The sequence below is a fragment of the Rhea pennata genome, chromosome 1 (assembly GCF_028389875.1).
Source record: "Rhea pennata isolate bPtePen1 chromosome 1, bPtePen1.pri, whole genome shotgun sequence".
Lineage (NCBI taxonomy): Eukaryota > Metazoa > Chordata > Aves > Rheiformes > Rheidae > Rhea > Rhea pennata.
In genome coordinates this window covers 100,159,199-100,447,556 of record NC_084663.1, presented here as the reverse complement: position 1 = coordinate 100,447,556, position 288,358 = coordinate 100,159,199, and the positions used below count along the sequence as shown (strand labels likewise).

At 39.8% G+C, this 288,358-nt stretch overlaps 5 protein-coding genes across 10 annotated transcripts; 2 read left to right on the top strand and 3 right to left on the bottom strand.

Moving 5' to 3' along the window:
* Positions 1–98,329: 98,329 nt before the first annotated feature.
* On the bottom strand, positions 98,330–103,298 carry LOC134138678 (uncharacterized). Its single transcript, XM_062572666.1, has 3 exons — positions 102,589–103,298; positions 99,371–101,137; positions 98,330–99,198 (listed from the first exon to the last, which is right to left on the bottom strand). The coding sequence occupies exons 1-3, from the start codon at positions 102,682–102,684 to the stop codon at positions 98,494–98,496; spliced, it is 2,568 nt and encodes an 855-aa protein (XP_062428650.1). The 5' UTR covers positions 102,685–103,298; the 3' UTR covers positions 98,330–98,493.
* Positions 103,299–118,314: 15,016 nt separating this feature from the next.
* NSUN3 (NOP2/Sun RNA methyltransferase 3) lies at positions 118,315–185,205 on the bottom strand. The gene is made up of 9 exons (XM_062574138.1): positions 185,134–185,205; positions 183,111–183,220; positions 181,239–181,582; positions 179,781–179,935; positions 179,258–179,379; positions 167,475–167,708; positions 163,329–163,444; positions 149,372–149,446; positions 118,315–118,803 (listed from the first exon to the last, which is right to left on the bottom strand). The coding sequence occupies exons 1-9, from the start codon at positions 185,203–185,205 to the stop codon at positions 118,754–118,756; spliced, it is 1,278 nt and encodes a 425-aa protein (XP_062430122.1). The 3' UTR covers positions 118,315–118,753.
* Positions 185,206–190,268: 5,063 nt separating this feature from the next.
* On the bottom strand, positions 190,269–240,274 carry ARL13B (ADP ribosylation factor like GTPase 13B). Of its 6 annotated transcripts, XM_062597028.1 has the most exons (12): positions 239,853–240,273; positions 235,976–236,151; positions 234,147–234,217; positions 230,658–230,907; positions 206,070–206,175; positions 202,404–202,606; positions 200,330–200,426; positions 198,750–198,975; positions 198,127–198,240; positions 197,608–197,676; positions 195,781–195,824; positions 190,269–192,035 (listed from the first exon to the last, which is right to left on the bottom strand). In XM_062597028.1, exons 2-11 carry the CDS (start codon positions 236,032–236,034, stop codon positions 195,817–195,819), a joined length of 1,203 nt encoding a protein of 400 aa, XP_062453012.1. In that variant the 5' UTR covers positions 236,035–236,151; positions 239,853–240,273; the 3' UTR covers positions 190,269–192,035; positions 195,781–195,816. The 6 variants fall into 6 exon arrangements, with proteins under 6 accessions (XP_062453012.1, XP_062453027.1, XP_062453021.1 ...); XM_062597043.1 differs by lacking the exon at positions 195,781–195,824 and having other exon boundaries at positions 239,853–240,274; XM_062597037.1 differs by lacking the exon at positions 197,608–197,676 and having other exon boundaries at positions 239,853–240,272.
* STX19 (syntaxin 19) lies at positions 219,489–220,367 on the top strand. The gene has a single exon (XM_062572656.1). It carries the CDS (start codon positions 219,489–219,491, stop codon positions 220,365–220,367), a length of 879 nt encoding a protein of 292 aa, XP_062428640.1.
* A 540-nt stretch (positions 240,275–240,814) lies between the features above and the next one.
* On the top strand, positions 240,815–277,534 carry PROS1 (protein S). The gene is made up of 15 exons (XM_062596990.1): positions 240,815–240,951; positions 244,503–244,660; positions 245,744–245,768; positions 246,090–246,176; positions 249,988–250,110; positions 250,248–250,370; positions 252,449–252,574; positions 259,977–260,098; positions 262,681–262,799; positions 264,886–265,075; positions 266,060–266,227; positions 267,308–267,476; positions 271,073–271,221; positions 272,074–272,287; positions 275,206–277,534. The coding sequence occupies exons 1-15, from the start codon at positions 240,873–240,875 to the stop codon at positions 275,364–275,366; spliced, it is 2,013 nt and encodes a 670-aa protein (XP_062452974.1). The 5' UTR covers positions 240,815–240,872; the 3' UTR covers positions 275,367–277,534.
* The last annotated feature ends 10,824 nt before the right edge of the window (positions 277,535–288,358 follow it).

Below are 288,358 nucleotides of genomic sequence, written 5' to 3'. Positions count from 1 at the left end.
ATGCTGGGAAATATTGATAGATACTAGAAAAATATGCCTTTGATTTATAGGTATTTGGAGATGACTGAAAATGGTCATTTTGTGAACTGACCATCATACCAGCTGCAGGGAATAAATTAAAACTCGGTTATTATGGAATGAGATAGGTGAAACAATAAAGATATACAACTGAGGCATGCTTGAAGACTGAATGCCCATAGTTTTTCCCCCAGAGTGATGTTTCTTATTACCAGACCACACTATTTTTAACATAGCCTAAAAAACAAGCCAGCTGAAGCCTTGATGGATTACAAAAAAGCAATATTCTATTAAACAAAGCCAATTTATCCCAATAGCCTGCCTCTGACAAAAAACAAATGTGGATACTTATTAAAAAAAAAAAAAAAAAAAAGAGTAATTTGAGGAGTACTCAAAATACTCCTCCACCTCAACTAATCTGTGAATCAGGAGTATTTTCTAGACCTCACGGGAGCTCTCTCTCATGAACTTATCTCACATCCCTTTGAATCCATCCTTTTAGCATCCACTGCATCCTGTTATAAGGGTTCTACAGATTAAATCAGTATTGTTAATGCTTAATTTTTATTTTGAATCTGCCACCTGGTCAACTTCTTTGAATGAATCAGTTTCTCCTAATAAAAAAGGGGGGAAAAAAAGAAAGAAAGAAAAAGACAAGGCCCTGAACATTGGTTAATTGCTTGGATTATGCCTGCAGTAAAAGGGGCCTGATTTACTAAAGAAAAATAAATCTTTTACTCTAAGATCTTTTTTCCCTCCACGCTTTTGAAGGAGGTTGGCAGGGGGAAAGAGAACGTAGACACCTACTCAAAAATCTTTTAAAATACAAGAGATATAAAGCTCTGTAGTTGACAAAGCTGACAGCTCTGGCTCTCCTGTCATCTCTTCTGCTTTCAGGATTGCTAGGAGACGCATCAAATTAATCATGTCTATAAAGACAGTGCATTAAGGAATCATCCTATATCTCAAGCAGGCAGAAGTTAAAGTCTATAAAGCATTACAAATCAAACTCAATCTACATAATTAAATTTAAAAACTAAATGAAAGCCAATATAATATATTGTAAATAAGAGAAATATACTTCCCATTTATATTCATCAGCAAAGCTGGAACAAAAGTTGCAGTTGATAATTATTTGACTAAGTCATCATAATGAATCTCAGGACTCATTTCTGTTCACCTCATGACAGCATGAATGACTACGCTTTTTTGACCAGAAGTAGAGGAGGCTGCAGCATGAATCACAAAGCCATAGGAATGCCTGCCTCCATAAAAGGTGCTAATGGGTGAAATCAACTCCTTTTGTCCCTGTGATAAATCTGTATCTGCTGGCACAAACATCTGAAAGTTCATTTCAAAGTCTCATGAATCAGTATTTGTGCCAGAAGTATTTGAGCAGTCTTCTGATCAAGGAACAGACAAAAACTTACCATGTGACTTGTTCAAACCATAAGTAGCTAATTAACAAAGCTCAAAACAGTAACTATCAATCATAAAATAATGTCAATAATCAAGGCTTAAAAAAGAGCACCAAATGCATAATTAAATAATATAGCTGAAATTATTCTGTCTAATAAAGATTATTTTGTATTCAGATGTTGATTTGTCATGATTTGATGCAACTTATCAGCACAGTTATGTCACTCATCTTGTTTTTGAAACGAAAACTTACTCTAAAATAAGTGGAAAACTTTTTGGAAAACCTCTGAGGTTTCAATGTAGTTTCTAATCCAAATATTGACAGAAGTAGCCATAGATTTTAGAGAAGCCAAAAGTGAGGCAAGTTCAACAGGGTTTGCTGAGCTAGTCCAAACCTTCCTTCCTTTCTCTCTTGACTTCCCATGGACACTTTAAATTCTCATTTTCATCCTGATGAAAGGAATAAAATACCAGAGTCTCAAAACTCAAAAATCTCAAACTTCGGTTGTTGCACAAATTTTTCTTGTCCTTCAATTTATTAGATCAGTACCTCTATCTCAGACTCTGACTGTAGGAACATTAATTTCAACACTTAATTTCTCAACAGACATGGAGATTTTCAACCTTTCTAGGGTGAGCAAAATTTCCAAGTGGTATATTCATGATAAGGTCTGCTAGAGGCCAGATACGTAAGCCACTAACGATTAATCCCTATCACAAGGGAAAGTAACAGACACAAGTGGCATGTAATGCTCGAAGAACTGCCAGTGCTAAACAAAGACAGAATAACAACCTACCTCTGAACATCCCACAGTTACTCCGCCACCCAGCAAACTCTTTGCTTATCGAGATTAAATTTCAGCCCCCAGGGTCATCAGTTCATCCCAAAGAACAAGGTCTGGCTTTTTACCTTTCCTAACAAGAAACAACATTAGCGATCATAATATCAGTTGTCTTTAATAATGTGGATAGATTCTCTGTATGACCTCTTGCAGGAGCAATGCCACAGGCTGAAACCTGCCCTGAAGAGACAATGACTTCCTTCTTTGGATTCTAATTTTAGCTAATGTTCATGATCATCATGATTTATACATCATATATTTATAAATAATAAACATGTAAATTACAGAAAAACAAAATTATATATCTCTTTTGCTTTTTTTATACATCATCTCTGAACTCAGGCTTGTCTACAGAGTTTGACAGACAGTTTTGCTTTCTCCTGACAGACAAACAGACATGTTTGTTGTTTGTTGGTGGTGGCAGCAGCTTTTTAGCATTGATCAGGCAGGGGACTTCCCAAAACTTTTGAACTTCCGAGACTATCATCCTAAAGATGGATTGAAACATAAAACTGCACAAACGCTGGTTTTGTAGTTGCAAGATCTTTATAGTTCCACCACTTTCACCCAAATAACTTCTAGGCAAGCAAGTTAACCTTATTCTGCTCCAGCTCTTAGTTCTATAATTTAGGGGCATCATAATTTGACTATCCTTATTGTTCTTAAAAAGGACAGAATAAACTTACAGAAGCATGAAATTATTTATCTCATTGTAGCTTCTTGGAAGTAGAGCTAACTGACTGACTATGGCACTCAACTTGTGAGTGTACTTGTTTTACCACTCCGACTAATGAATGTTGCCCATGAAGACTAACGATTCTAAGTACTTAAGAGAGCTGCAAGACACAACAGCACTACACACTGATCAAAGGAATCAGGCGAAAAACGCAATCCTCTGCTTTTCAGTTTATACCATAAGGGAGACAACCTACTCTGATTTCTTGCCAAATCACTTCAAAACCTTTACCTTCTTTTTCAAATGATGTAACCTGCTCCTCTTATTGTTGCATTAATATATAGAACAAATATTTTTCCATATATTTCATATGTTCATATAATCCATATGTTTCCATATAAAAAGAACAAAAACCTGGACTCTCCCTCTTCTAGGGAGATGCCTGAAAGATTCTTCCACAAATCCAATGTTTCTTGGAGTTGGTTTTTGACTAACTTTCCAATATTACTATGTACTATTTCCATTGCAAAATTATCAAAGAATCTGTAAATAACATATTTCAGTCATTTTGAATACAGCATAGTCAGCATCTATTGAGGTTTTAAAAGGCGGATAGAATGGTATTTCTATACTAATATATCTATGGTGAGAGAAACCCTACCTCACTTACAGATGTTTACATTATAGATAACTAATCTGACCTAGTCTGTTTCGCCCCCTTTGCTAGCTATCTGAGCTAGCACTTTAAAATGAATTTTAGAATGAAATGAGATAGGAGGAGGGGGAGGGTGGAAGAAAGTTAAATGCAAGAATTGTGAACAAACAGGCAAGTGTGAATTGGAAAAACCTCAGAGAGCTACCAAAAAGCTTATTCTGTAAGCTTGAATAGAACTTGGAAGCAGTTGAAATGACAAGGTTAATGTAATCACCTAATGTGTTTCAATTCTAAGTAATTAGACACAATTAGCAAAAGTACTCTTTAGAAGTGTACATTATAGTCACTTTTGCTTTTCCATCTCTTACAGTTTCTTATACAGAAGTAGAAACATTTTGCTAGCTTTTAAGTGTTGTTCTAACCAAAGTCTGCATGGGATCAAAAAGTCAACTGGTTTCAAATGATTTTTTCAAATTAGTTTCTTCCCTGTTGACCCCTTGAACCAACAAAGTAACACAGGAGAGATAAAAGTGGTAGAAGGTATGCAGTATGAGACACACACACAGAAGCTATCACCAATTCTTCTACATGTGTCCTCAGCAAATTAGTCCTCAATTCTCTCATTTTCTTTGAATGACAGCTGTGCAGACGGATACTTGTAAATAGTAATAAGGCTGGAAAGAAAATAGGACTGAAGAAAGCATGCAGTGTTTATGGTACAACTGACATAAAACAGCTTGTTCCTTTACAAGATAGGAGAAATTCAATCATCTTCCAAAGGGCCACTTGCAGGGGGGAGGATAGAAATGAGTTATTTGCTGCTCATGGAAGGAAAAATAAATAAATAGCAGAAAGGAAACAAGTTGTTCAGAGATAAAGGAAGCAATATCTTTGTTAGGCCAAAATGTCATGTTCTAGTTTACCATTCTGCCAGAAATATATCTCCATTCTCATCTTTCCAACAGAACGTGGATTTGATTTGTTTTTGTGAAGCTTCTACAGCTCAACATACTAACCACTTTCCTTCCTCACATCTAGCAATGGATCAATCCATGAAATCTAAAGGAGGTCATTTTGGAAGAAAAAGTTTCCTGACCTGGAACATAAAACTTTTCTGCTTTTTCAGAAACACCTATTCCATCACAAATGCATCTGAAACTACATTCAAGTGTTCTGGAACTCAGTAGTATGCTTGTTATTATGGTCTATGCAGAATACAACGCAAAGCTTCTTCAATACATTTTATTATCCACATTGTCCATTTCAAATCAGCATATCTTTGGATTACTGTCAAAATGAGCACTTCACAGAGACCTTCAGTTGCAGCTTGTGAAGAACAAGAAAGATCAGATCCTGCTTAAATGCAGTGTAGCAAGGACAGCATGCTATGTTTGGGCAGAAACTAGGGTCTGCTTATTTTGCATTTATGTTATGTACCAAAATACTGTATTACAGAACAGTGTTTCTGCAGGCTTTCCAAACTTGCTGAACAGCAGTAGCAGTAAAATGGTAAATAAAGACAGTGCTTGAAGGGTTCACCATCCTTTCAGTTGTTACTGAAATATCTGAAGCACTCAGCTACTGGTGGATTTTCTTCTTAAAATAACAAATGGGAAGCAACACTGTCTTATTTTAGATAAAGACACCTACACTCAATTACAAACTTTCCCTATGAGCTGGCAATGGCCCCGTACTTCCACAGGCAGGATAAAGAAACCTTCAGCTCAGCTGGGCAGCTAAAGCTGAGCAAAGGAACCAACATGATATATAACAAAAGTACATTTTCCCAGCCCAGTTTGCCATGGCAATAAGCTTTATGTAAATGCAGTCACCAGATCTTTTGGCAAACCCAGCTTCATAAGTCCCACTGTTCACAAAACTCAGTCTTTTAGTTGTAAGAAAATTAAAAGAATAGTGAAAGTAGGGATGACCTACTGGGAGCTAGAAGGCAACACTGCGCTCTTGAGCATCACTTTGAAATTACAAAGGGAACTTATTAATCTTGATAATAAAGACAAATGTAGTTATTCAATTGGGGGTCAGGAAGAGACCTAAGAGAGAGAAACTCTGCTAGAGAATCTGTCAGGTATTTGGCACTGAACAACTTCTCTAGGAATAAGGGAGGCAGGGGGGAAAACAAAAAGAACCCAAACACTATAAATTATTATCTTATTATATTAGTATCTTGCTACTCAAGATCATCTCATTCCATAAAAAAAAGCCTTTAAAAGCTCTTGTGGAAAAGACAGAATGAGATATCAAAAGTCTGTAGTGCAACCTAGCCACTAGCTGTATGGAATTCTTTACATGAGCCCCAGCTTTCAGTAGGTGAACCACACACCTGGGGCTTGGTCCATCACAGAAACTAACAATATTCATCAGGAGTCATCATATATCCTGCCAGATCAGATTCAAAACGGAGAAATCTCTTCTTGTATCAAATGAAAATGTACTTGGTGAGCATTCACAGTGATGCTCAGCTGATGAAGACACCCTTATTATTGGATACTTCTTCCCCCAAGCAGAAAAAGTTTCTAAAGAACTCACCTATACGTGAGCTGCACTATGTTACGTTTGGCCTAATGCATGCACAAAATCTTGTTCTGCCTGACAAATATAATTTTTTTTTGTCTCAGCAAGAGAAGTAAAACAAGTATCAAGAGAAAGGATGAGTACAATTCACTCTTGTTAAAAGGAGTTTAATAAATTTTGCATACGATATACCTCACAGAAAAATTTTCTTTATATAGCTAAGTAATGTTATGCAACAATATTTTGGGAAGAAATAGGTCACCAAAATATTGAAACAGAAGTATACACTAGCAAAAGAATGTCAAAAGAAGTCTACAAATTGAGAAAATGCATGTGTCAGGGTTATTTTATATTCTCATGGAAAATAAATCAACAGAACTTAGTAATGAGTTCACTCTATCCAATGCGCTTCAGGCTATTAAAGACAAGACTTGAGATGCATTTTCTCACTGAAATTGAAAAAAACTCCTTCTATAATGTCTGTGTTCAGATTTCTGAAAATGTTTAAGAGGCTTGAGACTGGTTTTTAAGGGAGGGAAAGGAAGTATGTACAAAAGTGGAACGGTCGATCTTGTAATTTCCATGTGGGTTTTGAATTCAGATATGAAGCCTGTCTTTCTTTGTGCTATAAAATTTTCCACTGATTTTGAACATAGTTTCAAGTAGTAGGAGAACAACTTCCTCAGGTTCATCATCTAAATAGATATTTAGCCACCTAAATTATTTATTTTTACAGATGAAGATGCTTTAAAATGGCAAGAATCTAATTTTGGGAATGCGTGTATCAGTATTCTAGTTACTCAGCTTCTTCACATCTAAAAACAGATTAATGCTTATCCAAAGTTACTACTTCACGCAATTTTGTAAACTTCATACAAATCTTAAAAAAAACCCTGAACTAAGATGTTTCAGTGAATGAGTGACAACCTACTTTTCAATTTGACATGAAAGTAAAAATGCAAATTTTGAAAAATCATTAACATTCCTGATATAAGGACAAAAATAGTAACTACAGTTTATTAATTGTATTACTCAATACCTCATACACTATGCTTTTCTTAAACTTTTAAATATAACTTTTTTCTCACTAAAAAAGCCTACATTTGGAGTACTTATTCCTCCTACTCTTAAACTATTCTGTCCTAAAAGTAGTTATGTTTTGAAGCGCAATCTGAAGTGTAACTACAACTGTTACATAGAAGGGAAAAAACAATGATATCTATATAACAACTGCAGTTGCTGCAATTTATTAACAATATAGTATAAAATAGGGAAATAAATATTTCAAATATTAAGGAGAATGGAATACTATTTGAAATCCATACATCAAGAAGTACCAAATGCAACCTACAGCTCAAACCAGTTTTCTGAATGCTTCAGTAGCAACGAACTGGTGAAGCAGGCAACTGGAACATTGCAAGATGGAACAGGAAATGAAATTGCATGTGATGGTAAAATGCGCAAATCAAATTAATATTTCCTAACTATTAACTCAGAGCTGATTCATCCAAATCAATTTGCACACTGCTCACTTTTGCAGATTTAAGAACCCTTCAAATTAAAAGTAGATGGCAAATGCATCCTTGAAGACTGATTCCCATTTAACATTCTCTACCTATCCAGGCACAGTGACATGAAGATTACATTTAGCTGGAAGTGGTTGCACTGAAAGATGAGGTTTAAAATTGTTGCATTAATCTGATTATCTATTATTTCCCTAAAAGCAACGGGGTATAGAAATACACAAACTGTATTACTACAGCCTTTTAAAACAATTGATTTTAATTTACCTTAGAAGAACTTCACATTAGGAAATATCTTATGATTCTCTAACAAAAAGTCTCCTGAGCATTTTTCTATACTCAAGTTTTCCCTTTTTTCTTTAAGCATGAAAATACAGAGGTTGTAACACAGTACATGTTATTTTGTCATTTCTTAAAGGTCACAGCCTTTTTTTTTATTTTTATTTCATTTTTTTTAACTGATCTAACCATGCTGGGTCTCAAAAACTGTCTGGACTTTTCTGGCCTGAGCTGTCTTTAGCCTGTTTAGCAGTGATAACAATTGTCTACCCATCGGGTAGCTCTTGTCCAACTTTGGTTCAATTTTGATTTAGTTCACAGTGATAACAGGCAGTGTACTGTGTGTGAACTCCAGAATAAAATATGATGCAGAAGACCAGAGCTGCTCTACATAAATATTTTTCAGCTTAGAAGTATGGTTTCTAAAGTTACCCATTTTAATATTAATAAAAAAGCAAAATACAGTATTTAGTTCTTAAATTCTCCGCTGCTGAAAGGTTTCCCAATGTTTTTGTTTCAATAATTAGAGGAAATTAATTAGCTTTAAACATTCCTGTTTTCTTCTGCTGCTGAGCAAATAAAAGATATTTTTCATCAGCTACCATGATGTAAAACAAGAACTTGAAGAAAGGTGGATTTTTGGGGGGGGGAGGGAGGGGGGGAATCAAACAGGTGGCTGGATTCAAAGGAAATCCTTTCATAACTCAGTACATGCAAAACAGCACGCGTAAATTTGGCCACAGGTTTATTTCTGAGGAATGTGCATGGAAAAAATATGTCCATCGTGATTTTGACCTTGGTTAGCTACTCTCCCCTACACCCCTCACATGACATAGCTAGGAAATAGTGCTTTGAAGTGTTTGCTCCGCCAGTGAGTTTTCTGCAGTACTTATACTTTAACACCTGAACATCCTTGCTAAGACCATTTGTCTTTTTTTGTTTCTTTTTCCCTTTAAATTCTCTTTACATTGCTGTAAGGTTCTGTTTCTTTTTTAAACCTGAAACTAACACTGCTTCCTGAGCACCCTTGAATTACATTCTTTCTATTCTGATGCTTCAGTATGGCCTGTTTAACACCTTATTTTTGCAAGCTAGACAAAATGAGATTAATAAAAACAACAAAAACTGCAGAAGCACATACTTTCATACCCAAACACCATTTTTAGCCACATTTTTAACAAGAATAGCATGTATCAAGAATTTTTAAAAAATACTAGATCATTACAAGCAATCCAAACTTGAGCAGTTTATCTCGCAACACAACTTTAGCTTTACTAGTCTCACCAATGCACTTTTAGCGGCCTTCTCCTAGAAACTGAATTGCACCAGAAGCTCTGTGACACCATCTGCACCTTGGGCATTCCCCAAGGTGTTCTGGGCAGCTGGGAGAGCAGCAGTTCAGGCACATCAGACCATGCAAAAGCAGATCAGCACACATGCAGCAAGTCCAACAAGACTCAGACTTTCCACCTTCACTTCTCATATGGGGACCTTTGTGCCTGTGCAGTTGCCTTGCTCTCCTACACTGGCTAGAAAGAACTCGCATGCAACAGCACAGGTCTCCCATATTGCCAATGTATAAGGGCAGTATTTTCGGACAAACAAATATTGGCAGCAATACAAACCCATTTCTTTAGGGGAGCAGCAATCCCTTAGCAGTCCAAGTCGTTTCACCAAAAGCAAAACAGGCTTCCTAACTCCAGCACTTCCCAAATCCTATGAGTTTTATGGTTTTATATATCTGCATGACTGCAAAATCAAAAAGCCAGCTGTAAATGAAAGTTCTCTCCTCTCATGAAATAAGCCAAGAAAATGAGCCTATCTTGTGATTCAAAGATAGCTCAATTTCTGGCCTATTTCCAGTGTTCTCATAGGAGGAGGCCAGGTCATCACACCTTAGATTTCCTCCACCTTAAAAATAGCTTTGTTTCTGTCACAAGGGCGTGGTGTGTGATACTGAACAATGAGTACCAGAGAAAATCCCATCAATAAAATCAATCAGTGAATTTTCTGATTAAGTGCTAGATAAAGTACCTCACACATCAGAAGTTTTAGTCTATTCACTGATAGATTAATAACAGCAGGGGAATGCTAACACAGTGAACAGCATACAATATGGCAAAAGACCTCAGCAATTAGAAGTGGAGGGAAAAAAAAGCACAATGATCTGATTGTGGGAAATTTATGCCGGTAGGCATCATTTCATGCCTGTAAACTGCTCTGAATGGCTTGACAGACAACACACACCAGCTCTCTTGTAGTCTAGATGTGCACTTCATCTAGCATGGAGTTACTGAGAAACACCTGGATCTCTTATCAACACTTTTTTCCTGTTAAAACAGGTCTGACAGTTAACCAAAATATCATTCTTAGCAGATCTATTGTATAGTGAGATGAAGAATATTATCAAAAATACTTCTGCTATTATTTTCACAAGAAATAGGTGAGTTGGTCTGCCCACCACTTAAAAATGCATGTTTTTATTCAATACGTAAATGATCAGGCAAGAAGAAATTAAAGGGTTCGTATTATGCTGGAGAGAATTAAAAAGAGTGAACCTCACAGTCAGCTGGGCAGCATTGCTTAAAGTCAAGCTGGTTCATAACAAAATCCTCAAACTCAGCAGAGCACAACATAACCCCATCAGGCTAGGAGAAGAGGTGGCACCAGCCCATAGAGCTTGCAGACTGAAAGCAAAATCCCCAGCAACACATTTCTGGTCTATGCGGAGCAGCAGTAATGAATATGAGCCATGATCTCTCTCTTACGTAGTACAGGTCACTCATGAGTGTCATCCTCACTTTCTGCCTCTTAATTCATCCTCAAACCAATTCTTTATTTCCAAGGAAGACTTGCAGAAATAAAAATCCACACAAGCTCAAAACTCACTTTAATGAATTCTCAGATCTGAAGACAGCCTGCAAAGTCAGCAAAACCTCAGACTCCATAAGATTTAAACCACTGCTCAAATCAATTTGCTTTATTTACGATGCACTCTTTAGCCAGCGTCCTGATTAAACAGCAACTTCCTGTAGCTCCAGTAAAGAATAACGCACAGCAGATGATTCCGGGTAAGCAGGCCATACTTAAGCATGTGCCTTTTCAGCTTTAATTATGTTGCTTCTTCAGAAATCTATTAAGCATGGGTTAAAATGGACTTAGATTGAAAATGCTTTTTCAGCATGTTGGCTAACCAACAAGACTTTGCATAGATATAGAAACCACACTTAAGGAATTAAGCAATTTTAAAAGTAACAATAGCTCACTAGACCCAAGCTTTTGTTTTTACCTCGCTATCTTTGGAGGATCCGAAACAAGGCAAGTAGGCTAAACAGCTGCAGATTCTTGAAATAAGAATCATTTTATGAATTGTTATGGATACTATCTATCAAAAGGATGATTTTACAACCAAAGATGCAACCATGTAATTACAAAACAATATTAGTTTATTTTTAAGAAAGAGCTAATAAAACATTCTTACAAATTCTGAAGTAAATTTTTACTAGACAAAATTTATTCCTCTCATCTGGGCTCTAGATTTATCTTAACTGTGAAAATCTGCATTCATGTAGCAAGGAAAGAAACACATTGAGAACACATCCATTTTTAGATCAGCAATCAATTCTGTTCTAAAACTGAAGTCCAATAACACTACTCATAATACTTTGTAAGTTCTTGGGAAAGACATTATTTTACCCTATGTTTGCTTTGTTCATTAAGTCAATATTTTATTGTTTGAAGGAAAATGCAAATCTAAAGTTGAAAATACTATCTATCACTAATTTCTTGCATTAGTTACCTACCTTAGGATACTAGCAACAGACAAAATTTTCATTCCCACCCATCCTCCCCCTTGGAGGCAGAGTAACATTCCTCAAACCCCTCTCCCATTCTACCTTTCTTAATTACATATCTACTGATTATTTGAATAAGTGATACGGGAAAGACCCCATGAAGTTTCACTGGCATCAATAGCATTAAATGTCTTTTTTTTTAGCAAACACGTCTGTTTTCCCCCCCCGCCCCGCTATTTATTCTAGAAATTTGTTCTATTTGCACTTAAATTTTCTAGCTATGGAGCCTGTTGCCAACTTTTTCAGCAGCCTGCTGAATTGCCTTGGCCAAATCTCTTCATATCTAGACTTCTTGGTTCATCACCTCCCCAGTCAAATGGGAACACTGACTCCCTTTATAAAAGTGCTTCTCAGTACTACTGTGCAAGGGATACGGTGCTCCACATTTTCCTGGCTTAAGCTTCCAGCATGATTAAATAAGCAAACTACTGGTGTTTATGGCTTGCTGTAGGAGAACCCACTCTTTCAACTTTGACATTAGACTTCAGAAAAGAATAGGTTAAGATGAAGTACTTCTACTTTTTGAATGAAAATGTCATCATTGCCTTTGCTAGAGCTGTAAAAACTATTTTTTTCCTCAAACCAGACTCAGAATAAAATATCATGCTCAACTGCATTTGAAATAAAAGATATCACACCAGGACTTGAGACAAAGGAAATGTCACCTGTAACACTTTTTGGTAGATACATTAAAAAAATAAAGGTTTCTATTTTAAAAATGTTAGTGGTGACCTATTACATAACCATCAGTGGTAAAAAATAGCAAGGACTAAAGTATAGCAGGTTTCTTTGAAACCAATAGAAAAGCTCCTGAGGAGCTGCAGCAATGCAGCTTACAAAGAACAAGCTACAGGGCACAGCACAACCACAATAGAGGACACAGCTACAGCTGCTTCCTACAGGTTTAGCAGCACTGCTTGGACACTGGAAGTAGAAATCTCACCTAAATTGAGTTTTTTTTCCCCCTTTTGTCAGAGGCATAAGAGGAAAATCTTTACTTTTTGCAAGTCCTCTTGCCTTTTGGAGGGAGTGGACAAGGTCAGTATTCTGGAAATCATTATAGATTTACTGAATCTGTTACCTCTTCCAGAAGCAGTTTAACTATCACTTCAATAAGATGCATTTGTCCACACAAATTGTTCAAAGAAGGTAAAACTTGTTTCTATAGACTGGTGTACGAAGCAGAGATAGAACAAAGTGTCATAAGAAAGTTTAGAAATGGTTTTTGGAAGAAAGAACAACCCAACCCAACCAACCAAAAACTTGTTCTCTATTCTGAGACAGCATCTTGGCTGGTCTGAAAGCAAAAAACTTGCAAACTAACCACATTAAGTACTATACAAGATACATAGAAGTTACGCTACCTACTGTCTTTTACTGTTGAAATAAATCATCCTTTAACCTTTGCCTCACTTCCACATTTTAGCCCTCCCTTTTTAAAAATATATATTTTTGTTTATTTACATTAAGGCAGACAAAAAGAAGGCTAAAAGATATACCTGATTCCTACACTCAAAAGCAGGAATGTTTGTGATGGAGGAAACTATGATCTTCTGAAACTGGGCACAAAGCTTCATTTTCTTTTTTCCCTTATTCTTTGCACTAGCTCTGCCACAATGTAAATACATATACATAGTCTATAGTATATATATGCACATGTGCATGCATGTGTGTGCATGCACACACTTCTAAACCAGTGAGGCGTAGGGAACTCAATTGTTGAGGCCACTATATGGTAGCAATAATCCCTGACTACCAGGCTAGGACCAATGACTAAGAAACAACCCAGTGGGAAGAACTGCTGAACTCCTTACACAGTAAGCGTCTGTTCTAATATAGACACATCTAGAGTTACTAAAAGAGAAAAAAGTCAAAATGCAATATTAAAAAAGAATCACACAAACAGCTATTTTGAGAAGAATATTCGCAGCACTTACCACAAGGTTTCAATATGTATTTTGAAACAGCTGCCATCCTACTTTGATGTATTTCAGGCCTATATAGGAATATCTTTTCCATATAATATGACTGGGTGCCTCATCACTGGGTATTTTAAAACTCTATAGTTCAAATACAGCTAAAACTGAGTTCACAAAGCCATTTTATGTTTTAATACAAAGGCTATCCTGAAAGCCTCCAGGAATTTAATGTATTCTCAGCCATATTCATTAGCTAGAAACCCACACTGTAACTCTCACCAGGACCCACACAGTAAGAAACCTGAGCACTTAATGAATATGTAGTATTAGCTATATTATTACTCCAACAAAAAACCAGACCAGTGAGTGCAGCAAATAGAAGCTTTCACCACACCACACCACACCACATCCACAGTTGTACTGCGGATAAATTTTAGAAATTCCAAGCTAATCCTTCTACAAATCAGTCTGCCACCAATCATGGAAATAATCATTTTAAATGGTGGATTACAATAAATAAATAAATAAAGGAGGAGGGAGAAAATTGGACTAAATAAAAGGGAGAAGACATTCCATTATACATTCCGCTACCAAAAAAGAAAAGAGAAAGCAACAAATACAGCTTCTGAGTTCTAACTTTTTACTGCATTTGGTCACGAGATTCTGGGCACTTGCAATTTAGAATCATAGAATCACAGATTCAGTACGGCTGGAAGGGACCTCTGGAGATCATCTAGTCCAACCTCCCTGCTCAGCAGGGTCACCTAGAGCATGTTAGACAGGCTTGCATGCAGGCAGGCTTTGAATGTCCCCAGAGAAGGACACTCCACAAGCTCTCTGGGCAGCCTGTGCCAGTGCTCTGTCACTCTCACGGGGAAGAAATTCCCCCTCACGGTCAGGCGGGACTTCCTGTGCTTCAGTTTCTGCCCATTGCCTCTTGTCCTGTCACATGGGACAACTGAGAAGAGTTTGTTCCTGTCCCCTTGACACCCACCCTTCAGGTACTTATGCACATTGATAAGATCCCCCCTCAGTCTTCTCTTCTCCAGGCTAAAGAGGTCCAGCTCTCACAGCTGTTCCTCAGAGGGCAGATGCTCCAGCCCTCGGATCATCTTCGTGGCCCTCCGCTGGACTCTCTCCAGTACCTCCATGTCTCTCTTGTACTGGGGAGCCCACAACTGGACGCAGTACTCGAGATGAGGCCTCCCCAGGGCTGAGGAGAGGGGCAGGATCACCTCCCTTCACCTGCTGGCAACACTCTTCCCTTGACCTGCTGGCCACACTCCTCCTAATGCACCTCAGGATACCATTGGCCTTCCTAGCCACATGGGCACATTGCTGCCTCAGAGTCAATTTGTCGTCCACCAGCACTGCCAGGTCCTTCTCGGCAGAGCGGCTCTCCAGCAGGTCAGCCCCCAGTTTGGACTGGTGCCTCGGGTTATTTCTTCCTAGGTGCAAGACTCTGCACTTGCCCTTGTTGAACCTCAGCAGGTTCCTCTCCGCCCAGCTCTCCAGCCTGTCCAGGTCTCTCTGAATGGCAGCAGAGCCCTCAGGTATATCAGCCACTCCTCCCAGCTTGGTAGCATCAGCAAACTTGCTGAGGAGGCACTCTGCCCCCTCATCCAGGTCACTGATGAAGAAGTTGAACAGGATGGGACCCAGTGCTGAGCCCTGGCGGACTCCACTAGCCACAGGCCTCCAACCAGACCCCGCACCACTGATGACAACCCTCTGAGCACTCCAGCCAGCCAGTTCTCAATGTACCTCACTGTCCACTCGTCTAACCCACGCTTCCTGAGCTTCTCTAGCAGGATGTTATGGGAGACAGTGTCTAAAGCCTTGCTGAAGTCAAGGGACACAACGTCCACTGCTCTCCCCTCATATACCCAGCCAGTTGTTCCATTGTAGAAGGCCGTCAGATTGGTTAAGCAGGATTTGCCCTTAGTGAATCCCTGCTGACTACTCCCGATCACCTTCTTTTCATCCATATGTCTGGAGGTGACTTCCAGAAGGAGCTGTTCCATCACCTTTCCAGGGATGGAGGCGAGGCTGACTGGCCTACAGTTGCCTGGGTCCTCCTTCTTGCCCTTCTTGAAGATTGGAGTGATGTTGGCTTTCTTCCAGTCCTCAGCCACCTCTCCAGTTCTCCAGGACCTTTAAAGATGATGGAGAGCGGCTTGACAACAACATCCGCCAGCTCCCTCAGTACCTGTGGGTGCATCCCATCGGGCCTATGGATTTGTGGATGTCTAGCCTGCCCAGATCTCTAATCCTATCCTCCTCAACCAAAGGAAAGTCTTCCTTTCTCCAGACTTTACTTCCAGGCTACAGGATTTGGGAGGGCTGCCCTTAGCAGTGATGACTGAAGCAAAGAAGGCATTCAGTAATTCTGCCTTCTCTGTATCCCTTGTCACCAGGGCCCCTGCCCCATTCAGCAGTGGGCCCACATTTTCCCTAGTCCTCTTCTTGCTGCTGATGTATTTGAAGAAGCCCTTCCTGTTGTCCTTGACATCCCTTGCCAGACTCAATTCCAGCTGGGCCTTAGCCTTCCTTGCAGCATCTCTACATACTCTGACTGCATTCCTACAATTCTCCCAAGTAGCCCGTCCCCTCTTCCACATTCTGTGTACTTTCTTCTTCTGTCTGAATTTAGCCAAGAGCTCCTTGTTCACCCATGCAGGTCTCCCACCCCCTTTTGCTGCACTTCTTACTCATAGGGATGCACCACTCTTGAGCTTGGAGGAAGTGATGTTTGAATACTAGCCAGCTCTCCTGGACTCCCCTTCCTTCTAGGGCCTTAACCCATGAGACTCCATCAATTAGGTCTCTGAAGAGCCCAAAGTCCGCTCTCCTGAAGTCCAGGGTTGCAATCCTGCTTGTTGTCTTACTTCTTTCCTGCAGGATCCTGAACTCCAGTATCTCGTGGTCAGTGCAGCCAAGGCTGCCCCCAACCTTCACATCTCTAACCAGTCACTCTGTGTTGGTATGGACAAGTTCCAACGGGACACCCTTCCTTGTAGGCTCCTCCACCGTTGTGACAAGAAGTTATCATCAGTGCACTGCAGGAGCCTCCTGGACTGTTTGTGCCTTGCTGTGTAGTCCCTCCAGCAGATGTCAGGGTGGTTGAAGTCCCCCATGAGAACCAGGGCCTGTGTTGGTGAGGCTACTTCCAGCTGTCTAGAAGGCCTCATCAGCTTCCTCTTCCTGGTGAGATGGCCTGTAGTATACACCCACAACAGTGTCCCCCATCTTTACCAACAAGCTCTCGACTGCCTCCTCCTCCTCCTCCACCAACCGCAGGCAAAGCTTGATGCATTCTAGTTGCTCTCTCACATGAAGAGCACCTCTATCACCTCACCTTCCTGGCCTGTCTTTCCTATAAAGCACATAGTCAACTTCCATTGACCTCTAGGGATTCAGAGAGATTCAAAGATTCTCTCCTCTCAGGAGAGACTGTTTGCATTTATAAATATTATAAATATTAGTTGTCAGATATATCAGATTCTATCAATTTAAAATACCTTTCTTCATCTATAACCCCGGCATCCAAGTAAGGAAGTTGGAACCTAGTGTTAGATCAAAAGAAAATTCATTGACAAATGGAAGCATTTAAAAGTACACTGGTATGACGCCCGAGCTTATTTACCCAGGAGCTGGTATCTGATGCTTTCAGATGCCTCGCATTTATTACAATAGCATTTGTAATTAGGAAAAATATTCAGGATGTTAATAAGCAGCATTTCAAACTTAAGCTTTAAATTTAAAATTTCAGATCATGACCCATGAATGCTGCCAGTTGAAAATTGCAATCAAACAGTAACTGGAAGCAAGTCATCTGCTGCTGAAGGGACCTGAGGCTACTGGAAACCTAACGTTACAAGCACAGCCCTAGAGCGAGAGGCTCCTAAGCACACATCTAAAATTTCCTCTTTACATAACAAACTCTGTAGTACAAAAGCAGCAAAATGGTACCCTATAAGGAAAGTGTATTTACACGTAACAGCCAAAGTTTAACATATATTTTTTTAAGAGCATGTCAAGGGCACTTAAACACTGAGATAGGTGCCGGGTTATATAAATGGAAGTAACTAGGCCAAGAAAAGGTACTAAAATATAGTCCCAGTGTTAAATTGTCTTTACCTTGTGGAATACAAAACTTTCATAGACTTTAACCTGTGGAAAAAGCATTTTTTTTAACCACAATATGTAAGTTTATTACAGTGGTTTTAAGAAAAACATACACTGGAAATCCACATAAACTTTGCCTTCATCTGTGGCTTCATTATAAATTAAAAATTAGCTCATATTATCATCAGGGAAACTAATAGAATATACAAGAACTCAAAATTTTGTGGGGTTTCAATGTGATGCAAAAGGAAATAAATAGAATCTAAACCTCAGTCACAATGCTAGACCCAACCCGGGGTTAGAGGAGTATTTAGGATAGGAATTGGGGTCTCTGGGAGGAGGGAAAATCAAAACTAAATAAAAACAACATCTACAGCATAGTGGATCAGATTGTTATGTACCGAACAACTGCAGTTTGAAAGAATTTAATAACCTGTCTGCATTTCAAAATTCTTTAGCTGATCCACTGAATGCATTGAATTACCTGAACTGTTAAAACTAAAGGCCAGTATAAGATATGTTTAAGTATGTCCCCTCCCCCCAAAACAGTTCCTAATAAACAACTCACAGAAAGCTATTTCAGGTGCTTATTAGCAATTATCTTTGGGGAAAAGGGTAGGAACAGGCATAGGATTTGCGGTTGATGAGGACATCTAGAGAGCTTCTTTTTAGGTCACAGATACGATATGTTAGGAACGTAGCATTGAACAAGCTTCGTTTTCTTTTTGCAGCTTTCTTGTAGATGAAAGGAAGATTTTGACCACCAGAAATGTCAGTTCACAGATTCTGAATTCTCAACTTCTAAAGCTGAAAGAAAAGCCAAACACTGATGCGTATATTGCACTTCAGATACAGGCGAGCAATTTTTCCCAGCTCCAAGGGGATCCTGCCTATAGGCACATGCTATAGTCATAACAGTTTATGTCTTTTTTTTTTTTTTTTTTTTGGAAAGGTTCTGAGCCTTCTGTCTGAGTCTGAATATATGTATATATAGTATACATACACACACAAGATATATAATCAAATCCTTTAAACTATCATAGCTCTTATTCATTTGATTAGTACTTCAAAGCATTCTTTGCAAACTGTATTGCTTAACAGTGGCCCAGGCACATTCAAAATAAAATTACACTTACATGATCTACACAAAAACAACACATTTGTATACAAATTGCACTTGCAGCTGTTACAAGGAAAATTTAGAAGTACTTCATATTGTAAGATGAACATTAATCTTTGTGCTTAACATACTGTTTAAGTATTAATTGGCTTTCAGATTTTATATACTATATCTCTAGGCATGACACACTTCACTAAGGTAAAAAAGGCAAAAATCCATAGACAAAGAGTTACAGAAAAAGGTGCATAAGTTGTATATGGCTGATGCTTCAGAGTATAATTACCTAGAAGGGGTTCAGGATGTGGATGGTTTCAATATTTCCCTTTATATATTAAAAAAAATCATGAACTGAGCTTTCCCTTATACTTGATAGATACACTAAATACACCAGTGTCAGCAGTCAGAGAGAGGAAAGTGGAGGAACTGAATATTTTTACTGAAAAAAGACCAGCTTTTAGATTCTCAGAAAAGGTAATATTCTCTTATTTGGAAGAGTTATTTCATGCTAAACTTAACACATTGTTGTCCTAGCACTTCATTTCCACCTCACAAGCTATCCTAAGTAATATAAACAGAAAATCCACCTCTCATGCCCTGGGGCAATAGAGTTGTGCAGATAGAGACTGGCCATGTCACCTATCTGGCTCTTGACCTGCTTGGTTACGTCAACCAGATGCACTTACTAAAGCACTGGAGAAGGCAACAGCTGAAAGGCACTTGGAGAGTAATCACATACGGAGATCTTTTCTGATCAAAGCGACTTTAGCCTAATGGCAATATAACCATACGGTCATGCCATGTGCTGTTTCCACAAGAAAAATCCTGACCCCTCTAATCCTTCAACTGCAAACTAGCATAAGAATAATGTTCAAAAAAATTTTTTTGCATCTCCTAGATAGGGAAATAGGTTTGATTAGAAGGAGAGGGTGCTTTATCTATTTATTTTATTATGTCTACTGTGACTCCTCTGAATTTTTCAAGGAGGGATTCCTAATCCACTGCCTTAAAAGAATAGAAAGAAGCAGGAAGGAGGGTAGAAAAATGTTATTCTCATACAGCGTACAAATATCATTTAATCCAATGTAAACATTTATCATGGAAAAGATGACAGCTCCATTAAAAGTTTACTAATTATGTATCACAACTAACTGGTTAATGTTTCGTACCAAGTTATGCACATACACTTGGATTAGATGACACACTGCTCACTATGAAGCTGGAAAGCTAGTTAGCCTCTGACAACCAGAACTTGGAGATAGAGAAGCAGCAGCATGTAAAACTCATATAGAGAAACTTCTTTAGACATTAGCCAAATCACAACTATCTGTGCTCTGAGATGGTCTAGGTTTAATTCCCCCTCTATTATACTCAAGTTTCATGCTCCCATATCAAAAAAGAGACTTGCTTGTTTTTAAACCAGAACCTTCCCTCACTTCTGTGGGACTGCATTGCACTTCAGGGACTGTAAAACACGCAATTAGAGATCAGGTCAGACAGAGCCACGGACATTCAGAATTCAGTTCAGGATCAAAAAAATTTTAATATAAACAGTAGAAAAACTTCTAAGCTGCTTTCAGGACAACATTAAGAGCTGTAAAGTATATTCTGAAAAGGTTTGAGAAATCTAAAGCATGAGTCTGCCATATATTAAACAGAAGATCCTGAGCTACTAACAGGAACGAAGGTTCAGCTGTGTGAGTTCAGAACAACAGCTCCAAGCACTTGTGCTTTCTCCAAGTAATTACTGACAGTCCCACCATATCTCAGAGGGCTAATAAAGTACCATAATTCAAGAGCTTATTACTTATTCTATATGTTTCCTTGATTTGCAGAATTTATTTCAAAACAGACATGCTTGAGTTGTTCATCAGCAACACAAACTTTTGGTTCTCTTTGCCACGATAAGAGATGAATATTGCACACCCAGTTTAAGGTGCTACTTAAATATTTCAATTAAAAAACAATTGGGTGCGTGAGAAACACAATGTATTGCTTGCAGTGTGCAATGCTAAGAGCCCCAAAGAATATGATTTTGAAGCTTTGCATAGAGGGAGGGCAGGGAGAACCTACTGAAAATTTACAACTTCCACAATAGCATATAATCATTGATAAAGTATCAGACAGCTTACAAAGCATATTTCTGACTTCTGTCATAGCGACAGATATTAATGAACATTGTAGATATCAACTTCCTGCCTTCTTAAAACTGACTGGACATCTGCATTTTATTTGCATCCTTCTCTCCAATATGGTGGCTAATATGACCAGCAACTTTGCCTTGGGGTTTTGCAAACCATAACAGGAACAGGAGTCCTGACTGAGCGTAAGCTAAATTCACCTCAGACTACATGGAGCTTGGAAATCCTAAACTGAAGGGAAATACCAAGCTAGGAAGAGGCGATGGTCACCAAAGAAGAGATGTGCAGTTACCCTTGTTTAACATTTTTTCTTGACCTGAGCACCAAAACAAGAAACATTTTGTGAGATGAAGTTGGGAGCTAAGATCAGAGGATGGAGAGAACATTATACAGAAGAGATCAAATGACCATAAAGACTGAAATAGGAAGAAATGGGATGTAGTTTTGTACTTCAAAATGTAAAGACAAAATTGTGCGTACAAGCTTAGCAACAGAACAGACGCTCATCATATGGAATAACTGAGCATGAGGACACTCAAAACCAGTTTTGTAAGTTTTCCAGTAGCTGTCTGCATGTTGCCATGATGCTTTTAAAGACAATAATGATAAATGAGATCCTGTCAATAATCTCATAGTTATTTCAGAGATAAGAGGAATGACTTACTGTATAATATGCTGGTGAACTTCATCTGAAGTAAAGCATAAAGTTCCAGCCATCCACCCACCAATGTTAACAGGAGGTATACGGAGAGGTACAAAGAGAGAACAAAAAGGAGATTTAATCTCATTTATTTAATCTCAGAACATGAGGGCTAAAGTGGATTTAACTGCCCTTATGAACACAACGGATAAGTAAATGGCACTGGATAGACACACAAAAAGGAAAAATGAATTATTTAACTTAATAGATCAGGCTGAAGCAATTCTAACAATGGAGTAAATCACTAAAATTGCATTAATACCTGAACACCTAAACAGAGCAATGATGTTCTGATCTGACTTTCCAATTCAAAGGCAGAAATCTGAATTTCTTTTAATTAGGAACTTCTTTCAATGACAAAAGTAATTGTATTGACACTGTAACCAGAGAGCAAGAGATAGTTCTAAGCAACTATTTGTTGCCTAAATCCTGTAAGCTGTAGCACATTACTTCAAAAACACTAGGGAAACACTTTTAAAAAGCATGTTAGGAGGGCTGAGCTTTTAGCGCACTGTTGACTATTGACAAGGGCTTCAACAGCAGCTATCTACTAGTAATTACCAGGGCTGCACCAAGTTCTGACAGAAACAGGTTGCTGTCAGAGCACAGCAAGAGTAAAACTCTTGAGAGAATATGTTGTTTTTCCTCATTTAGAATACAGCTTATCTCAAGAGCTCTACTCTGCTTTGATACTGTAAAACAAAATACAGACTAAGGAGGTATCAGGTGAATAAAAGCAGGTATGCTGCAACATCTGGGTCTCAAAGAAATCAAATATTTTTCACAGATGCAAAGAAAGTTGTTCCCAAAGAATTTCTGGAAATCTGTGGATGGTTTATTACCAGGATGATGAAGGCTTCAGTTAAAGCAATCTGCTTCCATGGCTCAGAATCTTTCTTACATGGGGGAATAGACCTTGCTCCAGTACTCCAAGAGCATCTTAGCAGTGACTCAAGAGGAGACCATCTTCAGTACAATTCCCCATCAAAGTATTCCTCTCTCTACAGTAATAGGAGCATTATTATTATTATTATTATTATTCAGGTTCTTACAGACACCCCATTGATCAACAGTGACTGAGAATCTTTCTAGCAGGCAAGGAAGGATGCGCAACACTGCTCCCACCACTGCACTGATGAAGCTCACTAGCTCTCTTGAGGCTCTTTTACAAATGCTAAGGAAGTTGAGGGGATTTTCTCTTTGACATTCCAAGGCACACCAACACCTCATCACATGGCCTGACAGCACTGCATATGAGCTATTACTTCAAAGTCGCTTTCAATTTTCAGCCACTCTAGTTCAATCCCATTAATTCATATTCATGAATTTATTTTGAAACTAAATGTGTATTACTTTCCACTTGCAGACATACAATTTCATTTGCTCTCTTTGAGATCACTTAAACAACAGACCTAAATCCTTTTTGAATTTCACCTGCTGTTCAGCCGTGACCTCAATTTTTGATTTTGTGGCATCAGCAAACTCAATTAGTTTATTCTCCACATCGAAGTCTTTGACATCAGCTGGAAACAAAAGAGGTTGAAGTACTGACCTCCATTGAACTCTCACTTAGTAATGCTTGCCAGCCAAACATGCCTTCTCAGTTTTCTATTGTTTTACTGTTTTATTGTGCATTTTTAATCAACATCTCAGACTCCTGAACTTCACATACTTTGAACTGCAACTTGCCAAATAAAACCATGTCTTCTTTTCTGATTTTGTGATAATCAAAATTATCATTGCCTGTATTTGCTGGACTCTGAAGGAGGAAAAAGAGGATAAATCAAACAAACCAAACTAGACAGAGAATTGGTTCTTTATTGATACACTGCAAGGTATGGGTACATGGAAAGCAGAAAGATTATTTAAACAGGCAAACTGTTGGAACTAGTTATGTTCTACAGGAGTACATCGAAGAATGCCACTTTGTTTTACAGAACTTTTTCCTACCCTCTCTGCTAGGGCTTATGTCATCTAACCTAACTGCCCATTAGGTGTTAGAAGTCACAGAATAATTCAGATTGGAATAGTCCTCTGGAGGTCATCAGAATCTGTTCTCCCCCTCCCCTCCACTCCCTTTCCTTTGGCAGATATAATTACAACAGTCTACTCAGGGCCTTATCTAGGAGTTTTGATTTCCTCCAAGAATGAAGGTTATAAAACCTATCTGGGTACCTGCTCCAGTGGCTGATTTCCTTCATGGTGAAAAGTACTTTTCTTACATCGACTTTGAATTTCTCATGTTCTGGTTTGTGTCTTTTGCTTCTCTTCCTTCCATTGCATACACCTTTAGAAAAGTCTGGTTCCACTCAGATTGTCCTACGCCCTTGTCAGATCATGGATCACTTAAAGTCATTTATTTGCACACTTTACATCTGCAGACAGTGGAGAAGTACACAACTGGAAATCAGACAGAAAAGACAAGAGCTGTCTGTAAGAGTTTACCACAATTGCATCTGAAAGCGACGTGAATAACTGTGCCTGCTTCCTGCAAGATTCCCTGCCCAGAGTGAGCATGACATCTTCAAGACAGAGTGTAGGTGATACTGGTTACATCTAGTGAGGCCAGAAATGGGCACAATATCAGCAAAAAGGGTATATTTTCTCCAACATAGCATTAGATCAGCAAAAGTTACATCTCCACAATCACAAAAAAGACACTGTGAAGCTATTGTATAAAAGTCATGTTACAGTCATCCTAGTTCCAGCTGAAAGACAAAACTGGCACAGACACAACCCCATTGAAACCCGGCTACTCTGTGCCTGGAATAAATGACATTCTCATCACTTGCTGGACATCTCTAGGTGACCACAGCAGGTGGACTGGGGCAGAAGAGGGATGGGAAGAGAAGAGAAAATGAAAGATGAAACTCACTAAGTTTAACTACTGACAGACTGTTTAAATCAAAGTCCGTCTTTCACACCCTACAGAACATGACTTTCTAAAACAGTGATTGCCATGAACCAGGCATTTATTCCATCATCAAACCACAATTTTCACACATAGTACAAGTAAATATGGCTTGCAGTACTTTGGACTAGAGTTCAAGTTTCCTGACTCCTGCATCTACAGTGATCACTGGAGTTTGTCTCAAGAGTGAGCATTTGAATTTTCCAAGGACATTTTCTGAAATGCATTACTAGGTATATAGCTTTGTAATTTGATATGGCTGTAATTTTAAAAGAATCCACCAAAAATTCTTCATATACCTTCCATGTGTAAAGCAGGATACCTGCAGACAGACACCCTGCTGAGTTCAGTTAAACAAGGGAGGGAACAAGACAGGGCCTTCTAAGGCACTGGTCACGCTGCGAAATAAATAAATAAATAAATAAATAAATAAAAACACCATCTGTTCCCACCACTAGAGTGAAGGCTGATCAATCCCCAGTGAAAACAGTTACTTCACAAAAGCTTCATAGCAGTACATACTGTCGGTATTGTTGAAACTGTGGTTTTGAGATTATTCCCTCTGTTTTTACAAGGCTTTCATATGTTTTTCTTTGCAGTTAGCTCATTTGGCAGAACAAGCTACCTGCTGGCAGTCTGCAATAATATGCAAGAAAAATGAAAGATTGAGACAAATAATAATAAAAATATCTCTGAACAGAATACGTGGAGGAGGACTGTGCAAAGATGCTGGAATTTCAGAGTATAGAGAATCTAAAGCTAAAAAATCAAATATAGACACTTAGCTCAGGAATCGAAATAGGACCTGCATGTTTAGGAAGTGTCCATCCTTAGACAAGGTCAAAAAGCTTTATATAGATGGCAGCATGATATGATCTGATACATCAGCTTGGATCTGCATTTCAACTGTCCAGGCAGCCAAAATGCACCACTATGCAATCAAAATTTTGTGCATTTCTACTTTATATTTTTCCTAGTCACCTACTACAAGAAAAAGATGTGGTCTATTAAAAAAAAAAGGAAAAAAGAAAAAGAAGAAGAAGAAGAAGAAGAAGAAGAAGAAGAAGAAATCCTTTATTCATTTATGGACAAATGAAATGCAGTATAGGGTTATCTGGTGATACCCTATAAAGCTCCATATGGAAAGTCAGTTAATATGGTCTCTTTTCATAAAATAGGTGTTTTTTAAAGAGTATGTGCAGACCAAAGAATGTATTCTTTTTCTTTCACTAATAAAAGCATTAAATAATGTGATGAAGAAATTTGGTCCAGTGTATTTAAGATACCTTAACAAAAAAGGCCTTTCCCCTTTGCTTAGTCTCCAAACATATTTTCAATGGAAAACTATTTGTAAGATGTTCTTTGCAAATCTAAAGCCTTTCCAATTTACAATTGCAAAGTTCACTGCATCCCAAAAAGCTTTTTATGTATCAAGAAATTGTTTGGTTATATAAACCACAGCAGCAACCACTGGCATTTGGAAGCAGCGACGTAAAGACTTTTCCTTCATTGTCATGCAGGACATTGGCCAATGATTTAATTAACCCAAATGCTAAGAAATTTTGTTCTCTTCCCTCTCAGAGAATAGATGAAAATGAACATTACGGAAGGATAAAAAGAAACACTCCAAGATATAAATATTGCCAGGGAATGGATGAATGTGCAGTAGATTAAGGGCACGGCATCTTGTTTAATGCAAACATTAGCTGAAGGGCAAGAGCCTAGACAGGTAGAGGACATCGACATTTATCACAGAGGCAGTTTTAAAACTGGATCTTCTACCACATATCTAAAGTTGAGCTTCATTCCTTATGAAGTCCATAAGGATTTCAAAAAGAAACAAAAGAAAGTTCAACTGAATCCAAGCAGGGGCAACAACACCCAGCATTTGTGTACCACAGTTTTATTAACACACTAGTAAACCTTCAAGGCAATCTATACTAACCACCGTCAGCAAGTGCTGGTATTTACTGGTAAGCATCTCCTACACGAGAACAACAATCACCAGCCAGACTGCATCTGCTCACATGAACAGAAAACAGTAGTACTGAGCAAACCATTTCATAATAGCAAAATATTTTCCTCTCACTATTACTTAAATTGAATTATGACTGTCTAAGGCAGGTCAGAAAAATCTTGTAGTTTATTACTCCCTGCCATCGCTGATAGCATGCCATAACCAACATACAGATTCATCAGCAATCAACAATGGTGTTGACTGTATGCTACAGTTCTTCTAAGAACATTTCATGAGAGCTCATACAAAGGGTAGTTTTACCCTACCTCTGTGAGGTTATATAGCAAAATGCATCAAGAACAGATATCTTGGATTCAGCCCTCAGAAGAAAAATTAATCCCTTTCAGCTGATGTGAACCTAAGAATTCCTACTTACTCAGGCTTTCTGGGATGAAAACAAAATAAAGTTTCAGATTTGTAAAGAAGCTACATCCTCCAATTTGTTCCTACTACATTCTGCACAAGAACAAGAAAGAACTGCATGTAAGGAGATTGATCTCACACTGCTCAAGTCATTGGGCATTTTCAGAGACTTGAATGGGAGGCAGATCAAGTCCAGGGAGCATAGCAGGGCAGTCAGTTGGCCCAGAGGTATTGACTGTGAGCCCTGTGTCCTTTTTGAAATAGGATGTTCAACCCTCAGGCTAGATAGGCTGGCACAAATGATGTACACTGAATAGAGTGCTGCTAACTGTGGCTTTTATTGAAAGACTCAGAAAATTTGGCATTTCTCTTCATCCTCAGCAGCTGAATCATGTAGCAACATAGGAATCTAAAGTTTTCCATTAAGAACTTTTTGGCCACAAGATGCAGAATATAGCTTGAAAAGTCAAAGCCCATGAAGGCTCAAAAACCAGAAAGCATGCCAACAAGTCTGAGGCACTGTTTTTTGCAGATCAGACTCATGATTTAAGATGATAATAAGCATTAAATATCCAAGGACATCTTTTATTCTTCAATTTCATCTACTAACAACAAGAAAACATAAAACTGTACATTACACAATAGTGGGTAGCCTTATACAAGTCTTCTAACTCAGACATGTAAAGGTGGAAAAGCAATTTTGATTAATAGAAAATTACTTTATGCATTGCTTTGAAATTACAGTACTTTGCAAACATTATAGATGCCTAAACATCAGAAAACGGCTAAACATACCCTTTCAAAATATTAGGTTAATTGTGATACACTGAAGAGTTACATTGAATACAAGTAAATAACACTACACAAGCATGGAAACAGCTCATGAAAGATAAGCAGTTCTGCAACACTGCAAAGACTTTTCAATATAGGGAAAATATAAAACAAAATCACAACCATTAACTGAATGGGGCCACAATTTTAATTTATAATTCATCTGCAAGTCAATGGTTTTAGATCCCAATAAAAGTCTGGTTACTCTGGAATTTGTAAAAGCCACATTACAGTAAACAATGTAAGCAATGTCACAAAAAATTTAGAATATAAAAATCTTTAAAATATCTTGGGAGAACCTCAGCTTAGGGAAACAAAAGCAAATTCAACACACAGAAGTTCCCAGGTTTAACATGAAAAAAGTTTACACAAACAAGTTCATTCATTGTGAAATTCTATTAAATATAGGTCAATGTTTTTCCTTTCTTACTCCAATGCAGGCAGGAAATCTTAGAAAAAAAATTTCAGACAGAAAACAGTGATGTGATAGATGGTATAAGATTTACATATTTTAATTTACTTTATATTATATACCTTTAAAAAGATGCAGTTCGTCAATACAGAAAAAAGCCTCCTCTTTACTTGCAAATTGGGGCAGGTAAAGGGGTAAAGTGGAACTTTCCCAGGGATGAGTTGAACTTTCCCAGAGCACAGGTGATGCAGGCAGAAATGAGAGGAAGCCAAAGACACCCATTCAGTTGGAAGCGTACAGCATCAGTTTGGATTAGAAGAGTCATGTGAAGATCAGGAAGAAAGACACAGCATGAAAATACAGGGAGACTGGGTAACATTTAGTTACTCTCTAGAGTGAACTAACAGGTAATTGGTTTGAAAGAAAATCTGGAAGAAGGATTCTGTCCCCTAAGGGCACAATGGAGAAGAAATTCTTTTTTTTTTTTTTTTTTTTTTTTTTTTTAATTAAAAACTGATATCTTGTATTTCACCAAATCATAGAACTTTTGAGGTTGGAAGGGATCTCTGGACATCATCTAGTCCAACATCCCTGCTCAAGTGGGGTCACCTAGAAAATGTTAGACAGGCTTGCATCCAGGCAGGCTTTGAATGTCCCCGGAGAAGGAGACTCCACAACCTCTCTGGGCAGCCTGGATACAACTTTCTTTCTACAGTCTTGTGCCTCTTGACAAGCACATGGACTTGAATTTGGTGTTATTTCTCTGAGGGCTTATCACAGTAAGGCTCCAAAGTAGAGGCAGCCTTGCCAAGGTAATAAAACTTGGAAGAGGAGAAGCAGCAGAAGAAGCTGGTAGGTAAGGTGCTAACCACCAAACTTATCTTTCTTTACAAACCATTATTTTGACAGTGTGCACGTTTTCTAGCAGTTGGAAGGGGTCTGCTGTTGATATCCACGTTCCCCCATTTGTTTTTACCTATAGCAAAGGTGGGTAGGGAGGGGCTGCAGGTGTTGGTCTTTGTGAGATATGTAAAGGATGGCTCCCGTGTTTAAGAGACAAAAAATTCTATAGGAGGTTATAACACAGATAGGAAAACTCTATTGAAAATGCTGGTTCCGTTGGTGAGAAAGGTTAGGCAGACATTTCTTCTGTTCTCATAGATCACATGAAAGTGGCGTGAAACCTGGTGTGCTGGAGCCTGTGCCGGCAGCTGAACCACTCAGGAAGGGAAGCTAGAGAAAACCCTCCTGCCTCTGGCCGCCTCCTTGCTCCTGGGTTTGGACGTCTCGTGCAGCCTCACGGCTTGCCGCTTCCCAAGGCCGTGCGGGAAGTCATCAGTACATCTCCACCCTGACAGGCCCTGCAAAACCTCCTCTGGCGGCCTCCGCTTGCAGCACGAGGTTGCAGCAGGCACCTCCAGAAGCCCCTTCCCACCCAAGCTCCTCTCTCCCTCTCGCACCGCTTCCGCGCGGTTCCCTCCAGCGCTGCCTTCCTTCACTGGCAGTGCCTGCACCACGCTTTGTCTCCCGACGCCGACCTGACACAAAGAAACACGGGGGCAAACTCTTCCCAGGCTTTTATTTGGAGCAGAGAAGGGACGGGGGGGCCACGATGCGGCAGCCTTTCTGCAGCAGCCAGCAGAGAGCCTGTGTGCCTCTGCCTCCGTGCTCTGCAGCAGCCCCCGTCTCGCGGCACCTCTGGCACCTGCATCCTCCGCTGTCCCTCTCACTGCGCTGCGAGGCAGCAGCAGCAGCAAGCTCTGCGCAGAGCGCCGAGCGCTGCCCTGAGGCGTGAGGACCATCGCCTGGGAGGCGCAGCGTGCGGGATGTCGGCGATGCGTGCGGGGGAAGGAGAGTCCTGGGCGAGGGGCCGGGCAGGCACAGGGCAAGGCTGAGGGTCTGCGTGTGTGGGGCAGGCCTCTGCCCTTGCTCCCGCGCTGGCTGACGGGGCGAGAGGCACGCCGTCCTCCGCATGCTGAACGCCTCCCGCCAAAGGAGGTGCCGCGGCCTCGGCTCCTCGGGGCGCTGCTGGGGCCGGAGGCGTGCTCTGCAGCTCGCCGGCTGCTTCCCTGGCCGTGTGCTGGAGCTCGACGCTGGGCGAGCGTGGCACCTCCTCCTGGCACCTTGGCCCGTCCCCCAAGAGGCTCCTGAGGCTCGGTCTCACCCAGGTCATGCACAAGGAGATGCTTTGCTGCAGCTCCTCCCCTTGCAGAGCCTCTTCCTCAACTTCGCCCTCCTCGTCGCTCCACTCCGGTGGCTCACGCTGTGGCGCTCCACCAGTTCTCCTGCTGCCTCCCCTCTCACGCTCCCTCTCAGGGGCATGCGCATAGAGCCGCTCCAGCACCTGCCACTTGGAGCTCGCGTCCTTCAGGAGCTCCACTCGCGTCAGCTCCGGTCTCCACAGGTTGTAGAAGGAGTTTCTGGCGCAGAGCTGAAGCGAGAGACGGAGCTCTGTGAAGGCGTTTGCTTTGCCCAACACAAACTGCCCCCCACGGCCCTGCCAGCACCGGCACCGGCACCGTCAGGCCCTTGCAGCAGGGCACAGCAGCTGGCCCCGACGCGCGGAGGCTTCCCCCCTGCCACCGCCCACCCCCTGCACTCACCTCCCTGGGTCGAACGTTGAGGCGTCCTGATGGTGTGAGGGAGAAACGCTTCCCCTTGCCCTCCTCTTCCTCGCTCTCACTCTGCCTTGTCCTCCGCTCCCTCCTCTGCAGGCAGGCTTCTCACAGCTGCGCCAAGGTCTGCCCGGTGCGTGCCAGGCAGCTCCTCTCGAGCTCCTCCAGTGGCTCGGTTTTGATGGAAAGCACTGCGAGGTACCGCGAGGTGTTGTCGGGGTGCACGCGCAGCGTCCTGCCTCGGAAGCGACACATGATGCCCAAAGGTTTCTGTATGGTGCCCTGTGCTGGCGACGGTGCTTTGGCTGATGGTGGAGCACAGCCCCGGCCTGGCGATGCTGGTGCACCGGCCCTGCTCGCCTTCCTTGTGCCACTGTGAGCGTGGTGATCAGGCTGTTGCAGAGCTGCGGCCTCTGGGCTTTTACTGTCCTCTCTGCTCTGGACCTGGAGAGCACTTGCCAGGGCTGCTACAGCAGTGGCGTGCGCCAGCATCTCCTGCACGGCACCTGCACTCAGCTCCAGTGTGCCGTTGTTGGCGTGAGGCTGCCCCAGCTGCCGCCGTTGTCCGGGGCTCCTCTCAGCTGCGCGGACGAGCCCCAGGCCTGTGTCCTCCGGAGCGGTGGCAGGCGTTGCGGGGCTGTGTGGGGCAGCTCTCTGGTGCTCAGCCCTCATTTCCACACTCCCATCTCTGTGCACACTCGGAGCAAGGCCAGCAGACTCAGGCTGGCAAGGCGATGTTTCCTCCGGTGGCACAATTTCACTGTGGCACTTGCCCACCATGGCTTTGGCAGAGCTGCGTGGTTCTGCTGCAAAGCAGGGGCTGGTGAGCTGAAGCCCCTCTGAAGCACCTTTGGCCCTGGTCTCCTGCTGTAATGCATCCTCTGGGGCAGAAGAGGCTGCTTCTCCCGGGGCATTCTCAGCACGGGGCACTTGCTCTTCTGCAGGCAGCAGGTCAGCACCTTGGGACACCGGGGACTTGCCTAGCACCCCGTCCTGCACCTGGCCGTGCACCATGGTGTCCTGCCGTTGCACCTTGCCCTCCTGGGCACAGGTCTCTTTGGGAGCCGCACGCACCTCGTTCTTTAGGTCCTGGCACTGTTCTTGGGCAGTGCTGTTGAGAGCCACCCCCAGGGGCAACTGTGGCAGCCTTGGCACCGTCAGGCAGCTGGGCCAAGGCTCGTCCCGCTCCTTGTGGCCGGCCATGCCTTGCACCTGCCTTTGAGGCATGGTCTGGGCTGCCGGGGCAAAGCAGGAGTGTCCTGGGAGCTGCCGGCTGTTCCCAGGAAGAATGCTCCAGTGTTTGGCACCACTGTCTGGCACCAGCCTCGCTTTGCCCCCTGTGCAAGACCTCAGCTTGGCCTCCGGCATGCAGTGGACACGCTCTCGACTTGGCCGGGGCAGAGCGCCAGCTTCCCGCTTGGCCACTCGAAGGGCAGGCAAAGCAAGATGGCTTGGCTTGAGCTCTTCCCTTCGCAGCCTCCACCCACAGTCCAGAGCTTTCCCGGCACCACTAAGGGGCGGCAAGCGCTCCCTGCCATTGGCCCTGTGCCTTGCAGAAGATCTGCAGGCTGCTTCCAGAGCAGGCAGCTGGCTTCCTCTTGGAGATGTGGCCCTTTTGGCCACAGAGGCCTCCAGTCCTCCCTGAGCCTGCCTAGCTGCCTGGCTTGGCAGAGGGGGCAACCTGGGCACAGGCGGTGTCTCTCTTCCCCTCCTGTGCTCTGCCACGAGAACATCCCTGGCACTGTCCTCTTCCCTCTGCAATCCAAGCCCAGGAGAGGGGAAAGTGGTTGCAGTCCTTTGCCCCACTCCCCAGGCTTCCCACAGGCACACTGGTGGCACCTGTACCGCCCTAAACGAGGGCAGCGCTCTCCCAGCTGCGCAGCTGCTGCCCTGCTCCCAAAGGCTGCCTGCGCAGGGAGCTGCCCAGCGTGGGGCAGGAGATGGGCAAAGGCAGTTCCCCTGAGCAGCCGCAGCCATGTCCTTGCAGACTGCTTGGCGAAGCAGGCCAACAGCCCGCGCGGACCAGGGACCTCGTGCACCCTCCCACCACTGCCCGCCTGCTTCTTGGCGCCTCCAGGCAACCACGCAGAGCCTTTGCCACCATTGCTGCTCAGCTCCCATCCCTCACGGCTGCTTCTCCCTCCACACCCACCACTCACCTCCCTTCTGCCTTCCGGCGTGCCGCGAAGCCCTTGCACGGGCTGCGAGCAGCCCTTTGGCTGCTGCTGCTGCTGCTTGTCCATGCTGAGGACTCACAGCTACTCTGGGGACTCGCTGCTCTGACGCCAGAGGGACCTGCTCCCTCCTCACCGAGCTACTCCCCTCAGAGTGTGGACCGGGTCAGGCCCGGCACAGCCAGGGTCACCATGGGGCCTGCCCCATCACAATGCCCGAGGACGCATGATGCCACCCCCATCACAGAGCCCTGCCTCTTACCGGGCGGCCCGCCCCTCCCCATGACCACCTCCTGCTGCTGACCACGGCCACCCACATCACAAAGCCTTGCCGGTTGCCGTGGGCACCCCGTCACCATGTCTTTGCCTCCAAGCCTCTGCTCCCAGCTCCAGAGCCATCCTCACAGCTGGCAGCTGGGCAGCAGCAGCAATTAGCCTCTCCTCACCTCTCTGCTCCACAGCCCTTGCATGGCCTGCCCTTCTTCAGGCCACCCAGAGCACACACCCACTACAAGGGCAGCCCCCTTGCTTGGCCCCATGTTCCTCACGCCAACACTCTCCAAGGCCTTACCAGCTTCCCCCTGCAGAGCTCCCTGCCTTCCCACTGCTCTCCCACACAAAGGGCAATTCCTGCTCCACCCCTTCCCAAAGAGCCTCCATCCACCCACGGCAGTGCTCCAGGCAGACGGGAGCCTTGGCCCCAGGTCCCCCAGGTGCATTGCAGCCCTCTAGCTGCACTCGGATAACAAAGGCCTCCTCCTTGTCCCCAGGCTGCGCGCAGGAGCGCACAGGCCTCCGAGACAGCTGCTCGCTTGTGCCGAGTCCTGGAAAAACTGTGAGAGTTGTCCCCACACTCTTGGTCTCCAAGCACTTCCTCAGCTGCCTGCATACACTGCGGTGGGCTCCTCCGCGGTTGCTTTTCAGCACACCACCCAACTCCTTCTCCTTGCCCTCCCACGCCATCACTTCCTCACTCTTCTGGGCATCACCAGCTCCCCTCAGCCACCCTTGCCTTTGGACTCTCCTCACCAGCTCGGCCAGCTCCTGCATCCTCCACTAGGCGCATGGGTACAGTGTCCTTCCGCATGAAGCAGGATGACCCACAGCCTTGGTCCCTCGCTGCATGAAGGGCTTGCCTTCAGGACCTCCAGCTGCTGAGAGCCCAGGCCCCTCTCAATTTCCTCTTCAGTGCTGGTTTCCAAATTAGGCCTGCAGGCAAACCTGTTGTCTCGCTTGTTGTTCAAAGTGCTTTGGGTTATTTGTTTTGTTGTTGTTGTTGTTGTTTGTTTTTCTTTATTTGTCTCCAGGTTGGTCCAGTGGATGCGCCTCTAGACGTAATGAGGCCACCTCATAATAAACCGGCTCTTACTGGGAATAAAGAAAACATGCTACCCTGTTTTGCTCCGGGTCTTTCAGTCCTCGGTTCTGTGCTGCTGGCTGCAATAATTAGATTCTGTTTGGAAGACAGGCAACTTTCTCATTTCAAACGTGAATTGTCACTTCAAAACAAGGAACTTTCCTCTAGTTCAGAGGGGTTTCTTCGTAGTGTGAGCTGCCTTGTGTCATCGAGGCTCTGCTTCTTCCCGAGTCCAGTTTCCTCATCCAACTCTACCATCAAAGGTGTGATTTTGGGGGCAGAGCTTTTCGGCTGCCCCAGAAGAGTTGCTGTCTTTTGTAGTTCAACTCGTGGTTACCCGCTAGCACTGCCTTTTTTATCCTGGGCCTGTAGGTGCTGTTGCAATGCTGTTGCAATACTTAGAATCACAGAACCACAGAACCGTTAAGGTTGGGAGGGACCTCTGGCGATCATCTAGTCCAACCTCCCTGCTCGGCAGGGTCACCTCGAGCATGTTAGATGGGCTTGCATGCAGGCGGGCTTTGAATATCCCCAGAGGAGGACACTCCGCAAGCTCTCTGGGCAGCCTGTGCCAGTGCTCTGTCACTCTCACGGGGAAGAAATTCCCCCTCACGGTCAGGCGGGACTTCCTGTGCTTCAGTTTCTGCCCATTGCCTCTTGTCCTGTCATATGGGACAACTGAGAAGAGTTTGTCCCTGTCCCCTTGACACCCGCCCTTCAGGTACTTATGCACATTGATAAGATCCCCCCTCAGTCTTCTCTTCTCCAGGCTAAAGAGGTCCAGCTCTCGCAGCCGTTCCTCATGGGGCAGATGCTCCAGCCCTCAGTTCATCTTTGTGGCCCTCCGCTGGACTCTCTCCAGTACCTCCATGTCTCTCTTGTACTGGGGAGCCCACAACTGGACGCAGTACTCGAGATGAGGCCTCCCCAGGGCTGAGGAGAGGGGCAGGATCACCTCCCTTCACCTGCTGGCAACACTCTTCCCTTGACCTGCTGGCAACACTCCTCCTAATGCACCTCAGGATACCATTGGCCTTCCTAGCCACATGGGCACATTGCTGGCTCAGAGTCAATTTGTCGTCCACCAGCACTGCCAGGTCCTTCTTGGCAGAGCTGCTCTCCAGCAGGTCAACCGCCCACTTGTACTGGTGCCTTGGGTTATTTCTGCTTAGGTGCAGGACTCTACACTTGCCTTTGTTGAACCTCAGCAGATTCCTCTCTGCCCAGCTTTCCAGCCTGCCCACATCTCTCTGAATGGGGCACAGTCTTCTGGCTGATATATCAGCCACTCCTCCCAGTTTGGTATCATCAGCAAATTTCTAATCTGCCACAAGTGTTCTGTACCTTTAAAAGTTCAACATTCCTGTTGACCTTTGAAGATTCAAATTCCTCTTACTGTTTTAGGGATGCTCACAAAGAAAATTCTGCAGACCTAACCTCCACAAAGCTCTGAGCAACTTGAATTCTCATCCCTTTGTAAAAATGTGGTGGTGAAGTTGTAAGTGACTGTAGAAACTGCTCTGCTCACATGATTTAAATTAAGTCAGGACTGAAACAGTTTATTGATTTATTAACAACACAATTAACTGGCAAACAGAACTATATATTCAGGACCAATATCAGCGCTACCACAGATAAATGACAGCACTGTACACTTACAGAATGTTAATAAACACCTATAAATTTCCAAACATCCTTCTAAAATGAATCTCCAGAAGTTGTAATCACAAGCACCCATATTGCAGCTGTATGGGTTGCACACAGGCACCTTGCCTCCCCTGGAGGGCATAAGCTTCCCCTTGCATCTCCTCCTGTCTATGCAAGTGCTCCAGCTGCACCATCACCCCTGGTGCTCCCTACAACCCACTAACCCCATACTGAGAAGAAAACCCCTTCAGGCACTTCTCACTGGCCCACAGTGGGTCCCTACATCAGGTGCCCATGCTGCTCACCCCTTTGCCAGAACAGGCTAGGCACAGCATCTTGCAGGGAGATTGTCCTCATTGGCCTGGCCGGATTCTTATTTCCAGGAGGCCATATGGGCTCCACCACAAGTGACTAAAACCCAAGTGCTTTACACTGTCTTCAGAGGAAGGTCTGTGACTAATAAGATTACAGGATAATTCAGGTTCAAAGGGATCTCAGAAGGTCTCTAGTTTAATCTGCTCAGAGCAGGTTCAGCCATGGGACCAATCAATCAAATTTGCTTAGGGCTGATCCATTCAAGTCTTGAAAAATCTCCAAGCTGGAGAATGCACAGCCTCTCTGGGCAACTGTGTCACTGTCCTCATGGGGAAAGAAGTTTCTCTTTATGTTTAATGTGAACCTCTCATTTCAACTTAAGTCTGTTGTCCCTCATCCTTCCCCCATGCACTACTGTGAAGAGACTTGGTCCATAATCTCGATAACATCAATGCATTCTCAATAATGTACATACAGGCAAGCTGTTATTAGGTCCTCCTGAAGCCATCTCTTCTCCAGAAGCCCAGGTTTCCTCACTGCAGACACAGTCTACCTCTGAGTACTTCAGGCACATTTTCCTCAATTTTTTCCACAATTTTCCTGAAAAAGAAAAAATAGCTCTTCTAGGACAGGGTTGGTAATACACAAAGCCAGTGGTTCAGAAAAACATACTGCCAAGATGTGCTTTACTGGGGACTGCAGTTCACCATAGTGGTAGGGAAGCAGCCACAGCTACCTAGGTTATCTACAGATACATATACTACCTGAAGTTTAAACCAAAAAAACTCCCCCAGAAACAAAGGCAACAAACTTTCCAACAGTTCAGATGGAGAGTTAAAATAGAAGCAACAGAGTTATGAAATAGGCACCTTTGTTAGCTGACAGTGGAGTCCTCTACAAACATCGTGGTCAAGTCCCACTGAGCAATCAAAACTGAAGTTGGTTGACTCTTGCACAAGCTTTAGACTATAAGTTACCTGTGACCCCAGTCTCTAGTTGCCCTCTCTAGAGATGAGAATTCTAATACAATTATGCACTAAATACATTTAAATGCTCTTGAAGACTGACTCTCCCAAAACCCACTGAGATGGTATGGGGAATTTACCTGCCCCCACATAAGTATACTACAGAGAAAGCAGGTAGGCAGACTGCCTTTCTGTAACACCCTGCAAACCAATTGTACTTAGTCATATGTGGCAACTCTTTTCAGACCTTGAGGAGAATACAACCCGGCAAGGCCTCTGACCAACAGCCACTGGTAGAGCAAGGAAATAAAGGAAAGCAATAGTTACCTCTAAAAGTACAGAATGCTACTTTCATCTCAATGATAGCATCATGCTTTTTCAGAAGTGAAAGGCTCCATTCAGCCAGGTATCACCAGCAAGCAAAGCATTCAATCATACAAACTAGTTCTTTTTTATCCTACCTGCGCACCACATTCTTACAATCTTTTTCCCCTCCCCTGCCTTGACAAGGCTGTAAACTGCATCTACTTAAAAAACAGGGATTATGACATTAATTCTCAGCAACAAAAAGCTCAAAAATCCCTGTGGCTCTGACCTGCCATAACACAGGTCACATACCAAACAGCTGCAGTTCAAAGGCAAGCTCTATAAAGCATGCTTAGCATCCCAGTGAAATCCAAGGGTAGGTGGCAATACATGTTAAGTAGTCTCCTCTCTTCAGGATGACCTGGATGGAGAACGCACAGCCAAGTGAATTTTTAAGGTTTAACAGAAGCCCAGTTAATTCATCTCATCTGTGAAGGCCTTACAGACTGAAGATCTTAATCTCTGTCTGTAAATATAAGACAAAAAACAAGGGTCCAACAGTCAGAAATCAGGCTACATAGTTTAAGTTCATACATGCAGTGCCAGAGGACACCACAAAGCTAAGAGGTGATAGGATTTGATATCTTTTTTAGAATTTAAAATAATTCAGTGATTACATAAATCAAATCCAAGCTCAGGCAACAAGCAAGTCTGAAACAGGCCTGTTATCTGACTGACTATTCCCTGTTGCTAATCGATACATAGAAAGCACATTCTGCTTCTGGCACTCTTCCAATTTAAGGAATATGCATGCCCTCCCATCATGTAGCGCTACAAGGATCAAAACCAAACAGTGTCAAGATAGCATCTCTTTCCCCAGCATGGTTTCCTGAACAAATATTCAGCACTACAAGAGAAATTATTATTTCAAGATGACAAATGTACAAGATTAAGTTTTAAAAATAGCCACTATTGGGAGGAAGACTGAAATTTTAACAACAAAACAGTAACCAACTGAATTGTGTACATTGTTCTCTAAATAGGGAATGAAAAATAAATTCACAAAAACAAGCCACTAAAAATGAGATACTGGTAGAGCATAGAAACATAACAATCTGAAGAGGAAAGAACAAGATACATTTACCAAATTAATACCATTTTCAACATGATTCCAGCTTATTTTCCTTAGCTCTCTTGCAAACATTACCATAACATTAATACAGACCAAAAGATAGGTACATGCACATTTCCTACAAGCAAACAGCACATCCAACCCAAGTCGCATATGGTATGCTTTATAGAAACTTGCTGTCATTGTACCATGGTCATATCCTCTTGGACTCTCAAATAGAAAACATCCTTTAAAGACATACAGAGATTCACACTCTAAAGGGTTCATCTTGAAAATGCTCCACCTATCTTAGAATGAAAGCATCCACAGAAAAGCTTCAAAGGTACAGGACGGCCAGCTGTTGCTTTAGTCCTCAGAAAATGAGCATCATACCAAAATATCTCCTCCTACTCTTGTCTCAGCAGCCAACTCGCATCTCTACAGATGGTTTGCCTGCTCTGAAAGCTTTTCGGCAGCACTCTCTGCCAAAAACTGTGCCTGGAATGTCAGCAAGCATATTCAGCACCTTTTTTTTGACACCAAATTACTTTGCAGTAATACTTAGCTCTAGAAAAGACCCCCCCAATTTCATTAGTTGCAGAGTTTACGGGGCTTCTACAGAAGAGAATGGCAATACATGCGGTTAGGGAGACCACAGAAACACAGACCAAGTTGATCCACTAGACAGCTTAAGAAAACCACACCTGTAAGGGACTGAAGTAAGTTTTATTGAGAGCAGTTTACCCCAAGCTTATAGCTAAAAAGAGTAACTTCAGCTACATCAAAGTTACCATAGACTTAGAGTAGCATAGTTTTGATGCATTCCTCTCCTCTTTTGTAATTTTTAATAAGATAATTTAATTTTGCAAAATTAATCTGATTTTTACTCTTTCCTTATAAGATTGATTCTCTGCAGTCATTTAATGCTATTCAACTATTATGTCAAGCATAACTGACTAAGGTTTAAAGACATCAGCTATTATTAATGAAGTGTTTTAAAACACACTTTGCTGACATGGCCATCACTGGAATTTATACGGAGCTTTATGATCACAGAACAATATAGCAAACCTTTGCTGCATTGCTATAAGAGTTTTACATAGAAACTACTTCACTGGGGGAGTGAGGGAAGGATGGAAGGGAGAGGAAAAGAGCTTAAAGCACCAAAACCACATACCAAAAACGTTTCTAAAATATGTTCTTGTAGAAGACAGATATCTGATGATTTAATCAAAAATGGTGACGATCAAGTTCTTGCACATATTTAAGCAGCAGACCCAGATACTACACTGTTTTTCTCCTGCAGAACTGGAATTTTAGTGCAAGTCAAATTCAACATAAGCTAGCTTTGGAAGCTGCAGACTAACATTGAAAAAAAGTAAAAATGGTTTAGGGTTTTGTCCTTATTTTTAATTTAAGATAAGCACGTTTCTACAATCCAGGACAAAATCCCAGGATTTGTCCCATTTACATCAGGAATCTTGTCACTGACTTTGGGTGTGTGGGGATGGAGCAAAAAGAAGAAAGAAAAGTGGCTATCACACTTCATTTCCTTTGAACGCAGGTAATGTACTGAATGTTAAGACGTATAAACTTCTGTTGTCAATGTATCTGGCTTTTGCCTGTGGCAGGAAGTTTATGGCTTTTCTAGAAGCCACCAGAATAGTCAATAGCAAATGGAAAACACTAGGCTGGAGAAAGAAGTGGAAGATGTTGCATTGGAGCTATGCTAGAGTCATATCTTCAAGTTGCATCCATTGAATTTACTCTGCAAAGATGACAACAGGCTGAGTACCACTTATGTGCGTTTTAACATACTCTCATAGGAGCTGATTCTTGGCTGCTTACTCAAGTTTTAAAAACATATGATACTTCAACAGAACTACTTGTTATTCGCAGTAATATAAAGCATGGACAGAATCAAACCCAAAGATTTTGGCTTTCTGCCGTTATGAATAGCAAGATCAGCAGTTAGGTAGAAGAGACATTGCCTGTGCCTCTGATTTTAATATTCAGACATCAGAACAGCACCAAAATCACTGGCAGGCAATCAGCAAAACCTAAAGCAGTGGTGAGGTTATTTTCCATTTTTGTGCTATACTGTTTAGTAATTAACATCTCTGTCGAAAGTATTACAGGTACTGAGAAAGTTGAAAACGTTCCCTATACTGAATCTCCCTTTTCCCTCTGTCAGTGGTGGAATTTACCTTTCTCTGGCCTAGATGAAGACTACTTTCCCCTGATCCCGAGTACTCCCCCAAAACCTTTAAAATGAAAGCATCTGCCTCACAAGAGAGCTCCGATTTTAGCACATCAAGAGAGCACAGAGGGTTTGCGAAAGCACTTTCTGAGAACTAAGACCGTAAAATGATCCATGCAAATGCACTGTAGTTATCCTTGTAAATCAGACTTTCTAGGAAAATTAATATAGAGATATTTCTGCCAGAGTACTACCACCTCCTACAAAAAGCAGGACATCTGGAGAAATGTCCTGAATCTTACTATCTTTTACCTTACACTTTCTCATAAAGTAGGAGTCAAGTATCATTAGGACACTACCATGACTCAACACAGCAATGCGCAGTTATAAAAGTTATACTTCTGCCTACAGTGCCAAAACCTGGCTGTCTTTAATGGTACAAACTTGAACTGCGGGCAGCTAGAACATTATCTTTTTTTGCTTCTGACTCCAGAAAAATAGGTAGCAGGGCCAGATTTTTTTTTTTTTTTTTTTTTTTTTAAGAGTCTGTATTATAATTCCCAGTTCTGTTCCTTACAATGAGGTTCTGTCCAAAGCCCTTTGTCACAGAGGCAAGTGTCAGGACACTGATCCAATCCTCTCCTTAAACCTTTGAATTAAAAGTGTTAAAGAAGAGACAATTCCTTCTTCATAGGATCGGTAAGCTTGGAAGGGACCTCTGGAGATCATCTAGTCCAGAGGTCTGGATTTATGGAATTATATTCAGCAACATAATTCAATTATGCTTGGTTTCATTATCACTGCTACACACATTTGCAGGCTACAGGCAACAGCTTGCTCTCTGTGACCCCAGTTCTTACAGACAGTAGTATTTTCTAGAGGCACATTAGCACCCAGCATGTCTGGGTTTTCATAGAATATCTGGTTTTGGGCCAGGCCACATCTATAATATGTGAGGGTAGATTGAAGGGAGCAAATCTGCTATCACCTATTTTAATGTTAGACAACATCAGTGAAGCTTAAACAAAATTGTCGTACTGTGAAGTTACGGAAAACTACCCCAACAGTTACTTACCCGCAGAGGTGTGCTACTGGGCTCACTGTGCACGTTGCCTTTATGTTGACAAATTTTCTAAGAAATTCTCACAGGAACAAAAGTCGGCAGAAATCAGAGATCCCACTGGTCTGGATACTGGTTTAGGAAGAGTTTCAACAACAAGATTTGTTTTAGCTACTGTGACAATGAGATCTCCTTTCAGAAGAATTATAATTCATTGTTAAAAAGCAAGATAAATGGTTCCGTGATAACTAATGAGCAGAGAAAGCTATTCTGAACTAATCTAGGGAGTAAAAATCAGCCAGAAGACTATAGTGTTAAAAAAAAAAAAAAAATCCAAGCACACACTTTTACTGCAAAAAGAGACAGCCTATAACCTTGCTGATTAGTGCCTTCTTTGGTCATGTCATTTATCATTTGTTATGTGGGAGCACTTGAAAACCATAGGCTTGAATGAGGGTGTGTTAAACAGAATAAAACTATGCTGCTCCCTTCTCTTGAACCTGCTGACTTTTGTCAAGTTCTTTAGAAAACATTGCTGTGGAGACATTTATTTCCAGACAGTAGTTTTTGATGCATTTAGGTTGAAAGGCAACAAAAATTCTTCTACTAAAAGTCTTCATAAGTCTTAAAAGTGTCTTGATATACTGCTTTAAACACATCTGCTGAAAGGCTTGGCTTTGGTATTTCCCGTCTCTTGTATATGTCAGTTATTTGACTTGAATTCACACCATTTCAAGTTATTAAAGAACAAAACTGAAATCTAATCTATGGCAGTACTAAATCAGATGCAGTAATTCATCTTTTCCAGGAGGAAGAGAGTAGTCAGCTTTCAAGTCATATGCCTAGATATAGTTGAAGCAAGTGATTATCTCATGGAAGATAATACAGTTTACTCTAATTCAGCAATGGTTTGTTTTTTATTTTTATTTGAACATTGGATACATTTTTGCATACAGCGTTTTCCCTTTGAAGCACTGAAAATAATTAGTAATGGTTATTGGCACAAGATCCATTAGATTTTCTAAGTAGTAAATGCTCTCTATTGATTTATCATTAAAATTAAATTAAGTGATAACATTATAATATTGAGTTCAATAGTACTGTTCTACTCCAGCTTGGTTAGGTAGGTAAAAGGCTAGGATCCAAAGTGAAGAATAGACACTTAACTTCTTAGCATTTCCCATTTGAGTAAGTTTTATCTATAAACTCCACACAACTGGATCCTAATCTAAAGCATTCATTATTCAGCTAGCATTCATATCATCTCTGCTATAGGATTTGTAATGAAGATTACATGAGATTAACATATTTCTCCTCTGGACTCGAGTAAAGCCACTTTAATCCAGTCTTGTTTGCATTAAAAAAATAAATAAAATCTTTCAGGATCAAGGTTCTCAAAGGTGAAAGTCTATCAAACTGTTGTGCCATCTACCGTTCTACTGTATCTTTGCAACTCTTCTGTGATCCTTTATACCTTCACATGACAGAGAAGTTATCATTGCTAGACTAACAGTAAGTTCAAATAACTGAGTACTATTCTTTAGGTGTTAAAGGCACAAACCAAGGTCCATGAGGTGATAACAGAAACACTAGAGAAAAGTCCATAAGTGACTGGAAAAAATTGCAGAGAATACAGAATACTTTTCTTAGTCTGTTATACAGACACTTTCCCCCAAAGTTGATTGTATTCACCACTGCTGCAATGGCTGTTGCTTTTGTGAACTGCTCAAACAGAAGCAGAAAAAGCAATGTAAATAAAACTTCATCTCCTATTTAAGATCCATTGACTCTTCTCAACTTCATTCTTCTAATCAAAGCTGACAACCAAAATCTATTCCATCTTATGGTAGCACAAAGTAGTTCATAGAATCATAAGACAATTCAGGTTGGAAGGGACGTCTGTAGGTCTTTAGTCCAACCCCCTGCTCAGAGCAGGGTCAGCCATGGGATCAAAGCAGTTTGCTCAGAGCATGCAAATCCAAAGTTAGAGACTGCACAAACTCTCCAGACTCCACTCCTTGGCCATTTCCACAAGGAAGCATTTCTCCTTATATCCTGTCCTAACTTCTCACTGCAGCTCATGCCAATTGTCTTTCATCTTCTCATGACACACCACTGAAGAGCCTTGCTCCCTCTTCTCAATAACCTCCTCACAGGTACAGAAAGGCTGTTAGCTCCCCTCAAAGCCATCTCTTCTCCAGGCCAAACAAGCCAATCTGTCTCAGCCTCTCCTCACTGGGCAAGGGCACCTGCCCCCAGTCATTTTGGTGGCCCTCTGCTGAATCTGCTGCAATAGCTATAAGTTACTCTGGTACACAAAGCTGTGAATAATTTACTGTCTTTTAAACCCCAATTTTTTCTGTGTAAATGGCTTAAGATATTTAACAATCAAATACCAGTTGTGACATGTGTTAGCATGTTTCTCAGTGTTAATTCTACGGATATAGAAGACGAGGTAAAGGGATAGTGAGAGAGAGCATGCTCACAAGTAGGACTGAGAGAGTGCATGCAAGAGAGAATGCAAGGGAAGGGCAAGAGCTATCAGTAACAAGCACTGTGGCTAAGGGACAAAGCTGAGCTGATTCATGACTGGACTACAGCACAGTATTATTGTACTCAGTGTACAGTAATAATACTGGTTGCTCTGAATTTTATGCTTCATATTTCTTTTATCATCTGAAAGGAGGCTTTCATCTATTTATGTTTCTAGAAGACTTGTAACTTCTTAGCAAGTCCAGGAAAAAGCTACATCTATACTCCCTACTGATGCCCAGACAGCTGAATTTGTCAAGTCCTTGGTTTCAGAACCACATACTGCTGGGGAAAAAAAAATAAAAAAAATGAAAAAAAAGTTTCCCACTTATTTCCAACAACTTCATGAGAAAAATCATAAATAGAAACATCTTTTGCAGAAGATTGATTCATCTGCCATAAACCTTGGTGGGGAGAGGAGGCTTCTGGTTCAGGCTCCAAAAGTCAAACCAAAGATGTTATTTCTACTCTGGTCAATGGAGTATTTACTTCACAGTAAAGCTCAGAGTGACACTGCATTCCCATAAATAAAAGCCATTTATTAAAAGTGTGAGTTTGGGTGCATCTGTGTAGAACTAGAATTGAAACCTATTCTAAGTCCTCAATTACATAAAGATAAGATAGTCAGTTCGATTGAAGAGTTGTGCCCAAGTATACAAACTCAGATTTTAATCTTAAGAGTGCTTGAAACGGTGAAAAGGGATAAACAAACATAAGGATTTTTATCCCCTATTCACTAATCAAATATCCTCTTCAACACAACTCAATTTTTGCTTGCATGTCCATCCAGTAACTTTTCATCAGTGCTGGGTGTCAGTCACAACACTTATCTATCGATAAAGTTTGACCTAAACACTATCCTAAATGTAGTATCCACTATCCCAAATGTGGTATCCACACAAAACCACATTGAGTGTTGTGTTTACTAGCAAGCAATAACTTGACTCCCTGAAGCAGTCAAAACATCACATCATGATCCATTTCCTCCCAGTCACAACAGGAAGGAAAACTTGGCAGAGTGATGGGAAAAATGAGTAGAAAATTGTGAATGAACTTTTTTAAATCCCTTTTTTAAAGAATAGTAGACAAAATAAACCAGTATAGGCAGTAATTACAGATCACAGTGGGATGTTCCACTTTCTTAGCACTCTTGAATAGAGCAAACCTGTACATAGACAGTTTCCATTCCTGAGTACAGACAGTTTCTATTCAGGCAGAATTAATGCAAAAGGGAAGATTATTAACTCAGCAGTTCTAAAAGGCAAACCTGTGAAAGTTAAATATACAGTGAAAAAACATATATATGCACAATAGAGCAAGGCAGATTTCCTGAAAGGCAAATAAAAATATCTTAGAGATGCTCTCTTAAATCTAAATTTGATAAAAGAGAGCAGAAAGGGCAGGTGCAGTGTAAAATTAGGATGTCCACTTGTAATCCAACTCTACATAGCTTGTTATTAAAATTGGCCAATTCAGTGAGTGACAGAGAGTGCAAGAGCACACATCCATGAGTGTATTAGTTAAACAAAGCCATTACAATAAGTAGCACTACTTCTATTCCACCTGCTGCAGCTCCTACCACGCTTGTCAAAGACGAGTGCACACCACCACAGACACTAGAGTTCTGCCTGCAAAGCAAAGTCATAAAGCCAGAAAACACATTTAGGTTACGAAGCCTAACATTCTGAAATCAGGAAGTGAGAGTAAGTGACAGATACTGTTAACCCTAGGCCTGCTCTGTCCCTTGTAAATGCCTCTCCAGCTCCCTTTCATCTCCCTTCTATTTCCCTCTCCTCTCCTTCACTTTTCCACCTGCTTCTCACAGCTTGCAGTCAGAAGCCATTTGAAAATGGCTTATACTCGTCATACAGAGAAAGCAGAAAGGGAACATGGTTGGTATAGGACACCTTCACCAGAGCAGTGGGGAGAACCACTTCCAACACTTTTCAACTTTCTGTTGCTGGAGAACCAAAAGGAATTTCTTCCATAGCATTCCAAGGTCCTGCCATACTACACAGGGGTAATAACAGCCACACAAAAGAAATAGTTACACAAATTCTTTAATAAGATAGAGAAAGATATCCCTTTAATCCTGCACACCAAGATGTTTTCACCATGTTACCCCAAACTTTCCAACTTTCCAAAATATCACCAGCTATGGCAGGCAGCCAACACATTTTTTTTGGGGGGGGGGGAAGAAAGAGGAGAAGGATTGCAGTTTAAACAGCTAAAGTGCAGGTTTTCTGTACTTATTTGTTATGCTTGTAATATGCTGCAACTGTTCATTCTACTTCTGCTCAGACTTCAGGGCTAACCCACTGCTAAGGCCTGACATACTGGGAGTAGCACTAATTAGGCTAAAGTAAAAAGGCACACCAGAGACTCAAGGACAAAAAGAACGAGGTCTGTTATCCATGCAGTTTTATAAGTAACTGCTTGCTAATACTTGATAAGACCAAAATTCTCTGGAATTAAATAAATTCTTGCCCCATAACTGAACTGGGAATGGTACAGCCCAAACCCTGAGCTGGAGAGTATGAGCATCAGCTCACCCAAACAGCCTTTGGAACAGGTCCACCAGCAGCCAAGGCTTTCTTGCTTCCCAAAGCAATGTGGGGGATGCTGCATCATGACAAAGGAGAAAGCACTTTCACTGTTGGTCAGTTAACTTAATTCACTACTTCACAAATACATTAACTTGATAATTTAGTATCACACACTTATAAGCAAAATAAGTAACTAGAAAATTAACAGTTTAGGCTTGTCTACAGAGAAGGGATCATGGCTAGTATTCAAACATCACTTCCTCCAGCTCAAGAGCAGTGTATCCCTATGAGTAAAGTGCAGCAAAAGGGGCAGGAGACCTGCATGGGTGAGCAAGGAGCTTCTGGCTAAATTCAGACAGAAGAAGAAAGTACACAGAATGTGGAAGAGGGGACGGGCTACTTGGGAGAATTGTAGGAATGCAGTCAGAGTATGTAGAGATGCTGCAAGGAAGGCTAAGGCCCAGCTGGAATTGAGTCTGGCAAGGGATGTCAAGGACAACAGGAAGGGCTTCTTCAAATACATCAGCAGCAAGAGGAGGACTAGGGAAAATGCGGGCCCACTGCTGAATGGGGCAGGGGCCCTGGTGACAAGGGATACAGAGAACGCAGAATTACTGAATGCCTGCTTTGCTTCAGTCTTCACTGCTAAGGGCAGCCCTCCCAAATCCTGCAGCCTGGACATGAGGGAGAAAGTCCAGAGAAGGGAAGACTTTCCTTTGGTTGAGAAGGATAGGATTAGAAATCTTCCGGGCAGGCTAGACATCCACAAATCCATAGGCCCAGATGGGATGCACCCACGGGTACTGAGGCAGATGGTGGATATTGTTGCCAAGCTGCTCTCCATCATCTTTGAAAGGTCCTGGAGAACTGGAGAGGTGGCTGAGGACTGGAAGAAAGCCAACATCACTCCAATCTTCAAGAAGGGCAAGAAGGAGGACCCAGGCAACTATAGGCCAGTCAGCCTCGCCTCCATGCCCAGAAAGGTGATGGAACAGCTCCTTCTGGATGTCACTTCCAGGCATATGGATGAAAAGAAGGTGATCAGAAGTAGTCAGCAGGGATTCACCAAGGGCAAATCCTGCTTAACCAACCTGGCAGCCTTCTATGATGGAACAACTGGCTGAGTAGATGGCAGGAGAGCAGTGGATGTTGTGTCCCTTGACTTCAGCAAGGCTTTAGACACTGTCTCCCATAACATCCTCCTAGAGAAGCTCAGGAAGTGTGGGTTAGACGAGTGGACTGTGAGGTGCATTGAGAACTGGATGAAAGGCAGAGCTCAAAGGGTCATCATCGGTGGCCTGGAGTCTAGTTGGAGGCCTGTGGCTAGTGGAGTCCGCCAGGGCTCAGTATTGGGTCCCATCCTGTTCATCTTCTTCATCAGTGACCTGAGGATGACGGGGCAAAGTGCCTCCTCAGCAAGTTTGCTGATGCTACCAAGCTGGGAGGAGTGGCTGATATACCTGAGGGCTGTGCTGCCATTCAGAGAGACCTGGACAGGCTGGAGAGCTGGGCAGAGAGGTATCTGCTGAGGTTCCACAAGGGCAAGTGCAGAGTCTTGCACCTAGGAAGAAATAACCCGAGGCACCAGTCCAAACTGGGGGCTGACCTGCTGGAGAGCCGCTCTGCCAAGAAGGACCTGGCAGTGCTGGTGGATGACAAGTTGACCATGAGCCAGCAATGTGCCCTTGTGGCCAAGAAGGCCAATAGTATGCTGGGATGCATTAGGAAGAGTGTTGCCAGCAGGTGAAGGGAGGTGATCCTGCCCCTCTCCTCAGCCCTGGGGAGGCCTCATCTCGAGTACTGCGTCCAGTTGTGGGCTCCCCAGTACAAGAGAGACATGGAGGTACTGGAGAGAGTCCAGCGGAGGGCTATGAAGATGATCCGAGGGCTGGAGCACCTGCCCTCTGAGGAACGGCTGTGAGAGCTGGACCTCTTTAGCCTGGAGAAGAGAAGACTGAGGGGGGATCTTATCAATGTGCATAAGTACCTGAAGGGCAGGTGTCAAGGGGATGGGGACAAACTCTTCTCAGTTGTCCCATGTAACAGGACAAGAGGCAACAGGCAAAAATTGAAGCACAAGAAGTTTCGCCTGAACATGAGCAGGAATTTCTTCCCCGTGAGAGTGACAGAGCACTGGCACAGGCTGCCCAGAGAGCTTGTGGAGTGTCCTTCTCTGGCGCTATTCAAAGCCTGCCTGGATGCAAGCCTGTCTAACATGTGATAGGTGACCCTGCTTGAACAGGGCGGTTGGACTAGATGATCTCTAAGGGTCCTTTCTGATCTTGCTGATTCTCTGATTCTGTGTCTTTACTTGCTTCTTTTTTTCTTTCCTAATAAGCTCATAGAAATTGGTTTTTTTACACATTACACTGTCCTGTAAATTTGCGAGATCACAATGAACCATGATATATGCATGGTTCAAGCAAGACTGTTTTGGAAAACTTTTTTCTGGTATGCATAAGCTATTAATTGCCAATCTGTGCATAGAACAAACAATAAAGGAAGAGGATGTTGCTCAATACAGGACTATAGCATTTTCTGAGTGACCAGTTTGTAGCAGTGGTAACCTTACATGTTATTAATAAGCCCACTTAGCAGTCCTCCAGAAGTTAACTCACTCATTCAGCGAATCATAAGTTGAAATTCCTATTCCAAGCACCTTAAGAAGTTTTGCTTGCCTTCACAAGATGTACAAGATTTTCTGCGGTTCCAAACCGTGGTCCACCATTTAGGAAGTACGGTTCCAATGAGCCATAACCTCTTGCTTTAGTGATGATTTAAATGTTTTTCCCACTACAGCTCAGCCAGTTTCTCAGACCATGACTGCATAGCCAAGAACCTGTAGATTGGGCTCTATTTTCTAACACTCAACGTTTGCAATGTTTATCCTGTCACAGAGGAAGTCAATTGTCGAGCTGACTTACAAATTGTGCAGCAAATGGAGTGAAGTCATACACACAGTCAAGCTACACTAAAATTTTTCTGAAGAGAACCAGAGATGCTGAAAGTCATCCTCAGACACTCTATGCAAGTCAGGAATAAGCAGCAACAGTGAGTGGAGAGGGTGGCATAGCACATGGGGATGAATTGTGTAGGAACACTATTAAAGTTGTTAAAACAGACCATTCCCCTGGCCACAGAGATTTAAGACAGCATGTCCATAGCTAATTTTCAGTCTAGAAATTAGAGGAGTAGCCACTTGTGACCCTTTCAGAAAGGGCAGAAAGATAATTGGAATTACTTGGACCGTGGCCTGTCATTTTAACTCTTCAGCCAAGCATGTGCCTCCAGGACAACTCCAAGCATATTCCCATAACACAAAAAGACTTTGGGAGGGATTAAGAGATAAGATTGTTCCTTCATTTGGTCTTTGCATGCTTGTAAAGTGAACAATCAAACAAACAAAAAAAAATCACTGCCAGGTCACTTAATCTTTAAGAGAGGCTGTGTATTGTCAGCAAATATGTTCTATCTCCTGCACTAAAAAGTGAAACCATTATCATACTGTCCCATTTATTAGAAGGAAATGTGGTAGATGCAGTATGCAATCTCATGTCCACAACATTTATAGCAATGAATAAGGTACGAAAAAACTTTAATCCCAGAACAACAAAAACCCCACACACCTAGTTGACAATTTATAGGAACTGTTCTACATTCAGGTAAGAGTTTGAACCTGTAGAGATGTTATCTTATCACCTTCTCTTTGTTGTAGAAGCTTAAGAAATGGGTAATAATGTGTACTCATGTCAGTGAAATAGAATGAGATGATTTGGGACCTTTTGCCTTTGCTAAGCTTCTCACTTTTGACTGATTTTATATCCCTGCTGCACCAGGAGTGTCTCACTGCCTATGCCTTCTCCCGTCTGTCACTACAAAGGGGAGGGTGGCAGAATTGAGGCTTATGGCCCAAATATTTTATGCTTTTGTGTTCTGCAGAGAGAATCACCTCACCAATGTGCGCATCCTAAAAACAGTGCTCAGAGCACTCAAAGGAGAAACAGAGGAGCAAGGTCTTGCCTGCAGTCATTGATTCCCTGCCATGCCTTAAGAGGTTATTAAGGCTGCCTTATCCCACAGAACTTTACCCTAAGTAATCTTAGGATAGAGTCAACCAATAAAGATACATACCCTTTCCTTCTCAGGCCCATAGGAAGCAGAATTTTGACTAGGCTTCCCCCTTCTGCTGTTCATTTCCTATTGGGGATGGGGGGGGAAGTCTCATAGGCTTTCATTACAACATTCTTGCTCAGTTCATTACAGGTTTGGAAACCCACTGCTTCTGGTTCATGTCTAGATTTAACAGCTACCAAGTTCATAATTCATATTGTACTGTGTACTAACAGCTAAAAACGTAGCTGTTTAATATTAATTTTATCACACACTAACTTTGCTAGTATTAATTCTAATACTAACATTAATTTAGAACCTGAATTAATTAGAACATGAACTAATTGTAAGTGGGACAACATTAGCATGATTTATCAGCATCTTTGCTTTTACATCTAATACACAATTCTTATGGTTCAGTAACAGATATATTCAGAAGATACACAGTGCCCTCAATATTCGTACTACCAGGCTACTAAGAATAATAAACAAATGACTTAATTATATTTCAAATACAAGATTCTTAAGAACACTCAGTTACCTGAGTATTCATGAGAATAATTTGTATTTAATAATCTGATACCAATAAAACTGATACATCACACCATAATTCTGTAATTTAAAGTGATAGCACTTTTAAAACTAAATTTCATCTTAAGATCTGCATCTGAAGATTTCAGTATCTAAATTCTCCCATCTGAATTCTTATAAAATAACAAATAGGGCAAAGAAATCTTAACACATAAGTGCAAAACAAAAGACGGCACATAATTCATATGCTATGTAGCATATCAAGTACAGGATTCTAGTTGCTAGTTTTATTACAGAAACAGATGCATTCTCAGTACAAGCTATTTTCTCATACTGAACAGTTAGAAAGCAAGCACGTACATACAGAAGACTGCAATTACAGGTGGCAGGCTCCATACAATTGATTAAATATTTAATTAGCTTCTGAACCAGCTTTCCACAGCTTCTCAAAGGGTTCCCCTACACACTCCAGTTGCACAGAGCTTGATCCCAGACTGGTGTTAGGGGGAGCTTTGTTATTAACCATAACATACAAACAGTGTTTGCAAAGGCCCCTAGTAATCAAGCACTACAGACAGGAGTTTCCTAATTACACACGGTTCTGAGCAGACAAGCAAACTCTCAATAGCTGACCTCAAAAGGCCCCTCAGAGCCCTCAGCTGGCTTCATTCTCTGCCACCTTCTGAGACAACAGAATGGCACTAAAACCTCTTCTGCTGCTTTAGTTCTTCCCACCATATCCTTCTTGAAAACAGAGGATTGCCACTACTCAGTGGGTCAAGTAGCTATTTATTGCTGCAATTACAAATTGTCAAGCAAAATATTGAAATGGAGTAAATGCGAGTGCATTCTACTCTACTAAAATCTAGAACACAGTTTAAATATTCTAGCTTGATTTTAAATGGAGGTTCTTCAAGGGACATCAGAAAAGAGAATTTAGCCAAAAACATGACTAAAAATGCAAGCATTTAAGAGCAATGCAAGCTAATGAATTGCATGGACAGACCACAGTGACATCAATCTCCACAGAAAAACAAATAACCCATCATTCAAGTCACCTGGGAAGACTTTAGCTGGCCCAATTTACCACTAGACTGACATACACAAACTACCCTAGAAGATATATTTTTACTGAATGAGAGATCAAGTCGGGAGCACCTTTACAACCATTATCTCTCCTTAAATTCCTCAGAATTCTTCAGTTCATGCCTATAATCCTACCTCATTCCAGCAGTTACCCTTGAGACTCAACCACCATATCCTCTCTCCATCTGTTCCTCACATACTGAATGATATCACACATGCATGCAACAGCTTTTCCATGTTAGATATAAGCAGAGAAATCATAACACAATCTCTTCATCCCATATACTCTATGGATTTCTTTAGCAGCCCTGGACAGAACCTACACATGCATATACAACAGCACCAACATCTCCTGCAGCTCCCACAGCTCATCTTCAACACACTCCCATAAAATAGCCACCACCCACACCAGATTTCCTAATCCACTCCTTTACTTATTTCTCTTGAAAGCATTTTATTTCTTACAGGACAGTTTCCAGTTCCTGTTGTCAAGCTACCTATTCTCTGACCTGACCAGATCACAGAGATGTCCCCTTGTTACCTGGCTATTAGTCCCTCAGTTTGGAGAGATACTGCCCTGGCTCTCAAAATTCTCTCAGTCTCTAGCAGACAAGTCTTTGCTGTCAACTTGGACCTGGCTCTGCTCTCTCTCTTCAGTTCTGGAAGGTAAGCTACTGTCTGCATCTTTCTGTTTTTGTAGCTCTCACAGCTCTCTTCCTAAGTATTTTCCTCCCTGATTGCAGCTCAACAACTTCTGTGGACCTTTCTTTTCTATTTATAGAGATGCGGACAGCATCTGCCAGTAATCAGCTGTAGCTTACAAGCACCTTGTCCGTCACCCTGTGGCAGGACACTTTGCTTTACATAAATCTGAAGCCATGCAGAGAGTGGAGAGTACATATTTTTGTTTTTTAATTCAGGTAAAACACTGAAATCGGCTGCATCTGCCGTTATCTAGAGCAAGAAAAATACAAAAATAGTATCCAAGTCTAACTAAAAAAATGTGTATTAGCATTAAAAAAAAAACACCTCTAATGAAGACACTAGAGATTCCTGCATTTCCAGATGGTGCAATGGAAATCAAAGTCTTTTCTTTGTAAGTCCTGTAGAACAAAATGTATCCTGAATTTACCAAAACACAACTAATTCAAGTCAGCATGCACCAGGGTTAGATTTATCTCTCTCCTTTAAAATGTAGCTCTACAATTAGTCTGAGGAAAAGAAATAGACTCTTTCTTTCTTGTATTTCACATCATTTGCTGCTGGGCATAAAAAGTAGGCAGTCTCCCTTCTGACACTCCAGAACTCCTAACACTGCTAAAGACTGAAAGGTTTGGGAAGACGCATAAGAGAACATAAACAAACAGAAAAAGCAGAAGTTAAAGAGTAAAAGACAGTATCTTAAGGAAATATAATCCTGAAGACTCTAAAATACTTAGTAAATACCCTACTGCTTTTTCCCTACCTTTTTGACAACAGAAAAACAGAGTGACCATGCAACAATGAGGTTGCATTAGTATTGGTAATTTTTTCTGCATACGTTAAAAAAAATAAAATAAATATCAGCTTAATATCATACATGCTGAGGAACAAACCTTCTTAGAGAATGTCAGACTCTCAACATAGAAGCTACACCAAAGAAATAGACTATTGTTACGATATACTTAACTTTCTCTCCAGAAATGAGGCATATGGAGGAAAGGCTATAGAAAAGATCCACTTCTAAAACAATCCTCCACAAGGCATTCATGCAAAAGTCCCAAATGTCTTCCTATGGGTCCTCTGGGACCTGTGTTGCATAAGCAGCTCAATAGCTATGTTGCTCCTCCCTCATTCACAACTGAGCAACATTCCTCTATTTCATACCATCAAAGTTGGTGAAGTGCTTGACACTTTTATATTTTCTACAGGAAACAGTGAATTCTGCCAGTGAAGCACGTCTCCAAGAGCCACTACCTCCTGGCCCACTGTTTACAAACCACCACATGCTCACAAGTCATGCAAAGGTGCTATGTGGACTGCACAGCATAAGCTTAGCAGAGGTACTTTGCTGCTGCTGCTGCTGCTTTCTGTCCCCTGCTCCTGTACTTGCATACAACTGTTTTCCCTTTGTACTTTGCAACAAAGGGAGTACATGGCCTTAGATTTTCAGTTCTATAAGCCTTGAGGCTTATAGACTTTACATTTGGCTTAATTTTCTTTCAAGGGTATGTGTTTTGTTATTAATGAAGAAAAAGATACCAATGGACAAAAGACTTATGTTTATTCTCAGTAAAACACAGCTTTGAGGAGGGTATAGTCTTCAACCCAAATTCCTTCAGCGATTATGGGGGAAATGCTATGAATTATTTTGTTAGAATCAACACTCTCCAATACCATGACTAAGCCACCCTCTGGATACAACTCACAGGATTAATTTGCATGCATTTCTTGAATCTGCTTTAATGCTCACAGAAAGAAATGATCCTTCAAGTGATTTAAGTGGCTTTGGGATCAGACTTTAAATCTTCCATCTCCATTAAAACAACATGTGCAGGGAGCAAACTGAACTATATTTATTTCAGTGACATGGACCACACTCCAACAGACAGTGGGCTGCACTTGCCAGCTCAGTTCCACCTCATGTCCTGCACAACCAGCAGAGGGTAAAGATTGTTGATCTTTGCCAGCTTGAGCCTGATTTAAATTGATACCCTAGAGCTGACAGACTCAGTCTCCATTAACATATTTTATGGTGTAGAGAAATGGTTACATGTACACGTGGAAATAAATGAAATTAACTTGATGAAAACACCTTCTTACCTCCTGCTGATGCTGATTCCCTCAATCATGCAGAAAGAAATTGGTTGCCTGCTGATGAAAGATAAAGCAAGTGAAGAAAAAAAAAGACAACTTTGGCATAGACTTTCAGCTCACTGTGTGGTGCTTTAGAGTCCAGTCACAAATGCTATTAGCATTAATCAAAGTAAGATGATAGGCTTTCTAACATGTTTGGTCTGGTAGACAGAACCTGTAAAAACTTGAGAATTGGAACTTCACAGAGCGGGGGCGGGGGGGGGGGAAGAGAAAGATGGGTAGCTAGACCTCCTCTGCTTACCAAAATACTGATCCAGAGGGCATAATGAGGAAGATATTGGAGAACTCATTTCCTATATTGACTTCTCTAAAGCATTGCACACTAATAAGCAGCGCACACTAATAAGCAGCTGTCACTAAGGTGGGTAGAGCAATAAAATCCCAACAGTCAAGCTGAACAGATACAGTCCATTACCTATTGAATCATGCCCATACAGGTCTCTCAAATGAATGATTACAGCAGTACCAATGGGCTGTGGACTGCAGTGTTGTATTACAGCTCTGGTTCATAAAATTTTACAATGTATAAGTAAAAAATTAAATGCTACTGAAGACATACGCATTTCTCTTTCACACATGCATCAGGCATATCCAACAATGGCTGAGGTTTAAAATGCATATATGATGAATTTCTAGGAAACTGGCCAAAATCAATCATAATTCAGCCACATGGATCTCCCCAAAAGACATCCAGCAAAAGTCTTGGTTTTTGAGAATTTGCAGCTGATATTATAATTGTGTGGCTATTACTGAACTACTGTTTATCCTTATTCTTTATTTTGGAAACAGTTCAATAAGCTTATAGGCAGATGAGCCAGAACCAAAATACATGCTGGCTGGCATGTGTTTTGAAGTAATCAACACGAAAAAATAATACTCCAGACAAAGCTGCATAACTGGTGAACTACATGCTATATCTAATTCTGAGTGTGCACAAAATCTAAATATCTGCCTTATTGACACAGTAAATCTTTTCTGAACACTACACTTTTGCTCAAATTGATCATTGATTACTTTTGTTAAAGATGGTCAAATAGCATTCTCAAAATACTGATTCTGGTAAATTTGGGTTTCATGTTGCGAAATAGTCACAGCCATCACCATTATTTGCAAATCTCCTTGGAAATACATGAAGAAAATTACATGCAAACAGCCTTGTCTGTTGACTATTCATACAAGGTATTGAGCCCTGGCATTTGCTATTTGACACTGAAGCCTCAAAATTAGTTATGTGATTAATCTGCCTGCTAAAATAAGTGGATTGTATCAAAATACTTGGATTTTTTTCAAATTGTGCTCTTTACTCTTCAGGCTTGTTTTGAAAGATCAAGCATAGTCTAATAATACTGTATCTCTACCACTATTGATGTATTTATGCTTTCGTAACCCTAGGCACCAATACTAGGCCAGCTCTAGTTTCCAGATCAGAAGTCAAATGAACTTTAGCATATATCTATATTTGCGCATCACTGCCAATACCCTGGATCAGGTTTCCTGCTGGATAAGTAGGCTTAATCTAACGGTTTTCACTCATATCAGCAGACAATACACAATATGAGTGTACTTAGAACTGATTTCTAGAAGTGTTTCTGTTGAGAATAACCTTTACCAAGTGCTGAGATCTCAGTGAAAGTTCTGAGGACAGTGAGATTTTAGCCTCTGCTTTAATTGACTCATCTTCTGAAAAAGCAGAAATTCATTGATAACTTTTTATTGAGCCGTATGTTAATAAACTAACCAACCAACAACTCCATTTGTAACCAGTAAGCAACAGTGATATAAACCAATTAATTTTCTGTTGCTCTACACGAGGTAAAACAAAATCTGGGCAGGGAGAAAACATACTCTTGAGAATTAAACATGCATCTACTCCTGTGTCAATTCTGCTGCTAGCTTGTAATATCCAGACATGTGTAACAACTGAATTATTATGATCAAACATTTTCCAACTGCTGCAGAGCTTAGTGGGAATAAACAGATCAGTTCTGACTTTGTGTAGGTATGCTTGCCGTAGTTTAATAAACCAGCTGTATTTGAAAGTGAAACTCTGCACAGACTTCAGAATATGTTGCAAATAAAGCTGTGCAAATTAGCTCTTACAAAGAGGCAAATTCTACTACCACAGAATTAAGTTGACTGTGTTGCATGTCTGTGAGATCTAATAATGGCTTTTTGCCACTTTTAGCACAATGCTGTCACTCGTGCCCTCTTTATTTCTTCCTATGCACAGCTGGAGAGAGTCCTACAGTCTGTCCCCAAGTTTTCAAACCATGGAAATCTTGGACCACTTTCGATGAAGTCAGTCTGCACAGAAGAGAAAATATTCACACCAAAATAACTTGTGGCGTTTGTCACCTTCATTAACCACAAAAAAAAAATGTTACTAGCATTTTCTATGTACGCTACTTACACATCCTTAAATTCCACTCACTTTATGGGCTTACACCAATTAAGTGGAGAAGAGTTACTGAGATAATTCTGCTTTTCTGGCATCAGTGGTGGAATTTTGGCATTAATCTATTGTTAACTGCTTAAGAAAGCAGACCATAATTGTTTAAAAACTGTTTTAGAAGCTACTTCACATTTAAAAAAATTAAAAGTCATAGCCATTTATGACTGTGCTGTTTGGTCTTGCTTTTGTAGCCCTATGCTTAATCTCAGTAAATAGTACACACAGCAATCAAAGAAAATACAAACTTTGATGAGTAAAAATAAGACAATGCATCTTCAAGTAAGGAAACTATCCCATTCAATACTGCAATCAATAATTAAATAGCTTAAATAAAGAGATCTAGACCAGGTTCTCTGGATAAAAAAGATCCAGGAAATCTTCCTAGCGCATATTGGGCCTCAAGAGGTTTGGAGGCCTCTGTGATACTTCAGTGTCTGTTTTGGACCACGTCCAGGCGCACTGTAGCTTGTTTTCACAATTATCTGGTCAAACTTCAGTCTTACAAAATTCTCAAAAAAACAACAAAAAAAATCGCTGTGGGAAAACTGAAGGCAAAGAGGAAACTATCTAGCAGCCTTTGAGGCATAACTGTACTTGTAATGGGACACTGAAACAACGTGAGCTTTGAGATGGCCCTGCCAAACTGCCTCCTCCTATAAATTCTGTAAAGAAAATTACATGACTTTTAATCGAAAGCTAGGTTTCTTTACAATACCAATTAGAATGTTTATCTTTTAAACACAGTAAAACCTGAGTGACAGAAATAGTTATACCCTGCTCTCCCCACATGCTTGTACCTATGTAAACTGGTGTTTGTTTCTACACTCAGTTTCAGCCACTTAGTGATACACTGAGTTGCAGCAAATTCCACTCAGGCCCCTCCAGTTCCCTTCATATCCTGGCAAGGGGGCTACTCTCAGCCCCTATGCAAACACAAAGCTCCCAGGTCTGTGATGTTGCCAGAAAATTGCTGTCCTCACCATCCCCAGTATCTCCTTTAGGGAAGGACCAACTCATCCTTGTTCCAGGGAATGCTAACTGATATGGCAGGATAAAATCTGAATGCAGATAAATCAAACATGGTTTGTCTCAGCATCAATATCCGTTTGCTCAAGAAATGCTCTGATACAATATGCTTATATTTCTGTAGAATAATAAAGTTAAATTCCAACTTGTGATTAGTAAAGTGAAGCCAGTGCTAAGGTCATATGAAAGAAAGCAATGCATTGGGTTCCACTGTTCTGGCATAAGTTGTCCTGACTAGACTGGCCAGGATAAAAATAAACAGAAAACAAAGCACATTTTAAACTGGCTGACAGTCATCTGATAGGACTAAACTATCTATGCAAGCTTAGAAATAAACATCAAACAGCTATGTTTCCAGAGGAGTCTCTGAAAGGGCTATTCTAATGCTAATTAACTTTATCAGTAGTGAGTTTATTTTCTTCCAGTCACTGATAACAGAGTTTGCAAAGGAGAAAGATTGGGGATAAACAGCAAGAAGGTGAAGACACAGATTCACAGCAACTGAGAATGTGCTGTAAACTAGAGTATAACTGAAAGGTATGTACAGTAAAACATCAGGTTAAGTATCTGGGTACTTAGAGAATGGATTTCAAGAGGATACTTTTAGCTAAGGAGGCTTCACTTCTATAGCTAGTGGGAGAAAATGCTCCTACAGAGGAGGATTCAGAATAAATTCAGGTGCTTTAATTCTCCTTCTTGCACAGCCTCTATCTCCCTCTTTCTTTTCATTAGAGCAAGAGAGTAGAGGGATGAGTTGATGTTAGCTTTTGTGAATGTCTCCCAGAAAACAAAGACCAAACAGAGTTTGGAAGACTCTGAAAGCAACTCTGTGTTTGAAGATCTGCACTCCACTCTGTTTGTTGACCCCTCACATGGAAGCTGGGAAATCATGAGACCATCAGGAACTCACCCTGAAGAAAGTGGACTTTTGTGGTAGCAAACCAGAACTTTACTTAACAACTTAATCATGAACAACAGTGAATATATTAAAAAAATGATATGAAATGGCAAATGCATATGTCATCATGATAGGCAGGAACTGCATCCAAATTTTGATTCTTTGAGTACAGAGTGAAAAAAGAACAAACAAAAGAAAAAGAAATGTATCTAAGTTAGGAGGAAAGATTATTTTGAAGAAACTCTGAGGGAAATAATTTATTTCTCAAAATTCTTATCTAGCATGCCTAAGTTCAGCAACTACATTTCAAGAAGGCTTTGTCATCCATAGATGGGAGCATCTGCAACCACAGATGGTTCATGAACAGAGAAACATAGTTAGGATGCCAGGCCACTCTTATTTTCTTAATCTATAATATAAACTATCTTAAATAGTATAGGGTAACCAGATATGGTGGTAAGATCTTATTCAAAGGCAGCAATGAATATAACTTTTACCAATGTAGCTATGAGGCTGTTTTCTTCTGACCTTTTAGCTGTAGAAAACCCTGACTCCTCTCTCTCTCTCTCTTTCTCATCTCCAACATTTCCTTCTCTACAGCTCTACAGTTTATGCTCAGCCTAGCTAAAGCTGAATTGTTTTTCTTAAATAGTTATGCTGCCTGTCAGAGTTACACATATATACTTGTATTCTATACCTGATGGTTCTTTTACACTACTTCCTATGCTATATTTAAAAATATAGAAGCATTCTGAAAGAGTTTGGATTAAATGGAGGTCAATTAGCATCAAACCTTCAAGAAGAATAATGAAAAATTGGACGAGGTTCAAAGAGCCATGAAAAGAAACTAGAGTAAAAGGCTGAGATTAGGTTAATTCAATTTATTTTGCTTCTCAAAGAGAAAGTTAGAAGCAGAGATTATTATAGGAACTTCTACATTACTATTATTTAATCTGATAGCACAGACCTCCTTAGTCTAAAAGGCAAAGGGATGAACAAGGTCCAAGTTCAAACCAGATAAATTTAGATGAGAAATGAGGCTCAAATCTTAAATTGTACACACAGTCAATCACAATAGATTACTGAGTGTTTAAAGTAGCTTCTCTTTTATTGCAAGCCTTTGAAGCAACATCACTTTTCCAGTTTGGGTTGTTTTTTTTTTTTTTTTTAATTACTTAAGTATTAAGACCTTAAGATCTTCAAAGATCTGAGCAGATCACAAGACTTCCATGACAAGTTGCTAAACTACGCAGAAAGTCAGACCAGCTCTTTTTGAGAAACTACTCAGGCCTTAAAATTTATAAACCAATCCATGGGCTGTGCGTTATAGTTATGGCTACAAATCTCTCCCCTTCCTCCCCTTCCCCCAGCAAGATCAGAGCCATACCAGGCAATCTGCATAAATTTGGGGAAGAAAGTCCCTGCTTCAAACAGCTTGCAGTCTCCACAGATAAAGTAAGTTTCAGGTTGTAGGGAAACAGATGCTCAAAATAGCAAGATGACTTTGATCAAGGTTAGTCGCAGCTGTCCCAGCCACAGCCTGCCCTCAAATATGAATCAATTCACTGTTAACACTGGTGTCGTAGTAGCTCTTATTTTATCAGAACTAATTAGACAGTCTTAGGTTGTGGTTGACTGAATCAATGCTTTGCAAGGACAACAGAACCTTCAATGTCTCTTTTGTAGCAAAGCCTTACCTATAAGGCATTTTTTTTTAAGAAAAGAAGCTTACATACACTACCAACAGCACACAGAAAGAATTCCCTTCTACTCAAACTCTTGGTTTAAAAGTTAGAAGATGAAATGTTTCCAAAATGCTCATATTACCACAGCTATTATTTTCAGTTATCACCTTCCAGGTGCTTTCCCAAAATTCAAGTGACACAATGCTGAAATAAGTTATATACATCCACTTTTAATGTATAGCTATGTCTGGACAGTAGTAAAAACCCTTTCAACAGAGTACAAGAATGTTTGAGCTTCAGCTTTGAAAACTTGGACTCCAACATCTTAATAAGTAGAATTAACTGAACATAAAGTATTATTTTAGAAGGATGTTTTTATCTGCAGACCAGCACTATCACAACCTTATCTCCACCTGACGACAGGAGCTAGAACATCCTAATAATATCATTTTGGATATCCCATTGCATTGGGATATCTATGCACGGTGGATCAATTGTATTTTGGGCCAATAGCCTACATATTTCCTATTCTTGAGTTAACCGTGGAAATTAATGATTTATTTCCTCTTCTAAAACATTTATTTTCAGAGTTTGGAAAATAAGATTTGTGGTGCCAAAGGCCCACTCGCATAGTATAAATATATTTATATGTTCTTGTAATTATATTTATACTATACCTGAGGGATTCCAACTCTGCAAATAAATCTTGTTATTTTCTAAACTATGCAAATAAACTTTCTATAGTAGAAATAAATCATCTGTGCCACTACAGAACTCTCTTCTCCAGAAGCAAGAAATTATGTTATCAGTACTGATGGCCTGTCAGGCAGTAATGGTCAAGTCCCAAACTGTGGTAAGTTGCACCTGCTAATTAGTTGGATGCAGTCACTTACTACAGGGAAAGGAACAAGAAAAAAACATTCAGTGAGTATTGGGACTGGTTAGCTGTATATATGATCGTAAAAGTACTATGTTGGGACATGTGCTGGGAATTCACTACATTGTGCAATGCAGCTCAAGAACCCCTAAACTAACTCTGCCTCAGCTAATTTCCTTCCACTGTATGGTGCAAGTACATCCCTAATGATATTCAGCATCATTCCTGAAAATAAATGAGAGGAAAGAGAGGTAAATAAGGCAGGTTTGGGACAAACAAGTTTAAGTAGTGCTAATTTTTTGCCATGCAGTGTTAATCTTGATAAAGTCAGCAAGGCAACTCTCAATTTAAACATATCTAACTGTGAGAAGAATTAATCCCAAATTTAATCTAGTTTACTTCCTTTAGTGGCACCACTACAACAGCATCTGAGCATCCTGCATTATTTAATTGCACTTATCCTCACAACAGCCTTGCTAAGAGGAAAACACTATTACTGCTATTTGACAAGTAGAGGTCTGAAGCACAGAGAAACTAAATGACCTATGGAAGGTCAGAGGGAAGCCTGTTTCAGTTAAAGTAGTAAATCTCAGATTTGCAGAGTCCTCTGGCAGCAGAATTAAATAGGACTACTTACTTATGTCTTCTGCTTACTAGTACCAGAAATTCTTCCTGGAAAGAGAAATAGTATTTGCCTCATAATTATCTGAATCAAATTTTTTCTTCGTGGTCTCAAAACAAAACAAAACAAACAAAAATACCCAAATAGGATAAATCAAAAATAAACTAAGAAGGAGAGCTTGGCCTCGGAGACATTTTGCACAGAACTATAAATACAAGCATAAATGATAATCCAAACTTTTCTACTTCATAAAAGCAGTATTTTCTTCATTCAAAATACACTCTTCCTGATGAAAGCAATGCAGCACAGAGATAAAACACACTGTGTGTTTCGCATACTGAGGAAAAAGGATTTTCTCCCTTCTTTTTCTTTTTTACACATACTTCATCTTCCCTCTCCCTGCCTCTCCTCTTTCTTTCACTAAGAAAGATACGTCATAGCAATGAAGTTATGGATACCTGTTTTCCAGTTACTTGCTGGTACAGATATTTTTACCAGTTCCCTAAGGATGATGCAGCTCCGACTAAAAATACTTCATGTTCAAATTGGTAAGTCTAACTCTACAGCTGCTGGGACATGCCTAGCACACAGCTAACCCACCTTCCAAAGGATCTCTGTTCACGAAGTGTTGTAGTGTAGGACAGAGGGAGGATTCTGGAGTTACACATTTTAGGAAAAATAATGTGACTAGCAAACAAGGTAACTAGAAAAGTGGCTTAGAGAAGGCAAACACAGACAGGGGCAAGTTAAATTACTGGAAGGTCAGGATAGAATCAGGCTCTTGTTCTTCTGGTACATGCACAGGGAGAGCAGATACAGTAGGAAACATAACTGCCAAGGAAATAAGTGAGCTGATAACTTCCATAAAGAACTGGCACCTTATACAAAACTGAGTGAAAAGAGAATAAGGAGGGCAAAGAGAAGAGATGAGTTAGTGAATGAAGCATCAATATGGACTCTGGACATACAGATTATATTCTGTGTTGCCAATACTCATTAAGCTATTTTGAACACATTGTTTCCCTACCATCCTTCAGTTTCCCTGCTTGTAAAATATAACTAAATTATTATTAATATAATCACACAACAATAATGCCTGTATGGCCCTGCGGAGCACTTTCATTTCTGCCAATGAAAACATTAAATATTATTACTTATGAAGGAATATCTCAAGACATCTTTAATTTCACTGTAATGATGGTGGAGGGGGAAATCAGTTAAAAATTAGAGAGCCAGTGACTGCTTCTTCAGTGCTTCGTAACTAACATTCCTGCTCTTGGAGACCCCCTTACCTATTCCAACACTGTAAAGTCAGCCTGCTTTTGCTGTGGCTCCAGGTGTTCACTGTGAACAGATCCTCCCTAGGAAGCCAGTTTTTAAGCACTGCCCCCAAAGCAGTGCAGGTGCAGCTTTAAAACTAGCTCCAGGTCTCTGCTTCAGCCCCAGTTTGTGAGAAGCTGGCAAGGCTGCAGCCACGCCAGAAGTTCACTCCATCAACTGCCTTTTGACAAACGGCCTCTTCAGGACTACTGGCAACTGTTATAGCTTAGCACTTGGAGGCTTCTGATCTAATCAATAGGGCAACCGGTCAAAGAATTGGCCATAAGGTCCAAGAGCTGCAGCCTGTTCTCCCATTTCTCCAGAAATGGCCAGGACACAATGAAAAACTCTGTCTTACTGGGTAATGTGTATTTTTTGGAAGCCATTTCAGACTGCTGTAACACAGAGGTCATTTACTAAGCTGTCCAATTCATTAAACAGAGAGAATGCCCAGTTTCACAAGATTAAGGAAAAGGTCTGAATTTGATTTCTCCTATGGCAGCAAATTACATTCTGTAGTTTATGAGTACTTTACACAGTAACAGCCCATCTGAGACAGCTCTAGTCGGTCGTCCTTAATAGATCTTCAACATCTAATCATTTTGAGTGTGATTGTACAAATCTTCCCCTCCCAGCTCTCTGACCTCAGTAGCATCTCTCACACGAGTGAGGCTCACAAATGCTGCATCTTAACATGGACCAGAATGGGTGACTCTTCTTTACGTTACTGTGCACTGCAGGCAATCCAAAATCAGTAGAAACAGAAGTATTCCATACCCCGCCTTATGATCTTTAGGCACTACTTAGCAATGCTTTTTGATTTTTAGACTTCTCAAAGTTTTTCAGTGGAGGTATGGAGTCAGAATATTGGGTTTAAGCTTCATATTAGTAAGCCTGATTTCTTAGACTCCTCTTGTGAATGGCTTTGAAACAGTTCACAGCTTTTAAGGAACCCACAAATAACCGATTTAAAAATTAAGGAAGCCTAAAACACACACACCCACACTATCTAGCTTTAGCTTTATCAGAACAGTGGAGCAAATAATCTTTCCCAAAGTCATCACTACAAATAAATTAAACTTGCAATTTGTTAGAATGATTAAATTCCCCAAAGGAAGAATATAAATCTCTCCAGTATATGGGCCATCCATGTTATCTCATTTCACACTGCATATTTTCATTAGCTGGCACCATGGAATGTGCTCCCTGTCTCCATATGCTCTGATTTTCAAACTGTCTACAGGTTTATGCGACTTTGGCAGGTGAGGGATTCAGACGTAAATTTGGCAAATCTCCCTCTTGATGAGGCATCTTGGTGTCAATTCTTCTTCATTTCTTTTGCTGGTAGACTTCTCCCTCAGGCCAGTAGGGACCACCCTGATGCTGCCTAACACTTTGGGATGTGACTTTTACCTCAAATTGTGCAGAAACCTGTTTGTGCATAGGTGGGAATACTAAAGTTATTATTGTATTCATCTTTGTGCTGACCTTTAAGCTTCTCTCGTTACAACACACACACTCTTTATGCTCACTGAGCTTTCCTTTTGAATCAAGGGGTGAAACCTTACGATAGATGTTGCCTGTGTATGTCAGCTTTTGTGAAAAGAAAACATAACATTTACTTTTCGTATTGGAGCAATGCACTTGGGAAACTGCTGTTGCTCTCTTTAAATATGAAATTCCATTTGCCTAAGAATTGCTGTTGCTGCTCTCCAACATGTGCTCATTTCCTTATGGGGCTTCTTTCCAAATCCTCCTGGAAGGATAACTTTGGACTTTGTTTGCCAAAGACCAGGGAGCAGTAGCAAATGTTATTTAATCAGAAAAACAACTGATGAGCCAAAATGAGATAGAAAGGCTTTTTTTCTAAATCTGAAAAGAAAAGAATTAAAATGACAGGCAATAATAAATGTTTTGTGATCAAATTCTTATGAATCAAAATTATGATTGACAAAGTACATTTTTGGTAAGAAAGGTGGCAAACAACATACATGCTAGGTGATAGCATCTTTCACTTTAAAATTGGTAATTTAGACAAAAGAACTCAGTAGTTACTCTTAATTTTAAGCTAATTATTAGAATAACACTGCATTTTACAGAAATAAATAATCAACCATCATCAGCATGTGGGCGAATCAAGGAAAAGAAAGCTCAGCAATCAGTCAACACAACACATGACAAGCACCAACAGCAGGGATCACACAGGAATCACCAAAGCTGCTGTATGGATTAGTCACTGTGAATAGTTTACTACTGTCCCATAGGCTGAAAGCTACTCAGCAAGCCTTGTCAAGAAATTTCCACTCAAACTTCTTCATTGGAAAGTTGATTAGAGCTGTTTCCCCCATTACTACTTTCTCTGAGCTTTTTCTTCTGAAATCACTTTTAATTTCTGCAATGGAAGTAAAAATCCATCCATCTGTTTGTAAGTTAGTTACAAATGAACCAAGCAGTTGAAGTTAGTTTTTGTAGGTGGGGGAAGAAGGAGTGGGGGTGTCATATTTCTTCTGTTCAGCTAGTCTTTGATCCATTCCCGTGTAACACAGTTTTCCAGTAAACTAGGTAGGACTATGTGGCACACAGAATGCAGGATTAGGTTCACAAAAAAATCTAGGAACATACTGGCAGTCTTAGAAAGTGGTGCTGTGTTAGAAGAATCTGGTATGAAAGAAACAAAAAACCAACCAAACAAACAAACAAAAAACCCTGACACTGGTACATCTTGCTTTCAATAGCAGTGATGCTTCCTCACCCAAGTATCAGGAAAGCAGCCTTGCAGACACAAAACCTGTCTCTTGCAAGGTTACTTTATCCTCCTTGGAACTTCCTCTGCTACACTCAGGTGAAGGCTGCATCTATTTAACCATCAATTCTGTATGTAACTGATGCCACAGCTTCTTATTATATACAATTTGGATGCCCTTGGTCATCCTGAAGTTAAGAGAAGGGGCAGGAATTCAAAATCCCCTAGTGTTTTCCAGGATCCTCCCTCAGAAATTGCAGCACAGGGCACTGATTTGTCAGCACATGCTTTCAGTTACTTCACCTAAAGCTTTTATTCTGATGCAGAGATTCTTGTTCCTTCTTGCGCTTCACTACTAACATCAGTCTGATGTCAATATTCATCATGCATCCCATATATAACCTTATCAGTGCTCTTCTCCACTTGTTATTTGGATAAGCAAAAGGGGAAAACACAAAAGAAGGCGGGGGAAAAAGAAAGAAAGAAACACACGAGATTCTGGCTGGCACCTTATTAATGCTTCTTTCAAGTAGCCAAATGCATGTCTTAATAAATCTCAACCCTTCTGGAGTATAGTATTTTTCAGCCTTATTACTTCCAATATTTTGCCTGTCATTTCTGAATGGTTTCTCAGAAATAAAAGCTTGTCCTTGAGAAGCAAGAAAAAGTTATTATATTTTCAGTCTGAATCACCTCATAATATAAGCACTGAAATACTAGGAATAATGTAAACTCTACAGTAAAATACAATGATATAGTATACCTAGAAATTCCTCAGCTTAATAGGTGTTGTGCCATTAACAGTGAATTTTATGGAAGCTAGTAGATGTAAATCTGTCAGGTAAGCAAAGATTTACAGTAATATTCACCACAGTGGACGATTTTCATCACATTTAGAACTGTCAGGTAACTAGTGTGTTTTCCTCAGTCCCCTTAGGTATGAAGGCCCCTTCATTTTATTTAAAGGTTGGTACTTTGACCTTCAGGAATTTAAGTTTTCCAATGCTTTGTCCCTTTTTATAGATACAGCCTGAATATTTAGGTGACTTTGCACATTCATGCCAGTCTTTCCAGAGGAAAGAGATGAGACTTTAGCATATGTGCTGGACACTAAGTCACTGACACGATAGACAAGACCCCAATTGATGGCATATGCATTTGCAAGGTTAAAATAACATTTGCAGTACAGTATCTCCACATTCCAACAAACTAGGGTGAATAAGCTCTCTTTTTCAGGAATCGCTGCCAGTGTGTATTCAGGGGGCAGAGGCACTACTACCTGGTTAACATCTAAGTAACTGTTTTGGAATGTATGTACCTATATGAGACATGTCACTGACCTTGAGGATAATATAGAGAACAAGCTCTTAAGAGACTGAATCTAACTGCTGAGCCTGCCACAGTGAGAACATTAAAAATTCACCGAGAGGGGCTTTGTATTACTATTTCCACAGCAAATAGTAGACTGCAAATAGCACACACTTTTGAAATGCAAATAAGAAAAAAATTTGTGCCCTATATCCATGATTGTTTTTTAAATAAATATTCAAAAGAACTTTAAAACAGAAATTTGAAGCAAAGTTTTCAAACAAATTCAACACTTGCATGAGACAAACATTATTTTGCATTAGTTATAAAAAATTAAGCAGAATAAGATTAAAAGCCCACAGTATGACTAAATACACACAATACTATCCACAAAGACAAACTATGCAATATAATAACCTGCCAGAGGGGCTGACTAGTTGCTTTAACTTAATCCAGTATTTTCTCATACCTCTCCTGTGTGCTCAAAGATTTGTCTCGGGCTTCTATGAAAGGGCTGCTAACACCAGAGAAGAGGCTTGGGCATCATAGGAAAGGGCTTGGAGAAACACTTGATAAGGGTCTGCACTATATCTGCAATAAAGACAATTCCTCAAGAGTTCCTTTATAATATGCAGGTTTCCAAAGCAAATAGGAAAAGAACGCAAAAATGCTAGTCAGTTCCATTTCTAAGAATGGCCAGTGTCCCACCTCAGCCTCCATCCCATTCCTTCCTGGAGGAACTGCCTCAGGCCTGCTGTGCAATCACAATGTCTTCAGCATAGCTAACAACAGAGCTAGCTGGGAACCTCCCGTTTTAAACTTTGTTTTATGGAAGAAGAAATTGATGAAGAAAACCAAAAATACTGTTGACCAAGCTCATTCCTTCTCTTTTGGCACACCTGTTAACAACTACCCACATTAACCCATGTCAGAATTTTTGGAAGGTTTCTCAAGCACAGAAAGGACATTTTTTCTTGGGGTGAAAGAGAAGTTTCACAGGAATCAAACAAAGCTAACTGTACTTCTTAATTATATCTCACTACTTTTACTTCTGGGCTTTTAACTGTCTTTAGGCCTACAAGAGTACAATTATATGGTACACCATAAGAAACCTCACTGTTCAGTGCTTACAGTGCATATTCTAAAAGATGAAGATCCTCTGGCAATCACAGTTAAACACGGGGTCTAACTACGCTAATAGCTGAGGTGAAATACCTCCACACCACAACACTCCAAATGCAAGAAATCTTGAGCCAACAATTTCCTCAGAAGCTGAGCAATTACAAACCTAAACCTACTTCTAATCAAGAACTTCAAAAGCACCTGATATCCAAAAGGAGGCCTGCCGTGCACTTCCTACAGAGAACCCCTTATCTTCTTCAATTCTAATTAATCTTTCAAGTCACTCAGTTTCCAGCTTGAGAAAAACAGCAGCAAAATACCTTCATCTTACAGGTTTATTTATGAAATAGCATTTTCCCAAACCAGTCGACATGACTGCCATTCTTACAAACTTTGACACACAAGCCTATAAAAAAATTCCCTAGCAAAACATGTTAAACAATGCTTGCCAATTGCCAGTGAAACATACCTTATATTCAATTACATCCTGTGGTTCTGAAACTAGTAACTATGCAATTCCCATGTTAAAATTGACTAGAAAATAAATTCAAATATATGGAATTAGTAGCATTTGAAATAAATTAAAATACTTAGCAGTTTTGTCATTGCAAACACTCTAATGCACACTGGCTACTTCTAATTACTACTTTAAAGGCTTTTTTCCTATTAAAGTTTCAGTACTTAAATTCTGCTTTGACCACAATTTGTCAGGTGTCTCCCATCACTTTACAGTGCATTTCAACAGTAGTAAGCTAGGGCTTTTATAGATAGCAAGACCAGAAGAGTCCTCTACAATCTTCAGTCTTATCTGTAGCAAGAGATGGTTGAATTTAGGATGGTTAATAATGACAACTTGTCCACATCCTTAGCTGGATAGCTCCAGTAGTTACTTACATTTACAATTAAAAGCCTGCTCTTATTTTTATTTTCTTAACTGTCCTAGTTGCACTCCTGTAATCCTCTAACACCTTGTTTTCCAAGAGACTCCCAGAGAGAGGAAGTTTCTTTTCATAGCCTTATCATCTTTGATCCCTCTTTCTTCTCCCAAAATAGCCTTTTGAAAAATGCTTGCAGTGGGAAATGAAGCCCTCCAACTTGCTCACCTTTGGAGTTACAGTAACTCAAGTCTGAGTTCCTTTTTCACTGTTTGCATGTTCATTTTATTCCCTGTATAGTGAATAACAATTGTTTGATTAATACTTCGTCAAATATATTCATATTTACGCAAAAAATTGCCATCGTGCTTTAAAAATACAAGAACATCAGGAAAACAAACAAAACAAAAAAAACACTTCCCTAACTGCCTTTTATTTGTATTAAAAACCTGCTTAGACAAATAGCTTGCTATTCTTACTGCAAGCTAGGAGGGAAGGAGAATAGCAAGTGAAAATGTGCCCATTTTTCCTGCTTTGGGAGTGCTATTCCACACAGAGCATCAGGTATGTTAGAAAATAACTATACAGTATTTATTTAAGATTTCCCACAGTATGTGGCATTAACTGAAAAACAAAGGAGTTCTTGATGTTCTTAGATGACAGAACAATCAGGGTTACTTTATCTAATCAATGAAAAAAAAGTGCTTCAGCGCACTTTTTGTTAGGACAAAGATCCAAAACCGTGAACAAATAATACTATCCAGTAAGTAATTTTTTTTTTTTTTACAGCTTTTTGAAATACGATTAGCTCAGGAATAAAGCAAAAGATAGGAAGTTCCAACTCTAAAGGAGATGGGCTATTCACAGCTTTTAAAAACTTCTGAAGATAGAGTTACAGTAAAAGTTTCCACAAAGTACAAGAAACTCACACTGAGTACATTGAAAAGCTTTGTTTTTCACAAATAGTGCCACTGAAATCAGTAGATCCATCCATGAGCGAGGTGGACATCCAAGATTAAGCCACTGGAGTGGACTGCAAGTCAGGTTACCATTTTCTGAATTATATGTATACATACAAACACATATATGTGTGTGTTTTTGTGTGTGTGTGTGTATGTTTTTGCTAACACAAGTAATAAAAAATAGCTATGCCAGCACTGCTTATTATTAAATTAATTTGGCATTTCTCATAAGACTCTTGTTTTTCAGGTATCTACCACTCTTCAACCACACAGGCTAAAATACTTTGAAAGGTTCAAATACTCGTTGCAATGGAAGAGAGTCTTGACATTTAGTGGGGAGCATCTTATCCAAATGAGCACGTATTTGACCAAATCATAAGACTTTGGAGAATAATATCTCATTCATCCCCAGTAGGGACATACTAGAATGTAATAGCTAAAATGTTCAGAGAATCTCACTTCATGCTTGAAACCTGCCCAACCTTAACTGGAACACAAATGCCTTAAAACCAATTGTATCCTTTCCAGCTCTATATTATTGTTTGCACAGGGACTAGTTTACTTCACCACCATTAAAACTGTGAAGTCTAGTAAATGGACCACTCCAAAACTACCTGTAAGAACTGTATATCACATTAGGATGTTGGAATTACCCACAAGAATACTATCTATGTGCAATTTCAGCTCCTGAAGGAAAAGCGATATTGAACCTTTACATTTATCACACATCCATTACTTGTTCTTGGTTACGAATTCCCTCTTAGAGCATATGAGTAACTCCAGCACGAAATATGTTTTAAATATTTTTTTAAATTACTGTATACGCAACTTTAAAATACGTTCACATGTTCTTCTGTCTCTACACACACCCGCAAATCCAATGTTTTATATGACCCTGCCTGGGTTTCTACAGAGTATATGTGGAATCCCCTCAACACTATTTCTTTGCAGAGCCTCTTCCTGCAGGTATTGATATCAAGTAGCAACTTCCTGAACTGCAAAATACTTCAATTATTTTCATTATCAGTCTGAAAAACTCCGAAGGATGGGGGCAGTGAGGGGAATCAACAAGAAACCCCTCCTTTCTATACCTCTGTATTAAATGTTCATAGAGGCTGTTGCTGCGCTCAGGCTGAACTTTGCAGTGAAACTTCTCTTAAGGAATTTTCTTCTGTGATTATATCCCCTGGAGCATAAATTACAGAATAAATACAGAGTAGCTGCTGGGATTTAGCATCATTTGTTGTGATGACTAGGTGGCTCAGTCCATTGGAAAACTACAGTACAATGTTGCTCTGTACACTGCCCTTCAGGAATTGCAATTTCACAGTTTGATTCCCAGCCCTGCCTTGCAGGGCTGCTACTGTAATGAGTTTCTGGATCTTTGCACACTATGTGAAAAATTCTCTTTGCAGTAGTTTCTCAACAGGAAATGCAGAAAACACCAGAGGAAAAGATAGTTAAGGCAAAGCATAACAACACTGAGAGCACAGGATGAAGCGTTCTGAACACTTCACCAGAGGCAAGCGTGGACTACTGTCATCATCTTCTTCTCCACTGCAAAGATTTTATTTTAGAGCACCAACACAGCCAGTCTTATGCAAGCTCAAGAACAGGGAATACATGTGGAAATGAAGAATGCTGTTTTTTTTCTGCCTGGGTGATGGGTATTAATAGCAAATTGTGCCCTTATGCAATTTAGGGCAACTAAATTGAAAGAACCAGGAAACTTCTGATGAGGGGACAAAAACGATTTCATGCACACAAGTTTTACAACAACTTTGTTATAAAAGCTTTCACATTTTTTTTCAAAGTACTCCAAATATTATTGGAAGAGTGTCTTTTGGTCAGAGAAAGAAACTTCATATTTGATGCAGTATCTTTCATTAACAACTGTTTGCCTGCTGCATTTTACCTGAGTTTTTAGATAATAGAGCAACACCTTTGCAAAAGCAAAGTTGTAAACCTCAGTCACCTCTGCTAGCAGCCAGTAAAAGTCTCCATTTCAAGAGCATTTTCCCAGGACCACTACTTTTTAATGTAGCCAGTTGCTAGACTACAGTTGTATGCATACTCCAAAAGTTTTTCATAAATATCTGTAAGTTCTTTCAAAAGCACCTTCATTATTTTGAAACTTAAATCCCATTTTAGGGCTTGTCATGGTTGAAGGGCATGAGCAATTGAGTATAAAGGTATAAAATACAAAGGTGAATCCACAAAAGGATGGATGCAGTGAGACCACACAAACTTGTTTGTAAAAGATTCCTCACAGACAGGAAATCTAGAACAGTAAAGGACATATAATAATCAAATTTCCAATAGAGATCATTATGAACTGTTCAACTGTTTTGATAAATAATTAATAGGGAAGAGAGAAGAGAAAGGCCACGGAAGTGAGGTGGTAAAGTTGCTCTTTATGTGAGTGATCAGCTGGAATGCATCAAGCTCTGCCTAGGGATGGAGGAGAAGGAGGCAGTCGAGAGCTTGCTGGTAAAGATCAAAGGGCAGGCTAGCATGGGGGACACTGTTGTGGGTGTATACTACAGGCCATCTCACCAGGAAGAGGAAGCTGATGAGGCCTTCTAGACAGCTGGAAGTAGCCTCACCAACACAGGCCCTGGTTCTCATGGGGGACTTCAACCACCCTGACATCTGCTGGAGGGACTACACAGCAAGGCACAAACAGTCCAGGAGGCTCCTGCAGTGCACTGATGATAACTTCTTGTCACAATGGTGGAGGAGCCTACAAGGAAGGGTGTCCCGCTGGACCTTGTCCTTACCAACACAGAGCGACTGGTTAGAGATGTGAAGGTTGGGGGCAGCCTTGGCTGCACTGACCACGAGATACTGGAGTTCAGGATCCTGCAGGAAAGAAGTAAGACAACAAGCAGGATTGCAACCCTGGACTTCAGGAGAGCGGACTTTGGGCTCTTCAGAGACCTAATTGATGGAGTCTCATGGGTTAAGGCCCTAGAAGGAAGGGGAGTCCAGGAGAGCTGGCTAGTATTCAAACATCACTTCATCCAAGCTCAAGAGTGGTGCATCCCTATGAGTAAGAAGTGCAGCAAAAGGGGGTGGGAGACCTGCATGGGTGAACAAGGAGCTCTTGGCTAAATTCAGACAGAAGAAGAAAGTACACAGGATGTGGAAGAGGGGACAGGCTACTTGGGAGAATTGTAGGAATGCAGTCAGAGTATGTAGAGATGCTGCAAGGAAGACTAAGGCCCAGCTGGAATTGAGTCTGGCAAGGGATGTCAAGGACAACAGGAAGGGCTTCTTCAAATACATCAGCAGCAAGAGGAGGACTAGGGAAAATGTGGGCCCACTACTGAATGGGGCAGGGGCCCTGGTGACAAGGGATACAGAGAAGGCAGAATTACTGAATGCCTTCTTTGCTTCAGTCTTCACTGCTAAGGGCAGCCCTCCCAAATCCTGCAGCCTGGACATGAGGGAGAAAGTCCAGAGAAGGGAAGACTTTCCTTTGGTTGAGAAGGATAGGATTAGAGATCTTCCGGGCAGGCTAGACATCCACAAATCCATAGGCCCAGGTGGGATGCACCCACGGGAACTGAGGCAGATGGTGGATGTTGTTGCCAAGCTGCTCTCCATCATCTTTAAAGGTCCTGGAGAACTGGAGAGGTGGCTGAGGACTGGAAGAAAGCCAACATCACTCCAATCTTCAAGAAGGGCAAGAAGGAGGACCCAGGCAAACATAGGCCAGTCAGCCTTGCCTCCATCCCTGGAAAGGTGATGGAACAGCTCCTTCTGGAAGTCACCTCCAGGCATATGGATGAAAAGAAGGTGATCAGGAGTAGCCAGCAGGGATTCACCAAGGGCAAATCCTGCTTAACCAATCTGACGGCCTTCTACGATGGAACAACTGGCTGGGTATATGAGGGGAGAGCAGTGGACGTTGTGTCCCTTGACTTCAGCAAGGCTTTAGACACTGTCTCCCATAACATCCTGCTAGAGAAGCTCAGGAAGCGTGGGTTAGACGAGTGGACAGTGAGGTGCATTGAGAACTGGCTGGCTGGAGTGCTCAGAGGGTTGTCATCAGTGGTGCGGGGTCTGGTTGGAGGCCTGTGGCTAGCGGAGTCCGCCAGGGCTCAGCACTGGGTCCCATCCTGTTCAACTTCTTCATCAGTGACCTGGATGAGGGGGCAGAGTGCCTTCTCAGCAAGTTTGCTGATGCTACCAAGCTGGGAGGAGTGGCTGATATACCTGAGGGCTGTGCTGCCATTCAGAGAGACCTGGACAGGCTGGAGAGCTGGGCAGAGAGGAACCTGCTGAGGTTCCACAAGGGCAAGTGCAGAGTCCTGCACCTAGGCAGAAATAACCCGAAGCACCAGTTCAAGCTGGGGGCTGACCTGCTGGAGAGCCGCTCTGCCGAGAAGGAGCTGGCAGTGCTGGTGGACGACAAATTGACTCTGAGCCAGCAATGTGCCCTTGTGGCTAGGAAGGCCAATGGTATCCCGAGGTGCATTAGGAAGAGTGTTGCCAGCAGGTCAAGGGTGGTGATCCTGCCCATCTACTCAGCCCTGGGGAGGCCTCATCTCAAGTACTGCGTCCAGTTGTGGGCTCCCCAGTACAAGAGAGACATGGAGGTACTGGAGAGAGTCCAGCGGAGGGCCACGAGGATGATCCGAGGGCTGGAGCATCTGCCTCATGAGGAACGGCTGCGAGAGCTGGACCTCTTCAGCCTGGAGAAGAGAAGCCTGAGGATCTTATCAATGTGCATAAGTCCCTGAAGGGTGGGTGTCAAGGGGATGGGGACAAACTCTTCTCAGTTGTCCCATGTGACAGGACAAGAGGCAATGGGCAGAAACTGAAGCACAGGAAGTCCCGCCTGACCGTGAGGGGGAATTTCTTCCCCGTGAGAGTGACAGAGCACTGGCACAGGCTGCCCAGAGAGCTTGTGGAGTGTCCTCCTCTGGGGATATTCAAAGCCTGCCTGCATGCAAGCCTGTCTAACATGCTCGAGGCGACCCTGCCGAGCAGGGAGGTTGGACTAGATGATCGCCAGAGGTCCTTTCTGATCTTACTGATTCTGTGACTCTAAGAGAAAATGGGATCACATTCCTCACAAGAATAACGATACCAGTAGAAAACATGTACCTCTAGATCCAGATTAAGGCCCCAAACTAAAATATTCATCCCAGAGAATCCTTTGGGAAATGGAATTGAAAGAAAAAAAAATATATTTATAATTTTAAGTAATAGTATTCAGAGAATGCCCTGCACAATTACTTCAGGATTGCAAGTTGTAAAGTGACATAAAGTAAATCCATACGTTTAAGGGAAAATAAAAAAAGGTCTTTAAGTCAGCTTTAATAATCGAAAAAATATGAATGTATAAATAAATCAACATATATATGTCGGACATCCAGAAATATCTGAATAAAGACAAATGCATTTCTAACTCAGTTTGCTGGTCTGCAACAAGCAGAAGAAACAAAAGCAACAGAATAAAAAGTGGTACAGATAGGGAATAGGCATATAACTCTGATACAGCCAGGCTTTTTTCTCATGTCTAAATGAAATTTACTGACGTTACAATTTGTGTTGTTGTCTCTCTCCATGTCACTGGGCACCTCTGGGAAGGGGCTGGCTCCATCTGCTGTGCATCCCCAGGAGGCAGCTGCAGGCAGCACTAGCGGCTCCCCCAGCCTCCCTCCTCCCAGTGAAGAAGCCCAGCTCTCAGCTCTTGGCTCTTGCAGCCTCTCCTCCACACCCCAGGCTCTAGTCCCCACCACCTCAGTAGCCCATCCTGGGCTTGCTCCAGCAGGTCAGTGTCTTCCTTGCACCGGGGAGCCCTAAACTGGGCACAGTGCTCCAGGTGTGGTCTCACCTGCACCAGGTAGAAGGGAAGGAGCACTTCCCTTGACTGGCTGTCTTGCGGCTGGACCTGTGCTAACACAGCCCATGATACAATCAGCTTTCACAGATGCATTTCCCCTTTCTGAGCTCCAAGAAGTTCCTGACGTCCCATTTCTCCAGCCTTCTTGTTCAGGTCCTTCTGAAAGGCAGCCCTGCTCTCTAACATATCAAAAACTTCCCTCAGCTTAGTATCCTACACAGATTTGCTGTCAGAGCACTTTGAACCCACCATCTGGTAGTTAACAGAGAATTATTATTATACAGTATAGATGCCAGTATTGAGCCTTCAAAGAGACCACTGGTACCCAGGAAACATTTCAACGTCGTGCTGCTAATAACCACGCTTTGAGCCTGATGATACAGTTGATTTCCACCTACCCTATCATCCAGTTATCCAGTTCATAGCTCACTGATTTGGCTACAAGGTCGCTATGGGAGAACATGCCAAAGACCTTGATAACATCAAGGTAAATAACATCCGCTGCCTGCCCCTTGTCCACTTAACCACTCATCTCACTGTAGGAGGCAGTCAAGTCATGTATGATTTGCCCTTAGTAGATCTGTGCTGGCTGTTCCCAATTACCTTGTTCTTCATGTGCCTGGAAATGGTTCCCAGGAGGGTCTGCTCCATAATCTTCTCATGGCTTGAAGTGAGGCTGACTGGCCTGTAGTTTCCCAGATCCTCCTTCTCGTCCTTCCAGACTACAATCATGAAGCCAACTCTCTTCCAGTCAACAGAAACCTCCCCTGATCACCATGACCTTTCAAAGACAACAGATTGCCTTCAATGACACTAGCCTCTGCAAGCCCAGATGCATCCTCTTTGGGCCCATGGACTTGTATGTGTCCAATTTTCTTTCTACATGCGTGTTAGAACTGAGTAGACAACACATCTGAGTAGACACTGAGTAGACAACACAAAATGTTGCAGGAAAGGGGGATCTGCAATATGGGATAACCAGAGTTGCACTGGACACTCTGAAAAACAACTGAGCTGTCCTGGAAGTAAAGTAAGGGATTGTTTCTTTAACCTGCTCTTCAATTTGTTCAGATTTACAGATCAGGACAGATAAATGGAGACTATGCCCAATGGATTAAATTTTTCACTTTCTCCTTAGCTAGAAGAGGAATCGCATTTACTTCTCTCTGAATGACTTGTTCAAAAGATCCACAGGACCTGCTTTAGAAAACTGCTGTGCAAAAATAAAGTGATGAAGCACTCTCTAGCAAATAAATTAGGGTCTTGCTCAAAACCTGGATCTCCACCTCCCTGTTTCTTCAAAGGATCATCTCCTCCTCACCCCAGCTTCCAATAACAGTAACACATCTGGGATTGAAAATAGCAGAAATAGCACTGGTTTGAGGAAAAGCAGGAGGCAAAAAAAGAGCTGTCATCCCACTGTATACAAGGAACAGTCTGCCGGCTTCACTGATTATAATGTCATATAAAAGGTATTCTAAATTAACTTAAGACCTTTTTAATTTCGGATTTCAAATTAATCCTCCCCTAAGGGCCCACCCTCTTTAGGAAAGACAATTTAGTTCATTTCCCTGAAGTTACATTTGAAGAGGCATGACAATCATCCCCTTTAAGACAAGAAATAAGTGTGATGTCCAAAAGAAGAGACATGTGGAAATCAAACACTAGGGATTTATGGCTACTTTGTGTTATGTGAGGTGCACAAAGCAGCCAGTGTATAACATGGAATCTGGCCTCTCAGCTTTAATGGCAGTTAAGGAATTGCCATGTTTCTGTTTTCTTTTGATACTACTTCCAAATATCTCAGTATCTCTGAAATTCACAATCCTGATCACAGGAACACTGCTCTACCACTTTTGCCAACTTCACTGGCAAGACTCTCTGTTTTTTTTAGTGCCCCCCCCCCCAAAAAAAAAAAAAAAAAAAAAAAAAAAAAAAAAAAAAAGAACTGCATGGAATTTTTTGTAAGGATGTTATGACAGGAGGCCAGATGAGAAAAGCACATCCCTTGCTTTGGAGGAACGCCATTTGCCAAATCAGTTTGGACATCAGTCTTGATGTCCTAACTCTGGGCATTACATAGCTCCTACTCTGCAGTTCAGTATTTTTTTTTTTTCACATTTGATCTGGATTTTGCTATTCCAGAATCATTAAAGCATCTTATTAAATATTCAGGGGATCACTAAGCCATCAGTCTACTGTAGGAGCCAAAACTGCATTTACTTTCTTTTCTTTAATCTCCTGGACCTTAATTGCCATATTGACAGAAAAGAAACAGTTGTTTACCTTCCAAAGTCTCAGGAGTGCCTGCCAAATTAATCCTTTTAAGCAGTGTTTCTTCAGCTCCAGAAACAACTAAGTAGCATGCAAAGCAGTGAGATACTCCCTTAAGAGGCAGTAAACATTCACACTGCTTAGAAATTAACCTTGACTATTAGAACTCATCAAAGAAATTCTTTTCTTCATTTCTTATAGTCCGTAAGTCCCAAAAGGTAAATGTTTTCTTAAAACATAATCAGAAAATTTTGAAATTCTTATTCAAAAAAGTTTTGTTACCTAGATAGGTGCGGTGGCCAAAACACATACAGAGATAGGGGTAGTTCCAAGCTTTTTGCACTAAAGAGTGAGCTTACAGAAACTTGAAGTAACAAAGAGACCAAAATTAACTGGAATCTGGAAAATGTGAAAACTACCCATACATCACAAAGCCAAGCAATAGCTCTAAAGGCTGTGAAATAATGCATACTACTACTAACATCTGTGTCAGCTTGTTCTACAATCAGTGCTCTAAATTTTGAGGCATAATTATTTTTCCTCCTCAATACTGGCTTGTCATCCATTCTCTTGACAAATAGAGACTTGAAATTTTTGCATTAACTGACTCTGAAACAAAGAAAAGAATTTTTTTCCTCTTAAATGATGCTTACACTTCAGTTGCAAAGGAAATGAATTCTACTGCAAAAAAAACAGGACAAGTGATTTATATTTCAGGACCAACCCAAGAGCATGTTGAAAGGTTTGAGTTTAAAAAAAATAAAAATAAAAAGAGCAACACAACTGAAGTACCGTGAATCTGAATGACTTGCAGCAAGTCTCCTCACAGTGTACTTTACCCGCTCTGACACTTTTACTCTACTACTCAAGACTGATCTTTCTTTGAGGTGAAATCTGCGTATTTGCAAGCAGTTGCACTGTCCTCATCAATTCTACTGTGGATGGGCCAATGCTAACAAAGAGAACATATAGCTGTTTTAATATAAAAAAGAAAATGACAACAATAGTTAGAAGCCCACAAGGATAATGCCTCCAAGTTTGTTAAAAAACAAAAGGCTGAACATGGGGTATATTGAAGGGGAAAAACTCCAAAAAAACCTCTTCAGTGTGGAGAAGCATCAGAAGATGACACAGCATTACTTGTGGAATGTGTCTCTTTTCTGTCTTTATGAACTTCTACAGCTTCAAAAAGCATGCTGCTATTTGCATTCAATCCCAGTAAGCAATGAGCTAAAAATAGTGTTGAAAATCCACTCTGCGGATACTGAATGGTGCTCTAGGAACTTTACAGTTAAATCTATTTTTTTTCTGGCAATTACAGGCAATGTTGCAGGAAAAAAAAAAGGCTTATCACTTTTTGCAGAAGAGGTGTTTCCTTTTGCAAGAGAAACCATGTGTCTTTCACACATATTAATGCACCAGCATGCCTGTATATGTTCACTTCATATTCTTCATAGCCTTCCTGCTTTGATATCTATTCCTTCACCAGTGCTAGAAACAAAAGAATATACAGCAAGTTGATTATATTTGCCTTCTAGAGGCCATCAGTGAAGACTATTCTTCAGCATTTCTAAAGTCACAGTCACCATAGCTTTTAAATTTGATTCTTTGTACCAGAACCCCTGCTCTGCATAGTCCACTATGATTCATATGCATCAAGAAGTTAACTTTAGATAAGCACTGAGAAATCCACAGACCTGAATGCAAGGTGCAAAATAGTAAAAACTAAAATCAGCCTGGCGCAAGACAGGTAAAAGTAGAAAGCCTACTAGAAAACAAGACAGATACGGAAGCTAATGGCACCAGTCAGGACTGAGTACTGCTCTGAGAGTAGACTCCTCAGATGGCCTCTGCTCATTAGAAATATTTTTACTTTAATTTATGGAGGAAACAGAAGACATAAACCAGAAGTATTCCCTACTTCATGCTTTTTTTAATGTGTGTGTCTTTTTAATACATCTCACTGATCCCTTACAGAGATAAGGCTGTTCTCCCCCCTGGCTGTCAACACAAAAGCACTTCCTAAGGAGGTCTGTATCTATATTGGGACAAGCTATTTGCACCTTACATCATTTTGTACAAAGGAAAACACAGTATTGAAGATATCATCAACACAGCTATATGGTAAAGAAACTACCATTGAACAGACTCACTTGGAGCCTCTACCTATGGACCCAGGTCCTCCATTTAAGCTCAGCCCAGGGAGTACTAGTCTGAGCCTAAGCTATGCTGTAGGAGTGCTGGAATCCAGCTCAATCATAGCCGTACTCCTGCCTAGTCATGGACCCTGATGACCTGAATTCTGACTCACGGACTGACTTCTTGGTTTGACCTTGACCGTGTCTTACCACCACGGACCTGCCTGGCAATCACCGGACCATCTAATCCTGCCCTGAAAATTGTCTTCCCAACTTGACTTTGGGCCTGCCTCATCTCTACAATCTTGAGGAATGATCCGGACTCCTAGTTGAAGCTGGTCATGATCTCTGAATCTGCCTTGCTTGCGTCACTTGGGTAGCAAAGCCTCTAACCTGCTGGCCATTTTCTCATGTTCAATTCCCTTTCCCTTCGGGAGCAGCTGGCTACTGTTGCTCTTTGACAGTAACTCTCCAGCCTGTAGGAGGCTGTGCCTAATATTCAGCACTTTTGTGGGAGTGATCTGCCAAATCTGCATTTCCCAAGTATAGGCTTGATAATATATATTGACCACCAAAAATCATTTTATGACCTCGTCTCCCACCCTATCTCCAGCTACTTCTCTATCTTCCTTGTAGAAGGTCAAAAGGCATGAAATCCACAGCTCAGGAGCCAGCAAACAAAAAGTGCATTTTTTGGTTCCATGGATCATGCTTCCGGGGAATTTTTTCCCTAAGAAGGGCAACCTTCCCCTAGTACTGCAGCAGAGACTGATAAATAGGTGGCTTTCAAGTTCTTTGAGTTCTGAAGCACAAATGTACAAAGTACCTTATCTTATGGATAGAGAAAAGGTGTTTATGTTGCCAGCTGAGGTATTCCAATAGGTCAATTAGCAGCAGGACCAAAAATCAGCAGTACCTCAGGTACCGGCATCAGCTAGACTATAGTTAGAGCTAAGATTTCTATCCTGTTCAAAGAGGCATCATCTAAAGGAGAGAATACAGACATGTCATGCCTGCTAGTATAAGATCCTATGACTTTTTTTTTTGAAAATAAGAGGTGGACAGAGTGGAGAGAATGCTCTGATAGTAGAACAGTTTTGAGTAGTACTACTGCTCAAGACTGCTTTGTCTGTATAGGAAAGGTTTTGTTTGTGTGTCTGGGTGTTACACTATAGGCATTTAACTATCTCTCTGCTTTGTAATGCTCTAAACCACCTTAGGCATGAAAGACCCTCTACCAACCTAAATATTACTCCATTCATAGCTGACAGTATGGCAGAGCAGAATAACAGATTATTTCCTCACATATTCTTACCTTCAACTGCACTTTCAGAAAAATAAATCCCCTATAAGACCCATTCTGTACCTAGTTCCAGGGTCAGCTTCAACTTCTTGACCCAGGATGTTCCATTTCCAGCTCAGCAGTTAAGTTTGCTTTCAACAACCTAACATCCTTTCTCCCTGCCCTCTCATCACATAGAAAATGTTACAGGTTGGGTGGGGGGGGGGGGAGGAGGGAAGGGAGAGGAACTATAAAGGAAAACAAACCCTCAAAATGTCTTTTCCCATCCCTTGATCCATTTAAGTGTGCTGCTCTTGCCTTCTCCTTTTCCAAAAGGAAAGCAACCATTAGGGTCACACTGTTGAATCTACTGTCTCCTAAACAATCAAGTCTGCCACAGCAGAGAGTTCTCCTTTGGGAAAGCTCATTGTTAGTATCAGTTCAAACAGCAGTGCAGTATTTGGTTCAAAAATACTCCCCTTTTCTGAGATTTTACATCAAGAACAATAGCTTGACTTAGGAGGATCAATAGAATCAGAATAGCACAGAAATGTTTTCTCTTTTCTTCTGTGTCTCTTTGCTATAAACATTATTGCAGTTACTTTTATTTAAATATATCATTAAGCCTGATTGCAAATTGACTGAAAGTATTAAAAAAAAAAAAAAAAAAAACTTAAGAGGAAAGCTACCTATGTTAGCTAATCAGCAAAATTCATACTGGGGGTCATAACTCCCGAAAATATTGATTCAGGTATATCTAAAGAGTAGTATAACTCTGCAGCACTTTCCAGTCTGACCAAGCTGCTATATTAGCATCTATTTTGAGTGTTACTATCTTTCCACTAAGCAGCTGATACTGGAAAAATACTGAGGAGCAGTCAGACAGCTAGGTCCAGTGATCCTTGACTTCTCTTACTGTGCCGTTTCCTTCTGTAGCAACTGAATGCACATATCTCAGCTGAATATTTAAAGATACAAAAAGCAAAACGCACTAAGTACATCAAATTGCCAGTGCTAGCACAAAGTACTAATACAGAGCTTAAAGAGCGTTATTCTTACAGGAAAGAAAAGAAAAATTTTTTTGTTGTTGTTGTTTGTTTGTTTGTTTAAAAAAAATAACAAAATAAATAAATAAAAATCCTGCTTAGGCAGTGTATCCAGTGTCCTGAGTTGGGCCACAGAGAACATGACAATAGCAGATACCTAGAACACATGAAGTATATGTCTTTGTTTTCTGCATACTCCAAAGCTGCACCTCTAGGATTTTGTCACCAGAAAGGCAGTTCCTTTTACCTACCGTTATTTGTATTATACTATTTTCTCCAAAGGCTTGCCTAACTTTGGTAGCATGCAGGGCAAAAGCATGAGAAGAGAATACAGAAACTGACTCTCTTTCTCTTTGAAAAGCTTTTAGGCCTAATTACCATAAACATACATAAGACCCAGAGGGTAAGGCAATGGGTAATCAAGCCCAACTTGTACAATCTCATGATACCGTTTCCAGAATCTGAGGGCACATGCCCAAATTTCCTCATAAATGGAAGCATTAAGAGGAGAGAGAAAATGTTATGGAAAAATAACAACCACATAGCCAATTTCCTAACATCAGCTGCATGAGAGAAGAGGCTTGAAGACAAACTTTTAAATATGAAACTGCAAATATACATATTTTGAGCTCTTTGTGCCAAAATCAGCAGGCTGTAACACTACACACAACACCACTTTTTAGAATAGTGTATCTTAGTTCACTGGTATTGATTGAAACAATTAAGATCTTCATTAAGTCATAGGCACATGACTAACTCTGCAAATTTGAGAGAATTAATTTAGAACACTTGCAGATGCTTAGTAAATCACACTGTTTTATTAGCTGATCTATCATAACCCGATGATCTTAAGAAAGGCAGAAGGGCACCACACTGACTTTGCTTTCAGTCTATTTCAATAGCAACCATTTCTGTACAAACTACTTAAGGTAAAATAAATTGTAATTTGTTGTGGTCTTTTGTTCCTCTGACCACACAGTTTACAAGATACTTTAAAAATAGTCCCCTGTCAGACACACATGCTGCCTACATTTTGATCAAGGGGAAAAAAAAAAAAAGAAAAAAAAAAGGCAGATAAGAAATTCCTTTCCCTATTAAATGCAAAAGACAATGGTATAACTATTCCCAACAACAGGTATTCTGCAAAACAGAAAATAAAGGAGAAAAGATATAAATACTCAAATAACATGTGTAGCATTAATGTTTTCCCCTATCCTTTTGAAGATTTACTGTCTTTGAAGATATTGCTTCTCAACATTTCATGACAGTAATGAAGTAGAATGTCAACAACCCAGCCAAGGCTCCCAACAGAAAGAAATATGAGGCTACATTCTTGAAATAGACTTGACATGAACCACGTTTCCCTCAACTTTACATTTCCTCCATATGAGTCCTTTTTTTTTCACCCCAAGAAATACATAAAAGTTGGAATAACAGAATCAAAGAATGGGGAAGGTAGGAAGGGACCTCTGCAGATCATCTACTCCAACCTCCCTGCTCAGCAGGGTCACCTCAAGCATGTTAGACAGGCTTGCATGCAGGCAGGCCTTGAATATCCCCAGAGGAGGACACTCCGCAAGCTCTCTGGGCAGCCTGTGCCAGTGCTCTGTCACTCTCGCAGGGAAGAAATTCCCCCTCACGGTCAGGCGGGACTTCCTGTGCTTCAGTTTCTGCCCATTGCCTCTTGTCCTGTCACATGGGACAACAAAAAAGAGTTTGTCCCTGTCCCCTTGACACCCTCCCTTCATGTACTTATGCACACTGATAAGATCCTGGGCAGAACATACACTGTCCATCCGGACCACAGGACATGTACTCCTTGAGCCTGCTCACACGGGAGCATCACGGCACTTCCCTCAGATTCCACTAAGCTTCAAACTTAGACTAAGAAAGCAAATGACACCTATCTGTGCCAGGGACTTTCAATAATTCTTCCTGTACTGTGTGCACCGCCAGCTTAATCAAAACACAAGTGTCTCTCCATTTGTCAGAGATAAATTGCGTGGGGCACAAGGAGAGGGCCAGAAATGCTTTCTGGAAGTTTTCGTAGCTCCACATTTTTTAACAGCACCGCCTGCCGTTTTACACAACCGTTTGAGCTCCGTCTTAGCCACCTCCACGTTCTTTCTCCTTTCAGCTATTACGGCTTTCTTCTCCGTGCCCTGTCATGTCTTTAAAAACATACTGCAGCCTTTCCCCATTTTGTTGTTTTATTTCCCATCCTCCCAGGACAAATCAGGACTACAGTATTTGCACGGTTTAGTTTCACCAGCATGCGATCCACTTGGAGCGTGCTCACTTACTCTGCCTACAGTTTGTTGCAGTGTGGGCTCTTTCTCTGGGCTGCCTGTTCTCCTGCCCACAGAGCTCTCATTTCCCGTGGTTTGAGCCCCAGCAGGGCAACAGGTTCCCTTCTTAGGTTTCCAGTGCGTGGTAGCTTGTATGCACCTCCATTTGCAACTGGATCGTTTGACTCAGGTGGACACACTGGCTGGCCATACCAGCGGCCCAGAAGGGATGGTTAGGGCAGAGGATAAGGACAGGGCAGGTCTATGAGGAGGTGCCTCCCCAGACCGCTCTTGTAGCCTCCTGTGACTTGTGGCTCAGCTTGCACCTGAGCAGGCGCAGTAAGTTTGTGTTTAACAGCCTTTTTAGGAGCTTGCTTTCATGGGTTTGTCCAATTGCCTTAGAGCCCCTACACAGCTTCAGCATCCAAGACAGTTTGTTTAATCCTTGCATGGAAAACTACCTCCTTTAGCTTTCTTTTTCTTTTCTTTTTCTTTCCTTTTTTTTTTTTTTTTTAAGTTTCATTTGAAGTCCCATAGTTCTTGCAGTTCTTCCCATGACTCTCACATTTTTATGCACTTTTGCCCCCATCCCTGGACTCTGAGGTAGAAGAAATGTGGGAGCCACTCCCTGTTCCCTGTATGACACAAGCAGTGATTGCCTACCGCCGAGTGGGATGAGGTGGGCTATTTCATTCACTAGTGCACAGTGGCAGGAACTTTGATCTTTGACTTGGAAGAGAAAGGCAAAGACAATTTCAGGCCTTTTCATCATTAGCCTTACTCATCGTACCGTCCAAAATCAACACCGGCGTGGGGTTTTTGTTTTTTTTTTTTTTTGGGGGGGGGGAGGCTACCCAGTTTCTTTAGAATTTAAGTGTTCCAACGCAAGTTAAGAGCAAACTGAACAAAAAGCTTTTGAAAATTACCCCACTGGCAGCATTAGGCAGCAGAGGAGAGCAGCTGAACTGCTGGCTGCTAGTTACATTGTTACTGTTGCGCAGGAGGAAGTGTTTTACTTAGTAGCAAACTTCTCTAAGTTTGCCCCGATTCTCTCTCGTTTATACTTCCTTCTGGTTAAATCCATTGTACAGTGGGAGAAAACAGCTGCATGTTGGGTCTTTTCTTCCCTTTTTATTTCTTCCTACAGTCTTGTGCCTCTTGACAAGCACATGGACTTGAATTTGGTATTATTTCTCTGGGAGCTTCTCACGGCAAGGCTCCTAAGTAGAGGCAGCCTTGCCAAGGTAATAAAACTTGGAAGAGGAGAAGCAGCAGAAGAAGCTGGTAGGTAAGGTGCTAACCACCAAACTTATCTTTCTTTACAAACTATTATTTTGACAGTGTGCACGTTTTCTAGCAGTTGGAAGGGGTCTGCTGTTGATATCCACGTTCCCCTGTTTGTTTTTACCTATAGCAAAGGGGTGGGGGGGGGGGGCAGGTGTTGGTCTTTGTGAGATATGTAAAGGATGGCTCCCGTGTTTAAGAGACAAAAAATTCTATAGGAGGTTATAACACAGATAGGAAAACTCTCTTGAAAATGCTGGTTCCGTTGGTGAGAAAGGTTAGGCAGACATTTCTTCTGTTCCTCATAGATCACAAGAAAGCCACGTGAAACCTGGTGTCCTGGAGCCTGTGCCGGCAGCCGAACCACTCAGGAAGGGAAGCTAGAGAAAACCCTCCTGCCTCTGGCCGCCTCCTTGCTCCTGGGTTTGGACATCTCGTGCAGCCTCATGGCTTGCCGCTTCCCAAGGCCGTGCGGGAAGTCATCAGTACATCTCCACCCTGACAGGCCCTGCAAAACCTCCTCTGGCGGCCTCCGCTTGCAGCACGAGGTTGCAGCAGGCACCTCCAGAAGCCCCTTCCCACCCAAGCTCCTCTCTCCCTCTCGCACTGCTTCCGCGCGGTTCCCTCCAGCGCTGCCTGCCTTCGCTGGCAGTGCCTGCACCACGCTTTGTCTCCCGACGCCGACCTGACACAAAGAAACACGGGGGCAAACTCTTCCCAGGCTTTTATTTGGAGCAGAGAAGGGACGGGGGGGCCACGATGCGGCAGCCTTTCTGCAGCAGCCAGCAGAGAGCCTGTGTGCCTCTGCCTCCGTGCTCTGCAGCAGCCCCCGTCTCGCGGCACCTCTGGCACCTGCATCCTCCGCTGTCCCTCTCACTGCGCTGCGAGGCAGCAGCAGCAGAAAGCTCTGCGCAGAGCGCCGAGCGCTGCCCTGAGGCGTGAGGACCATCGCCTGGGAGGCGCAGCATGTGGGAGGTCGGCGATGCGCGCGGGGGAAGGAGAGTCCTGGGCGAGGGGCCGGGCAGGCACAGGGCAAGGCTGAGGGTCTGCGTGTGTGGGGCAGGCCTCTGCCCTTGCTCCTGCGCTGGCTGACGGGGCGAGAGGCATGCCGTCCTCCGCATGCTGAATGCCTCCTGCCAGAGGAGGTGCCGCGGCCTCGGCTCCTCGGGGCGCTGCTGGGGCCGGAGGCGTGCTCTGCAGCTCGCCGGCTGCTTCCGTGGCCGCGTGCTGGGGCTCGATGCTGGGCGAGCGTGGCACCTCCTCCTGGCACCTTGCCCCGTCCCCCAAGAGGCTCCTGAGGCTCGGCCTCACCCAGGTCATGCATAGGGAGATGCTTTGCTGCAGCTCCTCCCCTTGCAGAGCCTCTTCCTCAACCTCGCCTTCCTCGTCGCTCCACTCCGGTGGCTCACGCTGCGGCGCTCCACCAGCTCTCCTGCTGCCTCCCCTCTCACGCTCCCTCTCAGGGGCATGCGCATAGAGCCGCTCCAGCACCTGCCACTTGGAGCTCGCGTCCTTCAAGAGCTCCACTCGCGTCAGCTCCGGTCTCCACAGGTTGTAGAAGGAGTTTCTGGCGCAGAGCTGAAGCGAGAGACGGAGCTCTGTGAAGGCATTTGCTTTGCCCAACACAAACTGCCCCCCACGGCCCTGCCGGCACCGGCACCGGCACCGGCACCGTCAGGCCCTTGCAGCAGGGCACAGCAGTTGGCCCCGACGCGCGGAGGCTTCCCCCCTGCCACCGCCCACCCCCTGCACTCACCTCCCTGGGTCGAACGTTGAGGCGTCCTGATGGTGTGAGGGAGAAACGCTTCCCCTTGCCCTCCTCTTCCTTGCTCTCACTCTCCCTTGGCCTCTGCTCCTTCCTCTGCAGGCAGGCTTCTCGCAGCTGCGCCAAGGTCTGCCCGGTGCGTGCCAGGCAGCTCCTCTCGAGCTCCTCCAGTGGCTCGGTTTTGATGGAAAGCACTGCGAGGTACCGCGAGGTGTTGTCGGGGTGCACGCGCAGCGTCCTGCCTCGGAAGCGACACATGATGCCCAAAGGTTTCTGTATGGTGCCCTGTGCTGGCGACGGTGCTTTGGCTGATGGTGGAGCACAGCCCCGGCCTGGCGATGCTGGTGCACCGGCCCTGCTCGCCTTCCTTGTGCCACCGTGAGCGTGGTGATCAGGCTGTTGCAGAGCTGCGGCCTCTGGGCTTTTACTGTCCTCTCTGCTCTGGACCTGGAGAGCGCTTGCCAGGGCTGCTGCAGCAGTGGCGTGCGCCAGCATCTCCTGCACGGCACCTGCACTCAGCTCCAGTGTGCCGTTGTTGGCGTGAGGCTGCCCCAGCTGCCGCCGTTGTCCGGGGCTCCTCTCAGCTGCGCGGACGAGCCCCAGGCCTGTGTCCTCCGGAGCGGTGGCAGGCGTTGCGGGGCTGTGTGGGGCAGCTCTCTGGTGCTCAGCCCTCATTTCCACACTCCCATCTCTGTGCACACTTGGAGCAAGGCCAGCAGACTCAGGCTGGCAAGGCGATGTTTCCTCCGGTGGCACAATTTCACTGTGGCACTTGCCCACCATGGCTTTGGCAGAGCTGCGTGGTTCTGCTGCAAAGCAGGGGCTGGTGAGCTGAAGCCCCTCTGAAGCACCTTTGGCCCTGGTCTCCTGCTGTAATGCATCCTCTGGGGCAGAAGAGGCTGCTTCTCCCGGGGCATTCTCAGCACGGGGCACTTGCTCTTCTGCAGGCAGCAGGTCAGCACCTTGGGACACCCCGGACTTGCCTAGCACCCCGTCCTGCACCTGGCCGTGCACCATGGTGTCCTGCCGTTGCACCTTGCCCTCCTGGGCACAGGTCTCTTTGGGAGCCGCACGCACCTTGCTCTTTAGGTCCTGGCACTGTTCTTGGGCAGTCCTGTTGAGAGCCACCCCCAGGGGCAACTGTGGCAGCCTTGGCACCGTCAGGCAGCTGGGCCAAGGCTCGTCCCGCTCCTTGTGGCCGGCCGTGCCTTGCACCTGCCTTTGAGGCATGGTCTGGGCTGCCGGGGCAAAGCAGGAGTGTCCTGGGAGCTGCCGGCTTTGCCCAGGAAGAATGCTCCACTGTGTGGCACCACTGTCTGGCACCAGCCTCGCTTTGCCCCCTGTGCAAGACCTCAGCTTGGCCTCCGGCGTGCAGTGGACACGCTCTCGACTTGGCCGGGGCAGAGCGCCAGCTTCCCGCTTGGCCACTCGAAGGGCAGGCAAAGCAAGATGGCTTGGCTTGAGCTCTTCCCTTCGCAGTCTCCACCCGCTGTCCAGAGCCTTCCCGGCACCACTAAGGGGTGGCAAGCGCTCCCTGCCATTGGCCCTGTGCCTTGCAGAAGATCTGCAGGCTGCTTCCAGAGCAGGCAGCTGGCTTCCTCTTGGAGGTGCGGCCCTTTTGGCCACAGAGGCCTCCAGGCCTCCCTGAGCCTGCCTAGCTGCCTGGCTTGGCAGAGGGGGCAACCTGGGCACAGGCGGTGTCTCTCTTCCCCTCCTGTGCTCTGCCACGAGAACATCCCTGGCACTGTCCTCTTCCCTCTGCAATCCAAGCCCAGGAGAGGGGAAAGTGGTTGCAGTCCTTTGCCCCACTCCCCAGGCTTCCCACAGGCACACTGGTGGCACCTGCACCACCCTAAACGAGGGCAGCGCTCTCCCAGCTGCGCAGCTGCTGCCCTGCTCCCAAAGGCTGCCTGCGCAGGGAGCTGCCCAGCGTGGGGCAGGAGATGGGCAAAGGCAGTTCCCCTGAGCAGCCGCAGCCATGTCCTTGCAGACTGCTTGGCGAAGCAGGCCAACAGCTCGCACGGACCAGGGACCTCGTGCACCCTCCCACCACTGCCCGCCTGCTTCTTGGCGCCTCCAGGCAACCACGCAGAGCCTTTGCCACCATTGCTGCTCAGCTCCCAACCCTCACGGCTGCTTCTCCCTCCACACCCACCACTCACCTCCCTTCTGCCTTCCGGCGTGCCGAGAAGCCCTTGCACGGGCTGCGAGCAGCCCTTCGGCTGCTGCTGCTGCTGCTGCTTGTCCATGCTGAGGACTCACAGCTACTCTGGGGACTCGCTGCTCTGACGCCAGAGGGACCTGCTCCCTCCTCACCGAGCTGCTCCCCTCAGAGTGTGGACCGGGTCAGGCCCGGCACAGCCAGGGTCACCATGGGGCCTGCCCCATCACAATGCCCGAGGAGGCGTGATGCCACCCCCATCACAGAGCCCTGCCTCTTACCGGGCGGCCCGCCCCTCCCCATGACCACCTCCTGCTGCTGACCACGGCCACCCACATCACAAAGCCTTGACGGTTGCTGTGGGCACCCCGTCACCATGTCTTTGCCTCCAAGCCTCTGCTCCCAGCTCCAGAGCCATCCTCACAGCTGGCAGCTGGGCAGCAGCAGCAATTAGCCTCTCCTCACCTCTCTGCTCCACAGCCCTTGCATGGCCTGCCCTTCTTCAGGCCACCCAGAGCACACACCCACTACAAGGGCAGCCCCCTTGCTTGGCCCCATGTTCCTCACGCCAACACTCTCCAAGGCCTTACCAGCTTCCCCCTGCAGAGCTCCCTGCCTTCCCACTGCTCTCCCACACAAAGGGCAATTCCTGCTCCACCCCTTCCCAAAGAGCCTCCATCCACCCACGGCAGTGCTCCAGGCAGACGGGAGCCTTGGCCCCAGGTCCCCCAGGTGCATTGCAGCCCTCTAGCTGCACTCGGATAACAAAGGCCTCCTCCTTGTCCCCAGGCTGCGCGCAGGAGCGCACAGGCCTCCGAGACAGCTGCTCGCTTGTGCCGAGTCCTGGAAAAACTGTGAGAGTTGTCCCCACACTCTTGGTCTCCAAGCACTTCCTCAGCTGCCTGCATACACTGCGGTGGGCTCCTCCGCGGTTGCTTTTCAGCACACCACCCAACTCCTTCTCCTTGCCCTCCCACGCCATCACTTCCTCACTCTTCTGGGCATCACCGGCTCCCCTCAGCCACCCCTGCCTTTGGACTCTCCTCACCAGCTCGGCCAGCTCCCGCATCCTCCACTCGGCGCATGGGTACAGTGTCCTTCCGCATGAAGCGGGATGACCCACAGCCTTGGTCCCTCGCTGCATGAAGGGCTTGCCTTCAGGACCTCCAGCTGCTGAGAGCCCACGCCCCTCTCAATTTCCTCTTCAGTGCTGGTTTCCAAATTAGGCCTGCAGGCAAACCTGTTGTCTCGCTTGTTGTTCAAAGTGCTTTGGGTTATTTGTTTTGTTGTTGTTGTTGTTGTTGTTGTTGTTTGTTTTTCCTTATTTGTCTCCACGTTGGTCCAGTGGATGCGCCTCTAGACCTAATGAGGCCACCTCATAATAAACCGGCTCTTACTGGGAATAAAGAAAACATGCTACCCTGTTTTGCTCCGGGTCTTTCAGTCCTCGGTTCTGTGCTGCTGGCTGCAAGAATTAGATTCTGTTTGGAAGACAGGCAACTTTCTCATTTCAAACGTGAATTGTCACTTCAAAACAAGGAACTTTCCTCTAGTTCAGAGGGGTTTCTTCGTAGTGTGAGCTGCCTTGTGTCATCGAGGCTCTGCTTCTTCCCGAGTCCAGTTTCCTCATCCAACTCTACCATCAAAGGCGTGATTTTGGGGGCAGAGCTTTTCGGCTGCCCCAGAAGAGTTGCTGTCTTTTGTAGTTCAACTCGTGGTTACCCGCTAGCACTGCCTTTTTTATCCTGGGCCTGTAGGTGCTGTTGCAATGCTGTTGCAATACTTAGAATCACAGAACCACAGAACCGTTAAGGTTGGGAGGGACCTCTGGCGATCATCTAGTCCAACCTCCCTGCTTGGCAGATTCGCCTCGAGCATGTTAGACAGCCTTGCATGCAGGCAGGCTTTGAATATCCCCAGAGGAAGACACTCCACAAGCTCTCTGGGCAGCCTGTGCCAGTGCTCTGTCACTCTCACGGGGAAGAAATTCCCCCTCACGGTCAGGCGGGACTTCCTGTGCTTCAGTTTCTGCCCATTGCCTCTTGTCCTGTCACATGGGACAACTGAGAAGAGTTTGTCCCCGTCCCCTTGACACCCACCCTTCAGGGACTTATGCACATTGATAAGATCCTCAGGCTTCTCTTCTCCAGGCTGAAGAGGTCCAGCTCTCGCAGCCGTTCCTCATGGGGCAGGTGCTCCAGCCCTCGGATCATCCTCGTGGCCCTCCGCTGGACTCTCTCCAGTACCTCCATGTCTCTCTTGTACTGGGGAGCCCACAACTGGACGCAGTACTTGAGATGAGGCCTCCCCAGGGCTGAGGAGAGGGGCAGGATCACCACCCTTGACCTGCTGGCAACACTCCTCCTAACGCACCTCAGGATGCCATTGGCCTTCCTAGCCACAAGGGCACATTGCTGCCTCAGAGTCAATTTGTCGTCCACCAGCACTGCCAGCTCCTTCTCGGCAGAGCTGCTCTCCAGCAGGTCAGCCCCCAGCTTGGACTGGTGCCTAGGTGCAGGACTCTGCACTTGCCCTTGTGGAACCTCAGCAGGTTCCTCTCCGCCCAGCTCTCCAGCCTGTCCAGGTCTCTCTGAATGGCAGCACAGCCCTCAGGTGTATCAGCCACTCCTCCCAGCTTGGTAGCATCAGCAAACTTGCTGAGGAGGCACTCTGCCCCCTCATCCAGGTCACTGATGAAGAAGTTGAACAGGATGGGACCCAGTGCTGAGCCCTGGCGGACTCCGCTAGCCACAGGCCTCCAACCAGACCCCGCACCACTGATGACAACCCTCTGAGCACTCCAGCCGGCCAGTTCTCAATGCACCTCACTGTCCACTCGTCTAACCCACGCTTCCTGAGCTTCTCTAGCAGGATGTTATGGGAGACAGTGTCTAAAGCCTTGCTGAAGTCAAGGTGCACAACATCCACTGCTCTCCCGCCATCCATCCGGGCAGTCGTTCCATCCTAGAAGGCCGTCAGACTGGTTAGGCAGGATTTGCCCTTGGTGAATCCCTGCCGGCTACTCCTGATCACCTCCTTTTCCTCCATATGCTTGGAGATGACATCGAGAAGGAGCTGTTCCAGCACCTTGCCAGGCATGGAGGTGACTCTCGGTAAAATGCTGCAGTCGGTTTTATCTGCATCAGGTGCCTGTTTTCTTGGTGATGTACTTAACGCTGAAACTTTTAAGAAATGCCCAGACATGGGTGTCATCAATATAGAGGGACTGGCAAGGGAAACAGCAATCATAAGAAACGGAAGGCTGCCTGCACTGTAAGAAAACCTCTCCTGGGTAGCAGGTACTCGCAGCACAGTGTCATATTTGTGTCTCCATCATCTTCCGTTCCCACCTCAAAGCAAAACAGCTCTTCTACCATGGAAATTTTTCACCTGGCAGGCAACATGTGTTGAAACAGTTGTAGAAAAACCATCTTCTGTGAGCTGATATTTGAGCACACAGAAGAAGTGTGCACGATTCTCCCTACGTCCTTATAAAACTCAAGCCCATCGTGGCTGTTCTTGAGTGTGTAGATTTGTGGGATGAACTTCCAGATCGAGAGGTTAAATCACTATCTCCTAAGTGGTGCTGTGAGAGCCTGCTTGCAGTGACGTCAATACCAAACTTCTGGTGACTTCAGGGGAAAAGCTGCTGCTTTGTAGAAGTAGTTCTAGACTGCTTTAAGAGTTTGGCTGATGCCTTCTCTTTGAAAAAGGCTTCCCTTCCCTCCCCCCACCCCCCCATTGAAGGTTGCATTTTTACTCTTTCTTCAGGAACACTGTAGGAATGTTGTTTGACAAGGCTACCTTTTAGTAAATAAGAGAAAGAAGAGTATAAAAGCAGATGGACAAAATGTTAATGTTTTGATATAGTTACTCACTGTATCTACCTAACCCTATCATTTACTTGTGGGAATGAATTATATCCAAGTGTTTGGTTACGAGAGTACGGCCATACTAGCTTAACCTGTAGCAAACATAGCTAGCACAAGTTCTGCTTTGGTTATTATTAAAGTGTTGGAGCTACTTTGTGTTGATGTATCTTACCTTGTCTGGGAGATTGTAGTGATGAAATAACTCCTTTAATGGCACAAGTTGTTTCATCAAGAGTAGGATTTGCTGTTACAGATAAACCCTTTGCTTTTTTGATGAACTTCCTAGTAATTCTTTAGGTAGGTTTTTTCTCATGGCTTTCTTTGTCTCCTTTCTTGAGTTTAGTATGAAAAATGGTGGAGATGCATTTATAACAGGTATTAGAAAGTTTATTAGAAAGAATCTGCTTCATCAAAACACAAGTGTCTCTCCATTTGTCAGAGATAAATTGCGTGGGGCACAAGGAGAGGGCCAGAAATGCTTTCTGGAAGTTTTCGTAGCTCCACATTTTTTAACAGCACCGCCTGCCGTTTTACACAACCGTTTGAGCTCCGTCTTAGCCACCTCCACGTTCTTTCTCCTTTCAGCTATTACGGCTTTCTTCTCCGTGCCCTGTCATGTCTTTAAAAACATACTGCAGCCTTTCCTCATTTTGTTGTTTTATTTCCCATCCTCCCAGGACAAATCAGGACTACAGTATTTGCACGGTTTAGTTTCACCAGCATGCGATCCACTTGGAGCGTACTCACTTACTCTGCCTACAGTTTGTTGCAGTGTGGGCTCTTTCTCTGGGCTGCCTGTTCTCCTGCCCATAGAGCTCTCATTTCCCGTGGTTTGAGCCCCAGCAGGGCAACAGGTTCCCTTCTTAGGTTTCCAGTGCGTGGTAGCTTGTATGCACCTCCATTTGCAACTGGATCGTTTGACTCAGGTGGACACACTGGCTGGCCATACCAGCGGCCCAGAAGGGATGGTTAGGGCAGAGGATAAGGACAGGGCAGGTCTATGAGGAGGTGCCTCCCCAGACCGCTCTTGTAGCCTCCTGTGACTTGTGGCTCAGCATGCACCTGAGCAGGCACAGTAGGTTTGTGTTTAACAGCCTTTTTAGGAGCTTGCTTTCATGGGTTTGTCCAATTGCCTTAGAGCCCCTACACAGCTTCAGCATCCAAGACAGTTTGTTTAATCCTTGCATGGAAAACTACCTCCTTTAGCTTTCTTTTTCTTTTCTTTTTCTTTCCTTTTTTTTTTTAAGTTTCATTCAAAGTCCCATAGTTCTTGCAGTTCTTCCCATGACTCTCACATTTTTATGCACTTTTGCCCCCATCCCTGGACTCTGAGGTAGAAGAAATGTGGGAGCCACTCCCTGTTCCCTGTATGACACAAGCAGTGATTGCCTACCGCCGAGTGGGATGAGGTGGGCTATTTCATTCACTAGTGCACAGTGGCAGGAACTTTGATCTTTGACTTGGAAGAGAAAGGCAAAGACAATTTCAGGCCTTTTCATCATTAGCCTTACTCATCGTACCGTCCAAAATCAACACCGGCGTGGGGTTTTTGTTTTTTTTTTTTTTTGGGGGGGGGGGGAGGCTACCCAGTTTCTTTAGAATTTAAGTGTTCCAACGCAAGTTAAGAGCAAACTGAACAAAAAGCTTTTGAAAATTACCCCACTGGCAGCATTAGGCAGCAGAGGAGAGCAGCTGAACTGCTGGCTGCTAGTTACATCGTTACTGTTGCGCAGGAGGAAGTGTTTTACTTAGTAGCAAACTTCTCTAAGTTTGGCCCGATTCTCTCTCGTTTATACTTCCTTCTGGTTAAATCCATCGTGCAGTGGGAGAAAACAGCTGCATGTTGGGTCTTTTCTTCCCTTTTTATTTCTTCCTACAGTCTTGTGCCTCTTGACAAGCACATGGACTTGAATTTGGTATTATTTCTCTGGGAGCTTCTCACGGCAAGGCTCCTAAGTAGAGGCAGCCTTGCCAAGGTAATAAAACTTGGAAGAGGAGAAGCAGCAGCAGAAGCTGGTAGGTAAGGTGCTAACCACCAAACTTATCTTTCTTTACAAACTATTATTTTGACAGCGTGCACGTTTTCTAGCAGTTGGAAGGGGTCTGCTGTTGATATCCACGTTCCCCTGTTTGTTTTACCTATAGCAAAGGTGTGTGGGGGGGGGGGCAGGTGTTGGTCTTTGTGAGATATGTAAAGGATGGCTCCCGTGTTTAAGAGACAAAAAATTCTATAGGAGGTTATAACACAGATAGGAAAACTCTCTTGAAAATGCTGGTTCCGTTGGTGAGAAAGGTTAGGCAGACATTTCTTCTGTTCCTCATAGATCACATGAAAGCCACGTGAAACCTGGTGTCCTGGAGCCTGTGCCGGCAGCCGAACCACTCAGGAAGCGAAGCTAGAGAAAACCCTCCTGCCTCTGGCCGCCTCCTTGCTCCTGGGTTTGGACATCTCGTGCAGCCTCACGGCTTGCCGCTTCCCAAGGCCGTGCGGGAAGTCATCAGTACATCTCCACCCTGACAGGCCCTGCAAAACCTCCTCTGGCGGCCTCCGCTTGCAGCACGAGGTTGCAGCAGGCACCTCCAGAAGCCCCTTCCCACCCAAGCTCCTCTCTCCCTCTCGCACTGCTTCCGCGCGGTTCCCTCCAGCGCTGCCTGCCTGCCTGGCAGTGCCTGCACCACGCTTTGTCTCCCGACGCCGACCTGACACAAAGAAACACGGGGGCAAACTCTTCCCAGGCTTTTATTTGGAGCAGAGAAGGGACGGGGGGGCCACGATGCGGCAGCCTTTCTGCAGCAGCCAGCAGAGAGCCTGTGTGCCTCTGCCCCCGTGCTCTGCAGCAGCTCCCGTCTCGCGGCACCTCTGGCACCTGCATCCTCCACTGTCCCTCTCACTGCGCTGCGAGGCAGCAGCAGCAGAAAGCTCTGCGCAGAGCGCCGAGCGCTGCCCTGAGGCGTGAGGACCATCGCCTGGGAGGCGCAGCATGTGGGAGGTCGGCGATGCGCGCGGGGGAAGGAGAGTCCTGGGCGAGGGGCCGGGCAGGCACAGGGCAAGGCTGAGGGTCTGCGTGTGTGGGGCAGGCCTCTGCCCTTGCTCCCGCGCTGGCTGACGGGGCGAGAGGCATGCCGTCCTCCGCATGCTGAATGCCTCCTGCCAGAGGAGGTGCCGCGGCCTCGGCTCCTCGGGGCGCTGCTGGGGCCGGAGGCGTGCTCTGCAGCTCGCCGGCTGCTTCCGTGGCCGCGTGCTGGGGCTCGATGCTGGGCGAGCGTGGCACTTCCTCCTGGCACCTTGGCCCGTCCTCCAAGAGGCTCCTGAGGCTCGGCCTCACCCAGGTCATGCATAGGGAGATGCTTTGCTGCAGCTCCTCCCCTTGCAGAGCCTCTTCCTCAACCTCGCCTTCCTCGTCGCTCCACTCCGGTGGCTCACGCTGCGGCGCTCCACCAGTTCTCCTGCTGCCTCCCCTCTCACGCTCCTTCTCAGGGGCATGCGCATAGAGCCGCTCCAGCACCTGCCACTTGGAGCTCGCGTCCTTCAAGAGCTCCACTCGCGTCAGCTCCGGTCTCCACAGGTTGTAGAAGGAGTTTCTGGCGCAGAGCTGAAGCGAGAGACGGAGCTCTGTGAAGGCATTTGCTTTGCCCAACACAAACTGCCCCCCACGGCCCTGCCGGCACCGGCACCGGCACCGTCAGGCCCTTGCAGCAGGGCACAGCAGCTGGCCCCGACGCGCGGAGGCTTCCCCCCTGCCACCGCCCACCCCCTGCACTCACCTCCCTGGGTCGAACGTTGAGGCGTCCTGATGGTGTGAGGGAGAAACGCTTCCCCTTGCCCTCCTCTTCCTTGCTCTCACTCTCCCTTGGCCTCTGCTCCTTCCTCTGCAGGCAGGCTTCTCGCAGCTGCGCCAAGGTCTGCCCGGTGCGTGCCAGGCAGCTCCTCTCGAGCTCCTCCAGTGGCTCGGTTTTGATGGAAAGCACTGCGAGGTACCGCGAGGTGTTGTCGGGGTGCACGCGCAGCGTCCTGCCTCGGAAGCGACACATGATGCCCAAAGGTTTCTGTATGGTGCCCTGTGCTGGCGACGGTGCTTTGGCTGATGGTGGAGCACAGCCCCGGCCTGGCGATGCTGGTGCACCGGCCCTGCTCGCCTTCCTTGTGCCACTGTGAGCATGGTGATCAGGCTGTTGCAGAGCTGCGGCCTCTGGGCTTTTACTGTCCTCTCTGCTCTGGACCTGGAGAGCGCTTGCCAGGGCTGCTGCAGCAGTGGCGTGCGCCAGCATCTCCTGCACGGCACCTGCACTCAGCTCCAGTGTGCCGTTGTTGGCGTGAGGCTGCCCCAGCTGCCGCCGTTGTCCGGGGCTCCTCTCAGCTGCGCGGACGAGCCCCAGGCCTGTGTCCTCCGGAGCGGTGGCAGGCGTTGCGGGGCTGTGTGGGGCAGCTCTCTGGTGCTCAGCCCTCATTTCCACACTCCCATCTCTGTGCACACTCGGAGCAAGGCCAGCAGACTCAGGCTGGCAAGGCGATGTTTCCTCCGGTGGCACAATTTCACTGTGGCACTTGCCCACCATGGCTTTGGCAGAGCTGCGTGGTTCTGCTGCAAAGCAGGGGCTGGTGAGCTGAAGCCCCTCTGAAGCACCTTTGGCCCTGGTCTCCTGCTGTAATGCATCCTCTGGGGCAGAAGAGGCTGCTTCTCCCGGGGCATTCTCAGCACGGGGCACTTGCTCTTCTGCAGGCAGCAGGTCAGCACCTTGGGACACCCCGGACTTGCCTAGCACCCCGTCCTGCACCTGGCCGTGCACCATGGTGTCCTGCCGTTGCACCTTGCCCTCCTGGGCACAGGTCTCTTTGGGAGCCGCACGCACCTTGCTCTTTAGGTCCTGGCACTGTTCTTGGGCAGTCCTGTTGAGAGCCACCCCCAGGGGCAACTGTGGCAGCCTTGGCACCGTCAGGCAGCTGGGCCAAGGCTCGTCCCGCTCCTTGTGGCCGGCCATGCCTTGCACCTGCCTTTGAGGCATGGTCTGGGCTGCCGGGGCAAAGCAGGAGTGTCCTGGGAGCTGCCGGCTTTGCCCAGGAAGAATGCTCCACTGTGTGGCACCACTGTCTGGCACCAGCCTCGCTTTGCCCCCTGTGCAAGACCTCAGCTTGGCCTCCGGCGTGCAGTGGACACGCTCTCGACTTGGCCGGGGCAGAGCGCCAGCTTCCCGCTTGGCCACTCGAAGGGCAGGCAAAGCAAGATGGCTTGGCTTGAGCTCTTCCCTTCGCAGTCTCCACCCGCTGTCCAGAGCCTTCCCGGCACCACTAAGGGGTGGCAAGCGCTCCCTGCCATTGGCCCTGTGCCTTGCAGAAGATCTGCAGGCTGCTTCCAGAGCAGGCAGCTGGCTTCCTCTTGGAGGTGCGGCCCTTTTGGCCACAGAGGCCTCCAGGCCTCCCTGAGCCTGCCTAGCTGCCTGGCTTGGCAGAGGGGGCAACCTGGGCACAGGCGGTGTCTCTCTTCCCCTCCTGTGCTCTGCCACGAGAACATCCCTGGCACTGTCCTCTTCCCTCTGCAATCCAAGCCCAGGAGAGGGGAAAGTGGTTGCAGTCCTTTGCCCCACTCCCCAGGCTTCCCACAGGCACACTGGTGGCACCTGCACCACCCTAAACGAGGGCAGCGCTCTCCCAGCTGCGCAGCTGCTGCCCTGCTCCCAAAGGCTGCCTGCGCAGGGAGCTGCCCAGCGTGGGGCAGGAGATGGGCAAAGGCAGTTCCCCTGAGCAGCCGCAGCCATGTCCTTGCAGACTGCTTGGCGAAGCAGGCCAACAGCTCGCACGGACCAGGGACCTCGTGCACCCTCCCACCACTGCCCGCCTGCTTCTTGGCGCCTCCAGGCAACCACGCAGAGCCTTTGCCACCATTGCTGCTCAGCTCCCAACCCTCACGGCTGCTTCTCCCTCCACACCCACCACTCACCTTCCTTCTGCCTTCCGGCGTGCCGAGAAGCCCTTGCACGGGCTGCGAGCAGCCCTTCGGCTGCTGCTGCTGCTGCTGCTTGTCCATGCTGAGGACTCACAGCTACTCTGGGGACTCGCTGCTCTGACGCCAGAGGGACCTGCTCCCTCCTCACCGAGCTGCTCCCCTCAGAGTGTGGACCGGGTCAGGCCCGGCACAGCCAGGGTCACCATGGGGCCTGCCCCATCACAATGCCCGAGGAGGCGTGATACCACCCCCATCACAGAGCCCTGCCTCTTACCGGGCGGCCCGCCCCTCCCCATGACCACCTCCTGCTGCTGACCACGGCCACCCACATCACAAAGCCTTGACGGTTGCTGTGGGCACCCCGTCACCATGTCTTTGCCTCCAAGCCTCTGCTCCCAGCTCCAGAGCCATCCTCACAGCTGGCAGCTGGGCAGCAGCAGCAATTAGCCTCTCCTCACCTCTCTGCTCCACAGCCCTTGCATGGCCTGCCCTTCTTCAGGCCACCCAGAGCACACACCCACTACAAGGGCAGCCCCCTTGCTTGGCCCCATGTTCCTCACGCCAACACTCTCCAAGGCCTTACCAGCTTCCCCCTGCAGAGCTCCCTGCCTTCCCACTGCTCTCCCACACAAAGGGCAATTCCTGCTCCACCCCTTCCCAAAGAGCCTCCATCCACCCACGGCAGTGCTCCAGGCAGACGGGAGCCTTGGCCCCAGGTCCCCCAGGTGCATTGCAGCCCTCTAGCTGCACTCGGATAACAAAGGCCTCCTCCTTGTCCCCAGGCTGCGCGCAGGAGCGCACAGGCCTCCGAGACAGCTGCTCGCTTGTGCCGAGTCCTGGAAAAACTGTGAGAGTTGTCCCCACACTCTTGGTCTCCAAGCACTTCCTCAGCTGCCTGCATACACTGCGGTGGGCTCCTCCGCAGTTGCTTTTCAGCACACCACCCAACTCCTTCTCCTTGCCCTCCCACGCCATCACTTCCTCACTCTTCTGGGCATCACCGGCTCCCCTCAGCCACCCCTGCCTTTGGACTCTCCTCACCAGCTCGGCCAGCTCCCGCATCCTCCACTCGGCGCATGGGTACAGTGTCCTTCCGCATGAAGCGGGATGACCCACAGCCTTGGTCCCTCGCTGCATGAAGGGCTTGCCTTCAGGACCTCCAGCTGCTGAGAGCCCACGCCCCTCTCAATTTCCTCTTCAGTGCTGGTTTCCAAATTAGGCCTGCAGGCAAACCTGTTGTCTCGCTTGTTGTTCAAAGTGCTTTGGGTTATTTGTTTTGTTGTTGTTGTTGTTGTTGTTGTTGTTTGTTTTTCCTTATTTGTCTCCACGTTGGTCCAGTGGATGCGCCTCTAGACCTAATGAGGCCACCTCATAATAAACCGGCTCTTACTGGGAATAAAGAAAACATGCTACCCTGTTTTGCTCCGGGTCTTTCAGTCCTCGGTTCTGTGCTGCTGGCTGCAAGAATTAGATTCTGTTTGGAAGACAGGCAACTTTCTCATTTCAAACGTGAATTGTCACTTCAAAACAAGGAACTTTCCTCTAGTTCAGAGGGGTTTCTTCGTAGTGTGAGCTGCCTTGTGTCATCGAGGCTCTGCTTCTTCCCGAGTCCAGTTTCCTCATCCAACTCTACCATCAAAGGCGTGATTTTGGGGGCAGAGCTTTTCGGCTGCCCCAGAAGAGTTGCTGTCTTTTGTAGTTCAACTCGTGGTTACCCGCTAGCACTGCCTTTTTTATCCTGGGCCTGTAGGTGCTGTTGCAATGCTGTTGCAATACTTAGAATCACAGAACCACAGAACCGTTAAGGTTGGGAGGGACCTCTGGCGATCATCTAGTCCAACCTCCCTGCTTGGCAGATTCGCCTCGAGCATGTTAGACAGCCTTGCATGCAGGCAGGCTTTGAATATCCCCAGAGGAAGACACTCCACAAGCTCTCTGGGCAGCCTGTGCCAGTGCTCTGTCACTCTCACGGGGAAGAAATTCCCCCTCACGGTCAGGCGGGACTTCCTGTGCTTCAGTTTCTGCCCATTGCCTCTTGTCCTGTCACATGGGACAACTGAGAAGAGTTTGTCCCCGTCCCCTTGACACCCACCCTTCAGGGACTTATGCACATTGATAAGATCCTCAGGCTTCTCTTCTCCAGGCTGAAGAGGTCCAGCTCTCGCAGCCGTTCCTCATGGGGCAGGTGCTCCAGCCCTCGGATCATCCTCGTGGCCCTCCGCTGGACTCTCTCCAGTACCTCCATGTCTCTCTTGTACTGGGGAGCCCACAACTGGACGCAGTACTTGAGATGAGGCCTCCCCAGGGCTGAGGAGAGGGGCAGGATCACCACCCTTGACCTGCTGGCAACACTCCTCCTAACGCACCTCAGGATGCCATTGGCCTTCCTAGCCACAAGGGCACATTGCTGCCTCAGAGTCAATTTGTCGTCCACCAGCACTGCCAGCTCCTTCTCGGCAGAGCTGCTCTCCAGCAGGTCAGCCCCCAGCTTGGACTGGTGCCTAGGTGCAGGACTCTGCACTTGCCCTTGTGGAACCTCAGCAGGTTCCTCTCCGCCCAGCTCTCCAGCCTGTCCAGGTCTCTCTGAATGGCAGCACAGCCCTCAGGTGTATCAGCCACTCCTCCCAGCTTGGTAGCATCAGCAAACTTGCTGAGGAGGCACTCTGCCCCCTCATCCAGGTCACTGATGAAGAAGTTGAACAGGATGGGACCCAGTGCTGAGCCCTGGCGGACTCCGCTAGCCACAGGCCTCCAACCAGACCCCGCACCACTGATGACAACCCTCTGAGCACTCCAGCCAGCCAGTTCTCAATGCACCTCACTGTCCACTCGTCTAACCCACGCTTCCTGAGCTTCTCTAGCAGGATGTTATGGGAGACAGTGTCTAAAGCCTTGCTGAAGTCAAGGTGCACAACATCCACTGCTCTCCCGCCATCCATCCGGGCAGTCGTTCCATCCTAGAAGGCCGTCAGACTGGTTAGGCAGGATTTGCCCTTGGTGAATCCCTGCCGGCTACTCCTGATCACCTCCTTTTCCTCCATATGCTTGGAGATGACATCGAGAAGGAGCTGTTCCAGCACCTTGCCAGGCATGGAGGTGACTCTCGGTAAAATGCTGCAGTCGGTTTTATCTGCATCAGGTGCCTGTTTTCTTGGTGATGTACTTAACGCTGAAACTTTTAAGAAATGCCCAGACATGGGTGTCATCAATATAGAGGGACTGGCAAGGGAAACAGCAATCATAAGAAACGGAAGGCTGCCTGCACTGTAAGAAAACCTCTCCTGGGTAGCAGGTACTCGCAGCACAGTGTCATATTTGTGTCTCCATCATCTTCCGTTCCCACCTCAAAGCAAAACAGCTCTTCTACCATGGAAATTTTTCACCTGGCAGGCAACATGTGTTGAAACAGCTGTAGAAAAACCATCTTCTGTGAGCTGGTATTTGAGCACACAGAAGAAGTGTGCATGATTCTCCCTACGTCCTTATAAAACTCAAGCCCATCGTGGCTGTTCTTGAGTGTGTAGATTTGTGGGATGAACTTCCAGATCGAGAGGTTAAATCACTATCTCCTAAGTGGTGCTGTGAGAGCCTGCTTGCAGTGACGTCAATACCAAACTTCTGGTGACTTCAGGGGAAAAGCTGCTGCTTTGTAGAAGTAGTTCTAGACTGCTTTAAGAGTTTGGCTGATGCCTTCTCTTTGAAAAAGGCTTCCCTTCCCTCCCCCCACCCCCCCATTGAAGGTTGCATTTTTACTCTTTCTTCAGGAACACTGTAGGAATGTTGTTTGACAAGGCTACCTTTTAGTAAATAAGAGAAAGAAGAGTATAAAAGCAGATGGACAAAATGTTAATGTTTTGATATAGTTACTCACTGTATCTACCTAACCCTATCATTTACTTGTGGGAATGAATTATATCCAAGTGTTTGGTTATGAGAGTACGGCCATACTAGCTTAACCTGTAGCAAACATAGCTAGCGCAAGTTCTGCTTTGGTTATTATTAAAGTGTTGGAGCTACTTTGTGTTGATGTATCTTACCTTGTTTGAGGTAACCTTGTTTGAGGTTACCTTGTTTGCTGTTCCAGCTCCTTGCCAGGCATGGAGGTGAGGCTAACCAGCCTATAGTTGCCTGGGTCCTCCTTCTTGCCCTTTTTGAAGACTGGAGTGACATTGCCTTTCCTCCAATTCCTCAGGCACCTCTCCAGTTCTCGAACGTGATGCGAAACCTATTAATTCACTGACCTACAGCCAATGCAATGGGAATAATACTCCTTTTTTATATTTTTTATGCAATTTGTGAGCTTGCTATTCTTCACATTCCCACATATTAAGATATATGTTAATATGTTAAGGAATATATCTTCTAGATAATTAAGAGTGGAGTACTGTTTTACTGTACTTCTTTAAAAAGGATCATCTTAATTTTAATAGAGCAGAACCCACATACACTTAAGTCATTTTTGAAATTTGGACAGGTCGTATCTTGGAAAGGGTAAGACCACCAGCTCACAGTAGGCCATTTATTATTCTACCTGCAACTGAATTAAGGAAGCAATATCCTTATTTCCCATTCTAAATCCAGACCAGATCTCCAGGGAGAATCAAGTGTGTTATTGGTGCTTTAATATCCAGCTAATTCTATTTGTAAAAAAATATCCAAGACATCAAAGAAAGAATTGGAAAATTAAGCAAAGAAGCACTCATGCTGGAAAGCAAGGTTCCTTCAGTTTGCTTCTAAGTGTGTCCCTAAAAAGAAGCTGAATGGCAAAATAGAATACAAAAACATTCTCAGGGAAAAAAGTAATATTAGCTACTTCCCAGTACTTTTACCACATTGCTGCATATAGAATAACACAATAGAATTGATTTTGTGGCTATAGTAATCTCTTCAGTCTTTCCGTTACTCTACGACATTCTCTTTGACCTGGAACAAGATATACCTAGGACAATCATTGCTATGTTCTCCAGTTTCTCAAAAACAAGAGAGAGAGAGAGGTTAAAAAAAAAAGACAAAAAAGAACCCTACATACCTATGATATAGATGAATTATGAAGCTAAAATCAAGTAAAATTTGTTTCTAAAGGTCATCTAAAAATATCTGGAATGGAAGTTCTTTAATGTAAGAAAAGTAATTGTTTAGACACAAGTTAAAGTCAACAACATCTGCACAGTGCTCATTAGGATAAAAAGTGCAGCACAGAAATGGGAAAAAAACAGTAGTATTGTGGATTGTCAGTGAGCTATGGGGAGTTGGAAATAAGTATAAAAGTTGCTAGCATACTATGCTCTTTTGTTCCCAGAGATCTCGGTGTGTTCACAAATACTCTCCTCCAGAGGAGTCCTCTTCCAGCAATTAAACAGTATGGTAGCAGGCCCTGTTACACCCTCTCCAAACAGCCTATAATACGGTAAAGGCAATGAAATAGCACAAACTACACAAAGAAAGATTTGAGTCAGTATGTGCTAGGTCATAGGCAAGAACAGGCAGGGAACTGGGCTTTGGAGGACTGCCTGCATGACAGCAAGAGTGAAAGGGCAAAATAAAACTCTGAAAATAAGCTGAACGTCTTTCTTACAAATCCAAGAAAGGAAGACTTCAGCTGAAGTAAAGCTCACATAATGCCTGCACACCTATCCTGGTTTTGTAATATTTGTCAAAGTCTTCTCACTCAGCACTGCCACAACTTCATTTAGGAAAGAGTAAGCTATGTGCTCCCTGCATTTTGTACTAAAAAGAAAAGAAAAGGGGAAGGGAGGGAGGGAGGGAAGGGAGGAAAGGAAAAAAAAAAAAAAAAAAAAAAAAAGCTAAGGATCACCAATAAAGTGGAAAGATTACAGGGAGCAGCAAAGTGAAGGAAAAAAATTCCTTCAATAAAATACTGCTTACAACTGCCAACACTTACTTTTGGAAGTTTTATCCCTAGTTTATCTCACTATCATGGAAAAATAAGCTGATTCAGATCTATTGCAGCCAAAAAAATGCGTAGGTACAAGACATTATACAGTAGTTGTTGTCATTCTAGCTTGCCTTGGTAGCAATCAATTCATGCAGCCATGTCCTTAAATACATTTCATTATCATGCAGTATTCACCATTCAAGAGAGCACAGCATTGCAAAAATTCTTTGACTATAATTAAACAGATAATTTCCTTTTATTTAATACTGAAGAGCAATAAAATGTTATTAGTAGGTGGAAGTTTTAACCCCAGTTTATTAGTAACACTTACTTGGTGCCTGCTGATAGTTATTGTGAAGGCCAAAAGGTTAACAAGAGTTGGCTAGGATCAAGCAGTTTGCCAGGTGTTTTTCCTCATGGGTGATGGAGTAGAGCCAATTGAAATTATCAGTTTAGAACTAGCCACTAGCAACTCTTAGTTTCAACATAGAAACATTATTTTCACACAAAAGTCACATTTTTCCTTCTGCTGCTGCTACAGTTGTCACATAATTTGTAATAATTAGAGCTAGCAGCAGTCAGCTCTCAGATGTCAACAGCTTCCCTATAACATTAAAAGAAGCAAAAGATGGTGTAACACTTTCCATTAAAATAATAATGAATTATTCAATAAAATAAAGTTTCATGGCTTTCTGTATTTTGTGAACAATGTTTGAGGTATAGAACAGGTGTTAAAATTTTCCAGGGGACTTTTAATTGTCTAATTCATATCTGTAAAGAGTTGTAATAAAATAACAAAAATCTGATTAGATATGAGGCAGGCAGCATGGATAATAAAAGAAATGCATACTGGTGTTTTGGACTGATTACATAGGTATTTGGTCCAAAATAAAGCAGATGGCAAATTGAACAGTAAGTATCCACTTTATCTTGCAGATCCTGTGGTTCTTTGATTACTCTTATTTATTTTGGGTACTTCAGCACATCTGTAAAATTAGGCAGATGAAAGACAGAAATGACTGTTTCACGTTCCACAAATTCATTGTCAGAGAGAGACAAAAAGATCACTACCATATTCTCAGCAGGGCCCTTAAAAGCATATCTATCACAAAAGAGTAAATGACATTTTCTGAGTATCTAGGTATGGACATAGGTATCTACTTCCTTCTATTTAAGGCTGCAACCTCACCAGAGATGTCACTGAAGCAAGAGTCCAGTTACCTAGGAGAGTCGTTTTGAATATGAATGTATATATACATACATATGTACGTGTGGGTATGCACAGATCTATATACACAGTCTATATATACACAGTATATATATACAGGCACATATTTTATTATCAGTCCGTTACTCTCAGTAAAGAGAGTAAATGACTTTTTATCATGAAGCTGTTATCAGGGAAAGGCACAATAGTCATATGTGTTTGTTGTATTAAAACTTCATTCCCCCCCTTTTTTTTCAAGTATTTCAAAATCCCCTAAAAGCCCAAGTAAAGTTCTGACTATACTGATATCAAAAGTGGATTTGATGAGGTCAGGATTATTCCCCAGATAGCTAACTCCAAAAGAGGGCAAGACAAACTTGTGTGCAATAGAAACATTTGAAAACTATTTTCCAGATGAATTCTGCTCCCCAGGGAGGGGCTCAGAACCTAAGGGGCTTGCCTTTCTGGAGCCACAAAGCACTTCAGACAATTCATTTGAAAATCCTTAAGTTAAACTCTTCAGCTTCATTCCCTGCCTGTCCATTTTACTACATTTTCTGTTCAGAACCCTATCATTCTCAAAAGTGCTGCTAATGACAACAAAATGCTCTGTTCCCTGTAGAAATTTCAGAAAGATAAAGCTGAAGTATCCTACAAGGACAAAGGGTACACTAAAACAAGCCTTGGAGTACATGGTAATGATTACATGAAGAAAACAGTCTCTCCGGGCAACTTGTTCCAGTCTTTGTCCTTCCTCATAGTTAAGTCTTTTTCCCTCAGTACCAAGTTGGTATTTTTCCATGTTTCAACTTCTGTCCATTGTCTCTCACCCTGTCACTGAGCACCTCTAGGACGGGTCTGGCTCTGTCTTCTCTGCACTGCCAGCTCCCCAGGAGGCAGCCTCAGGCAGCACTAGAGGCTCTCCCACCCTTTCAGCTGAAGGAGCCCTGCTTGCACAGCCTCTCCTCCCACACCAGCTTGGTAGCCGACCCCTGGGCTTGCTCCAGCATGTCTCCCTTGCACTGGGAAGCCCCACACTGGGCACAGTATTCTAGAGGCAGCCTCACCTGGGTCAGACATAAGAAGCACTTTCCTCGACTGGCTGGCTGCACTCATGCTAACAATGCCTGGGATGTGGTTGGCCACCTTTGCTGCAAGGGCCCATTACAAACTGTGTTCAGCTTGCTGTCCACAGACACCCAAATCCTTCTCTCCATAACTGCTTTCGCTCCAGTTGGCCCTAGCCTGTGTTGCTGCATGGGATCACACCAGGCCAGGTCCAGGCTGTGATGCCTGCATGTGTTGAACACCAGGAGGTGGTACCAGCCCATTCTTCCAGCCTCTCCGGGTCCCTCTTAAAGGCCGTTCTCTGACGTATTGAATACTACCTCCAACTTAGTATAGTACATGAATTTGCTGAGTGGGAGCTATCGGAGGCCTTGCTAACATCAAGGTAACAACATCCACCGCCTGCCCCTTGTCCACATAACTGTCATCTCACATCTCATCTCAGGAGGCAATCAGGTCAGGCATGATTTGTCCTTGATAGATTTGTGCTGGCTGTTTCCAATCACCTTGTTCTTCATGTGCCTGGAAATAGCTTCCAGGAGGATTTGTTCCATAATAATTTCAAGGCTTGAAGTGAGCCTGATTGGCTTGTAGGTTCCCAGATCCTCCTTCTTGTCTTTCCAGATGACAAGTGAGAAGTTAACTTACTTTCAGTCAACGGCAACCTCCCTCGATCACCATGAACTTTCAAAGATGATAGATGGTGGCCATTGCAATGACATCAGCCAGCTCCCTCAGCAAACTCAGATGCTCTCTGGTCCTATGGACTTGTTTATGTCCAATTGGCTTAAGTGCTCCCTAGCTCCATCTTCTACTAATTCCATCTAGTACAAGTAATTCTTCCCTTCAATACATTATTAGGGTCAGTTACCTAGGAAGCCAGAGCGCAAACCTTATCAGTAAAAACTGAGGTAAAGAACGCATTAAGTACCTTGTTTTTTTTCCTGTCCTTCAACACCAGATCCCCTGCCCACATTTTCTTTCCCTTGCCTTCCCTCTGCTGCTAATGTACTTAGAGCAGCGCTTCCTGTTGTCTTTCACATTCCTTGCTAGTTTCAACTACAGCTGAGCTTTGGCTTTCCTAGCTCTATCCCTGCACTCCCAGGTACTGTCTCTATATTTCTCCTGGGCAGCCTATCCCTGCTTCTACCTTCTATGGATTTCTTTTGTGCATTTGACCTCAGTGAGGAGTTCTCTGTACATCTATGCTGACCTTCTGCCATGGCTGCTTGGCTTCCTACCCACTGCAGAGGACTGTTCTTGTGCTTTGAGGACATCGTCCTTTAAGATTCTTTTTGCAAACCACAACACAATGCTTTCTACTCTGCTTAAGTGACTTTGGAAGTTGTATTTGCTTCTTCAGATGCAGATTAGACACTGCAAGGTCTGATTTCCATTGGTTACTAATTTCCACTGATGAGGGCTGGTCTGTCTAATACCAAATATCCTTTTCAAAGAGTTTCCTCTTGCTGTTTAGGCTTAAAATACATTTAAATACCCTCTGCATCTGAATCTTACTTCAAGTCAAGAAGTAATTGACTCCTAAATGCTTAACTTGCTTCTGAAGTCAGTAGAGCTTTTGTAGTATTCCTCCCTGTTTAGTAAATATAAATAAGGCCCAATTCATTGCTATCATAATTACTATCATACCTTGTGGAGGAACCCTTTTGTTCATCAGTAAGCAACTTTTTGTTATTAAATGGTTTGAGATTCTGCAATAGCGCATTTTTACTAGCACACCAGCCAAAAAAATGATTCAGGAACACACCGCTTTTCTGAACTGGATTTAAATTACCATCAATCATTCAATAAACTGTAACAAAAGCTCCCCTTCCTGCACTTTTTGTCAAACACTGCTGCAAGTTCTCCTGACAAAGGCCTAGAGCGGCCAAAAGGCATCTCTCCAAGACTACACTGTAGAATCTGTACATGTAGGACATGATACATACTTTAAAACACAAAACTGTGTTTGGAGTTTATCCTCCTCTCCTATTATTTTGTTTTTTTCCATACTGTAGCCTTCACAACATTGGCATGCCATCTTTTTTTAAAATGTGTTTTGACAAGCTGTTCAAGTAATCATAGCAACCAGTTTTAGAAATTTACTCATGTATATATCTATATTTCTCACTATTCTTTCCTGTTCCTTTGCTCATTTTTATCTACCCCTTTTTGCTTTTCCTTTTAATGCAGTCCAGCCCCATAAGATTCTTCTTTCCATAAATGCACAACTTCTGTTTGAATTGCCCAGGAATACAACTAGCTGAGTGGCAATCCTACATATCCTATCCTATAATTACTTGATAGAGAGAGACCACTCTTCTCTGACTAATCCACAAAGCTTCCTGCCTCCCTAAAATTACCAATATCCAAAGCACAGACAAATAATGTGATCTGCAATAGTTTCAACACTGGTAGATGCTAAAATAGCCAAGCCTGTGGCTATTCTGCAGGTAAGTAGAGGGCAGTGCAGTCCAAGACAGTAGTCAGAGGCCTTTCAAAAGCATCACCCTGACTTAAAAAAATTCTGGATAATATCAATACAAGTCAGGGCTCACAAAGTAATTCTGCTCTAATCCCAATTACTATGTCAGTTCAGGGCACATGTAGAGTCTTGTTAACATGAAAAAAATGAAAAGCAAATCATTTATCATTCTCAATTCTTCATGAATGTATTATCACAATTTGAGATTGTAACTATATATACTTCATTCAATTTCCTTGGGTGGTTAGATTTAGCACAAGGACTTGTTTCTAATTGACAATAATCCAGTAACTCTTACAGCTTAGTACAGGTTCACAAAATAATAGAAATAATGTTAAATAACATAGTACAAGTCATGAAGGCTTGAAGAATGCTTTCCAAAAAGTAACATTTGTTTATTCTGCTTATGGATTCTTATTTAAGAGATGTGTATCTCCTCTGATTAGATGATATCTAACTAAGGTAGGTAAGCTTGTGTAGGTAAGCTACACAAAGGCAGAGGCTTTGTCATACTAAAGAAGGAAATCTATGTTCCCAGAAGGCTCTATTATTTTTTAGTGCATATGGGAATCTGCTTGTGCTATCCAGTCATTCTGTGAACAATTTTTAGTCTAGTCAAGCTTCCTTAAAGAACTAATTACACAGGTTGAGTGTTTTGCCTGTAAACATTTCAATCTCCAGCTCTGATGTGGTTTCTCCTCAGTGTCTGGACACTGCATATTCTCACAGACACATTTCATCTTCTGAGAAGGGCAGCATTGGAATACAGACAACTCAAAGGTACCACAATAGCAGGTCAAAGACTGCCTGACCAAGGAGCAGATCATGTACCAGCAGAGCTCATTCAGCTCCAAAAGGTCAGAGAGAACCTAAGAGTCCTATGTCAGAGATTCTGCAGGAAAAAAATACCATAGGACTATGTAACTGGACTCCGTGTTATACTACATCCAGAGTACAGGTAATTTTGCTTACATGACCTTGATATAGGAACTTTATAGAATCTTTCCAGACAAGACTGACTACATTTTTGAAAAAGATTATAAGGTTAGCAGGTGAGGGAAATATAGCAAATTCAATATAATTGAATCTAAATAAAGAATTTAATTTGATTTGACTGCTACACAAACATCTTACATGAAAGAATTATTTCAAATAAGCTTGAATATAGATCTTCAGGTGGAGAAAGCCAACTAAAAGACTATGGACCAAAAGTAACAATAAAGTGAGTAATGAACTCAGGACAGCGGTAAAGAAGTTGAAAGAGAAAGGGGCTGAGCAAGATCTAGAATCCACACAGCATACCAACCTCACAAGAAAATTAAGCAGTGCACAGATTCTATAAAGCTCTATAAAGATGTGCCTATTATTTATATCATTCGGTTCCTTGTATCTTGTTTGTCTCCTTCAACTGGTACATCTTGTCTTTTAGAGAGTCTTGTCTTCAAGACAAGTCTTGTAATTTTGCTCTGTGCTTCATTCTATGCCTAATAAAGTAGGTCCCCAAATGGCTGAGATTCCTCATGGTATTACTTCAATATAAATGTTAAACAACAATATTATTGCTATGCTATATAGCTGATCCACATCAAGGGATTTGGAGTTGATTCATTCATCATTGTCAGCCAGGCAGTTAAAATTCCACTCGAGCCCATAAGCAACAACCTAAGAATAATGTGATCACTTTTTAAGGGTATGGAGGGAAAAGGAGTCTTGGGGACAATTTGAAGTGAAGGAAGTTCACTTAATAACTGAAGTCAAACTGGAGCTTGACAACTTCATGCATGTTACTGCACCGTATTGGCTGAATCTGTGAGGTAGTCTGAGGCTCCATGAGACTTGTCTGCAGAACCCTCCTCAAGTTGCCCTAGGGCATGCAACTGGCATTCCCAAGAGTGGTCTTCAAGGCCTATTGCCATGTGCCTTTTTAGTGATGCCATTGGATTGATTTTGGGCAGAAAAGATTGAGCTCATTCCTAAAAGAGACCCAGGCCTGACACACAAAGCGACATCTTGTAGGCAGCTGCACTTGGAGACATTAATGTTGGATTTTGGATCCTTCACAGGCTGCTCCAGAGACTTTTCTGCTTTGTAATTCAGCAACTGCCAGCAGGCCTAACACAGCAATGAAAGTAATTGTTCTGCCAGAGAGGATGTCATGAGACAACATTTAATTTGAGGATACTTGTCTGAGGAACAAAGTATTGAGCTCTGTTGTGGATTCTTTAATTCCTCAGTCATCCTTCAGACTAAGACTGAAAGACTGGACAGGAGACTTCCTGGAGACTAGTGACTTCCTTCTATCTTTGAACTTCCTTTCTACATTCAAAGTAAAGCTTCTGTGCTCTTCCGATTTCATTTCTCTTTCCTGCCCTGCAAGAATACATAAAACTGACAATTTCTTCTGCTTCCTTGTATCATTTCCAACTCAAGCAATCTTTCAGGAAGCCCTTCTACTTTAGCAGTCATCATGTTTCTGTCTGAAGTGGCTTGTCTACCATCAAACTCAAATTCATCAAATTGTATTAGCCTCCAACAGAACCACCAGACCTGAAACAATTACAGGTTACAGCTATTCTGAAGAAAGGGCACAGAGCTTGATATGGCTCCAACTGATCCAAGTCAGGACAAAATTCACACAAGGTCTCTTACTTGTATATTCATCATGGTGTGCAAGCAATAAAATGCAAACCTCAAAATATATTACCCAATGACAAACACTACGGTGAAACTCAGTTCCTGTTCCTGATAGTATATTCCAAATGGGTATCACAGAGAAGCAAATTAGGAAAATGTTTTCTTTGCATACAGATCAGAGGTGTTAGCTTAGCACTCCCACAAACCCAGGACAACTTAACTGGGTAAGACATAAAACCAAGGTCTTTAGCATCTCTATTCAGTGATTCCAAGAGATTTTTGCAACTTAGAGCACAGCCTGTGTTTGCCCTAAACACCAATTTAGGTTGAATTCTGAGCATCTGATTCATCCTGTGCTTCTCATTTGAGAAACTGCATTGACTGTATTTCAGACAAAGAAAACACAAAATAAAAACAAAGAGTATAAAGAAGCTGATCCACAATCACTTTCACATACTGCTCCCACAAGGATAATGAATAATCCCTGTGGGTTTTTGTGAAATACATTAGTATTCTTTACAAGGAAAGGCACGACAAATACAGATTGAGATACCACTTGGAATTAGGGTGTCGTTTCCCAAGTCATTTTGATAGTATTTTATTAAAAAAGGATCATTTTAGAAGAGATACATTTAAAAGCAAGGGTTTGAAGCAGCATGTTTTCTCTGCATAATAGAATGAATCTGACGGCATTTCTGTCTCAAAAAAAACCCAAACCATCCCCCAAAACTCCTCTCTCTGCAGTCACTGTTTCCTCATTTCATTCCATTTTAACTAACAGCCAAAGGGTGAACAAATACTCCCCAAAGAAAAATATTTTCCTTTATTTCTGATTGCTGCTCTTGCTCAGTAGTTGCCTTCACTTAGGAAAGTGCAGCAGCTAAGCAGTCAGCAGCACAAGAACTCCTGCATCTTTCACATTGTGTGACTGGGTACCCAAGGGCAGGAAAACAACCCTCCCAAATGCCTAACAAATGCACTCAACTTGAAAGAGACAGTGGCCTCCAGAATCAGCTTGCCAGCTATGGGGACATTGGAGGAGGAGAACAGAGAAAAGCACAAGGAGAGAGAGCGAATGAGAGCCTGTGCAACACATAACATTCTGCTCCGTAACTGTGTCACAAGAAATGTAACTGCACTGTGTTTGTTTACTAACAAAGATGTCAGATGCTTTTTTGATGCCCGGGATTTTTCATATTCACTACAGTGATCAAATTGCTTTTCATCCTATAAGTGAGAAACTTGTTGAGGAGTTAGTTTTTAGTTTCGGTTTGTTTGGTTGCTTTTTTTGTTTGTTTTTTGCTTGCTTGGTGGGTTAGTTTTGTCTTTTGTTTGGCTGACTCATAAATAGAAGTTCATTTACCAAATTGTGTGAAATGGCCTGGGAGACCTCTCCTGTCAGCCAGGCACAACCCTGTTCTAGACTGCAACCCAGAAGCCAAGCCTGCACAAGGCAGACAGCAGGGCCAGGGCATCACCTTCTTTCCCCATTGCAAGAATGGAACTGGCTCAGTCTTCCTAGTGAGGCACAGGCTTAGGACAGGTTTTTAAAGCCAATGGTTGATTACAGGAGAGCAACTATTTTTAGATATTTAATTTTTGGTCTTCAGTTTTAAGCTTTTTGGACCAAGAGTTTTGTTGCAAGTTTATACTGTGTTGCCACATGGGCTACTGGTCTTTAGCTCCTACTATTAGAGTTAGCCTGAAATACACTTTCACAAGTCCCATTTAACTGGGATTTCTCCTTCATGAAAATTTGCTTAAAAAGCAACATTAACTGACTTGAGTGCTATGATATCAACAAAGTTCTGCTGTTTTGTTAATAACTAAAGATAGTAGAAATGAATGCAAGATGCAGGAAATAACACCACCAACATTATAAAACTAAATATAAACATTATAGTAATTGTTGATGCTGACTTTCCATTAAACACTGTATCTCACTTGCGTAACATGCCAGACCACTTTGATCCTATAGTACATTTAGGTGTTGTCACCAGCCATCTCCACAGCTATGGATATCATCAGAGGGGCAAAGAGCATTATTTACTAGAAGACCATTTAGAAAACAAACAAACAAAAAAAAAAAAACAAAAAACAACTACATCTCACAAAGCATGCAATATGCATTATTTCGCCTCTACATCATGGAAAAAATAAAAAGACTTTCCTGATTCCCAGGTGTTTAGTAATCCTTTGAAGAGAAGACAACAAGGCAAAACAAAAATAAATAAATAAAAAAGAGACGGCGGAAAAAAACAAAAATTTTCTTGCTGCCAACATCTTTAAAAGGCTGGGGGAGGTTGCCAGACACTCTCTTTTTTACTCCTGCTTCAGACTCTTTTTGTTCTTTTTTCTGCAGTATTTTTTCCAACCTCTGGGTGAAAGAACATCATTGTCCCTCACTGTGATCATGGTAAAATGTGGATCAAAACAGCAGCTAGGGAGGATAAACCCTGAGCACTACAGCACTGAAGACGTGCCTTAACTCCTCTCCATTCACAGAAGCTTCTCTGGTAAAACTGTAATGTTCATTTGACTGATGTGTGCCATCATGTGGCCAAACTCAGTAACACTCAAATATCCCAAACCTTACTTAGTTCTCTTCTGTAATTTTACATATAAGATGAAAATGAAACAGAAAAAGACCTCACTGTGAAAATGTATTCATTCAGGCCTGTCTCTCCAGTAGGAATTCAAGATTCCTCAAGTGACATTGCCTTTCCTGTTCCTGAATAGTTGCTAGCAAACTGAATAAGGGTTGTAATCTTTGTACCCCTGGTAAGCATATTGCTGCCACAAAAATAAAACCCTAACGTCTTCAGAAAGTTCTGCATTTCTAGTAGATGCCATTAGATCCTTACAAATCAGAGAAGAGCTCAATCCTGCTTTGCAGCTGTGGAGAAGGTGCTGACTGCCCACCCTGCCAAATGAATCAAGCTGATTAGCTGTCTGGAGCTAACCGCCATGGGCCCAATAGGGAGCAGTCACCTTTACACATAACAGCACAAGAAAATTACAATTTCAAAAACATTTAGACACTTGTACTAAAACAGCAAATCCAGTCATTTTCATGAGCGTTGCTTAACACAATTTCATGCCCTCACAGCCTTGCTGAGTGGCATTTTCTGCTCCTTTCTCTTCACAAGGCTAGGGTGAGTGATTAAAGCTGGCAGAGCTGGCTAGCCCCAAACGTAGTGGGCTTGGCTGCATGGTGCTTAAAGCCACAACACTTACTGCTACCAAAAAATGGTAAGCACATGCCAGTCCTTGGGCAGGCAGTCACGGATCAGACTGGCTTGGTCACAAACACAGACTGCACTGTGGTTCAAGGATGAGCAACTGCAGTCACCTACCTCTCCTCGATTCACATATATAAATATTAGAGGCTGTAAAATAAGGCTTATACTAGAGAATAAAATGAAATATAAACGGCTTATCATACTCTACAGAATGAAGAAGGATCTGAGCTCCTGTTTAACATAACCATTTATTCATAGAGCTTGAAGCCAGATAAGACCATTACAATCATCTTTACTGACCTCCTGTATTTCACAGGCCACTAAATTTTACTCAGGTACCACAGAAGAAGTCTAGTAACTTGTACAACCAAAGCATGTCTTCCAGAAAGACATCAACTCCTGACCTGAAAACAACAGCAACTAAGAGTCCAAACACTTTCCTTGGCAGTTTGTACCAGTGATGATCACATACATTTTTAAAACTGTGTCTCATTATCACATTTGAGTTTGGCAATAGCTTCCAGCTACTGATTCGCTGTGTCTTTCCATGTTAGTTTGAAGAGCCCTTTTCTACCAGTATTTTATTTTCTCAAAGGCACTTACATATTGCAGTCAAATCATCTCAGAGTCATCTTCTTGACAGCTGCACAGATTGAGCACTTCCTGAATTTCTGCTAGAAGTCTTCTCCAGTCTCTAGAAGACTTTGGGGCCTGTTTTCTGCACCTGCCATAATTTTGAACATCAGATCATAAAGGTTAAAATCCTTTTGCTTTTTTTCCCCCTCCTACTCCTTAATTCCTTTTCAAAAGCCTGGCATCTCAGCAGCCCTTTCTGACACAATATTCTTGCCCTACTAAAACACCTGAACTGTTTTCTACTTGTGGAGATTCAGTTCCCCATTTCAAAGCTACTACCTGTCTTGCACTGTTTCTAAATCCATGCTTTACATGGAATCAAAAATCCGTATCATTTGAATGTGAATTTTGTGTGAATGGGCTCCAGTCAGTAAGTGATCTAGATCTGATAAATTGCCACTGTCCTCAATGTTATTTATCACTCTGATTGTCTTTACGGCACCTACATTTTTTTTTTTTTTTGCAGTCTTAGGGCTGCATTTATTCCCAGAGGATGAAGATGCCAAATACTGTTCACATAGTGTAGACTATTAAGATGCATGCCACTTTTTATTTGGGTAGTGACTTGACCATTGACAACTACTTTCCCATCTGGCAAATACTTAATACATAAAGGCATGTTCGACCAACCCCAGAGTGCTAAAACATTTAAGCAACTGTAACATTACATCAAACTCCTTATCAAAGTCTATGTCTATTATAACTTTGCAGTTGTCTTCACCAACAAAGGCTTAATCAAAGAAAATCTAAATTTGTTTGACAGACTTTCGCCAAAAATTCACATTTCCTGGCACTTAATTTTATGTAAATCTAGTCACTTCTTTATAAATCAACTCTGTATTACTTGTTCAATACTGAGTCTGAGATAGACAGACATCATGCGAACAGTTCTTTTTTTATCCATATCACCAAATTTGTTTTAAAATATATTGCAAAAAGATGAGCTCTCTTAGACAGTTCTAGAATTTCTCCAGTGTTCCAAAAGGTACGAAAAGAATAAAGAAACATGAGCTCATCTAAATCTTTTGTATCCTTGATAAAAGTTATCTTAAATCAGTAAGCCTAGGTGTTAATCTCTAAAAGGCTTTGTTCAACAGCCTTCTCAAAATTACCAGTAGATTAAAAAGTACCTCATTATCTGCATATGGTGTGAATGTATTACTTCCCTTCTTTCTCAGTACCAATAAGAAGTATTTATTGAATATCTCTGCCATTCTTGCATCAGTTATTGACAGCTTTACCTACTCACAGGCCTCTACAATTCTATTTTGTTTTCAATATTCTCTAAAATTTTTGTGGACATTAACCTCTAAAATATTGTTGTCAAGTCATAGATTTTTTCTAGGTAAGTACTGAGTCTTTCCAATCTTCTGCACTTCCTAATGTATAATCTACTTTGACTACTGTATTTCCTTCTTCCATTTGTTGCCTATTAGTACCATCTCTTTATTCCAGAACAGGATTTTACCTGAACTGTTTTTTATACTGTAGAACTGAGGTATCTTACCTATGTAAGGAAGTCTTTTTAACTCCCATTTTCATTCACTTTTTTTTTCCCCGTCCTCATTTTCCTTCCCAATTTCCATTTATTTTTCCTCAGCTTTCAGAAGTTAGCCCTCGAGGAGGGCCAGAAGTAGATGCTACTGTTCAAACAGCTCCCTCTTTCCTTTCTAAATCTCAGTAGGCAATAATTAGTAGTGCCTATAATCACCATCCTCCAGGCCAAAGACTAACACTTATTAATATATCATGCTGAAGTAGGAAAGGCAGCTACTGTGTCCTGAGTGCAACAGATATCATAGAGAAAACTGTAACTTGTAGTATTTTTGAAATTCTAACAATATTTTGCTACTGGCTGCATGACAAATTCAGTAGACACCACTCAAATTGAAGTAGCCCATAAACTATCTGTATTGCAGAAAGATGCTTAGACAACCCTTCACAGTATTCTGTAAGCTTAGTAACCTAAAAGAGACAATTATCTTCTTCCTCACTTCAAGCTCTGTTAGTTAGAACACCAGTGAATACATATTCAAGATTCTACACTTTCACTTTACCAAACACACAGCAGAACACGTGTAATGACCCCATACTATTTCTGAACATGTCATAGCCAGTGATTTTAACATGTGATAGATCAGATTCCAAACACCACTCATTTTACATCATCAGGATGTTAACAACCGGACATGGTAAATATAAAATGCACCTAACTACAGCAGTCCAGAATTTTAGGTTTAGCTAAGCTGCAGTCAGGCCCAAGAGACCAAGTGTGCTTTATGTACCCTCTGCAATATCCAGACCTTAGAAGCTGTTCTAAGTTATGTTTGATAATTTGGCTCTTCCTACTGCCCCTGTTCCAAACATTCCGGAGATCAAGTGACATAAAACAACTAGATGGACTCCAGTGTCTCAAGTTTCTCCTGTCTTAAGAGAACTTCGAACCAGGCAGCTGGACAGCCTTTATAGCCTCCTTACATCTCTAGAGTACCTATAATCACCAAAACATAGTGTCCACGCCAACACAACAGAGAATTGATCTGTAAATCCCTTCTCTCACACATAAAGACTAAAAATAACAAAAACCTATGAAATCTAAGAAGCTGTGAGCTGTATGGCACAGACTATCCGATACAGGCTTCGTCAAAAGAAAGTGAGATCCAGAGACACTGAATCCCAGAGGTGGAGACTTTTATCTTCCAATGAACATCTCGGTTGTTGAAGTGGTTCACAGCAAGGCAAAATGCATTTAATCACTGAAAACCCAAGTCACTTAGTAGAATGTTGATTTGTTTGCTTTGAACTTCTTGCAGAAGCAATTTGTAACTTGATGTTGTTCCCTGAGACCTGATATAACATGATCCTTGAGATAATCACTAACTGCTGAAAACTGTCACTAATTGTAAATTGAACATTATTTTCAGGAAAAGTACTTCAGAAAAGTGATAATAACAATTTATTCTGCAGATCAAATTAAAACAAAAAGTAACAACAGCCACTGAGTTACCAGTTGTAGACTTAAAAATAAATAAATAAAAGAAATTTACTAAACTACACCATACGTTTCAAGGAACAGCTGGAATCTCAAACACCATCTTCAGTCAGAAGCACCTTGGACAATATGGGTAAAATTCTCCCAATCTCAGCTTTAAAATACCCTAAACATCGCCTTTTCATCCCTTTATCATTACCTTCAAACACTCTGTCCCCAAATGTAAACGATATTTAAGTCATGTGTCAGGTTGGAGGTTGACACACTGGAAAGCAGCTCTCCAGAGAGGAACCTGGGAGTGCTGCTGCATAAGTTGACCATGAGCCAGCAATGTGCCCTTGTGGCTAGGAAGGCCAATGGTATGCTGGGGTGCATTAGGAAGAGTGTTGCCAGCAGGTCGACGGAGGTGATCCCGCCCCTCTCCTCAGCCCTGGAGAGGCCTCAAGTACTGCATCCAGCTCTGGGCTCCCCAGGACAAGAGAGACATGGAGGTACTGGAGAGAGCCCAGCGGAGGGCTACGAAGATGATCCGAGGGCTGGAGCATCTGCCCTCCGAGGAACAGCTGCGAGAGCTGGGACTCTTCAGCCTGGAGAAGAGAAGATTGAGAGGGGAACTTATCAATGTCTACAAATACCTTAACGGAGGCTGTCAAGAGGATGGGGCCGTGCTCTTTTCAGTGGTGCCCAGTGACAGGACATGAGGCAATGGTCACAAACTGAACCACAGGAAGTTCTGCCTGAATATAAGGAAGAACTTCTTCCCTGCGAGAGTGACAGAGCACTGGCACAGGCTGCCCAGAGAGCTTGTGGAGTCTCCTTCTCTGGAGAGATTCAAAGCCCACCTGGATGCAACCCTGTCTAACATGCTCTAGGTGACCCTGCTTGAGCAGGGAGGTTGGACTAGATGATCTCCAGAGGTCCCTCCCAACCTTAATGATTCTGTGATAAGAACAGGACAGAACTGAACTGATGCCATTACATTCTCAATCATCTATGACAGAGGACAACATTAAAGCATTTGTTTAAATTCTCTCCTGAATAAAGATGTTGTTCTAACCAGAGGTTTAATAGAGGCAAATGTCTGACTTCCACACTGAAGAACCATGCTTTAAATACATCTAAAACCTCAGTGTGAGAAACATGAAAGCCAGGAAGATTATATTATTTTTACTGTAGTGCTGAATCTGATCTCCCATCACAGAGTCAATCAATCAGCTCCTGTTTCTGTTGATCTTCCAAAGTCATGAAAACCAACCTTTCAACCAGAAAGGTCCAATACAAGGAAGATTCATCCTGCATTAATTGAACCAGCTACCTGGAAAGTTGTGCTGGAGAGAACTTTTGCAGGGTGAAGAAAAAGCGTTTCATTTCTATTTAGCTTCAGCCTAGCAGGTTACAATACTCTCACAATATATCCAATTTTGAGTGTGATTTTTGCCCATGAACTATCCTGTATTTGTTATCTGTCACAGGTCATTTAGCTTAGACAGGATGATAATAGTAGGAGGAAGTTGCAGAGAAAAAGAATGCTTACGAGTCATCATGTTGACAGTGAAGGACAGAATACATGTTATTTTGTTCCATCTTTTACGATAAGATAGCTCTCCAGACTTTATGTGCTTTGTGAGGTTTAGGATATTTCAGTGCACTTTTCTTAAAGATAGGAGAGGTGTCACCATGGCCATTCCCACACCTTATTTCCCTCAATTTTATCCTAGATATAGCTATGCCTGACCATTGAATCTGAATCAAGCTTATTCATTATAATAATGGACAGACTTTTCCATGCTCTAGTATACATTCAATCTTGTAAATACATACATTTAAAACTTTTATGTACAAATATTGAGCATGTAATCTGATTGATGGTAAAGTAATAAAACTTAAGAGAGCAGTGAATCATGAATGAGAAGTCTCCAAGAATAGAACTACATAGCACTTGTATTTTCTGTTTTCCTCTTCTGTAGCTAATTTTTAGCTTTATAGCCTTTGTCTAGGCAATCAATAAAAGGTTTTCACATGTCTTTTAATGTCTTGCTTCAAAGTTTATAGCTTATATTGTTTTCTAGTATGCTGTTGTCTGTGTTATTGTCATAATCTACTCTGCTTTAGTAGATGGCAATTTATCCTTTAATGCCTTTTGTATGAAGAATTGATAAAACTGATCAACTACCTATTAGCTAATGTCTCTTATTGCTGAATTCTTTGGAATGGCATGGGAATGCTATATAAAATAGTAGAAAGCTGCTAACTCTGGTAACTGACCTATTACTATCAGCAGGGTATGTTGAAATTCTAATTGAAGTAAAAAGAACAGAACCCTGAAATCCAAGGAGTCAAAAGCAAGCCTATTTCCAGCTGAGCTAGGAAGCACAATGTTTGATTCACCTCACCAGGTCTGCCACAGTTCTCATTAGGGGCTGCATGCATACTCTTCTATGCCAGGACAGAAGGATTGCCCTACCATCAGAACTGCCACATCAGACCCATGCCTAATATTTGAGCATAGTCACTACCAGAAGCTCAAGGAATTCCATAACACAGTTTTGCAATAGTATAATCCAGAGAGATTTTTTTTTCCTAAACACAGGCAATTGCTAATTGGCTTGTGACCTAAAGCATAAAGATTTGCATCTCACTGCAAGCTGCTGTGCTTTCCATCGATGACCACATTAAAATAGACTAAATCAACTAGCAGAGTCTCTCCTCTGGTCTCTCCTCTGGTTGTTGGATTCAGCATACTTTAGTTTTGGAAACTGTCACTGATACATGCAAATAGAGATGCTTGTGCATCTTCATTAGCTCTGCAAATCTGGGGAGATGTTCTTTTTCTGATACAAATCTAAGCCAAGAGAAGCAGAGCATCACTGCTATCATCTGGAAATTGCTAAGTCTCTCTTATCTTAATTCTTAGTTGTAGACTACAATTTCTATGACTGGGATCAACTCCCATGCATCTTTACACATGTACTTACTAGTTCTTCTTTCTCCTCTCAGACAATCAATGATATTTTAAAACTACTTCAGTTAAGAATATAGCTGCTTTGACTCTTATAAGGCTGTTCATATATTTGTTTTGGTCACAAGAATTGGCCAGCTGTACAAGTTATCTACCTCATAGAGAGTGTATTTAGAAGTACAGGTAAGAGCTATCCTATATGAATTCCTGAAGTTCTCAGAGTAAGTCATAACTGACATCCCATTCATCATCCTGAAATTCTGAGAATAGAAGACAGATGGACCTCAAAGTTGAAGGGAATCCTTCAGACAGAAATCACTTAAAAAGTAGTAAGTTAATAAAGCATGGAGATTCTTACGCAGAATAGTCATCAGGCTCACGTGCTGGGTTTTTGCTCAGACGTCTTTAAATAACTTCCTAAATAAATATGAGAATTTAATTTTCCTGATAAAATTAGACCGATTAATCAGGCAGCACAGCAAAGGATATATTTCCCTTCTATAAGGTGAAAAACAGCTAAGTTATGATAAAGAATTTATTAGCAAGAAGAGTTCTCCTTAGACTTCCTTGGGAAATGAAGGGCAAGCCAATAGTAAAATATTTTAAAGTTCATTGTGGGCTTTTGGAGAACTGGTGAAATGTGCACCATCTATCAAGATTATTAAGATGAAACTATTAACCCTCTGACAGTTTAATAACCATTCTTTATGTTATAATAACACAGGGCCCCTTTGGGATCAGAGTTCCAATTTTGGAGGCAGTGTCCATCATTTGTCAAGGAAATTGAACCTTTGTGTTGAGCAAAACAGCAACAGGACTAGCCTCCCCCACTGTTTCCTCCCCTAACTACATAGCCTGCAGGTTCGGGTCCAGGTCTCTCTCTTTTTACAGGTCTTTTGCTGTAAATAGAGTCATTTGGTCTGCACCCTGCTTGTGGGATCACAAATCACTGGGCTATAGGAACTAAACAGAACAGAGGGTCAATGAAGTTGGGTCTCACAACCTGAACACTTCTGCAGCTCATAAGCCTTTAGACCTTTTATAGCATTGACATGTTATGGTAGCAGATAAACACCAAATCCCAGGCAACTTATACCAGTTACCCTTCTTTTCAGTTACAAAGAGACCAGGCACAGTGTGCAAAATAACACCTTGGTGTAGCAGCCAGAAAGAGAACTTTCATGCCCTTTTGCACACACTTTGTGACAGAAGCTTGGAGTATTAATACTCATACCATGCATGGCTACTGGCACACATACTTGTGTTCCTATTCCATCAGGTTTAACATTCAGAGGTTTGCTGGAACACAATGGCATTCTGGAATTCACAGGAAAGCATCTTTTTTAAATCTTCATTAAGTAGCACTGCAGTCCAGTGCTCAGCACTAAGGAAGGAAGCCCCAAACACTTTGTATTCTAATGCAAGCTGAGAGTTGCTATTATCTGGGGAGGAATCTGACTGATTACTTTTTCCCTCTTCATAATTTTCCAACTGTCTACTTCCAAAAAACCTTACTTTCATTGACCTATCATCTCCAAAAAATATGAACAAAGGCAACATGCATTAGGGTAACACACATAAGGAGCTTAAACAGTTCCCATGATGCAGAATGCAGTTAGCTACTCTGTTAACACGTATTCTTCACAGGTTTGCAAATAATGTCATATGCAACAGTGTGTCACCCAATCGGCAGATAAGCTATCTTCAAATTAAGTGTTCCGAACTGAAAACTCTTTAAATTGTATCACCCTTATGTACAAATAGACGAGCTTCCATCTTACCTTTGTTTAGCATAATCTTTCTGTAATACCAGTAAATACAAGCTACCATACAGTTACGCAACACAAGGAGGGATGGTCTGCTTCGTTAAGATCCTACTGTGGGACTCAAAACCTCCTAGTTCATCGTCAGGTACTTTCCCAGAGTTCCTACGTGACCTTGGGCAAATCACAGAGGAAACACTATGGTAAAACAAAAGATTTAGTGAAATGCCCTTGAACATAATAAAACTGTTTTGTATGAATAATTGACTGAACGGTATTTCAAAAGTATTAAAGACATGATATTTGTCATCTTCAAGTGAGCTAGTCAGTTACTCATGGGAGCAAAATACTGCTCTGTTACTAAATTAATCCATGAAGTATTATTGTCTAATCACTGATAAAAATTAAAGTGTAGTGGAAAACTAAAAAATAGAAACATTTTCAATTCTTACAGGTTCACCTAGCAATTTGAGTACCAAGGACTGAGGTTGAGGACCACAAAAACTTCTTACTTCTAAACTCATGTTCAAACAATGGGTTTCCATAGATTTGAGAGTTTGGTCTCCAGAGTGTTTGAAGGCTAACAATAAATTTATCCTTGCTACTTCATCTATAGTATATTTCACTTAAGGTTAAAGACCTGCTGCAGACTTCTCCAATTCAGAACTAGTTCTGAGTGGCTGTAGTAGGTATAAATTGTACAATTGTAGAGATAAACTTGCATTAACAATCAGTCAAATATAAGTGAAAAATTCTTCAATGATGCTAACTTTAAAAGTCTATACTAAGAAATAATCTGCACCTCGTAATTCAAGATATCTCAAAATACATAAGAAAAGAGGTCTAGAGGTGGTAGAGAAATGTGCCTCTCAGACTTATTCTGGACTTTCTGTTGAGACTGAAGGGAAACAAGATGATGAATTTGAGCTGGGTTGGTGTTCGGCTTAAATCATGAATACTTCTTCACTCCTCTTCTGTAACTCTCTCTTCTGGAGAGCTGGGTGGAGAGGAACCTCCTGAGGTTCAACAAGGGCAAGTGCAGAGTCCTGCATCTAGGCAGAAATAACCCGAGGCACCAGTACAAGCTGGGGGCTGACCTGGTGGAGAGCAGCTCTGCCGAGAAGGACCTGGCAGTGCTGCTGCTATGGTATCCTGAGGTGCATTAGGAAGAGTGTTGCCAGCAGGTCAAGGGAGGTGATCCTGCCCCTCTCCTCAGCCCTGGAGAGGCCTCATCTCAAGTACTGCGTCCAGTTGTGGGTTCCCCAGTACAAGAGAGATGTGGAGGTACTGGAGAGAGTCCAGCGGAGGGCTACGAAGATGATCCGAGGGCTGGAGCATCTGCCCTCTGAGGAACGGCTGTCAGATTGGTTAAGCAGGATTTGCCCTTGGTGAATCCCTGCTGGCTACTCCTGATCACCTTCTTTTCCTCTACATGCTTGGAGATGACATCCAGAAGGAGCTGTTCCATCACCTTACCAGGGATGGAGGTGAGGCTAACGGGCCTATGGGCATGAACAAGAACACATATGATTGTCAAAAGCATTAACCTTTGTTCAGAAGAGCTGAAGGCTAGCACATTATTTGTCCCTGGGAGAAGCAGGACAGAAGAATACCCCAGGGTTCACAGAGTCAGCTATGGTCAAGCTGAATCCCTATTCTTGCACCTGTATTAGACTAAACCAAACATACTGTTGATGCCAGTAGGCCTATGGCAAGCTGTGCGTACCTTTACCTTTGTGAAAGCACTCTTAAGCATTCAGTTGTGGTAACACACCTGCCTCTGAATGAACTCAATGAAGCCTTGCTCCAAAAGGGCTGTCTGGAGTGTCTATAGTACTTCTATGCTGTATCATGGCCCAAGGAAATGTGCTATCAGACTATTAATATATAGCAGTTTATCACATTGAATCAAAGGTTTGAGGAGATTTGGCATCTTTTTTTTGCCCTAAGCCTCCCTACTACACCGTAGAGAGAGGGTCTGCATAGGTTTTCTCCCTAACATTCCTCTCTCCAGCTTTCTGCTACAGACTGAAATACACTGGAAATCTGCATCCTGGGATGTGGAAAAATACCTACTGCTTTTTGAAATCTCAGAAGTACTGTATATAGTTCATAAAAAGAAGAGGCAAACAGAATATGAGAGGCAGAGATCTGAAATTATCAGCATGAAAAGAGAGTCAAAATTAGCCTGATTTTAAGAAAAAATGTTTTGCAGTGAACTCCATCAAGGCATTTCATTTCCCGTGGAAACTTCCGAATAGCCTAAAGGCATTCTTTGACCAGCTGTACAATACATCAGCTACATGTCCTCTGAGTGAAAAGGGTCTCGCAACAGAAGCACCTGCAGGATATGTAACAACACCCTTCTATTTCACATGTTTGTTCAAGGCTACCATGCAGTTCTACTGGCTCATCATTTGCATTCACAATGGACAGCTGGCACCATCTAAATGAAACACTGAATTTGTTTGTGCTGTCATTTAAAAAAACAAAAACAACAAAAAAGGAAAGAAATGCCTTCAAAAAGTTCTTCCAGATTCTGAAATGTTTAATTGCACTTTCAACTGCCAATCAATCAAAATATATTGGTTTTCATGTATGATGAGCACTAAGGAAACAAAAAATAAACTTTTGCAATCTCCCAGAATACCGATAGACCAACTGCCAAATCAGGGAGTTTGGAGAAAGAAGTATGATTATTGCAAGTGCCTGCTTCATTAACAGACCACAATTCAACGGGAAAGTTAACCATATGTTGCACTTTAATAAGGGAATGGAGAGAACAAAACAGAAAGCCTTGTATTAAATCTTCTAACAACATATGCATCTGCCAAATTATACAGGATAAAATCTTACCCTTGCTTATGCTAGCCAAAACATTTCCACTGATTTCAGATGTAGCTGTGGCCTTGTCACAACCCAAGTCAAGGTCTCACTTCCAAGCTCATCAGACTGCCATGGTTCAGCCACCTTGGGTCCCTGTTCTCTTAAAGTTCTGTTGGCCTGCAAGGCTTCACATTAGTACCATCACTTTCATCACCCTTGCTGGCAAATCTGTTGGTTAAAGAATTTATTTCAGTTCTCAGAATGGCTTTGTGATTCAACCACCTGTGCCCCTGCAAAATTTGAGCACATTCTTCCCAAAACTCCTGCATCACAGTCACTGTGGCTTACCCTGCCAGGCTGCAGCAATGGCCTGTGAAACTCTGCCAGGGAAGAGGAGTTGGGTGTTGAGGCAATCAGCAAGAACCCAATACCCAAAGACAAAAAGCAGAGCAGGTCCAACAACAGTAACTACGATCAGCTGAGAGTTCAGTTATCATCAGACAAGTCCATGGTGTTGGGGCAGGCCCAAGGTGAAGCTGGAAAGTCAAGCCAGCAAAGCAAAGCTGGGGTCAGCAAAGTACACGGCTGGACACAAACATACCTGCAATATAGCTTAGCCAAGGGCAAGAGCCTAAGTTAAATGCAGCTTCCAGGCAAGATGCAGGGGGTTCCTAACAATGTCTCTTCCAGCTCGCTCTCAGCTGTGTTCACCTGAGTAGATGTACAGTCACAAATTTACAATGTGTCAGAACTGCCCCCAGTGTAAGCAGCTAAATCCTGGAGTGGGTGAGAGAGGTTGCAGAGCCTGTTGGTGTGCTCAGGACCCTGACACACCTCTCTGTAAATAATTGTAGCTCAATTACTCTCCCTTTAGAAAACACAAGAAATAGCAAGAGTCAGGTAATATCATCGCAACACTGAATACCACTCCCTATCTTAGCAAGTTTCAACTCTAAACCTGCTGGAATCATTTTGGGGGTGTAGAATAGTTCTCAATGGGGGAGCAGCAGAAACTTCTTTAGGAAGTTTCCAAGGACAAGTCTTTATTTCTGTATTACGTTAGGTCTTCTGTATGTAAGATGCAATCAGACTTGCTCAAACAAGAATGGAAAAATCATGAACAATTTTCATGTTTCTGAATTCACACTAGTCCTGCACATGCTGGCGTGAACTATCAGATTTCAAGGCACATTTCTCAGCATTTTGTTTTGGTAACTGAACTAGTTAAGAAGTATTTCCTAGGGCAGTACAGGAGAAATTTCAGTCAAAGTACAGAAACTAGTGTAAGCAATTTGAATAACTTCTGCAGGGTAGACAAATCCTAAAATGGACTATTTACAATCTGCAGTAGAAACATTGGTTTACCTGTCACGCCTACACATCATGTTGCCAGTCTGTTCTGAAAGAGCTACCATCACAGGGTATGTTAGTTTGCCACTCCAATAAATTCCTTCTTTACCTTTATGCCAGTGAAAAAAATTAAGCATTTCTCCAAGATACTGTGATGGAGATGCCACAGGAATATAAAAGATCGTACAAACTTAACTGATTAAAACAAGCAATGAAGCCTTCATACAGTACAGATGTTATCATTCTTTTCAACAGAAAGGAAATAGTGAAAAAGCAAGAAATTTATGAAACTTGCCCAAAGTTACATGTTCACTCTGAGAAATAAGCAGAAAAATAATGTTTGAACTCATGCATCCCCAAACTGCTTTTACAAGTTTATCTTTTGCACAACTGTGACGGTACTCCTTGTGATCTGATATTTATCCTCAAAGAAACGGACAAAAGCTCCTCAGTGCAGGGTGGACAATGAGCAATAGCTAATTTACATTGGATTTACTCCTTTGATGTTGCTGTTGTTCAAAGAGACTTTTTATCAGTTTTGTCTCTGTTGAGCGTTATATATCACAGCTATTTCAAAAACACATCACATGACCTTCCTCAGAAGTATTTGTAAAGTGTTCATTCAGACATTCAATATTCTTCCTGTATGATTAGTAACCTAAATCATGGAATGACTTAACTGGATGACTGTGCAAGACAAAGCATCCTTAAATATATGGCCTGACAAAAGGCACGATCACTTTCATAGTGCACACAGAACACAGTGAAACTAGTACTTGTCTAAGTATATCCAGTGCTTCTATTTTTCTCCCTTTTTGCTGTAAGGCTTTAAATGCAAAACTGAATCAAAGAGTAAAGTGAATCTACAGTTTTATTCAAAAGAATATTTGTGAACATTGCTTGCCAAGTTTACCTTGCTTTGCTCGTTATTATTTGATAGCTCTTCAGTATACCACCGTTAATGATCTGAGCTTGTCTTGAATTTATAAGTTGGAGTTAAGCTGTACCATTCTTCATTACTGATCCTTTGAGCCTTATATTTACCTCTCTGACCACATCATAAACAGTTTTGCATATCAAAAACAAGTTCGCGGACAGGAAGGAACAAGACTAAGCACAGTGTCTGAGAACAGCTGTGAAAGGCAAGTCTAAAGATGTGACTCTACCAGGAAAATAAAGGAAACTTCACTGTTTTATAAACTTCTGATGATTTTTTTAAGTAACTTTGGAATTTATGAGAAGCACATACTGGAGATATTTAACAGTCCAATGATAGATTTATTTCCAATGGGAATATAGAATCCAGATCTGTTTTGTGCCGGGGGGGGGGGGGGGCACATCACCCTCTTCTTCAGTATAATTCAATACTCTGAGATCAGCAGAAGTCTTCATGACTTCTTCCATCTTTTGTGACTACATTCATAGTGGGTAAACAAATATGTGGTTGCAAAGAACCAGTATTTCTTTGGCAAATAATGCAGACAATTTCTGAATATTGTGAAGAACTGCTAATTGTTACTAGCTTTCCCTTTTGTTAATAGTACCAAAGATTTAAACTATGTAAAACTTCTGGACTAGTGAATCTATTTTAAAAGCCACTTATTTAATACTGAAACATCAGGGAACAATACCACTGATAAACCTCCTGTTGTTAAAATAAATATTGTATTCCAGTTTGCATTTGTATTTATTTTTAATGCAAACTGCTAAAGACTTGTTTAACAGCAGGAGTCTATTTATCTGCACAAAGCAGTCTCTTGTTTACATGTTATCACTTGTTATGTCTGCATATTAACAGACAAAAGAAAAAGCTGGACTGAAACTGCATGGGTCTAACAGAGGAGCACTCTTGACAGAACAGACTAGAGGTTATGATTTTTTAAACACATTGTTTTATGAATTGCCAAATGATTACAACAGTCAGAATTTTAATAAGGTTCATAATCATGTCTGGTGCACTCTGATTTTAAGAAATATGGTGCAATTGTTTGCATAAATAATACAGAATTCTAGACATGTTAATTCTCAGAACAATTTAATTAAGTCAGAAGAGAGAGGGATGAACTGGATTTCCTTCCACGATAAATAAAGAGCAAATTTCAGCATCAATAGCTAAACACATATCAACATCTTCTTGGTCATCCAGTTTTTGGGATGGTATTTACCAAAGTGTTTAGTATTGACATAGTACTGCTGGCTTTGGAATCAATGTTTGACTTGTTTGACTCATCCAGTATTTCACCTATATTCAGCAACAAATTTCTAAATTTCTCTGAAGGCCACCCATACTTGGATCAAGACAGTGTCATTATATCCTTGTGATACCGATTCCTTTCACTCATGCCTTCAACTGAGTATTTCATCAGAAATGTAATTCCTCATTTCATACAAACTGTACAGTTCAAATTCCGGTCCAAGAACTAAAGAACTGATCCTAAGCTCAACGTGAGAAATTTCATTGGCATCAATACTTCTGCATTTGGCAGACAGACATTTTAATGCATATGTAGACATCAGTTTTCATTGGGTATTCTCCTAATTTTATTACTGTATTATTTACACAATTGAGTAAAATAAAATCCACGGGATTAAATGCTCCATTAGGCTTTGCTTATCATAAGTACTGATTCTCCATTTTCATACATGATTTTTCTCTCACCACTAAAACCAAACTCAAGTTTCAAATGAGCAATATTGAAAATTTCTTCTCAATTAGCTAACTTCATTGCTAATTTCATCAAGGAAAATTTCAAAACAAAGACTTTTCTTTTTATGTATAGCTTCTTTTCTGTAAGAAGTCAGGAGACAAGTCTTCCATTTGCCAACAAGTAGTATTTTATTTATTTAAGTATCCCATGGAAAAATAACCATAATGTTCTAATATTGCTCTGAGCAAAATTATGTAGTCCAGTTCAGTGTGATACAGCAAATACATCTTGAAAGAAGTATCTGAATGAATTTGTATAAACAGCCAGCCTCACCATGAACTAAAATGTGACAGGGTTATGACCTTAAAAATCTTGTATTTCCCTTCCTTCAAGCACTGCTAGCCTGTGCTCCTTGTCATCTCTGAAGTGATAGATAGAGCTGGAAAGCAAGATCAGAGTAATTTCTGTATCAGCTATCCCATTTAACATAGAGAGATTATTTTAAATGACAAAGAAAGAAAAATGTGCATCAAAGTTATGTCCCACAGGTACTAGTTCAGGCAATGACTTCTAGTCTATATGAGGAGGACATTTACTATTGTAGGCTATTCTTGGAGGTGGTTTGAGTCTGCTAAATACCAGATATTTTGCCTTTTGCTTTAAAAATGCTTTATTGAAATTCATTTCTTTTTTGGTGCGTTTTCTCAGAGGCTTTACTAATATGTGGATTTATTTCTGTTCAGAAATCCTGTGTTAACAATTACATTGTGGTAAGCATACAAGCTTCTATTAAAAAAAACTGCCACCACCCTGCAGTCATAGGGCCATCCATTACAGTTTTGGGCTGTGTTAACACAGCATAATAGAACATTACTGTAGAGCAGAAGGTTTCTGTGCAAGGAAGCAGATGGGAACTCAGTGCCACGTATTTTCTGCTCTCAAGTAGATTTTTAAGACTGATCTGTTCTCTCTGTGGAAAACCCACAGTGGGCCTGTATAAATAAAAAGCCTTAACCCAACAAGACTCCATGCCAAAAACTATCTAGAGACTGGAGGGACTGACCAATCTTCTCTCCTCATATTTCAAGCTATTTGTAGATGAGATCCTTTCAGTTCTCCAGTGCAGAGGTTGAAGCCTCCGCAGATGCTCTCCACATCTCCCATGTGAGCATTCCTTACCTCCTACTAAGCTAAATCTTAACATGCTGTTATTCTTTTCCATTCTGTCTTGGCTGGACTAGCTTTGGTTATCATGGGGGAGAAATTAACATTTGCTAGTCATCACACTCCCAGACTGCCTCAGGTACTTTCCTCGCTTTGACTTTCTTCCCCCATATGTAGCTCTGATCTTAATCTCTTCTAATGCTGATCGCTCCACAGGAAAAAGAGCAAGGAAAGATCTAGCAAAGTCTCCAATTCACCTAATAGCCACATTCTTCCTCAATTTAGCCACACTGGAACCAGTTATAGTGATGTGAAAAATTCATTATTCTTCTTGATTCATGACATATTCTTAGACTCTTTACAAGTTTGATTAATTGAACAGATTTTTTGATTTGGAGTAATTGATTAATTTGAAGAGACATTTGCTTTACTGTTTCAGCTGCCTTGATTAGCATGTGAAGAACATTTGAAGATGAAGTGCTATGGTATCTATCACAGAAAACTCAAAATCTGACTTTTTCTAAAGTCTCAATCAGATGGGAATTTATTTATGAATATACTGTAATAGACAACGTATCTCTGTATTAACACAAAAAGGCTGTATATGAAAGTTCCCCTCTAGCACATACCAGCACACCTCTTTCGACATCAATGAAGTTATATGGATTTACACCACAGCACAATTTGGCCTTCAGCAGGCATCTAGCTAAAGAGATAAGATACAAGGATCTCTTCAGAGTCACATTTCCCATATGAGGAGTGGTGCTCAGGCCAGCCCCTTGCACCTCCTCATTGCTGTGCTTCATGTGGCTGCAAAAGGCCTTCTCTGCCTTCCACCACGCAGTGTGTGCAGACCTAGCCCTTCGGCTAACAGGTGACCCAACGCATACTGTCCTGAGGACGCAAAGCATGAAAGCAGCAGCAGCACTAAACTCTGGAGCTAGATGTCTCAATTCCCAAAGAGCCCAGCTGTACACAAAAGCTCCGTCAGGGGATAGGGTGGGGTTCAAGAACTTGCACAGCCTAGGAGCATGCACCAAGCAAAACACGGGTAGCTCATATTCTTACAGAACGTGGCTGCAAACACCAAGTATTGTGGCTGTTTGCAGCTCCCCTGAACAACATCCAAAGACAGAGATATTCATCTGCTTTGTGTTTCATTCTCTGCTCTAAAAGCTGGCAGCAAACTGCACACCTGCCTTTTCTCCATAAATATTTTATTTCCAGGAAAGCCAGGCTGTTTGTATTTTTGCTCAACAATGTACTAGAGGAACGCTGTCATTGTCAAGAAAAACATAGTTACAGAAAGCTACTGTAGACAATCACAGCACTATATACATGATTGATTCCAAAATGCTAAGCAAGGAATACTAGCAGAAAGCTTTGCTGAATGATGCCAGTGTGCTCCATCAGTTGGTTGTATCTTTTATGTTTAAAAAAAAAAAAAAAAAACTATGGATAAAGATGACTCACTGCAAACACACAAAGCACTAAAGGAGCTACCATAGCAGAGAATAATGAAAAAGAAAAAGGCAATTATCGGGTTGCTTGTTTTGGCACATGTCTGAGAAATGTCTAATGCCATCATATCACAAGATTACAAGTAGCAAAACCCTGCACCAAATCAAAGCATCAGATACATCTAGCATCAGTTCCAGTAACTGGTGATGCTGTGCAAATATGAGCATACAGAAACACACAAGTCATTTAAGCAACATTATTGTCAACTTTAAAATGCCTGGATTTCTTGCTATGCGCACACACACACACACACACAAAAAAAAAAAAAAAAAAAAACCACACACACACACACACCCCTCTACCCACCCACTCATTCTTACCAGCTGCGCAGTTTCTTGAACACGCTATGTAGGCAGCCATCACTTTTACAGTGCTACTCATTTCTACTTCATATTTTTACGCTCATGTCTATCACAGGGGCATATAAATATCTTCTACCAATAACCAGCACACTTGAGGAACACAGTACTTCCTTCTTCCCTATGTCAAAATTTTATTTTGTTATTTAATATGTATGGTGGTGGTGGTTTAAGAGATGTATTTAGTTTTACGATTGTTTTTACAGTTGAAAACTATTATATCAGTATTAAAAATTCACACATCAGTTTTTTGAATTCTCTAAAATAAATGTAGAATCCAACAAATACACATATTTGTACTCAGCCAAAGTACTTCAGCAAACCAAAAAAAGTATTCATAATAATTGGCTTCCAATCAACCAAAAATCACTGAGCTCAGTTGATAAACAAGCTGTGCCTGCATATTTCTCTATTCTCCTGCCTTTGCCTCTTTTCTATGTTCACTGTGTAGACTCTAGAGGAAAACAAAGACAGCCAAGAAACAGGAAGCGCTGCAGGACTATAGCTACAAACAATTCTTTCGGTGCTGCTGCTTCTGCTTTCTGTAGACTACAGAGGACTGGGACACGGACTGGATGGTAGGAGTGAAAAAAAAAAAAAAAAAAAAAAAAAAAAAAAAAACAGGCCCGAGATGAAAAAAGACGGATAAAGATGGGAAGTTTGAATATCTAAGAATGAAATCAAGAAATTTTTGAAGAAGAATCAAAAAAATAAAGAGCATAGAGGTCTTGGTATATATTCACATTATTTTTTGTAGAGCAATCGTTAAGAAAAAACTGTGTCACAAAAAAAAGTGACCAATTTTTAAATGGACCATATGTGAAACCACACAGACTTAAGAGTTTTTATGTATTATTGTTAAAAACATCTCCAGGATAAGCCACAGATCATTTTTAAAGGACAAATGGACTACTGCTCGGAAATCAATGAGTTCTAGAGATATTGCAAGGAATTCTTCAAGACTCTTATTTCCCAGCAATGAGAAAAAGAAAATCAACCAAAAGAAATGAATGTCATGGTCCTTTCACTACTCCTTTTTCTGAGACGTACATATATGTGTGTATATACACACACAGTGCACCAGCTCTCCTAAGTATATACTGCGGAAATAATGGAAAATTAGAATCTGACAGGAAGTGCTAGCAAAACATGACAAGTTCTGGTAGCAGAACTGCTTGTTGAGGGAGTGTCTGAGGATGGCTTAGGTGAATATTTATATGTATATTCAAAGTAAGGCAACTGTTGAGCCTCTGGTCAGGAATATTTTTAAAGGACTTAAAATTCATCAGATTGTTAAACTGCTCAGCTGAGATCAAGGCAGAGGAAACCTGAAGATTTTAAGATGGCAAGAATGTGTTGGTATATTTCTGCAGTATGCGGAAAAACATTTCTGTAAACAATCCATTGAAAAGTTGTGGGCCCTGGGTAACTATAGTTAAACTGATGGAGGTTGTGGGTGTACAATCTACATTATTAATGATGCATTTCTACCCTTTCTTTTCCTGAGCAGAAGTATTTGCAGAACAGTTCTCCTGTTGTACAACAACACCCTGCTTCCAGCCCCATGAGAGTCAGAGTCATTGAATGGGGGGAGGGAAGGAATATTTACATATATACACACACACACATTGTATAAAAGAATGAATGGAATTTCCAGTTTTTCTGTCTAATAACCCTATATGCCTTTCAAAATATCCACGTTCTTGAGAAACGTTTTTGAATAGAGCTTGATGCTTTACTGAAATAGCTTGCATGGCTCCTTAATGGGAAGGACAGAGAATTTAAGATTAGCCTTCACTTGATCTTGAAAAATCAAAACACTCTGTGGAAAAAGCATAATGAAGCCATTACTACAAAGCATAACATTTATTATCATATGGAAGCTGCTGTGCCTGGAAGTTTAAGTTTGTAGGATGAGGTATAAGTTCTTCTAAAAATTCCAGGTGCTTTCCTAAAAAAAGTGATAGAATGAAATCTCAGATAATCTTTTAATTTTAAAGGGGGGAAAAAAGTTCTGGAAGAGTTGCTGCTACTTAGAAATGTGTTAGGCCCTGCAACTGACACATTAACCTTGGTCAAATCACTTAATTTCTCTCCCCCCCCCCCCCCATTTGCTTAATCACAAAATAAGAATAATGTCTCTCGCTTCACAAAAAGAGAGAGAGGTTTGGAGATCTCCAGGGATAAGACAGCACCTAGAACTGTAACATTCTTTTTTGCAACAGTCAGGTATATTTTATCAGTTGTTGGATGAGTTGGAGTTCAGAGGATTAAAGTGCATCAAAAGAAAAGTCTTCATGACTGTAAGGTGCAGTCTATGTAAATACACCAAGCTACAGTCTCCTCACGCCTCAGCTACTTAATAAAAGGCATGCAACCAAGCCACCACTCTGAGCTGAATGCCTCTAACTTATTAATTCCTCACGGACAAGATAAGGAGATAGGAAATCTCTAAAGCATGTAAATTCCATTGTTTTAAAGTGTAAGCTGTTTTAAAGTGTAAGCTCTTTTAACCCTGCACAGTCATGCCAGACATTTGAAGAACTCTGTCAACCCCTGAATGTCAGACAGCATTCTCCTAATTTTGTTGTTTTACTTCAACACAATTTGTCTTTAGCTAAGGAACAGCTCCCCTCAGAGAGTCAGCTGTACAATTCAGCAGTCAGTAAAGGCAAGAAAAATTTCTAGGCAAGATTCCATATTTATGTAATAGAAGAAAATGAAGAAAGCAATTGGAATCAGCTGTAAATGACATGACACGTATTTAGAATAATGAGATCATCTAACTTCTGCCAGACTTGAGCATGCAAAGGCACCCAACTTTCTGAATTTCTGAATTTTTGGAGTAGAGGGGGTCTGCAATCCACACGTTACACACAGCCTGTTTCCCAAGTATGAAGAAGTCCTCTCAGAGAAAGGAAAAAGTTCCTTTCCCCTCACCCACACAAAGTATCTTCAGAGAAACTCCAAGAATTTGTTGGAATCTTTATCCTGTCTCAACAAAATTTGTTAATTAGCAAAGCTATTTTAAAAAGCTCTCTCTGAAGGTGCAGCTTGATTCTGGGACTTTATATGACAGAACTCCAAAAATAAAAGAAGATTCATCTACCTGAGCAATGAATACATGAACACTTCACTGGGCTTTATCTAAAGCAGCATCCAGCCCTCTTAGATTATAAGTACTGCAGCAGGAGTTCTTCCAGAAATAGGAATTTGTTGCTGACAGCCAAAAAGAACATGTAAGGAGCACAATTCTCTTACCTCCATCAATATTACACTTCTAGAGTTACAGGTTCACTGAAACAACTTCTGATTTATAGCAGCTGGGAACAGAAACAGACAGTGTAGTTACAGGATGCCACACTGACCACCAAGTGCAGCTAATAGCACAGCTTGAATGTATAGAAGCAAAACAGGAACAAACTACTGTGGTTCTGAATCTCAATAGAGAAACATCCTGATCTGCTCCATGACTTCTCCCCATCAGGTGTACATGAATTCTGCTGACACTCACCAACTTCAGCATGCTGTCCCATGTAAAAGTAATGCCAGTTCTGTGAGGTTTTTTTTTTGTTTTTTTTTTTTTTTTTCCCTCCCTGGATTAGTTCCTTATGTCTCCTTGTTTTTCAGCAGCAGCTGCCCTGAGTTGAACAGCTACTGCCAGAATGAAGTGGTTCCTTGAGTAGAGAGATAGAAAAAGAGACAGGTGTACTTCCTGCCAAAATGCAATCAACTCTGGCAAATCAATGTTGCCAGAATAAAACACTGAGTTGTAACTGGACATTCTCACTTCAGAATGGCACATCAAGTGATGATTACACTTGTTAGATTCTCTCTTCAGACAATCAAGCCACTTTAACTTGTGCTGGAAGTGAGTATATAAGGGCACTCACCTGTAAGAATTAACTCAAAGTGGAAGGAAGGTGAAACATGACTGAAATCCACTCATTATAAACAGACAGCTTCCTAAGTGCATTAAAAACCCCAGAAAAGAAAAAGTGCTAAAAAGGAAAGTAATATATGCTTCCAGGCACAACATAAGCCACTGAAATCATAATAATGCTTCTCAGATGTCAACTACTTCCTAGAAGGAGTTAGTATTTCTACCATCCAGCCAAAGCAGAATCAAATGCCTACCTTATTTTCATTGAAAACACAGTTCTGTGTTCCAAAAAAGCAAAATTTTAACTTATAAAAAAAATGCAATAAGAACAGATGAGTGTAGAGAAGGAAGCAACTGCTTGACAAGAAGATTAAAGGGTACCAAAATACAGACAAAGTCTTGCAGACAGAGTAACTTGGGCACATATTGAGTATCCTCTTCAGCAGATTTATGTCATAGAATCAGTAAGGTTGGAAGGGACCTCTGGAGATCATCTAGTCCAACCTCCCTGCTCATAGCTTCACTAGTCTTCTTACCTTCCAGCTGCGTAGTCCTACCCACCAATCAACAGTTCTTTGCAGCTCTGAGGGGCAGAGGTTACTGATTCAGCTGCCTAGATTTAGAGCTCTGCCATATTTTCAGAATAGACATCTTTCTTTCCAGTAAGCGAGAGTATGTGAATATATAAAAATAGAAAGCAGAATGACATAGCATTGCATATGGCCTCTCTTCAAGCAGTATTTTCCTCTGCAGACAAAACAGAGGTAAAGGCAACAGTAACAACTTTTGTCTTACAGGAACCTAAGTTCCAAGCACATATACACACATACACACAAAAATATACATATATATACACAACTTACACACAACTGCAGAAGTACAGGCAAGATCAGCAGAGAACAATGTTGGAAAGATATATGAAATGGGACAAAGTTGTTGATTTCACAACAGAGGAGAAACTCACAAAATCCAGAAATACTAACAGGAGCCTCAGCATCCTGTTCTATTCACCAGACATCCACTGCCACAGGTGATGAACGTCACACAGGCTGCTTTCTTTGCCAACTAAGAAAGAGGTCAAGGAGCACCCCAGGAGAGACTGAAGCAATGCTGTCCAGCTCCCAAAATTATGAGCACTGACCTCACTAGGAGTTATTCCCCCTGACAAGGCCCAAGTACTCAGCATGAACACAACAAATTTAAATCTTTTTTTGCCAGTACAGTAGAAGTGTCTCAGCCTTCTCTGCTTGTGTCCCAAAGATGAACCTGACCAGGATAATTGACTCTCAATCTTCCAGATATAGCTACTGAAAATAACTTCATCTAATGTAATCTCTTTATTACTACTGTAAAACACTTTCCTGTTTCTTCAGGTCACAGGCTGAAGGGTAAGCCAACCAGCTTAGCCTAAGATGGTCTTACGAACACAAAACTCCAGCAAACATTAGAGCTTCATATATATATCAGTACTGTTCTCAGCTGCAAGGAAATCTGATTTACATCAGGCTACTACTGCAGCAATGCCAAGAAAGGTTCTGCAGAGATGCATAACTCCAATAAACCCAGAAACCCTTTCAGAAATTAAACAGAGGGTCACATTCTGCTCCTGGTTATGCTGGAATAATGGCTTTGCAATCAGCAGTGTTATTCTTGATTTGTGTCATACCTGATAGCAGAAGATTACCATCATACACAAACATCAGACTCCATTCTCTTGAAAACTTTGAAATATCTCTAAGTCTATTGTTTTTAAGTTTCCTGTTACAAACAGCAGAATAAAGGCATTTGGAAGCAAAATACTTCCTCTTCCAACCCCTCCTCCCCCACCAGGTTGCTAAAAGCAGATGTTTTGGTTCTCAAGAACACCAAACAGCATGCTGAAAAATAAACAAACAAAGCAAAAATCTCCAGAAGTTTGATGGGCCACAAACCTCTGTTTTTCAGAGCATTAGTCAATCTTGATCACCAAGGTTAGTTACAAAAAACATGGTCTGCATCTGTTTATCATCACTTTGGGGTGTTTTTGAAGTATCCAGGGTCCAAGGAATGCTAAGGAGATATCGGAGTATAATAGCTAGCATCTTACAAATGCATTAGATAGCTGGGCTTAGCATTTTTTTGCCAGGATCTATTTAAAAAACAAAACAAAACACAACACATGCAAAGCAAAAACCTGTTTAAGCTTGACTTTCTTGTGGAACATGCAAGACGGAAGAAAACCAAACTGCTCTCTAGAATGCATAGAAAAGAGGAGTTTGTATGTCAGCCTCTCAGTCTGACCTATTCTTTTCCAGAAAAGGGAGATTGGTATGTGTTCTCCTCGGATGCTGAGAACTGAAACAATCTTAGAGGGCCTGCCTGAAACTAAAGTGATGCAAGGCACAGAAGGATTGATTAAGGCTGTTCTGTTCACTTACTGATAGACATTTGTCATTTCTTAGCCCGAGCCAAAATGAAAGAGCTGTTACAAGCTGTTGGTTGCATCTAGATCCTCAACTGGAAAGAGAAGTCCCCTTGTCTTGAGCCCCTGTAGCCTGCTAAATTCTGCCCAAGGAGCTACCCACCTTTATATGTTTATGGCTTATATACACAGCTAAAACAATCCCAAAGTCAAACAAGCAAGCAAGCAACACCTCTGAGGTCAGACGATATGCAATAAACAAGGGAAAATAAATCCGTAGAAAGAGCGACTCATTTCATGTTGACTTCTCCACTGTGACATGGATCTAGAGGTGATGATGGATCTAAAACTGATCTGTGCTGGATATTTTGATCTCAACCCATTACTTAGTGGAGCAAACACCACACATCTCTATGAGAGACTCTGCAGATCAGGAGTCCTCTATGCACATAGGTAACAATAGTGTGTAACATACTATGGTGCAAATGCAATGATTCATCATAAGTCATCAATAGGATTTCATTGCAGAAGGCTACAAAGGAAAGATAAAAGTACTTACATGCAGACAGTACAGAAGTGTTGTGCCAAGGCACACACTCTTCAGACAATAGCACGTATTAATCAATATCTAATCTTAACAGTTTTATGGAAAATATGTTATGAAAATGTAGGCCTAGAGTTGACAGAATACATATGAAACCCACTAAATATTACAGCAAAGGTTCAATCACAAGAGGACAGAGCTCAAACTAAACATATTTATACATATTATAAAAAAATTAAGTAGATGCCATTTAAGACAAATTTATCCTAAGGACAGATATCTTTAGGATATCCTCCCAAAAATTCAATGACAAAACAAAACAGGGGGCAACAAAGTCAAAGAACTTTAAAAGTAAAAGGCATGCCCTGTAATAACTGGCTATCTAAGAAAGATCAACCAGGAGAATAATATCCCAACAAGAAAACTTACACAAGGCATACACTAAATGCCAAACCTGGGCTTTGTCAGCATTAACAGAGAGAGCAACAGAACCAACTTCTTTGCAGTTGTTCTGTATCTACCACAATTTAAAGGGAGGCAAAGCCTAAGCCTAATATAATAGGCTTTCTTTTCATGTGCTGTGAAAAGGAGAAAGTGCTAATAGCCTAATGGACCACAGTTGTTGTAAATGTGAAAGGAGTAGAGAAATAATTAAATTACAGATAAGTTCTAATGAAAAACAGATTACTGGAGATTTTTTCACTATCTACTAAACAGATACATGTACAGGAAGAGGTAGATGCTCTAGCTGACATTACTTCCTACTGTCTTCCTATTACTATTTTCTCAATTCTAAAGAGATTACCACAAAAATATCAGTAACTCTGAACATGCCCAGATGTGCTAGCTAGTAAAACCAGAAGATTCAGAACCAAAACAGAGAAGCTTTATTTCTACCGTGATAATAATTTATCAGTAACAAAACATGAAGGGAGGTAGTGGGACTGAAAATGAAAACTAATGCAAAGAAGACATGTAAGATATGTAAAATCAAGAGTAAAGAACATTTCCAAGAAACCCTTATGGGAATGTTACCTGTTAGGGCAGACATCTTCCCTTGTTTTAGCAACTGGGTTTTAAGAAGCTTTTGTTTTTGACTTTTACCAAATGAGAACCTTACTAACCATATAGGTTCAAGGACAAAGAAGCACTGTCATAATGCTAACACTATCCTTTTTTATCTCAATTATATCAACTATCTTAGCCTATCTAAGGTAATCTACTATGACCACACTCACTTGTATTGATCTAAACAAAGCAAAATTTATGTTTATTGGATACTTGGCTGTCAAGCTCTTTCTTCCAAATTGCATTCTATTCTTACTGAAAGAGCAAGGATTAAATGGGGGTGGGGTGTCTTTGGTGTTAAATAGGTCTCTTTTTACTAGGTTGGAGATTACAAACTGCATGCAACTCTTTCAAACTTATCTGTCAAAGTGCAATAGGCACAGGTTTCATTTTCCTCCTGCAAGTAAGCACTTGATGTACTTTACACCATCTGTCTTACATTCCTTGTTGAAGCATTTTCCCTATCCTGCCTTTGACAACAGCAAAGGGAGTCCATGTTAATAGTGGGATGACATGGTCCTATGGGCTTGAGACAAAGCCATAGACAGGGTTACCAGGGGTCACAGGCAAGAGAAGGAAGTGCACTAGAAAGGCTGACAGGTTGTATGTGAGGAAAACTCCATGGTAATACTGCTGCTCCTACCCTACATCTCTTTCAGAGCAGAGCTATAGACAGACAGGACATCATGTTGCTCTATTCTCCAAAATATCTGAGAGTCAATTACAAGTACTTGATATCCCATTAGTATTAAAGCAAGTCTGGTTCAGTGCCAGTATGAGACTATTGTCTTCTGATTTGCATTTACTCCAATGCTTCTAAGACAGAAACCAGATGATTTTAACTTAATTCTCTGACAAAAGTAGAATCTTTAAATTGATGCTGCATAAGAGGCCTGTAGGATATTTGCTTACAAGCACTTTCCTAAATAGCACTGCTTATTATCCGAAAAAACAGCATTTGTGGACTATTTTCATCCTTAAAAGATAGGGCATATGCTGCAGTGAAGATTCTTATTACTATAGTTTCATTATTTCTGCAGATATAGGACAGAAATCTTGACTAGTAGACTATGAAGCATCATAATTAAAGATATGCTAGCACTGACAAAACAGAAAAACAGTGTTTACTGAGGCAGTAGCCATTCTTGTAAAATGCACTCATTAGCACACAAAATTCATTAATGTACAAGTTTTTTCATTCACCAGTGCAAATTAGCACAAATGCATTGTTCTGAAAAAGGGGATGAAAATCATATAAAGTACCCAAAGAGAAAGAATAAGTTTTTTTTTTTTTTACTTTGAAAGGTGCCCAAACCCTATATGTCAAAAATAGAAGTCCAAAGTTAATGTAGTCTTTCTCCTGATTCTGCCACTTCTGTATCACACATCGTGTGTCTGCTTCTCAGAATGGCAAAGCACAAGTGTTTTTTCATAGACTATATATGAAGCAGAAGTATCTAAAAATGAACAGAAGAGCTTCAGCTCAGATAGAAGTAATTTCTGAAGTTGTGGCCAGTACGTCTGATGCAACACATTCAAGATGCTGTTAATTATATACAGTAGCAAGTTCTAAAGATGCACAAATGAAGATTCTGTAACTTATACTGCAAACTTCTATATTAAAGGATGATCCCTTCTATGAGGGACTTTTCTACTGGTTAGAGTACTTCTCATTTATGCATTCATGCTAAAGAGTTTTAACAATAGGAAGTGCACACATACCTTTTGTTAGACATACATGACTACTTTCATTATCTTTTGACTTCTTGGTTTCCATTTACAACTTTTCTGACAACAAGCTTTAGTAGGAAAATTTTATTCTAGTTTAGCAAATGAATTATCCATTATTACACTTGAGCACAGCAGACTGAACTCTAAAATATCAAATAGTCTGTAAGCAGTTCTTCTTCAAAACTAATTAGCACATTTTGTAATTTATTTTTTCGTGGTTAGCTCAGAATACAGTAGAAAGCTACAGGAAACTAGACCTTGATGTTTGGAATATCTGTGTATACCCCAACTGTTTCCATTTCCTGCCAGCGACACTGATTCAAAATCAGTATTCATAAACTTTCATTGGCAATTTGCAAAATTGAAGCATCTGAAAAGTGACAGTTATTCTAAGAGATCACACAGAACACCATTTTACATGGTTCTTATCATAAAATATAGCCTCTCTGTCTTCTCCTTTACCTCAGAGTGGATTAGAAACAATTCATTGTAAACTATTGGACTACCTGATATAGAACGAGTGGGAGAGGTGAGCCATGCCAAGCCAAGCCCAGCAGTCCAAAAATCAGTTCCAGAATACATAAGTAGCTGGAATGAGTTTTGTGTTAATTTCTAACATGTTTCAGATGCCAGTGGAGGTGGCAACTCAACAGACCCAAGTGATTGAGGCCAGCGGAAACCCCAAAAGGAGGCTGCATATTTAAGTATTCTCCAATTCAGTGATTACCATTTGGGTTTTAAAGCTTGCTTTCCTTTTAGAAAAAATACTAAAAGAGTCAAACGTTCTCCAAGTTTATGCTAATTACCAGAAATGTCAACTATCCTTATTCATAATGTGCCTATGCATTGGTTTTCAAGAGTATGTGAAATAAGCTGAAGAACTGAAGTGTATTCATCACAGTGTTATTAAATTTTAATTAGTTACCTATGTAAAATCAATTGTTCAAATCTCCAGGAGGTGTATGGGGAGGGAAAAAGGTTAATTCTTTTTCTGCTCTTACCTGAAAGGCTTTCCTACACTTAAAGAGCAACCTTTTAGCTAATTACTTTCAGCATCTTAAACTTGAGGCATTGGAGAGCCACAGAAAATGCCAGTCAACTTTATATTAGAACACGCGCAGTTTAAGCTTTAAAACATGAACTTTGAAGATCTGAAAACACATCAAGAACCCAATATTTTAGCATCACACTCAAAATACCAGCATAGCTCAAGTATAAGGAGCTGAGTGAGCAGCAGAAGGGAATAAGGCCTGCACAGCTGGGAAGATCAGGCAGGACTGTCTGCCACCTAACAGAGCTAAGCAATGCTAAACTCAGGAAGTATGGGACTCGTTTCCACTAAACAGAGGGAGGATCACATAGTAGCTGCCCTTTTCAGCTGTTCTGTCCCCCATGTATTCTTGGGAAGGTACGGAATGCACTGACATTAGTATTTTGCTTTGGAATGGAGATTGTCCTTTTGGAACAAATCTAATCATCTCATTTACTTGGCTTTTTGTTCATGTATTGGAGTGGTCTTCAAGCGTGAAAACTGGATTCCTTTTGGATGAAACTCAGAAGATACACACTAGGAGTGAACCTAATGTTCTCCAGCCACTAATGGGCTGAAATATGTAACACTGCGTTCTCAGCCCCAACTGCTCTACTGCACAGATTTGCTTCTACTGAACAGTGCTATTTGGCAGAGCAGAAACAGCCATGAACTCTGCTTTGCTGAGACCTAGGGGCTTTATGTAGTCTACACATATGAGCAAGCCTTTTCCAACAACCATGCACAACTATTTTTCCCCTTCAATATGGGAACATGTTGCCAGTGCATTCAACTATCTTTGCTGCGTTTTGCTGCAGGTCCACACTGAATTGGGACCCAACCACTCACCCAATTTTATCTGTGAGGTAAAAGGTTCGTAGACATATGTGTGAGTTCTTCTTATATGTGAGTTCTTGTTTCCTAGAACCTTTCAAGTTTTTTCTCTTTTTAGACACTCAGAACAGGTGTTGTACTGCACCATACGGCAGCACGAGACCATCTGGTTTGCTAAAGCCCATCATGTGTAGGAGAAGAGCACTACCCCATAAAAGCCTAGGGCATGGTTGTATCTCAAGGAAAAGTAGTGTGTGGCCTTGTGCATGAGTGTCTCCTAAAACAATGTCCCTTTTCCTAGAAGGTTTTAGCTTATGCTCTCTAATTATGATAAGACATGGTACTTGAACAATAACAGTGGGGAAGACAAGGTAAAGTGGAAAAAAATATTTCTAAAAATAAGCAGAAGCTACTAGTTTGAAACCTGCCTACTTCTGTTAAGCCCTGGATAATCAACAACAAATTCAAAGACAATGTGGCAACTCCTAATATAAAAGGTACGGCTTATGGTAAACAGCTGTAAAAAAAGACAAGAATATTTAATCAAAGCCTGAAATGTGAAGAACTAGACATGGGAGAAACTTACTTCAAAACAAAAGGTAGAATGAACAAGTATTTCTCTAGCATGACATAAATTATACACTTTAGTCTGAATTTCTCCATTTTTGAAATCATAGCCTTTATTAGATCATTCTCTCTCAAGATTAAAATTCTACTTTCTCTTTGCTTTCTTAAATAGAAATTCTCATCTCTCTCTCTTCTTGTTTATCTTCTTGTTGCAGAGAACTCTTCCCTACCTCTCACAATAGTTTTGAACTATCAGGTCATCTTTTCCTTATCTCAACTCTCCACAGTCCTAACAGCTGGACTCCAAATTCTGCTGGTATTTTACTCTTTGCTAAATCTCTCTTCTATATCATCTTTTGTACTTGCTTGACATAGGCAAAATATTTCAAGTGGAAACAATGAATCCCATATTCATGAAGAAGTGTGTGACTAAATGCTGACAAATGGCATGTGTTGTGTGGGAAGTCAGATAAAATTACCACAATGGTCTCTTCTGACCTTTAATTATAACAAAAAGCTCTTAATTCTGTGGTATTCACCCATGTAACTAGGAACCCAAGCATTAATGAGTAGCTTAAACATACAGATGATCTGGTGTTAAACAGAGGCTGAATTCCTGACAGTGCTGAATTCAGAGATATGTCTGTGAGAAAATATGATTTTAATAACATCAAAACGATAGCTTTATGAAATCACGCTTCATTTTGAGATCCAGAAACTATTTAATATTCAGAAAATTAAATTCCTGGAAACCTCTCCTTTCCTTTCATAAATAATAGCGTCACCCCTGAAAGGAAGGGGAAATCTTACATTAGGTTGACTGCTATCATGGTATGAAAAATTGCCTTATCTAATTTAAAGCTGATTCAAACAGCTGTAAAGAGAGGATTTGATATGCTGCATTCTTAACTATGGTGATAAAGATTTTTTCTATACAAACTTATCCTGAGCAATATGATTATTATAAGAAAAAAGCAAAGTTTATTACAGCAATGTTCAATTAGTAGCACACTAACCTGAATCCACTGTATGTAATTCACTATATGTACGCGGAAGTACAGTTGTACACCAGAACTCAGTGATGTTAGACCCTGTAGGAACATCAAGACAGGAGGACAAGGTAACTATCAGACCAGAGAGCCTTCTGCGTAAATGCAGTAAATGGTTTGACCGCAAAACTTGATTGCTAATACTCAGCATATGCAATTTTACTAGATACAAAGGTTTCCAGATGCCACAGCCTCCTATGGAAATGTAAAGGCAGTAATCCTTTTGAATGGAGAGAGCAGAACGGTTTCTCTCAACAGTGCATCACATTCAGACTCTGCGCTATGTGCTGTCCTGGCTTCACTTTCTGTCCTGCGGCTTCACCCTACACAATCTTTGATGCCATAACCTAAGTAAAAGAACGTCTCTCCTCTTCTCTGTTTGAACTGCCTACTTCACTATCCTGTGACAGGACAAAAACCTAAAAGCAGCGGCCTTGTTGTTGTTGATCTCAGTGAGGCTGGCAATAACTGCTAGAGGTCTCAAGCCTTCACTTCATACCTTTTTCCAACATAGGCTACATTTATAATCAGACTCCAACAAAAGCTGATGCTAAGGGAAGGGAGAACATTTAACTATTTATGAGAGATGCAGCTTATGCATTCCTTTTGAGTGTCGTCAACATTTTGTCAGCGTAGGTGAACATTCACAGGAAGTGACTGAGAGCAGCTCAGAAAATAAGGCAGATAGATAAGCCACATCTGAATGCTTGGATTTCCCTCCATATCACCACCTTCAGCTCTCCTCCATGTCTCTATCACACATTCATTGGTCAAAAAAATCATATTAAATCTTGACTCAGCTTGCCAGGGTCCAAGGCTGAACATATTTTCATATTTTGATCAGTGTTTCCCATCTGCCTTAGACTTATTAACCATCCCCTTACTATAAAATTCTTGGATGAAGGTAAATAAGGCTGGGACTCAAAATATTCTACACAGCAATCTCTGTCCAAAAGGTTACTGGCAAGAGAGCGGTTTTTCTGAGGATCTGACCTCTTCCTTAGCATTAAAAAAAAAAAAAAAATCAGCACCACTTGAAGTATTATGTCGTGTTTTTTTCCTTCCATCTGCCATGGATGGAAAGGTCTTTCCACTAGCCTTTTGGAGACAATATTCACAGATGTAATGTGGGGAGTGACAAGACTGTCATTAGAAAAAAACTCAATATTTTGTGGCCATACTAATTACCAAGCATTCCTGAAAGGCCCCAGACCACTGAGAACAAAAATGGGGCGAAACGAAAGGGAGAGAAATTAATGTCTCGAGATCTGCCAGCCCCCTTTCCCCGAAATAGGCAGGAAGATGGCAGAAGAAAAAGAACGAAATCTTAAGCAAGGTATGTGAATCAGCTGCAAGTCTCTCTCCATAAAAGAACCTGTAGTAGTAATCAGTCACTCTGCCACTGCTCCCTTTCACTTTGCTTTTCTTTTCTGAAGTTCAAACACACCAGTCAACTGTACAATTTCTCCCTCTTGATGTTTTCAGCAACAGACCAGGAAAGGCATTCAACCTGCACAATCATAACCAATAGAAGAGCTTTCTTGAATTCACATACACAAATTGATCTTCAGGGGAATAAATAATGCTAAATAAACACAGGCCTAGTCTTGTCAAGCACGTATTAGGTATTGCATTTTACACAAGCTGCCTCTCTGACTTCAGCAGATTACGAGTACAAGATACTACACTGTTTATGGGAAGGTTTTGTGCAACTTTAAAGAAAAAAAAGACTGAAACAATGAAACTCCACAGAAATGCCATGGAGTTATATAGAAATTACTGTGAAAAACCTATGGAACTTTTTAGACAAACTCTTGTTTCAAAAATGTGTTGAAATATTCTATAGAAATCAGTGTAATAGATATTATTTTTATTAAACACTATAGCATGATTCAGTGTAAAATTATAGCTTGTCCATTAACAAGACTCATCCAGAAGGTCAGCCTGTAGTTGCTGTCCTAAATCACTGTATGGCATACATAACACTGTACATGCAGTATGTGTGTGTGTGTGTGCATGTGTATATGTATGTACATACATACTCCTATGTTTTGGCACTGCCCAATAGCAAGTGCCAGTATGCAAGCAGCTTTACATCAGAAGAGAAGAGGTAATTAAACCTTTACCTACAGTAGCTGAAATGGTGTTGAGCAGCAGGCATTAGTTTTGGTTCATTCAAAAGCATCTTAAAAAAAAAAAAAGTAGTAAAATAGCACCCTGTAGTCTGTGAAGAACTAAAGCAATTTGAGGTTCCAGTCTGAGATACAAATTGGCATCCAGAGACCAGCAGGAAGATAGGAAAGTGATAAGAGAGATTAACATTATGAGGAATGCTGGAGAACAAAGAGCAACAGCACGGAATTTTATCCAGAGAGGTAAATCAAAACCTCTTAAGTAGCAATGATAAAGTACAGAAATACAACACCAGAACTTAAACAAGGTCATATATAAGAGAGTATTTGTAGCATATGGCCAATCTAGTGCAGTAGGAAATTTCATGAATATTATTAGGGGTATTCATGTGATCCACTTTCCCCTATTCAGTGTTTGTCTAATGTAGTAAGATCTGGACTGGCTGCATATATATACAAATTCTAGAGTGTTATACCTGAACCTGATCATGCATGTTAAAAAAAAAAAGAAAAATAGAAAACAGAACATTTTTAATGCATGTAATACTGTGTATTAATAGTGACACTCATTATACAGGCATTAATACAGGAGGTTATTGCTACTGAATTAGCGATGCTTACAAATTAACAGCACTAGAAGCCTCACAGATTACAGGAACGTGTTCTGTATAAATATTTTTTTGATTTTTATTTCTATTCAGGCCAAGGCCACGACATTCTAGTTTCATTTGAACAACTCAAATCCTACTCTGTGACGCAGACAATGTGGGAGCAGTATGACTTACAGAAGATGGATTTGCTTATTCATTGAAATTGAAGTGAAAATTACTTTTGTCTCACTACATTGTAATACGCCCTCTCATGAATATATATACCAGTATATAAATATACACACACACACACACAAATACATATTACCATTCTAGACACTAAAAGTTGATGAAGTTATATATTTAATTACAAAAAAAAAAAAAAAAAAAAAAACTAGATGGAAAACTTTAGTTTTGTTTGCAAGCACTGTATAAACTATGTACAGCAGTTTTGACTGAGAACAAAGTATAAAAGTCTGTTCTAAATTGAGAATAAAGCCAGAAAATTCTAGGTAGGAGTAGGCTTACTTACAAAATATATTAGAGAAAACTCTTTAAAAAGGGAGAGAAATCAGTAGTTTGTCAATTATGGTCTTATGTCTCCCTTTCCTCCTTTGAGTCTTGTTTTCCAAGTTCTTACTTTTTGTGTATTACCACTTCAGCTACCTTTTGAATAGCCAGCCAACTCCTAGCAGCTACAAGTACATTCACGTGTTTTGAAGTTTTATCTGTTTGCGAGGGAATCCAAGAAATACCATTTCCATTCCTCTGAGAAATAAGTGACTGCCACATTTTTCTCCTCAGAAGTACATTGCTTACATAGTTCTAAACTAGTGGCTAAACCATGATGAAGTGAAAGCCTTAATGTTGCAAGTGAAAATTCTGGAAAACCTTTCCCTCTCAAAGGATGGACCAGATTCCTAGCTGGTATCAGCTACCATTGTTTTGCTGAAACTACAATACTTTACATCAGCTGAGCATTTTTCAGCAGAGAGAATTTATACCAATTAAGGATTTGCTCCAGAGTTTTGCTGCCCTGTCACAGTTACCGTGGCTGCTATCCCAGGAAGGCTCGTCTTGCTTAACAAATATAAATGAGCTATGTATTTTCCTCCATTTTTCAAGCACTGACTTATGCCATCTTCTTTGTAACAGAAAAAACTGCAGCTGACTTCTTCATATTTGCATCAGACACAAACAATGGCCTCAAGATAATTTCTTAACAAATCCTTTATGAGCCTGGTAGCATACCTGCCAACCTTGATAATGGAAATATGGCATGTAAAGTACAATGGGTCTATAGGGAAGGACTAGAGAACAGAGGGCCTCCTTACGTAGACAGGAAGATAATGTTTTCAGTGTGTAGACTCAGAACAATAGAGACTGCTACAAGGTAAGAGCAGTTAGGAAATCTTTAAGTCTAAACATGTATATTGACATTCTTTAATGGAGTGGGTTTGTTAGATAAATGTGTTATAATATGGGTCTTGGGAAAAAGCAACGAGTTGAAATGAGTTGACAGGTCTGTTAGGAAGGCACAATAGATTCATTCATTCTTCCAGGAAATAGAGAAATGAGACTAAGTTAGATTAGAACTGACTCTACATCCAAATGTGGTAACAGCTGAGACAGCCTTATTAGAGTAGAAGTTACAGTAGTTCAGATCCAGTATAAATTAACCCATTGAACTGATGCCTAGCTTCATTTTGCTTCTGGTTTGCATGGGGTCTTGGAATAAAAGGACCACTTAATTTTTACTCTTTTCCTCCCTCTCCAGTAAACTTACCATGTTGCCATTCATACTAAACACTGCTATGCATTTCAGTAAAGCATAATCACACCTTTTGGAAGAGGTGAGGAAATAACAGTCATTCAACTGAATGATATTTAGATAATGTTCTCTACTGAAAAGAAAAACCCTTCCAGCTGAAACCTCTGAGACAAAATGTTAACATCAGATACACACATCTTGATCTGAGTAAGAGACTAAAAATTCAAAGAAATTCTCATAGACTTATCATCCCAAGATTCAGGATAAAAACAAAAGGGGGAAAGATTCTTACTGCACTTCATTAGATTCACTGAACAATATATAGCAGAAATGTATAGAGGTATTAATAAAGTGATATTCTAATATCAGTTGTATCATTTGCTAACACATTCTTCTAGGATAGGCTGGGCTTAGGACTATCTTCTCCACATTTATCTATGCTCTAAAGTAATGATTTCAAAAAGGGGATACACCAAAGAAAGAAAAAAGATCAGGTATACATAATACTGATCAGGAAATACAGCTGTCCAAACACATTTTGGAGAGAAGCTGAATGCAGCGATAGAACTGAGTCTTCCAAACAGATTTAACCTAAGCCAGAAGCTGTAGATTGAAACTATCTTTGTTATGCCAACATCAGGCACTTGCACGTTGTCCCCTATTCCTAAAGATATTCTATCTTTGTAATGACCTATTATATAATTTGTGTTAAACACAGGTATATGTGCTATTAGAGATGAGCTAGTAGGAGGATATTTATAAGCTCTGTCTATAACATAGTTGCTACTGCAAATTTCACACCAGTTCTATGCCTGGTCTTGCTTTATCATCATAAGAATGATCAGTTAGATAGTGTAAATCAGTTGAAGGTATACCAATAAAATTTTATCTTTTCCCTTCCAAAACAAGCCTAGACAATATTTTAATTGAAATTTCATATGGCAGATCTAACGCACTTTCCCATCAGCAATAGCAACTGTGCACCAGAAGTAGCCAAGATACCTGGGGAGAAGACCAACCATGAAAACATACTGAAGCTAGTCTATTTGGAGCTTTAAGTTAACACCTTCAGAAGTACTGAAATGATTTTGAAAGCCTAAGTCTCCTAGGAAGTGAATATGACTTTGACATCTAAGTCACGTAGCTACTATTACCTTATTCCATTTGAGAAAGACTAAAGGTATCATGTGAAGAGTGAAAGAGTTCTCATTCTCCTTTTTAGGATTCAACAAAGCATAAGGTTTTTAGAAAGCTTTCTTATACTCTCCTTGTTTTATAGTGTTACCGTTTCAGGAATAGCAACTTCTCCTCCACCGCTTTTTAAAAAAAAAAAACTTCAAAAGGTTTCAGATTCTAAAAATATGTATCTCTAGTCTACCAGAGGTGTTTTTCTCCTTTCAAATGCTCTGCATATTCAAAATACATGAAAGAAATCAATGATCCAAAACTTCCAATACAAAAGACAAAACAAAACAGATGCCATCTCAGTTAATCAGCTTTCACTTCCTTAGCTCTGATCCCATGAACCTAATCAGATTCTAGCTATTCGTAAGTAATTTTCAGGCAGAAGAGGGTGTACATACATGAGTGTATGTGTGTGTGCAGGGGGAAACTTAAAAAATAAAACCAGAAAAACCTCTCTTCAGACCTTTTTTTTATAGGAACACAGATACTACCATCTGGTATCAGACAAAGTCTATATCTTGAATCTTTGGGAAGAAACACTGTCAAACGCTTCAGAAGAAAGTGTGGAGCCACTCAGTAGACAGAGCTGGCAAGGAGCATTTCAGCCCCACGTCAAGTCACCTTCGATATACTTCTCTGAGAGACTGCCCAAAGAATGAGGTAAAAACAACTCTTCCAACATTGGTCACCATTAATGATAATTCTAATTATTCTCAGCTTATCATACTCTGATTCTGAAAAACATCTTGTGAAAAAGTAGCTTCTAATTTAAGTGGCTGTTACCTTTCAACTTCCTGAACTTAGAATTTTTCAAGTTGTAAGGTCAGTGAAAGGTTTTGCTGCTTGTACAGCATGAGAAGTTTCAGCTTTAAAATCTTACATGCATCAGATCATAAACAAGGGACAAGTCCAGTGATTTTGAGTTCTGTTTTGTTCCTGAGGCTTTTTTATTTCACTTTAAGTCAGTGATTCACATTTTCTATCACTTATAAACATCCATGGAAATAACTCACAAACTGGTAATCCAGGCATTACCATAAACCTCTTCCATTTCCTTTTACCCACTCTTGCAGATATTTATTGGGTACACACTACAATATTTTGATGCCAGCACTGGAAATTTGGGATTCAAAATCCACCGTACATGTATTTTTCTATTTGCAAGTATGTGTAATATTATTTCCAATCATGGCCCTTTGTGCTTCTTTAACTACAGTGATTACATCCAGCATAAAGGGTCTGATAATTCTGTTTTCTCTTCAGCACAACATATCTGCTTTCTGACTCCACCTCAGACATCTTTTCTTTTTGGAACTAGTAGCTACTTCCCCCTTCCAAAAAAACTTTAATTGTATGCAAACTTCAAACACTACAAACTGTTGTGTTCCTTTAAGTAATGGAATAGTCTTCACATAGTTAACTGTGATAATGTCCCCCTTTGAGACCCCTTTCATCTGCAACCCCATACACAAAACTGTACATGCTTTTGCAAAACATTTTCTCTTCTACATTGAGAGCAAATTTTCTCTTCTGCATTGGGAGCAATGCAACTTGAAGAGAAATAAAACACATCCTTTGTATTTCTTCAATCAAGCATCAATAATTTCAAAAAGCAGCAACATATCTCAGACTAAAGCAAAGCTAAGTTTAAAAGTTACTGCATTTCGTATTATGGAAGAAGGCAAGAAGAAATCATAAGCAAAACAGGCTTTTGCTAAAGAAAGAATTTTTCAGCTTTTTTTTTTTTTTTTTGTTTACAACTTTGACTCTCACTAATTTTAATCTTTGACATTTCCAGAGTTCACAGCACACTGCTAATATGGCATTTGCTAGGGATGGTGGAAATAATTTACAGGCTACTGAAAGCTGTTGTGAGTTGCAAGATTCTTTTAAGAAAGGACACAGGAAGAAACATTGTGGCAAAAAGTTCTCTTGATCCTCACTCTGTTATTAAAACCTGGCATATTCTCAGCAAAAATAAAGAATTTTCTCATTAAAAGTAATCTCATAATTTTAAAAGAAAAGTCTCACATCAACCATCGTTTGCAACCTGGCAGAGTGATGGCCTTGTTCATTTACTTTGTAGATGTCTGGCTACAAGCTTGGCCTTTGTTGCTCTATGTGCCTTACGCGTATTAGTGAATTTACCTCACATCATTTCTATGAGTAAAATCCATCATTTCAAGCCTACAGATGGAAAAATCAGGCCTAGAGAGGTTAAGTCCCAAACAGCAGATCTGCATAAATATGTCTTAACTCTGTTTTCAAATAAGTCAGTAGGAACCTTTGATTTCGATAGCAGAGTTAGGCCTACACTAAATGCTTCTAAAAATCACACCAGAAAGTGAATTGCCCAAAGAAAATCAATACTAAGACTAGGAATTGAACTCTGATCTCCTGAACTTCAGCCTAGTGCTTTAACTACAAAGCTAACCTCTCCACAAAGCCACAGTTGCTTCTATAATGAATGGCAATACGGTGTACAGTTCAGCACTCAGCGGGATATAGCTCTATGTGCAACTGTTTTGAGCACTTATTCAAGGTCTGCATTCTCTTAAGAACAGGGTAGGAATATAAATCCCAACCTAGCAGTTCGAGTCAACATCATATTTAGAATTTTTTAAAAAGACTACTTAAATAAAAAAAAGAATCTGTGAAAATTCCAAGGTGAAAACCAACCCAACCCAAACCAACCAAAACTAATTAATTCATGTATGTCTTAGATAATCACTCTTATACAAGAGTCATTGTAAGGCACTTCATGCATGTGGACTTTTTGTGTGTTTAGATGATGCTAATGTGCTTCAAAATGGTAATATTTCTCTACTCAACTACTGTGTCACCATAAAACAGCAAAACTACCTATATCAATACTTTCATAAAAATATATTCCTTCTTGTTCTTACTGTTCTAACTAAAGGAAAGTGTAGTTCAACAAGTTGGATATACTCTTCCATACATCCAGTCATGGAAAGAATTTGTAAGTCTTCATACAATCCAATTCCAAAATATGTGGCTGTGGCAGGCACCGAGTGAAAGAATATACTGTACATTAGGGTAGGTGATCGGTCACCTGCAGTGTAGACTGATGAATTACTCTCTACTAGTACGTAACTGATAATCGCACACCAGTAGTTTCTGTTTAAACTGCAAACTTCATATTTGGGTCCTCTACAAATCTTACTCTCTCATTAAGCTTGCAATGTGAACACTATACAGCTTACATTACTGTGAAGAAAGGAAGCCCCTCAAGTTAAAACATAGGCCTGTCAGATAATTCTATTTTCAGTACACGCATTCTGAATCCTGTTATGAATCAAGATCTTTCAGTGCACAACCAGCAACGGTTTCTAGCTACTAAAATATGGCTTATACTCTGTACACTTTCTTTAAATAAGCTCAAGAGTGATGGGATTTGGCGAGAAGAGACTTATTACCACTGTCTGTTATATTTCTCAGTAAGAAGACTAGCTAAAAAACCCAAAGAATCAGTAATTATAATTTTGGTTGGCACCTTGCTAATTAAGAAAGTCTCTATCCAAACATACTTTCCAAGAGGGACCTTCTCAGCCTCTCTGGTGCTGCAGGCTACTATGTAGTATACTAACCTACTGATCCATGTTGCCTTCAATTTTCTTTGATGCTTCCTATTTTTCAAACATTGAAGCACAAAATTAACCTTGCAAGTGTAACATTTATTTCTAACCTAGTTACCTCTTGCAATTTATTTGGGCAAATTTTCCAAAGACAGTTCTTTTGCACAGGGAGATCTTCCATGTGCATCCTGTGCTTAAAATAAATAAATAAATAAATAAAAGTCAACATTTCAATCTCCTTTTAAAGATAGATTATTTTATCTCGCCACCTGGAGACTGTATCAATGGTTCTGACTTAACTGTTTTATTCTCAGAACCTCAGATGAGAAGCACATTTACACGTAAGTACTGTGTGCTGGAAATATACATTGTATATCTACAAAATGGGCCATATCCCACAACCATTAAAATTGATGGGAGTTTTGCCATTCACTTCAATGGGATCAGCAGCAGTATATAAAGATGAATTGGCTATAAGCACACACACACGGGTGCTTTATGGGCGTGACAATATAAAAGCCCTATGCGAAGTAATGAAATGAATTGTAACAGTGCTGGATATGTCAATCTTCCTTCTCCTACTCTCAGCTGCTGTACCAGGAACATTAAACATTTCCCTGGTTAGCCATAGAATCGTAAAAATTACCAATAAAAAAGTGCTATTAAGTCTATATCCTGTCAACACAGGATTATTCCTCCCCATATCGTTTGTAATCCTCTTCTACGGTCTATTCAGACGGTCTGGATTCTTCTTCTTCCCATAGGGAATTATTCCATCAGCTACTTAATCACACTGCCAGCCAAGCTTTCCTGGTAACTAACCTCCCAGTTTTTTCTTAATCCCATAGCACTCCTCCTAGCTATACCCCTTTGCATAACACTAAAACCCATTGCTCTCTTTTGTGTATATCTTTCAGATACTGGCACTTATTCTTTTACAACATTGCTAAGACAACTTCCACCAAAAAGTTAGCTTTTACCCCCTCTTCATTGATTCATCTCCATTATCTCAGGAATAAAATTTGCCACTCATCTCTGAATTCCTTCCTAATGTTGATATTTTATAATTGCAGTAACACAGAGGTAGTACAAATTTTAATTTTAAAAGGAAGTACAACCAACTTACAAAATTTTTGGATGCTGTGTCCTCACATTGCCCATTAGTATTTTATCTTTTCAGTTGCATAACAGCTTAGATCTCTCCTAAAAATAAACCAACATAGCAAAACAACTCCCAAATAGCCCAAGATATTACTCAAAAATTTCCCTTATCATCTTATTTGTGTTTGGGACAATAAAGAGAAATACTTCCAAGAACCTGTAATATGAATATCATTCATATTTCAATATAATGATATTGAAATATGAATGATAATATATATAATATCATATAACTTGAAATATGAATATCATTCATATTTCCATGTCTTTTCTGGCCTACCATCCCCAAAGGAAGGCAGCAGTAGCTCATTTGTTGTTGGTGTGGTAGTGAACACTGGAAGCAGGCAAGGATATGCACTAATCTCATCTAAATCTCTCCTAAATGTCCCAGGTGGGCTGGTGCTCTTTGGCACATACAGGAAGGAAATGTTGGAGCCTCATTGGAGGAGGGCAAGGATCATATTTAACCTATAAGCGCAATGTTGGCTCAACTGGGTATTAACTGGCTGTGAATATATTCTGGCTGTCATTTAGTTTTCTAATTCTTGAGTCACGTGATGCCAGAACTATGTTCTAGTGAAAGCAAAAAACCTGAAACCTTTAAAACAAAACTTTATCAGTTTGTGGTAGGCATCTGATTTGAGACTTATCAAAGTGGGAAACTAGAACTGGTGATGTGGAAGACTTTTTTCAACCACAGGTTCATCAAGTACTCTTAACACCAAACCCTCAGTGCAGGCACAAATTTCATCAGAGAGGATGAGGAATTCAAGGCTGCACTTATTTCTGGGCAAAATCTAATGAAATGTCTAAACCAGAAACCTCCATTTAACTCTCAGCAATATGCAACTACTTGACTTGAAGTTCTCAGTGAGACTATAATCATAAAAAGATTAAGTTACAATTTTGTTGTGTTGCTCTCTTTGTCCACCTCCTGCTTGAACACACTTGTGCTACTCTCTGTTTTACTTAGGGCAGAGGGCACCAACTTACTTTCTCTTTTGGGGAAGATGCTTAACAGAACTGAGCACATTAAATAAAGCGAAAAAAGTGCATTTGAAATGTACACCACATTTTTATACACAGCAAACTCACGAGACCTCTAAGTTGGTAAAAAAAAAGACTACAAGAACACCTATTCAGAGATGGATTTTTGCCTTGTTAGTCTGTTTGTACTACACTGAAGTATGCCATCTGAAAGCCACTGTTCTCAGACCCTTAGGAAGCAAGGCAGATGTCTCCAGAGATTTTCTCAAGTAACGAAGTTAGTTACTGGAGACAAAGTGAAGATCAGGAGTTGTGCCCATCAACACGGGTGACAGTATGTAAGTATCACAACAGAATAATATGAGAGTGACAAAGAGATAGCAATAGCTAATCTAAATCTCTCCTGGATCCCTGTGAGAATTACTCTAATGCTGCATGCAAATGAACCTCTTCTTGCTTATTTTCACGGCTTTATTTGATCAGACTTGTCAGAAGAAAGGTCAGGCCAAACTGTTATGGTCTTTAAACATGAAAGCCATCTTCCTAAGTCAAGGAAGCATCATTATGGAAAAAACAATGCAAGTGTATCGCTCACCTTAGCTGACGTGCTAGTTTCATTCAAATTTGAGTAATTGTGCTGTCTTCTAATGCTTTATTTTCTTGGACAAAAGACTTGGTTCTAAATAACTTTTGGAACCTCTTATGGAATTGATTTATTACTGTTTTAGGGTAACAGATCTTTTTCTTTTCTTCCATGACTATGAAGGATATGCACTGTCATGGCACACTGATCAGTGATCACAGTACTGCCACATCTACAGAACTATCACACAGTTACAGGAACATAAGCCCGTTGCAACAGTGAGGAAACATTTATGCATGTGTCCACCTTACACAGAGCTGTAGGGAGTGGAAATTCTTCAGTGAAATGCACAGAGACTTACAAAGGGGAAACCGTGTGAAGCCCAGGTTTATGTTCCATCCATTCCTCTCAAAAGTAATTATGACTTTTTTAAAGAAGGAATTTCATTTTGGTTACTACCCAAAAAAATATCTATCAAATGGGGTCATGAGACCTCTATGCTGCCTGCTTCTGTTGCAAACTAGGCACACTGCTAAGGGAAAAAACTGCTAAGCCCATTAGATCCTTCAAAGTTTACAAGGCAGCTAAAAAAATCAGCCAGTGAAAGCATTTTCTGAAAATGTTTCATGATTGCTATGGTCTGTCTTATAAAAGTAGCTATCTTCAGTCAAAAGTCATGTGCTGGGGACAGCCACATCAGCACCATCTAAAAGATGAGAGTAGTGACTGTGTATGCCCCATACTCTGCCCCAACTTTGACAAATTGGTAACTAAAAACTTAAATGATTTTCACTTTTATTTGAGTATTTTTCTGGAAGTAAGAGATGGCCAATATGTGCTGTTTAGGTTTCTTCTGGAAGAAAATGCAAAAAAAAGTCTCATTTTTAGCCAGTATTTCATAAAATTAAGTAAGAATCACAGTAGGCCATATTCAGTGACAGAGCAGACTACTGAACCCAGATCTGATTCTCAAAACTTTCTCCCATCAATATAGTATTTCTGGTAAAAACACAGCATCAATACAGAGCCATTCACTTTGCTAGAAATCAGGCAGTCATGCTCTATTTAGTGGTCAGAGCTGATTTAAACATTTTATAATTCAAAGCAAAACCCTACAGTTTTTATAATCAAAGTCCTCAAAAGATATTTTTCTACTAACATCGCAAAATAAGCTAAGCAGAACCTCCCCATTCCCAACACACATAGCAGACGTTCTAAATAATTTTATTATCTATACTTCTCCAAAGGAAATCTCATCTCCTCATATCACTCACAGATATTCTCCTACATGGGGTTCAACGATGTTACTGCTCTATCCGAATCAAAGCTGGTAAAAGCAGTGGTATCTCTCATCTATTATTTCCTATTTTTTTTCCACTGCTGTAGTCTTAATCTTTTTATTGTACCCCTCTTTCAGGATACTTCTCTCTCTTACTGCACATCATAATAAGAAAGCTAAAAGCTTGCTAGCCCCCTAGTTGACTGTAACAGTCCACAGTCATTTGTGTGCGTAATCTGTTTTTCCACTCTATTCCACAGTGGAGAATGCTTTTGACAAGCCATAATAGAACTATGTCAGATGTCATTAGATAAAGGATAAAATTTGGCAAATACTGAAGCTGCCTTTATATAAGGCTTGCATGTCTTATTGTGACACATAAAAAATAGCAAAGAAACTAACAGCAAAATTACTGTTTGTATGTTTGAAAAGAAAATGGCAGAAAAGCACAATCATAGTTGAGTTCCAGTTATCACTACTATCTTGAGGTATAGCGATACTGATATGTGCTATGCATAATCTGATCATGAGTGGTTGCACAAACACTCTCTTATTTGCTTTTCTCAAAGATTATGCCGATTTCTCTGGCTATTCCTTGACACAATAAAAATGCTCATTCTCTTGCCCTAAACTGGCTCACCTGCCTTCTCCCTGGGGCTGCAATTTCCTTTAAGATAGAGAGGTTGACTTGTTTGCTGCCTCGTTTCCATCACTGTTACTCTTGAAAGAGGAGACAGGATATAGGAAGGAAATGCCCTGAGAAAAGAAGTGTAAAAAGGGAATATGTTGCAGCATTATCTTGAAGGTGAGCAGAAGGACATTTAAAGAAAGACATTAAAAGGGCATTTAGGACAATAAAAGTATCTGAGAGATATTTAAAGGACACTTTTCAAACATTCTGAAAAAAAAAAAGCATCCTGAAAGGATACTTTTCAAAAAGTACACTTGGTTTGGAAGCTGTTTTCTCACAGGTACAAGCCTTCCCCCTTGCCTCCACAGGCATACCTCCCTTCCTTTCTGCTTTTCCCTTCTCACTCCCTCTCACCTCTACATATGCTTACCAAATCTGTTATCAGCCAGAACTGATTAGAATAGAATAGAAAACTCTCCACAGTTCCCTGGACTAGTATTCATCTGCTACAAAACAAAATAAATAACACTCATTAGTTAGCTTTTTTTTTTTTTTTTCTTTTTTTTCGTTTGTGGTACATTTTTAGACTAGCTAAAAGAAACTCCAGGAGATCAGCAAAGGGTTATGCAGCGCTCAGTGCAGCTTTTACATAAATTAGGAAGCCTTGCTGCATAATTTAGGCCTAATGCAATTCACAGTTCACAGGGATTTGCCAATACACTAAGATTCATCAAAGTTCAGTTTTCAAGGATCCCTTTGTTCTGTGTGCGATTACCTAGCCCATATTCTCCTCAACCATTTGGTTTAACTACATATTTTAATTACATTCCTGAGTAACTTACATTCTTGGCTTTCCACTTCAATTTCCACAGGGCAAATAAAACTGATGGAAAGCATTTTGACAAGGGTATTGTTATTTTATCCAGTAGCCTGAGATGACTCCAAATTTGGATATTACATTTAATGTTTCTGGAACAGATGCTGTTAGGTCTTTTTGTGGAACACAGAATCATCTGCATACGTTAGTACCTTCTAGCCTCAAGTTGCATACAGTTTATATCCTCTTAAGTTTTCATAGACACTGCTGACAATTTATTAGTACGGGGGCACCTCAAACATTTTTCATCACAAACTAGGAGACAGGATGACCATGGAAGCTCCTACATTGAAGCAGCGAGGTACCTTATGCATTTATTTCTTGTAACAAATAGTATAGGGGTCAGATACAGGTTTATTGATCGCTGCAGTCCTTTCAAAACAGAGGCCCATGTGCAGAAAAGCTCCTGGAAGAATCTCACTACCTGATGGAGAGCAACAATGGATCAGGCAGGATTCTCCTGAGCCTCAAAAGGTGAGAAAAAGTGTTTCTCCTTTAACAGATCAACTCCCTCTCCCTGCAGAGTGGGAAATTGCAGGTCTCCATTTGTTCTTAAAGCCAACTCTGTCAGAGAATGTAAGGCCAGGAAAAGTATATATATATATGTATATATATAGATAAATATATACATATGTATTTTTTGTGAGTGTACAGAAGTTGCTGATACTGCTTCTTATTCTGGCCTCCAATACACAGCTAGATAATGCGACCCTTTCCATTTACACAGTCTTGGGCTTCTTGAGATTCTGGAGTTGTTTAATTTGTAGGGCAAACAACATTTTAGCTATTGCATTTCTTTAAAGGTCTTCTGAATCATATCTCTCTCATTTTGATAATGTTTGATGGTCTGTATTACACAAAGGTCAAAACATGGGCTTATACACGACTAACTCTCAGAATTTGAGAAATAAAGGCCTGTGAGACTGCCTGCTGCTGAGAAAGTATATGCAAGACAACTTGCATAGTAATGGACTGGAAAGTCAGTAAATGTTCCATCAATCAGTTATATTTTTCTCTTGAAAAAGCAAAAAAAAGAGAAAAGGAAAGAAAAGAGAAAAGGAAAGAAAAGAGAAAAGGAAAGAAAAGAGAAAAGGAAAGAAAAGAGAAAAGGAAAGAAAAGAGAAAAGGAAAGAAAAGAGAAAAGGAAAGAAAAGAGAAAAGGAAAGAAAAGAGAAAAGGAAAGAAAAGAGAAAAGGAAAGAAAAGAGAAAAGGAAAGAAAAGAGAAAAACATGCACATATATAAAAACACACACACACACACACACACACACATATATATAAAATATTTTGTTACACAACCCAAAATGTTTTAAGCTTTTTGTTGTACAGGAAATGTCTTTCTTAATGTACAACTGTATAAACGCTTCATTTTCTGAACATACAGGTCAGGATTTGGCTGGGCAGAAGCTGATAAATGTCGCCAGATGATGAGCTATGTCTATTCTGAAAGCAAACTGCTCAACCCATCCCCCTCTTAGCCACAGAAGCCTGAAAAAGCAAACCAATTGCACAAGATCAGCATCTGTTTTTAGGCAACAGTAACCAAGGTTTTCTTTAGGTCAGGTGCCGTCCTTTTAAACCCAACTATCTCACTGCTCTTGACACCATAGACAGGAAGTTCCCAGCAACCATGTTTGCAGTGGGGACAAATATTAAATGCTCCACTGCCATGGATATACTGACAGAGAACTGAGGTGAACACAGAGTTGAGGCTCATCAGCAGAACAAGCTCAGTGAGGAAAAAAGGAAGCAAAAAGTCAATTGAATTCTTCAGAGAAAAAAAGGCATTTTAGTCACTACAGTAATAAGTCATTTTTAAGTTAACAACAAAATTATTCGAGAAACTACTGCATTTCTGATGTGCTTAGATGGAACTTCTGACAGAAAAGCTCAGACAGAAATCCTGCTTTTGTGGACAAGGTACAGAATTAACCTGGTAATTTTTCCAATATTTACCATTTATGTCCTTTTAGACATACCATTTATGTCCTTCAGAAAAATCAAAGCTGCATTAACAAATCATGTTTATGATTGCAAAACCTTATGATTAAATACACATGCAGACATACATACAAAATGGATAGGAAATGCACAAATGTACATAGCCACACACACACAAATTTCAATATATACAACTGTTTTTTCAAAACATGGTTCCTTAAAAACAGTTACTGTAAGGTTTAAACAGGGAAAGGACTCCTCTTTGCTCTCTGTGCAAAGAGAGGGATGAAAAGGCTCCATTCTCCATTTGAGAGTGACATACAACTTAATACATAATACTCAAAAGTATAATCCATGCACTGCTCAATTGTAAGTTTTTACACCTAACAGATGTGACATCACAAACTCACAAAACATACCGTGACTCAGCAGATAAACCACTTCTCCATACTGTCTGTTTTGCTCATTATGACTACAATTATGTGACAGAATTCTCTGAACACTCTGCCATTATTGGAGTTATTAATCATTCTGGTTCTGTTTCAAGTACACACTTTATCACCTGCTGGATATACTGCATTATGCCACAAACTGAATATCAAAGCTAAACACATCCAAATCTACTGTTTTAAGAACATTTCAACATAATTTACTCTTTCAATTTATACTTTGACAAAATATAAAAATATAAAGAAAGGAAAAGCTGGTGTCAAGATAGCTGCTGACCTTTACAACTGTAAAAAAAAGGCAGATCTTTTCAGTAAACAACTTAGCAAATATGAAACCTGTTTTGCCTCTGCTTGGAATAGTCAGTGCTTAGATGACAGACTCTGCATACAAATCAGCTCTTACAGAAAAACAGATTTTTAGACATGTTTGAGAATAACTGCAGGATTTCCATGACCCTACATGCAGGCTCCAGTCAAACCATTTATTTAAAGATACACTGTACTAAAATAAAAATAGCAATTTTTAAAAACTGTGCAAAAACCACAACACAAGCCACTATTCTACGATAAAAGTCCATTTCAGAATATCACTGTGAAAATAATACAAAGCTTCTCTGATTTTAAAAAGACTTCACAGAGGCCCACAAGTCTTCACTTTAAGACATATTCTGGCTTTTAAGCTAAATGAAGTCAGTTTTCTAACTTCCTTTTCATTTGAGAACAGCTTACACTAAAGTGCAAAATTCTAAATTCAGTTGACTTGGATATCTACTACAGTTCCTATACATGCAGTATATTAGAAAAAGCATAAATTAATCACATATCCCTTATAATAAACTAAAAATCACCACACGGACTATATTATTTTCTTTAATTTAGCTACGTACATTGGACCCCATGCTTTCCCCTTCTCTGGCAGAACTAGAAGTTCATGTTGTTGTGTACCACTGAGAAGACTGAATTCCTGGGAAACAGCTTTGTGTATATCACTTATATCTTCAGGCAAAATATTACTACATGAATTTAGAATGAGATTTATTACATCACTGTTTTCCGCCTTTGACAGAGTGCATGTAGAATAGACCAGTGATCCACCAGGACGCAATGCTTTAACAGCAGACCTGCAAATAATGAAAAAAATATTCAACGTTAAGTGAGGTATTTTGGGGAGGGGAGGACAAATAAGACTTATAAATCTAGATTTATAAACAAACATACAGAAGAAAATAAGTAACTTCATAAAACACTCTTAACAGAGAATATAATTGACAATTCAGGAAAGAACCTGCAACACATTTTTGCTTTCTCATTTATTTATGTATTCTCAGTTAACTGAAGGTATTTTTACACAAGAATGACAAGTAGGAAGCAGCATCCATTCAGAACCACAGAATGTACTTCAAGCATTCACATAGGCAACAAAACTGTGAAAATGCTGCAACTGTCTATACAAACCAGATTATACCACATCAAAAGTGCTAGTTAAACACTTAGACAACTGTTTGCATGAACAAATATACAAACATACATTTGCACTAATAACCTAGACTAATTACAGGACTGTAATAAACATTTCTGCAATTTCTGCAACTTAGCAGGTAACAGAACAGGGGGTTTGACTGAGTCACCACTTTTCTACCTGATTTCCTAAGGAAATAAAACTTAGCAGACTATATTGTCTGTTCATTTATCTACCCTTCACCTATTAACCTGTTGATAAATTTTGACTAAACAAAAGCAAAATAGTAGTTTAAGATTTTAAGTTTCATGAAACGTTCACGACAGTTGATGTCAGAGGTTCTTTTCAGCTTCCCCGCTGAATCTAATTCTAAATAGACTGTTTAATTTCCATTAAAGCAGATCCCCAAGGTCTTTTTCACAGGGATAAAATGTAGCCTATGAGAGTAAGGAAATGAGATCTGCAATTAATATTCAGCTATCACAAATTAAAAGAGTAAGGAAAAAAAATCCTCACATCTTGTATCACAGAAGAACATTCCTCAAATCTGGTAAAACCACAGAACTGAAAGAGGAAGCTGCACTTAAAGTTCATTTGCTCTTAAAGTGCTCTCTTAAAATAATCCCTTTTAATCATACACTTTGGAGGCTTCAAGGACGTAATTGCTGAAAAATTGGTTTATAAGCTAGTATATAAACAGATCACCTCATTGCTTCTGGAAAACAGACATCATGGGGCTGAAGTAAATAAGATATTAAAACACAAAATTAAAATCAAATCTCTCGTTTAAAAACAAGAAGAGTATCTCAACAGATGAATGCTGTTACTCTACTTGTGTATACCTCAGAAACACCAAGGTTAGTGCTCAGGGGACTCCAAATGTGTCATGGAGAATTTTGCCAATTTTGGAGAGGAAAAGGCCTCGTCCTTTTAACAGGATTGGGCCTTTCCAGGAAAAGAATCAACTGGGAAAAAAAAAAAAAAGAAAAAAAAAAAAAGAAAAAAAAGCCTTATCACAAGCAGGATTAAAGCAACTCTGCAAAAGCTCTATCCAAAATAGTAAGGAAACACCACGACACATGATTCTTTCAGACAGAGATGATACAATTGTGTTCACCTTCCCAGGTGAAAATTCCTGTGTATTATACCCAATTTCTTTTCCTGGCAGTGTATGCATGCCTTTCTCATTTCTTCTATGACTCTTGGTTAGGTTAATAAACAAGCAATAAATTTTGTATTTAATTTATTGTATTTTATACTAGCCTAACTTTAGACAGCAAAAGCAAATAGATCTCTCTCAAGAGATGCTAAAAAAATCAGCATTTAATGCCTTTATTTTATCAGTCATCAGTAAAAAGATGGAGAGTGAACAGACGGCTATCATATTTAGCATGAGAGAACGGCTCAAGTTTAGCCTATTATAGGTAAAGAACAGGTTATAGAGCACTTAGGTGGTCTCAGTATTTTCAATTTAACTGGCATTAATGAACATCACTCTAGGATACTTCCAAAACTAGCCAAAGCTATCCCAAAACTGCAAGCATATCTCAGGCCTCTGAGTACTTTCTGAGAATCTATAAAAGAATTTAAGAATATTTTAGAAAAATGTTGGTATTGGATGACATATACCATGTCACCCTGAGACAGTAAAACAGAGCAGATGTCCTCCTGACGACCATTCCAGATTTAATTTTCTAAAATTTTGCAAATATCCGCACGCATTTGAACTACTGAACTCCTGAGTAGCTTTTCAGTGTGTTCCCCCATCCCGCAAATACATTTATACTCCTTAGCAGGTACAAAAGCGCAAATATTGGTCCCTAAATTGTCTCTTACGTCTCTCCACGTGTTGTCTTTGCATCTGTTCTGTACCCACTACAGCAATCCATTTAAAAGGCCAGTGTTTACGCTGCTTCTCTCTGGCCTGTGTGACCAACCAAAATATGCCCAGATGTACGGAAGAAAAAACTATTGTAAAACAGAGCAGGTAGCTAACAGTATGTACTTCTGACAAAGCATTTGCAAGAGATTCTGTAAGTTAGGCAATATTCTGTTCTATGAGAACAAATGAAAACATTTTTTTTAAATGCCTCTTTTGACTACCCGTTTCCTTTGTTTTCATTCCAGCATTTTTAATCTATCTTTCTGAAATTAGTTTGTTAAGGTTTAATTTGTAGCACCATTTTCTAATCTAGAAGGTTGAGCAGTAACGTGTCTCTTAAGAATTTTTGCTAATATTTGATGCCACAGCAGTGTATGCTGGGAGGGAATAGCACTGCCTAGTTAAAGTGCCACTTACGTGTTTCCGTTTTCTAGTGAGAAACGGTATGGCACAGTGAAAATTCTGTACTTTAAATTAAATACATAAACAAAACAACACAAAGACCATTAAACGCTACAGTCAAGAGCATCCCGAAGCAAGTCAACACAACCACAACTTAGACAAATACAAGCAATAAAATATTTGTGAACGCAGTTCCCCAGTAGACACTCCCTCATTCATACACCAAGAGGATTACATACCTGAACATTAGTATATAAAAAGTATTATGTGTACTACTTTATAACCAACACTATTAACAGTACTGAAGGGAGCTCTGAGATTCAGGGTAATGACACAACCACAATTTTTTCTGCTATTGTGGGAAACAAAGAGAGAAGGAGAAAGAAACTGTTGGCAGAAGCTCAAGTTTAGCTACTCCTTCAAAGGAACACTTACCTTCTTGCCTGTACTACAACAGTATCTGAAAGCCTCACTTAAGATTAGAGTACCTATGCACCGTACTGAAACAGTGTAAGACAGTCCATTCCTTATAGAGTTTACACTGTTAAAGGGTAAAGAAAAAAAAGAGAAAAAAAAGAAACTTTCCCTTCTCCTATGGGAGAAACCAGGAAAGGCAGGAAGATCAAGCAGCTACCCCTCCCAAAGCTGAACAGCAAGTCAGCAAGAGAACTGCACCCTGAATGCCCATCTCCTTAGACCCAGATCAGTCCTGGTAATCATGAAGCATTTTTCTGCTTGGGGCAGTTATTTGCTTTCTAGCTTTTACATTAAAACTCAAAGAGAACAGAGATGAAGTATAAATGCTCTGTGATACAGAAAAAGCTAATCTTTACAGTACAAAGGAAACCACCTATTTTGCTTCTTCTCATAGAATTTCCTCCTCCCTCTACACCTTTTCTATATAAACTGGAATGCCAAGCTATGAGATAGCAGCCAGTTGGCTTGTAAACATTGGAATATTTTTGCATGACAATCAAGGTATCTCACATTCACACAATATCCCTCCCTCCAGCAGAACTTCAAAGTAGTGCACTAACTTGTAACATACCTGATAACTTTACACACCTAAGTTGGTAATGACAACTGCTTTCTTATGTGTAACAGATATTATATTGAAATTTAAACTAGGAAGTGAGAAAATACTTTTACCACGTGGAAAAGGTAAAGATAAATATCGAAAAAGTAGATACAGCTACAGGGTTAAAAGTCAAGACATCTGCAAAAGTTTCTTTTTTTAGTATGTATAAAGTAACAACTGTTTAAGACAACAACATATTAGTGATTTCAAAAGCACCGTGCTCCTACAGCAAAAGGCTCATGCAGTGATTTAAAGACCAATATAATCTGAACTAAATCCTGAAAATCTTGCATCAAAAACAAACCAACACTAAGCCTACTTAGCTTGAGAATTTTCACTGGACCATGACCCAAAAAGGTCACTCAATGCAAAATTTATCTTAACACTGAACTTAAGTCAAAAATTAAAATACCTAGGAAGGATTATTTTATAATGCAAGGTTAATCAATGTATCTACCCGTCTTGTCAAGTTCAGCAACAACTGCTTTTGTAGCTGTGTTCAATGTCACCATACCACTATCCCTGATTAAGCTGTGCTTAGCTTTTGAAAAACCTTCAGCACTAAGCTGCAAAATTCAAATTAAGCAGTGCTTGGCTGAAAGTCACAAGGTGATACTGTGGTGGGATAAGTAGGTTTGGGAAATTTGGTCCCTACATCAGCAACAAGAGAGAGAATTCATTCACAAGAGAATCTGCACAAATAAATTTAGGAAATCAGTCATCCTATATAAAAAATGGAGAGAAATAAGTTTATCCAAGAGAAATAGCAGAGCTCAAGCATAACTTCCAGACATGTGTGGGAACCCACCACCACTATGACTACACAGAAAGTCTAAGAATGTAATATACCTTATATATTAGGTATCTTGATTATCCACAGAATGTTCAATCAAAGCTCAACCTCCAGCTGAAGGAATCTGGTTGCTGTTACACAATACCTTGTAACTTCCAAAACTGGGCTACAAATCCAGAATGATTAAAATGGATGTTACAGAAAAAGGCCCTAAGATATTATTTTCACCTTCCTTTTATTGTAATACATTCTTTAAAGTCAAAATACATTATTTAAAGATTATTAATAATCTGTAATTATTTTTCTCCTAGTGGTACAAATATCCTTATCTAGATTTACTAAACAAGCATTAAAGCTTCATTTTTAATCATAAATCTAATTATACTTAATTTCATCATTTTAAATTGAAGTACATCCATCCATTTATCATCCTGAATTTTACATATTACAGACACTAATACTGTAACTTTGATCATTTTTAAAGTTTTGGTGTCTTAAACATTTTAAAAATAAGCATATAACAATTAGATATAAAACATTATGGTACACTATTTCATATTATAGCAAGCACCTGCATGTCCACCCCACTTCTCCTGTGCTTGAGTGTATGTTCTGCATGCCACTCGAAGGGTCACCATTATATTGCTCATTTAATCATTTTCCATATTAAAGTGAAAGATTACACAGGTTTTAGCATATGTTTAAGACAACGCAACACTTCAACAGTGCCATCTTTTGGTAACTGGGATGTATTTCTTTTCAGTATCCTAGTTAATGTCTGATCAGAATAAAATTATCCACCCTTTTATAAGCCATTCAAGAAGCAATGCATCTCAAGATGTGTTTCCTTTTATCTTGAATCCTATTCTTCTTATTGACTAAAGACATCATGCATTTCCTTCTTCCTCTTAAGAGAGTCCAGACACATCACAGTCACATGGCTTGTATCTTAAAGTTTTTGCTTTGTTTTTCTCAAAGTCAAAGTCAAAATGATAAGGAAATCCTATCTGTATCAAAATAACCTTTTTAATACTTTGGTGATGAGCAGTGGCAGAAGTGTACAGGAGATACTGACATGAGTTCAAGTATTCTCTCCATGTTCCAGACATTATACTTTCTATACTTCTCTCCTTAATTAAGCTTTGCTACTGTGGAGAGACAGTGCAGTTCAGAACACAGTAACAATGACAGCAACAGGAAGTGACTGTGTTTTCTTGCAGCATTAGATTCAAGTATAAATTTGTGTAAAAATAAGCATAAATAACATTTTCATATCAAATAATTTTAACTCCTTAATAAAAGCAATGAACTTCCAGTTTAACATTAGTGAGCCTTCTCCTTTAGTGTCTGGTGAGTTCTGAGGCAATCATTATGTTAACAAAATGCTACAAGATACCCTTCATAAAATACCAGCTGCATAGTAGTCTTGCAATAGCAACATATTAGCTTATTTTCTGATCTCAGATTTAAGAATCACAAGTGCCAATGCAATTCTGAAGAATTTTGCTCCCACCGTGAATGTTGCAGATCCCTCACAAGCTTACGTGCTGAGCTGCCACTCAGGCAGTATCACTAACAGCATGGCTATTTTTAGCTGGACAGCTGCCATTCCACTGTGGCTGCAGTGACAAATCTTCAATCCTTCGGTCATATTAATCAACCCAGAATTAGCTTCTTCCCTTGCAAACTTTCAGAGGTCCAAGCTGAAGGAAAAGTTTTTGCTTCTTTTAACACAGTCTACTCTCTCTGCTCCCTCTTCCCAACTTAGTTATTTAAAAAAAAGAAAAACATATCTAGTCCAAACAGAACCTCAAGTAGCTCTGGCTAACAAGGAGTGCTCATTAAGAACCTTAGTGCAGAAACACACAGCTATGATTAACAGTGGAGATTATGTCCTCCTGAAACGGATGTCATCTCACCGCTCCCAACTGTAGCCTACAAGGGTTACAATGACAACACAGTAGGCGGCAGCTATATATCACCAGTGTCTGAAGTAAAGGCAAATTCTCCACTACTGACAAAACCTGGACTGAACAAGTACATCTGCGAAGCTGTCATTTATTTAAAGGTAGGATATGTCCTACGGATTTTCTTGATCAGGAATACTGTGATCATCTGATAAAAGAGAGGGGACTAACTGCAAGGAATGCCTTGTGTGAAAGAAGTACATTGATCGAGCTACAGAGGTTGGAAAAGGAGTTCAATATTTACCTTTCAAAACACCAAGACCCACAACGGCCAAAACCACATACAGGAAAAATTATGTATGGTTATATATGGTAACAAAATTACAGTATGAGATATCTATTATTACTTAGTGTATACACCACAACAATGTATCTAAATTAAGATTCTGTACATTTAGCTGTGCAAATGCTCAGCATAAGTAAAGAAGGGAGAATTTTAATGCAGGAAACAAATTAAAACCCTAACTTCTACTGTATTACTTGGTGATGCATTAATGTTACTAAAGATACAGTGGTATTCTGCCTACTTATAGAAAACAATTTTTATCTCTTCTTAAAACAAAAAACATAACACTACACTGAATAAAAAGTAAAAGCAGCTTTGTAATTACTTTTCCAGCTATGTCAAAAACTTTATATTTCAATGAAAATTTAGAGATGATACTGAATATGTAAGAAAGGAACATCAATTTTTTTCAGTAATTTACAGTATTCACTAACTTTGCATGAAAAAGATGTTCTTTTAGGGGGAAAAAAAGTAAATTATTCTATGAGACCATGTCACTAACCTTCATATACCATGGATAACATAGTAACTTGTGACTTAAGCTTTGTTATAGTTGTGCCTTAAGCTTTGACAAAAAAATTTAACATTTACTTCAAGTAAGAAACATTTTCAGAGGTCTGGACTTGAGAAAACAATGCAGGTCTGGTGGCATGTTAGATTAACCAGTGTTACCAATACTATCTGAGAACTCAAGGGAAAATGTCAATCTCATTTTAATTCCCATGTGTGCTGATCTATAGGCCACCCTACAAAGTGGCTGCATGATCAGCAATCTCTGCTCCAGTAAAGCCCAGGGCTGAAGCACCAAGACAAACATGGATCAGAAGCTTTATGAAGGTGCTTGCACAGCACCCGCTTACTTACACTTGACATTAACTAATAGTGTAAGTTCCCATTATTTCAGAAAATTAAGTTCAGAATACTTGAGTTGAAGGCTTTTTTTTTCTTACAAGTAAAACATGTGCACAACCCTCCCTCCCGCCCCCCCCCCCCAATATTTCAACAAGAAATGAATAATTTCTGGTAACCTTTTCTTACAAAGAACAAACCAGCAATTTCAAATACCATATTATGACTGACATTCAAAGCAAAACAAAGTTCTTATTCAGTATACCTTGAAATTGCGCCCCAGTAGCACAAGCAATAACAGAAGAGACATATGTAACGGACAGCCAGACATTGTTCCTTATGTATTTATAAGCAACGTAGGGATTCAAATTTTTAATTAACTAGGAAGATTGAAGTGTTTCCCTATTTTCAACCCAAATATAATGCTTCACCCTGAGTTCTGCAAAATGAGAACACATACAACTCTAAACAAATCAACTAAGAAAAACAAGGTGCAGGCCTGTTTTGCCACCAGTAATGCAAAGCATAGAATATTCAGGATCCTTCAAATTTCTTATGCACCTACAGTCCCCTGAAATCCTGATAACTTTGTGTATGCATGTACACATCTCTACCTATTCAAAACAATCTGCCCTGTAGTAAAGTCCCAGAAAGAAAAAGGAGGGAGGAAGGGAGGGAGGGAGAAAGGAAGTCAGATATGGCATATCTCTAGAAGTTAGTTTGAACTCCTGTGGACCAAAACTCTGTTGCACACCAATTAGAACTCATTAATTACTATGAGATGTTGTGTATAGAAGAGTTACAGTAGTGTGAAGATCTTCATTGCATTGTTTGTTTCAGTTGAACCTAACTCAGTTTCTTTCAACTGCAATAATTGGTCTAAAAATAATTACAACAAACACAAGAATTTTACATTAAGTTATTATGCACTCAACCTTACCCCTAGGTTTTATTTTTATCTGAGAACTGATACCATTGGTAAATTCAATTATTGGTATCACTGCATTTTGTGCTAGCATTCAGTGACAGGAAATGACCATTCCTCACTTACTTTGCAATTTGTTTTCTGCATGAACACTCCAAATAATAAGATTTATAGTATGTTCTTATATTACAGCACTCAGCAGGGATGCTTTAGTTATGGCATTAACAATCATTATAATCTCAATTTTCAGTGGTGCCCTCACTGCTTATAATTTGCTGTTCAGTATTTATGCCACTTATTTACATTTCAAATTTTATTCAGACTTGAGTAGGAAGATAGTTGAAATGGTTTCAGCACTTCTATCAAATCTGCTTTGTTTGAAGTCTCTATGTACTTAATAAATTACACTGTATTGTAAAAACACTTTTTCTTTTCTGTCTTCCTCCCTGATTTCCCCAGCTTCCCCCTCAAGCTGATCTGCTTAAAAAAATGCAAGATAACAAGTGAATTACAAGTGAAAAATTTCTGTAAGTAAAAAGAAAGAGAGAAAGCTAAACTTTAGGTCAAATGTGACTTGACAGAAATGAAAATAAAATGCTCTTTTCCATCTCACCCCTCTTTTGTGTGTATTCCCTTTCTGACTATGCTCCTTACGCTTAAGCACTACAGCTAAAGTAATACTTGGCCCATATATTTAAGCTTCATCTTCAAATCAGACAATATTTATTACATTACTTTTAACAAAATTTCTGGGATACAGATTTATACTTTTTTTGCTTTATAGATATGGGAACTGAGGAGAGAAGTAACTGTACATAAGCTGACTCAAAGCATAGCTGGATTAGTGCACTGGTTCAATCTTACCAAATATTATCAAAATATCAGAGACAAGATTCAAATCCAATTTTTGATTTATAATTATGTACACTGGCCATAAAAATGATTTCATCATTTGTTTTTCACTTACATACAGGACCTGAGGCTTCATTAGCATTGAGAATTAGTGAGAATTGGTTCTAATTCGATCAGATAAAAAGTACAATAAACATCCAGCGCACAGCTATACCATTTACTAAGTATATGTCAAATATTTTACTGGATAAAGCCTATGATCTTTTCATCTTGAATCTAACCATTCATTTCATATGCTCTAAAATCTTAACAAAAAATCCACATATAACAATAGGTTGTTGAATCTACATAACTACTTAGGACCTACAGTGAGTGACAGAACACCCTTCTACATCAAGTTACCTATCAAAAACATTTTGTCTTATTACTGTTTCTATAGTAAAGCATAATTTCAACAGAAACAAAGTTCTCTTCTAGATTTAGGATCAATTCAATTAAATATGATTTGAGGTGACAGGAATGTTTCCTTTTTTAAAACAAGGGTCCTGCTGTCAACATTTCTCCACTTTAGGATTAAAATCTGGAGTGATTTATGTAAATTTTCAAAATTTCACTGCATGATATATGCCTTCTTTTGTTAGAGGTTCACAAATTGGATTTTATATGACAAATATTGAAAAGAGAAAACTGAAAGAGGTCAGTGTTTTAAATGTGATTGATTTCTTCAAAGGAAATGGGTGACATGATGCATTACTGCAATAAGACACTCATATTTCTGTTATAAATCACAGGTTTCTCCTAGGCCTTTTTTGACTCAAGTCTTGCAAAACTATCTTGAACTGCTGCAATGGGAACTTCCCATAAAAGTTTTTTTGTTGTTATTGAAATAATACATTATTTTTTTCCTCAATTTGCTTTGACAGATGTGTACTTCCAAGGTAAATCATTGTGTGGCACTTAAAAGTTTATTACTCTATCAGTATCTATTCAGCATTATAACAGCTCCAGAAACTACTTTTGGAAGGAAATATAATTCTACTTTAATGTAACTCCTAAAACATTTTAACTTTTGGGTATAATAGTGTATTATTACTATTACTGGTTCGTTCTGTAAAGCTTTTTTTAAAGAAGTCAGTTACGGGCAACATTTTATTCATTCTCAAGCTGAAAGTTATGAGCAAGCAGAAAACATGAACTTTCGTGAGACTGAAGGTAAGACTCACGAGAGAGTAACTTCCAGTATGACTGTTACTTTACAAAAAATACTTAAGTATAAAAGGTATTAAGGAGAAATCATATTACAGTTTTTCATGTTGTAGAAAAGAAAGTGTTTCAAATGTTTGCTAAGTGCTCGCCTATGGCTGACATCATTAAAAGTACAACACATTACAACTTTGAAATGGATTACTGGGTGGATTTTCCTGAAAAGCTAACAAAAAAGTCCTCTCCCCCTCCCCCCCCCCCTTTTTTTTCTAATCCTTTTTTAATAGTCATCCAGCCTGCAAGACCCTGCAAGACCCTATCAATTACAACCAGTAGTCTTTCTTGCTGTAAACACTTCAATGGGTATTAAATTCAAGCAGTTTAGAATGTGCAACAATAGACTCAAATTCTTTATATAAACAGGCCGTAAAACACATCCTGAAGCAGCATTATCTAATGATCAGCTGACTCACAGATCTATGATCAAACTGTAATAAAGAACCATATTTGATAATTCTGCTAACAATAAAGAAACATATTTGAGAAAAAAACACCTAGCTTAGCTACTTTTTCAGATGCTGAAAAAAAAAGCTAGTAAAAATTCTGTGCATGTTTTTGCTTCATCTGGGGAATATTTCTGGAAATGTTTTAGTTGTGTCCACAGGAAGTAGTCTGGTAAGATACCAGACTGTTCTGAAACAGTCTGTGAGTTAGTGAGTTAACAGGACTTCAGGTCAGTATGTTAGTAGAAGATCTAGACCTCACTACTTTCACTGTCCCTCCACAAAATCTCCATATTCAAATAAACCTAGATTAACATCTATGTAAATAGCAATTGCAACAGGATATTCTTCACTTACTCTTTTTATTGTGTGAAACTTAGATTTGGATATTAAACATGACAAACTTTGCCCCCATACCATTTTCATTAACTAGAAAAAGCTCCTTTAATAGCTTTTCTTTGCACATCTCACCTTAACAGCTGTAACTGTAGAGAAGATAACTCTTTCCTTTGAATTAGTCTAAATGTAGCTTGCTGAATATCAGAAGAGAATAACCAACTTCTGTCATTTGAACACGGAGCATCCACCAGTATCTATACAGCCAAAATGAGCAAACAACATATTAACAATATTCACTTTCTGAACACTGTATGCCAAAATCTACTCAATTCATTTTGCAAACATTTAAAATGCCTTTTTTATTCTCCACTTTACAGGCAAAAAATTATTTATTATTTTGAAATGTTTTTGTATTTCTGTCTTCAGAATTCACTACCAAGATTAAATGGTTAACACCATCAACACATGAACAAATGCAAAATAAGCTTCATATAGTGATTCCTGAGGCTCTGCGGAGTCTGTTTGTGACTTTGTTTGCCCCAATAAGCCAAATATTTCTACCGAGTCTTGGGGAAAGAAAAAAAAAAAGGAATAGCATAGGAAAAGAAAGTAGTAAAATATGGAAATACTATTTGCTAATATGTAATAATGTTACCTTGTCATATAATTCAGGATTGAGATCTCCAATCTGTCTGCCATCTAGCTTAGAAACAATTATTGAGTTGATCAAAGGATCTGGGATGAAGGATTCTAGTGTCTGTTTCAACCATCTTGATCTCAAACCATCATATTCATTACAGTGAAATTGACCTTAAGAAATTAAAAACTAAGTAAACATTCTCTGTGATTTTTACAAATATAAGGAATTAAAACAATTTCAGAAGTTTTATTATTCTTCCTGGAGTGCCACATTGTTCACACACTATGTGCTTATGTTATTGTACATATTATAACACTGCTGGATATTTATAAGCCCCAGTAAATCTCAACTTGTTCCTACTGAGCAACTCACTAATACTTATGGTAACAATAGACTCCAAAGTTAAATGAACTTTAAACATAACCCACATCCAAAGAGCACTGCTAAGTAAAAAAATTTTGGGGCTCCTTCCACCACTGTCTAAAGAAAATACGTGCCTTTCATTAACTACTTGCCTTTTTTATTAAATAAAGCTTCAGTTTTGTGCGTCCTAAACACATCAATGTAACTCCTTATTTGTTTGAAATTTAAGCCAGAAGTGTTTTAACAAAAGAATATTGGTTGTATTTACGTTTAACAATGTAGCCAGAGTTCCTGTTCAGAGGAAAAACTACTGTTGCTTGCACCAAGGCCACATTAGTATCACATTTTACTTTCCTTTAGAAAGAGAGTAACTCCTTTCTTTAATGAAATTTCTATCTTGATGTCTCTGGATGCTATGGTTTGTCCTATACACTATTTTTGTCAAATACAATAGAGTATATCTTAGCATTTGCTGAACTATAGTCAGAATCAGCATCCTTATACCTTACTCACTTTCATGAGCAACAATTCAGAAGCAGCCATGGGATGTAAGTGCTTTTTTTCAAACCTTTTTTCAAACCTTTTAGAAGAGCAACCCACATTTAATTTACCTGGTAAACAGCACCTTACTCCTCCGGAAAAAGGAAAGAGCCAGCTATAATCACCAGATATAGGTGTTTATAGTGATTTTTTCACCCTTAAGAACATACAGTGCTGCCAGTGTTTCAAGGCAGTTACTATACAAGCTATCATATAAACCTGGAAAGAGCAGTCACATACTACTTGAACTCCTTGGCCTGGAAGAACTGAGCTGTGGTTTTATGCTGCCTTCTCCTGTGTTCTGTGTGACCCTCTTAAGTGCCACTGTGCAATGTCTAGGTGGATTGAGACACATATTCTATATTTGAAGAACTACAGCATTTTTCATCCACTATTAGGTAAAAAGATGTCACAAAAATATATTACCAAGCAACATAAGGCTACTCAGATCATAGGTTATTTTTTTTTTTTTTAATCAAACTTGTACAGAATACAAATATAACTAAAATAACCTAGATAAATAAAGCCAGTGACTGGATACTCACAGCTAATAACAGCTCAATATGTTACCTGGATAGGCACACTGAAGTATAGCTACTGATTTACCCCCTGGCGCAGCACATACATCCAAAATGTCTTCCCCATCTTTCACCTCCAATGCCAGCACCGGCAAGAGTGAAGCAGCATTCAGCAGGTAATATTCTTTCAGTTTACCAATCTGGTGTTTCTGTGCTGGGAATCTCCTAGGAGTTCTACTAATGTAACACTTCAACGATTCTGGCAGATAAGGCAAAGTTTCTTGAAAGAGAGGACGGTATCCCTTCAAACACAAAGTGTCCTCCAGCTCTGAGGACCAACTGAATCTGTTAAGAAGGACAGCATGCTGCCAGCACAATGGGTGTGTGAGTACATCCCTGGATTGAAAAAAAAGGAAAAGCTACTTAATAGCTTGACAAATGAAATTACATTTCCATAATGTGGTAAACCTTTCCTTACATATGAGTAACAATTTCATCGTGGCATGATTTTGCTGAAATCAAAAAGGAATCATATCATTTTGATTAGAAATGATTAAGAAAAGCAAATTTTAATAGGAAATCAAGTCACTATTTTCTGTAATTACTGCCTTTCAAAACATTATCTCCTAACACAGAATGTTATTTGTTTCTCCTAATTCTTTAACAAATGACTGTAGAACCTACAAACTACGAAGTTTAATGCTGTAACTACAAAGGAATTCCCAAGGGACCAAAAACAACTGTCACATTAGTTATCAAAAATCACAACAAAAACAAAAATCATATTGGCTTTGTAAGGGCCATTCCAGCCAACTCTGTATATGTATGTTTCTAACATACATTTTTTACAAGTGTTCTTTTCTAATTTCTCATTCATATTCTGGAAATGCTGGGTCAGGAAAGCTTATGACAATAGATATTCCTGGAAGACAATCAAAAAGCAGTGCTTATATAGTAGGAACAAGCCTATTTAAATTTCAGCTCACTTTTTACAGACTGTGTTTTGCAAAAATTCCTCATTTCCCATTTTAATTCCCCTCTGATTTTTTTTTCACATTTAGCCTGAGCATTGTATGATACTCCTCAGCAGTATTCACTATCTTGAAAGACAAAGCTGCACTGATACAATCCAAAATCGCTTTTAAGTTTGTTCAGTTAAGCCAATGTTATGTTTCTATGTGTTTAAATTTTTATAACAGAGACACTTATTTTAAACTACTTTTTAATCCAAACATGCTAAACTGAAGAGGGCACTCAGAATAACCACATGGTTACTAAGGCTCTGATCATGCAAGATGCTTCCCCTTTCAAACTAGAGTAGTGAATTTTTCTTTAAGGGCTTTTCTGCTGGCTTTCCTATGAGTAATAACCACCAGCTAACAGGGAGAAAGATGTCCTGTCTCAATGCCACAGCCAGTTTTTTAGCTGCTGTGTGATCAAGGCTCAAATTAAATAATGTCACTATCTGTACAAGTAAAGAGTTACTAATATTCAATTTTTTTCTAATGAAAGAAACCAGGGGAGGTATTTCACTCCTAACATCTTTGTCTCAGTCTCTTAACATACTGTGAAGCTGTAGAACAAATGCTAACAGCTGCTGTTAAGCATACAGGGATGCTTTTTCAACCATGGTTTTATGAAACAGTTAACTGAAACATGTAAGATGGCAGTCTCTTTCTCTTTATACTACATACACATACAGGTAACAGAAGATTAACCACCATAAAAAGCAGCATGTCAAGGGAAAAACAAAATATTCCAAATATGTTAGTCTTCTACTACTTCATATTGCTCTCTAAACTGAAGATAGTTGAACTAGCTTTTGAACTAGTTGTTACAGTCTATGACTTCTTGCAGGAATTTTACACAGCACTTCAAAACAAACAGAACCCCCCCCCCCCCGAACACACAAAATAAAACAGACCTGACTCTGGTCCATGCATCTCCCAGTTCCTTTGAGTACTGCTTCTCAAAATGATCCAGAACAACTTGACAGATCTGCTTTTGAAGCTTCCCTTTTGTTTTATTTTCCAGCTTCAGAGGAAGAAGGAAAAAAAACAGTAAGAAATACAATTATTAAAAACACAGTTTATCAACTTAAATCAACTCAGTGTCAGTGATACTGAGATGCTCAGGTATCACAGTCATGTAGCACATGCAATCAAAACTAGTAACAGAAATTTTTAGAGAAAAAAAACAAGTTAGGCTAGTATAGTCTTTTCTTCCCTACCTGTGAAGAGGTAATTCAAATCTTGCTAATATATATCCTTTTAGACATCTACTAAGCTAAGAGGGGAGTTCTTGGGGCTATGACATATCAGGAGCAAAACAAGCAAAGCATACTTATAGAGACTGTTTCCTAGAAATATAATCATCTCTGCCAAGACACATCTCTCAATGTGCTTAATTAGAAGAAAGAAATTCATATGAATCATTGCACAAGTAAGCTGTAGTAGAGACACAGAGCTCTGCAGTTTACTCCAGGACTAGGAATCCTGGAATCCAGGATTCCACAATTAATTCAGTTATAACTTCTGGTTTGTTCTTTTTTTAACCTAAGAACATCTTACGTCTCATTTTAGTGGGGGCAGAGAGGGAAGCAACTTTTGGTCTCTAAACAAACTCTTGCTATTCAAATGGAAAATTTTGAGAAATCTAAAATTTGCTGCTTTCTTGCTCCCTAAAGGTATGCAACCTTCTCCTGCCAACCTAGCACTATCATTCTTCCTGTTTTCCTCCTTATATGTCAACTGTAGTTCACCTCTAAACAGAAAAGCTTAACAAAATGTGAATGGCCTGTTGACTTCAATGAACTGTTGATCTTGGAGTTATTTCTGTTGTTGCTTTTTAATTTCTTAAGTGGGAAAGGTGAATAGCATTGTACAGACACCACCGAAAAAAAATATCTGAAATGACCAAGCAGCTACAACCAAAGCTGAAAGCACGCCAAAGTGCTCCCTTAGCATCACTGATGCTGTAAAAGAACCCCAGGGATTAGCTGTCAGGATTGTTTCTGCTGTATCTGGAAGAGTATCCAACCTACTCATGCCTATCCAACCCTACCCATGCTTAAAAAACTAACAGAGATTTTGCTTTCACAAAATTATTATCACAGCACAAATTGAACTTGTAGGCTAGAGTTTTTAACTTTAATGTTACACAAATTCTGTATTAGGACACCTGCAGTGTAACACAAAGGTAACCACCACCTTATCATGTTTAAAGGCAGACACACACAGCATCAAGGAGAAAGTTGGGTAGCTGTTTTCGATGCAAAGTACCAATCTTAAAGATATATATGCATAATTATAAAAGGGACAACAAAATCATATGCAGGAGTTTGGGATTTATACTGCTCAGGTCATGAGATCTTATTGGAACTTCTTCTGCAGATATAAACCACATGAATGAGTCTCCATAGCGCTTGAATTCAAGAGTGGCCAATTTAGGAATGGGGCTTTAAAAAAAACCCTTTAATTCGCTCCAATGTTGGCAGAATTTGGAAGCGAGAATTGAAATAAATAAAGCTATTCAATAAATCCGTTTGTGAACGGATAGAGCGGAAGACCCAGTGTCTGAGGTGAGGGCCGGCAGCCCGTTACCGGGGAGCCGTTACCAGGGCGAGAGCTCACGTGGAGAGCCCGCGCGCCAGGGCCCTGCCACGCCCCGCGCGCCGCCGCCTGACAACGGCCGCCCTCCTGTAACGGTGGGGAGAGCGCGGGTGGCGCGCCGCCGCCATGACAGCACGGCCCCGCGGCCAGCACGCCGCCCTCCGCTACCCGAGCCCTCGCTGACTGAGTCACTCCTCGACGGCGGATTTCGCGGTCTTGGACTGCGAAGCTTCTTTCCCCTCTCCCCCGTCTAACAGGCCAGTTAGCGTCCCTTCAGGCACGCTTCCTGGGCCCCCCGCACTCGGCTCCGCCGCTCCCCTCCCCTCACCGCCTCACCTGCTGCGGCACCCGGGCCGCGCCGCGCCGCCCCCCCGCCGCGAGTCCGGCGGCGGCGCGCAGCAGCCTCATGGCCGCAGTCGAGAGGCGGCGGGGCAGGGGCGGAGCTCCTCGCGCACCGCCCGCCGCTAGTCTGAGGGCTTCCGCGGTTGAGCTCTGCTCTTCGTGGTTTCTGTCTTCTGAACTCCCCGGAGTTTTTTTTTTTCCTCTCCCCCCCCTCCCCCCCTTATTACAGTGGAAGGCTGGGTTGTCCTCCGGTATCCTCTCTCTTTCCAAGAGATAACTCAGGATTAGGAAACAACTGACCGCTATGTTAATCAACTTACAAAACCGATCGCCATCCCAGAGCCTGCTCAGTCTCCTGCTGCCATCCCAGCTTTATCTGCTTTTTACCACTCCGTAGTCCTGGCTGGCCCAAATTGATGGAGACTTTGCAATTTACTTTGCAGCAACCTGCTCTATACAGTACCAGAGATCACTTCTAGTTTAGCTTGCTGCTATTGCAGATAAATCACCAGAAACATAATTACTCAAACACGCTTGCTGCTATTGCAGATAAATCACCAGAAACATAATTACTCAAACACGTTTTGCACAGATTTTCAGCTAACCTGGGGCTGTTCTGTGGGAACACCATCCAGCAGGACCATCAGTCCCTCACCAGTTCATCCGTGGTTCCTGGTTTAGCATGCGGCTGCCAAAACGCATGGGCAGTTCCTCTTCCAAGCGCTTCACTGTATCAAGGAAATGCGAGAGGCTGTACAGAACTGCCGACACCTGCAGACTCCTCCTGTAAGAAGCCACTCTGTTGGCCATCTCTTGCTGCAAATTTTGTGGCCTCCCAAAATTAAGTCACCATATCACTGCCTTCTCTCTAAAACTTACTTGTTTATAAGCTATTGCTGATTCCTTCAGGAAGAGCAATGCCTTGGAAACTTCAACTTCATTCTTTTAATGCTAGTTTCTATTGAATGGCTACTCACACAGCTTCTGCAAACTCAGATAGCACTCTTGCCTTTACACCACTTTCCATTTTGGATTTTAGAGGCTATCAGGTAAATAAATATTTGAGTTTCAGGCCATGGCTAATGAATACTAAGAACACTTAAGCAAATTATCATCATCAAACTTGAAAGCTTATTTAAAGTGTTTCAAGCAGGATCCAGAAAAAGTGCCAGTAAGTAATGTGTACCACCTTTATGTCAAACGTGAAAGGAGACCAGAAAGGGTTTTTGATAAGTGAATTTCAGTATCAGATACGGAACAATACTGTTGTAAAACTACAGGGCTAAGTTCTGAGGCTATAACTCTGCCCAAGACCAATAATACATACAACAAAATACATAAAATGAATTTATTTTACTTGATCATTAAAGTAAAGAAAAAGGATGCTTAAGGAATCACCTTATCCTAATTATAGACCAATATTCCAGTTGTAGGTGGTGCTGTCAGTGTTGCTTACTATGGCAAAAACCAGTAAGTTTTGCAACACACATCTCAGGAAGCAACAAAGGGACTTAATGTTGTTTAATAGCAACACTACCATCACAAACATACAGACAGACAACACTTAACAGCAAAAAATGCACCCCGAGAAGCATCTTTATTTTGTGCCATTGTTCAAGAGATGGGTTGACTTCGGTGGGAATGAACTTCAGCACTTTTCGAATAGCAAACTACTGTTCCTCTTACGAAAAAACACCCAAACCTATGTGATTTCTGTCATCTAAGAAATTATACTTGCCACAGTAGTTGACCATGTGCATGCCTGGACACACTATAAAACAACAAACTACAAGTTTTATCACATTTCTGCAAAATCTGGTATTACTTTACAACCCCAATGTAACTTCATTCCATAATTCCAATAAGCTAACTTACCTTTTAAACTTACAATTACTAGGCATGTTTTTGCATTCAGGAAAGCAGAGGAAAGGAGACTATACAGACCCTACTGTCCCGTGATATTTTTAGAGGGTGTTGGATGGCTCGTGTATCTTAAAATTAGTCAAAATTCAGAAATACCACTAACAATACATCAGCATCCTCAAAATCTGAAGCAAGGACATTACTATGACTTTCAGTTTTTTGAGAGTCCACTGCTTCATGGAGCAAGCACAAATTCTCAATCTTCTGAGTCTATTATTATATATTAATTTAGAACTATACAGGCATATTTTTCTTGTTTCTCATACTAGGGCAGATTTTGCAAAAGCTTACTAGGTTTTATGAAAATTGAAATCATGGACAACTTACAGTGATAAGCAACACACTATCATATTGTAGCCCTCTTTGGCAAACTTACAACTGTATTTTCCTGTGTAATAACCATGCATGTTTGGCCATTGATTAATTTTAGGATACTACTTTTTTAAGTAGCAAATACAAACATGGTTGGAAGACAGACTAACCATCAGTTTATTTGAAGTTTTCAAAAATTACTATCATAGAATCATAGAATGGTAAGGTTGGAAGGGACTTCTAGAGATTATTTAGTCCAACCCTCAGCATGGCCCATGCGGGGATTGAACCCACAACTTTGGCATTAGCAGCACCACGCTCTAACCAACTGAGCTAAAGCTGCCCCCTGACTATATTCTGAAAAAAATCTGAAAAAAAATTTTGAAGTGTATGTATACACTTCAAAATTCTGAGGCTCCTCTCATCTTTTTTTTCCTCAGTCCTTCAGTCTAAGATCTCATGATCTTAGTTTATCAGTGAACCATTATTTCAACAGCATGGCTACCTTATTCAGGCCTCCATCGTTCTGTTAGTCTTCACAAATTTAACTCATTTACTGGACCTTGCTGAATGGACTTTGTATCTTGTTAACATTCTCACTCAACTTTTCCCTCTGTCTCAATCTTTCCACTAGCCCAACAGAATTTGAAGTGATGAAAATTCATATTCACTTGGGAGTACACAGTAGCAATTGACCTTTCTACTTTCCTAAATCTTGTAGAAGAGCAGAGATTTTGTTACCACATACCAGTTGCCAGAACAATCCTAGGTAAGAAAATACAGTTTATCTAAACAGTAGGAAGAAGTAAAAATGTAGTTTAAAATGTGGTTCCTAGATCCATTTAAGGATGCATCTACTACTAGAGGGTTATCTTCTGTGTTAAGCAAGAAAAGTAGTTTAAACTGAATGAATTCCAGAAGCTAAAAAGTCAATAGACAGTATTGCAAAGTTAATGTGCACCCTGAAATTAGAGCATTAAGCTTTCAATTACAATGTTGAAAGATCTTAGTGAAAGAAGAAAAATACTGTTTAAGTGTTATTTTAAAAAAAGGTCTATGCTGCTGTCTTTGTTACTGTCTTATCAATATTTTATAGCATGACATCACTTATCCAAAAATAACTCCTTTTAGGAAAAAAATGGTTACCACTAGAGAAGAAAATTAGCATAGGACTACTCTCAGCAACCATGTTTTAAAGTTCCCTAAAGTCACAAAATTGAGAAATCCAGTTTTAAGTTGCAGATAAGCCTCCAGAGGATATTTACAGCTCTTCAACTTTCAAGGGAAAGATACTCACCTCAGCCTTTATAAAGCTCCCACATACTGCAAAGTCCAGAAAGGGAGAGTTAACATGGGCTGAAACTCTGTTACACAGAGGTTTCTAAGGGCCTGCTGATGGCCAGTTGGGCTATTTATGTGCTCAAGGATTGGCACTAACACTTGCCCTGCAGGCCACTCTGGGTAGCAGAAGTGCACCTTGCTGCTCCATTTCTGCTCCATCTTGATCCTCAGGAGAGGGCTCAGGAGAGGGCCATTGGAGAGCCCCACGTCAGCTGGCTGCCATTGCAGGAAACATGTCTAGAGCACCACCAAGAATGTGGAACTGAAAGGGACATCTCACAAGATTATCAAATAGCTCCCTCTAAAGTCATAGTGCTTCTGTCCCCCCTCAGCAGAAGGATGCCTCCCTTGCTGTGAATTATTTACATGGAGAAACCACATCATAAAAATGAAACAACATAATGGACATCAAATATATCTGCCCATAATAATACAGTTATAAGTATTGTTTGCTATTTAAAACCTTTAAATTTCTGAGTAAGGTCCTTCATTCCATGGATTCTAGGTTTGGACTAAAAAGTACACAGAATGACAGTGATTACCTTTTTACATTACTTGAGCTCATGAAAATTACTGTTCCTTATCTTAGAAGAGACATATTTCACTTACCTTTAACATGTTTTTTCTAAAAGGAATTTAAAATATTGCACAGAGACAATGCTAAATGTTATGTAGAACATTTTGGTATGATTACTACTCCTATATTTATTTAAGTGCAAATACTCTTGGCTGAATGCACTGATAAATTTTGAAAATACTGTTACTGACAATGAAAAGCATCAGAACCTTACCAACTCTTATAATTTGTGGAAGAACAGCAATTTCTTATTGAGCTATCTCAAATACTAAGTGCACTAGCAAAAAACTTTAGAAGTATACATATATCCTTGAATTAATTTATCAATATATTCTATATGACTAAATTGCAATGGTTAAAATAGGCAAAAAGTTCCATCTATAAGGACTCTATTTTGTACTTTTTAGCAATGCAAAATGCATCCATTAAACATTTATGACTATATCTGCCTCCAAAAAAATCTAAATGTGTGATAATATGGGAAACACTGATGTTGTGCATTAGTTTTATTCTATACATACATGTCATCTTGAGCAAATAAAAAGTCAAGGTAATATAAAGTACTGTAAAAACTAATTTTATAATTACAATGCACATTCATAAATAAAACTGAAATTTTGTTTAGTACTTTGGTTGCATATAAGTATAAATTTATTTTAACAGCAGGAACAAAGGTGATATACGTGTACAAACACATACAACATAGATAACACACATTTCACATATAAGTATCAACATATTACTTTTCAGTTTTTCAAATTTTGTTTCCACAGCAGTATTTAGCTTTTACTAAAGAGTTCAATTAATTTATTTTAGATTAGTTTTAAAATAAAAGGTAATAAATTTGTAGAAACTGACGCTGTAAAAATATAAGCCTACGAATGTGGAACTTTTAAGCCAAAGAATTTAAGTGATAATACAGTTAATGATAGTAAGATTAGGGTTGCATATGTAAACTTTTATGCAAGAAAACCCCTGCAGTAAAGGTAGTGTTTATTTAAAATGAAAGTGACATAAGTCCTGAGAACAATCAGACAGAACCATGTTACCCTATTAGATTACAATAGAAGTATTCCCATTCTGACAGTCACATATAAATTGTTTCATACTTGCACTAAGCTATCAAACTTGGAATATTCCTTTCCACCCCTTCCAAACAATATTCTTAAGACTGATGATTTTTTCACCAAAGAATACTGTTTAAAATTCTAATTAATGATTTCATTTCAATTAGTATGGTAGATGTTTATTTGTATAACTCATTGACGTAAGGGACATCTGGCAAAGCCTTCATGCAAAGATTTCAAATGTCGAAGTGCTGAATATATATGTTGTGTCGATTTAACAATTACTGAAGTCATTTGGAAATACCATGTTATGGAAGACTGAAAGTATAATGGAAAATTGTCAGGTAATGCTTCTTCAAAAAACCTTTGATTAGGACTTTCATCCTTGCTGTAATTAAGTGGTGTAATTATGTATATTTACACAGTGTACCAATGGCTGACTCCTAATGTAAGAGAAAAAAACAGCATGTACAGACCATTTAAATGAGAATAAATCCAATTTTAACCTCTGCTGTTTACATATCACTCATATCTGATTTTTATTAGAAAATTTAAAAATTACATGGAAGTGTTATATATGAACTTAAAATTCTGGATGTTTTTGTTTTTAAGATGGTATTTTGGTATTATCTAGGTAAAAAGTGCTAGAGCTTATGTGTGCATGTTAGGTAATTCAGTTTTTCACCACAATTGATGACTGAATTTGTGCAAAACTTCTGTGCATGCAATTTTTGTATATGGTATAGTAGAAAATACAATATTCAGCAAAAGTTTTTAACTTAATTTATTATCTACACCCAAGTCAATTTAAAAAAACTAAGAAAGCAATTCATAGTAAAACTTTTAGACAATTCTAATAGCATAGTTTTGTGTTAAATGTATTTATCTTAGACTTTCCTTTCTACTTTTCCCCCTTCATAGTCCCAGAAATATGAAATATGAATCTGATAATGTAATTCCTAACAAAAGGTATTGCTGCTGTAATAGAGAAAGAAAGAGTCAAATGTATTCTGCTCATATGTATTTGGCTATCAACTTTCTAAAGCTTTCATTTTACTAGGAAGAGATATTGAAGTCCACTCAAATTTTCAAATAGTTTTATAAAAAGTTAGAAAAATAGTCAAAATTTGTTGCATAACCTTGCTATATTCATTCTAACATATATGAATCTTACAAAATGCTTTAGAATTAATTATTAAGCTGCAAAAATACCAATCACTGCTCAGCACCTGGAGAAAGATCTTGATGAGAACATACAAACTAGTATTATATCATACAAAGTTATTTTTCTTCAAGTTTACAGCTATGAATTTTAGCAAGCAAACTCCCAAAATATTCAGTACCATATTTATATGAGCATTCTTAGACACATATATATTACTTGCTTTCATGTTAAATCTTGAAGAAGTGCTGGTGAATGTAAATAATAATTGACAAATGAAGTAGAAAGTCTGATCAACTAAGTACAACAGAATTAACTCCAGGTTTAATTGCCACCAAGTTCTTATTTTGCAACAAGCTGACAAGTTTTCCTTCGAGGAAATAATGTTTCTAATAAAACTTCTTGATCATGTTTTTTAAATGTTTTCTGTGATCCAGTTAAGCAATGATATCATGGATATCACTGTTGGGTCTTTGGCGTACAGTCAGTGGGGGTAGAGGTTTTCCATAGAAATCTGTGCAAGAAACACCAGAGAAGAAAAACACATTAATCTATCATTTACCATATCCCTTGCTTAAAAGGCTATTTGACCCAGATAAATTCTCGCTACTTTAACAAAAGCTAAGTAAGTAAATTGCAAGTTCAGGGCTAATTCCTGCAAGCTACTTCCAGACATAGTGCTAATTAAGGTCTGGAGATATACTGGCCAAAAGGGTGCTTAAGTACCTTTTATTATACATCAGCATTTGCAAGATCAAGCCCAAAAGTAATTTATAAACACTCTTAAAAATAAGGCATGAAAAATTCCAAATGTGCAAGTAACAACTGAGAAATTGAAGTATCAAAATTGGAATTTTTCAAGGCTGTACTGCAATACAGTTTCAAGGGACCATAACTTCAGGCAGGATCCAAAATTTCAGTATGATTTCTATATGACAGCTATTTAACTTTCTAGAAGCGGTATCTTAGTAAGTTTTAGCTATAAGCACAACATTTTTTTGTGGCCAAAAGAGTTTAGGAGAAAAATCAGAAAATTGTTCAAAAAAAGTTAAATACAGCAGAAGAGAATAAGAAGTATTCTAAAGAGAATAAGAATTATTCTCAAGTGTGTGTTATTGATATAAAAAATACATGCAGACTGGTACATGCAAAGCATTTCACAGACAATATCAAGAAAGATGGTGGCAGGTAACAGGTAGAAATCAAGAAACAGGTAAAAGCAGCTTTTTGAAGCATTTAAATCTCAATTTCAGTTATACTGAAAACCTCTTCCCCAACAAAACATAGAACCAATGATGGCCTGCCAACACAAAATTCAGCTTTAACAAGTAATAATTGTCCACATTCTAACTGTATCTACATATGCAACAATCTGTGTTAGAACAGCATTTCTAAGCTAAAATTAAAAAAGCATGGAAGTTAGAAGACATAATTTCAAAAATATGCATTCATATCTGTAGGATCAAGGCTTTAGTTATCCTTACATCTCTTCAGTAAAATAACATTTTTGTATACTGTCACAAATCCTTTGTTTCAACCGAACAAAGATACAACACATGATACCATGATATCTTATGGCATGATATCATGCCGTAAGAACATGATATCAACTGCTGTTGTTATCATGAGATCAACATATTAACATGAGCATTATCATGATACGCTCATTATAGGGTATATGAAAACCTTTACAATGAATGTTTCTATTACGGTCAGTCTCTTGAGGCTGCTAAGAAAGGAATTTAAAGAACAGGACTGTCAGACTATTTTAGCTCTTGTAAGGAGAGAGGTTTATCACACTTACAAAAGTACCCTTCAGTGGTAATAAATAAGACACTCATTACCAAGTGTTGTGCTAGAACCATTAGCATGGCTGGCAAAATTGCAGTCTTTAGTAAAAATAACTCTATAATTAGAGATTTATATAATTGACTATAGGGCCTGTTAACTCTGCCTAAACATCCAGTATAATGTTTGCTGATATGAATGACATAAATGACTAAATCTATATCCTAAATAGTCTGATCACTAATACTGATGTTTTTCAGTCTGCACATTAAATTATTAAGACAGATTTATGTCTTTGACAGCTCTTAGCACTAAAAAAACAGACTTTGCTTTAACCTCACACTACACTCATCTTTTGTATTTCAGTAGTAATGTTACTATCACATATCTGTGTCACTTAAAAAAAAAATCATTTAAAGACAAAAACAGAGAAATAACTGCTATCCTAAACTGACAAATCTTCACTAGAGTGCATGCCAACACTGCAAAACATTTATTCCTGTGATTTTTCATGGACTAGCAGAAATCAACACTACAAAAAGCTATATTTGTTTTAAAGCTTAAGGAAGTTTAGATTCTTGACTTATATTAATTTGATAAAATATCAAATTTTTCAGTGATACACTTTTGGATGTGGACTTTGGCCAAAGTACTTCTGAAAATAATATTTAAGCCAATAACATGGCTCTTGAAACTTTTAAAAAAAGACTGTTTAATTTAGACTGTTTAATACTTTTTTCTTTCCTTGCATTTATGGACACTACCAACTTTATCTGGGACCCTGATAAAAGAACCCGTCAGACATCCTCCAGAAATTATGATTTTTCAGTCTAGCCCATATCAATCCTATGTAGGATTCATTTTATCCCTTCTACCTTTTTAGCCACTTAGCCAGTAACTGACAAAGGGAAAGAGTTTCAGTATTGGTATAGAAGAGTTCACCCCTTATTAAGCCTCAGAGGATCCAAAAATGCCCAGAGAAGAAAGCCTTACCAAAGACCCAGCTAAAGGAAAAACTTTCAGTGCAGATCATGCCTTCAAGACATTTATGTCAACTGATCATGAAGCCAATAATAATTTCTGATTTTATAAAAGTAGAATACCAGAAGAACTTTTAAGACCACATTTACAGTTAATTTTGGGGAAAAAAAATCTAAACTGATTTGTTCCTCTGCCGAAGAATCAACCCACAAGAAGTTGGTTTTCAGGAAGATGCAATTCAGAGAATGTTCTGAATAATGGAACAAATGTAGGCTCCACTGGTCTTAGGAAAAACTCTAATAGAGTTTCCAAGAAGAAACAGGTTTTCTGTCTGCAAAATACCTAAAACTCATTGAAAAAACACTACTGGGTGATGGAAAACAGGCAAAGACAGATGGCAACCTAAAATCATTCCAAGATTTCCAATGGTCTGAGCAAAAAACCAACTGATTCAAGCAAAATAAATAATTGATGCTCGCTGATAATTAGGACCTAACCAAAGTTTTGACAATGCTGGACCATGCATTTGTAGAGCTCTTTTCATTTATAAATATTTTTCTGCAACTCTTCTGCCTCTTTCATGTCAGGACACTACAACTGGAAAAGAAAGCTTCATGTTGCTTGATATGAAACACTGTGTGAGTTTTGCATAGATACAGTTTTACCTATGTATTCCAAAACTTCGGAGTCCTCAACAAGAATATGCATGCCAAATGCAGGAGAAAACAGCTATTGAAAAATCTAACAGTATTTATATTGTGATGGTTTGAAAGCCATCATTAAAGTGGTCATTAGCATAAAAGCCTTATCTCAGAGTGAAATGGCAATATTCAAGAAATATACGGCTGGAGAGAGAGGTTAATGAGTAACTTTTCATTTTTCTTTATGCAACATCCAATGCAGGGAGAAAGTAAAGATTTCTACACAATGTTAGTTAACAAAGGAAGATTTTGAAGTCTCATAGAAAAAGCCTAAGGACAAAGTACTGCACAAATTCCACACTGATGGGTTGAAGAAAATGATCTTTAGTTTCTACCAGATTAGAAAAAAATTGTGTAACAAAAATCCCTCAGCACAGGACATTTTACCATTATGCTGGTCAATAAAATTCCTGACCTCCCTCCACCACCCAAATCTCTCAGAAAAGCATAGGCAAACAGTGTTTTGAATTTATCTGCATCGTTACGAGCACTCCAAATTTCCTCTGACCTCAATGGTTACACCTCTGGTCAGCAGAATTTTCTTCTATCAACATCTTTTTCATTGTTGGATTCCAAAATATTTTATTATCCTTGTTTTATAAATTGTATAAAGCAGCAGCACAGACCTCAAGTGATTAGGTTACATAACCTGTGAATTGGGAACCTAACTTAAGATTCTTTTTCTCCTTTTTCCCACCTATGCTCTTACTACAAAACACAACACATTCTTTAGGCACAGATCAGAGAAAAGCAGAGATTATGACCCCTTCCCTTTCTTCCCCTCCCTACCTCTTTGTCTGGCTTTTCTTTCTTGCCTTCTTCTCCCTATACTCCTTAAAAAAAGAGCAAGATGGTTTCATGATTAAGAATTTTTGAAATACAGACTACAAATTACATTTTACACACATGCATCGTGTTCCTGTGAAAAATAAACATTTAGTTTTTACAGCTCTCATTTCCCGTTTGGACTACTTCTGATTATTTGTGGGTTGATTATCCTTTAGCAGAATAAATGTTCTGCAAGTGAAGAGATGCTCCATGTTCTGGTCTTCAGGACTTCAGCAGGTATGTCCACACAATACTGTACTACTTGAGTTAATCAGTTCAAGTCAAGGCTAAGCTTATGGATTGCTACAGTCACATTGAGCTCTTTTCTCTAAAATTCCTCAATTAATGGTCTCTTTATTCAATTCTTAGGAGGCTGCCTGTTGCTTTAGCTGGGTTATCTTCCCCTGATACTACTCCAGATGGTCCAGATTGTCTCCATATTCACTTAGCTTCTCAAAATTTGAAAAGTTATAATGTAATATTTCCTCTCTAAAACTGAGAACAAGACATAGTATCAATGTATTAAAAAAAATCCTCTATGGTCTTCCAGAAGTGGAAAATAACCATTATTAAAGAAAGAAAGCATTTGTATCAAAAATCTGCCTACTACACCTTGACATCTCCAGCTATTAAACTTACTTCTCCTACCAGTTTGTGAACTTTCAGGGACACTAGCTGTTTAAATAAAGCAGCAGACCCCAAGCTTCATCACTGATATTTCTCCTTGCAAACCAATAACCTAGTTTTCAGTTGGAAGCACCACTTTTGCAGTCAAATTTCTGTCGGGCTTTTCAGTAAAGCTGGGTTTCTAGTTCCTCATTTGGAATTGTTAACATTATGTACTTAGTTTAGAAGTGCCCACAGGTCTTTAATTTTCCTTCTGACAAGAAAACACCTTCAAATTAATGGCGAAAGAGATTGCAGACTATGCTTTTATAACTGTACAGGAATAGGAGGAGTGAATGGAAGAAAACATGAACATTTCTCAAGAGACAACACATAGAATCAGCTTACACCCAGCAAATTTCTCTAGAAGTGAGCTAGTGTTCACAGAACTACAGAAATACATGTGTCCAGTTTGGGTTCAATAATGTGAAGTGAATGGCGCTTCCAGACGCAGATCATGAGGAAGATCAGTGTAGAAACAAACACATAGCTCAGTGCAGAATGAGCCTGAATGTGGAAGGAGCACTATGGAACCCAAATCAATAAATCCTGCTGACATGATTCTCTACAGAAACGTATGTCTGCAGATTCTCTGCAGACAATGGTAACATGATTCTCCGCAGTCTTGCTCGGGTGTTTCTGCAGTATTCTCTCCGATAAGTAACTCAAGGCTTTTCCATTATCTGGGTAAGTCAACTCCCATCCCAAGTGCATCAGATAACAGTGAACTGTTATAGACAATTGTAATATATCTTGAAGCTTTTACTTTGAGTGCAATATATGTTTGGAAATTTGAAAGAACTACTCCTGTTACCCTTTGTTATAATACAGCACATGATGTTGAGCAAACGGTGTCAGGTATTAATAGCTTCTTATATCCCATGTCACTTTAAACTTTGCAAGGGTATCTGGGAGAACTGTTTTCCTTAAAAAAAAAAAAAAAAAAGGAAATAAGACTTGAAAAATCAAAAAGATGCTTTCTACTGAGCAAAAGGGTTAGCTTTTGGTCAAAGAAAATTGGCATTTAGAAATTAAAAAAAGTGAAGAATGAAATGAATCTAGAAGTGAATGAACAATGGAGAATGCTTTAGAAAGTTTCAGACTCAAAACATTTTAAATTACCAGCATGATGTGTTTCACCAAGAGGCTCAAGTTTTCGAAGTCTATTAACTTTGGGAGTTCCCCAGCCAACTAAAGGAAAACAAAGACAGTCAAAATGTGTCACGACTACACTTGGTTCTGAGGAAATGTAGGGAAGCCAGTTCTCTTTATAGAAATGAAAGCATTTAGAAACAGAGAAGTATGTAATATATATCTGCTGTATACCAATAAAATCATTTTAAAATAAACCATTCTATGTTTAAAAATACTGATAGTTTTAATCATTGTTTTCTGTCAGCAAGTAGTCAATTTGCTGATACTTTTTTTGTGATATTAGTAAAATCTCCTGTGGAATGGATCAAATCATACTGCTGAAAGTTCACATTATAAAGTGAAAAATTACATGATTCTCACAGAGGGTAAGTTTTAGTAGCGTATTTCTGTATGAAGTCTATTTCAGTTTCACTATGCACAAATGAATATTTCAAAGACTTAATTATCATATATTGAGACATCTATTATAATATGTAGCATACTTACCTGGTGGAAGAGGTGGGGGTGGCGTAGGATTTTTGGAGACAGTATCTTCTGCCTTAACAGGTTCTACCCTGTGGCCCCTTTTTAATTTTGTTTTTTTCTTCTTCTTACTGTTATCTATACCAGACAGAAGCAAAGCATTACATACCATATAGTTATATTTAGAGAATATGTTATATCATTTTTTGATTAATACAGTCATTGGAGTGAAATACATCAGCATTTTCAGTCTATACTTATACACAACAACAAGCCTGTCAAAATGTAAAATTTACAAAACACATTTTGCTTTAACAAACAAAATGTAAGCATAAAATAAATGCAAGCTCTACCTTTTGATAAAGAAATTCAACTCAGCTTGGTATTGATAGAATCTGGACCACATATTTGACTATAATAAAAATGGACCTAGTTTCAGGTTATTATGAACCACATCAATAAACACAAACTTGTTTGAAATAATTTTTTCATTACAAAACCTAATTATGCATATGCATATGTTTACAATAGACTAAATTGGCATGTGGTGCCCTGAAAATTAATGGAGACACAAGAAAAAGTATCTGAAAAGCAAAATTAAATAAAACATAGTAAGGAAGCGGTTATATTCAGTTTTGCCTTTTTACCTGAATCAAGGCATTCTGATGCTTGCTGCTCACTCTCTTCTTCCTTCTGTAATTGCTGTGTAGATTTGCAAGTTTCTAGTCTATTATCATTTGTTTTTTGGCTACCGCTACTGGATAAATGCTGTACATCCATTTGTTCCTGCCCTGTTTGAGATTTCAAGACAATGGTAGCCGTTTCAGTCTCCAACCTTTGCCGCTTCTTTTCCTTTTCAGTTTGTTTTTCATTCTAACAAAAAGCATAAGAAAACTTTTGCAACTTTTTAACTGATTAATAATACAGAAGGTTATCTTAAACTCTAAATTACTAAAAACATTTTTTTATATCCCACATGAAGTACAGAAAAGAATTTCAAATAGTAGGTGAATAAATTATCAAAACAGTTAACATTTCCATTTTACTATCTAGAAAAAAAAGGATCAACAGCAAAAGATATGATCTTTAGTTTTACAAATGATTGACATGCACGTTTGCAGCCTGATTTTTTTGTCATGTGAGAAAAAGTTCCTAGGTGTATAAATGACAAGAACAGCCTTTCTAAGAGAAGATTAGAAAGCTCCTGATTTCTTCTTCTTCAGTTCTTTTGTTTTGATTTTGATTAACACACACGCACACACACACAGAGAGAGAGAGAGAGAGAGAGCTTCCGAGTATCTGGAAAGTACTAGCATGATTTGCTCAAATATCAGTTGTGTGATAGAGACTCGATTAACACACACACAACACAGAGAGAGAGCAAGAGAGAGAGAGAGAGCGCTTCCGAGTATCTGGAAACTACTAGCATGATTAGCTGAAATATCAGTTGTGTGATAGAGACTTGATACAGGTTCTATATCACAAAATCAACAGCTTTGAAATATGCACAGCTATATCCTCTCTTCATACTGTGTATGATATTACGAAATTTATTATTGTGTTTATAGCTGACTTCACAAGATACATAGATTGGGCTTTTTTGTCCTGGAGAGAAGCAAGCCTTTGAATTATTTACTGGGAGAGTCTGGGAGAGTTTACAAATATTTCTTGAAATCATGCTATCTCAAGTCAACTGAATGAAAAATATAACAAATAGAAAGCCATGGACTACCTGAAGTCAACCATACAGGCTGAGGAAATTTTGTATTTGAATCTGCTTTTCATATTTCAAAGCTAAGAAACCCTTTTCAATAGTTTGAGTTCAACAGAAGACAGGTTGTGTTCAGAAAAGTAGCTGAAGTTGGCCAAGAGATTTTATATGACTCACCACATCAGTAAAAGACTTTACAAGAAACTAAAAGACCTCAAATATTTTCACTCCTTCATATCCAATAGTTTAATCAGGAAACATTTTCAGTCATCTGTTTACAATATCTTGCTTTTACTGTGAATTCAAAACTTTTTTCCCCTGAATCAATATTTAGAGGTTATCTTAACATGAAAGCATTGATTCAATGTACACAAAACAAGACTGCCAAGATAAAAAGCAGTACTGTGCTTACAGGCTTATAATAATTCTTTTAAATGAACCATTTTTTCTCATTACCTCTCAAACATTTGTTAGTGGTAGGTCTAAAATGATCCAGATTTCCACATATTCTCATACCTCAGAGATTACAGTAGCTATAGGCTGGAAGGGGTTTTCGCAGTTCCCAGGCCCAAAGTCTGCCTCATCAGGTACACTTCTTCCTTCTTCTTTTTCCCTTTGTTGTTGTTGGGTTTTATTTGTTGTTTTATGGTTGTTTTTTGATGGTGGTGGGGGAAGGAACAAAGCATTATGAAGAAGAACCATAAATTTTACATAACAGAGAACATTTAGGTTCCTAACCTAAATGTAACAATTAGGTTACCTAATTCATCCTCCAGTTTATGCCAGCTGATTTTTACACTATGCTTTCATAATTTGAAACATTCTACAGACAGAATAACCTCAACAAAGCACAAATACATTTTAAAGCTGAGGTAGAAACATATGCTTGTAAATGCCAGCATGTTAAATCAGCACTTCAAAATGTGGAAGCACTTTCTTAGGACAGGATGCATGACAGAATACTTCTGTAAAAATCTGTATGGCATGAAACAAGACTATCTAAATTTCTTCTTCTATTTTTAATAAATCTCCACTTTTCCTAATGCTAGATTCTCCTTAATATACTGAAGAGACAACTGGTGACAGACTGTTCAGTTTACAGAGTAACAGTCAGGAAATCCTATTTGTTTCTACTAGACTTGGAAAAGTTCAGAAAGACAGGTACTGTGGAGTGTACTGTTGTTGCAACAGTATTGTATCTGTGAAAACAGAAATTGTATTAAATGACTACACATTGAATGATATACCAATAATAAAATATATTCTTATCAAACATTTCTAATCAATAGGTCTGACATCACTTACATGTACAAAGTCACTGTACAGCTGCAAATATTGAAAGAGGAAGTAACCCTGAGTGGCACAGATGGAAATAAAACTGAGGTATTCTGATCTATCCATGAAACCACACTACTTGGAAGAAATATCCAGTACTGTAATAAAACTTACTAGCACTACTTATCAGACAGACTGCTTTGGCCTTCCATTAGGAACAAGATGACTGTTAATAACATTTTGTGGAGGAAACACATTCTGAGAAAACATTCACGGAAACCTATCTGAACAGAAGCAATCTGGGGACTGAAATAGAATTACACTTGAATTGAGAATAACCTAACTATTTCTTACAGTAAGAAATTGATTTAATGCAAATAACAAAATGAGAGTTACATGCCATCTTTTAAATTTGAGACAAGCCCTCAGCTACAGCTAAAAATAGCATGTTATTAAGCTTTCCTCAAAGACACAATAAATTTAGCAAAACTTAAAAACTTTTAATCCAGTTCCGATCCAACCAATTCTCCCACTGAATAAACACAATCAAGAAACACTAGGCAGTTACAGAATGCATGGAAAATGTCGATATCATCGAGCAATCCCTTTGAGACATTTTTCACAGTCAATCTTCCTCTGTACACCTCCCAACATGGCATAAATCCAACACAATCCAACATGGTCAGAGAGTTGGTCTACACAGAGATATCTAGCAGACTAACAGCATGTGCATTTATATCAATTTTGTGAAAAAGGTATGAAGACCATGACAAATTCCTTGCAAGTAAACTGTGCTTATCTCAATTACGCTGCTGAAGCAAGCCAACTCAATAAAGGCACAAGCCAAGAGACTCCACAAAATGGTTTGCACTACAGTAACTGAGACTCACAGGTCTCCATATATATTGGGCAGACAGCAGGGGTGCTTAGAGAATTTTGTAATAGTGACCTGGTAAGAGGATGCACATCAATCTTTAATATAAACCATGGATAGGATTCAGGGACATACAGGAATCTGAAAGAAAGTAATAAATCACTTGTCCTGCCTCCCCCTGCATCATTTTTTGTGCATCACCTTATGTGTCTCTGTGCATCCTCTGCTGCATATCCTGAGGCTAACTGAGCAAAAGGTTTGCATCTAGACTCTGACTTTACATATCAGTTACAAAATCAAGTCCTTTTAATATGGAGGTTCTTGGCTTGTAAGCTTTAAATCCTTGATAGCTTGGTTTGCATAACCGCCGTGTTCATGAATGAATCAGGTATTTTAGGGTGAGGGAGGAGCGGGAAGCAGGAAAAATTACAGAGAGAATACCTTTCTTCTCGTATTTTTTTCACTCGCGCAGCTCGTTCTTGTTTCTTTTGTTCTTCATATGCTTTTTGTTCTGTAGTGTCTCTTTGGATGCGCTCATTTAAGGCATCAAAATCTTTTGCTATGATATGTAGGAGCCAATATAAACCTTTTTTTATTGATTTATCAATGTTTTTCCCATAGCCCATGACAGCTGAGCAAGGTTCCTGTAAATGTAATGAAGAGAAGAAGAGGAAGAAAATTATTTGTAGTTCAGATCAAATTACTTGGCTAAAAACAAGAACTCAGCCAAATTGCTGTTTCCTATAAGCTTGCAACTGCTTCCTATAAGCTTGCAAAACATCAAGAAGTACAACAAGTAAGTTTGCATGCAGGTATTCTGTAAATCTAAGAGGTTTTTTTCCCAAGATACAAATCACATTAGTTCTACCAAATTCCATTATTTCCAGTCCCATTCCAAAAATACTACAATACTCTACAGAAAAACATTTGCATGTTTTTCTATAAACATATAAACACACACCTGTAATACATTCACCTGGTGCATATATATATACATACACACATATATACACATACACACACCAGTTTCTATACAGATTCATATCTCTGCTTCTATCTGTATAGATACATGAATTTTCAGCTCAAGCATATATGTTCTGTCTTTCTGCTGCCTTACAATAGTCCACATGATATTTATCTATTTAAACGAAAAAAGGAGGGAAACAGAATCAGCTTAGCTTCAGTTCATAAAAGAAATGATCAGGTTATTCATAAACATGAACAGGAGAATAAAATCCAGCATAAATTTGTCAGAAAAAAATGTCGAAGCAATACATTTTTTTTAGGTAAGGATAGGCATTGTGGATGAGGTAAAGCAATACATTATGCATCCTGATTTGAGTAAAACTTTTATCATAATATTGTCATCAGCAAGCAAGAGAAACATGATCTGAGTAAATCTATTGCAATATAGCTACAAAACCATTGCTAGATTATACTTCACCTAGCTTGGATGCAACAGAAACGAAGACGTGAACTGAGTTTAACGAAAAAAGAGGAAAACAGTGGAAAAACTTGACAAGTTTGGTTATGAAAATGCATCGAGTAAGAAAAGGCTGAAGGAGTTGGAGTGGTTCTTCTCTCCTAGAGAAGATAAAACTTCAAAGAAATATGATATATGCCTTCAAATATGCAAAGGCTAAAGGCAAACAGGAAAAGAATAATTTGTTCTTCATGTTCATGGTCAAGAAGGCAAATATCATGGGAATAAACTGGAACAAAAGAGATTTAGTTAGACATAGGGAAAAACTTCCTAACAGAAAGCTATTTTTTAAAAAAACAACGTATAAACACATCATGAAGTTGTTTCATTGAGTTGATTCTAGTTTAGAACATGGAAAGGACTAGATGAGCTCTCAAGGCCTCTTCAGACCTGTTTTCTAGGATCTTTTGAAGCATTGTATAGATCTCTTAAGCTGCTATCCTAAAAATAATTGAATAAGTCATGCTATTTATCTGAAATGAAGAAGTAATACTTCACACGATTGTGTCCAGGATTTGTTTTCAGGATTTGTTTTCATGCTTGAAGAAAAAAAAGAAAAAAAAGAAAAAAAAAAGACTAAATCTGCAATAGCATCACCTAAAAATTCTCTTTATCATTACTACATTTACAAGCATTTAAATGGCACCACAGTCAGATATGGTTTCTACAATTTACAGCAGAAAAAATAATTCTGACATATTGTGCCCCCCAGAGTGCCAAAGCGACTTTGTATTTTAATATATTCTGAGTTTCTCTGAATTAAGGTTCAAATATGAGTGTTGCTTACCATGGAATACTACAATATTCTCCAGCAGAACCTAATTAGAGAGAAAATGTATAGACAATAATATTCTGTCTCTGTGAGAAGACTAAGATGAGACAATAGAGAGCACTGGAGCAATTTTTTTCTAGGTTTGCACACAAGTTATTGTTGCTTTAGTTCAGTTATAAAATATACTCAGGCAAAGAAAAGAAAAAGATGAAGGTCATTCTCACTGAAACTGTGTGACAACGAGACAAATGACTCTTCGTATTTGCTTTTATATTTTGCAGGGGGATTTAAAGTTCCAGAAGAAAACTGATTAAAAGAGAAAGAATAAACAAAAGTTTTTCTGGGTGCCTGCCTAGTTTTATTTGAACCTTTCTGTTTCATAACTCCCTGTTTAAATTTACCCCATCAGTCATCACACTGAAATACCCAAGTTTACCTTTAATTAGCCTAGCAAAGAAGCAGCCCATGTTAGCAGGTAAGATCCTCAGTTGCTCTCAGCTTAAATTACTTACAGAATGTACCGTCTAGCTTCTTTGTTGTTTACACCATGATACAAATGGGGAATGAGAATAACATTTTATTGAAATATGCCATAAATTTAGTAATTCTATAGCACTGAAAAATATGCTAAAATGCTTAAGGTATTCTATTTTAATGGTTTGTGAAAAAATATTTTTGCCACAGAAATCTCTCAAAGAAACCCTGTCAACTGTCTCTTTTATAGATGAACACAAAAAGCTTATGCAGGAATGAGTTTCCTCAAAACTCTACTTTCATTTTTTAATTCTAGCCTGCTATTTTTTATTTTCAAGATTGCTTATGATGCATGGTATGAAGTCCCCTTACTGAAGAAAAGCCCTTAAAGAGTTGTGACGTAATGGTGAAGTTATGCCCCTGCTATGACACAACTTCCTAGAAAAAATAATAGAACTTTGTACTAGTCTATGAATTTTGCAGCTCTCACTAGGCTAATTCAAAGACTTTAAATTTTAAAACCTAAATACCTGATAGAATCATTCTGTAAAATGCCTTCCCATGTCATTATTAGTCTCAATATAACTCAGATCTTTAAAGTGTTTTTTAGTACAATTAGAAAAAGATTATAAAAGTAAACCCCATGAGTACTTGGATAATAGGCTGGGTGATTAAAACAAAGACTTAAAAAAAACTTCATGGACTGTTGATCTGAATAAATTTTCTGTGATACTGACCAATATTAAAATAGCCTTCATACAGCTTTCTGTTGTTGGTTTTGGGGGAGAGTAGTTGTAAGATTTTTTTTAATATGACTGTGAATATTAAATCTGAAATGTAGTTATTTTAGTTATTTGTAGTTAATTAGCTGTAATGGTGTTCTTTTGTGACTACTGTGCAGGGAATCAGATGCACTAAGAATTAGATTAAGTTCTTACTGTTTACCAGATGGTAACTCAGACTAAATGATAGTTTTAGTTATGAACAGAAAAAGACTAACATCATGTCTGAACATAGTGGTCCTTCTTGAATGTCAGCATAGACAGATCCCACTTCCTACTTCTTTCTAAAGAGGTGGAATACTAAACTTGCAGTCCAGCTAAACAAGTTTTAAATCACATCAGCAATTATCTATTTTTACAGGAGTTCAGAGTAGCCAGCAAGTACACTTTAAGGACCTACATAATGCAGAGTCATAGAGATTTCTTCTTGAACAGATCCAGAAGCAGAATGGCAAGGTAAATACTAATATTGTGTGCAAAACAGATGTATGTGCTGTATCTTTGCTGGGACTGTAGGGCTCCAGTTTCAGTTTTACTCTATTTGGCACACTTACTTCCTTTGCAAGCATTACATATACATTTGAAAATATACTTACAATTTGACATAGACACTTGTGTTCATTGACAAGCTTTTCCAGAGATAACGACTCAATTACATCTGCTTCTGACAGAGCTCCTTCTCTATCCTGCTTATTTGCCAGCCTAAAGATTAAAAGAAAAGAAATATTTACCCAGGAAGGTTAGAAAGAGATCAGATTCCCAAACCCACATTTTTGATGTAACGGAGAAATAGAAGAGGAAAAGAAAAAGAGAAAACACTTGTTTCAGCTTTAGTTCTTAGTTATTCTTTCTACTTAATAAAAATGTGTTTTTCCATACACCACCTTCAACAGAGATACTAACATCAAATAATTACCTTGCACCCATAGACAGAGCAATTGTATTTTATAGTGAAGATGATGCCATAATGCTGCTTCATGATCATCTTAGGTCTGTCTACTATCCAGAATTTCTCTCTGACTCTAAACAATTTGATATATAATGTTTTGAACCCCCTCTTCCTAAAGAAAACAGACCTCCACAAATGGCTGTAAAAGACATGCTTGATTATTAAATGGAAGGAAGAAAAAAAGCTTATAAAATACAAAAGTATTTTGCAGAATAAAGTGCCATCATTTTCTTGTTTTTTTGAGATATGTTAGCAAAAAGGAGTGCAGAAGACAAACATCTCTTTAATTTGGGGGGATTTTTATTCTTGAAAATACTTGTATCCATATTGTCTGTAACTGTATCCAACACCACTGCCAGTAAAATATATCTTATAAAACATATAAAACCGATCTGGAATACCATCCAAAGAACATTATTTATTCTTTCTCACTTTAACATGGACATAAGTTTTGAAAGGGAGGATGTTACACTTCCTTCAACCCTGTTCTCAAAGACTACTATGTACATAAAGAGGGCTGTCCAGAGTTATAAAGCATCCCAGTGCTTAAGTTCTGCACCTCAGTGAACTCCTAGATATACCACGTTATAACTATGGAAATGAAAGTTATTTCCTTTTATCAAAATTAATTTTTGAATCTCTGTTTCACAGAAAACTCCTTTATATCATCTGAGACTGAAAAGGTTTCCAACATAAAGCCCTAAAAAGCTTAACATAAATTGTATGCAAGAAATAGCAAAAATGACTGATAGAAACTGCGTGGAACCACCTCTCAAGGAAAGGCAAAATCTTGTCACTAGCTGGGATTTCCCTCAGCTATCTAAGTAATGATTTTCATGAAATTCACAGCACTTGTATGTCCTTGAAACCTCAGTTCCTCTACTGAATTGGATTTAAATTGGCCACCATCTAAGAAAGCAAGATGAATTACAGGCAGCATGATTATATAAGACATACTTTAAGCCAAAATCTTCTCAGGCATTCCCTAGCAATATGTATTTATTCTCTCTCCCCCACCCCCCTATCATTCGATAGCTGCAGATTTCAAATACAACAGAAAGGGATAAAATTGTTAAAATTGAAGTAAAGGACCAGATGAAGCAATTTGTAGAAAATGACAGAAAAATGTTAACTAGGTAACTCTTAAGTATTTAGGAATGTAAACGTCTGATTTTATGAGGTAACTTAAAAGCAAATATAAATAATGAATAGAGAATTTTAGATAGAAATCCAAAATATGTTTTTACAGACAAATGCTTAGGAAATCATTTGTTTCTTGAAGATCTGAGAGTTCTATAAGAAATAAACAAAACTTCATGGATGAAGTCAAGTCAACAAACTCAACAAACTTGTGTTCTCACCTTTAGCAAAAACAGTTGGTGACAACAGGATACATACTTTTCTCTCCCATTAGCTGTTTCTGATTAAAAGCTAGTTACATTTTAGACCATCCTCCTAACAATATTGCTGCATGGCAAATCCCTTGGAATGGTGAAAAGGTATTAAGTAATATTTCACCATCATTATTCTATTCTTGTTCAAAGTTATCATTTTTCTGCAGGAAAACTGGTACTGTTTGCTTTGAACTGATATAGAATGTTTTGGAATGTAAGCATACAATGCAATGTAATTTTGCACTTTTTAAAGAGTCAAAATCCAAGCAAAGTGCAAAATCTGCAAAGAAATGTACTGCATAGCATTAGAGATTCTGAAAAACGTATTCACTTCTCTCTAATAAAGCAATTTCACCAAAATAATGTTCTCAAATTTTAGCAATTCTTCCATTGCAAGAAAACTCCAGTTTGCCTTTCTGGATAAAATCACAAATGTTTGGTTTCCAGAGGAAACAATGGTACACGGTTTTGGAACCAAACACCGCATGCTCTCTTCTAAAATCCCAAATCATCATCTTTAACTTACATGGTTTTAAGGAATGTTAGACTAAGTCTAATATATTGAATTTATCATCCTGTCTGGCAGGGAACAATGGTAGGAATTTACTCTATAGTTAGCAAAGCTTGTCAGCACCTTGACTTGATCTACCAAGTCATACAGATTCCCTCCAATTTTCCAGAATTGTAGTATGAGAACCTCAGTTCTTCATTATTTTACTGCTAAGAAAGCTTTTAACCTCACACAGATGTAAAAAGTGAAAACTGTGTTGCATTTACTGCTCAAAAAACTTAGCTTGTCACTATTTATCTATGAGATAAATGACCACCACTCCTCACTTTGATAACCCATTCTCATTTCTCAAGGAAGTCAGAGTAATTCTACGGTATTTTCTGCTCTGTACAACTTAGTGCAGGTTCCCTAACTGTTGTTCAGCTCTTACAGGCCCCGTTCAGTATGCTTACGATAACTCCAGTACTATTCCTCCTCACCAATCAGCCTGAACAAGTCATGTCCTCTTGGTATTTCGAAGTGAAAGAGAACCATAGCTAAATCCAGGGAAAAACTGCAATAAAATTCAGGAAAGCAATGGAAAGTAATTAAAAAATTGAAAACAGCTATCCACTGTATTCATTTAATGTATCTTAGTCCCAGGCTGAAAATCTTACTGCACTGTCCCCCAGACTCTCAAAAAGCATTCCTCAGCAGTGCTGTGAATTCTCATCTATATCTGACTGAAGAAAATTTTTGGACACAGACTTTGTTGGCATAGCCTATTCCTTTCTCACCTCCAGATTAAATAACTGCAATATTTTTTAAGTTATTGGACTACTCATTCCTCCAGCAACAGCTTCCTAGAACGTAATGTTGGTAAACTGTATAGATCAGTACAAATACAGTACGAATACAACATTACCGTCCTGTCATTACATTGGCTGCTGAGTTTTAACTCAATACTTCGAAAAGCAGAAGATTTTTCTTCTTAGGCAATTAGTTTTTGTTTTCTTCACAGTGCTCATGCCGCAACAGTAACTGTATTCAAAAAAATGCATGCAAAGCGCTGTATCTAGGTAAGCAACGTACTCAAACAGAGGTCTCTAAATTATATTCCCCAAGAATGTAACTAATTTAACTCAGGCTATGCAGTCCATGTCATACCCCCCACCCTCACCCCCTTTCAGCCTTTGGGTCAAACTTATACTTTTAAGATCCTGACTGTGATGAAGGGTGTTATTATGCTGGGGTTTTGCCCCCCCCAACTAAATTTATGAATACATCTACGACTAGCCCTCATTTTTTCTCTTTTTTTTCGCACTTCAGTGCAGAACACAGTGATTACTGCCCTTACACAGTGCCACCCATCCAGCTAGCAAGGAAGGCCTTCATCCAAGGGGCTGGTGCGGGCGCCTCCTGCTACGGGCCGCCCCCGGCGGGGCGCTCCGCCTCCAAGCCGGGCGGGCGTCCGAACAGGCAGAACCAGATTCCCCAAGCAGAGAGTAATCAACTTGCCCGTGCACTGCACTTGCACCAGGCAGCTTCTCCCTCTCTGCGTCTCGCTCTCACACCACAGCTCTTGAAGACAAACCCCTGGACAACTGTTTAAGAACTAGAAGCAGAAGGCATGCAGAAAATATGTAAGGGAAGGCCACTCAAGACACTTTACTTAGGCAAGTATTCAAAACAGTGTTTCTCAGACTGCACTCAAGCTTGCCCACAGGAGTTCCTCAGTAAAGGATAAAAGAGCTGCCACCAAAACAGGATTACAAGGTAAAGAGTTTTCTTTTACTCGATGTTTACAAAGTTGCAAATTTGAAAGTAAAAGCAGTAGTTCAGTTTAGAATGGAAATGCACCTGAGTGTCAAAACATACAAATCGGTGGATGCCTACCCTCCCAGAATTTGATATTTCTCTTAGTGTATATAATCTCAGAGCTCTGTTGTTCATGCACAGGAATGCTAATTTTCAGGGCAAGTTTTATGCATAAAACTTCCTTCCCTAGGGAGTATGTCAGAATTACCTTAAAGGATACAGCTTGATTTTAATTTTCCAAGTCAGTAGAACCTCACATATAATATATTTTTTGTTAAGCTGTAGGAGGTATATAATCAAAACATACTTGAAAGCCCAGGAGAGTGTGTGTTGGTTTATCACGTTAAGTTACCAAGTGAAAATCACATTAAGTTACCAAGTGAAAACCTTCATATAGAAGATCATGCTTGGCTTATTTCAATTTTGCAAAAAGTGTATTTGGCACCTTTTTAGCCTAACAACATAAACTGTCTTTTTAAAAAAATAAAGAAAAGGTAGGCAGCAACTGTTTTTGTATCAAGTAGATTTTTTTATATATATATATATAACAACTAGAAAGCTTTTGAACTTTATTTGAAAAGTCATGGGAAACAGTGTGAAAAGGGAGTGTATGTGTGCCTTGGCACAACTGACATCTACAGTTCAGTAACAATATTTTTCTGAAAGCCAGAAAACATGTCAGTGAAAAACAGTGTAAATGCAAACTGTGTGTGTTCCTTGACCTGTTTCTAAAATCTAAGTTACTGATCAGAGAGAAAACGAAGCATATTATAACTTACTCTACAACCCAAGAGGTTCTTGTGAAAAAATTCCCAACATGGACAGGACACAATCGTATCTCAGCTTTCATCAAAAATCCAAAGTGCTACAAAAAGAGTTGAGGATTTCTTTTTTTTTTTTCTTGTTCTGAGGTTGTTTATTTTTAAAAACTATTTATTGCTTTCCAGCCTCTGCATTTCTCTCCAGTTGTATGGGATTATCATACAGTAACACAACACTGAAAAGTATATACTGTAGGAACACACTATGAAGGGGAATCTGTGAAAAATACAGATTACTTCTTTTACAGATGCTTCTTTCTGGGTTAGGTTTAATCATAGTCAGCTACCACAGGCCCAAAATCTTGGATCAAACCTGACTTGCCAACATAAAATAATTACTTGGAGCAAATAATTAACAAACAAATAAAAGGTAGTCTTTTAACTGCCCATATTTTAGTGCATGTTGCCAATCAAAATTAATGAACAGCAAATAACCCTGTGCTCAGAACACTGTAGTGTCAGAACTATCAACATGAGTACAAGCAACTTACCAAAAATGTATCTGTATGTAAATGATTTACCTAAGATCAAGAATATTAATCTTCAGGGCTACTTTGAGAAGCCACAGCTTTTGGAGTGACTTAATCAGGATTTCTGATGTGTGTGGGGAACACAGATGAGAAACTCTCAACTTAACAGCCATCCTCACAAGGGAAAGACCAATGCCTTATTTTTTTATCCATGGTTTACAGGAAGCTTTTATTTAAAATGCTGTTGCATGGTTTTTCTTCAGAATTTTAACTCTTATTTTTGTGTTGGATGATCCTGTGGACAGCAATCAATGAACTGATCGATACTAGAGAGGGGGAGCCTGAGCAGTTAAAGCCGGAAAAGGTTTGTTAGCACATTTATGTTTTGTTTATATTAACACGTATGAAACTCAAATTCCTGATCAACAAACAGGAAGAAAGGTGTGGATTTGTCAGATACGTTTCTTTGTTCTTAGAAATTTCAAGTTCTTTCCTCTTAAGTTATTGTCTCTACTTTAGCCTGTCAAGAAGTCACAGAAAACAAAATTCTTGATATTTAACACAAACAAGCATGTACAAGAACTACCAAACAATTTCAGGCCTCCCAAGAGACCTTTAGGCATTCTAAGACTAAGCTCTGACCCCTCTCTCTCCTTTTGCAAACTTTTTGCAGATTACTTTTAAAGTTTTTAGCTTATACTGAAACAATTAAAATGGTACCTGTTATGAGATTGTAACCTATGTTCCTCATCAGCACGCTACAAAACAGTCTCAGTTTTCAGTACCTTATGGATTGTTTACAACAATTACAGACCCACCAGCCACTTTCTACCGATTGGCAATAGCCTGTTTCTCAAAAGCATGGGTTTATTTCATTTCAGTATTTTGCTTTTCATGCCTTTAATTCTTAAGCAAAAAAATCCATTGAAAATGAAGATGAGCTATAATGAAAAACTGGTGACATGAGGTGCTCCAAGATTATCTGCTTACTAACACCAGTTAAGAGTTTGTATACATGTAATCACAGGGAGACAGGAGAGAGATTTCTCTGATTCAACCTTGTCCTTAACCAGTTCCTCCAGTTTACATTTAAATCTAGAGAATACTTAGATATAAGATTCAAAACTCACCCTGTTTTAGTATCTCTAAGCAACACGAGATCAATTCCTTTCTCATACTACCTTTTTAGGCAGCCACAGGAAAGACAACCACTATAACTTGTTTCACTTAGGGTAAATGGCCTCATTCCCACCTCAGGTCTGAATCATATTCTTATGTACCAAAGCATAATTTCTCTGGCCCACTCTGCTCTGCTATCAGTTGAATCATGCCTACTGGCTCTGTCCCAAAGAGGTCTCTGATCTCACAGCAAGGATACTATGTTTGACTTCCAGATGAAGAACTTACAAAGTCAATAAGCAAATGGTATTGCCACATTTTTGCACAATATTAAAAAAAAAAATAAATATTACTTTTCCTGTATTTCATCTTCAAAACATGTCAACATCTAGGCAAACAATAGAGTTTTAGTGAAGTTGCCTATAAAATGTTTTTAAAAAGCTACCTGGAAATTCTTACGTTTATTACAGCTGATTTTCAAGGCTACGATGTTTAGCTACATGGTCTGACAGAGATGAAATGGGAATAGAAACTACGTGGAAATTTAAAACACAGTACAGATTTTGAGTCTGCAATTCTACTCTCAGGGAAACAATCATGAAAGAGATACAGCATCACAATTTTAGAGGAAGTTGCTAACCAGTAATTCAAACTATATGTACTAATAAATGGATATGATTTCACCTACCCTTCATGCTGTGCTAAAGCCCATCCTCTTGCTCCTAATTCATTTTCAAATTCCAGTTTAAAAGACAGCAGTATCTGTACCTTCACTATGTGACTGTTTGACAAAGATTATGATTTTCTTTGTGGATTTCTGTGACCCATAGGTGGCTGTCATCTTTGTACCAGCTGATCAAGTGGAGGTGCTGACTTTTAGTATTATTCCTGCCTGAAGTAAACAAAACAAAAGCAGGCATCTACTCATTTTTTAGGTCTCTGATGCATCTCTTAAAGAGCACTACTGACATTAAAGATTTAGTTTAATACGTGAAAAACACCATCAAAACATTAAATTCCTCAATTTTACTTTCAATGAAGTGATGCTTGAATCCCTTACCAATTATAGAGAAAAACCCTACAGTTTCCTCAGATGAGATCACTGTTTTGTCAGTCAGGACTTGCAGGTGCAGCACATGTAACTTTAACTGTGACCAAAAGTCATAGGTTGAAGACTGAAATGTGATGTTCCCCCTACCCCCGAACATAATCTGTGCATGAAAGCACATCAATAATCTTTGATCTCTGAGTACCTCCAGCAGAGTACAAAACTGGGCCTAATTCTTCCTCTTCTCTACATCACGTTGTATCCCTTCCTTACCCCATCCACCTCCCCGCAAAATACAGTCCACCCTGTAGCCTTGTCTGTTGTTTGGCTGTATTTTCAATATTAAATAGCTTCTAACTGAACACAGAATAGGCACAGAGCTACATCAGTTTGACTAAATTCTCACAGCCATATTACTAGCACAACTACATTTCCACAGATTTTCTTTTTTTAAAGACTAGCTAGCTGCTCTTGATTCAGGTTCCTAATATGTTCCTAATTCAAGTTTCAATGCAAGTAACAGTTTAGATAAGATGCAGTTTTTGACTGAAGAATGGCTAGAAACATGGGCCGACCATACTGATGCTCTAAGATTTGTATGTTTAGCAGAATTTAGAGCTGTTTTTAAACAACAGTCAAGAATTTGAAACTACTGTTTAATAAGCTAATGTTCTTCCACCTACTGATTTGTTTTACCTATATTGCATAGTCAGTCTCCTGCTGTTAGGTGTTCAGCCCAATTTTTTCAACTATCCACAAAGAAAAAAATCTGGTGAGGGTAGGCCAGTCTGTGCTTCTTTATCACTGTAAAGGCAGAGGCTAGAGCCCATCTTTTTATTTACTTATTTATTTTTCAATATAGAGGTCACACTAAGTCACACAAGTGTTTTCAATCCACTCATTCCCTTTCCACAGCTCTAAAAGAATAGGCATTTTCTCCATTTATTGACAAAAATCTCAAGGAAAAATCTTTAATCTCAGAAAGAGCCACAGGATATGCTGCTATGCATATACAAAAACTTGCAGGACAACAACAGAGACTTAGGATGTGACTAAAGTTCTGCTATGGAACACTGAAGAAGTCAAGACAACAATCTTCAATGTTATCTTTGTCATGAAGACATCCTTATTTATTTGAAACCAGCATTGTCAATATAATCAACCACATTTAATTGGCAAGCAAGTTCAGGGCTAGTTTTGAAGGCCAGCAAGATAGAATGTAAGACATGAAACTACAGTTCAGTTACTTACATTCCATTATTCAGTACAGCTAGTGTTTAAATAAGATAAAAAAAAATCCAGTTAACAGCAACTTGAAGTGCTTTCTGCTTACTTCTCCACAAGTTTGATACTTGAGAAGAAATTATGATGAGTCATACTTTGCAAAGAGTCCCATAACAGTCATACAATTCTGTTCCCTTTTTTTGCAAGGAATTTTGTGTATATAGCCATTTCAAGACCATAGCATGCAAAACATCAAAAAAAACTTATCAGTTTTAAATGGATACACAGACTGATTATGAAACACAGTATAATTCTTCTCTTCCTGCAATTAATTAATTCTCAAGCTAGACTGATCTTATGAAAAATTCTTAACTGCCCCTTCGAAAAACTAATGTGTTTTGATGGATGACTGTACACATGCTTTAAAGCTTTTCAGTAATTACTTGCATTTTCTTAGATAGAAGAATGTCTTGTCACCTCACATAAGCATTAATGGTGCCCTTACAACTTGTTTTTTAATCATCTGCCTGTCAAGCCATGCTAAATTAACATGGGTCAACAGATGTGTTAGGCTATACCAGAACAGATTTTCAGGTCAACTGTTTGAAGCCTTGTTTAACACTCCTGGTTCTTTTCACATGCCCCACTTTCCTTGCAGCAGTCTTGGTGGTGCCAAGCAGTTCTGAAACATTCTAGACCAATGTTATCTTAAAGGACTCACGTGTCCTCTGCTACAGTGTGATTTACAGTACGTTAAGCAATGCAGAGGATTTATTGCAATACAATAAGTACATCTTGCATTTTTCCCACCCCTAAGTAGTGTTTTCCAATAAATTACTTCCAAGCTTGCCTGATCATATGCCTCAGTACATTACTGTAACTTCTATTAGCTGCCAAGCTTTTTGGATTTTCTTGCAGTGGGTCACTAATCACTAACCACTGAAGTCAAATATTAAGGTAATGGGGGGGCAGGGGAGCACAGAAGGAAAGGAAAGAACCAACAACAACAGAAAAAAAGGAAAAAACACACTAGCAGCCACAGTAGGGTAGAATATCATTCTTTCTGATGATTGATTTTCACAGTATTTTAACTTTGTTTTTCAGCTAATCCTTCTGCAGATAGACAGATTTAAGTCTGTGGAAAACATGTTCACTGTTAAATTCCATGACTTGTATTGTCATAAAATTTATTGGCAAAAATCTATTTAGAGGTTTAAATATATATGAGAAATCAGAGAAACCACAACAGTGTCATTTGTTAACAGGTAGCATATTGACATATTACTGGATTGATCCTATATAGCTATTCCAAAAGGATGCATTTTGTATGCTGTAGAGAAATACTGTATTTTCTTACTAAAAATCTTTAGAATTGGGGTTTCAAAAAAATTTTCACCTTTGAAACTACTGTTTCAAATTGTCCTGAAATCTCTAAAATCAGACAGAATATATTACTCTACTGTTTAATACTTATGCCTGAACAACCAGTTCAAAGAAAAACATCTGAATTAGCCAGAGCCCCACAAACTGATCTTTTATCGGGGGGGGGGGGGGGGGGGAGGCTCAGGCAGAATACAGTATAGTCACGTGAAGAGTATTCTCACAACCACCCTTAGGGTATCTAAGCTGCAAATCTAGTCAATAGGCACTCCAAAAAGCGATGCATATGAGTAACCTACTACAGCTTTTCATGAACCCCTCCTTTTCTACCTGTTAACTTAAGATGTGCAGGATCCTTATTTAGTCTAACTAGGCATCTTATGTAGATGCCTACAGCAAAATGAGACATGGTATCCTTCACCTTTGCGCAAAGAATCCATTTTTAGAACCAGTAAGAAATTTTTCAGAAAGGCAAAGAAAACATAAGAAGCCTTCCTAAATGTTAACTGCTTAAGAATACAGATCTTTTCTGAAGGCAGAGCACAACTCATTTTTGAATGCAGCCATGGCATGATGTATCTTAAGCAATTCTAGAATCTGCACTTAATGTAGTAAAAGTAAGTTTATTCCATGATCATCTACTTCTAAACATTTCACTTTTTACTGAAATTTTCCATTCTTGATCATAGTCCAAGGAAAACATGCACAGGAAGTTTGAAGAAAGTATTTTCTCCTCTATACCTAAAAACAGTTGAACTTAGAAGTTTTCTAAAGCACACCTAACGGAAACTTATACTTAACTAAAATAAAAGACTGAGTACTGGATTTTATATTCCTAAACACATGCAAACGTGCATCAAATTTTGTCTGCTTCATAATAAAATCAATAGAAATATTTAATAAAAGATTATCTGTCCTCAGTAACAGGTTGCTTTGTTGCATCGGGCAAAGGATACCAAGATAGTGAGCAGTTCAAGGTTAACACAAACACATCACCCTCTTGAAGTGTGTCTTAAATTGTCTTCGATTTTAAAAGAATAATCCCAGTTTACTAATACAGCACTGAAAGGCTAAACCTCTCATTTTATTTCTGCATACACAATTTGCAGTCCTATACTTTTTGTCTCAGGCCCAGTAGAACCTATATCTAGTTTCACAACTTTCACAATCATTTTGTTATGGTAAGTCTTCAATTATCACCTTTGGCCAAGTTGTTTTTGTCTGGCAGAATTTGTGACATCTCATCAACAGTACTACATACAAGCCAACTGCAAACTAACCACTTATAAAAAATTTTAACCTAAAAAGTAAATCCAAATGCTAATCTCTTTCAATGCAGTAACAATCAATAATTCTGACTGGTATGATTGGTACAGAATGAAGCAACCCCTTTCTGCTCACACAGCAGGGAAAAAAAAAACTCAATAGCAACAGCTTTGAAACAGCCATAACAAAATATCTTTTAATGAAAGAGAAATTATGCTGTAGATGCATGAAAGTGTGTGTAAGGGAGTTGTTACATGCTATAACCCAAGCTGGTTAACATGACTAACATCTGAAAGCTCTGGGAAGCCACCTGCTAGTGTTTGAGGATTCTTCTCTGTACAATGAACTATACACTGTAAACATCTTAATATCAAGTGCACTCTCTTCAATATGTGAATTTTGAAAAGCTAGGTTAAATCTCAAAGTCCATGACATGACACAATGAATGGAATATCTTAAAATTCTCAAAATAACCCTTCCAAAATTCTTGCTCCTTTTATTTTTATATATATACGCATACATACACACACACACATATATGTATATATATGCCTTCTTAACTTAAAGACTAAAGCCACATTCAAAACTATTCATATTTATCACTTTTATTTTTCAGGGTTACTCGGTCTGCGTATCATCTGTCTGCATAACAGACAAAAGATCCTCCTCCATGGATATTGCTATGTTCAATACAGGCAGACATTCAACAGCAGTCTAAACTTTTTCTTTTTTTTCTTTCTCTCTTTTTTTTTTAATGTGGACATATATTTATAGAACAGCTCCTACAATTTGCCAATTTCCAGAGCTTTCTAAAAAATTCTTATTATATGAAAGATATCTTTAAGTAAGTCACTTAAATATTTTTAGGTAAATTTTCTATATTCAAAAACAAGCAAGGAAATTAAGAATGACCACACAAGGCCAGGCTGAATGTTATACTTCATGTCGTTTGAAAGGTATGTTCCTACATTTTCTGTAAAACCCACTTCCAACAGAAAACTTCAATATCACTTTAATAGGTGCACCCCTAATGTAATTCTCAGAGAGGTTTTAAATATCCCCATTGAAGCTCACAGAACAACTAAGAGAGAAAATAGGACTAAATCCACCTTCTATTAAATAAAAAACAGTACTGAACCACATCCCAAAATGATGTAGAAATTACATTTGCATAAATTGTACAAAGATTTCTAACAACAATATAGGAGCAGATGATGGTAAACCAGAAATGGCTTAGAAAATTTTCAAGCCTCAACATTAAGAATACTGCACCTACCTCTAAAAATACCCAGACATTAAGAAAATATACATTTTCACACTAAATTATTAGAGTTCTGTTGTTCTGTTTTGACGCAGAGTTAAGTGCTTCAGTTACCATCAGTTTAACTCCCCAGGCAAGGGAAGGCATGGAAAAAAATGGAGTCAGACTTGTAAGTGTAGCTTAACTAACAGCCTAAAATAGCTTATTCAAACCAAAATTCTGATCTTTCTTAAGAGGGTCTGTCTCATGACCTCCAAAGCTGAAGTTAAGTGCTGTTTCTCACCGAGAATGCAAAAATGGAGCAGCACACTTCTATTTCTGTAAGACTTATAGTTGATTATTTTTCTTTCATCAAATAAGGAATTACAGTAAAACTAGCATAGAGTCACTCCTCCCTTCCTCCGCAAACAAACATACTCTCCACATGCTCTCTTCCCAGTTTTTCTAAGTTTTAGATCCTACGCTACAGATTTGCCATACAGAAACTGAATTACAGGGTGGAGTGCACTGACATCACCTACACCTTACTTCTGTTCATAATACTTGTAACTTCCCCTTCACTGCTGCTTCTACCTTTGCACTGAGGGAAGTAGTTCTCTACAATCCCCAGAACTACTTTTCATGTATTCAGGTAACTGCTAACATGAATTGTTGTTGTTACACTTTGATTACAGTGAAACAAGAAAAAAGATTTTGGAATTAATTCACTGTGTTACAAGAGGGGAAAAATAAATAAAAAAAAGAAAAAGAAAAACAAGTCCTGAACACAAAAATCATGAGAGATCGCCTTCAAGAGTTTAAACTGAGAGCTAAGGAACTGCAGCTCGTTGGAGAAGATAGCTGTGCAACTGTACAGGAAGAAGAGCAAGAAGAGCTTGAACAGCAGGCTATCATTTATGAAAAAGAACCCGTAACTGAGAGGCACTTGCATGAAATCCAAAAGCTTCAGAATGAAATTAATGATTTGGTGGAAGAGGTTCGTAAGTTCAGTCAACAACAAAAAACCCTAGTATCTTCAATGAGAAGGTTCAGTGTCCTTAAAAAGGAATCTAACATAGCAAGAGAAGTTAAAATTCAAGCAGAGCACATTAGCAAATGTTTGGATGAACTATCAAAAACAGTGAAAAAAGCTGAAAATGAACATGGGTCATCATCTGCCATAGTAAGAATTCTGTCTTCCCACCATGCTTTCCTATTCCAGCGTTACCAAAATGCTATGCTCTCATACAATGATGCTATAACTGCTAAGCAAGAAAAATGCAGACTATTTATTGTTCGCCAGCTGGAAGTTGCTGGTAAAGAGGTATCTGATGAAGAAGTCAATAATATGCTCCAACAAGGAAAATGGGAGATTTTCAATGAAAATCTGCTCACTGAAGTCAAAATAACCAAAGCACAGCTTTCAGAGATTGAACAGAGACACAGAGAACTAGTCAATCTGGAAAACCAGATCAAAGACTTGAAGGAACTTTTTATACAGATATCAATTCTGGTGGAGGAGCAAGGGGAGATGATCAACAACATTGAAATGACTATGAACAATACTCAAGAATACGTTCAAATATCAGGGGAAAAATTTGGGCTTGCAGTCAAGTATCGAAAGAGGAATCCTTGTAAAGCAGTATGTTGCTGGTGCTGCCCATGCTGCAGATGACAAAAGAAATAAGCTATCTGTAATACTAATGGTTTCTATTTAGTAAACTTATCAGTCTCAGGATCCCTCTGTTCTTCCCACTCGCTCCTTCTTCCACACATCTAACCAAAAATCTGTATCTGTTTTTCCAAACAGACCTGGAAGAATATGAAGGGATCTTCATCTGTTCCTGAATTTTATAGTTTTCACACACATACACACACACAAAAAAAGACTCAGAGGAATGAATTCAAAGGACAGAAATAACGCATTTTTGTTTTTTCACACTTTAATAGCCCAAGTTTTCTCCAGAAGATAAACCACAATGTGGCAGCCAAGTGCTTTTGGGAAGTATTAACAATATTTTTAATCTCAAACAGGCAGGATTCATAAGACCGGTTTAATTACCTTTTATATATTAAAAATAGGTATTTTTAATTTCTTTGTGTTTTGAGCACTCATGTTAACTTGATTCAAATTAAGTTTTTCTTGATCTAAATATCTACAAAAAAATCCATACATACAGCAGACATGCTCAGTAAAAATCATGAGCCTGAGGCTTAAAGCAAAAAAAGTATCTTAAGGGTTCAAGAACCACAATGAAATCAGAACAGTGAGAGACTGCTGTAGTACTGTAGCTAGTAGTTACTTTCAAGAAAAGTTGAATTTCAGATCGGGGGGACAAGAAAAAGGAGCTGAACATCTTAACACCATGAAATAATGTTAGTGTTGTATAACATGCACTGTTCTCTGGCATGTGAAATGCACATTGAGTTATCCATTTTAACAGCGTATCTTACAGATAGGTATTTTCTGAACATATTAAAGATCATTAACAGCAAAGGATCACATCACCAAACCTAGAGACTTTTGCCAAGAGCCTGCTAAGAAACCAAGCGTTAACAGACTGATATTTGCATTATTCAACTATGCAGGCAGACCCCTATTGGGTAAAGGGTAGAGAAAAATAACACTTCTATTACACAATGATAAGACATGTTCCTGCTGCTGCCAAGCCTATACAACTAGGCAGCTGGGAGGAACTTGGAAATATCCCAACCAGTCTGTTTCTCAAAGCAGGACAAGAATTTCTAACCTGGATAGGAGCTGCTTGCAGCTCTCATCCACTGCTTCTCTGACAAGAACCTGGTTGTGTCCTCTCTATGCCCTCCCATTAGATAGCTGTAGACAGTAATAAGATCTCCCCTTATGGCTGAGCAAACCCAGCTCTCTCAGCCTCTCTGCCTATGTCATCTGCACCAGCTCCCAACCAGCAAGGGCTCTCTCCAGTATATCAGTGTCTGTCTTCAGCATCTCTCTTGTAGCAGGGAGTCTAAATCTGGGCACAGTATTTGACTTTGTTTATTTGTATTATTACATGAGTGGCCAAAAGAACCAATGAGGGTTTGCAGATCACTGTTTCCATGAAATTCTGCTCACAGTTAGAGAAGCTCAGGATCTTCACTTAAGAGTGCAAGTTAGATGCCCAAAAATTGTTATACAAGTCTCTCAACTTTAAGCATAGCAGTTTACTCAAATCGCTGTAACTGCAGCAAAAGCCAATGCTTTTTTTTAAGAATATGAATGGAACATGTGAAAGACTTATTCTTTCCTGTTTCTAGCTATATAAAAAAAAAAGCCATCATCTTATTTCTTTACATCTAACACATATCAAATTAGTCAGTTTTGTCAGCCTCTACGCCACTTAAACTACACACAACAAAACATTTAATCTTCAAGCTCCACATTTTTAAAAGTGGAACATAAATTACATTAGAAATCCTGGAGCATATGCAAGTATCTGGACATTCTTATTTAACGATACACTGAAAATGTTAGTAGCAAAAAAACACTCAGCATAAAAAAAGATTTTGTGCTCTGTGATACATAACATGATGTTATGCATTTTACAATGTGTACTTGGTATTCTAAATATCTCCCCACAATAAGACATTTTAGTTAATTTTACCTTAAAAACTTTAATTTGCAACCTAGTTTAATCATTTAGATTACAGACTCCAGATATTCTACATCTACAGATAAACTGAGTCTTATCTGCTTGCTACTACTTCATGCCTGGAAGACCTGCAACAGAATTCAGTCCAAAAATGTTAGCAAGGATTAGATAAGAAGCAAACACACAGCTCCCTGTTTCTTTTTGTATTAGCTCCATGAGACAGACTGATGGCTGCACATCCTCCAGTCTTCAGCAGCACCAGGCTATCAACAGTGTTTGCCTGTCTCACCTTTTTATTTCTATTTACTTTTTACTTCCTATGTAGTGTTCCTTTTCTTTTTTTTTTAAAAAAAAAAAATCTATCTTTTCAAGCTTTAGTTTCATTCATAACAATACTGTTGCCATGCCTGAATGTCAGTGTCCATGTATTTCCTTAAAGAAAATATATATATATATATATATTTTCTTTAACTCGGAATTATTTAAATCACATCTGACAGTGGGACTGGTATTACAAAGAGTATAAAAAAGTATGTTCCTATCTTTTCGTGGAAAATAAACAGACAGTTTACTCCCATCATCTTCACCAAACATATATCTTCAGTGGAAAAACAGTTGATAAAACCTAAAGTTGCCTAAGAATCTACTTTTAAGATTTAATAGCTCTACAATTCAGAGGTATTTTTAATTCCATTTTATGCAGCCTGCTGGTTTTGTTCTTTTTCAACCTTCTAATAAGGTACGTTCATGTGTCCCCTGATGTTATAAGCTGTTGAAATGAGGGGGAAAGCTAACAGCAGCTAGCCATTGCCTCAACCCATGTCTAAAGATAACTTTTTTGTTCTTATGAAATGGCTGAATTAACAAGATGGGAAGTATACCACTGCTTTATTTTGCAGCAACAGATCTTTTTGCAGTAAAGAAATAGCAAGTGGATGTGGAATGCTTTTTGCCTTCCACAATCTCACTTGTTGGCTTCTAGTCTGCACCCAGCCCCATTTGGAACTGAATGAGAAATTGCTCTAATGAAATTCTTAAAAATAAATAAATAAATAAATAAAAATAAATAAATAAATAAATAAATAAATAATGCAACTGAGGTAAAAGAGTTATTTCCAAAAAACTCCCCAAGAATGCATTCCTAAATTCCTATATGCTGTGCAAAAACACAATCAATACCACCTTATCTGGATGCAGTCAGAAAAGTCAGAACAAATGGCATTGCGATGCTACAGGACACTGAGTGCGCTGAATGTCTGATTTTTTTCTACTAGCATGCAATTAATCTACATATTGAAAGATTTACGAAATTATTGCCATGCTGCAAACTTTAGAAACAGGTGGATGCTTTCCACTTCAGCTTAGAATTACAACTGAAATTAACTATTAAAGATCAGAGGTCCAAACGTTAAACTGAAAACGAAGATTACCTACACAGTAGAGAACATAAATCAGATAATGGCACCACTGATGCTATTCTATTAAATAACCTCCCTCATCTGTTATATATATGATAACCACCTTTATATTCCAAGGACAGAGTAGAAACAAATCAATAGGTAATAGGATGAAAAAAGATGCTACACTCAACATGCTTTCATCTATATGTATAGATGTATGCACACATATGTAACTATACACACACACACATATATGGATAGATGCATACATTTTTTATTCCTGTTTTTATTTTTAAAACACAAGGTATGTAAGAGTCACCCTCCCTGCCTCAGCCCTTAAAAAGAAAGGCATTACTGTACTTTTGTGACAGATTGTCTCTACTAGGGTTAACAGAAGAGCAAACCAACATGCAGAAACTGCTATGTGCTTAGCAACATCCCCCACGGCAGAAGTGTTCACATAAGCATTCTTCTCTGCAAGAAAAATGTGTTTCTGGGCAGGGACTTTTAAAGAGACCATGTTTATTTCAAAGATACAATAGTTGTAGTTTAAATCATGCAAGAAAATTCAAGTTTCAATAATACCCATGAAGACAGCTACCTATCCATTAGCAACTAAATAATTCAAGCAGTTTACAGCTATTTTGGGGTTAGAAAACAGCAAAACAGCAATGTATATAACATGCTGAAGAAGAGCTGAGAAGACAGAAAAACTGAAAGACTTATAGAAAACTTTTTTGTAATAAGTGCTATTAACGGAAATTAATTAGCATAACTACAACTTACATTATCATCATGAGAATTTTATATTGAGTATTCATAATGATCAGAATTTTCTTTATCTATATGGTTTTGCAGAACAGTAAATTAAAGCAGAGTTGCTAGTATGCTAATAAGTACGAAACATTAATAACTACAGTCCTTCATCACTGAAATAATAGGTAGGAAGTAGATTTCTACCAAGAAAAATACCTGCCTAGGGATCTGTCTGGTATTAAAAAAGGAAAAAAAAAAACAGCCATAGCACACGAACTTCTAAAATTTACTCTTGTAGGTATTTGTATCAAAGCTTTAAAAGGAAAAAAAAGAAAGAAAGAAGGAAAAAAAATAGTAAAACCAGACTCCTGTAGTTCTTCTATTTCCTTACATATTATGAAGTGGTATAATGCAGAAGAAAACAATTCTAAAAGGAAGAAAAATCATTACTGATAAGAGCTGCAAGAATTCTTACTTTCTATAACTGAATTTCCTTGTCAGTAATAGACTGATTATCTAAAGCATTTCTGCTTTTCTATGTAGCCTACATGGGCAAAGCAAACAAATTAAATAGTAACATGCTAAAGACATGCCAAAGCCCAAGTTTAACATCTTAAAGTTCTGATGGTATTGACTATTATTTGTTCTTAGTACAAATTACTTTAAGACAACTGTTTTAAAATGATATTGCAACCTCCATGGCTGGGAATAGATAACACAATGGTACCACCATACCAATTCAGTTTGAATCAGGTATCATATTGAACAATACCAAAATTCTTATTATTCTGATGTTACTGTAATACAGCATCCATTGTACTAATCTTATGCCCACACAGAACAGTCCAGACCATTCCTTTTCTACTACACTTCTTCCCAAACAGTGCTCAAGCTCACTACCCCCAATCCATTCCTTCATTCAGGAGGACGAAGAGAGTCATATTACTCTTTTCTCTTCTTCTGCCAGCAGTGCTTCTTTTTCTCCCCAGCAAAAAGCAGGCACACATACACAGGCATGCTATGGGACTAGGGCATTTCATGATACGATTGATAAGGATGGGAGAAAAGACAGTAAAAGGTAGAGAAGGCCAACCCCAGTCTGGCAGCAAAGGCTGCATCCCAAACTGTTCTTCATGATGAAGCCAGATCCCTCTATCTATCGTAAGTCATGGTGGTATCTTGGTATCAACATCATGGAGAATGCAAATGCTAGCACTACTCACAGCTGACAAAGAACAACAAATGTCTAAGGAGACATTAAGTGACATAAATTACCACTTACATACAGTACTTTGCAGAGAAGATCTTTGCTTGTTTTGACAGATAAAAAAAAGAACTACATATTCTGGGGAAGCGTTCCGTTTCTCAAGGAAAAAGAAGAAACAAAATACTTAAGGGAAAATCTCTCTCTCTATATATATATTTTTTAAGTCATAAAAAGGGTTTTTTCCCCTCACTTATTTTCCGCCTATAATAAAATACACACATTTTTTTCAAGAGACTCTACTCTCACACCTCAAAGATTTTAAAAGTATCCCAAAGGAGATAATTTTCCACGTATTTCATGAAAGAACTTGAGATCCAATTGCACAGCCTTCCATACATGATGATTAAAACTCCTTCACTGCACACCTCACAATCTTAGCTAGACAATATATCCAAAATTATTCTCCCACCTCTCCCTCTCTGTTTCTGGAGATGACTTTTACAAACGGAAAAAAATGTTAAATTGATGTACTTCGGATAAGGATTTAATGTCAAAGACTCCCAATCTTTCTTGGTGACTATTAAGTGCATCACAGTTGAAGGTATTGCCTGTTCCTTTCTTGGGGACTTTTTGTTGTTGAGTTTTGTTTTAAATAACTATCTCTGTAGCAGCAGATGAGAACATACTGAATGTGAATGAATAAATAGAGGACAGTGGACAAACCTGTCATCAGATTGCGGCAGCTTAGAAAAAAGATGGAGAACAGTTTCATTTAAATGCTACTAGCAGAAATTTACTTTCATGAAACATACCCTACAGTTACAGAAAACATGACCTTTTCACATGAAAAAAACTCATCTTGTTATCTAAATCAGAATATTTTTTTCTTTTAATCTTGAAAAATATAAGAGATATATTTAAATAAAGGAACCTTATGATTCAACATATATTTTACCTGATGTATCACATCAAAATTTGCTTACCTGAGTAGAAAAGGGGATTTTCAACGATCTTTTTAGACTATTTTTGCAAGGACAGTTAGTTCCTACAATAACTGTACTACTGAGCAATACCAATTTCACATGGGTAAAGGCAAGAGACCAAGACTAGATTTAATTTATTCATCTCACCCATTCTGAAAGGCAAGACAGCTGAGTAATTAGCCTATATGTTGCACTGCAACCACTCACAGCATGTGCTACCACTTACCCAGCCACAGAAATCATGCTGAATGGATGAAGAAAGGAGGAAGAAGGTAAGACTTCAAGAACAAGTGAGATAGTTCAGAATATGCAAGAAAAGATGAGTACATCAGGGAATATGTTATTTATTAGTACAGAATCACAGTTTTATTTTATTCCCTCTTGGAATCATTATTTAATAATTAATGTTCTAAAAACATTGAACAACAGCATTCTCCTGAATTCAAATTCTAATTTTCAGAACAGCAGCAACTACAAATGAAACAGGATAAAAACTCCAGTAAGCCTTTATTTACCTGATATAGACTGGAATTTCTATTTCAAGTTTTGCTTTTACATCCGCTGAGATAGTCCATGAACATAAAGGTTAGGAAGAAAACTACCTATATTAGAAACAAAGAAGAGTGTTCCAAGAAACTAGAATTCTGGTCCAGAGACAAATTCCTGCCTTCTAACTATTGCTACCACTCCAGTATCATTCTTTTCTGATACAACCTTTATTAGCTAGTATAAATAAAATGTAAAATAATTCAAACAAGGTATTGATAACCTGGTAATTGGAATATTCCTTTTACAAGTACAAGGGTTAAATGTAATAGGAAAAAAGATCAAAAGAAAAAAAAAGAGGAAGTAGGAGGAGGATTTAAGATTCTGAGTAGTGGTATATTTCAAGGCTATATCTTAGCTATCAGCCATAAATATTTGACTTCTCTTGATCTGACTGGTAAAATTATTTTTTTCCAGATAGTTAAAAGCCCAGAAACACAAAAGACAATGGAAAAAAAGGAAATTGTCTTTTTGCTGTGTATCTACAGCAGGTCAAAAACAAAAAAAAAAAAAAAAAAAAGGAAGAAAAGACAGTGAGAGAGAGGGAGAGAGAAAAGAAGGAAAAAGAGAGAGAAAGAATGAAGGTTAAAGGACGGAGAGGTGGGGAGACATCAGGTACATCTAACAGTGCATATACAACAGTTCTATTGTGGTCAGCAAACACACTCCAAAGGAATGAAAGGGGATGAGCTATGACTTAGTTTCCTTTATTACTTTAAAATAAGCATTTATTAGTTTTAATAAACATTATTTAATAAAGAATTAGTAGGTGTTTTGTATTTAAGCCTACAAATAACATACTAGAAATTCACGCACCTACAGACAATAACAAGAATAAAAGTTGAAACTGGTTTTCTGTTTCTCCTTGTTCCTTTTAAGTGTTGGAGGAACAAAGCAACAGTCCAAACAACAGGGACACACTTGTGGAGTGAGGAGATCACAGAGTAGGGGTCTTGTCTGGCATGAAATTACAATTCTATTCCATGAAAAGAGAAATATATGATGCTCTTCATTCCAAGCGCATGGGAGAGAAGGGACTTACATAAACAATACTCCAGCTTTTCTGTATTTAAAGTATTCAGAGGTGACTGCATTGTTTGTATTGAATACTGCCCTTCCTGCATGCATGCATGAACTCCATATGCACTAATTAGAAGTTTAGCAAGATTTTAGGTAATTTATTGCTACATGGACACCAAGTTTTTGACATTACTATTTATGCTCATTATTTATTTTATTTTTTTACTGTTATGCTTACTATTTATTTCTCATTACATGATATTTTCCAAACAAACTAATATCTTCTCTCTGAGGTACACACAAAAAGCTGAACCTCCTTAGAAGAGAGAAATATTAGAAAAGGAGAACTTTCACAACAATTTTGGAAATCTGCTGTTTCTCCTTTATTCTGCTCTTAACACACATTTTCCTCAACAAATCCCTAAAAATGAAAATGTATATTTTTTGTATATACATTTATATACATAAATGTGTGTGTGTATATATATGTGTGTATGTGTGTATATATATATATATATATATATATATATGCATACACACACACACAAAAAAAATATATTTTTCCTCCCTCACATACATATACACACCCATGCACACATGCAATGGGACTCTTATTCGGTGAACGAGTGACATGTACTTATACTCCCCAAAGTCATCCTCAGGCAACAGAAGGTGCAAATGAGGTTTCATCTCATTTGCTAAGCACTATATTTCCCATATCACACATTACATTTCCATACCACACACTTATGACCAAGCACTCCAGTTTCACAACTTGCAGGCTGCATAGAACAAATTTTCCTTCAAATGCTGAAACAAGTTCTAGGGTTTATGAAATCGGAAGATGCCTGGTATGCAGCAACTAAACAAATACAGATACCAAACAGGAAACAAAGACAATCTCACTAAAGAATAACTGGGTTGCTTGGCAGAAGTGAGATGTTAGAAAAACAAATTCTGTTTTAAAGCCTGAGGCTCAATCAATTTGAAGACAATAACATCAATGAATTTAATTTAGTCACTATTAGACTCAGCTAATATACTCTGCCTTCCGATTAAATACTAACACGGGTTGAAAAGCAGGATTACATCTCGGAGAAGTGTGCAGCCTCTGTGCAGGTACAACCAACTGCTCACATAAGCTTTATGACAGCATTAAGAAATATAATTTTTATTTTCATTAAAAAATCTAAAATATTTAGAAACACTGCACAGTTGTCTATTGTCAGTTTCGTTTTCAGAAGAACAGATTTGAGTTAAACTACCTGCAGTAAGACAGCTTTATTGTCTCCCCTATGCCACTACTATTCAGACAGCAATGGAAGTTATAATCTAATCTATTTTTCAACATACATACTATTAGCTTTCTGAACTACACTCTATTTGATCAAAATTGATTAGGCAATTTCACTCTCCAACCTTAAACCTCAAAGGAGCATCATCATTACTCCATAAAAGAGGTCTCCTCTTAACTATAAGCAGAGATTCTTAACGGTATTACTGAAACATTGTATAATTACTGAAACAGGAAAATCCTACACCTACCACACACAGATTGTCCTGGTAAACTATTTGCTACTTTCAGATTTCATTTCTTAGCTTCAAAAGAAAATTTGTTCTCATCAATTTTTTACAGCTAGATTTAATAAAATATGCTGTAATTAATGATATTTTCCAAAACCTAAGTTTTAAGTATAGTAATTAATGAATGTATAGCTGTTCTGTGAAAAAAAAAGAAATTAAATATTCTGAAACCCTAAACTCTTTTTTAAATTAAAACACATGCACTGAAGCAAAAGCAAATACCAAATACTATTAAAGTAAGCTTTCTTTAATGAGGTTTAGCTGAGAGTGCATCAGCAGCACCACCATGTGTTAGGTGAACAAGATGTATTTATTGACAAGTGTTTACCAGTATTGCAGAATATAACAGTTATTATAATTTATGGAATTAATGTAGGCCTAAATAGTAACAACATTTTTTTTATACAAAGCTGTTACAAAAAACTTGCACAGCTTTTCACCTATCATACCATTTGAAGCAATACTAAAATCTTAAGTTTTTTTTTAAAAAATACATCCTCATTATTCTTCCATTGCTACTGAAGAATAAGAGAAAAGTATCCCTAAAAAGGGCTAAATAAAAAGATCTAATATCTGATAGAGATAGTATATCTATATTATATTAGAGATCAGTATATCACCACATGCAACTGAAGAGGGAAAGGAGAAGGAAAGAAAGAAAAGACTGTCTTGGCTAATATATTCAGATCGAATTTCATAAATACAGTAAACACTATTATTATTTAGTGATAAAATTACAATGCTATCAAAGTACTATATACTTATTTATACTATACACAAATTCTTCTTCCGTATGATTACTGAAATTCAAAATTTACTAAGTTTCAGATTATTAGAACATTTGCTATTATTACTTACACTAACATAGGTTTCCCCGATATCTTAGGGCTCTTTAAAACTTCTATCATGGCTTGTTTTGTTTCTTCCATTCTCGCTATGTCACTGGAATCCACGACAAAGATCACACCATAGGACTCAGCATAGTAATTGCTCCAGATGTCTCGAATTCGTCTTCCACCTCCTAAATCAAAGATGGTGACTTCAAATCGTCCCTGTTTAAGGTCAATCTTCGAAAAACCAACTGTGGGAGCTACGTCTTCAGGAGACTCTGACAGAGTTAAAACAAGAAAACCTTCAGTAAAAGTTTCCTTAGTGATTTAAAGAGGATTTTACATTGTGATTTGTGTAGCAAAATTTATGTTGCAAAGACAAGGGGCAATTCCCCCCTTAGTGACAACCTATTGCTAACAACATACTTTACATTAACATTTTCACTTTCCTCAGGTAATATCTGTCATTTCATATTCATTTAAATAGGAGCACCAGGAAAAGAAAAACAATTTTAAAAAGTGCTATTGGTACCAATTGTGGTTTTAAACATTAAAAACACAGTCTGAATAAAAAATGACATTGTTGTGGTACTAATCCAATTTTGAGAAACAATACAAACAAAACGTTTAATGTATTATGATCTGAGCACCTCACATTCTGCTATAATTGCTTTACACACACACACATTGCTGAAACTGCTTTAAACGTTCAAACCATGGGCTGAGATTAAGTGAATGCCTGAATAACTTTTAAAGAATCTGAGACCAGGTTCTTCTGAGGTGAAACTACTTCACTCCCTTTATTCAAGGTCTGGGAGTTTTTTGTTGTTGTTTGTGAGTTTGTTGTTTGCTTTTTGTTTTGTTTTGTTGAGTTTGCCATGCAAAATGCTTTTTTGCTGCAGCTGTATATTAATGCTTTTGCTGGCTGTCTCCTTCTCCAGCTGGCAAAAAAAGCCCTGCATCTGCCTCACATTATTGAGTTGTCTCTGCAGGGGTGAGTTAATTGGATTTCTGCAATTGTTTCACAGAGCTTGGCAGTACAAGGTCAGAGAACCATACATAGAATTCAGCTTGTATAGAGGGAGACCTGAAGGCACAGTTAAAAGCACAAAGCAACCTGAAAAGCAATGTGCAAGCTAAGTCACCATCAGCCCATCACTACTACACTTCTGGGGGAATCCTTGTTCCACCAGAGATGGAGATTCAGAACAGATGACTTGGCCAGAACAATATAAGCCATGACTCCTGCATGGGGATGGGGACACCCTTTGTGAAAAATTCCAGCTTCAAAACTAAGCAGACTATTCTGAAGAATGTTTTGTACTGTGAGCCATACAATGTGCTCACACAAGAGAGAACAAGCAAAACATGAGGATTTGTTAAAGGCCGAAGGAATAGTTATTGAAGATGCTGAATTTACAGTGATATTGTTGAAACATTTGTTCCTATTGTGCTGTTATGTTTCCAAAAATAATGAACAGTCTTCACTGTAAAAACACAATCTGCTGTAGTAGCTGCAGATCTATTTTGGCAAGTATGATTTTGGTGAATATGCTGATCTGCTCAGGTTTCAAAAGTCCTAAGAATCTAAATACATCTGGAAAAATGTATCTGCTAAAATCCACTAATCATAGCTGCAGTCATCTCCTGTAGGCTGTATGGCTGTTGCATAGCTAAATACATAGCTTTTAACTACCCTGAAGACTAACCAAAGGTCTGCAAGCTTTGTTAAGAAGAAAAAAATTGCTTTCTAGACCAAACACTACTTAAGCTATAGTAGAGACCCAAGGGAAACGGTCACAGAATTCGGAACCATTTTTTTCCTGGAATTTCTCATTAGAAATATCATATCCATCTTTGTCCTGTTTTTCCAAAATAACATTCTTTTAGGAAACTTTTTACAAAAAAATGTCATTTTCAGTTGATAAAAATCAATAAGATCCATCTTGAAACACAATACAAAACTAACTAATGAAGTACTCATGTTTTCAGAGTAAATGGTAAATATTCTGCAATATAAATAGGAGAATATTCATAAATTTATTCATACTTTTGCAAGTCAGTGAACTTGCACAACAAGCATAAGTAGAAAATCAAGATGGAGTGCCAATTTTTAAACCTGTCAAAACACTACCTGGCACTCTCTTGTTACACAAGCAATCTCACAAAGAAAAAAAAAACATAGTGACTATTTATTTTTAAAAATACCAGATTTATGTCAATCTAATTATGTCCTGCTTGCATGTGTCACTGGAGAGAGACAAGGCAAAGTACCCTCCAAGGTCAAGTGGTTCCTTGCTGGAGAAAGTATATAGAAAACTGCTTGTGCTTTTCTGATTATAAGCAATGATATAAAGGATGGTTCTAATGAATTACATTTTATGTTATGTGCACACATATGCATTCCCTTCTCTGGGATCTTTTCCTAATTATACATACTTCCAACATTAATTTTTATATATAGGTTCCTGATATATGCACATTACTGGATGGTTATCCAAAAGCAATTTCTCCATAAAAATCAATCCATTAATTTCTCTAATCTATGCTATGAAATAGAATAGATTTTGTATCACTGCATTATTTCAAACTAGTTATGAATTAGAATGTTGTCTGCAGCTTACATTTTTTTTCCCCTGCATCTTCTGTCACTTACAAGCCTTCCTTCTCCATCAGTTGTTTGTAGCTGAAATGTTAGAATGTTCCTTCAGCTATTTATTGAACTACTGAAAAAAAATTTTCTTCAGTCTAAAAATATGCTATGACACCAATGAAATCCAAAAATGAACCCTTACTAGGAACACATTCTCCTACAAATGAGCGTCTTGCCCACTTAACAACACAGAGGTCAATTCAAGGCACACAAGAACTAAGACACTCTGAACACTTTCTCTTCAAGTTTGCAAAATAATTAGACACCTCTACCTCTTAACTTTTTCTGTCTTAGTCTACTAAGGGCAATAATGATGCTTGCTAGAAAGACTTAAGAGGCAGTTTCCTTCACACTATCCACCTTGCTCATATGCATTGGCTATTACTCTTGTAAAACATGCAAAGAAATGGTAACGGCTTTGCTCCTCAACTGCTGCTTGGTGGATTAAACCACCTCTGATTTCAGTGTACATTAGTTAAACATGATGTTAACTGCAGTGGCCCATGAGCAAACACAGAATCTACTCTTCTGCTTTTCCTGTACATCAAGTGCACTACTAGGGACACCCATTTATTTTAAACCTCCCCAGGATGGCCTGCCAGATATCAAGAATCAGGATCCTACCACTAGGATCTTTACGCTTCCACAGTGATAGCCCTTTTAGCTCTAGGTCTTCACACAATGGTGCCGATATACTTACTTCTGCTACTAGACTCTTAAGAGCAGAATACCATATCAAAAGTTTTCTTGCAACAATATGGGAGTAAGAGATAAATTAAGAGGTTAGATGAAAATGACAGAAATTGAAAATTTTTACTCTCTCCTTAAACAGTCATTTTAGTTTATAATAATTTATTGCTTTACCTCCTTGAATTCCTCGAACTGTAGCAGTTTTTCCAGCATTATCAAGACCCACCATGATTAGCGTCACCTTCCTCCAAAAGGAAAAAAAAAAATCATTTTTTTCCTCAGCTAAATATCACTTAATATATTAAGTTTTTGAATATAAGTATAGTAAGTTTACCACAAAGTAGCAGAATGAATTCAATCTATCAAACAGCAGATACTGTTACATTTGAGTATCTGGTATTCAGAATCTCAAATCATCTTATTAAACAGAACTGAACAATTAATGAAATGAGAAGTCTCACATTGTGCTGTAAGACTCAAGTGCAACTTAATGATTTTGCTTTTAACTTGTATTCACCTGCTGGAATTTAATTTTATGGTATTGTAAATTTTATCCTTTTTTGTATGGTTGTAGGCTCTTTAATATATTTTTTTTTTAATTTTATTTCCATTATCCTGTATTTTTTCCCTTCTCTGAAAGGAAGGAATAGAACTGTGGTCTTGCCTACGCCAGGAATTTATTCCCATCTCAACCAGCACAGCTGAACAACACTGTACAATACTTGTGTAGAAGTACAAGCCACATAAGCTACTATAAGCTAAGTGGCACAGACACTAATCGTGTCTTTATTTCAAATAGGAGCAATCCAGGCTGTGAATGTGCAACTGGTGGTATTGTATCACTAGTAATATAAGGCACCGCCATTGTAATATATGATAGTTCTCAAATTGGTGCACAGGTTAGAATTTGTATCAGGATAGGATTTTGAGCAAAGCAATAATAAAAATATCTATATGTATATCTCAATCATTCCTCCAGTTCACAAAGAGTCAAAGGAACTTGCTCAACTTTATGTTCACTCAAGCTCCTTTAAGTGAACTAAAAACATCATTATCTCCAGTCTTAAAATTAATAGCATCACACATGAAGTACAATTTATGCAAGGTCTTTCAGAAGAGCCAAAAATCTCAGAAAAAAAGAACTTGAGAATGAACAGCAGGATCACAGTAAATTACACTTTAACAGTAAGCCACAGCAAGAACTGCCATGAGTATTTATGAACTCACAACAGCCTATATTAATGCTATCAAAAAGTTATTTAATTTAATATACTTATTTGTAAAACAGCATACTCTGCAAACGTAATGTTTTCTAGCATTCAGGAGAAGAACTCTTCCTCCTATATGACCATGAAAGGTAAATAGATGTGTACCCCTTATTTCTTCTCTTCCTAGTTTGTAAACAGTTTGAAATAAAAATCTGTGCATTGATGCTAATTGGAGGGTAGCAGATGCAGGATGTCAAAGTAAAAGTAACAAAAAAGAATGAAAACACTAGAATGCTTTAATTAAGAATGGACCAACAGGTTGCCCACAAAATAAAATATTAAAATACTTAAATAACAGTAAGAAAACTAGTATTATATTGGTACTAGAGCCTACTCTTGACCACACAGTTTAATACACTTCAGAACCTCAAAACATAAAAACTAGATCAAAAAGACAAAACCAGTGGAGTTTTACATAGCCGTTTCAGCGTCACCTCACATTCCTGACAATCCCCAAATTGAGGGATCAAAAAGGGGAAGGACCGCTATTTTGAATTTCATGTTTTATTTTAGTCAGAAACAAAAAATCTGATTTAGTTGGTGAATAACATTTTGTTTTTAAGTTACACTCATTGACTTTTTCTTGAAAAGAGAATGACAAATTTTGGGTCTGCTCTGAAAGTATTAATGAATGAAATATACCAAATAAAGTTAAATATGGGTGAGAGGACATAAAATACAGTTTGAGATGAACGTGAGCACAGAAATGTGAAATACTTCCATCCATGTGCTTACCTGACAGGTTCCTGCCACCGTTTTAACCAGTTGCAGCAATTGGCCATTAGACTGAACATCCCTCTTCACTAGCCATTCAGAGCCACAAAAGCTACAGAAACCAGTGTTGACATGCCAGGATGACCTAGGAAGATGGTAGGAGAGACTGCAGAAGCTCAGATGTTGTCTTGTCACTGCTAGCAAGAAGAAAAAGGAAATGAAGAAACATTTATCAGCCTCTATGTGTGACCAAGACACATAGCAGAAGCCCATCTATTCAGCGACTGTCTATTCAATCAGCTTCATGACTGTTTCACCGCGCTTTTTACTTTTTCATCTTTTCACACTTCACTTGCAAAAAAACCCAGTCCTCATTTTACATTTATGGGCATTAACACCATAGCAGTTGCACAAAATAATAACGCAAGGCCAGTGCACATAAGGAAATCTGCAAGTTTGAGCAGTAAGACTATCAAACTATGAAACTCTAGTGCTTGTCCACCTAAAATATAGACTGAAAACTGCAGAGCTATAGTATAAGGACTAATTTCAGGACTAATGTAGATAAGACCTAAGAATACAACAGGAGATGATGGAAGGTATATGTTTAAGGAATCTTTCAATTTAGGTAAGAATCTGGATAGGACATTGAAAGTGAACAAAGACCATCCTACCTGATAAGCATATTCATTTACTGCCAGTGTCTTTTACAAAAAAACAAAAAACAAACAAACAAAAAAGCCACAAAAGAGAGCAACCTGTGAGTGCTCTGAGGAACAGGCAACTTAAAAACTAGTACTTGTCACTAAGTTAAAAAGCAGTATCAGCAGTACTTCAGTCATTTTACCACCCCGTCTTCTGCTCTTCTAGCAAGGGAAAGAAGAAAACGGAATATTCTCCATCGTGATGTTGCTCGCAGAACAAACAGTAGGAAATAACTGCATGCAAGTTTATGACTTTGTATACACATATACATATAAAACAGGAAAGCTTATAGAAATCACGCGGTCAAATACATAAAGAAGCAGACTTGAAGACTCCTTTAGTTATTTCAGCCACAGAAATCCTACTGCAAAAGATCACAGAACGGTTGAGGTTGGAAGAGACCAAGGAAATCATCTAGTCCAACCCCCTTGCTCAAGCAGGGTCACCTGAGCATGTTAGACAGGATTGCATCCAGGCGGGCTTTGAGCATCTCCAGAGAAGAAGATTCCACAACCTCTCTGGGCAAAGAACAGCAAAATAAAAATGTTCAGAAAAAAACCTTTCATGGGTAAGTTACAGTCAATTCTACTGTGCTATTTCAAAGTCATTACCTTCCTGCCAGGATGCCAATCTCTTCCAAAAGTTATCATAGCCCTTGAGAAAGAATGTGCACTGTCACTTCACTATATTCATCTCACAGGCTCCAGTCCTCTTAACTCAAATCTTTATCAGCAGCTTAAGCTGAAAACAACTGGTTTCACATCAGAATACATGAGAGGTAAATATGTTTCATACTGCTAACTTGGCTCCATGAGCAGATTAACTGAGAATAGTAACACTCCGAATTGCCACAAGTCTGCTAGACCTTGTTACTCAAATTTTCAAGTGTGTTTTTACCAAACAGTTCTTTCAAATTTTAAGCTACAACCAGCTTAAAACCAGACTAACTTCTAATTAATGAGAAAACTAAATAAAAATAACTTTTTCCAAAGTCATCATTTTTCCATTTTTATTTGTCTAGAATAGAGGGAAAAAACAAAAAAGAAAAACTGTCCCTAACAAAAATACTTGTTCTTAACAAACTATGATAGGATAGATAATTGACTAGGTATGATCTGAGAATTTCTCCTGATCTTATTAAGTTGCTGTATCCAGCAGTGCCTTTGTATGAAATTGCTATCATTCAATGTCAGAAATAGGTCAGATTTCTTCTAGAGCAGAGACAACAGATACTCTTAAAATATTTACAGCCCTTTATACATGAGCACCTGAGAACAGCTTCTCCATAAGTCTAGCATGCATAGAACAGAAAGGTTCCTACAAAGAAGAACAAGATGATCAGAAGTACTACAAGTATTAAAATCAGTCTCTTAGGAATCTAAAACCCCCAAAATCTCTCCAAAACCCACCCATGCAGTGGAGTATGCCTAGATTCACAAGCAAGTACCAACAAAGCTAACTTTGAAGGGTCGGCTGCATCAATTTGCAGCTAGTTCTGTTGAAAAGCAAAATACAACCGCTCAATAAACAATATACTGACACAAATTTAGCAAGCTCAGTATCACAATTTCCTCACGGAACAAGCCCTATGCCCTATCATACATACTTTCCAGCTTAAAATTTTCAGAAAATTGCTCTAAATCATAGATATGGCCTATAGCATTAAAATTGGATCCAAGAGATAAGAAAAATTTGTTAATGAGAGAAGATCGGAAGAATTTTGCTCAAGCAAAAAGCCCCCAAATGTGGTGTATGTGGTTTATGTGTGGGGCGAGGAAACGTGACAAAAGCAGAAAGAATTCATCCAAAACATGCTACATATAGAAGGCAGGTATTACCTTACTGCTGAGGAAGCAATGGCAGGGAAGTGAGTTAACTTTGTATTCACTATTGTTACACTCTATTGTATAGAGGCTATGTATTTCTTGTGCTTGCTATAAAAATATCCATTGATCTCTGAAGTACATACAGAGCATATCTATACTATATGAATTTTATATGTTGCATTACATTCAGAGCTGTTGCAGACACTGAACCTCTCAACTTGAACTCTTACTTATATTTGTACAGGTGAAGCGAAACTAGCATGCCAACAAGCTCTAATCTGTAAAACTGTGTAATTAAGCTAGTACTCCAAAGAGGTAGCAAGTCAGCAGTAGTGTTAGGGATTAAAAACAGGTCTAAGATCCCATTTTGGGGAAAGAGAACTGGAAGAATGTACTACAGAGACTAAGAAAAAACCAACAGATAAATGTGTTAATTCTTAGCATCGCAGATAAGATCAAGTTTTACTTAGCAGTCTGTGTGTTATGTACCATGCACCAACCAACATGCTCAACATACAAAGTCATCCAGAGAACAAGTTATCTACTTCCATAGGAAAGCGCAAAATTATTGCTTCTTAAAAATTTCATAATTCACGTTGTTCTGCCTTTGCTATAGACTTTTATAGTTTTCTTCCAACACGATATCGAGTTCTCATCTTCCTTAAAAAAAAGGTAAAACAAAACATTTAAAGCAGATTTGCCTCAAAAAGTTTAACTATTAAACTTCCTATTATGATATTCCTTGCCTGACTTCCTTAAGTTTTAACTGTAAGAACACAGTATTTTAGTTGTATTGCATTATATTCTGAATATCAAATCAAATGATTCCACAGCAGAGGAAGCATATTCAACAAAAACTACATACTATCCTCTCAGCCAAAACTGCAAAGTTAACAGGTGCATGAAGTACAAAGTGGAAGTCTTCCCAGTCCTGCAAGACCGAAGTGTACCAGTAATTGTAAAATAGCTCTAGCCCTGTAGGTTCTTCTCCTATAAAGGAAACCTATTGCAGGTCCAAGTGAGTTCCTATGCTTTCCAGCCATATTCTTACCCTTCTCGTGAGCAGAAAGGAGCAGCCCTGATACCCAGTGACTTTGCTTCAAGCATGCATCCTCCACTCCTCGCTCCCACTGTGGGAGTAGTTTCTCTGTTTTTACATAAAGACATCACGTAACACCTACTCCGTGCCGCTCAAAGACTTACAAACACGCTGCCAAACACCCACAGCCCCAGCCTGAAGTGCAGCTAGAGGCCGCTCCGGCCGTGAGCGGCAGCGAAGCGAGGCGCCGGCCCTCGCCCAGCGCGGCGCCCCTCGCCACCCCCGCACCATCCACGACCGCGGGAGGCGCTCCGGGAGACGACGATACCTGGCCGAGGGACCTCCGCCACACAGCGAGGCTCCCAGCCCCGGCGCTGCCGGCCTCGCCCCTCCGGCGCCTCTGGGAAAACAGGCCGCGGAAGCCGCCCTCCCGGAGGAGCGGCCGCGGCTGCAGGCCGCCCCCGCGGGCAGCCGCTCGGAGGCGGCCGCCGCGGCCCGCGCGCCCCCTCCCTTCCTCCCGACAGCGCGCGGCGCGGCCGTTACCGCCCCCTCAGCGCAGGGCCGGCACCGGGGTTGCCCCGGGCGACCGCGGCTGAATGCCGCGTGCCGCGGGGGGCGAGGAGGGGCCAGAGGGGAGCAGGGGCGCGGGGGGCAGCGGCCGCGGCTCGCCGCAGTCACGTGGCCGGCGCCCAGCTCACGCGAAGCCGCCCATTGGCCGAAGCCGAGATCTCCGAGACAGTGAGGACGCGTAACCAGGCCGGTAACCCCTGGTTACCGCTGACGGGGAGAGGGCAAGGACAAAATTATTAACACGAGCGACGCGCGAAGCGGAGGAACACAAACGCTCAGGAGGCGAGGCGAGAGGAGGCGGGCCTATAGGTTAGCCAATAGGAGCGGGTGGCTTCCTCGGCGGCCGCGGAGGAATAACCAATCAGCTGCCAGGAGGACCCACGGAACGCCCGCCCCCTCTCCCGCCCCCAAGTAGGCAAAGGCACGAGCGCCGGCAGACCCGGTGGCGCTGCGGAGGCGCCGTGGCCGGTCGGTTCGCACGCCCGCCTGCCCGCCGCTGCCTCGCGATGCCCGGCGCGCCTAGAGCGCCGCTGTCCCCGGGGCCGCCCCTCGGAGCATCTCGGCGGGGGGGCAGGCACGGCCCGCCGCTGCGCGGGGCCCCGCTGACCCGCGCTCGGGCGCGGCCCGGCGCTGGCAGGCGGCCCGGCCTTCCTACCCCCCCGCCCCGCCGCCCCTCCCTCCCGCCCCCAGTGGCCCGCCCGGCCTCACCGCCCCGCAAAGGAGCCGCAGCGCAGCCACGGCGCCGTGCCCGCTCGCGGCCCGGCCTCCCCCGCTAGCGATGAGGCCGCGGGGCAGGCAGTGCCTGCCGCTGCTCGCCGCCCTGGTGCTGGCTGTCGCCCTCGCGGAGGCCGCGACCTGTGAGTGGGGGGCGGGGGAGGGGAGGGCGCGAGCAGGGCCGCGGCGCGCGGGCGGCAGCCGTTAGCGCACTCGCGCGCCCAACGGCCGGTCCCCCGGCACGGAGCCGGGCGTCGCGGCGAGCCGCCCGGCGGGGTGGGGGCGGGCAGCGTGTCCTCGCCTCTGTGCGGTGCCTCGGCGCCGCTTGGCGTTCGCCTGCCTTGCGCGTTTGTTTTCTCGACCCTGGGGGCAGCTTAGGGGAAAGAGCGTCTCCATGTAGTGCGTGATTCACAGGAAAAAATAGTCCGAGGATCGTGGTCTCAGGGGACCGCTACTACTGTGAAGTCCAGGCAGACAGCCCCGACTCTCTAGATAGGTTCCGACATACGCAGTCAGGTGAGAACTGCTTCTTATCACACACAAATAGAAAAAAACCGAACGTTTTCTCAAGATCAGATTCTTTGAGCTGAGTACTGAAAGAAGCCAGCGTTTTTCTGGAACTAGCAGAATTAGACCGCAAGGAGAATAAGGCTCTTTCTGACCTGCTTTACTAATGATTAAACAGGCAGAGGAAAACGCTGATGTTTACTATTCAGCCTTTTGTTTAAATGATAGGGATTCTGACTATAAAGGCAACCGCAGTGAAAGATGAAAGTTCACCTCCTAAGTTGTTTCTAAACAGACCTAAAAATAAATCTTTTCCCTCGTGTCCTTTTCTTTTGTTTTCATCATGTGTTCTGTTTTGTCTTCCCCACTGCACACACTGTCATTTTTTTAATAAACAGTGGAAAATTAGAAGCTACAAAATTTCAGTGGTCCGTCCTTTCTCTAACCCAGTTTCATATCTCTGGCTCAAAAAAATGCCAGGGATTTCTGGAAGGAGGAGAGGAAAAAAAAAAAAAAAAAGTCTTAACAATGTAGCTTGTGCCATAATCATAAAGGGAATTTCCTTCTCTGCGGTGGACTTCCAGTTTATGCCCTGAAACACAAAGCATGGGCAAACATTTTAGGTTTTATTGCATCTAAAAGACCCACTCATGCTGTTCCTTTTCATATAAATGGCTAATGATTTTTAAACTAAGCTATTTTTCTCAGTAATAACCTGCAGCAGTGAGCATCGCAGGATTAGTTACAAACTTCATAAATGTTCCTGTTTCCAGTTTGGATCTGTTGTATTTTAAGTTCGTGAAAAGTCTATATTGTAGGAAAAAGTAAATAAGACATTCTTAGTAAAGAATCTTCTTCCTGCAGAAACTACATATTTTCTTTTACCTTAAAAAGTCTTCTTAAATTAAGTTTGCTGTAGCAAACACTTGGATGTAAATCTTGAAAACTCCAACAAGTTCTCTTAAGCATATGCATTATAGTGAAGTTTTGGAATCTGCCAATTATTATTGGCAGATAATTCTGACTTATTTACAGAAAAAATGTATGCAAATTAGAATTATGTAGCTAAACATCAAAACATAGGATTGTTTAAAGTCAGCTGTGAATTAGGCCTCATGTACACCACAGAGGCTCTGCCTCAAAGCTTTATCAGCATGGCTGCACTGACAGTACAGCAATGTAAACAAAACCAGAAGAGTTTTTCTGCTTGTGTACATATTCTCCCTTTCATAGTGGCATACAGTGGTGAAAACTCTTTTCTATCAGCATAATCATATCCATTTGAATTTTACAAATTTGAACCATTGTAGCAGGGCTTTGTACTGCAGTCATGGGTTTACTCTTGCTTTACACAATTTTACTATTATTTGTCATTCCTGTTATTTCAGAACAGATAGACCTTCAGCATCATTCTCATTGGCCTGCTTTTATGTAATGACAAATACATACCACTTATTCCCACTTCAGTCTTTGGTAGGACCACCAGGTAGATTTATATATATTAGAAGAAATGAACACTAGAAGACTTCACTATACCTGCTCAAATGCTCAGTAGTGGGGAAGTGCACCAGCTGATCCTGCTCTTCCTGCATTTCCAAGCAACTTTATAGTTGCTCTCTGAGATCAAGGAGAGCTTTAGGACTTTAGCAGGGTCACCTGACATTCAGGAAGTCTTGCCAATAGTCATACCAGAAAGATCAGTTTTACCAAAATGAGAGTGAGTAAACCAATTTGAAAATAAAAGCCTATTTCGTATCAAATACAAGAGGCTGTCACAGTAAGGTTTCTTCAGGTCAGCGTCCAACATTGCAACACTTTTGAGTGCTTCAGCTGTGCTCTATATCATTTAATAAGAGTGTTTTAATATTGTGTTTATGGCAGTATAGTGTTAGTTATATCTGTCACCTGAGACCAATCCAGGCTTGAAATTTTAGGCCTCTTTAGCTGTTCTTTCTGATAAGCTTTATAACTTTTTCTTTCCTGCTAAACTATTTAATAGTGCACAGACAGCGGGGAGGCTATACTTAACTGCTAGCATATCTCACAAAGGTTTTCCAATTTTGAGGTATTATGTATTCACAAACAAGATGGAATTGACTGTCTGCTTGAATTGATCATCTCCGTCATAGACTAGTGATGAATACTTATGTACACCGTATCTGGTTTGCACTGCAGGTGTCATGACCCTCACACAGTTATGCTCATCTGAGAGTTTAAATTGTACGAATGCTGGTAAAGGAAAGCCAGGTGTAGAAGTGTGCTTTTTGTTAACATATGTCAGCCATGATCCTTAACCCCATGAGTTGGACTTTTTCCAGTTGTGCTCGTCTATTCTTCTCTTGATCACAAGGAATGTCCAAAGATAAAATCAATGAGGCAGCAATTCCCCAGTCTGATTTAGTTGCTATTCCTCTAGTTTTGTGTGTTTTACAAATTAAGGACCAGAGACAAAGAGTGTTGAGGTAAATATTTTTATATCATTTCCGCAGCTCACTTATTTGCACACCATCTGTATAAAAATCAGTAAAATAGCAGTGACAAGATACATGAAAATGAAATAATGACACACAACACAATGGTCATAAAATAATCTGCTAGGATTCTGTTTTATCTTTATAAAATCTAAATGTATTTGTATGTTATATACCTTGATGTTTCTCAGAAAAAAATTCTCACCTTTTATTTTGTCTTACACTTCACAGTTCTGAAGAATAAAATGACGTTTATGATAATTACAAATATCAGATAGCTTGATTTTATAAGATACATTTTGGTCTCACATAATAATAGAGATCAGAGAGTATTTACTTCTAGGTCACTGAAAAAGGTAATTCAAAAGAGGCTTCACAATATTTCCCTAACTATCAGTCACATACCTCACTTCATAATATCCATGGCTGGAAAAAAGCCTTTTTCTGAATATGGAATTTAAACTATGCTTCAGGCACAGCACTGCACAAACAGTTTTGTCACTCCAGATCTATTAGATCAAGAACAACTAGTACACATACAGAAAACAGAATCCCGGAATGTTCCCCTTGCCCACTTTCTAAAATTAGAGCAATCAGCCACTCCATGACTATGCATTTAATTCAGGTTTTGTGTTATGTGCTCACATTTGGTCAGTGTTCATAACATTTTTTTCAGCTGTTAAAAATAAACAAATAACTCCTTTGTTTCTACGAAGTTTTATCACAGCAGTATGCCTCAGAGTTCCTGGTGAGGAAACGTCGAGCAAATTCTTTTATGGAAGAAAGTAAGAAGGGAAATTTAGAAAGAGAATGCATTGAAGAATTATGCAATAAGGAAGAAGCCAGGGAAATCTTTGAAAATAATCCTGAAACTGTAAGTGTCTGATGAATGTCTGTGAGACAGATAGTAGTTTTTGAAGAGGGAAAGGCTTGAAGTACATAGAATTCATACTGCAAAGCTTTAAAGAGCTCACAGAGCAAAATCTAGTGATATTTTCTTGCATATACAACCTGCACAAGTAATAATGAAGACCATATAAGAACAGAGGATAGCTATGTAGATATTATTTTAAAGTAAGGATCACCAATGTTAGATCACTGTTGTCTGCAAGCATTCCATGTGTGGGAAACCTATTGGCTTCAATTAAAATTTTACACAGAGGATGCATGACAATGCAACCCTTTTAATGAAGAGATTGGACATTTTACTGTAACTTATTTTTATAGTAGTCAGAACACTTCTCCTCCGTTCATTCCCACTGCATATTATTTAATATTAGGCATATTTTATTCAGCTTTGTATTATAAAATGAATTATTACTTAAAAATATAAGTGGTTAAAATGAAGTTTTGATTTGAAAACTATGTACCAATTCAAATTTCCATCTTTGATAACATTGCATCTATATGGATATACTGATTGTTAGGATTACATCTTACATCATAATCAGCCATCAGTATTTTAACAATTTCTATTTTAGTAACACTTTTCATTTTATTTGAAATGAATTGCATGTGGGATGTTCAACATATTACTTTGGGAAGGCGGGGGCAGCAGCGCAATAAAGGAGGCTGTTCTATAATAAGATTAACACTGGACAAGATACAGCCATCTGAAAATGCTTTTCAAAGTCATTTTGACACTCAGCTCATTTTCATTGCCTTCACTTTGAATGTTTCACTGAGAGAGAAATGAAGTTCAATGAGGACCTTAATCTTCCCTCCACTGATAACTCAGAGGCTTATGTTTAACAGATGTCTGGTGTCATAACTTAAACAGTACTGATATAGACAATTTTATCAATAATTTATGAATCAAAGTAATTTTCTTCTTTGCTTCTGTTATAGTTATAATACAAATACATTTTAGAATGTATTCGGTAATATATTTTGCTATAATTCTACCCTACACCAAATCAGATTTCTTTCATTGTTTATTTTTCTTTTCTTTCTGCAGGAGTATTTTTATCCCAAATATTTACGTAAGTACAAAAAACCTGACCAATCCTGGTATATCATTTACTACACATTTATACTAGTTTTGTTGTTCTAGCCATAGAGCTTGAATGATTTCCTTAATGATTGTAATGCGTAGTAGCTCCCAAGGAGTTCTGTGTGCTTAGATCCCAGCAGAGACATTCAGAAGGTGGGTTTGTGATCAGCTATCCTTAATATGCCCAGACAGTTTTTCTAATTCAAGCTGTGAGAACAGACCCTTTGAAGATGCTGTGCATAAGATGTTGTAATTTCAGTCTAAATGAGTATTTGTATCATAAGCAGATTGTGTGCGTTTGCATTTGCAGGCTGCCTTGCCTCCCATCGAGCAGGGGTTTTCAGGGTTATTGCAAGTACTCCAGATTCTCCAGCTGACCTGAGGGCTTGTGTCAATGGTAAGCACTGCTGTTGTACATTTCACCTGCTGCACTCAGACCTAAGTATACACACTTGCATGGCTAGAAAGCAGTTCACACAGGCAGAAAAAGAAACAAATCTCTGTTTGCCTGAGTTAACCATAATTACCTGGAACAGAAATTCACATAAGAACAACTAGTTGAGACAGAGCATTTTCAGAATAAGAGGTGTAGGTAAGTATTTTTAACTGTCCTCTGGAAAAGAAGCGTAGTTACTTGCAAAATGCTTCCATTTGTAAAACTCTTTTAGAAGCACAGCAGATTTTGCTGCCTCAGGCCACTGACGTCCATTATAATGTCCTCTACACTCTACCAGAGTCTTTAATAATTGTGCATGACTCTTCACATTTAGCTGATACTTTTCTGTCAGTTAAGGGAACAGACCCTCAGCTTAATTCTCGTCTGTACCACTCTTCGGCTCAGTAGTTAAATTATAGCACTTCATGAAGTAGATAACATTACCAGCTGAAGAATGCAAACATTAGCTAGGAAACATAGTCACTGACTGCAGACATAAGATCACAAAACATGAAATCTGTGGTGTTGCTCAAGCATATAGTTTTTAAGCCAATACACTCATAAATACAGTGTGAATAGTATCTTTTCTAATAAATTGAAAGGAAGCAATACCATCTTCCCTACTTGTTGCAATAGAAACATCTCTCTACATTTCTTAAACCTTGACAGCTTGCTTACATCAAAAGAGTTTTCAGTGAGTTTGAATGTACATACTTATCCTTAAGCATCTGACCCTGTTTTTGTCATTGAAAGCAACTAAGAACAAAAAAGAAGTCCTTAATAATTACACTGTACATGGTAATGAGTGAACATATTTTCCAGATCACTTGGCCAACGTGCGTGCTGTCACAAACTAAAATGTACTCTCATTCATCTTCTCTTTCTCACTCTCATTAGAAGTCTTGGGAGGAAAGGAGTTAGTTTGGCGATGTGCAGTGTTTCTGTATTACTAACCATTTCCCAGTGAAAACAACTAGTTTACTTGATACGGATTTTATTTCTCTCTTTGGGTTCACATTATAAAATCAAATTAAAAAAACCTGTTACTGTTAGTTAATCATCAGGAAAAAAGAGAGGTAAGATTATGCACAGAAATTCCAAAGGTCTCTACGGCTTGAGTATTCAAAGAAATTTAGGCACAGTGATTGAGGAAAAGAGTTACTGCTGAGAAAATAAGTGAGATTTAAAATTCCCATTAATAATATATAAGTCGTTTTAAAATCTTGTTTTCACTGAGACAAGCTTTTTGTGATATTGACACCAACAGACTTTTTAAAGTTTTGACTTTTTGAATTTATTGACCCATTTTTTTATATTTTCAAAATGATTTGATAATCTGATTTTCCTAATCAAAATTAAATAACTTTAAAATAATAATTATATTAATCTTCTCAAGCCGAAAAACTAGGCAAAAAATGGCAATGCAAACAGAATTTTAAAACTATTTTCTTATTTGTCCAAATGACTTATTTCACATTACAAACACTGACATTTCTGGATAAATGATTCAAAAAACAAAGTCATTGAATATTTTGACTTTTTTACTCCATTTGGGAAGGAAAAGGAAAATTTTCACAGGCTTTCTTAGGCATTTCCAATCTAAGCAGCTAGCTAAGCTGCATCTTTAAATTCCTAAACATCTGTATCACATAACTCTGGATATTTACGACTGCATGTGAAAATAAACACTTAAAAATGTCTGTATTTATGTTTATGCAGCTTACCATGATACATTTCAGGGATATCAAATACTTTGAGTGGCAGAGGATATAGATACCATAACGTGTTCCTGGCCACTTACTCTTCCACTGTAGGCTGAGTAAATCTTCTAATGTATAGCTGTTGCCACAGAGGTTTCTCAAAGAGCTGGATTATAGATGAAAAGAAAGCATCCCAGTTGGGAAGAGGAGGAGTACCAGGCCTCTCTTCAGAGCAAATGGGTACATTACTGTCCCTTCTGTGGCACATTAATCCTTCATCTATGAACATAATCTCTTTTTCTATTCTATATTATCCATCCATTCTTGTCTTCCTCCTCCAGTGTATTTCACTGGTTCTCCTTTTTTCACTGACTAGGTTCCTAGGGAGGTTTTCCCTCCTTTTATGCACTTAATTTGCTCTGTCTACTCCTACTGAGCACTGCTAATGGAACCCATTGTGTTTTCAGGTGGCTCTCCCACGTGTCCCCAGTGCCTTTTGCTCAGAAACATTTCCACTCTTCCCCACTCCCTTGTGCACTCTGAGCATCAACTTCCACTTTCTATCATTTACATAATGCCTTGCTTATACCAAACTTAGTTCACATGCTTTTTTTCTGTGAACTTACAAAAGCAATGAAGAAGCAAGAAAGAGGAGAAAGTTTAGGCCCTTCCAGAACTGACGTTTGGTAATTCCTGTGAATTAGCCATGCATCAACCCATTTCCTTTTATTTCTTCTGTGCCTATCCATCTTCACCTGTAACAGGAGTCATTTAGTTTGCAAAATGAGTATTATGTGTTACACAACTGCCATCATAGAGATGTGGTATACTTTTTGAGCTTGGTTGGCCTGTGGGGTTTTTGATTTACTTGCAGCAGAATTTAATTAGAACTAGATTTAATTTACAAATATACTAATATCGGATTTTGTTTTCTTTGTCACAGAAGGCTAAATCTATTATTAGATGGGGCCCAATTCTTTTGAACACAATAAAGAAGAATTAAGGAATCCAGTGGGGCCATATATACAGAATCACTGTTGGTGTGGGTCTGCAGAAACACTGGTCTTTCATTTCATTTTTCTGAATCTGAATTTCACAAAATCCTTCCTTCTTTTCATTCTGCTATCTGTTCTGTCAGAACACTACTTTTTTTTTTTTTGAAAGCAAGCCTCAAAATGACATTTTAGAGTTTTGTAAGAATGTAACTCTAAAGTAGAAACAATATGTTTGTAATTATTAGAGGCCTACAGACAAAAGAATCCATAAACCTCGCATAAATCTCTGGAAAAGTAAACAATACATATAGTATGCTGATACAAGATTATGAAAATGGTAAGAAAAGTTAATAGACATTTATGTATCTTGAGTAGAGGAAAAAAGTGAATTCTGTGTTCTGTGCGACAAACTCTGTTTTGAGCTTTGCTTTCTGAGGTCATGCTAGCATGTGCAAAGAGCCCTCAATTACTCTTTCCAGTCCAAGTTTCCATTTCTGTCAGTGAAACTAGTATATGTGAAAGGTGACAGTATTGGACACCTATATGTCTAGTCTGCCCACAGAACCTGTGCAGCCATGGCAACCTGAGCTCCAAAATTCTTTGCAAAGATGACCTTCCTTGAACAAATAAAATGATCTCTGTATTCTTTAGACTTTGTTTTTTTTCTGCTGAAATTTGCACTAAGACAACTGAAATGATGAGGCAGAGTATAGTTCTGTAAAAAGTGAAATAAGTCCTTAAAATGTAATGAAGTATCAAGCCTACATTTGGTCACAGCTTTCAGGGATTAACATGGTTTAGTGAGCCATTTGTTTTCTATTGTTTTGAAAGTATGAGTGTTGGTGATAATGTCTTTGGATTAGCTTTAGAAGGGGAAGTGTCTTGGTTTTTTTAGACACTTGCTAACTTTTACTAACAGAATTAGTAGCAAGGTTGTTATATACGTACTTGATCTTATGCATCCAACTCTTTCCTTTCTTGTGAAAGGTTCCTGTGGAAGGACAAAAAGCAGACTAAGCTGGCTATCGAGGAAAAATCACCCAAACCCAAATATTTCCAATGTTTTTCCTCCAACAGAAATTTCAAACCAATGTAGCCCTCTACCATGCCATAGAGATGGATATAAGGACTGCATAGATGGACAAGCCAAATATACATGTGTCTGTAAACCAGGATGGCAAGGAGAGAAATGTGAAGAAGGTACAGTCTCTACTGTCATTGTGCTGATAGTTCTCAGGAACACAGTTATATTTGTTCTAGTATTACTGAGTAGTATCAACACACATAATTGGCCAATGAATCTTTGAGCAAAGGTTTCTATTTTGTATTCCTTCTAGATATAAATGAATGTGAAAACATAAACGGAGGTTGCAGCCAACATTGTTCTAATTTACCTGGAAGCTACCGTTGTTTATGTGAAGATGGTTACTTCATGCATACAAATAAACAAGACTGCAGAGGTAGGAAGTGTGACTTAACAAGAACATTGTTACATGACAGTACATTGCCTGTAGACTAGAAAGAAAAGAGTTTATGCTGGTGGTTCCATAACTGCTTTAAGTCAGCACCATCTGACATTGCCTCTGAAAGAAGCAGTTCTGCTCCAAACCTGACCACTCATCCCACCTCTTGCTTTACACCACCACAAACATTTGTGTAACTATGTAGTGAACCAAATCAAGGAACTGCAATAGGTTAAAACTAATCTGGGGGCATGGAAAGGCTAGATACTAGATTCTGCTTCAATACTAAAGGCATGTAAAACTGAGCAAATCTAAGCTTATTAACTACCTGCTAAGATGTATTTTGTTTCAGTCACTAACTAGTTACACATAGTATGCTGAAACAAGGATCTAGATTGGTAGGACCAGCTAACAAACAGAAATCCTATCTGACAAATGGTGCTGTAGCTTGAATCACTCTTAATTTGTGGTACCCTTCTTTCTTTTAGGAGTTTGTAAGTTCATTGGAGAAGAAACTATTCATGAATCTGAAAATGCTCTTCATAAAAAAAAAAATCTTGTATTATATCACCCAGCACAACATTTTTCTTAAAAGTGTGTGTCTGTTATTATTGACTGTGACCTCTGTGCTTCCTCCTATTTCAGATAAAGACTGTGTATAGTAACAAGCAGCAATTCTTCCTGCAGAGTTAGAAAAAGTGTAATCTCACTTCATCTTAATATCATTTATTTTACTGGTGAACTGTGCCAACAGTTTTGGATAAAGTCAAATTATTAAGAGGCTAGATGTGAATATCTTCCACTGTTGCCTCTTTCAGTGGATATATTTTTGTGAAGGAACAGATTCCAGAGAAATTCCAGAAGAGTGGAAATTAGCTGTTGTATCAAGAAGGGCAGGTAGATAAGTTGGTTAGCCTCTCAAGTAGTCTTAGAAAGATATTGGAAAAGCTGGGATTTTTTGAAAAAGAAATATATATATGTATATGTATATACTATGTATCTTAATTTAGTAGAAGAACCAGCTAACAGATCTCAAAAAATATTTCTCAGTGAGGTGATTATTTAATGAGGATACTTCTAGTGGAGCTTTACAAAAACTAATGGTAAGGTCAACTCTGTTCACTGTTTTCACTAGTGATGTAAGCAAAAATGTGAATACTGATCATTCAAAGAGTGGCAGATTGGTAAATTAGAGTGAGGACTAAGCAGCCAAAGTGCTGTTTAGTTTTTCTGATAAACTGGATTACATTCAAGCACAAAATTAATGCACCTAGGAATTTGTAGTGCATACCAGAACTATAGAAAAGTGGACAGCTTTGACTAAAAAGTTTTGTGTGTCCAAGCAAGCAAGTAGCAGAACCTGTGCAGTACCATTTCCACAATCAGCACAAAACCATGGAGAAAACTGAAAGGATCCTTGCACATACAAGTGGGAATGGAAGTACTACCCGGAAACTGACACTCTTCTGTCTGTAAGACATTTAGTAAGATCATATGCTGCATCCAGTTTAGAATCTGCATTTTGAAAATGACATTGAAAAATTGGAAACATCAGGGAAGATGATAGATACTAAAATGATTTGAGTGATGGAGGGACAGTGAGAGACTTGAACACCTGTCAACATAGCCAATTGAAGAGATTGTGAGATGAATTGATTGTAGCATGTAGGAATCCCTGATAGGATTATCAGTGTCTTTCTGGATGTCTTTTTCTAAGATATGATTTTATTATGCAGTCTGGCTTAGTTTATAGGAAATCTGTAGATCACATTTCTCTTTTGCCTTCTTTTCCTGTTATCCACAAAATGGAAAAGAGAATGCGAAAGGTAGGCAAGACAGAGAATTCACTTTTCAGTGAAGGGAAGCTGAAATGCTGTTTTGAGTCCTCTGGAAATCTTTACTGCTGTAGATAAACTCTGCTGTGAACACTTGTTAAACCTAGGAAGGAAGACCTAATTTGGCAGTATTCATGCTCCCCTGTTCCCTGCCTAAGTTCTCATGATCTTGGATAGGGGTGAGGACAAAAAGTTATGCAAGAGAGCAACTTGTTTTTAATAACTTGTTTGTATTTCTAGATATAAATGAATGTGTGCTACTTCCAAACATCTGTGGGACAGCCATCTGTAAGAATACACAGGGAAAATATGAATGTGAATGTGCAGAAGGCTACATATATAATTCAACTTCCAAGAAATGTGAAGGTATGTTTCTTTAAAAAAAAAAAACACATGGTAGCAAACTCCAGCATCTTTTGTAGTGATGTATTTTATTAATCTTCATATTGTCTACTGCAATATGACTCAAGCGTTGGTTCTTTTAGGGGGTTGATCAGGCTGTGCTGCATAAAGCATGTGTAGTTGCTGTGACCTACTCACAGATCTTGGAGGGTTAAGGTATACTCCTCTTTGTCCTGCTGTATGCCAGATACTTTCTGAGTTCATGGGAGGTCTCCTGTCTAGCAGTAGAGAAGACTCGCTGTCCACGCAGATCTCTTGCATGGTTATGTCTCAAACCAGCTAACACGTTTCTTTCAGATAACTTGGAGCAACATGTTGGGGATCTGTGCACTAGTAGAGTGGTATCCTGTTGCAAGCACTGTTACACCCGTAAGGGTAAAATATTTGATGTCAGACACCTTGATATAAATCCCTAACTCAAGTGAGGTAATGGTAAAAGCAGATAAAAGTAATAGTTATTTGCCAAATCCAAACTAGGTAAGACAATTAGGAAGACTTAGAAAGACATAACTACCAGAAATGAAAATCACACTTAACCTATTTGTCTTGAAGAAAACATAAAAAGCTTCTCCTTACCCATCTGATAGGCTGTTTAGGTGCTTATTTAGTCCACATGGCCAAGGGCTTAATCTTTCTGTCCTTTTTAGGTCCTTATGTTTCAGATACATGTACGAACTTTTCATGAGGGTCAGCAAATCCCTTTTAAAATGACATTCAAGCCTAATACCCTAACCTTCCATAGGGTATCCAGTTACATTAGGAAGTAACTGCTGTAGAGTGAACTAACCTGTCTTCCAGGCTGGGAGTGACAGCACAACAGTCATGTGAAAGATTCTTTATGAGAAGAACCCCATAGTAAAATGAAACCCATTTTTCCTTATCTATAAGAATACTGTGAAAGGAGCTGCACCAGAAGAGTCTTTCCTCAGGACTATTATTTTCTGAAGTGACAATCTGGAAGAAAGAACCTCAAGATAAAGTTCTGTAACAATTGTAACAAAGTTGAAAAATACCAATAGCTAGTGGTAAAGTGGCAATAAGCTATTCTCACAGAGACCATTATAAAATAAATTTTTAAAGTATTTGCAGAATTGCCCTAGAGTAGATTTTAATTCTCACTACCAATTAAACTTTCTGTATGTTTAATACATACATCAGAAATTAAATTTCAGTTGTGGAAGAAATATATGAGATCTTAGAGCTTTATTATGGGAAGAAATTTTTTATTTCTCCAATTTAAGAAAAAAATAATCAGTGATCGAGTTTTAATTAAAATTCTACCTTTATGTTATTGCTCAAAAAGACAACTAGCCTTTTACTAATTATGAATCTTTTGGGCCATGCCTTTTCATTCAGTTTTCTGGTGACAAAACTTCGTACAGTGATAAGGATTATATATTCAGACATCTGTTCTTCTTTGCCCAGTTATTATGGAACTAAAATTGTTACTGACAGAATTTTCTGTCTGTTTTACATGCACTGGAATGAGAAAGACCTTGCAGTAAAAAAAACCTAATTCTCTTCCCTCTCTCTACTCCCTGCAGATATATGGGTTACATGAAATCAAATTTAAGTATTACTTTTCTTCTGAAATTGGGGATCCCAGAAGGTTGCTGGGTGCAGACATTAAAAGCAACAAAATCTTACCTCTTAGAAGAAAGATAATGCTGCTAAGCTTTCAGACCTAGTTGTAACCACATTAAGTGAGTCACCAAATCCTGTCTAAGGACAGGATTGTGCAGACAGACAAGAATTAGCTTTTCATTGTCATGTTGCGTGTGGGTTGCCAAATTCAGTCTCTCCTACTAGAAGAGTCAGGTTGACATGCATTTATGCACATCTGTGTCTACAACGGCAGATGCAATAGAGAGGAATAGAAAAGAATTTTTTTTAACAGTTCTTAGGAGAAGGTTGCTACAGTAGTTCTTCGTCCCCACCTTCTAGAAGCCACCATCAATAGAAGGTACCTGTACAATCCTGTGTTTGTTTCACAGAAATCATACTAGTTTAGATACAGAATCTGTTTATCTTCTTTGGTCCACCTTTTCAATTTCAAACACTCTAACACAAAAGATAGTAGTAGGGATGAGCGATATGCCTATTGTGCCAGAAGGGCCTGGTTTTCAGTCAGTATCTAAGAGGCAAACCACACCAAACCTATGTTTTAAAGAATGACCTAAAAATTTTGCATATCTTTACCTCATGCCCATCTTCCTTCTCTAAAAGAGGATCTTCTCCTAAAGCAGTGACTGAACAAGTTAATCAAACAGCACAGAGTATGCCTGTATTTCAGATATTAATCCATTTTAGCACATAATCTGAAAATCTGAGACAGGGAATCAGCCTTTCCCCTTCCCATATTTAACATGCACAAAACCCTGCTCATCCACATCCATGCTCTGGGGAAATCACCATTTTCCCCTAGTGTTATATAGGGCAGCCCCCTGCTAGGACAGAATTGGCAGTTTCTTTGTGGCTTATTTTATCGTAACTTAGCAACTCAAAGCAGCAAATTATTTGCTGGTGGACGACAAGTTGACCATGAGCCAGCAATGTGCCCTTGTGGCCAAGAAGGCCAATGGTATGCTGGGGTGCATTAGGAAGAGTGTTGCCAGCAGGTCGAGGGAGGTGATCCTGCCCCTCTCCTCAGCCCTGGGGAGGCCTCATCTTGAGTACTGCGTCCAGTTGTGGGCTCCCCAGTACAGGAGAGACATGGAGGTACTGGAGAGAGCCCAGCATAGGGCCACAAAGATGATCCGAGGGCTGGAGCATCTGCCCTCTGAGGAACGGCTGCGAGAGCTGGACCTCTTCAGCCTGTGGAAGAGAAGGCTGAGGGGGGATCTTATCAATGTATATAAGTACCTGAAGGGAGGGTGTCAGGAGGATGGGGACAAACTCTTCTCAGTTGTCCCATGTGACAGGACAAGAGGCAATGGGCAGAAATTGAAGCACAGGAAGTCCCACCTGACCGTGAGGGGGGATTTCTTCCCTGCAAGAGTGACAGAGCACTGGCACAGGTTGCCCACACAGGTTGTGGAGTCTCCTTCTCTGGCGCTATTTAAAGCCCGTCTGGATGCAACCCTGTTAACATGCTGTAGGTGACCCCGCTTGAGCAGGGCAGTTGGACTAGATATCTCCAGAGGTCCCTTCCAACCTTACTGGTTCTATGATTTTGTGATTTTAGTCTTCCACTGAAAGCAGCTGAATGAACCCAGCGTGCTACTCAGGATCATAGGTTTATATGAGGAGCTTCTCATATGATATGGGACTGACATGTGGAGAGATCTGTGGGAAGCCTCTGAAATAACACAATGCAAAGATGTTGAGTACATCTTGAAAGAATAGCAGGATAATTACAGCATACATAATTAAAACAACTCCAAAAAACCTGCTCCTCATCTCCCTGTACAAGTCAGCATTTTTGTAGCAGGGCAATTAGCTCTACACAGTGAGATCCTGCCATTTGGACTGATAGGGAGTTCCAAAATGTCTGCAGAGAAATGAGACTTTTGTACCTGTGCAAGAAGCTTGCATATCCCTCAGGAATATCCACTGGAGGCAGACCTCTTACTTTTGAGCAGTAGGTTGATATTAGTAATGGAAATTGACACCCCAGATTGATGCCAGTCTATAAGTAATTGGTATAATGATAGAAATTCATCTGTCAAGCACTGTATGATAAGCTTTCATAATACCTCCTAAGCTTCTGTTTATCTACAGGCTCTGGGGCCAAGGAATGTGCTTGAAGTAAGTCCTGCTTTCAGAGAATTCAGCATGCAGATTTACCCTAGTGCTGCTGAATATCCAGTGCTGATAGTTTTGCTTTTCTACTGCTATGTGTTAATGTACTGAAAGGGGTACAAGATCTTTCACAGAGAACAATGCTTCCTAAAAGGTCTATACAGAGTCATACCGCTGTACTGGGCCTGGGAAGAAAGGTGCTGAGATTTGATTTTACCCTTGCTGGAAAAGTACTCCAGTTCAGGGTCTTGCTCCCCCTCAGAGTCTTTCTGCTGCCATTCTTTTCAAGAGGTGTTCAGTGGCGTGTTTTCTTTTACATCTCCACAGTGAGACAGGCTATCACTTTTTTTTTATTTCTTCTTTGTAGCATCATCTATGTCCTCAGACTTAAATGGGTCTTCAGACCCCAAATGATCATAATGGAATGAAAGGTATTTTTCCAAAAACAGGTGGAGTAGGGAAGGACGGAGGAAGAATTCTTCTCACCTATAGCATAGTATGAGTCAGCTACATTTTGGAATTTATCATTGCCTCATTTGCAAGTTTGATAGGATGTGAAAATACAGTAAAACCAAAAAAAAGCAACTGATGACATTGTAATACATTGTTTATAGCTTGTCTTAATTTTAAATGGACATCAGATTGCCAGTCAGGAGAAATTACTACGAAGTGACTTTCACAGCAGAATCTCTTTTACCAAGCTGAGTTTGCAATCTCTATCAGGTTAGGCAACCCACCAAGACCATAAACATTTTGATGATTACTAAATTGAAAAGAGTTAAACATGCCAAACAGTAGAGAGGTCATCTAAGCATAAAAGGAGGAAACAGAGGAGTCAATGATTCACAAATGTGCATCAGCAAAATTTGTCTTAACAGACAGAAATACTGCCACACAACTAATTTGTGAGCATTACGTCCCAGGCATACAGAAAGAACTTGGGATAAGCTTCTGAAACAAACACTTAAATATGGCAACCTGCCCTGGTATCTTATTCCTCTAAGTACTACCGGTAGCAAAGGCCAAAATGAATGAAATGGGAATCAAGCCATCAGCAGGGGGTCGGTAATTTATATCTGCAGGAGTTTGTACAAGTATATGTACATATATATATGTATATATTTATATATATGGGCAGAGTAGAGACTTTGTAATTTCAGACACAATTTAATTTGTTCATTTTTTAAAAAATTAAGTTATGGTAATGCAACAGCAAAAAAAATCTGTAAAATGTATGTCAAATCAACTTGAAGAAACACCTTTACTTCTCTACTTCTACATAAGCAATTCCTTTTACTCTGTTAGCTGACATTCTGGATGCACATTTGAAGGAACAGAGGAAAGGAGAAATATCTCTCGTGTAGTCTTTTCTGCAGCTACTCACCTAAGATCAGTTAGAGCCTGAACAATCCAAAAGCCACAGTCATCATCTTTCCATTCATTTCTCAGGAAATCTCTTCCAGTATTTATCAAACCTTCCCTCAGAAGAGGCAAACGTGTCAGGCAGCATTTGCTGGCCAAATACTTAAGGTCTTCTACTTGTCTTTATAACCAAACATATCCTCAGAGAATTCTCCTAGAACAGGCAATGGAACAGCACGCAGAGCCGTTGGTCTGAATTCACTGTTTTTAGAAGTACCATAATTACATGCAGAGAACTCCCACGGAGAACCTTGTCACTGTTCCGGCCACTCCCCTTTCAGGAAAGGGAACTCTTTTCTAGCAAAATGGAAGCAAGGAAGGTGGTGAGTTGGCTTTAGAGTGCTAGAAAATGCCATGTTGAGTTCTGCACAGCTTGAACATACTGTAGAGTTAATAGTAGTTTTCTTTAGTTGAACATCCGAGACACCTGATGTGCTTCTACCATGCAGTGCAAATACACAAATTTATTAAGCTAGTTCAAAATGGCATTGGAACTCTTTCCAAAAATAGAAAAAAGAATATCCAAAGCACTCTGTTATACTCCATCAGCCTGCTACAAGACAGGAGATTATTCTCAACTTGGTAGGGCAGAGATAAGCTATCACTCTGGAGGAGAAATGACTCAGAACAATCACTGTTCAGTAGTCTACATGAAGAGTAAACATGAAAGTTTGGTACCACAAAGCTATATAAAGACAAGTAGAACTTACTGAGATCAGAGGGTAGAATGGGAGGTGAGCAGAAAAAGGTGGGCTTTACATGAACACCATGAGAAGACTGCATTTGAATCTTGTAACTCACAGCTCACATAACTGCACAGCAGAAAAGCTGACATAGCACGTGGCTGGACCTTGAGCAGAATTTGTAAGTTTTGGCTGTATTTGCTGCAGCAAGCAACTGTGCAGCTTTTTGTTGTTGTTGTTGTTTTTCATCTGATTACACTCATGTAGGAGGATGTGTAAGCCTGAACACAGACCCCTTGCAGTGATGAATTACGGAAAAGACAAGCAAGACAGTCTAATAATAGGGAACTTTCATCCAAACGTGAGGTTAGTTTCCTCAACCTAGCCATGAAGGCTAGGCTGAGGAAACTAACCTCACGTTTGGATGAAAAGTTTCCTATTATTAAAATTTAAATAGTATAGAAACTGCTAGCACTCAGAATTTAAGCAGTTTGATCATGATCATTCACTGCAGAGATAGGAATCAGAATAGCATTCACAACTCGCAAAATGTAGTATCCTGTTTTAGAAGATTATGCATGCTTACTGCAAAGTAGCACTTCACCAGAAAGGTTTTTCATCTTTTTTTTTTTTTTTTTTTTTTTAAGGAACAGAAAAAAAGTATTTTAATCTTAAAAGAACTAGCATTATATAAAACAGATTTTTAAAATGCATACATCAGTGCAAAATCATTTATTCCCACCAGAACATTCATTTCAAAGCAAGCAGTGCAGTTTCTTCAGTCTGAGGCCCAAGATCACCCTCATTAGAGTTTCTTACCCAAGAGAGAATTTGTTTGTTTCTGTATTATAAATCTAACAGCTACATTAGCCTTTTACACAACTATTCATTTCTAAATTATTGTGTACAGCCTACAAAATAGAAAACGTTTTAGCTTATTCACAGACAAGCATGTTCTGCTGTTACTCAAATATGATTGGTTTCCACAGATAGATGGTGCCTAAGACTTATTTTTTAATGAAATTATTGTATGTCATTTTAAGGAATATTTTGCTCTTAGAGATCATTTTGGTCTTACATGAATAAAACATGCACCTTCTCTAGCTACTTGGCATATCACTTAATACTCTAACTTTGCGTGACATCTAGGGGGAAGGGAAGAGATCTGACCCAGAATGGCATATCTGCCGTAAATGGTAGTGATTTATGGAGGTTTCTTTCACTAATTCACCACCTTATGGCTCAGCTTTTTACTGTCTCGCAAATCAGATCGTATTTTCCCCAGCTCTGCTCACAAGGTATCTATTTGAACACTAAGGCTTATATACCCAGAAGGTAATTCTAGATTGTAAATTTTAAACAGGAGACATCCATTAGCATTAGTTTAGCTTAGCAACAGTCACCTATTCAATTCATTTTATGCCAGAGAACGTCTTGTCCATTACTGCATTAGTTATTTGTTTTCAGTCTGTATCATGAATTCTTTGAATAAATCTTCTGTACACTTCCATTTCTCCTAGATATTGATGAATGTGCTGAAAATATTTGTGCTCAACTTTGTGTAAACTCTCCAGGAAGTTATAGATGCTATTGTGATGGCAAGAAAGGCTTCAAGCTTTCTAAAGACATGAAGAATTGTGAGGTAAAACTGCACAATGTAAAATTCTATGGGTAAAAGTACAAAGTTGGATATTTTTTTATGACAGGGTGTGTTAGATTAGGGAATATAGAAAACTATTTAAGAACTGATTAAAAATTGCTGAGAAAGTACTGGGGACTCAGCTGTGGTTTGGTTCATGAAGCATACCCAGTAGGGATTTGGATGCTATTCAGTTTATGCATGCTCACTTACAGGAATCCTGTCGGGAGGTGCCTGCCTTGGCCAGTGTTTTTTATTCCCTAGTTGCTTCCAAAATAAAAGCCCCAGCTTTCTCCTATCAAACAAGTAATTCCTGTTCAGCTTACTCATAACCAGAATACTTTATTTGCCATATATTCCCAAGTTTTCCTTAGTCTGCACAAAGGATTCACTCACTTTCAGAATTACTCTATGCTTTTCCCATTGAAAAAAAATTGAATTCTTTTCCACATACCTGATCTGCCATAGGTGGATTTTTTCCACAGTTCTGATTTGCTATAACTTAAGAAAAAGCCCTTGGTAACATTTGCCCATGGAGAGTATCTCACGGCCCAAGATGGACTCTTCTTACTCAGTTTGAGCATTGCACTTTTTAGTAGCAGAAAACTTGAACTATATAGAGTTCCAGTAAAAGGATTTTCTCATGAATGGTTCTCTGTCTACTTTGAAAGGTTCAAGCAGGCTGAGACTTGTTATGTGAGGTGAGCTCAGATAACTTCCAAAAAAAAAAGAAAATCCACACCTCTAACACAGTATAATAAAATTGGGCCTAAACTGTAGGAACAAGGTCTGGCACTGCACTAGTATGTATTTATTAGAATCTTTCCGCTCTCCAAAATTTAATATCCGAACAACATTGGGAGTCATTGTATTTCCCGTTGCTTATTCATGGGATGAGAAGGAAGAGCATTTTCTAGCCTTGTTATATATTTTCTTGCAATACTGCTGTTTCAAAAGTGAGTAAGCATATATATGGAAGTTAGCTTCAAGCTTTTTAATTGCAAAAATAGTGTCAGAAGCTGAAAATATATATGTAATCCAAAGACCAGTCATACTGGCAGAGAACAAAATTCAGGAGGAATGCCTGTACATTTAATGAAATTGCTGCATCATGAATATACAGGTCAGAGTTTGGGAATGTTAATCATTAGCCATTTATCAAACTAGCAAAAATCCAGCATGTTTTGAAAATAGAAGAGCCTTTCACACTTATTGTTCTTGTTTCTCTTCTGTAGAACCAGTATACGGCCATGACAAAAGATATACAGGGATAACTTTAAATTAGAAAGGCTCTTAAGCTTCTGCTAGTAGTCAGTGAGATATGTACTCTGAACCACATTCTGAAAGAGCCTTTCTGCCTCTCCATATGCAGAACCTAGTTCCCTGTACATAAAGGAAGTCTGAGTACTTCCTTTAGTCTCAAGACAAAACTGTAGATAATTAATACATGAATTTTGGCAAATGTTTCACAAAATGACAAAAAAAAGGCAGTAGCGCTTTCGAGTGGATAGGAGCTGACTGAATTTAGTTTACTGAATGTTTTGCCTGTTTAAACTTACACCACATGTACAATATACATTATTCCTAGATATAAAGGTCTGTCTGTTCACTGTTGGAACACAGAAGCTTTTAAAACTGCAGGTACTTAAATACCTGAAACAATATAAGTGCTAAAATTCTCTTCTGATTGGGATTGCAGCTGGTTGACTGTTGTTATTCTCATTGGACTTTGACTAGAGCATCAGGATTAACCCCAGTTTCATGTACTGTTGGGACACATTTAGTTGCTACATGTATTTAGAACCTCTCCTTTACAGTTTTCCTGAGAATATACATTAAGAGCATCATACTCCCACTAACAGTTTGCAAAAATATTAGTTCAGTGTTATTCCAGCAGGAAGCACACTGCTGGTTGCATCAGCATCCCTTTCCACAGCTTACATAAAGAGGTGCATACAAGGAGCAGCTAGACTGAAAAATTTCCATTAATCTATTACTAAATCCACTTGTAATTGTTACTTCGTATTTCAGGTACTAGGTAATAGTACTGCAGACTGTTCAACTATGCGTAATTTATATCAGTATATGTGAGGGAAAGAAAAGATTATTTCCTATTTTATTTAAATCTTCTCTGGCCCCATTTCCTTCTATCACTATCTTTATATGCCATACAACTTAAATAATGAAACCTGGCAGAACGCTGGCAGACAGTGTCATAGGTCCCTTGTGAAAGGAAATGGCCTGATGAAAGATTGGAGGCCCTAATGTCTTGATTCTAATATTAATTATTTAAATACTAGTTGGAATTAGGCAGAACTATATTTCATCCTGAATTACCCTTGAACAACTTAGATACATGGACACACCGACTTCCACCCTGCAAAACTCCCCAAATCACACCGCTGTGGTAGGGCTTCTTTTGTTTATTTGGGTTTTTTTTTGTTTGTTTTTAAATCTGAATACTGAAAATAAGCCGTTACTTTAGAAGAACAGGAGGACAGGCTAATAGCAAGGAACAGAAGTTGTTTCATGAAATAATACCACTGTGCAGAGTTGACTGCTTTTTTCTTCTCCATTATTTCCAGCCTGTTCCAGTATGTATCCCACTGAACTTTGAAAAGAATTATGAACTGCTTTACCTGGCAGAACAATTTATAGGGATTCCTGTTCTGTACTTAAAGTTTAAATTGCCAAATGTCACCAGGTAAGCATTTGTTATTGATAAAAGTATGGATGTAAGTTACAGGCATTTGTTTCCATTAATTTTCTCAGAGTGCAGAAAGAGTGCACTGCGTGCTTAAATCATATCACCATCTCCCCACTGGTTAAGATACTTTTGTCTGGAGAATGAATTAACTGAAGTTCCTGCATATACTGGCACTTAGAGGAGTCTAGCATCATTTGAAAGAGGGCAGACAAGAGTAATGAGTCTGGAGTCAGTCTACAGCATCTCTTATTGATCGTACTCTATCCTTGAGCCAGCTCATCGGTATAAACAGGTGGCAGCTTTCTTGCACGATAAAACTGAAAGGTTTCTTTTAGATACCTCAGAAGCAAGTAGGATGCAGTAGCAGACATATCCCAGCAAGACAACAGCACTCAGCCATGGCAGACATGCTCCATTGGCATTTGAACATGATCACACTGATGAATGAAAAAGTTGAAGTCATCCGACCATTACAGTACAAGTTAGTGATGCTGCTGTAGGGAGAGACATGTGGACTGCAAGAAAGAGAATTCAAAGAGATCAAGGCTTGAGTGTGCAAAAAAGGAAAAGGGTCAATGGCAGTAGGTATAATATAGGTTATATGAAGGTCCCATGGATGTGTGGAGAAGAGAGCAAAAGACTAGTGCTTCTTCATGTACTTTATGCTGCTCTTCCTTTGAAGGAAAGAGCTGAGGTTGGGGAAGATGAGAGATAGTGATACAGATACAGTGAGACATTTAGAATTTTCATCATAAAATTTGGATGTTATAAGAAAAATGAGTGTATAGCTTGCTGTTCTATATAGGAATGGCTTAAGTTTGGATGTTGCTGCTACTTCTGCTTTGGGTAGAAGCTGTAACATACTATATATATATGTATATATAGATACACTGCTGAGAAACAAAAACGAGGTGGAAATCCCCCTTGGTGCTTTCCTTCACACAGCATTCCAAAGACGCTGATAAAGCACAACACTGTGTCTGCTGTGCTGTCTACAGGATTTCCTTTATAGCTGTCAGAACAATTGCCAATGGAAGCAACCTCTTTATTGCTCTTGAACTTCCTCACAGTGGCAACTGAAATGGCAGTACTCTTTGACTTACTGACCAAACAATTCCAGGGAAACAAGAGGAGCAGCTGTTGAACTGGTGATCCCCAGAGCCTCAGAACCTTCCTAAAGGGTATAAATATTGATAATTTTTCCTCTGCTGAGTCCAATTTGACCTGGCATTAATGCTCTCCTAGGGGACCTTTCTAAGATGATAAATGTTTGAAACTATCTTAATAGTCTCTGTGTAAATACAGAATGCTTTTCTGTGGGTTTATGTGAAAGACAATGACATCTAGTGGACAAAAAACAAGACTGGGAGTGAAAGTGACCCAGGGTCTCAATTACAGATCTGCTTTGTCATCTTCAGCAAGCCCTTATTTCTGTAAGCTTTCTGTATCCTTAATTTATTTTATCTAGTCCAAAAGTTCTAGGAGACAAGAACTGTTTCTTACTATACTTAGTCTCTCTTCTACTCTAGCCATTACTGTAATACAAATAACAACTTTGGTATAAATGATAGATAGATAATGTTCATCCAGTTCCAAGATGCAGGCAACATATCCTCCAATTATAGAATGAAGTCTGTAAAGACAATAGTAACTAAAATGAATTGCTCAGTTATAGGACCTATAAAGTCCTTCCCATTGTATTAGAACACATCATGGATAATGTATATTTTCCCCTACATTGCATCTCCACAGTAAGCAACAGGAACGTTACCTCTGTCTTCCTACTCTAGTGGCAAGTGATATCCCTAACATGCAAAGCTCATAGCAGAGTTGGAAACTAAACCAGAAGTCTTTCAACTCCAAACCAGGGGCTTTAATCATGAGACTTTTCCCTGCATTCAGATGAACAAGGCTTGCACTGGATTATGCTTTTGACTAATAGTTATGCAAATATCACAACTGCACAAATACAGTTACCAGAAGATTAATATCTATGAGCTTTGCTACCCTATTAACAGCTTACACCAGCCTCTTCAGTATCTCATATCTCTTTTAATAATAAAATTCCTTCTTCATAATTCAGATTTTCAGCAGAATTTGATTTCCGGACATACGATGCAGAGGGAGTTATATTATATGCAGAATCCCTGGATAATGCGGCATGGATCTTGCTTGCTCTTCGTGATGGGAAGATTGAAATTCAATTCAAGAATGAATTTGGAACAAAAGTCACCAGTGGAGGCAAAGCCATTAATGATGGACTATGGCATATAGTAAGCATAGTTTTCCTCTCTCTTGCCCTTCATTAAACACCTATGGGAAAGATCTGTTCTGATATATAAATCTGGGAGAAACTAAGCTACTTAAGAGGTTTAAAATGATGCCCCCCAATCCCAGATTTAAAAATCAACAAAAATTGTGCAAGGATGCCTCATTCTTGGAAATTCTGGCACCTGTTTAGCGTTGCTAGAGAGATAATTACCACTGGCTGGCAAAGGAATTACTGTTTGCAGTCATTGAAAAAAAAAAAAAAAAAAAGAAAGAAAGAAAAGAAAAAGCAGCAGAATATTAAGAAGTGTGATTGCATGAGTAGATGCATAATTTTGACACACTTTATCTAAAGAGCAAGATTAACTTTTGCTAGACCAGAAATCCAGTTTATTCTTCAAGTTTGCATACCTTATCTTTCACTAAGAAGGAAGGCCTTGTTCAGTTATAGGGTCTATGAATGAGACCAAGTTATTAACTCTAGTTAGTATTTAAACAAAAAAAAAACATATCTCCTGTTCCATTTCAGTACAACTTCCTTCAGATTAAAAGCCTACTTTGATGATGAACTGATTTTGTTGAGATCCAGACCCTGAGATTCAATCCTCTGTAACAGGTTGCAGTGACACAAAGCGCTTTGTGCCAAATGCAGGTGGAACATAGAGCAATTGTAGAAACCAGCTTCCAGCAAACTCTATAGAGCATTGAGCATAAAACAAACTCTTACCAATTATATGGATTTTCCTGGGATAAAAAAAGGAGGCTGGAACAGCAGATTCTAATCCCAGGAATGTCCTTGGGTATGGGCAATTACCATGATTCAAGCTTAAATTTCCTGAAATAGTGAATGCATTAAAACCATTTTAAAATTGAGATATTTAGACATACATTATGTGGGCTTCATAAGGTATATATAATTGGTATTTTAAAATATTCTACTATGTGCATATGTTATGTGTATATATGTAATTATTTATATTTAATTCTAGATTTCAGTAGAAGAACTAGAAAACAGCATCAGTGTGAAAATAGCTAAAGAAGCAGTGATGAATATTAACAGCCCAGGAACTCTCTTTAAGCAGTCACATGGTTTCTTGGAAACTAAGGTGTATATTGCAGGATTACCTCGCAAAGTAGGCAGCACACTTATTAAACAGGTAATTCAAAAAAAAAAAAAAAAAAAAAGTAGTGCTGATTAAGGCTGTTCTGCTATTTGTGTCTTTGCATGTTGTTTGCTTAGTAGTCACAGAGGAAAGAATATCATAAAACTTATTTAGAAAAATGAAAACAGGGTTATTAACCTCTGTTTTGAAAATAAATGTGTGTTCTATCATTGGTTAGGTTTCAGTTACAGAAATGCAATGCTTAGGGGCTAATCTATCTTTCAAGATATTGTATCCCATTTCCTAATACAGCTGTAAGATTCCCTAGATCACCACTTTTGCTGGGAGAGCATTTCACAGTGATTCATGTTTCTAGTGCTGGCTATTGCTTGACCCTGAATAGGTATGGAAATCACTGTGCAGGCAGCTTTCATTTTTACTGGGTTCTTTAATAGCCCAGGCTCACAAGGCTCATAATTCACTAAGTCCTCCATTCTCAGCAGCTCTGCCTTATGCTGGGGATTGGTACAGTGAGGTTGCTGCAACCATCTGCTTCTCAGTCCAGGTGCCCTCAAACTAATTGGCAGGCTCAGAGGGGAAAAACAAACTGAACAGAGGCTACACTTCCTTAAATATTTATATATATATATATATATATATATATATATATATATTTGCTCAAAAGTAAAGCAGAGAAGAAAAATACAAAGACATACAATATCCCTTTACTGAAGAGAAAGTCATTCCAGAAATGTCTTTGTACTTTCTAGAAAGAAAAAGATGAAACATTGAACAAGGAACAGTGCTAGTGACCACTGCTTTGGATTTGAAGCTCAAACTCTCCTTCTGTTTAGATCAAAACAGCTTTTCTGTAGCTAAAAGGCAACTTATTTTGTGCAGACTAGTAACATCAGAATGGGACTTCTTTAATAAATCAGGGGTACCTTTTGAAGACTGAGCTACTACATGCATGGTGTTTGTTTTCTCTGAGCATCAGTTCTGTAACTTACAGCATTGATATCATTACCATTGACTTCCCAGTAATAAGCTGATATGTAAAGTAACTCCTCAATATTAACAGTGTTTTTAGAACAAGTTTGAATGCAAATACCCAGTGCTGTAACTCTTCTACAGATTAACCCTCGACTAGATGGGTGTATTCGTGCTTGGAATCTGATGAATCAGGGACATTCTGGTGTAAAAGAAGTCATTCAAGAAAAACAAAGCAAACACTGTTTAGTCACTGTGGGGAGAGGATCCTTCTATCCTGGCACCGGAATGGCAAGATTTCATATAAACTATAGTACGTATTTTTCTATCATCTTCTATATTTTATGCTGGACTGGTGAAAGAACTGATGACTTGTAAAGAATCAAGAGACTAAACTATGCTCTGCTGCCTTTAGCAGTGATTTCAGAAACTTCTGTGAGAATTTTACTTGAACAAAGAATCTGGTCTCGTTGTGTTATCCATTTAATTTCTGAAGTGCTCTAGGTTAGGAAACATATTCTTAACTTGCAAATGATGGGGCACAGTTGAATATCCATTTTCCAGAGATGTAATTCTGCTCAATGTTTATTGTTGAGAGGGCTACCATATTACTGACAGAAAAAGACAATTAGAGATGGAGAAACAGATCGTTGACACTTTTGGGTACACAATTCTGCTTCTAAGCAAGCATCCTATCTAAAGGTTTTGGATGCGTTTCTCAGTTCTTCCTGAACCCAGACCTTTCTTACCCGACCTCCTGCCCTAAACTCTGATTTTTCTAATCCAGAATTCTTGAAGGCCCAAAATATGATATCTCTTGAGCATCATCCTGAATCTCATCATCCTTACACTCCCCACCTCAGCTCCTAGATTACCCTTCAGATTCTCTCTGATTCCCAATCCTATTTGTCTCCAAACTTCCTATTCTTTCCTAGGCCTTTTCTTTAAATTCTCTAGCTCTGCTTCAGAGCTTCCTCCAGATTTTCTCATTCTTTCTGGGTTTCCAACCATCTCATCCTAGAGGTTTTTAATGACACTCAAATTTCCCAAACCTTCTTCCTATTCATGCACTAATACTACACCTGCATGTCTCCTCAAAACCCTTTGGGGGCTACTGCCATGTCTTCACCACTCCCCTTTCTGCCCCTCTACCTTCCCTGCAGCAAATCTAAGTGGCTGCCTATCATAGAATCAGTAAGGTTGGAAGGGACCTCTGGAGATCATCTAGTCCAACCTCCCTGCTCATCAGGGTCACCTACAGCATGTTAGACAGGCTTGCATCCAGGGAGGCCTTGAATCTCCTGAGAGAAGGAGACTCCACAAGCTCTCTGGGCAGCCTGTGCCAGTGCTCTGTCACTCTCGTAGGGAAGAAATCCCCCCTCACGGTCAGGCGGGACTTCCTGTGCTTCAGTTTCTGCCCATTGCCTCTTGTCCTGTCACATGGGACAACTGAGAAGAGTTTGTCCCCATCCCCTTGACACCTGCCCTTCAGGTACTTATGCACATTGATAAGATCCCCCCTCAGTCTTCTCTTCTCCAGGTTAAAGAGGTCCAGCTCTCGCAGCCGTTCCTCAGAGGGCAGATGCTCCAGCCCTCGGATCATCTTCGTAGCCCTACGCTGGGCTCTCTCCAGTACCTCCATGTCTCTCCTGTACTGAGGAGCCCACAACTGGATGCAGTACTCGAGATGAGGCCTCTCCAGGGCTTAGAGGGGCAGGATCACCTCCCTTGACCTGCTGGCAACACTCTTCCGAATGCACCCCAGCATACCATTGGCCTTCCTGGCCACAAGGGCACATTGCTGCCTCAGAGTCAATTTGTCGTCCACCAGCACTGCCAGCTCCTTCTCGGCAGAGCTGCTCTTCAGCAGGTCAGCCCCCAGCTTGGACTGGTGCCTCAGGTTATTTCTGCCTAGGTGCAGGACTCTGCACTTGCCCTTGTGGAACCTCAGCAGATTCCTCTCCGCCCAGCTCTCCTGGACGCCCAGCTCTCCAGCCTGTCCACGTCTCTCTGAATGGCAGCGCGGCCCTCAGGTATATCAGCCACTCCTCCCAGCTTGGTAGCTGAGGAGGCACTCTGCCCCCTCATCCAGGTCATTGATGAAAAAGTTGAACAGGATGGGAGCCAGTACTGAGCCCTGGGGGACTCCACTAGCCACAGGCCTCCAACTGGACTCCATGCCACTGATGACAACCCTTTGAGCTCTGCCTTTCAGCCAGTTCTCAATCCACTTCGCTGTCCACTCGTCTAACCCATGCTTCCTGAGCTTCTCTAGGAGGATGTTATGGGAGACAGTGTCTAAAGCCTTGCTGAAGTCAAGGTACACAACATCCACTGCTCTCCCACCATCTACCCAGCCAGTCATTCCATCACAGAAGACTACCAGATTGGTTAAGCAGGATTTGCCCTTGGTGAATCCCTGCTGGCTACTCCTGATCACCTCCTTTTTCTCCATGTGCCTGGAGATGACATCCAGAAGGAGCTGTTTCATCACCTTCCCAGGGATGGAGGTGAGACTGACCAGCCTATAGTTGCCTAGGTCCTCCTCCTTGCCCTTCTTGAAGACAGGAGTGAAATTGGCTTTCTTCCATTCCTCAGGCACCTCTCCAGTTCTCCAGGACCTTTCAAAGATGATGGAGAGCGGCTTGGCAACAATGTCTGCCCGCTGGCTCAGTACCAGTGGGTGCATCCCATCTGGGCCCATGGATTTGTGGATGTCTAGCTTGCCCAGAAGATCTCTAATCCTATCCTCCTCAACCAAAGGAAAGTCTTCCTTTCTCCAGACTTTGTCCAGGCTACAGGATTCATGAGGGCTGTGCTTAGCAGTGAAGACTGAAGCAAAGAAGGCATTCAGTAATTCTGCCTTCTCTGTATCCCTTGTCACCAGGGCCCCCGCCCCATTCAGTAGCAGGCCCGCATTTTCCCCAGTCCTCCTCTTGCGACTGATGTATCTGAAGACGCCCTTCCTGTTGTCGTTAACATCCCTTGCCAGACTCAATTCGAATTGGGCCTTAGCCTTCCTCGCCACATCTCTACATACTCTGACTGCATTCCTGTAATTCTCCCAAGTAGGCTGTCCCCTCTTCCACATTCTGTGTATTTTCTTCTTCTGTCTGAATTTGGCCAGGAGCTCCTTGCTCACCCATGCAGGTCTCCTGCCCCCTTTGCTGCACTTCTTACTCATAAAGATGCACCTCTCTTGAGCTTGGAGGAAGTGATATACCTACTGCTGCCCTTCCCATAAGCTCTTACAGCCCCTTGTCTCCCTTCCCATCTGACTTTTAGTAGGGTTATGACTTCAACTCACATTTTAGGATTTCTATTTCCTGAAGACTGTACCAGAAATCAACTTGGATGTGATTTGAGGTGGGGGAAGGGGCAAGTAGCAGCAGGACAGAGACAAGGAACAACGAATAGCTTTTTAAATAGTAAACTGCCTTACAAGATACCATGATGAGATTACATTTGTGCCATGTGCATATTTTACCCCCCCCCCAACCATGTATTCCTGTTTTAACAGTGGAACTGCTTTGGAATGTCAGATGTATGACAACCGCCAATCTGCTGCTCAGTAACAATAATTTGAGTAAATTAAAGCATTTTTCAGGTTTAATCTTAAACTGACTTGTAATTAATGTGGCACCTGTTCCACATTAGAATGGAGAAGGTAGGAAAAAGCCCCAAGAACAGAAATTGTGCAGGGGAAAGTGCAGAATTAATGTGTTCCTTTCTCTTTTCATTTAAGACTAGGACTTTTAGAATGAACTAGATGTCTAAAGCTCACTGTTTTTCTGGAGATTAGTACTAATTTTTCTACAATGCAAACATATTAAATACTAATTTTTAACACCTTAACAATTTTTATTTGGCACATGAATTTATTAATTTCAATCTTTTCTTTTAAAACAGATAATCTTGACAGTGCTGAAGATTGGCTATTAAATGTGACTATGACTATTCGCCCATCCACAGACACTGGTGTTATGTTTGCCTTGGTTTCTAATGAAACAGTGCCTCTTGCTTTGTCCATAGTGGACTCTAACTCTTCTGACTCACAGGTGATCTTACAATTATCATAGCAGCTCTGAGCCAGAGCATCAGCCCATATAAATCAGCACATCTCTTCTGTCTTTGCCTCACTGAGCTTACTACTCCATTTGTTAAAAACAAACTAAAAGAAGTTACTTACTCTTACTTACAGTGGAGCTAGAAGGCTGAATTAATATTTTGCAGAGTACTTAGAACATATGGTGTAGAAAAGATATTACTATTAATGATTGCTACAGCGGTGACCAAGCACTAAATACACTTGTATTAGACACTATTCAGTAGGTCATGTCTTTTTTTTTCCAACCTTTCAGCCCAAATGCACAATGCAGGAAAGGGCATATAACAGAACTAGAGTGATAACAGTATAGCATTGACAACACATTAGTTTTGATTCATAAGCAGTCCTTAAGTTTCTGTTTAAGTCCATTTACATCAAGATAAATGGGTAGAGCATGATTGTGCACCATGGCTAATCCATGTATTTGCCTGAAATAAGAACTTGCAACGAAAACGTGGTTACCTTTGAGTCTGTAGCAGTACTCCTTTTGACTTCAAGAGAAACAGGATTTCACCTCAGAACCATAGCCCAAGAATTTCTACTGTAAACATTTTCAATTATAAATTGAAGAATGTAATTGAATGGCTTTGTTTTCAAAGGTGATGGATATACAGCTACTATCAACTTCCATAACTTTTCCAACTTCAGGTGCTAATTTTTTAAAAGTGGCTCTGACATTTCCTTTTCTTTCTATTTCCAAATACAAAACACATCTGAAACAAATTAAAATGCATCAGAACCAAATATGCATTAAAGTTATATATGACATCTTCCTCACCCTCCCTCCCATTCTTCCATTTAGGAAATCATTGTGACCATTGGAAACATCACTGTTGCACAGCTGGAATCAAAGAAGTTGTGTACACCTAAAAAAGTGCTGGTAGGACTTCTAGTAACCAAACAGCAACTTGAACTGACAGTTGATTCACACACAGACAGAAGCAATTCAGAACAACTGTCTATCCTGCATGAAGCAATGATGACAAACGTTGTTACCTACTTGGGTGGCCTGCCAGGTGAACTGCTTCTCTTTTAATTCATTCATTTGTATAAGCTTGATTTTTACTCAGACTTAGCCAAGTTAGAAAAAGCCTACAACTGTACAAAAAGACTCATCTTTTTAAAATGCTTTTAGTTTTCATGCAGTCTGTTCAGCTTCTGATTGAGCCTGCTTTTCCATAACAGCATTATTAGGTCCTTTTAAAGGCATGAGCCTCTCTCCAGGTGTTTGAATTTGGAAATAATCTGGGAAGAGTCTTGTTTCTTGAGCTGAGGAATTAGCATTGTGTATTTCTGACTTGCCTCCAGCTGGCACATTTTAGGAAGCGCATCAGCTTTGTAAGAATCAAAGCCAGGCATCTGTAAGTAAATGAAACAGAAATGCCACAGGGATAATTTGGTTGTAATAATTGCACTCTTGACAATAGGTGATTGCTAATTTTTTTGAGACAGAAAACGTATTGAAACTAGAAGTAACATTTTATTTAAAACAAGCTGCAAGTGAATTCTCCTTTAGATGCAGACAAGCATTATTTTTGTGCGGGAAGCAGTGCTTAGCTGTACAATAGCTTGGCTTCAGGGGAAATCATGCAGAAAAAAATATTGCTACAGATGAGGATTTTTCAAAGCCTCAAGTCCTCAAGCTTGAAAATTGGTGTGGGAAAGACACTGTGGATAAAAGCTTAAGTTACTACTGATGGAACTTTCCTGTATCCTCCATTAAAGGGGTTTTAGGAAGAATAAGTCATAGTTCCTAAAGGAATACTAGAATTCTGACCAACAGTTTTGAATTGACATGCATGTTACATATAGGCTTTTATGTCATTGCACTGCCACAGTTATACCAGTCTTTGCTCCTTATCTGCAATGCAGCTCTTCTGCAAGAGACAAGGGTACACTGAAGTAGAAAGAGGAGAGGAACTGTGAATCCCTCAGAAATGATCTCTTTAGGCATTTCCAAGGTAACACACACAAAGGGAACTGGAACTGTGGTTCCATCCTCTGGACTTCCCTGTCAGAGCAGAAGCAAGGTATTTTGGGCAGCACTGCAGGTACCACAGCCTCTGTCTTAAGTGTTAGCTGCCTCTTTACCCAGCTATGTATATAAGAATTGCTCTCTACAAGTCTTGATAGAGAGGTAATCAAGCATAGGATAATTTAGGCACAAAGAAAGAAAATCTCTCTCCTATTTTTGCTTTTGAATGGATATGCAACATCTTGGAAGCCAGCTAGTCAGGTAAGTTCAATTCAAATTCAGTGTGTAAAGTGAGGAGAGCACTAATGGTGAAGTACCATCAGACATCGTGGCAGCAAAAGCATTTGTGTTTTTTTTAATGACTACTGAATTAAATTTAAATGCGTTTTAATTTAGTTCAGTAGAAAAGAGAGATGAAATCAGTATTTACTTAGTAGAGGTGAGCCAGTAGGTTAAATGAACCATAGTAACTTAACTATGATTTTGGTCATTTCTTAGGCCTCCTCCCCTTTGTGATATTTAAGTGTTCTTCCTAGCACATTGCCAGCTATAGAGTAATTTGAGCCTTAAGAGCTTAGACCCTGGCTTAAGTCATACATTCCAACTAAATAAGCAGCACATATTAGTCCTTGCTGTGCCATACAATTAAGCGTAACTTCCCAGTTTTACAAAACATTTTGTTAATTTACAATCAAAAATGTCCTGTATCTCTCAACAGTCTCTACACAGAGGTCTCAAAAGTACAACATTATCCAAAATAACCTCTTCCTCAATAGCATTCTGTTACCAAGGGGAGAAAAAGTAATACAGGAAAGCTATTTTAAATCCCAGTGTGTAGCCACTATGGTACATTCATATTGATTCACCTCCTGAAAAGCCTCTTGGATTACTGAACAACATAAAAGGATAGGTAATGATCCCCACACTGAGGGGGCACAAAGAACTTTGTGGTTCAAAATATACCTAACAAAAATATGTATTTCATGAAGACGAGAATTCCCCTTTTTAGTACATGTTTCTTCAAATTAAGAACAATGTTGGAGTATTTATTTTTGTTAATTCAGTACATTCAGTGCCAGCTGAATGAGGTTTTCAGTTCTATGACAGCAGTGTGTTAACACTGGGGTAACAAAAGTAGAAGAGCATGCTTCTATAGTCCTATTTCTGCAGTATATAGCAAAATAAAATTGGAAAGAAGCAAAATGTCATACTCCCGAGACTATCACAGATATCTTCTAGGAGAGATAGGATGATTAAATCTGAAAGATACATGATGAGGTCAGCTTCTAGGTATCCTCATTCTGTTTGCTGAAGGTACTTGGATTACCTTCTGTCTACCTTGCAAGAATCTGGCCATACCCTCACAGGAACACATGCATGATTCTGGTTTGGTATACTACTTGCTGGAAGCTAGCATATCAGTGATCTGATGTTGTCATAATGTAAACAATAACTAAATGAGCAGCAGATAAAGTGGGTCTTCTGCGGAGAAGTCACTTGGAAGAAGCAATAAGGAAGCAATAAATTGTGTGGAGTTCCCAGGAGTCCCTTATCTGAGAACTTGCAAATTCAAATCCAGAATAGCTTTCTAGTAAAAGCTAAGTGGTTCTTCCAGTGACCTCTAAAGCCATAAACGTGTGTTTGTAGGTCAGGACAAGAACAGTATTAGTTCACTGTAGTTAATACAGGAAATATTGCTAAGAAAAAAGACCTCTTAGTTACTTCTAATGCATATTTGAAATTATATTGACCTTTCTCAACTTTGCTGACTTCATCTCAAATGCTCTTAAACAAGAGGGAGAAGAACATATGAAGTTAAATGTTTCCTGACAAATTGCTGTTTTCTCCCATAGATTACTGATGGCTAGGAATAGAGTGTTCGTTGTCTTTTTGCTAATCTGAAAAATACATAGGATGTTGCGTGCCTTGGCCTAATAAATTCAATGTGTTTTTGTGCAGATGTTCCTCTGGGTGCTACGTTAGTAACTGCTTTTTATAACGGCTGCATGGAGGTGAAGATCAACAACAGACAGCTGGATCTGGATGAAGCTGCTTTTAAACACAATGACATTAGATCTCACTCATGCCCACTGATTATGGAAGAACCATTCAATTCTTAATTTAACTTTTTCCTTTCAGATATAATTTTTGTAATTAGTCTCATGCCATAATGAAGCCTGCATTACTTTAGTTTGGCATGTGCCAGGAAAATAATCAACAGCATGTTTTTCCTCCTCTTATGTAGCATGGGGGAGGGGGAAAATCCCCTCTTCTTTCAGCAGTAAAGACACACAATCAAGATCAAAATTCTGTAAAATGTTCTTTTATTCACATCAGTGGTAAATCTTAAACTCAGATTTATCTTCCCCATTCATACTATGTCCTTGATATGCGTAGTTTGGAGAACAGGTTCAGAAAGTTCTGACTGGAACCAATTTCACATCTTTTCATATATCAGCACAAAGCTAAAAGTTGCAAGTTTTGGCAGCATATTTGAATCTAAACAAAACCATTCCCATTAAACTTTTCCAAACAAAACATACAAAGAAAAATCTCTATACAGTTTTTCTTTTCAGTAAAGGGAAGAAACACCCTGAAATTTTGAGCTAAACTTTTCTGTAGATACATTTACAAATTTTTAGCAATATCGGGGAAGCAACTTAAACACAAGTGTTTTTGCAAATAGCTCATGTTTTATTATACCAGTATTAATTATTTCTATCTTAGGAACCAAGCTTTAGACTTTTTACAGCATTCTGGGTCAGGTCAGGTAGTTCATTCCAAAGTGGATTAAAATACAGCCCAGGCAGCTTTAGAAAACGGAAGAATCACAGGACATCAAACTGGAATTTTCACAACAAATTTAACACTCCCAAGATAAGCACCTTCACATTGTCAGTCATGCTCCCCTTATTTAGTTCAACTTTGCATCCACAGAGCCTCTAGAGGAGAAAATTAATTTGCAAGGCCTGTTACAGTTGCGTTTCTCATGTGCATGAAAGCCTAAATTTTGCAGGCAGCTTCAGAATACAAAGCATATTCATGCTCAGCCAAATTTAATGGAAAAGGTAATTAGATAAGTATTCTTTTCCTCAAGTGTGTTCATTTCAAGCATTTTGAATATTTCTTCAACCTCCTTTGAGTGATCTTTCCACTTCTAACCTCATTTCCCCACAACCAGCAGCCTCCCTTGGCAGCTCACCAAGTGATTTTGTTAACCCCAAAATAAATAAATAGCAAGAGAATGGACATAGCAATGAGTATATGCTGCCATCAGTCAATCAGAGACACGTTTATCTGCTAGAATTCTTGACCTGAGATTTACTTTCTACACTTGAGACACTGAAGTGAAAATGTATGTACAGAGGATTCATTTGAGGATTACTTTTCCCCAGAGATCTTCTCCATACAATAGTGGGACTTCTCTCGTTGCATGCTAACATTGATAAATTAGTACTGCAGAATATAAGCCCATCTTTCAGTGTTATTGCTCTGTCTGAGGTTTTTGTTCACTTCCTATTTGTACCCTTTAATATAACACGGTGTTAGCTGTGACTTTCCTGTCAGCCAGCCCCAGTACATTCTTAGTTTGTCCAGCACTGCTTCATACATAGTTTTTTATTGGCAAGAATTACACAGAGGCAACACTCAGTAGCTGAAATGCCAGTGAACTACTGGTTCACTTTTCTGAAATGGCACACAGAAAGTGTGATCCCTCTAGACTCTGTGGAAGGGAAATAATTGCTGGAAAGCATCCCTTCCTGCTCTTTTCTGCCTGTGCCCTGGAACACATAGTTCATTTGAGCCTAAGTCAAATAAGCACCCTACCAAAATAAGCAGGTTTCAGGTGCGAGGCTGAACTGAAATGGGATTTTTGACATCAAACACACTTTTGGTTACTGCATTTACGGTATCTCAGCAGCAAAAACCTAATGCTAGAATGCTTTTGGTCAACCCATTTGCCTTGCACAACAAACAGAAATAATGAGATGGGGAAATGCACAGTAAAGTGTCAGCAATACAATAAATGCATATGTCAGGCTGTGCAAACAGCAGAAGAAGGGGTTGGACTTTTTAGGGGGGTTGGGGGGCTTAAAAATAATAAATAGTACAGAGAGGAAATTAAAGAAAACAGATTACGTGGTTTCCTGCTGGGACACCACTTCTTTTTGTTTTCATGTAAAAATATTCTAGAATATTGTAGTTATAATGAAACTCCATACTGGTTTTTGAATGTAAATGTGCCTCCTTATTGTAAGAAATAAAAGCAGTATTTGCAAGTTTCTTACTTCAGGTTGTATTTGCATACCTTCATTCATTTTCACTGTGCAAGACTTGATCAAATGGTCAAATGGCTTACTTAACAGTCTGTAATAGTCTTCAGCATCAACAAAAAAAAATTACTACAGATTAATATGCTGTCCAAATAGGAATCCATATTCTCTAGATAAATGTTTAAACTTATTAGTTGTTTAATATCGCCTGAAGAAGTTTAGCTTGGCTTAGAACCACATGTGGAAAAAAAAAAGAGCTCAGGGAGTGAAGCTTATTGACTACTATCTTTTCTCCTCCCTCAGATGTATTTAATTGAATTTTAAGCATAATTGTTTCAGCAACAGCTTTTCAGTATTTGTACAGGACAGCTGGAACCTGATCTGTGCTTTTTCAACCCCTGTGCACCAAGTGTTATAAATCATTATATTTCTTAGTCTCCTTGAAAATGATGTCTAGTCATGGAATTGGTTTGCATTTATCCTAAGGCAGCTTTATGCTTATAGACCTGATCTAAGGTTCCTTTGCACCACCCAAAGTGTACAGGGCTTAGATAAACAAGTATTAGCCATGTTTCCATCTAACAGAGTTAGCGAAGTTTACCAATTGGTCTCTCCAGAGATGGAGCTGATGGAGGAGAGAAGAGAGATGCTGCTTCAGAGCAAAAAGCCTAGGCCATATGCTTTTAACTGCCTCCTGATGAGCGTAATAGGCTAAGTTAGGCACTAACACACTCACTGTTGATACTCTTACGTTTATCTCTAGAGTTACCATCTTCAAAGAATAGGAGAGGCCAACCTCCTTTTCAGTCAGTGCAATCCAGTTTACCACTGAACCACGCTCTGATAATGTTCCTTCAATGGTATTAGTTGTAAGTACATGCTTAGTATCTTGCTGCTTCAGCAACCTTGCTATACCAAAATAGCCAGCTTGGTTTGGGAGCACTTACATCTGCCAAGCAGAACAATCACGTACCCAAAAAATTAGATACAAGGAAAACCATAGCAGTCACCACCAAAAAGAAAAAATAAGGCCTCTCTCACTGAGAAGGGGGGCAGGGGGGAAGTAATATTTAGACTTTCACAGAATCAAAGAATGGGTAAGGTTGGAAGGGACCTCTGGTGATCTCCTTGCTCAAGCAGGGTCACCTAGAGCATGTTAAACAGCATCACATCCAGGTGGGTTTTGAATATCTCCAGAGAAGGAGACTCCACAACCTCTCTGGGCAGCCTGTTCCAGTGCTCTGTCATCCTCACAGTAAAAACATTCCTCCTCATATTCAGGTGGATATTCCTGTGGTTCATTTTTTCTCCTGGACTCTCTTTTTCTGACCATAGTTCTAGAGTAACAATTCCGAGCTTGATTTCTGTCAGTTAAATAGCTTATTACCTGACATGTTGGTGCAGAAGTGCCAGTGGGACGCAAACTACAGACATTAATAGCAGTCCCTGCAATTGCTTTTTCCTCAGGTGATGTTTTGCTTCAGGTTTAGAAATCATTTTGCATTTGAGTGCTACCAATTTATGTAAATCCTAAAAATTGTTGGCAACGTTATTGTACTATCATTGAAAAACAAAAGCAGCAACTACAGAAACCTCTATCTGAACTACCTAAGAAAATTCAGTTTCGCTGTTGATGTTTTTAGCAATATATCCACAAGGTGACTATATCTCCAATATTAAGCTGGGCATATCCTTTTGTTATGAGAGTATGTTTCAGTGGGAACACGTGAATAAGCAGCTAAACCTTAAGCTCGTTATAAGTAAGGGAGCAGGGAGCTACTATTATGTCACTTATCAACATTTCTATTAAATCTATTAAATCAGTCAAGTGGTTACAAATCCACACAATTGCACTTAGTTCAAAAGTCAGTTATATTGCTTTCTTAATTAATTAATTTATTTATTTTATATATATATATAATATATATACAATATATAATATATATATATATTTTTTTTATATATATATATATATTTTTTTTTTTTTTTTTACACTGAGATACTGTTTTTCCCCCATAGGAATTTGTAGCATCTCAGCAAATCAGGGTAGCCCTCTACCCATAAGTAATTAGATTCATTTTGGGAGCGTCAGACACATGCAAAAATACCCTTAAAACGAGCACTGTTGACAGAATTAACATTTTAAAACACAAACATTAACATATAAGTATCAGTTGCAGCCTGTGCTAGAGCACTTTCAATATGGCATGCTGCTTTTGTGTCAGCTTCAAAATCTCTTGATTTTGGAAGCACCAAAAAGGTAAAAAGCCAATCCACCTTAGTGCTTCAGCCTCTATGCAGTCTAGCTGAAGATTTTCAGAGAAAGAAAAACAGGCCATTTTGATACAACGGGTATTTTTGCCTCTCTTCCCAAGCCCTAAAAACAGAAACTTTTGTTAAAATCTTATAAAGATTGCATTCATATTTTAGTTTAATTTAGTGCTTCTCCTACATCATTCAGCATGTCACCAGTTTGCTCTAAAATGGATATGTGTGAACAAGCACACATGCACAGAAACTGGAACTTAGCAAGGACTTCAGGCTGCATAGTTTGCCGATTATCTCTTGTTAAAAGAGTAATTAGCAAAAGACATTGAAAAGCAGGACTATTTCCTCAGAAGCAAGATAAGTCCAAGACTTCTGAAAGTCTTGCTTTTTTTTCAAACTTCATTTTTTCTTAATCCTCATTAGGAGGCTGCATTTCCCTTCCAGTAAACAAACAAAAAAATCCTCAACAATACAGTACTCTGCAGTAAAAAAAAAGCCACCTAAATGGCTTCTCTAGGTATAGGGCTGGAATCAATGCCAATCTTTCCTGATCTAGTCAAGCTTGCTCTGCTGAACATTCACCAAAGTGCTAAAGAGAGCATGCGTGTTCTAACAACCAGGCTGTCCCACCACATAGGTAAATACAAAATATGTAGCAAGAGTCACAGAACTGCAGGGCAGTATTTCTAGAACTTACTAGTGGCTTTATGCATGTTACCATGAATAAGATAACAATAAAGACAGGGTCTTCATTACTATGATATAAGAAGTACACTCTCATTTTAGAGAACACCTGATTTTTGTGAGTTCAGCATAGCACAGAAAATACAAATGACTGCTTAGAATACAAACTACAGGAAACCACAGCTCATGTAGAAAACAACCAATATGCAGTGTTGCTCACAATAGCTTACCTTTCCAAAAAAAGTTGGTTTTCCAGCCAGAAAGGATTTCTTTTGCTTTCTTCCCCCCCCCCCCCATCAAATTCTGGCATGATTCTCATGAACCAAAACTGCTAATTAAAAAAAAAAAAAAAGTCAACTATCATTAGAGCAAGCCTTCTTTCTCTTCTCTAGCCTATCTAGCCTGTCACAGACTACATGATCATTCCCACCAGCTGGTCACACGCTCCTGCTAAGTCAGTCAATTGAAAATCTTCTTCCCTTTTAAATCTGGGTAGAAGCCAGCTTTTTGCTTAACAGGTTCCTGTTAGAATGGAAGGTCATGTAGATCTAACCAACCTGTTCATCTGGCACGCCTATCACCTTGTAATTCACGTCTTTATATTTCCTCACTGGACAACAGAGGCATTAAACAAACTGCAGAGACAAATTGAAATTTGTATCTTGGTAAAGGTTTACACAAGCTTTCACAGTCTTTCAGACTTCATTAGTAGTTCATTGACTCTCTCACAAAGTGATTTCTGATACTAAAATCACTACTTGGGATTTGCCAGTTCCCACAGACGTGAATGAGAATGATATCAGGATGTGCCCAAACTGTCCCTCCGACTGTGGAGTGGGCCAAGAGCAGGGATTCCTCGAGCTGTTCTGAAAAAATATTCCATATAAAAAAGGTGGTCTCTTTAAATAATTAATGGATAAGAACAAACAATAGAAGTAAGAGGAGCACAGTTACTGTGGGCCTTTTTAAAGCAAGATGAGCCTTGGGTTGTTATTCTCTGAATTTTGTTTAAAATCTGACAAAACATTAGAAATATAGACTGATTTTTTTTTCAAACAAGCACACCAGATGTAATCCCAATAATTTGGGACAAGATGTGTGGCTAAGTCCCTGACCTATCACTGAAAATCCTAACCATTCATTCAAGTGATGCAAATGTTCTTTTAATATTTTGTTGTTCCTGCAAAAATACAGAATATTTTTTACTGCTGTTATAAAGCAAGTACCTGTTTGAAATGTTTGTTCTCTCACCTGTTTGCACTCTGTAGCAACCTAGCTTCTGAACTGGATTTGGACTTTTATCAAGAGGTGAAGACACTAGGAGTCATAGCTTTCCCACTGATAATGACATTAGCAGTCAATGCATTCAGCAGCTCCTTGCTCTGTTTTGGGTGTCAGTGATGTCATTAGCTGGTGCTGGTGAAGCAGAGCTGTGACCTCCGATCTCCAGGGCTGAAAAAGTACTTTAGCTCATCTGTACAAAATTAAGAACATGCATTTGCCATTATTTCAGATGTATTGCTACTGCCAGAAGCCTAAAGAAACTGTTGTTAACCAAGGATGAAATTGATTTTATCAGCCTTACCTACAGTCTGTTGTAGGTCCTAATTAAAAAAAAAAAAAAAAAAAAAAAAAAGTGACACTTTTTTAAATGGATGTTATTTCCTCAAGGATATGCACAGTGAATATTAAACAGACCCCTGAAGCACTTTGTTCCTTTGTCCAGAACTGACTGTTTTTAATTTATTATGTTCACTGATTTTTCTTCTGCTAATGTTGAGTTTAACTCTACACTTGCAGAGGATTTGTGTGTAGGCCGATGGCAAAACACTACATGAAAGAATGACTTCCAAAGGCACAAAGGGCGTTAGACATCCACCTGCCATTGAAAGTCAATCACTCCACTCCCCTTCATGCCTCTAAAAATTGTTGTATCTCCTACACAGACAGAAGAACCTGAGCTATGTGCAATATCCCAAAGCCAAAATTTGAAATTAATCTTTACCAGGACAAAAGTAATTCTCCAGACAGTCCAGAAAGCTAGCAGTTTCCTTTCCTAGAACTTTTCTATTGAAATTTTCAGTTCCTACTGACAAAGAAAGTTACAGGGACACTAATACCTTTTGCAAATTGCAGGTAGGCTTGTATGCCACTGTTGTAGTGAGAGTGTTTGGGACTCCAAAATGCTAATAAAATCCATCTCCACATCTGTTACACCTGAGTTTGAAAGTCCAGGCAGCTGGTCTGGCTATGTCTGAGCCTTGGATGAGAGCGAGCTAGCTGGCTGTAACTCAGTCCTAGCAGAAGACAGGAGCTGTGCAAAGCGGGCCAAGGAGAGTGAACAGATGGTGCATGTCCATGCTATGAAGGGCTGCCATCTGGAGGTCAACTGTTCTGTAGGTGTGGACCAAGATGTGTAGTTCCTCAAGCCAGAGACACACCTATGCTCCAGACAGCCATGCTGTTTCATAATAACCCAGCTAGCTTTCCCAAAGCTGTATTTGGTACCAGCATGGAGGATGATGCAAGCTCATTTGCGCTGCTTCTTTAGGAATAAAGAAAACCCAGGAGCAATGCAGCTACATCTACTACCTGCCAGGTGTATCCACAAATACTGCTATATTTATGGGTTGCTCTGCAAATACACTTACAGCAATTCTTTGTGTTCGTATTATCTTTAAGGATCTGCTCAAAGACTTTGTGCTGCTCATCACAAGATTAATTTTTCACTTGTCTATTATGCCATCCTGTCCTCCTTCTCTCTTTCATTATAACATAAAAAAATTTTCTCCAAGTACTATACCAAGTACCGAATCTCTATTCTATATATTCTATATTTAGTCCCCTTCTTTTGAGTATTAGGTTTCCCATCTATCATCAGTATCAATGAAAGGTATGTGCTGCTACTCACTCAATGTTCACATTGAAGCTTGTATGAGTAAAAATAAAACACTCTAAGGACCCAGTAAACTTATGTATGGGATCTGCATAGCTTAGCAATAAAACAGTGGCTGTTGTAGCTGACAGCTCAGCAACTTCACTTGGAATTTAGCAGGCATGCTGGGTTCCTCCAGGCTCAGGCACCATCCACACTGGAGAGTCCACCACTGGAATTTAGTTATTAAGTTCCTTGGTGCTTCATAAACCAGAAAAAAGTCTGGCCCTTTTTCCTATGCCTGGGTTGGTTTTACAGAAGACTGGGAAATCTGGACATTTTTCAGTTCTGATTTTAAATTTTGAATTTTTGAATTTATAATCTGTATTTTTAGACAAATGTAGACTTTGTTGTGCTAGAAGAGTTTCACTCACTATTGAACAAAACAACATACCATGCTCTATTCTGAGGCCAAGGAAAAGTTGAATTCTCAGTTAAAAACTTCAGATTTTACAAGCTCCCAATTTCTACACTAGCCCATGACTTTTCAGACTCACTGTGCCACAGAATCAGAAGTGCTGTACTCCAAGTGGACAGAACTTGGCCTAGTATTATTCAGCCATTTCAGCTGTTTTGGTCTTGTGCAACTCCTTGGCATATTGTCCTCCAGTAGGTAATGAGATGTTGTCTCCTCAGGAAAAGCACTGAGAAGAGTAGCTCATGATGTGAAGGGTTTGCAAATCCCTCGCACTTCTGGGATGCAGAAACATAAGCAAAGCATGTGTCTCCTCCCAGTCCCTAACCACTCCCACATTGTGGCCAGCCCCCTGCACAGTCCTGATGCAGGACTCTACCTCTGTCTCCATGTTTGTAAAGCTTTCTAATTTCTAGACCTTTCATTCAGTTTTTCTAAACTCCAGACTCACCAAGTCCACTTTGTGCATCTTGATGATAACATGTTTTGAGTCTCCTTTCCTGATTCATGTCACACTGTTATTTCCCTACTTCTGCAGATGCTCACACTGGGATTCAAAGCATCCAGCATTATTTCAGTCTCAATATGACAGGTTACACAGCTCTGCAAGCAGTGTCTGTACTTGTGGAGAACTTGATCCCCTGCTATCTCCCTGGACTACCGTCTATGGTTTACCAGAAGGGAATGTTCTGCTTCTAGGGTTACTCTGAGATGCCATCTCATGACATGTAGTTATGAAGGAAGAGGGGTTAGTTATTGTGGAGAGCCTGAATTTTGAGCATACTCAGGGCAGTGATAGTGCGGCCAGGCTTCATCTTAGCCCCTCTGAGGTGATACAATCGGCTGTTATTGAATTCGGGTCTGACTGTGTACAGGGAGTTGCTTAATTGCTGAGCTTCCATGTCGCCTGTCTGTAGAGAAGCAACAGTGCTATGACTTCATGGACACCAGGATCTGATCTCAGGTCCTCTGATACTGATTCTGGGAACTTCTGTTGCTTTGCTGAGTGACTGAGCCCTTGTTTCAGAAAATACAGAGGGACATGCTGTTATCAGAGCGAGCTTGGATTGCACGTCTGTCTCAGTTCTGTCATTGCTTCGATGAACCAGGATATCCGGGGAAAGATGCCTGCATAGCAATAGAGACCCTAATGTCAACTTTGACATTACAGATAGGTTACTGCATGGCACTGCAGGGGAGAAATGTTTTTTTCTCAGAGGGTGCTGACCTTTTGAGGCCTGACTCCATGTGTACCATTGATTTAAGTGGTGGTCTTCAGCAAACGCAGAGAGACACGCAGTGCTTTGGATCCATTCCTGAAAACAATATGTAGATGGTTAGCTGGCTGTGCAAATTGTGTTGTTGCTACAGTTATTAGCTATCTAATTACCTGCTTTGGAACATTATCACTGGACCTGCCCATCTGCTTCTCCTGCCTGCTGCGGGCAGAGGAGAAGAGAGAAACAAAATCCCAAGTATGCTGATCCTTCCAGGAAATACACTTTTGAGGCTGATGGTCTTACGGGGATGCTGACCAGCTGTTTGTTTATTATTTCTCTGGACATCTTTGTCTTGTTTCCAATAAAACACTTTCTATCATAGCTTCTTACATTTCCCTAAGACCAGGGTACTGTTTTTCATTTGTATTCTCTGTTTCCTAGCCAAACATTGCATTACAACCAAAAAAAGCTTGCAAGAATGTAGCAGCATATTGGGGTGGAAAATAAACATTCTAGGGCTATTGCAAGTATTTCCAAAGCAAGCAATACACCCTCAGCAAGGTCAGAATTAAAGTTCAACTGAAAAGGAACACAAACACATTAAGAGACAGCAAAAATAAGCGTTCTTGCACAAAGGCGTGGGGGAGCCTTTGTTTACAACATCACAGAGGATGGTGGCCTGTATTACGGTGTGATACTCCACCATGTAGCACTTCTGTCTGCACATATCCACTGCCGTCACATGGCCATTCAGCCACTTGCCTTTGTGTCATTCTTCAAGTATGTTTACTTCAGACACGAAAAGCCACGAAAAATGGATGTTTCTCACATGAATAATCACAACTGCGCTGTTAGTGGAGTGTACATGTGTAGAGAGTATCAGATAGTTTATGGAGAAAACACCATACATGCACAGACTACAAAGAGAATTTCTATCTTTACTGTGAAAGGACAAAATTCTTTTATGTCAAACTGCATTATTTTGGATGATCTATTGCCTGTTCCTCACCCACAACATTGATATAATCAGCTAGATTAGGTAAGCAGGTCTTAAAGGTGTAATCATATTCTTTTATGTTTATGTAAGCTATTACAGCCAATACAATTTGAAGATACACGTGCTAGGCTTACATATATAATAATTGTTAATATAGTTATAAGCATAGCAATATCTGTATGGACTCTGGTGGTCTTTCAAAGTGTTTATTAGTAATGACTTTTAGATTTTTCCCCTGGGGATCAGCTACCTACCCATTCATTGTCCCACAAATTAGGATTCCAGAAGTCAATCTGCTTTCAAAGTGTTATGCAAGATCTGCAGTAGAGGAAACTTATCTGCATCTGAGAATTGCTTTCTATGAAAAATCTTTTCATATTTTATCCAAAATTCCTTTTTTATATTGGAAATGAAAACTAGAAATGTGAAGGAATTAGAGAAGTGGAAACTTCACAACACTCAATTTTGGAGGAAGCATCTCAGGGCATGTATTGAAATAATTCTTGCTAGCCAGACATTTGGTTTTCTGGTGAGCCAGGGATAGGAGCTGCCCCATTTCTCTCTGAGTAGTGTTTGGGCTTCCAGGACAGATGGCTATCAGGTTCCCCAGGAAGCCTGTCTGATGCCTAAAGGTATTAGCAACATTTTGCTTCCTATTAAATCACAGCATGCGATGTGATGTTCTGCTCCTCAGCCAGGAAATTCACAGTCAACTCTAGCTAAAAAGAAAAAGAAAAAAAAAGAAAAAAAAGAGAGAGAGAGACAAACTTTTAAGTGAAGTAAATAGAAGGAACAGAGAACAGATTTTCTGAGAAATATAGTAATACTTTTAATGGCTCTTTTCAGAGGGCATGTGCGCCTCAGGTCTTATCCAAAACAGCTCAAATGTCCTCTGAAGGCTCATTACATATTTTAAAGATTTTACTTCACTATTTTCAGTAGCTCAAAAACATTAAGGTGTACTGCACTTCCCCTTCCGTTACCACTGAAATGCAAAATCCAAATCCATACAAGAGCAGTTACAGGCAGTCGTTGTGTGTTCAGAAACCACGCAGTGGCGCTGTATGATTGTAATAGTACTGGAAAATATATAGAGTGAAGGAAAAGTTGTTACCTAAGCCAAAATGTTTCATAAAAAAGTATCATCAATGGGCTCTGATAGTAATCTCAGATAACCAGGGGATGTTCTCCAGTTATATTTGCAAGTGTGTCTAAATGGCCTGATCACTTCTCAAAGCTTTTCAGGCAATTTCAGCACCCACAGCAGACAATGAATTCAGTATATGACTGTTTAGCTCTGGGAACTTCCACTAAAGTTTTGTATCTGTCCCCAAAAGATGCTGAAACCAGTTGCTCAAATTATAACAAAGGCAACCACTTATCCACCCCCAACCCCCACCCCTGGATATGATCTGAAGTTGTATTTATAGTTACATGGCTCCATACATTACTCACCACAAAGGCAAAAAATGGTTTATTAAGGGAACACAAGTCAACGTAGATGATCCTATTTATTTACAATTGTATTCCTAGTCACCATTTCTGATAAAGGTCTCCTATCATTCAGAAAAGCCTGTCAGAACTTTATAACTAGAAGCAACTCTCCTGTCTTTGAAAATGACAATACCCAGGTGTGCAAAGGAAAACTAAAACCCTAGCCCAAAACTAAAATAACAAGTCCACCCATTATTACCAACAATGTTCTCTTTAGACAAAACGCACTGGGATGAAATGAGCACATCTGCTTTATATCACCAGTCATTTTGGTAACATCTTCACATGCAAAATGTTTGTGAAGTCATAGCCTTGTGCTGCACAGATAACAAGCGTTTTATTGGACACTAAACAGCTTTGACTGTGCTATTATTGAACACAGACCTACTGACATAGATCCTACCTATTTATAGGTCATGGGATTGTTTATCTAAAGTCTGTCCATGCCACTGGCTATACCAAAGAGGGCAGAAATGGCCACATGAAAGTATTTCCTTTGCAGAAGCTTCTTGGGAGGCAGAAGGCAGGCAGAGAAGTTTTTTTCCTCAGTTGTGCTTCAGGCTCCCATGCAGATAGTTTGTCTTGCACCAAAGAGTAAAAGAGGCAGGGTGGAAGAGGAGATGAAGTGCACAGCTCTATGCTTTTCATTGCTTTCTGTGAGCTCCAAGGGGACGAGGGGAAACAAAATGGAAATTGGAGGCTGTTCTGACTTACACTGGTGATCTAGGAAGGACCAGGTGGCCCTTGAATGTCTTAACCAAAAATATCACTTGCAACAAGCTTTATCCTGATTTTTCCCCTGAGCACTAGGTTGGGGAACAGAGC

Bases quoted from the DNA above. Each gene is read 5' to 3' on its own strand.
- LOC134138678 (XM_062572666.1), bottom strand. From the start codon at position 102,684: ATGCAGCGAGGGACCAAGGCTGTGGGTCATCCCGCTTCATGCGGAAGG. The intron at 101,138-102,588 runs GTGAGGAGAGTC...CTTGGATTGCAG, and splicing joins TGCGGGAGCTGGCCGAGCTG to AGGGAAGAGGACAGTGCCAG. The intron at 99,199-99,370 runs GTGAGTGCAGGG...CTCTCGCTTCAG, and splicing joins TCAACGTTCGACCCAGGGAG to CTCTGCGCCAGAAACTCCTT.
- NSUN3 (XM_062574138.1), bottom strand. From the start codon at position 185,205: ATGAGGCTGCTGCGCGCCGCCGCCGGACTCGCGGCGGGGGGGCGGCGC. The intron at 181,583-183,110 runs GTCTGTTTTATT...TTTTCAATCCAG, and splicing joins GATGCATGGACCAGAGTCAG to GGATGTACTCACACACCCAT. The intron at 118,804-149,371 runs GTTAGTGTGCTA...AAATTATGGCAG, and splicing joins ATTACATACAGTGGATTCAG to GTGCAGAAAACAGGCCCCAA.
- STX19 (XM_062572656.1), top strand. From the start codon at position 219,489: ATGAGAGATCGCCTTCAAGAGTTTAAACTGAGAGCTAAGGAACTGCAG.
- ARL13B (XM_062597043.1), bottom strand. From the start codon at position 236,034: ATGTTCAGTCTAATGGCCAATTGCTGCAACTGGTTAAAACGGTGGCAG. The intron at 234,218-235,975 runs GTAAGCACATGG...TTCCTTTTGGAG, and splicing joins CGGTGGCAGGAACCTGTCAG to GAAGGTGACGCTAATCATGG. The intron at 198,976-200,329 runs GTATGAGAATAT...GCTTTTTGTTAG, and splicing joins TAGCTACTGTAATCTCTGAG to AATGAAAAACAAACTGAAAA.
- PROS1 (XM_062596990.1), top strand. From the start codon at position 240,873: ATGAGGCCGCGGGGCAGGCAGTGCCTGCCGCTGCTCGCCGCCCTGGTG. The intron at 266,228-267,307 runs GTAATTCAAAAA...ACTCTTCTACAG, and splicing joins GCAGCACACTTATTAAACAG to ATTAACCCTCGACTAGATGG. The intron at 267,477-271,072 runs GTACGTATTTTT...CTTTTAAAACAG, and splicing joins AAGATTTCATATAAACTATA to ATAATCTTGACAGTGCTGAA.